This window comes from Sceloporus occidentalis, unplaced genomic scaffold, assembly GCF_023333645.1.
Source record: "Sceloporus occidentalis isolate IW3139 unplaced genomic scaffold, rSceOcc1.0.p SCAF_3, whole genome shotgun sequence".
Classification (NCBI taxonomy): domain Eukaryota; kingdom Metazoa; phylum Chordata; class Lepidosauria; order Squamata; family Phrynosomatidae; genus Sceloporus; species Sceloporus occidentalis.
The window spans coordinates 120,930,813-121,140,637 of record NW_028316983.1 but is presented as its reverse complement, the minus strand read 5'-3'; the positions used below and the strand labels follow the sequence as shown (position 1 = coordinate 121,140,637).

At 41.5% G+C, this 209,825-nt stretch overlaps 7 protein-coding genes and 1 long non-coding RNA gene across 18 annotated transcripts; 4 read left to right on the top strand and 4 right to left on the bottom strand.

The window, feature by feature from the left end:
• Nucleotides 1-3,853: 3,853 nt before the first annotated feature.
• LOC149316667 (uncharacterized) lies at nt 3,854-11,751 on the top strand. The gene is made up of 3 exons (XR_016280710.1): nt 3,854-3,933; nt 4,241-4,372; nt 11,597-11,751. It is a non-coding gene; the product is annotated as an uncharacterized LOC149316667 (long non-coding RNA).
• Nucleotides 11,752-30,506: 18,755 nt separating this feature from the next.
• Nucleotides 30,507-39,709, bottom strand: LOC149316666 (uncharacterized). Of its 3 annotated transcripts, XM_089516003.1 has the most exons (7): nt 39,583-39,709; nt 39,289-39,458; nt 39,073-39,174; nt 37,466-37,570; nt 32,988-33,165; nt 32,521-32,715; nt 30,507-31,128 (listed from the first exon to the last, which is right to left on the bottom strand). In XM_089516003.1, exons 3-7 carry the CDS (start codon nt 39,094-39,096, stop codon nt 30,644-30,646), a joined length of 987 nt encoding a protein of 328 aa, XP_089372129.1. In that variant the 5' UTR covers nt 39,097-39,174; nt 39,289-39,458; nt 39,583-39,709; the 3' UTR covers nt 30,507-30,643. The 3 variants fall into 3 exon arrangements, with proteins under 3 accessions (XP_089372129.1, XP_089372130.1, XP_089372128.1); XM_089516004.1 differs by lacking the exon at nt 39,289-39,458; XM_089516002.1 differs by lacking the exons at nt 39,073-39,174; nt 39,289-39,458; nt 39,583-39,709 and adding an exon at nt 38,469-38,664.
• On the bottom strand, nt 39,285-43,981 carry LOC149316665 (uncharacterized). Its single transcript, XM_089518327.1, has 13 exons — nt 43,661-43,981; nt 43,485-43,555; nt 42,718-42,802; nt 42,568-42,627; nt 42,348-42,403; nt 41,993-42,044; nt 41,820-41,912; nt 40,414-40,497; nt 40,248-40,309; nt 40,049-40,124; nt 39,812-39,945; nt 39,583-39,715; nt 39,285-39,458 (listed from the first exon to the last, which is right to left on the bottom strand). The coding sequence occupies exons 1-13, from the start codon at nt 43,979-43,981 to the stop codon at nt 39,285-39,287; spliced, it is 1,401 nt and encodes a 466-aa protein (XP_089374453.1).
• A 14,432-nt stretch (nt 43,982-58,413) lies between these two features.
• LOC149316664 (peroxiredoxin-6) lies at nt 58,414-80,625 on the top strand. Of its 2 annotated transcripts, none has more exons than XM_089516000.1 (5): nt 58,414-58,666; nt 66,482-66,638; nt 74,127-74,273; nt 76,562-76,708; nt 79,827-80,625. In XM_089516000.1, the coding sequence occupies exons 1-5, from the start codon at nt 58,575-58,577 to the stop codon at nt 79,953-79,955; spliced, it is 672 nt and encodes a 223-aa protein (XP_089372126.1). In that variant the 5' UTR covers nt 58,414-58,574; the 3' UTR covers nt 79,956-80,625. The 2 variants fall into 2 exon arrangements, with proteins under 2 accessions (XP_089372126.1, XP_089372127.1); XM_089516001.1 differs by lacking the exon at nt 58,414-58,666 and adding an exon at nt 66,273-66,360.
• Nucleotides 74,270-114,293, bottom strand: ANKRD45 (ankyrin repeat domain 45). 3 transcript variants are annotated; one of them, XM_089515996.1, is made up of 7 exons: nt 114,190-114,271; nt 108,035-108,353; nt 107,561-107,728; nt 85,381-85,475; nt 81,416-81,554; nt 75,467-75,559; nt 74,270-74,565 (listed from the first exon to the last, which is right to left on the bottom strand). In XM_089515996.1, the coding sequence occupies exons 2-6, from the start codon at nt 108,336-108,338 to the stop codon at nt 75,516-75,518; spliced, it is 750 nt and encodes a 249-aa protein (XP_089372122.1). In that variant the 5' UTR covers nt 108,339-108,353; nt 114,190-114,271; the 3' UTR covers nt 74,270-74,565; nt 75,467-75,515. The 3 variants fall into 3 exon arrangements, with proteins under 3 accessions (XP_089372122.1, XP_089372125.1, XP_089372124.1); XM_089515999.1 differs by lacking the exon at nt 74,270-74,565 and having other exon boundaries at nt 75,215-75,559; nt 114,190-114,293; XM_089515998.1 differs by lacking the exons at nt 74,270-74,565; nt 114,190-114,271 and adding an exon at nt 110,442-110,531 and having other exon boundaries at nt 75,215-75,559.
• A 355-nt stretch (nt 114,294-114,648) lies between these two features.
• Nucleotides 114,649-200,593, top strand: KLHL20 (kelch like family member 20). Of its 4 annotated transcripts, none has more exons than XM_089515990.1 (13): nt 114,649-114,735; nt 166,361-166,482; nt 168,116-168,181; nt 169,040-169,613; nt 176,291-176,449; nt 178,051-178,145; nt 179,966-180,081; nt 186,264-186,447; nt 188,157-188,300; nt 189,553-189,686; nt 194,279-194,487; nt 195,239-195,345; nt 198,605-200,593. In XM_089515990.1, the coding sequence occupies exons 3-13, from the start codon at nt 168,159-168,161 to the stop codon at nt 198,687-198,689; spliced, it is 1,830 nt and encodes a 609-aa protein (XP_089372116.1). In that variant the 5' UTR covers nt 114,649-114,735; nt 166,361-166,482; nt 168,116-168,158; the 3' UTR covers nt 198,690-200,593. The 4 variants fall into 4 exon arrangements, with proteins under 4 accessions (XP_089372116.1, XP_089372118.1, XP_089372115.1 ...); XM_089515989.1 differs by lacking the exon at nt 114,649-114,735 and adding an exon at nt 164,548-164,635; XM_089515992.1 differs by lacking the exon at nt 166,361-166,482.
• On the bottom strand, nt 115,123-164,499 carry LOC149316661 (ankyrin repeat domain-containing protein 45-like). 3 transcript variants are annotated; one of them, XM_089515995.1, is made up of 6 exons: nt 164,405-164,499; nt 157,307-157,625; nt 156,833-157,000; nt 125,367-125,461; nt 121,168-121,306; nt 115,123-115,311 (listed from the first exon to the last, which is right to left on the bottom strand). In XM_089515995.1, the coding sequence occupies exons 2-6, from the start codon at nt 157,608-157,610 to the stop codon at nt 115,268-115,270; spliced, it is 750 nt and encodes a 249-aa protein (XP_089372121.1). In that variant the 5' UTR covers nt 157,611-157,625; nt 164,405-164,499; the 3' UTR covers nt 115,123-115,267. The 3 variants fall into 3 exon arrangements, with proteins under 3 accessions (XP_089372121.1, XP_089372120.1, XP_089372119.1); XM_089515994.1 differs by having other exon boundaries at nt 156,833-156,973; nt 164,405-164,486; XM_089515993.1 differs by lacking the exon at nt 164,405-164,499 and adding an exon at nt 159,714-159,803.
• TEX50 (testis expressed 50) lies at nt 129,866-131,495 on the top strand. Its single transcript, XM_089513287.1, has 2 exons — nt 129,866-130,272; nt 131,034-131,495. The coding sequence occupies exons 1-2, from the start codon at nt 129,913-129,915 to the stop codon at nt 131,319-131,321; spliced, it is 648 nt and encodes a 215-aa protein (XP_089369413.1). The 5' UTR covers nt 129,866-129,912; the 3' UTR covers nt 131,322-131,495.
• Nucleotides 200,594-209,825: the final 9,232 nt, after the last annotated feature.

The window sequence follows — 209,825 nt, the reverse complement described above, 5'->3', positions numbered from 1 at the left end:
AGTATGTTTATGTTTATTTGCAAAAGATCCGCCATATTAACATTATAGGGACTTTCCAGGGATTTAATTCCGGGTAACATTGGGGGATTCTGGGGATTTTGGTAAAACATGCTGGGAATATCTTAGAGGCTTGTTGGCAACACTGCAGAGAGGCTTTGTATGAGATGGCGCTTCTCAGACCAGAGACCCCCACCTGTTCACTTTCTGTTCCTTAGGACTGCTTCTTAAACCTTTTCTTTTGGTTTCTCGTTGCTTTGTGTCTTCAAGTTATTTCTGACTTATGGCGACCCTAAGGCAACCCCATCATGGGTTTTTCCTGGCAAGATTTGTTCAAAGATTGTTTGCTACTGCCTTCCTCCGAAGCTGAGAGAATGTGACTTGCCTGTGGTCACCCAGTGGATTTCGTGGCCCAGCAGAGAATCGAATCCTGGTCTCCAGAGTCGTAGTCCAACACTCAAACTGCTCCACCATGCCAGCTCTGAGCATTCTTTTGGATTTATGCTCAGTAACAAACATTTTAGCAATGTATTTCACGACTACAAAAACAAATGTCAAACAGTAAAATAAAAGAGGCATGTAACAGTTCATAAACAACTATGTTCCTTTTTCTGTTCCATTCTAGGATAGGATTCCTGACCAAAAGGATTTTGCATACTAGGTACGAGAAGATCTGAAATTACACAGGCCCGTTCTACACGGGCCTTTGCCACGCCCCCAGTATGTACTAGGGGTTGGCCGAGGATGCAGCGTCCAATCAGGCATCACCCCTAGTACGTACTGGGTACGTCAAAATGGCGGTGCCCTATACACATGGGCGCCACCATTTTGACGTGGCGGACGTTTGCGTCCGCACGCCGCGGTGCGGTTATGATGCCGCAAGTGCGCCACTGGCGCCTTGTGGTGTCATAACTGTGCTGCAAAAAACCCCGCTTTTTGCAGGTTCTTTTTGCTGCACCGTGGAACCACACAGTTTGTCCCTGCGGTTCCCTGGTGCAGCAAACACGGGCGCCAGCAAAGCGCCCTTTTGGGGCACTCTGTAAAGCTCCACTGTTTACATGTTGGATAAACTGAAACCAGGTTTCCCAAAGCCATTTTTGGTTATACCCCTCATTGTTGTTGCCATGTGTTTTCAAGGTAGTCCTGATTTGAAGGACTTTCGACCCAAAAGTGAACCTTTCACACTTTTCTTGGCAAGACAGGGGGAGTGTGACCCTGTTGGTGCTCTTAGACCTCTCAGCGGCCTTCGATACGATAGATCACGGCATCCTCTTGGACCGCCTGAGGGGGTTAGGTATCGGGGGCACTGCTTTGCAGTGGTTCCGATCCTTCCTCTCAGGCAGGTCTCAGAGGGTGCTGCTCGGGGACTGTAGCTCCAGTAAGAGGAGCCTCACTTGTGGGGTTCCTCAGGGGGCTATTTTGTCCCCGATGTTATTTAACATCTATATGAAGCCGCTGGGTGAGATAATACGGAGTTATGGAGCTGGGTGCTATCAGTACGCTGATGACACCCAGATCTATTTCACCGTGTCTCGTTCATCGGCCTTGAATTCCAATGGCACCTCTTCTCTCAATGAATGTCTTCAAGTGGTAATGGGCTGGATGAGGAAAAACAGATTGAAACTGAATCCAGACAAGACAGAGGTGCTCACGGTAGCGGCCACGAAACCAAGAATTGAGTTACAACCTCCAGTCCTGGACGGGGTCACACTCTCCCCCAGTGACTGTGTTCGCAGTCTGGGGGTGCTCCTTGACTCGTCGCTCCTGATGACAAATCAGGTAAATGCGACGGTCAGGAGTGCCTGTTATCAGCTTCGGCTGATACGCCAGCTGCGCACTTTTCTGGAAGTAAGGGATCTCGAAACTGTTGTGCACGCGCTGGTAACCTCACGCCTTGACTTCTGTAATGCACTCTACTTGGGGCTACCCTTATGCTTGGTTCGGAAGCATCAGCTGTTACAAAATATGGCAGCCAGGTTTGTTTCTGGTACAGCTAGGAGGGACCACATTACTCCGGTTCTGAGGTCCCTCCACTGGCTGCCTATTAGCTTCTGGGCCCAGTACAAGGTGTTGGTTATTACCTTTAAAGCCCTAAATGGCTTGGGTCCAAGCTATCTCAGGGACCGCCTCCTCTCATACAATCCTCCCCGCGCTCTCCGCTCCTCTGGGAGGAACTTACTGCAGCCTCTAAAATCTAGGCTTGCGGCGACCTCCCAGAGGGCGTTCTCTGCTTTCGCCCCCAAACTCTGGAAGGACCTGCCGGATGAGATCCGCCAGTTGACATCATTAGACAGCTTTTAAAAAGCGGTCAAGACGGATCTCTTCCGGCAGGCCTTTCCAGATTAACCATCCCGGCCTGGGCTCCCTGATCCCCTCTTTCCTCTCATGGCCCCATCTTTAGTGATGGTTGAGGATCTCCAGAGGGACACCAGAGTTTTAATTTGTTTTAATTATGTTTTATGTTTGGATATCGTGTTTTTAATCTGTCATATTTTTAATACTTTCTTAAGGAGGGGAGGGATTATAATGTTTTTAATTTTATATTTTACTCTTGTTATATTTACTGTTGTCAACCGCCTGGATTGGTTCGCCACAGGGCGGTATACAAATAATAATAATAATAATAATAATAATAATAATAATAATAATTATTATTATTATTACACGTGTGTTTATACGGAGAAGGCGAGACATGGCGTTGGTGATGGAGGAGCCGGGCCTTGAGTGGGGTAAGCGAGGGTCGAAGCCTCTGGCTCGGGAGGCAGGCAGGCAGGGAGCTCCCGGGCCTGGCTTCCCAAAGTGGCTGAGTGGAGCCAGTGTCCGGCAGGCGAAGGGAGACCTGGGAAACCCAACAGAGGAACCCTGAAGGACCAGCAGCAGACTGGGGCTTTGTAGCTGAGGCTTCGCTCTCCAAGAAAGACAAAGCGTCCTTGTAAACCCTCAAAGCTTTCCCACAGAGGCCCCAGGAAGGCTGCAGGTCCCCCTGAAGAGCCCTCCAGGCCAGGGCTGGGGCTTGTCTTACCTGACCCTGGGCTTCGTAACCAGGCCTGGAGGAGGCAGCCCCAGTGGCAGCCCAGCCTTGGCTTCCCATGAACGGCCTTATCATCAGAGGGAAGTGCTCAGGATGCAAGCGGGACATGGCACCTAGTTTATGGGGCACATATGGCCTGGGTGATAAACATATTTTGCCATCTCTTCATCTGTCCACCAGCTTTATTATTAGTAGTAGTATTATTAACCTTTATTTAGAAAGCGCTGTACATACAGTCTTTTTAACTGGACGGTTCCCTGCCCTCAGGCTTACAGTCTAAAAAGACAGGACACAAAAGGAGAAGGGGGAGGCGGAGGGGAAGGGGATGAGGGCCACCTCCGAGGCCTGGATCAGGGGAGATGGACTGGAGGGAGGGCTTGACTTCTTAATGGATGATCGTTCAGAGTCTGCATTAAAACGTGCTTAAAATGACATTGACACCAGTGGCATTAAACCATGAAGAATCAGGGAATAACCAGGCAAGAAACATCATAAAGTTATTCATGGGGAAATTCCCCAAATGAGTTACTGTTGTTTCTTGCTTGGCTGTTCATGAGGGGATGGCACTTTAATCACATTTTGTCTCAATGACGTGCGAAAACCATTTGCACAATTGCAGGTTAATCATATGTTATTCATGGGATATGGCAGGGGGTTGGACTAGATGGCCCCTGAGGTCTCTTCCAAACTCTATGAATCTATGTGTGGATAAACAACAAGATTCAAAGTATATCTCCCATTTAAATTCTGAGAAAGTAATAAATGTTGCTGTTCATCTGAAAAAAGTATGGATAGAATTATGTCTCTTATATGTGCCTATACTGTTTATCAGAAGGTGCTACTGAACATGATGTCATTGACACTGCAATTGCTTTTTGTAGAAGGATCAGTCATGATTTATCTTGGTGAGTCAGGCATGGTGGGTTTTTTTAATGGGAAATTATGTTATTAAGACTTGTGTGTTTCGCTTTCAAATAATAACAAAGAGCAAGACTATGTTATTACACATCAGCTGTGTAATAACAGTTGCTAATAAATTACAAAACACTGTATCTGACATTTCTCTTAAAATAAAATAAACTGTTAAGGCCATAAAGAATGGGTAAAAACTAAAAGGTGTTTATTCTCTCTGAGTCTCTAATGTGCTTAATACAGCAAAGAGACTTATTGTATCACCTGACGCTTATTTTGTTTTTGTTTTTTGCTTAACAGAAAGGTAAAAGGAGGAAATATTGATGTACATCCATCAGAAAAGGCACTCATTGTTCACTATGAAGTTGAAGCTACTATTCTTGGGGAGATGGGAGATCCTATGTTGGGAGAACGCAAAGAATGCCAAAAAATGTAAGCTTATGGCAGTCCAATAGTACCTTCAAAAATGTTTGGGTGACCAAATGGATCTGTGAAAGATTTTTTTTTTTTTTTGATAGCTTTATATTTTCAAACTTTATGGAGGAATGGGGTTGGGAATAACAAGAAATTTTGGATGCCTTAAATCAATTAGGATATGATTTAGCAATATTTAATGTGTTATTACACAAAGTTAAATAAATACATTGCATATCACTAAGTCCTGTACAAATATCTGAAAATGTTTTTTTTCACTGAGTGAAAAAAAATCTTAATTAGCCTACTCTTTAACTTTAGTACTCCTTGAAACCCTCAGTCTCCTTTCCAGGATTCCAGGGCCAGATGCACTACAGCCAAGGGTATTAAAACAACTGGCAGAAGTAATCTCAGAACCACTGTCAATAATATTTGAAAAGTCCTGTAGAACAGGAGAAGTCTCAGCAGACTGAAGAAGGGCAAATGTTGTCCCCATTTTTCAAAAAGGGGGGGGGGGGGAAGAGGACCTAGACAATTACTGCACAGTTAGCTTGATATCGTACCAGGAAAGATTCTAGAGCAGATCATTAAATAGATCGTCTGTAAGCACTGAGAAAGAAATGCCATAATCATAAAATGCAAATAAATTATTTACATTTTTCTGCAGGATTTGTCTCTTGGACTGTTGTAGCAACTGGCCTTTTGGGGTTAGCATGTGGGGTCAGCCAGAAGGTCTTTCTTTTCTCCTGTCTCCTGGTGAGTTTTGCAGAAAAAATTGGGGGTGCAGCTGGCACAAAGCACGGCTTATCATCCTGAAACGGATGGTCAATGTGAAAAGACTAACATGGCCTTGGAAAGGTACCTCCGATGTTATACCAACTACCTTCAGGACGACTGGTATGACTTGCTTCCACATGCTGAGGTGGCTTTTAATAGTGCCGTTCATCGCAGTACCGGACAGTCCCCTTTCCAGATTAACTATGGTTTTGAGCCTAAAACTCTTCCAGCCCTGCCTGTGGACTCCTCTGACCCTGTTTCTGTGACCCAGTGGGCTGACAAGATTAAAGGTGCTTGGCCTAAGATCACTAACGGGTTGTTCCTACTTAAGATTTGAAACGATTTAAAATACAACGTTTTTAATAAAATCAATTCAAAATAACACTGTTCTTATCCCGCTATCCGAATCGCTTTGTTCATCGTTCCCATCTGGTTGTTTAAATCGAAGTTTTTACCTGCAAGCGTTCCTACTTGGCATGAAATCGGTGTTTAAATAAAGCGATTCTTCTCCTCCATACCTTATTTGGAGCTGTCAATCAATAGTACGTCAGAATGACGTAACGTTAATCCGGAATATTTGGAAGCGATTTATCTTTTGGCATCGTTTCCATTTCATTGACAGCCAGGGAGAATCCCTTCAGAGAGCACAGAGATCAATGAAGGAGGCTTCTGGCAAAAAGCGAAGCTCTTTTTAGAGGAACTATGGGATAGGTTTTGGAGGGCAGCATCCTGTCTCCCAAGACAGCCAGGGAGAATCCCTTCAGAGAGCCCAGAGATCAATGAAGGAGGCTGCTGGAAAAGCAGGGAGGGAGCACTCTTCCCAAAGATTCTCTTTCCAGGGTTGGAGGAGAAGGCAGATTCCATTTGAGAAAGGGAGGGAGAAAGGCTCTATCCCCCCCCCCCCCCCCCATTGATCAGAGCCCTTCCCTGCCTGGGCGAGATCAGATGCCTCCTCGCAAGGAGCTTTCCCTTCCCTGTCTGGGCGAGATCAGATGCCTCTTCGCGAGGAGCCTTCCCTTCCCTGTCTGGGCGAGATCAGATGCCTCCTCGCGAGGAGCCTTCCCTTCCCTGCCTGGGCAAGATCAGATGCCTCCTCGCGAGGAGCCTTCCCTTCCCTGTCTGGGCGAGATCAGATGCCTCCTCGCGAGGAGCCTTCCCTTCCCTGTCTGGGTGAGATCAGATGCCTCCTCGCGAGGAGCCTTCCCTTCCCTGTCTGGGCGAGATCAGATGCCTCCTCGCAAGGAGCTTTCCCTTCCCTGCCTGGGCGAGATCAGTGCCCAAGCGGGCAGGGAATGCCTCTTTGAGAGGAGCCTTCCCTTCCTGCCTCTCCTCCGTTAGAAATGGGCTCTCCCCACACAAAGGGGAGGTTGCAATCCACCGGGGGAAGCCTTGTACTCCTTTGGCAGACGCAGGCGCTTGAGCAGCCGGGACTTCAGGCGCTTAAAGCGCTGAAGAGATTAAGCGCCTGTAAACCATTAAAATAAAAAATAAAAATAATCCTTATCTCTTATTGAAAGACCACAGCGGACAAATGGGTGAGGGAAGCAAAAATGGCGACAGCCACGACGGATGGGGACAGAAAGGGCAACTCCCCCAAGGACAGCCCCATCGCACTCCGCTCCTCCCATTCATCTAACGCAATTTCAAAGGCTGTCGTTCCTATTTAAATGCTCCGGTTCCTAAATCGAATCAATGGAAAAACGTAGGTCAGACCCTATTGTTTTTTTAACACGTGTTAAATGAGGAAAACTCGAATCAAAATTTTATTCCGCTCTACAATTCGATTTGTAGTGGAGACGATTGCGGGTTGCTCTAGAACCGTTCTAGGTTTAAATCGGATCCTAATAGGAACGCCACTCCTTGGATTCGATTCAGAACGCGGGGTTTCACCTAGTGAGAACAACCCCTAAGGCTCTGGAGGAGGCCAAGGGACAGTACAAAAAGTTTGCAGACAAGAAAAGGTCTGCTGGTTGGGATATTAAACCTGGGGACATGGTTTATCTGTCTACAAAAAATTTAATGACTAGACATCCGTCCAAGAAACTGGGACCTAAATTTGTTGGCCCTTTTCCTATCAAGAGGCTTGTCAATGATGTGACTGCTGAACTGTGCCTCCCCAAATCCTATAGACGTCTACACTCCGTTTTCCATTTCAGGTTGCTGAAGCCGGACCGGAGCACGGGGCAGTGGAGGAGAGCCGACTCCCCGCCACTTCCAATGATGATTGATGGACAACAGCATTTTGAAGTTTCAAAAATTTTGGACTCGAGGGTTCATAGGGGCAAGCTTCAGTACCTGATCCGTTGGAAACACTTTCCTTCGGATCATGATGAGTGGGTGTCAGTGGTACATGTAAACGCGCCTGATTTGGTGGCCCGTTTTCATTCTCTGTACCCTGACAAACCTTCTGTTTCTTCTTTGGGGTAATGCATGTCTTTTCTGTGGGGGAGGGGATTCCTTTTCTAGGGGGGCAGACTGTTAGAATCCTGTAGTATTCTACCAGATGTATTCTACTGTGGATGCTGGGGGGATGGGTTGCGCTTAGCATAGCTTGTAGAGATGGTGATATGTACTGCTAGGCTGGACCAGGTGTGAGTTATCTAGTGTCCTTGAGAGACTGGCCTGCAGAGACTTGGAATGCAGTTTCGTTTCTCAGGGGATAGGGATGGAGGATGAGAACTAGTGCTGGGAAGGAGGGGTCCTGCTACGTGGGCTTTTGCTGGGGGTGGAGTGCTTTGGCTTAGGGGGACTTATGCATTGCTTTTGCTGGGAGGGGTCAGTCTCAGCTTAGAAGCTGGGTGATGCGACATGGCTGATCTTGGAACCTTCAATAAAGTTCTGTTGTTTCAATAAACAAGCTGACTGATTGATTGTCCAGGATTCTGGTCCACACTCTGACACAGACCTTTGACATGAATGTCTGGTCATAACCAACTGCAGGAGACAGTGCTCATCTGTGTTACTAAGCTGAACAGCCAGCATTGCCTAAGGACTACTCTGGTAGTCATGTGGCCAGAATGACTGTACTGAACACTGTTAAAACTTGTGGGGAAAAATGTTAGTTTTTCTAGTGAATCATCTCTTCTCTTATGGCCAATGTACGACAGCCTCAGTTTAGACTTCAGTGCTGGCGCAGGAATCCAGATTTTAAAAAGTATGTTCTGATTTGTCCACAGCAAAAATGACTGTGAAGATTAATGAAGATAGTAGGCTAATAGTTAAAGCTGTGCAACAACTAGAGCGCCGCTGGTGGAAACATCAACGCTTATCTGACAAGATGCTCCATAAGAATATGTTAAATTCTTATGGAGCGGCAATTGATGCAGCAAAGAACTCGTTCTGTGCTGTACGGATTGCATCGGCAGAGTCACGTCCAGCAGAGTGATTCAGGTTGGTTAAAAAGCTAACTCATCTGTCTCCAACCCTGAACCCTTTAGTAGAACCAACTATAGCTTGCTGTGATGCTTTTAATGACTTCTTTGCTGATAAAATCTCTCAGATAAGGGCTGATCTTGACACCGGCATTATAACAGAATCTTTAAAAGAGATGTCCAGAGACTCCGCAAATCGAATTAAACTGGATCAGTTTGAGTTTGTAAATACCGATGATGTGGACAAGTTCCTTGGATCTGTAAGGAAGACAACGTGCCCTCTCGATCCTTGCCCATCCTGGCTGACCGCCCAGGAAGGCGATGCAATAAAAACATAGCTTCATTTGATAATAAATGCATCCTTCTGGGAGAGTACATTTCCATCTTCACTAAAACTAGCTATAGTGAAACCGTTTTTAAAGAAACCCTCCCTGGATCCCCTTTTGAGGAACAACTACAGGCCGGTCTCTTTATTACCATTCTTGGGCAAAGTGATCGAGAGGGCAGTTGCTTTGCAGCTCCATGCTGTCTTGGATGAAGCCGATTATCTAGACCCATTTCAAACTGGCTTTACAGTGGGATAGGGAGTTGAGACAGCCACAGTCGCCTTAGTCGATGATCTCCGTCTGATTATCAACGGGGTAAGTGTGATCCTGTTGGTACTCTTGGACATCTCAGCGGCCTTCGATACCATTCACATGGTATCCTTCTGGAGCACCTTAGAGAGTCGGGTATCAGAGGCACTGCGCTCCGCTCCAGTGGTTCCGTTCCTACCTCTCGGGTAGACTCCAGATGGTGAGGTTGGGGGACAGTTACTCTCACAAAAGAGAGCTGATATCTAGCGTTCCTGTCCCCTGTGCTATTTAACATTTACATGAAGCCGCTGGGAAAGATCATCCGAAGACATGGAGCACGGTGTTATCAATATGCTGATGACACTCAGATCTACCTCTACATTTCTCCGACTGGTACAGTGACTGAGGACAGCACCTCTCCTCTGGATGCTTGCCTAGGGTCAGTAATGGGCTGGATGAGGGAAAATAAACTCAAACTGAATCCAGAAGAAACAGAGGTACTTGTGATAAGTACTCCTAGTCCAGGGATGGAGATTTGCCATCCTGTCCTGAACGGGGTCACACTTCCCCTAAAGGACAATGTCTGCAGTTAGGGAGTACTCCTGGACTCATCCTTACATTAATAATAATAATATGGTTTAGTATTTAATTATCATCTCAAGTTGATGTGATGGCCAGGAGTGCTTGGTACCAGCTTTGATTGATATGCCAACTGCCTGGACAAAAAGGACCTTGAAACAGTGGTACATGCACTGGTAATCTCCCACTTAGATTTCTGTAATGCGTTCTACATAGGGCTACCTTTGTACCAAGTTCAGAAGCTTCAACTAATCCAAAATGCAGCAGCCAGATTGGTCACTGGAACTTCCAGATCAGACCATATAACACTGGTCTTAAAATCTTTACACTGGCTGCTAATTAGCTTCCGGGTGCAATACAAGTGTTGGTTATTACATTTAAAGCCCTACATGGCTTGGGCCCGAGATACTTGAGGGGACGCCTCTCCCTACGCAATCCGCCTTGCACTCTCAGAACAACTGGGAAGAACCTGCTTGACTATCCTAAAGTGAGATTAACAGCTACTTCCCAAAGAGCATATACTGCTGCTGCCCTCAAGCTATGGAACAACCTTCTGGAAAAGATCTGCCTCATATTTACCTTAGATGCCTTTAAGAAGGCATTAAAGACCGATCTCTTCCGGTGAGCCTACCACCCCAAATCTTCTATAAAGAATGGTTCACCTTCAGGTCAGAATTGCCATTTATTGATTTTACTGTTGCAGTTTTAGATATTGTACTTTAGAGATGTATTTTAAATATTGTATCATTGTATTCTTGTTGTAATCCTGCTTCGATCCATTGGGAGAGGCGGGAAATATAAATACAATTTTATTATTTATTTATTTATTTTCATTTTTTATGTAATTCTTCAATGCTTCCTTGTATTCTCAGTTACAGCGCACCCGCGCTTTCAATTGAATGGGCACACGCGCCCGTTGCACCCTGCGTGCTGCCGTGCCGCCGCGCACGAGCCCCATTGTTTCCAATGGGGCTTGAGCATAGGTGGAATTCGCCTTACGCGGAGGGATCCGCAACGGATCCCCGCATAAGGCGAGGACCCACTGTATAACGCATATTGTATAAATAGTGCAACTGATGATAAATACTAATACTAGGATATAAATTGTTAGATTTGGATGAATTCTGTAGCTTATAGCTGACTCTGAACTGTGAATCCCCAGAGTAAACAATTCCAAATAATCTCTTCTTTAGCCAGTTCCTGAATGTAAATAAATTCCAGATCCATAATGTGGCTATACTTTTATTATCTCTCTCTCTCTCTCTCTCTCTCTCTCTCTCTCACACACACACACACACACACACACACACACACCAGGACAAAAATCAGCTTTCATGATTCCCCCCCTTTTTTTGGGGGGGGGGGCAAGTCATTACAAATATTAGCAGGGCAAGAGGGAAATTACTTTATCTTAAGCTCATGCTGTCTGCATGTTGTATTAGGATGTAACAGCAAAAAAGATGCAATAGACTCTTAGACTGGGATCATCAGGTTTTAGGTTTCAGCCTGAATGATCAGTTAGTCATAAAAGGTGATTAACTGATTTTCCATTTTAAAAATACAGACATCTCCCCTCCCCTGAAAATGTAAAGCTGTCTTAAGCTCAGGCTCCTTTGTAGATAGGGAGCAGGCTAGGTCTATGTAGTGTGGATATTTTCAAGGCTGGTGATGATTTAAAACACTGAATAAGAGAAGGCCAGTCAGTAGAAGCCAAACTGGTTAAACTTATGTATTTGGTTGGTGACCATCAGAAACGATTATGCTTAAATCTTAACACTGTGTCCTTTGGGCTTATTTAATACTTTTCTTTTGGCTGGTTTAATGCTCTACAACTAATTATCACGACTTTAGTTTTTTGGCCAACATGTAGCCCTGTGTCTTACTAAATATGTAGCTTCTATATAATGTAAAAGTGAAAACTTTTGGATTATATTTTATAGCATTCGGTTGAAGAGTCTCAATGCAAACACAGATATTTCTTCCCTGGCTCAGAAGGTGGTGGAGGAATGCAAGCTTATTCACCCCTCCAAACTTGCAGAAGTGGAACAATTGCTCTATTACCTGCAGAACCGTAGAGACACTTCATCTGCAAAAGGTGGGCAAGTGATCCATTGTTTGGGCCCTTCTTATTTTCACAGAGTACTCAAAAGATGAAAACAGTTTGAAAGGCTGCCTCTGCTTTATTCAGAAAAACTATTGCAACTTCATGGGAAGATTGTGATTGATCAAACATACTGACATTGAAATACCAACATATTCTTTGTTTGATCAAACAACATAGATGATGTCTTGTTACGGAAGATTCATATCCAGATTTAGTATGTTTAGTGAACTAGAAGTGAAAGTTACTGAAGAATGTAAAAAAGGAAGATGTTACATTTGATCTACTTTACAGAGCCTATTAAACCTTATCTGTCCAGTGGTTCCTTTTTTGGCTAGAATGAAGTTCTGTGGGTTTCAAGGAGTGACTACTAGATGAGAATAGCTCATGCATGAATGGAAGTGCCTTGTGGCAGCATTTCTGTCTGTATCTTAGCCTAAGTATTCATCACAGAATCACAGAGCCGAAAGGGCCATCAAGGCCAACCCTTGCTCAGTGAAGGAACTCCGATTAGAGCATACCCAGTAGTGTCCAGTCTTTTTCTGAAGACATCCACAAATTGCCAGCAATTTGTTCCATTGCTGAACTGCTCTCCCTTGTCATACGTTTGGTTTTCTTATTATCCTTGTTGCCTTTCTGTGAACCTGCTCCAACTTGTCTATATCCTTCTTAAAATGAGGCACCCAGAACTAAATGCAGATGAGGCTGACCAGTACAGGATATAGTGATATTATTACAGTTGTCCCTCCACATTTATGCGTTAAGCATTCACGGATTTGATTATTTGCAGATTACTGTATTTGCCCCTGATGCTGGGGGGAAAAACATGTTCTCTTTAGGCATCTGAATGTCCTCCAGCATGATTCTATGGTCAGTCTCTGGTGGCCTAGAAAAGTGATCTCTCTTTATGTGTCACTAATGGACTTTACATTTTATTTAGAAAAAAAGGTGATGCTGGTCCTGCATTTTGTCAAGGTATTGTTATAGTTATTCTCAGTTAAAATGGTACGGAAGGATATCTACATAGGCAGAAGTCATTCCTCCTCCTTGTCCATACAGGTTCTAAGAGATAAAAAGTTTTAAAGTCCAGGAAATAAAATTTAAAGTCCATTAGCATCTCAAAAAGAAACCTCCTTTGAGATCCACAGATGACTTTGATCTCAAATGAGGCTTCTTTTTGTGTTACTAATGGACTTTAAATCTTATTTCCTGGACTTTATGATTCTTTGGCTGCATCTGCACTGCAGAAATAATCCAGTCTGACACCACTTTAACTGCCAGGGATCCATGCTATGGAATTCTGGGATTATGGTGGTGCAACAGTTGACTCTGCCATTGTATTTAATGGGTCTTGAGAATCCATGGATTTTACTATCCACGGGGGGTCCTGGAACCAAACCCCAGCGGATACCAAGGGTCCACTGTAAATCCACAGCATTCCCCTCTTCTACTAAACTAGTGACCTAATCAAACATGATAGAAATTTAGTTTGGCAGGACTTGTTCTTGACAACCCCATGCTGGCTTCTAGTGATCATTTCATTGTCCTCAAGATATTTGTAAAGAGATTCCTGTATAATCTATTCTAATATTTCTCCTGGTATCAAAGGACAGGCTGACTGGTCTGACTTTCCAGGGTCATAGAATCATAGAGTTGGAAGAGACCGCAAGGGCCATCCAGTCCAACCCCATTCTGCCATGCAGGAACTCCAAAACAAAGCATCCCTGACAGATGGCCATCCAGCCTCCGTTTGAAGACCTCCAAGGAGGGAGACTCCACGACACTCCGAGGAAGTGTGTTGCACTGTTGAACAGCCAAGATGGAGGCTGGCGACAAGGGAGGGGGCTATAAATAGAGTGTGGGGGTCAGAGAGGTTGGGTTTCTCAGCTGCCTCTTCCCTGCGTCATCCATGCCTCAAGATGCCAAAGCGCCCATTCAGCTGCAGTGCAGGGAGAGTCCTGTTTTCTGAGGATCGCTGTGGGATGGGTGGGAAGTCGTTGCGGAAAGGAGTTGGGAATCATAGGGCCTGTACCTCCTCATTGACAGATGACCATCCAACCTCTTTTTAAAGACCTCCAAGGAAGGAGACTCCACCACATTCTCCAAGGAAGGAGTGTGTTCCCCTGGTCCCACTGTAATACTATTACAACTACTACTACTACTACTAATTTGTTGTATATAATATGACTAGAGTGTCCATGGATTTTAGTATGGGGGGGCTGGAGCCAAACCCCAGCAAATCAAGGGCCCACTGTAGATGATGATGATGATGTTGATGATTCACTGTATATAATGGGACTTGAGCATCCATGGATTTTGGTATCCATAGGGGGTTCAAAAACAAAACCCCAGCAGATACCAAGGGCCCAATGTAGTAATAATAATAATAATAATAATAATAATAATAATTCACTGTATATGATGGGACTTTGAGCCTCTATAGATTGTGGTATCCATTGGGGGGGGGGGGGGGGTCCTAGAACCAAATCCCAGTGGATACCAAGAGCCCAGAGTAATAACAATAATAATAGTAATACTTCACTGAATTTAATGGGACTTGAGCATCAGTGGGTTTTGTTACCCATGGGGGTCCTGGAAGTAAACCCCAGCAGATACCAAGGGCCCACTGTAATAATAACTATTATTATTATTATTATTATTATTATTATTATTATTATTCACTGTATATAATGGGACTTGAGCATCCATGGATTTTGGTATCCATGGGGGGGGGGGGAGTCCTAGAAACAGCCCCCGGTGGACTCCAAGGGCCTACTGTGATGATGATGATGATATTTCATTGTATATGATGGGACTTGAGCATCCATGGATTTTGGTAAATAAATAAAGCCCTTCTTTATTGCTCATCCTCACCCTTTTTTCCTCTACAAACAAATATGTAGTGTCGAGAGTGGTGTTGTGGTTTGAATGTTGGACTAGGACTCTGGAGACCAGGGTTCGAATCCTGGCTCAGCCATGAAACCCACTGGGACACCCCCCAATGGGCATGTCACACTCTCTCAGCCTCAGGGGAAGGCAATGGCAAACCCCCTCCGAACAACTCTCGCCAAGAAAACCCCATGACAGGGTCACCATAAGTCAGAGGTTACTTATGGGCACACAGCACACACCCCAGTGTCCATTAGGTCTGGGACCCCCTTCCCTCCTTGGGCCCCTGACTTGCAGACTCATTCCCTGCCTCCTCCTTACCTTCAAAGACCACTGAGCAATAAGCTGACATCCATGTCCAGGGCCTGGACATTCTGCGCATGGAGGATGAAAATCCTCAACATTGTGGGTCCGGACCCCTTCCTCGGAGCCCAGTCTGCGCCTTGGCCTTCCTTTGGCCAGGGCTCCTCCAACAGGAGGCTCTTTGCATCTCAGGCTGGTCTCCCTTCTGCTCCAGAGCCAGCAGAGCAGGGTTTGGCAGCCTGACAGGACCACAATGACACTCCTTAAAGGGAAAACATCTCCTGGAATGGAAGAAGGGCTTCTGGAGATACAAAGAAGAGCAGGAGAAGGCTGTGTGGACATTCGGCTTCCATGGAATCATAGAACTGGAAGAGATCCCAAGGGCCAGCCAGCTCAACCCTCTTCAAAGAAGGAGACTCCAAGAGAGCATCTTCCACAGGTGAATGGCTCTTCCCATCAAGAAATGCATCCTAATGCTTGGGTTAGAATCTCTTTACCTGTACTTTGCATCCTTTGTTCCATTGTGTTTTAATCTCTGGGGCAGCAGAAAACAAGCTTACTCCATCTTCTGCCATGGCATCTTTTTCGATATTTTAAAGATGGCTATCGCATCGCCTCTCGCTCTTCTGTTCTCCATTCAAAGACATAGCCATGTCGGCCTGTAGAATCAGTACGAACAGAGAGCTTGTGTCACCTTTGAGGCTCACTAAAAGGAAGTAGTTGGCAGCATTTAGTTTTGTGAGACATTTAGCCTTCTCTGTCAGGGAGAGATCTGGTGCCACAAGAAACTGCAAATCCATTGCATTGAACCATGGCAATTAAAGTGGTATCAAGATGGATTATTTCTGCAGTGCAGATGCCTCTTTGCTGCAAAAGTCCTTTGCGTATGGATTTTCCAGACTAACATAGCTTTGTTTTTGACTTACACCTTTTAGGATTTCTTGACAGATTTTTTCCAGGGATTGTCACCATGTTATCCAATAATATCATTCTTCTGGAGGTAGTTTGGAGCAATTCCTTGGGTCTGCACTAACGCTCTTTCATATATATATATATATATATATATATATATATATATATAATATCTTCCTCCCTTTCCTTTCTTAAATTACAGTTTTGGTGCAATACAGACCAAGTCTTCCTTATCCGGAATTCCAAAATCTGAAATATTCCCAAAATTAAAATGTTTTTCGTGGCTGGCTGAGAGAGCGACACCTTTGCTTTCTGACGGATCAATGCACAGTACCATGTTTGTGTACAAGATTATTTAAAAATAGCACATAAAATGACCTGAGTGTTTTAAGATGCACGTGAAATATAAATGAATGTTGCCTTTAGATATCTCCAAGGTACCTTATTATGTATGTAAATGCAAATGAGTGTATGCTAAACTCTGAAATCCAAAATACTTCTGGATGAAACCTGCCAACGGCTGGAAAATATCTGACCTCTCGGAAGACAGGTTCCATCCAGGCCCACTTTCCAAGGAGGGTATTTTTGGTCTCCAGAGGCTGTTGCAATGGAGCCAAGCTGCAGGAAAAGAGATTTCCAAGTCAACGTTAGGAAGCACATCCCGACGCCAAGAACTGTTCGACAAAGGCATGGACTGACTGAGACCATGTTGAAGTCTCCTTCTTTGGAGGTTTTTAAACAGAGACTGTATAGTCATCTGTCAGGTTGCTATGATTGTGTCTTCATAGTAAAATGTGGGCCAGACAATACAACTGTTAAGTGGATTTGTAATTGGTTGAACGGCCAAACCCAAAGAGTGCTCAGCAATGGCTCTTCGTCTTCATCCTGGAGAAAAGTGACCAGTGGGGCTCTGTCCTGGGCCCAGTTTGCTATTCAACATCTTTACCAATGTCTTGGATGAAAGAATTGGGGCATACTTATCAAATTTGCAGATAACACCAAACTGGGAGGAATAGCTAAAACTCTAGAGGACAGGATCAAGATTCAAAATGACCTGAATAGACTAGAAAGCTGGGTCAAAGCTAACAAAATGATATTCAACAAAGAAAAATGTAAGGTACTGCATGTAGGGCAAAAAATGAAATGTGTGTGTGTGTGTGTGTGTGTGTATCTGGCTTTGCTTCATGAACGAAGATTCAGGAAGGACTTTGTACAAGCGCGTTGGTGACTAAAAAGGCCAATTCGGGATAAGCAGGTCCGGTTGCAGAAAGCACAGCCGAACGTCTCCTTGGGTGATGTTTCCAGGTTGCGGTTCTTTCTGCGTTGTCGTTTCTCTTCGAGGCTCGTTCGGCGTGAGCTTTCAAAGAAGGCTGCAGCATCATGGATAGTGCGTCTCCATGCCTCCCGATGCGAGGCCAGGGAGGACCATTGTTGGTAATCTATCTGGCCAAGCCTGAGATGTTGTTTCAGGGAGTCCTTGTATCTCTTCTTTGGGGCGCCCCTCTTCCCCGGTCAGTCTCGAGCGACCAAAGTCCTGAACCGCCTGCATGCAGGGTTGGGTCTGCGGCTTCAAGTGCATCTTTACACCTGCCGTTTCGTCCCTCACCTATCGCTACAGGGCTTTTTTGGAGATTGGATGTGTCCTTCGAGCCTGTGCAATGGATTTTTCTGGTGGAGCGCAGCATGCATAGAACTGGCCTCACCCTTTAAACCAGAGGTTCGTCTGCTGAGGCCTTGACAAGCATGGACAGTGGCAGCAAGGTCCTCGGGTCGTAGGTTTGATTAGAGTTTCCTTCTCTGAGATGGTTGACCTTGCAGGGTTAGACGAGCACCATCTGCCCGGGTTTGGGGTTAGAGTTTTCCTTCTCCTAGGATGGTTGCCATAGGCTAGAGAGCACATCCTGCCTTGTCGTGGGGGAGAGGCTTGCGTACCCTAATGAAGCTGTGAGCTATGCTGGCGGTGGTATAATAGCCACTGGCAGGGCCCCCCATGCCATATATTATATATATGGGGGACACCTGGCTTATTGAGACTTGTATGTGTGAAAGGAGCCCTAGTAGACCACAAGTTGAACATGAGTCAACAGTCCAATGCAGCAGCAAAAATGGCCAATGCCTTTCTAGGCTGCATCAACAGAAGTATAGTGTCTATCAAGGAAAGTAATAGTGCTACTCTATTCCACTCAAGCCTCTCCTGGAATAATCCTGGGCCCAGTTCTGGGCTCCACAATTCAAAAAAGATGTTGAGAAACTGGAGCCATTGTGTCCAAAGGAGGGCCACTAAAATAGTGAAGGGTCTGGAAACCATGAAGCCATGTGAGGAGAGACTTAAGGAGCTGGGGATGTTTAGCCTGGAGAAGAGAAGGTTAAGAGGTGATATAATAATAGTCCTCTTTAAGTATTTGAAGGGATGTCATATTGAGGATGGAGCAAGCTTGTTTTCTGCTGCTCCAGCGAACAGGACCCAATGAAGCAATGGATGCAAGCTACAGGAAAGGAATTCCAGCTCAACATTAGCAGGAACTTCCTGAGAGTAAGGGCTGTTCGACAGTGGAACACACTCCTTCCTTGGGGATTTTGGTGGAGTCTCCTTCCCTGGAGGCCTTTAAAAAGAGGCTGGATGATCATCTGTCAATGGGGAGGCTTTGATGGAGAGTTCCTGCATGATGGAATGGGGTCGGACTGGATCAGGGCCCTTGGGGTCTCTTCCAACTCTAGGGTTCTGTGATTCCTATGATTCTAAGGGGGAAAAGAAAGAGAAACTGGTACAAAAAGCAGCTGAGAAAGTGGGAAGTTAGAAGATTTCAAGAGAAAACACAGCAAAGCATGAACACACATTGTTACTATTTAACAGAATGGTTTATTATTATAAAATTCATTAATAACAATGGTTCAGGAATAACTGCTGTAAGAAAAGGCTAGCAGTGAGAGACAGTCCAAACATTTAATAATTACACTAATAAAAATACAATACCATACAAATGCAAAAATAACAATAACAATAAAAGTCAGAGCAATACATTAACATTTACAAATAATAATAATAACAATAGTAGAACCTTTTTGGGCTCTCTGCTTCTGCTAGCCTTGGCCTTCTGGGCTCAGCACCAGGGAACTAGTTCCTCCCATTCTCTGCAGATGGCCAGGCAAAGAAAGGAAGGAAGGAAGGAAGGAAGGAAGGAAGGAAGGGAAAGGACACTTGCCCCTGGGACTGGAGCTGCCTCCTGGGCAGAGAGGAAGATGGCAGCAGTAGAGCCATGCCAGTCTCAGGCAACAGAGGGGAAGAGTCCCATCTGCCTCTGACTCCCTTAGGACTGGATTGGGAGCCCTCTGGCTTTAAAGAAGAGGGAAGGAAGGAGGGAGGGAGGGAGGGAGGGAGGGAGGGAGGGAGGGAGGGAGGGAAAAAGAGGGAAGGAAGGAGGGAGGGAGGGAGGGTAGGAAGGAGGGAGGGAGGGAAAAAGAGGGAAGGAAGGAGGGGAAGGAATGAGGGAAAGGAGAAGAAGGGGGAAGAGAACGGGAGGGAAAGAAGGAAGGAAAAAGGGAGAGAAGGAAAGAAATAGGGAAGGAAGGAAAGAAAGAAGGAAAGGGAAGGAAGAAATGAACGAAAAAGAAAGGGGAAAGGAAAGATGGAAAGAAAGAAAAAGGAAAGGAAGGAAGGAAGAAAAAGGGGAAGGAAGGAAGGAAAGAAAAGGAAGAAGGAAGGAAGGAAGAGGAAAGGAAGGAAGGAAGTCAAGAAAAAGGGAAAATAGGAAGGAAGGATGGAAGAAAAGAAGAGAAGAAAGAAAGAAGGCAGACAGGCAAGAAAGTAAAAGGGAAGAAAGGAAGGGAAGAAGGAAGGAAGGAAGGAAGAATAAAAGAAAGGGAAGAAGGAGAGAAAGAAAAGGGGAAGGAAAGAAAAAGGAAAAAAGAAATGAAGGAAAGAAAAAAGGAAGGAAGGAAGAAGGGAAGAAAAGAAGGAGGGAAGAAATTAAGGAAAGAAAGATGGAAGGAAGGAAGGAGGGAGGAAGGAAGGAAGGAAGGAGGGAGGGAGGGATTGAAGGAAGGAAGGGGCAAATGGAAGACAAAGGGAAAAGAAGGAAAGATGTGAGATAAAGGTAGGGGTGGGAAGAGGGATAAATGAAATGAGGGACCATGGAAAGGAAGGAAGGAAAAAGGGAAGGAAGGAAAGGAAGAAATGAAGGAAAGAAAGAGGAAAGGAAGGAAGGTAGTAAAGAAGGAAGGAAGGAAAAAGGGAAGGAAGAAACAAATGACAGAAAGAGGGAATGGATGGAAGGCAGGGGAGAAGAAAAGGAAGGAAAGAAGGAAGGAAGGAAGGAAGGAAGGAAAGAAAGAAAGAAAGAAAGGAGATGGGAAGGAAAGGGATGGAAGGAAGGAAAGAAAGAATGAAAGAGTGAATGAAATAAAAAGAGGGAAGGAAGGAAGTAAGGAATGAAAGAAACAAAGAAAAGGGAAAGAAGGAATAAAATGGGAGGAAGGAACAAAGTAAGAAAGCAAAAAGGAAGGAAAGGGAAGGAAGAAATGAAGGAAAGTAAGAGGAAATGAAAGATGGAAAAAAGAAAAAGGGAAGGAAGGAAAGAAGGAAGGAAAAAGGGAAGGAAGTCAAAAAGAGAAGATAGGAAGGAAGGATGGGAGGAAAGAAGAAGGCAGGAAGAAGGAATAAAGGAACAAAGGAAAAGGGAAGGAAAGAAAAAGGGAAGGAAGGAAGGGAAAAGAAAGAAGAAATGAAGGAAAGAAAAAAGGAAGAATTAAAGGGAAGAAAAAGAGGGAAGAAATTAAAGACAGAAGGAAGGATGGATGGAAGGAAGGAGGGAGGGAAGGAGGTAGAAAAAAAGGAAGGAAGGGGGAAAGATGGTAGACAAAGTGAAAAGAAGGAAAGATGAGAGATAAAGGTAGGGGTGCAGAGGAGGGATAAATGAAAGGAGGGACCATGGAAAGGAAGGAAAGAGGGGACGAAGGAAAGAGAGAAGGAAAGAAAGAAAGAGAAGGAGGGAGGGAGGGGGGAGATGAAGGAAAGAAAGAAAGAAAGAGGGAAGGAAGGATTGGAAAAAGAAAAAAAGAAAGAGGAATGCAAGGAAGGGAGGAAGGAAAGAAAGAAGAAGAAATGAAGAAATGAGGAAGGAAGGAAGGAAGGAAGGAAGGAAGGAAGGAAGGAAGGTAAAGAATGAGAAGGGGAGGGAGGGAAGAAGGAATAAAGGAGCAAAGGAAAAGGGAAGGAAAGAAAAAGAAAGGGACGGAGGGAGGGAGGGAGGTAAGGGGGGGAAAGAGGAAGAGGAAAGAGGAGGAAGGTAATGAAGGGGAGGAAAGAGGGAAAGGAAAGAGGGAAAGGAACAGCCACGGGGAGGAAAGAGGGAGAGGAAGAAAGGGGGGAGGGGAGGGGAGAGGAGGGGAGGAAGCAGGTGCTTTGGGGAGCCCGGCCAACTGACCGGCAGTGGCAGGAAGGAGATGGTGGGCTGCTGGGAGATGTAGTCCTTCTTCCTCCCTCCCTCCCTCCCTCTGGCTTCCTTGGCAGAGCAGGGATTTGAACCCTGCCAGCACTCTAAGCACCCAGCTGGACTGTGGGAATTGAAGCCCCAGAGCTCCTTCCAGACCTGGCTTTGGGTGCTAGTGCTCACCTCTTCTTCCTCACCGGTGCAGAGCTGCGTCCCATCACTGGAACCCGGGACAGGCAGCTCAACCTGGATGGGACATTTTAACCCTGGAGGGAACTGATGGAATTGTCCCACTCCAAATCGGGAAATGTCCACACCCTACATCCGAGTGGCAGCAGTTTGGGAAGGCATGATGGCATCCTTGTTTTCCCTCAGAGGCAGCAGCAGAGAGTTAAAGGGGGTGTTCCCACTTAACTTTTAAATCGCTATATAATACACCGATTGTTTTAAATCCGATTCAAAATACCACGCTATTTACCCCGCTTTCCGAATCGGGGTATTTTTCGTTCCCATTCATCCCTATAAACCGGTTTTAATGTTGCTGATCGTCCCCATTTAAGACATAAATCGGTGTATATTGTAGGATTTAAACCGGTTTCGTGGTTGTCAATCAAATGACGTAGTAGTGACGTAGTTTTAAACCGGAGTAATATAACTCGATGTAAGTCCTACAGTCGTTCCCATTTGTCCGTCCGTTACCATTTCCCCTTCTGTTTTGCGCCTGTTTTTTGAAAGGACCAATCAGGCTGCGCTTTGGCTTTTACGTCATGCTCTTGATCCTTACAAGTCCTCCCCCTTCGCTCCGCAGTTCTCCTCCTTCATACAGCCATGGATCCTCTAGGCGAGTTTCATAATTTGTTTTCTCTGATTAGCTTGCTTATGCATAACTTGTTGGAGCAACGCGAAATAGTCATGTCTATATTTGAAAATGGTGAACATGATGCAGAAATGCTTGCACATCTTGAAGATCTTAATGGCATGCTTCGTTTCTACTCGCAAAATTCCCAATTGAGCATGCAGCTGATGTCTAGAAGGTGGTGGATTTACCCCAAATCTGATGTTCACTGGAATGTTTATGCCAGAACTGTCTGGTCTGATGAGATGTGGAAACGGACTTTCAGAATGCCTCGCGCTATTTTTAATATTCTTGTTAAGGAACTGCGTCCTCATCTTACCCGGAGAGACACAAGGCTACGTAAGGCAGTCCCTGTGGAAAAGCAAATTGCCATGGCCGTCATGTACCTGGCCCATAAAGGCTCTTATGCAACAGTTGCTACATTTTTTGGAGTGGGCAAGTCGACTGCTTACAGGGCGATAATTCAAGTCTTCCTTTGCATGGAGACGCATCTGCTCCGTAGAGCTGTCTACCTTGGAGACTACAGAAAGGTTAAGTAAAGATTTCTTTCCCCTCACCCTCAGAAATCCATAACCTTCAATTTAAATTGAAGACAGAGACAGAGAGAGAGTTACAGGGAGATTGGAAGAGAGGAGGGGGGAGGGAGCAAGAGAGGGAGGTATAGATAGATAGATAGATAGATAGATAGATAGATGGATGGATGGATGGATGGATGGATGGATGGATGGCAGGATAGATTAAAAAATATATGGGTCTAAATTTCTACAGGTACAGGTTAATTCAGTGTGAGGTATTTATGAAAGAGAGAAAGAGGAGGGATAGAAGCCATCCTTCCTGCCTCCCTAGCTTCATTGAAAGCAAAGACAATAGGAAGGAAAATTGCGCCTTCCTCACATTTTGCTTTGGAGCTTGGAATGTATCAATACATTCAACTACTTTGCAAATGTTCAACGATAACTGACTGACACAATCCTTTGTAATGTTTCATCCCTAGGTAATGGCTGGTTTTGAGCGGCTAGGATTTCCACAGGTGGTTGGGGCAATAGACGGCTGTCATATTCCTATAATTGCACCTGCTCATGAGGGCGCACAGTACATCAATCGGAAGCAAAGGCACTCCATGATTTTGCAGGCGACATGTGACCATAAAGGAATATTCCAGGATCTTTTCACCGGATTCGCTGGGTCAAACCACGACACATTTCTGCTGAAAGAATCCCCCATTTACCACGCTCTGAAGGCTGGTATCTATGTACCTGGTCGTCCGACTGTGACTATTGCTGGAAAACAAGTTGGCCCAATTCTGCTTGGAGACGGTGGTTACCCGATAAAACCTTTCTTGCTAATCCCTTTCCAGGTGGGACACAGCAAAAGGGAGGGGGTGTTCAACAGAAGGCTGTCAAAAGCACGTTGTATCGTGGAGAGGAGCTTTGGTAGATTAAAGTCAAGATTTCGAGCCCTCCAGTGCGGGCTCGATCTCTCCGTGGATAACATACCATCAGCGATTCTAGCTGGTTGCATTCTCCACAACATTATTGAAACCAATGGGGAGGTTTTAAATGGAAGGAACACTTCTCCAGAAACATTTGTTATAGACCCACGACGTTACATCAGTGATGATGATGAGAGGAAATTGGGGGAGGGAATAAGAGATGCCTTTGTGACATATTTCAATTCCTAAATTTGGTAATTTAGAAATGGCTATGAAATACTAACATGACATGGCTACAATATGCATCAAGAGAACATGTGTTCGTATACTGTATATCAATAAATCATTCCAACAAATGACAATTGCTTTTTTGTATGTTTTCATTGTTATTCAACATTTCAATACACATGCTATAGTTCCTCGGCTCTGAGCAGACACTGATGTTTTACCTTCCAATAACACTCTCAAGTGCTATGGCATTTTATGATTTTCAATTTTGAGGACCTGTTCAGCCATCTCTGTCAGGTGACACGAAAGGGTTAAAACCAGAGGACATTAGGAATGGATTATTAGAAAGGGGGGCACAGACTACGTTCAAACTTTTTTAAGGGTTAAAAGCCCCCTACCCTCACACAAACGGAGGTTCAAGCCTTTAACTTGAAGAGTTAACTTGATGAGGGGAAGCAGGGGGGGGCGGCTGCTCAAATTCCTTGCAATTGTAAAAGGCAACTCAGGTTCAGTCATGTCGCCTTTTGGGGGGGTTGTTGTCCCTCCTCCTCTGGCCTCTGGGTTGCAACCTGCATGTGGAGGGGACAGGGAAGGAATACAGTACGCCTATTACAGCGATAGAGTGAGAGAAAGGAACAGCGACCACACCTACTAAGATGCATTGAGATGCAATAATAATAACATTAACAATAACATGTATAGATATCGTGCAGCATTGTACACATTGGGACTCATTAAACAAACACTCTAGACTTCACACCTAGACTTCAATCTACATCCTAATTTGCATTGAGATGCAATAACAATAATATGTATATAGATCTTCCAGCATGCTCCCTTGGGGACACATACACTCTCTCAGCCCCAAATAAACACCAGCTGAACACATTGCCTTTGGTTTGCCATGAGTCAGAACCCACTTGCAAATAGCAATGAATGGCATCCTGGGATTTGTAGTTTTGGAATCAAAGTAGCCATCTATGCCAGCCACAAGACACTCTTGTGCAATTCTAAGATCTCCTCCTTTCATTTAATCTGTGCCACCTTCTCCCCCAGAAAAGAACCTAAGCCAGTTTTGCTTCTATGGTTGACTCCACTTTAACTTTCATTACCGCTCTGTGACATTGATTTTTGTGACTTGTATTTTGGAGGACCTGTTGAGCCACCTCTGACTGGGCCAAACTTTAAATCCCAGCATTCCACAGCATGGAACCTAGAGCAGTAGATGTTTTATCAAAATTGATTATTTTTGCAGTGCAGGTGCAGAGTCCCCTTCCTCTCAAGCAGTTCACATAAGATAAATTCAGGTAAATAAAGCAAAGTACAGCAGCTCTTGCACTAAGCTCAGAGAGACACAGCTACTGTACTAACATCTCACATTAGATATCCACTCCCTTGTGGGGCGCTTTTCCATTGTCTTCTCTTTCCATTGATAATGTGAGTTGAGCGCTTTGTCATTCCCTCTCCCCCTTAAGTCAAGGCTACTTCCATGCATTTACTTTTTGAGGCTGAGACAGAGTGAATAGGGTGTTTGTGCGCACCCCAAGGAAGCCTTTGAAAGGACCCTGGATCACTGAAAGGAACATTTGATTAAGATCACTTTATTCTGCCTAAACAGTCATTCAGCATTAGTCCTGTCCCAGGATGTAGGTGAATGTGGGGGAGGTGTATACCTTCCTTTCCTCGGTCAAAAGCAGAGTACAGACAAGCCTTCCCTTCCCCCATTTGAAATGCTGTGTAAAATCAAGCCATCTCTTTCCCCATTACAGCCAACTTTAGTTAGCATTGGTAATCTTTCCCTCTCAAGTATAGGCTGTGATACCAAAAACAATTTCTCAAGAGATGCCTCAGTGGCAGATGGCAACTTTTATTAAAGGATGGCGACCAGCATGTGGAGGGGGCAGGGAAGGAAAAAAGTACGCTAGATGCCGCGAAAGGAAGGGAACAGTGACCACACTACCATTTACTTCCTAAGATGCATTGAGATGCAATAATAATAACATTAACAATAATATGTATAGAGAGCTTGCAGCATTACACAACATCTGTACACATTGGGACGCATTAAACAAACACTCTAGACTTCACACTCTACTTCCTAAGATGCATTGAGATCCAATAATAATAATAATAGTTATAATATGTATATAGATCTTGCAGAATGCACCTTTGGGACACATTAGACAAACACTCTCTCAGACCCAAATAAACACCCCTTAATGAAATTGACTTTGTGTTGCCATGAGTCAGAACCAACTTGCAAATAGCATCAGCAATGGGATACAGGGATTTCTAGTTTTGGAAGCAAAGCATCCATATATGCCAGCCACAAGTACCTCTTGTACAATCCCCAGATCTCCTCCTCAATTCACTTAACTTGTTCCATAGCTATTATTGCTCTGTGCCATTGATTTTTGTGACTTGTACTTTGGAGGACCTGTTTAGCCACCTCTGACTGGGGCCACCACAAACTTTAAATCCCAGCATTCCACAGCATGGAAATTGATTATTTTTGCGGTGCAGGTGCAGAGTCCCCTTCCTCTTAAGCAGTTCACAACAGATGAATTCAGGTTAATAAAGCAAAGTGCAGCAGCTCTAGCAATGAGAGACACAGCTACTAACTTCTACTATGCCGTTTTTTAACATGCCATTTCTTCTGTGAATGGGGCGCTTTTCCATTGTCTTCTCTTTTCAGTGATTATGTGAGTTGAGCGCTTTTTCGTTGTATTACATTGGTGCTTCTTCCCGATATTCTATGCAATATATATACAGTGGTACCCCAGGTTACGAAATTAATTCGTTCCGCCGCCGCTTTCGTAACCCGGAAACTTTCGCTAGCCGAAAAGCCCATAGGCGCTAATAGCGAAAGCCGCGATTCCGTGTGAAATCGCGCCGAAAAGCACCAAATTTTTCTTCGTAACCCGAAATAACCTTCGTAACCCGGAACAATGTTTTTAAATGGATTTTTTTCGTAACCCGGAAATTTCGTAAGGCGGCGCATTCGTATCCCGGGGTACTGTATAGATATATATGACCGGCAATAGTGTTTTTAAAAACATCGCCTATGGATGACCTTGGTAGCAACTTTTTGTAACAATAATGTAATTAAACTTTGTAAAGAAGTACTTAAATACATATGGGTGGTTCCCATATACGGCTATTAACATCTCTATTGAAATAAACAGCAACATTGTTTACTATCTGAATTTTTAACCTTTGCAAAAGGTATAAAAAAGGAACTGCGGGTACTGTAACCTCCGTGGGTTTGAGGATGGAGCAGGTAAAGAGGCACATGTATTGGCGGACAGAGGAGGTGCAAAATATGCTGGCCATAATTTTGCGGTACAAAAAAACTGTGCCATTACTAATGCAGAGCACGCCGCGGAAAAATTGCCATATTTTCCGCCGCGTGGCTAAGGAACTGCGGGATAGTGGCTACCCCCGGTCATGGCAAATGACACGGAGGAAATTTAAATGTTTAAAAAACAAATTCTATAAATTAATAGATAGCTTTGGCCCGAATCCTCCTCAACATGAGATTGCCAGATTTACACATTTCCCTACTCTCAGGGAAATGTGGGAGATTGCGGGATCACCACACCCGGACGAACGCTTTCCAGCTGGTAAGTTTAAAGCCCCCCAAAGATACCTTTCTTGTATTGTCTAGCATTGCAATGTTGCCATGCATTTCCTGTGATAATAGTGACTAGGGTTGTTTTTAATCAATTCCCTATCCCCCTTAACCCAAGGCTCTTAAAAAACATCCCTGTGAGTTGTCTAGCAAAATAATGTTACCATGCATTTTCTTTGAATGAGGCGGAGACAGTGTGACCTGGTTGTGTGTGTGTATGAATATGAATATGCCTAGAGAGTCTGCATAGCTGTTTACAACAATAGTGCTGTCCCAGGATGTAGGTGAATGTGGGGGAGGTATATACCTTCCTTTCTTCAGCCTTCCCTTCCCCCATGTTAGCCAAATGCTGTGTAAAATCAAGCCACTTCCCCCCCTCCCAATTACTGCCCACTTTAGTTAACATTGGTAATCTTTTCCTCTCATTTAGGCTGTGCCCATGTGGCTATGGGTTTTGTGATACCAAAAACAATTTCTCAAGAGATTCCTCAGTGGCAGATGGCCCCCACTACTCAAAAAATCCAAAAATTCCCTATGGTCTATGTAGCCCAGCCATTTTGTCATACATCTCCTCTTAGGCTGAGACAGTGTGACCTGGTTGTGTGTGTGTGTGTGTGTGTGTGTGCGCACGCGTGTTTTTGGGGGTGCCGGATTAAATCAGAGGACTATTGGGGTGGATTATGAAAAGGGTGGCACAGACTACGTTCAAACTTTTTTAATGGGTAATGTGACAAGGGTTTTTTTTTTAACCAATTCCCTCTCACCCTTAACCCAAGGCTACTCTCTTAAACAACATCCCTTTGCTGTCCTTTGATATTCCATTCATTTCCTGAGCCTAATGCAGAGTACAAACAAGCCTTGCCTTCCCTTCCCCCATGAGCCAAATGCAGAGTACAGACAAGACTTCCCTTCCCCCATTTCAGCCAGATGCAGTGTAACATCCAAGCCATCCCATCCCCCATTTTGAGGCTATTTCACATTGGTAATCTTCCCCTCTTACCCAAAGGCATATGTTTTACCCATCCCCAAATCAAATTTGTAACCAAACATCCCTTCCTTGTCTTGGTGCCCATTCCCATATCCTATTCACAATTAACCCAAGGTTGCTCCCACAAACAAAATCCCAGTGTGGGGTCTAGCATATCAATTTTGTCATGCATTTCCAATGAGGCTGAGGTGTTGTGTTTTTCTTTGCTTGTGTTAGTTTTGGGGCTCAGTTCCCATTTTCCCTCCCCCTTAACCTAGGGCTGCTATCAGCTACAGCTAACAAGTAGTTTTGTACATAAGGGCTATACATGGAGCATTTAGGGGAATGTTGGGGAGGGGTGTACTAGACAGGTGAGATTACAACACCTCATTTCCTCAGTAATACCATAATAAAGATTTTCTAAAATCTCCATGAAAACGAACTTGGAAATTTCCAAGGTTATGGTTTTCAAAAACCAATTTATTCATATTAAAGTTTTATCATTCTTAAAATTACAGGAAGACAAAGTTCGCCACCAGCTCCTCCTAGATTACAAGATCCTGAAGGTGTACCATCCCCAGGTAGGAACGACCTTTCTAACACCTCAGTTGGCATATGTTTTTGAAAACAATAAAAATACTGTTATTTATTGTTAAATGTTATGTTATTAGTTATCATGATGGAATGATTGACAATTCATATCTCTTATTTCACAGTACCCCAGGATCCACAGGAAGGGACCTCACATGGCAAGTATTTCATCATTATTATTTGCAGATACTGAAGTTGAAGCCATGATAATAAAAGATAATATTCCTGCACAGTACTGACTGATGTGCTTCCTAACAAACTAACTAACTAACTAACAATCAGCTAACTAACAATCAGAAATGCACCCAAAAAATCCTTTCCTTGTCTTGGTGCCCATTCCAATATTCAATTCCCCAGCCTTAATTAGAGCTAACTAACAATCTGAAATGCACCCAAAAAATCCTTTCCTTGTCTTGGTGCCCATTCCAATATTCAATTCCCCATCAAACCAAGGCTGCTCCCACAAAGGGTCTATCCTAGCAATGTTGCCATGCATTTCTATGAAGCTGAGACTAGTTAATTTTTTTTGTTTCTTTTTTCCCATTTTCACTCCCCCTTTAATTTCCAAGGTTATCGTTTTAAAAAACCAATAACTTCATATTAAATCTTTATCATTAATTTAATTACAGGGAGACAAAACTCGCCACCACCTCCTCCTACATTCTGCTCTTTCTGCCCACCATAGTTGAGTTGTACATAAGGGCGGTATTAAAACATATACAGCACATTACTGAATGATGTGCTCCCTTACTTAGCACATCATTCAGTAATGTGCGCATCATGCAGCACATCACTGAATAATGAAATATGTATGTAATGTAATATTTATGTTCTGTCAGATGATTTCAATTCTGCATCAACCAGTTTTGTTAATTATTTTTAAAATGCTTTTTACACTTATGAACATAAGCGTTCTATTACACTTTTCAATTTCAGATAAAAGTCAAGAGGAGAGGATATGTGCCTTGGAGGCAAAAGTCCAGCTCCTAGAAAGCATTTTGATGCAGAAAAGTATGTACAATAATACATAGTTCTTTAAACATGGATAATATCCACTATAGCTCATTAATTCTTGCCTTTTCCCTTGTATTAGTGACAGACCAGAAGAATGATGAAGACCCAAAGGAACTCTGATAGCTTCCTGCTTCACAATTTTTTTTATAAAACAGCACTATTATTACATTTCAAGTCACTTTTTTGTCATGATTGCAATTTGTAATGTTATTTATTTTTCAAGTATTACTGTTTAAATAGTTCTGTTTTTGGTTATTTATGTGTATTGTAATTTAAGTTATTTATATTGTTTTCACAATTTTTTAAATTATGTTTGTAATTGTTCATAATATATGTTTCTGTAATAAATATTTTATAAAATGCTTTGAATAATTTCTGGGTATGTAGTATTGATAAGATATCTAGGTAAACTGGAAAAAATAAGTTTTCATACAGAAATGAATTGAATATTTATTTGGGAAAAAGAAATTGGTTACATATACATACCATTCCAAAATAGTAATAGTGAACTGTTTCAACAATTATTCATTATCCATATAAAAAGTAAGCAAAGTTACACGGAGTGTAATTATAAACTTTCTAAAATGTTATTACTAAACAATCCACATATTATACAGCCCTTATATGCCTAACATTATGGTGAGAAGGGGATTGGTTTGCGAATAAGTCTTTGAGACCTTACAACTTTGGTATCTTGAACCTGGATTCTACTAGTACATGGCTCATTTTCGCTTGTGCCTGTGCCCAACTCATTATTTTCAGGAGTGAGTTGCACATTTTGTGGCTGGGTTCTCAGCTTTCTCTTGACACGTCTAAAAACCCTGACATCCTTATTTTTCAACTCTGAACAAGCCTCCTTGTAGGTTGAAGAAAAATCTTCCAAAACAGAAATAAGCCTCATAAAATTAGCATTTGTTTTTTCAAAATACATATCCTTCCAATTCATCTCTTTTGATAGCCGATCATTGCTGTTTTCAATAATCATTTGTACATTCTCTTTGGAACACTGAATCAATTTTTCACACATTTGAACACAGGCCGATTTCTCGTTTCTTCTTTTAATCATCGCTAATTTCTCCTGCGGGGTTAAGCTTTGCCTTTGCCTGGCAACGTAAGTGGCTGTAACTATAGAAACACTTCAGATAGTAAATTCCTGCATGTCAACAGAATTTTAGTATGTTTAGTAAGATAATTTAAATAAATATTTAATTAAACATTAACTAAGAAAATGAAAATTATTTTGAAATATTATCATGCATCTTTTTAAGATATATGTATATATTACTTACATTCATTAAGAATACTGATAATAAATAAATTTTGTATTATATAAATATCAGGAATATAAATAAATAAAAATATAATTAAAAATATATAAATACAGTACATGTATATGTAATGTAATGTATATATTACTTACATTCATTAAGAATACTGATAATAAATAAATTTTGTATTATATAAATATCAGGAATATAAATAAATAAAAATATAATTAAAAATATATAAATACAGTACATGTATATGTAATGTAATGTATATATTACTTACATTCATTAAGAATACTGATAATAAATAAATTTTGTATTATATAAATATCAGGAATATAAATAAATAAAAATATAATTAAAAATATATAAATACAGTACATGTATATGTAATGTAATGTATATATTACTTACATTCATTAAGAATACTGATAATAAATAAATTTTGTATTATATAAATATCAGGAATATAAATAAATAAAAATATAATAAAAATATATAAATACAGTACAGTACAATAAAATAGAAGAATACATCTAGCCAAATGTATAATTTCAAAATGAGTATTTAAAGTATTAAAGTTGTACCTGAAAAAACATACCTGCTATGTTAAACGTAGGTTTTTATTTGATATATTTGATATATCCGATAAAAGTAATATTAATCTAATTTTATATATATATACACTCATATGTATATATATATATATATATATATATCAAATAAATATACATTATATGTATGAATACAATATATGTAGTATATGTATTAAATAAACATATATTTATATATGTAGATTTTATATATATATATATATACATACATACATTGATATATTATATATTATATTATGTATTTGTATTAAATAAACATATATTTATATATGTAGATATATATATATATATATATATATATATATATACACATACATACACACACACACACACACACACACACACACACATATATATATATATATATATTGAAATAAGAGAAACATCAACATCTTTGCCATTTGTTACAGAATCCTTTTTGAGGCTAAAGAACTACTAGTAAATTTGCTTCAATGTTGCTCTATGAAGTTTGTCCTCCCTCCTGTCAGAGATAGCTAGACAAGTTTTTCAAACTAACACACCCAGCCTTACAGAGCACCTCTGAACCCATGATTCATGCAATAAATGATCATCACCATGAACAGATTTAGAAAAAATAGTGAGCAGCAGAAAATAGGGATAATTCTCACCACTGGGTTTCACTGGTTGCAGATTGGGAAATTCACATTCATTATCTTCATCTTCAGGACACATATTTACATCTTGGCTATCCTTATGTTGAACATTTGCATTGCTGTTATTTTCAATATTTTCTCCAATTTGAGTTAGGTCAATGTCATCATTAACTGGTGTCAAGTTGAGCAGAATTGTCCCTGCTTGTGCTTCTGCAAGATGTGCAGCAAAAAATAATTAATATAATGATAATAATATAATAGCAACGTCTTCCTTTTAGAATTTATTTTAATCAAGTATAAGTTTTTTCCTATGCATAATAAAATAAGGACATCATTTAATATATTACTTTGAAATTACTGTGTAATGTTATGCAATAAGTAAAATATATAGAAATATATATATATGAGAAACCTATTGTTGCCTAAAATAAAGTGTGGAAAATGAATTAGGATTAACAGGAATACTAAATGATAAATCTTACCTTGTGAAAATAAATCTTCTGAACCAGCACTGGTGCTCAAATCATCACTTGACTGGGTATCAGGTGGCATTTCCATAGGTTCATCTGTGTCCTCAAGATGCCTGAACTCAAGGCGGTTCCCACCAGCAGCTCTTTTTGGCTCCACAGAGGCGTCACCAGCAAATATTTCCTCCAGTTCCTTAAAAAATGGGATATTTATGGCTCCCATACCACTTGTTCTAGATAGTTGAGCAGCTTTTTTATAAGATCTCTTTAGGCTTTTACACTTCGTCCTACATTCCTGACTACTTCTAGAAAATCCTTTTCTAGAGAGCTGAACTGCTATTTTTTCATAAACACATATGTTTCTGTGACTCTTGTTTAGTTGCATCTGTATACAGTGGTACCCCGGGTTACGAAATTAATTCGTTCCGCCGCCGCTTTCGTAACCCGGAAACTTTCGCTAGCCGAAAAGCCCATAGGCGCTAATAGCGAAAGCCGCGATTTCGTGCGAAATCGCGCTGAAAAGCACCAAAAATTTTCTTCATAACCCGGAATAACCTTCGTAACCCGGAACTATTTAATTGAATGGATTTTTTTCGTAACCCGGAAATTTCGTAAGGCGGCGCATTCGTATCCCGGGGTACCACTGTATTCTCTTCACCCCAGATAGCAATCAAAGCTCTAGTCTCATCTACTTTCCAACTACATCCTCTCCCACCAACTTTTGCTGTGTCCTCCATTTCTGTTTTGAAAATTTTAAAATTGGTTTTAAAAGTTGCCAAGGAGGAACACAAGCGGCCGACCTGCAAGCAAGCGTTGTTTTTGAAAAATGGCTCTACGGAGAAGAGAGGGATGAAAAGAGGGAGGAGTATACATAAAAGGTGAGAATTCCACACCTTTGACTCCATCCTAAAACAGGCAATGTCCTAGTTCCTGTTCTTTGTTCTTGTATGAGACAAATGGAGGTACCAAAAGATGCAAATGCTGTCCCTCCCCCCCACCAGAGGCCAAGAGGAAAAGGTGCTTGTAGGAGCGTGCGCGTGCCCGCTCGCACATCCCCCTCCCCGATCTGGAGGAGCTGAAGTGGAGCCGTGTCCTTAGCTTGTAGGCTGCTGTGCTCGTGAACAGAATAGCTCCATTCCCTGACCCTCCCTGGCAAAGCGCGACTTCCGACCCAAAACCGTGCCCTGGCACCGCCCACTTGCTCCTTGCCTCTCCTCACTCACCCGCCCTGCCAAAGCTGCCCTGCCCCGAAAACTTGCCCCTTTCCAGCATATCAATGGGAAATCATATCAATAGGAATATCAATAGATGCCACTATAATTAATTAATTAATTAATTAATTAATGCTGGTGTATTTTAGTTTGTTATGGCATCTGGCAGAGATGGCCAAAAACCTCATCAAAACAACAACTCCCAACATTCAAATCAATCTATCTATCTATCTATCTATCTATCTATCTATCTATCCATCCATCCATTTATCTATCTATATGTACACATATATATATATATCCAATATGGATAACAATAGCAATACACTAATGTGTATATATATAGTAGACTCTTATCTATCTATCTATCTATCTATCTATCTATCTATCTGTATCTCTCTCTCTATATATATATATGTGTGTGTGTGTGTGTGTGTGTGTGTATACGTAACAATAGCAATGTGTATATCTATCTATCTATCTAGATAACAATAACAGTTCCGTAATGTATTTATATACACAAATCTAACTATCTCTCTCTCTCTCTCTCTCTCTCTCTATATATATATATATATATATATACACACACACATATATAACAATACAGTAATTTGAGGTAGAAATAATTCTACAACAGAAGAATGAATTACAACACTGCTTAAGCTCTGGTTAGAGTCCATGGCATTGCAACATTGTATCGGCGGTGCAGGAGAGGGCTGTAGATCCGGCTGTGGCGGTTTGCTGGGCTGCAAAGACCAGGGCGGCTTGCTTCCACTCCGGCTCTGGATACATCTCTTAGGGCTGGCGCCGACTTGGCGGTGGGGGCTTACCTTCCCCGAGGGTGACAGACAGAGGGAGAGAGAGATGTAGGCTGGGAAGGGTAGTTTCTGATCACAGTGGAATAGGGCAAGGCATGCTGGGACCGAGAATATGTAGATGAGTAGGGGGTCACTGTGAGCTAAAAGGATAGGAGGATTGGAGAGGTCTGATGATTTTTGCTGGAGAGGCTCATCGTTTTGCTGGGGCTCCCGTTAAAGGGACGCATCCGGAGCGCTGCTTGCAGTTATCCTTGGTGGTGCTGCAAAACAGCCTGGTGGCGCTCATTTGGAGGCGCTCCCTCTGCCAGGCACCTGATGAAGCATCTCATGAGATGTTCCATTGGGTGGTCGGCAAGATTATGCCCCAGATAGGTCCGGCCAGCATCACCAAGGATGACTACCCACACACACATTACAAACAGGGGCGGGGGAACTTCCCCCGCTCCACACTTCAGTTAAAGAATAGAAAGAGTTTCTCTTTTCTTTCCCCCCCCCTCGTATCCTCTTAGTGGTTCCTTCCAGTTTGTGGAAGGGGAGGAGGGGTTGCCCATGAGAGCATGCAGGGCGGAGCTTTTTCCATGACGAAAGAAAAAAGGGGGTTGGGCCGCAGGCGGCTAGCCCAATGAGAGAGTTGCCTGCTGTTTATTATGCAAATGTCCGGTCTTTGGAGCTTTAACGCTGTTTGCAAGCCGCACAGGTGACGATGTCATGCCAATTGCACCTGAGGAAGTGGGTCAGCGTGCCAATGACGACCCTATGTCCGAAATTAGGCCAAATTATGTGTTTCATTCCTATGTTTATGCTCACCCCTACTTAAAAGGTGGTCAGGCATAGTGAGGCTCTCCGAATTTTTAGCTGTGAGATCAGCTCAGCGAGTGTCTCTGTGAAGGGACCTTGCGGGTGGGGTAGGGAGTTGTTTGGCTTGGCTGAACGGGCAAACACAATGGCTGACGACGAGCGTCAACCACCCTTCAGGACTGTTTTGCACCACTGCCAAGGATAACAACTCTCTACCTCAACAAAAGGGTGGGGGTTTTTCCCCCGCTCGATCCCTGGTGTCCAAATTAGTGCAAACGGTCGTAAGGCCTAATAGGCGGAGCGCGGGTGGTGTTTGGACGAAGGGGGTGGTAGGTCCAATTCCCTTCTGATGGCTCGGAGTTCGGCCATCTGTTTTCTCACCCAGCATATTAGGCTGGCGCTCCCGATTACTGTAATGACCTGCACGATTATTATTATTGTTAGTGGATTGGTGAACAACTTTAGGATGGCTTGCCCCGTGGCGGACCAGTCACAGTCTCCCCACCAAGACTTTTTGGTTGCTTGCTGTATATCCTGGGTGATCTTAAGGATCTGTTTGGCCCGAAGGTCTACTGTCAATTTGATGCGAGCCTCAGTCTGCTCAATTTGTTTGGCGGCCTCGCTAAGGTTAGCAAGCAGGCGCAGCCATTTGGAGATTTGTAGCTCCTCTTCAATGTGGAAGCCTCTTAACAGCTTCTTGTCTATCTGGTATACGGTCTCGCTGGTGTATTCCCTGATAAGTTCATGTAGGTAGAACTCTTGACCGTGTCCTTAGCTTGTAGGCTGCTGTGCTCGTGAACAGAATAGCTCCATTCCCTGACCCTCCCTGGCAAAGCGCGACTTCCGACCCAAAACTGTGCCCTGGCACCGCCCACTTGCTCCTTGCCTCTCCTCACTCACCCGCCCTGCCAAAGCTGCCCTGCCCCGAAAACTTGCCCCTTTCCAGCATATCAATGGGAAATCATATCAATAGGAATATCAATAGATGCCACCATAATTAATTAATTAATTAATTAATGCTGGTGTATTTTAGTTTGTTATGGCATCTGGCAGAGATGGCCAAAAACCTCATCAAAACAACAACTCCCAACATTCAAATCTATCTATCTATCTATCTATCTATCTATCTATCTATCTATCTATCTTTCTATCCATCCATCTATCTATATGTACACACATATATATATATATATCCCATATGGTTAACAATAGCAATACAGTAATGTGTATATATATAGTACACTCTATCTATCTATCTATCTATCTATCTATCTATCTATCTTTCTGTATCTCTCTCTCTCTCTCTCTCTCTATATATATATATATATATATATATATGTATGTATGTATATACGTAACAATAGCAATACAGTAATGTGTATATTTACAGGAAAATATATTAGTCTGTCTATCAAACTATCTATCTATCTATCCATCTATCTATCTATCTATCTAGATTACAATAACAGTTCCGTAATGTATTTATATACACAAATCTAACTCTCTATCTCTCTCTCTCTCCATATATATATATATATATATATATATGAATACAGTAATTTGAGGTAGAAAAAAATCCAAAACAGAAGAATGAATTACAACATGAAAAAAGATGTTATTGAAAGTAATCATAACAGGCCAACAATAGAAAAATACAAGAAATCACTTGGAAATCAGTTAGTTGTTGTTGTTGTTGTAGAATGCTGACTGGTTCCGGATATGCGGTGGATATTACAGCAATTTGAAGGGAGGGTAGTCTGGGAATTGTAGTCTGCAATATCAAAAGCACACACACACAAACACATATATGTATGTATATATATATATATATATATATATATATATACCAATGCCTTTTTTCTGCACTCTCTCTGTCTCACACACACACACACATATATATATACAAGTATGTGTATATACACATATATATATACATATATATATATACACATACACACACAGAGATATATATATACATGTATGCGCAAATACACACACATACATATACACGTAGATATGTATACACACACATATATATATAGATATACATGTATGTGTATATACACATATATATACACATATATATATTTATATATATAAAAATACACGCATATATATACATTTATATATATACAAATGCTTTTTTCTGTACTATCTCACACACACGCACACGCACACACACATACACACACACATATAAACACACACACACACAGACAAGTAAATATAGGCAAATAACCACACATATTTTCTTTGTGTGTGTTTGCATGCGCGCGTGTGGGATGCAACTTTTGGGAGAGTGCATACACACACAGACACACATGTACACACAATGCATACATTTGGTTGGGCAAAATCAATCCATAATAGTGTTACATTACAATTTAAACTAAGAAAGCAGATTAAATAAAAAATGATGATATGCATATATTCAACATGACATTTAAATACATTTCAGCTGGGGGAATGACAAATGTCTGACAGCAATGTGAAAAATTAAATAAATAATGCATAGTCAAGCAATGTAAATACATTTCACGCAGGGGGGGGTTGACACGTATGACAGATGGCGAGGCCTCCGCTATGCTATTCGGAATTGCGCTATGTGAAAAAAGCCAGAAAAAATACTGGTCTTAAAAATACTGGTCATTAAAAAATACTGATCTTACCTCCGGAGCCGCAGACAAAGGAGGACTGATGAGAAAATGGCGACTGCCACGACGGATGGGGGCAAGGCAAGGAGCCAGCCCCCCTCGCGCTTGACTCCTCCCATACAGGTAACCCGATTCACGTCCTAACGTTCCCATTTGAAATACATCGGTAACTATCCCGGATTAAAGGAAAATAGAAGGTTCGACCCTTCTATTTTTTTAAAGCGGGTTAAAGGCATTTAACGCGGTTTAAAAAAAGGACAAAAAAAGAATCGATTTCAAATGGGAACGCATGCGGGGTGATCTAGAACCGTTCTAGGTTTAAATCGGGTTCAAATGGGCACGCCTCTATCTGAATTCGATTCGTAACCCGCGTTAAACCCCAGTGGAAACACCCCCTAAGTCCTAAGGAAGGAGGGAGGTGGCCTCTCAAACCTAGGCAGGCATAGAGCTCTTGCAGGCTTGGGGATGGGGTCCTTTGGACAGGGCCACGGCGCAGGTGGAAGCAACACTCTTTCGGCCCTGCAAGGGGGGGGGGAGATGCCTTTGGTTTGTACATCTTTCCCTTTGAAGGGAAAGCCATTCATTCCCCCAGAGAGAGGCGGAGGGACCCCAAACTCACCGCGATGGAAGGCAGGGCAGTCATTTGCTGGAGAACTTGGAATTAATCTCAAACACCAAGTTTAGCCTCTCGAGCAGGATTGCCAAGATATCAATGACTTCTCTGCAGAAAACAGAGAGAGATACCAGAGAAAGATAACAGAAAAGATGGTTGGTTAAGGGTTTTGGATCCCTATAAGTAGCCCCACTGCTAACTTCTTCCCCAGGCCTGTCTTACCCTGGGACCAAGTACATTTTGAACTTGCTGAGGGTCCCCTTCTCCTTGGGCTGGAACTGACTGACCAAGGCATACGCCAGCGTAGTGAAGTGATATGGCAACCAAGCGTTCAGACGGTCAGTATCACTAAGGTGCCTCACAATAGCCTCAATCCCTCTAATCGCCTGCACCTGAGAGAAAGGAGAATCTGGCCTCAGTAGGAGGACCGCTCTCGTAAACAATCCGGAAAGAGGGAAACCCTTTGGCTTTCCTACCTTGCGGATAGGATAAGTCATGAGAGTGTTAGCCCCTTACCTTTGCCAAAAGCTGTTTCTCACTCTCCTGAGTCACCCAGCCTCCAGTCACTGTCTGCATGAAGAAAGCTAAACAGAGAGCTTTGTTGCAATGGGGTGAAGCCATGACCATATACATGAGCTCACTGCAGGCCCTAAAGAAAGGGAAGGAGAGCCAAGTGACATGCATCCCTGCTGGACTCCCAGTCCCTGGGAGGGAAAAGAGGGATTTCTGGGGGGGATCCACCTACGTTTCTGGAGATTGCAAGAAATGCTCCATCATGAGGTTTAAATGCTTCCTTGCAATTGTGTCTGCTGTGTGGCTCTTTGCGCCTAGGGAGAAACAGGGAAACCTTTTGCACAGATAGTGCAAGTCCTCATTTGTCTGGAAAGAGAGAAAAATGAGAATGGGGGGAAATGAGGTTAATGCCCTTCGCTGTATGTTATAAGCCCCCCAAAAGTGTCAGGTTGGCAGCCTCTTTCCTCACCGACAAAGAGCTAAGTTCATCCACGTCAAACACCTGATTACTGCACTCCTCATCAGAGGTCCCTTGAGGTTCGACTCTGAAATGGAGCAGGAAAGGACCATGAAACCAATGGGGCCAGGAGGACGTTACGGAAAGACAGCTTGCGGGCACATCTCCATGCATTTGGTCCCCAGCCAAGACCAATGTGAGAAGAACTTACCTGTCTGAATCAGGCCCAGCATCACCTTCAGCATCCATGGGACAGGTATTGATGTCTAACTCCTATAAGTGAAAGAGAGAACATGGGATACAAGGGGTTCTTGGGGTGGCTAAAAGCATTTCCCTAAAAAGGGAAGGGAGACCCACCAGTTTCGCCCTTTTGTTACCCCTGAATTGACTGAGCCTTTGCTATTCATCTCCTCTCCATCTTTTTCTTTCTCTGTGGCTCCTAATGGTGCTTCGTTGTAATCCTATCAAGATAAAAGAAAAATGGGTTTGGACAGTCTTCCAATGAATCATAGAGTCATAGAGTTGGAAGAGACCACGAGGGCCATCAAATCCAACCCCATTTTGCCATGCAGGAAATCACAATCAAAGCCTGCCCAACAGTATTGAAAGGAATCTTGTAGCACCCCGAGACCAACTAAAAGGAAGAGATTGGCAGCATGAACCTTCATGGCCTCGAGCCCAATTCATCATATGCAGCCAAAATTTGTTCACTTTAAGGGTTTCTTCTTTCCGGTTGAAATTATCCAGATGTTTGTGGATTTTTCAATGGCTTCCCTGTACATCCTGACCTGGTAGTGATTGGCATGGTCCAGAATTTCAGTGTTTTCAAACAGTATTTTATGCCCAGGATGTGGCATTGAAAGAAGAAACCCTTAAAGTGAACAAAATTTGGCTACCAGTCCTGAGGAATAGCAAAATGAGGACTCAGCAAATGCAATTGGGAAACCATTCAGAGTCAGGGGCTTTCCCAGCAGATCATGATTACCAATTAGCAGACAGCAATCCTCTTTTGCATTAGCCTCCCAGCCTGAGGCCTGCCATCACCAACAGAACACATGCAAATCACTCCTGAATTCCCAGGCTCACACAGTATATATATACCCAACTACTTTCCAGGCAAGCATTCTCTGAAGATACCAGTCACAGATTCTGGCAAAACGTCAGGAAGAAAGTCTTCCAGAACATGGCCACATGGCCCCCGAAAAACACACAAAAAACTTTGAAAGAGAGAACATGGGCTTTGGTCCTCTGGGAAGAATGTATTACAGCCTAAAAAATTCAAGATTATCAGCTGTGACCCAGAGGACCTATTGCACCGCTGCTCCCAGACTATGGAATGTCTTGCCGGAGGAGATCCGCCTTATTACCACCTTGATGGCCCTTAAGAAGGCCATAAAGATGGATCTCTTCTGGCAGACCTTTCCTAATTAGTCACACACACATACCCAAGCAAGTCACCCATTTGCCCTGCAAATATAGACTATCCTGCTCCACTTTGTCCTTTATTTTTCTTATTTATTGTAGGTTTTTTTAATAGTAATTTTTAATGAGGTTAGGGGGTTGGGAGAGTTTGTTTTAATGGTAACTGATATTGTATTGCATTGTATTGTATGGTTTTTAATATATTGTAACCCTCCTTGATTCCTTGAGATAATGCGGGCTATAAATAATAATAATAATAATAATAATAATAATAATAATAATAATAATTGTGGTGGCCCTGATCCTAAAAGCTTTCCCCTAAGACAGGGACCCCCACCCCCCAGTTTTGCCCTTTCATTACCCATGAACTGCCAGACCCTTCTTTATTCACTTTCTCCCCATCTTTTTCTTTCCCTGCGGCTCCTAACAGGGATTCTTTATCTTCCTTGTTGTCCTATCAAGGCGAAAAAAGAATGAGTTTGGACAGTCATCCAATGAAAAGGAAAGGGGGGGATTTTTACGTTATTAAGTTACCATCAAAGAGGGAAGACTCTCTGCTTCAAGCATCTCAGGGATGTCCTCCAAACTGAAATACAGACAGGAAAATGGTGTCGCCATCATCATCATCATCATCATCCTCATCCTCTCAGTCCCAGTAGGAAGAAAGAGGGAAGGGAGGGAGGGAGGGAGGGAGGGAGGGGAGGGGAGGGGAGGGGAGGGAAAGGAAGGGAGAAGGATGGAAGAAAAAGAGAAAGAAAGAAAGATAGATAGAAAGAAAGACAGACAAAACAAAGGAAAGAAGGAGGGAAAGAAAGAAAGTAAAAGACCATGGAAAGACTATGTCCCCCTGATTTGGTCTCCAGCCAGGACCCAGTTGAGAAGAACTTACCTGTCCGACCTGGGCCCTGGTCCGGCCTCTGCGGGACAGGCATCACTGTCTGAATCCTATAAACAGAGGGGGAGAGAAGCGAAACAGAGAACAGGGGTACAAGGGGATGGTCTTGGGGTGACCCTCCTCCTAAAAGCCTTTCCCTAAGAAAGGGGAGAAGGGAGACAACCCCCCCCCCAGTTTCACCCTTTTTGTCTCCTATGTCGAAAGGATTATTCACCTGCTCCCCGTCTTTTTCATTCCCTATGGGCCCTAAAGGAACTTGAGCTTCATTGTCATCCTATGAAGATAAAAGAAGAATGAATTTGGACAGAAATTGGGCAGAAAAGGTGGGGAAAAGGGGGGGGGGGCAATGCCTAAATTTCATTACCATTAAAGAGAGAATACTCTGGGCTGCAAGCGACTCACTGGTCTCCTCTTCAGGATAGCTTATCTTTACTTCTGGTAAACAGGAACTGGAAAAGGATGTCATCATCATCATCATCATCTTGCCAACAGAGAAACCATACTTCCCCATAGAGAATCATAGGGAGTACTTGCCCATAAAGAATCATTGGTGAACACTTGCCCATAGGGAAACCATACTTGCCACAGAGAATCATTCAGGAATATTTGCCCATTGGGAATCATTGGGGAATACCTGCCTTAAGAAACCATAGTTGCCCACTGGCAATCATTGGGAGATATTTGCCCATAGGGAAACCATACTTGCCCATAGAGAATCATTGGAGACTACTTGCTGAGGGCAGGCATGGTTTCTCTCTGGGCAAGTACAGTCATTTGTTTTAGTATGTCCTGGAAGGAAGGGAGGAAGGAATGAGAGAAGTAGCAGGAAGGAAGAGGGAAGGAAAGAAGGAGAAAAAGGGAGAGAGAGAAGGAAGGAAGGAAGGAAGGAAGGAAGGAAGGAAGGAAGGAAGGAAGGAGAGAAAGGGAGAGAAAGAAGGGAGGGAGGAAGGAAGGAGAGAAGAAGCAGGAAGGAGAGAAAGGGAGAGAGAAGGAAAGAAGGAAGGAAGGAAAAAAGCAGGAAGGAAGAGGGAAGGAGAGAAAGGGAGAGAGAGAAGGAAAGAAGGAAGGAGAGAAAGAAAGAAAGAAAAGAAAGAGGAAAGGAAACAAGGAAGGAAGGAACTGAAGCCTTACTCTGGATCCTCGTCTTCATGATTTTGGCGTTGTAAACATGGGAACATACATCGAAAAGGTTTGGCAATGGCCTGCAAGCAAATGAGAGACAATGAACGAGAGAGAGCCAGGGAAGAAGAAGGGACAACATGGCTGTCTTTGCCCCGCTTGACCTCTGCCCTTCAGCCCTCACTCACTCTGATGAAGCCCTTAAAGTAGGGTTGCCATAACCCGGCGGCCCCCGTGCCATTCACGGTTTCGGGGGGCCCCTCCCGGTCACGGTCCGGTTTAGGCCCCCACCCGTGCCTTGTTCCCGGTTTGGGGGGTCCGCTCCGGCCATTGCCGCTGCCGCTAATGCGGCTGCTGCGGCGCCGACCCTCCTCCTCCGGCTCCGCCTTCCTCCTCTTCCTCGGCGGGCCGGCGGCAGAAGCGCCGCTGCCACCGCGCCCCCACTGGGAGGGCTTGCGCGCTGCCCAGGCCTCAGTAGGGGCCAGTGGCAGCGCGCGCACCTTCCCCATTCCCTCCGCGCGCGCGCTTGCCCCGCTTCCCTTCCTCCCGCTCCAGGCATCCTAAGGAGGAGGAGGGGAGAGAGGAGGAGGAGGAGGAGGAGGAGGAAGGAGCTGGAGGAAGGGTGCCTGAAGGCCAGGGCAGAATTGGGCCACAGACGGAGGAGGAGGAAGAAGAGGAAAGCTGAGTCAGTGGCCATTAGGTCTGCCTTGGTATTTTGGGGGTTTTAAATTATTTTTTAAAATATAAAATACTTATTTTATTTAATTTTTTAAATTTTTATTATTGCTTTTTATTTTTTATTTTATTAATATTTATTATTGCTTGTTTTTATTTAATTTTATTAATTTTTATTATTGCTTGTTTTTATTTAATTTTATTAATTTTTATTATTGCTTGTTTTTATTTAATTTTATTAATTTTTATTATTGCTTGTTTTTATTTAATTTTATTAATTTTTATTATTGCTTGTTTTTATTTTATTTTATTATTTTTTATTTTTGCTTGTTTTATTTTATTTCATTAATTTTATTATTGCTTGTTTTTGTTTTATTTTATTAATTTTTATTATTGCTTGTTTTTATTTTATTTCATTAATTTTATTATTGCTTGTTTTTGTTTTATTTTATTAATTTTTATTATTGCTTGTTTTTTATTTTATTACATTAATTTTTATTATCAAATATATACACCCCTGCCTTGTTTTTTATTTATTTTTTCATTATTTTTTATTATTAAATATATGCAAGTGCATTTTTTGTGTATTTATGGTGCTTTGAATGCTAACAAGTCTGCCTTTCTTGGCCAATTATAGTGATGATGATGATGATGATGATGATGATGATGATGATGATGATGATGATATCAACAAGCCTCTGAGGCACGGCCAATGTAACTTGCTGTGATTTTTACAAACTCATGCGCCCTGAGGAAAAACCACAGTCCCTTGCCCAAGTACACACTTCTGAGATGTACAGTTGAACCCGAGGGCAAGTCCATTTCTGCCATCTGTCTAAGACTAATGCCTAAATGTCCTCCATTTTGATCATGCCTAAAAACATGCATTTATATTAACATTTTTTAAAAAAAAACTCAATTTTTTGCGCGTCCTCCATTGTTATAAAATGTGTCCTACATTTGAAAATGTTGCCCTACATTTGTCCTACATTTGTCCCGGTTTGGAGGTCCTCACTTATGGCAACCCTACCTTAAAGCTAGGCATGGTCAATGGAGGAGGCCTGAGACCTGAGTCCAGGCCAAGGAGCCTCAGAGAAAGCAGCCTCTGGCCACCAAGAGCCAACAGCCAAAGCAAGACCTTTGTTGGGTTCCAGAATGGAGTCTGGGTTCCAGAGCACAGATGGAACCTTTGTGAAGGAAAACAAGGCTAGAGGTGTGAGAATTGCGTATTCTAACCAGACCTTAACAACAACTATTGTAAAAACAAAAATTTATTGAGGAGAAAGTAGAAATACACTGGATCACGTTTTTGCTGAATCTGAAGAACTCCAAAGAGAAACTGCACTTTAAAAGCCCCAACCCCCACCTTTTTTTCCTGTTCAGCCCAAATAGTTACTCCTAATCCCCCTCCCTCACCACAGAGGAGGGAATTCTACATCAAAGCTGTCCTAGCGAAAGCCCCATTTGGTTCCTAGTCTCTTCTGTCTTGAGAGATCTATTGATACCAGAATAGAGGGTATCTGTTAACCATCACTCCGTCATAAAACTGCCTGACTCGCGTGAATTGCTTGCTGCTCTCAGCTGACAGTTCCGGATAGGTGATCATCCTGAGCATAGCCCATGGTGGCAGCAACTCCTTCCCAGAATGCCTTTCCCTGAGAGATTTAGATACAGGTGTTGTTGACCTAAGATCCATCATGTCTGTCTATCTATATGTCTATCTACCTATATAACTATATATGTGTGAGAGCTTAGCCACTGGCCTTCCCTTCTGCAACCTCCCTCGTGTCTAGAAACTATCCCTAATTATCTCACTACTTATACAATCCTCATGGCAGAATACACCCTGAATCACTGCATGAAGGTAGATTCTGACAATGGCTAGAGAAGTGGTGCGTTCTCTTTCTCCAGATGTCTTCAAAAAGAAGTTGGACACTGTTAGCATACTCAACATGCCCTGTGTTGTATATAGAGTTTCATATTTTGATATTTTTCATATCTGGAGCCAGGCATGTTTTAAAAGATCACAAGGACCTTTGCAACTCTAGGAAGGTTTTCATGAGAAAGCATGTTCACCCAAAAATAGATGCAGGATCTAGGTAATACCAAAATAAAGATTAAATGTGTTTGCTGATTACTCCAATTCCCCAGGCTTTCTGTATATCCTCTTGCACTGGAGACAAAGGTGGTTCTATTGCACTGAGTAAGACCATATCTCTTATCTTCCTCCTGCTCTATTCTCAGCCACCCTTCCTGCCCCAATCTTGGGGTTGTCCCAGATCCAATCACATTTTTGTTAACCCAGAGTTCAAATCATCTACCAAAAATTGCCCTTTTGCCAATTTTATGAGAAAGCAACCAAACTCTTTCTACTTCATGTGGGAACACCAATTAGGCCATAAATATCTACCCTAGAATCATAGAATCATAGAGTTGGAAGAGACCACAAGGGCCAACCCCCTCAATCAAAGAATCCCCAACAGGTGCCATCCAGTCTCTGTTTAAAGACCTCCAAAGAAGGAGCCTCCACCACACTCCAAGGGAGTGTGTTCCACTGTCGAACAGCCCTGACTGTCAGGAAGTTCCTCCTCATGTTGAGGTGGAATCTCTTTTCCTGTAGCTTGCATCCATTGTTCCAGTCCTGTTCTCTGGAGCAGCAGAAAACAAGCTTGCTCCTTCCTGAATATGACATCCCTTCAAATAATTAAACAGGGCTATCATATCACCTCTTAATCTACTTTTCCCCAGGCTGAACATCCCCAGCTCCCTAAGTCGTTCCTCATAGGGCGTGATTTCCAGACCCTTCACCTTTTTAGTCACCCCCCGCTTGGACGCACTCCAGTTTCTCAATGTCCTTTTTGAACTGTGGTGCCCAGAACTTTACCCCTACAAGTGCTTGCTATTTGTTTGAATTCCTGTTTGTTTATATTGTCACGTGGCTTCCGTGGGCACACTGTACAGTGTGGCCTCCGCATACGCGGACTTTTTATAAGCGGCTTTGAGCGTACGCGCTTAAGCCGCTGGGCACGCGCGGGGCAGAAGGGGCAGCGCGTCCCATTCAGTTGAATGGGTGCGTGTGCCTGTTGCGCCGCGCGCGCGCCCGTTGCACCATGCGCACCTCCACGCCGCCGTGCAAGAGCCCCATTGTTTACAATGGGGCTCGAGCATAGGCGGAAATCGCCATACGCAGCGGGATCCGGAACGGATCCCCCGCGTATGGCGAGGTTCCACTGTATTACAATATTTATCTGGGCAGGAAGAAAAGATAGAATAAAATTGAAATATTTACAAGACACCAAAGAAAGAGGAGGTCTAGCTCTACTAAATTTTAAATTATGTTACAAAGCAAACTGCCTTGTCTGGATCTGGGAATGGATGACTTTAAAAAACAAAAACTTATTGAAATTAGAAGGCTGAGATGTAAGTTATGGATGGCATGCCTATTTATTTTATAATAAAGAAAAAGTACATAGGACATTTAAAAATAATTTTCGCGGATAAAATCTCTTGGATAAGGGCTGATCTGGATAATAATAATAATAATAATAATAATAATAATAATAATAATAAAATTTTATTTATATACCGCCCTGTGGCGAACCAATCCGGGCGGTTTACAGCATTAAAATAACATACAGCATAAAAACAATTTATTTCCCTCCCCCCTTAAAAAGTTATTAAACAACATATCTAATTTAAAACAACAATAACTAGTTAAAATAACAATAAATTAAACAAAATAATACCAACCAATAAACCACTGCAACTTCAGTTCTAAAGAAAAGGGGGCTTTGGAGACATTACTGAGGAGGGGGAAATCCTAAAATCCTGAGGCCGGGATATTTCAGTCTGGGAAGGCCTGCCTGAAGAGATCCGTCTTGACAGCCTTTTTGAAGCTGTCCAAAGATGTTAATTGACGGATCTCATCCGGCAGGCCGTTCCAGAGCCTAGGGGCGACAACAGAGAAAGCCCTCCGGGAGGTCGCCGCAAACCTCGATTTTTGAGGCTGCAAGAAGTTCCTCCCAGAGGACCGGAGAGCGCGGGGAGGATTGTATGGGAAGAGGCGGTCTCTGAGATAGCTTGGACCCAAGCCATTTAGGATGCCAACATTATAGCAGAGATGGGAAGAGAGATATCCAGTGACTCTGTGGACCTTGTTAGACTGGATTATTTTGAGTTTGTAAATACTGATGAAGTGGACAAGATTCTTGGATGCGTCAGGAGGACGACGTGCCCTCTCGATCCTTGCCCATCATGGTTGACCGCCCAGGGAGGGGATGCAACAAAAACATTACTACAATCTATAATCAATGCATCCCTCAGGGAGGGAAGATTTCCATCACAATTAAAGCAAGCAGTCGTTAGACCGCTTTTGGAAAAAAAACCCTCCCTGGATTCCCTGGTGAGAAACAATTATAGACCGGTCTCTCTTTTACCATTTTTGGGCAATGTGATCAAGAGGGCAGTTGCCTTCCACCTCCAAGCTGTCTTGGATGAAGCTGATTATCTAGACCCATTTCAAACCGGTTTCAGGGTGGGATACAGAGTTGAGACCGCCATGGTTGCCTTAGTCTATGATCTCTATCTGGGCATCGACAGGGGAAGTGTGACCCAGCTGGTGCTCTTGGACATCTCAGCGGCATTCGGTACTATAGAGTCTATAGACCATGGTATCCTTCTGGAACGCCTGAGAGAGTTAGGTATTGGGGGCACTGTGCTCCAGTGGTTTCATTCCTACCTCTCAGGCAGATTCCAGATGGTGATGCTGGGGGAAAGGTGCTCTTCCAAGAGAGAGCTGACATCTGGCGTCCCTCAGGGTGCCATTCTGTCCCCCATGCTTTTCAACATTTACATGAAGCCGCTGGGAGAAATCATCCGGAGACATGGGTACGCCAATGACACCCAAATTTATTTCTCTATGTCCCTGACTATTGCAGTGACCAGGGATGGCATCTCTCCTCTGGATCGGTAATGGGCTGGATGAGGGAAAACAAACTCAGACTGAATCCAGAGAAAACGGAGGTACTTGCGATAGGTACCCCAAGTCCAGGGATGGAGTTTTGTCACCCTGTCCTGGATGGGGTCACACTTCCCCTAAAGGACAAGGTTTGCAGTTTGGGAGTACTCCTGGATCTGTCCTTACAATTGACATCCCAAATAGATGCGACGGCCAAGAGTGCTTGGTATCAGCTTCGGTTGATATGCCAACTGCGTCCCTACCTGGACCAAAAGGACCTTGAAGCGGTAGTACTTGCACTGGTAATCTCTGTTAGATTTCTGCAATGCGCTCTACTTGGGGCTACCCTTGTACCAAATTCGGAAGCTTCAATTGGTTCAAAATGCAGCAGCCAGATTGGTCGCCGCAACATTTAGGTTTGACCATATAACACCAATACTGAAATCTCTTCACTGGCTGTCAATTAGCTTCCAGGTGCAATACAAGGTGTTGGTTATTACCTTTAAAGCCCTACATGGCTCGGGCCCGAGTTACATGCGGGAGCGCTTCTCTCTACATAATCCGCCCCGCACTCTTAGAACATTTGGGAAGTTCTTACAAGAATGTTATAATACCAGGTTAATGACAACTTCACATAAGGCATTCACTGCCGCGGCCCCAAGATTATGGAATGACCTATCGGAAGAGATCCGTCTCATTACTACCTTAGAGGCCTTTAAGAAGGCACTCAAAACAGATCTCTTCTGGTGGGCTTATCCACTGAATTCCATATAAAAAGTTATAACGACTGCTCTTCCTTGACTCTGACTGTTGGCTAATGGACGAATTGTAATTTTAGAGAACTAATAGGAATTCTTGGTAAATTCAGTGTTAGTATTTTATTGTTGTATTGATTGTAAATTGTACTACTACTACTACTACTAGGATTTATTTATATACCGCCCAATCACTGGGAATCCGAGCGGTTTACAACAGAGGTGATAATAGACGGTTCCCTGCCTGCAGGCTTACAATCTAAAGACACGACACAGAAGGAGAAGGGAATGGTGAGGGGATCAGGTCCAGCACTCTTCTCTCCCTCTGAGGCCTGGACCAAGGCAGATGGACTGGAGGGAGGGCTCTTTTTCTTCCAGGCAGGCCTGTTGGAGCTAGCCTGCTCTCTCTCCCTCAAGATGGTGGATGAAGGGAGGGCTTGTCTTTTAAGGTTGTAATCCCACCCCGATCCGTGGGAGAGGTGGGAGGTATAAATTTATTATTATTATTATTATTATTATTATTATTATTATTGGGATACCTTGTTACATATCTGGAAAAAATCTGGAATATGTACTAAGATACTGTTATGGGTATCTTTGCAGGGCAATGTGATCAAGAGGGCAGTTGCCTTCCACCTCCAAGCTGTCTTGGATGAAGCTGATTATCTAGACCCATTTCAAACTGGTTTCAGGGTGGGATACAGAGTTGAGACCGCCATGGTTGCCTTAGTCTATGATCTCTGTCTGGGCATCGACAGGGGAAGTGTGACCCAGCTGGTGCTCTTGGACATCTCAGCGGCATTCGGTAGTGTTATTTAGAAGTGACACATGGCTAAATGAGAACTGGATGAGATACAAAGATTTGTTGTTTTTTGTGGATTTTTCAGGCTATGTGGCCATGTTCTTTTTTTTTTAATTTAGTATTTTTGAGATTTTACAAAACAAAACAGATTTGTCTACTTTCCATACATATATATACTTTTATATCTTACTCATTCCCCCCCCCCACAAAACCCCCTAAATATCCCCTCAGTGCACCCCACCCCCGGAGCCATTCCCGTCTTTATATGCCATCCAAAATTTTAGCTCCTCCTGTGGAGGTAATTTCCCATCTTCTTTTCTTAGTACATTTTCAATAATTTTTTCCATATTTCATCATAATCATTTCTTTTCCGTAATCCATTTTTTACTTTCAATTTGCATGTTAATTTGTCATTAATTGCTAGCTTCCAAACTTCTTTATACCAATCCTCCAATTTTACATTTATTTTTGTTTTCCAATTTCTTGCTATGATTAATCACACAGCAGTAAACAAATTTGTTACAAAGTTTTTTCTTCTTTCCATTCTACTTCATTGTATATTGATAACAATACTATATTTTGTTTTCTATCAATCTTTACATTCATAATATTTTTTATCTCTAATATTACTATTTCCCAAAAATTTTGTACATATTTACATTGCCACCACATATGTAGATATGATCCTACTTCCTGACAGCCTCTCCAACAACATTTTGAATTATCTTTGTTTATATTATGTAGTCTCACTGGTGTCAAATACCATTTCCAGATCAATTTATAATAATTTTCCTTAATTCGCACCGATAAATTTTTCAAATGTCTTTGTTCCCAAATCTTATTCCATTCATTATCACAAATTTTAGATCCTAATTCATCTTCTCATATTTCTTTTTAAATAGTTTGATTTAATTTTTCCCTTTTATTCTCCATTAATATTTTATAGATTTTGCTAGTTATACCTTTCATATTTTCATCTTCCTCCATTTCTTTTCCTTTCTGAACTATTTGTTCAAATTGTATATATTTTCCTTTCCCTATATTTTTTCTTCCAATTTTAAACCATTGTTCTATTTGCATAAAATGTAGCCAAGACGTATTTATCCCCCTAAGTTTTTCTTTTATATTTTCTTTTCCTATTTTTAATTCCATCCAATTTTCCATTTTATCTATTTTCCTTTCCTTTAATTCTTTATCTAATAAGTCTTTTAAATTTTGGGGGGAGGATTTTTCCATTATTATTGGTGTTATCATTGAGTTTTCATTCATTAATCCTTTTTTATATTTATTCCAAATTTCTAATATATTTTTCATAAATGGGTTTTCAATTTCTTTAATTTCTTTCCTACTAATTTCTTTAAAGAAAACTTTCTCTATTTTCATACCTCTCTCTTTTTTCCCTATTTCTAACCAATCCAAATCTGGTACATCCAACATACCTTCTATTACATATCTTAAGTGGTTGGCTTCATAATATCCTTTTATATTAGCGAGGCCTAACCCTCCTTTTTTCTGAGACTCGTACCAAAATTGTTTATTTAATCTACTTCTTTTTCCTCCATTACAATATACATTTAGTAACTGTTGCCATTTACTTAATTCTACCTCTGATATTTTTAGTGGTATCATTCTGAATAAAAATTTTAGTTTTGGTAAAATTTTCATTTTGACTAACGCTATTCTTCCAAGCCATGATAATTGAATTTTCTTATATTCTACTAATTTGTTTAACTTCTTTCCGTAATACTAAAAATTTTTCCCCTTCCATTTCTTTTAAGTCTTTTGTTATATTAATTCCTAAATATTTTATATTACTTCTTATTCTTATCCCTAACTCTTTTTGTTTCATAAACTCCAATTCTTCTTTTTTTGTATAATTAAATAACATCATTTCTGATTTATTCCAATTAATTTGAAGTCCTGTTATCTCTCCAAATAGATTTAAATGTTCCTTAATTTTTCCTATTTTATCCTTTAAGTCTTTAATAGTTAATAAAGTGTCATTGGCAAATAAACTGATTTTATGTTTTCCTCCCAGTCCTATTCCTTCCAAACAACTATCTTTCCTTATAACATTTGCTAACATTTCTATAACCATTGCGAATAATATTGGTGAAAGTGGGCATCCTTGTCTTGTACCTCTCGTTACTTTTATTTCCTTTGTAATTCCATCATTAACTTTTATTGAATTATTACAATTTAATTGATCTATTAATCCCCTTATTTTTTCTCCATTCCAAACTTTTTCATAATTATTTTTAATGTTGGCTTTAAAGGCTTTAAATATATCTAATGCCAAAATTCCTGCTTTTAATTCTCCCCCCCCCTTACATGTATTTTACTCAAAACTCTTCCTACTAAATTAGACATTTGTCTTCTTTTCACAAAACCACATTGATCTTTTCCTATATATTTGTACATACATTTATTCATTCTATTTGGTATTATTGCTGTTAATATCTTTGTGTCCTGATTTATTAATGATATAGGTCTATATGACCCTGAATCAGTTGGATCTTTATCTGTTTTGGGTATTAATATTACTAATGATTGATACCATGATGCAGGAATTTTCTCTCCTTGTAGTATTCCATTATATAATTCTAAGAGCTTTGGGATTAATATCGTTTCACTTTATAGTATTCAGGTCCCAAACCATCAATTCCTGGACTTTTCCCATTTTTAAACTGTCTAATTACCTCCATTAACTCTGCCTTTTCAATGGGGTTTTCCAGTAATTCTTTATCTTCCTCCTTTGTTGTTTGTCCCCAATTTTCTTGTACATAATTTTCTATTTTATCTAATGGGTTTTTTCCTGCTTGATATAAATCTTTATAAAATTCTTCAAAAATCTTTATTTTTTCTTTCATCAATCTACACATCGTCCCAGATCTATCCTTCACTATATTTATCATACTTTCCATTTTCTTTTTCTGTGTGGATATGGCCAGCATATTCGAATTTTTATTACTAGATTTGAAATATTTCCTTCTTAAATAAATCAAGTTTTCTTGTACTTCATCTATTTCTATCTTTTGCAGCTCCTGCCTTTTTGCCTTCAATTCCACATAAGTCTGCTTATTTCTGTTAACTATATATTTATTCTCTAATTGTTCTATATCTGTTTCTAATTTTTTTCTTGTCTTTTTCGAAGGTTATGTGATTTTTTAATACATATTCCTCTTGTTACTGCCTTCATCGTATCCCATAACAAACCTTTTGTCACATCTTTATTATTTCTATCCCATGTTTCTTGCCATTCCTTTCCAATTTTATCTACTATATCTTTATAATTCAATATCTTGGTGTTTAACCACCACCTCTTTATTTGTTCATTATCTTTCTTAATAATAATTTCTGCACTCACCAAAGCATGGTCACTTACTTTTATACTTGATATTTCAGTATTTCAGTATCTAAAACTTTAGTTATATTTTTTGAAACAAAAATGTAATCTATTCTAGTGAATAACATGTGTATTTCTTTTCATCCCCTTTTACTAGTCTCCAGACATCTATAAATTCCCTATTTTTTTCATTATTTTATTTAAGTTTGTTATATTTCTATGTTTATCCTTTACTGAGGGATTAGATTTGTCTTTAATCTTATCCATTTGCATGTTAAAGTCTCCTGCTATGATCACATATTGTTTTTGTATTTTTTCCACTTTCTTTAACACTCATAAAACTTTTCTTGTTTTTCATTTGGTGCATATACATTCACAAATACATAATTATCCTCACCTAGTTCTCCCTGTATTATTATATATCTTCCTTTATCATCTTTTATTACCTTATTTATTACAAAATTACATTTTTTTGCAATTATTATTGCTACCTCCTTTGATTTAGAACTTCCAAATGCTTTCTCGTAATTCTTTGCCCAGTTAAGTTTCAGTTCATTCCCCCCTCTTTCCGTTGGTGTGTTTCTTGAATAAAGATAATATCTGCCAAGTCCCTTCATAATAAAGCTTCAATCCTTCTTTGTTTAATCACTGAACCAAGACCTTTGGTGTTTAAAGTTGAAGTTTTCAGTTTATCTACCATAGTACCGTTTATTTAGTTCTCCAATGGCTCCATTTTGTGCAACCCATATCCCTTCCCTCCTCCCCTTGTTTCCCCTCCCCTCCTCCCCCATGTCCCATTTACCTCTCCACTTCTTCTTGCTAGAGCACATTGCTCTAGCCCCAGTCGCCAAAGCTACCCCTTTGGAGAGGGGTGATGAAGACACCCCAAGGCCCAAAGAAACTGCCAACCCCCTGAGTGCTCACAAAAACAATAAACTTGACTTTAGACTTGATTGCAGTAAATTCTCCTTTCCTCTATGGAAATCTGCTTCTTCCACATGCTCCCAGTAGTTCTTCTCCTCAGAGCTTTCCAACCTGAAGTACTACTGCACTTCCTTCAGATTTTTTAGACTCTCCAGTTGTTCTTTCTTCTTTATATATCCCAAGATCTTTCAACAATTGTAGTCCTTGTTCCACTGATTCAATCCTATATCTTTTCCCTGCTTTTTGAAATTTCAGAAGTATAGGATGTCCCCATGTATAATAAATTCCTGCTCTCATCAACGTAATAGTATACGGTTTCATCGATCTCCTCCACATTTTCGTTTGCAAGCAGTAGTCATTATATATTTCTACTTTGACATCCTCAAATTTTAATTTTTCTGGATTCTTCCTCATCATATTCATCAATCCTTCCTTTTTGTTATAATTTGTTACTCTTATTATTACATCTCATGGTGTTATCTTGTTTGTCACTGGTCCAATGCGGTGTATTCTTTCAAAATCTGATTCAGTCCAATTTAGAGATGGGGAGATTTTTCGTAGCCATTTCAAAATTTCTGATGTCAAATCATATTTTCTGTCTCTTTTCCCAGACTCTGGTATATTTTTGATAACAAAAACTGGTTCTTCTTTGATAATCCTGTAGGTATATGAACGTTTTGTCCATTTCAGACAACTTGACTCTGTTGGTTTCAATGTCTCTTTGGTGTCTTCCTTGTATAACTTTCCTTTCTTTATTATCTGATTTTAATGTTTGCACATCCTCTTGTATTTGTTTTATATTTCTTTGTATTTCCATACAATTTTCATCTGAATTTTTCCTTTCAAGTTGCATTTGTTATTGAAATTGCTTTGTCATAGTCTCTCTTTCATTTTGTATTGCTGTCAAAAAAACTTGCTTCTCTGCTTCTCTTGCTTGGACTATTTCATTTTTCTCTCTTTCCAGAAGATAATTCATCTCCTTGAATCTCATTTCATTTTCCTGTTTCATAATTTGTGTGAGTTTATTCATCATTTGTTCACAGTCCATCATTTCCTGCTTTTACTCCTGTTCCTGAATCTGGACCTCCTTGTTCTTTCTTCTCACCCTTTTCTTCTCCTTGCTTCACTAAGAGTGTACTTGAAGGAGGAGCCATTTTTCTAGGGGGACTTCTTAACATTTCTGTTTGTTCAGTTTGTTCTGATCTAAAGAGTCTTCCAAAAGCTCTATCTGAAGGTTTGTCTTTCTCAGTCTGTCTTGCACCTCTCTTCCAAAGTTTCTCCCTAATTTATTTCTGCAGTGTGGTTGCAGCCTAACGTTTCTGTTTAGCACAAAGCTTCCTGGACCCCCTTCATGCCAAAAGAAATATCTTAAAAGCATTAGAAGGACTGAAAGATTCTTTGGTTGGTTTTAATGGTAATTTTGAGAATTGAAATAAGTTACATTTTTTTTTATTCAAGCCTGTTTACGTTTATTTGCAAAAGATCCGCCATATTAACATTATAGGGACTTTCCAGGGATTTTGACTTAATATTCCGGGTAATATTGGGGGATTCCAGGGATTTTGGTAAAACATGCTGGGGAATATCTTAGAAGCTTGTTGGCAACACTGCTCTTAGGTCTCACTGAACTACAAAGCCCAGAATGCAACAGAAGGCAACCAGAGATACTACACTTAGGGCAAAAAACCGAAATGCATAGATATAGGATGGGGGACACCTGGCTTAAGGAGACAACATGTGAAAGGGATCTAGGAGTCCAAGTAGACCACAAGTTGAACATGAGTCAACAGTGCGATGCGGCAGCTAACAAGGCCAATGCGATTTTAGGCTGCATCAATAGAAGTATAGTGTCTAGATCAAGGGAAATAATAGTGCCATTCTATTCTGCTCTGGTCAGGCCCCACCTGGAATATTGTGTCCAGTCCTTGGTGCCACAATTCAAAAAGGACATTGAGAAACTGGAGAATGTCCAAAGGAGGGTGACTAAAATAGTGAAGGGAGCTGGGTATGTTTAGCCTGGTGAAGGTTAGGAGGTGAAATGATAGCCCTGTTTAAATACTTGAAGGGATGCCATATTGTTTTCTGCTGCTGCAGAGACTAGGACCCAGAGCAATGGATATATATACTCATTCATCCCTCTATACTTGCAGCTTAGATATTTGCTGATTTACACTGAAAGGCCTAGAGAAATACTCCACTAGGCATTGGCAGCTCCTCCAGGGCAGTGCTATGGCCAGTGTGTGGCAGATATTAACCCCGGAGGAGGACCTAGAGATTCCTCAGCTACAAACATGGTGTGTTTTTGGTATTTGTGGTTTCCCCACATTCATGGGGGTCTTGTGCCCCTGACCTATGGAGGGGCAACTGCAGTGTTGCCAATTTCAGGGGAATTTCCCGGAATCCAGGGAATTTAATTACTTTCTTTTTGGGGAGTTTGACTGAATAATAAGGATTGGGGAGTTCTGGGGATTTTGGCAAAACATTCTGGGGAATATCTTCGAGGCTGGACAAGTGTGATTGATATATATGTGAATACATGCCATATGTGCCATATATATGTGTGTGTGTGTGTGTGTACACACACACACCTGCAGAGCAGGGTGTCTCTTCAGGCTGGAAGCTGAGTGGGTGTATATAGTATGTACATATATATATACACACACACACATACATATATATATACACACACACACACACATATATATATAGGGTGCCTTTTTAGGCTGGAAGGTAAGCTGAGAGTGTGTGTTTGTGTGTCTATAGCACTCAGCTTCCCTCGCAGCCTAAAGAGGCGCTTGCAGGTGCACACTTCCTGAGTGCCTCCGAGCCATCGCTGCCTCATGGCGGTGTTCTTGACAAGCTTCTCCAGAGGGGTTTGCCATTGCCATTGCCATTGCCATGGCCATGCTCTGAGGCTGAGAGAGTGTGCCTTGTCCAAGGCCAGGGCCATGCTCCGAGGCTGAGAGAGTGTGCCTTGGCCAAGGCCATGCTCCGAGGCTGAGAGAGTGTACCTTGTCCAAGGCCAGGGCCATGCTCCGAGGCTGAGAGAGTGTGCCTTGGCCAAGGCCATGCTGAGGCTGACAGAGTGTGCCTTGGCCAAGGCCATGCTGAGGCTGAGAGAGTGTGCCTTGGCCAAGGCCATGCTCCGAGGCTGAGAGAGTGTGCCTTGGCCAAGGCCATGCTCCGAGGCTGAGAGAGTGTGCCTTGGCCAAGGCCATGCTGAGGCTGAGAGAGTGTGCCTTGGCCAAGGCCATGCTCCGAGGCTGAGAGAGTGTGCCTTGGCCAAGGCCATGCTCCGAGGCTGAGAGAGTGTGCCTTGGCCAAGGCCATGCTGAGGCCGAGAGAGTGTTCCTCCTTGGCCAAGGCCACCCAGTGGGGCTGAAATGTAACGGAATGCCCGAGCTGGCTGGGACTGGGAGAGGCCTGGCCTGCAGCAGCAGAGCGGCCCTCCCTCCTCGCTCCAGCCCCCTCAGGGCCGCCCTTTCCTTGCCCTCCGAGGGAGGGAAGGCGCCTCCGAAGCCTCGCCCCTTCTTCCTCCCCTCCCTGAGTCTGGACTCCATTCCTCCTCGGTTTGGCTTCCTCTTGGCCGCCTCTTCTTCTCCTGCGCCAGGCTCTCTCTTCGCCCTCCTCCTCCTCCTCCGCCATGCCGGGCCTTCTCTTGGGAGACGAGGCCCCCAACTTCCAGGCGGAGACTACGCAGGGACCCATCCGCTTCCATGATTTCCTGGGAGACTCGTGAGTGAGAGAGGGAGAGAGGGGCCCTCTTGGCTGCGTCCGCACTGGAGAGATAACCCGGTTTGGCACCGCTTTAAATGCATCTTGGCTGTTTGCTATGGAATTCTGGGAAGCGTAGTTCATTGTGGCACCAGAGCTCTCTTGACACAGAAGGTTCAACGCCTCACAAAAACTACAGCCCCCAGAGTTTGCTAGCATTGAGCCAGGGCAGTTAAGGTGGTCTCAAACTGGAGTGTCTCTGCAGTGTGTTTTGCACCTTAGTGAATCTCCAAAGTACTACAGTATTTCTGTACATACTGATTTTACAGACTAAAGGGCCTGAACAGACAGGCTGAAATAAAGCTGCTTTGGGTCTCTTTGGAGGCATGCTGTTTAAATGATACAGGCATCCTAAGAGCCTAGAAGCCGCGCCAAAGCCTTAGGACTGGAGCGTAACTTAGGCCTGTTACAGACTGCCAAAATAAAGCTGCTTTGGGTCTCTTTGGAGGTATGCTATTTAAATGATGCATGGGTCCTAAGAGTCCGGAGGCCGCACCAAAGCCACACTCCATTCCTAAGCACCAGAGTGCAGCTTTGGTGCAGCTTCCGGATTCTTAGGCTGCATGCATCATTTAAACAGCATACCTCCAAAGAGACCCCAAGCAGCTTTATTTTGGCCTGTCTGTTTTCAGGCCCTTAACACAGCTGTATCTTGAATCCTTACCACTTTGGAAAATATGGTTATTAGTTTTAGAGCAACCCAGCTATGCTTTGAATCTGACTTGAAGTCCCGGCTCAATTGCTGCAAGATCTGTCAAAACAGGGAAATTTACTAAGGACGGGATATTGGTGCCCCTTGGTATCTACTGGCATTTGGTTCCAGGACCCCCATAGAAAATCCATGGATGCTCTAGTCCTATTAAATATGTCAAAAGGATGTCGCTTATATAAAATGAGAAAAATCAAAGGTTTGCTGACTGGAATTTATATTTGTTTAAAAAAAATCTAACCAGGAATGATTGACTGCATGAATAAAGAATCCATGGATAGGGAGGGCTGACTGTGTAAATGGATCTCATATTGGAACAACAACAACAACAATATATTTATTTATTTCCTGCTTCTCCCTAGTCTTCCAGGCTTTGTTGTGGTTGTTTGTGTGCCTTCAAGTCATTTCCGACTTATGGCAACCGCTAGGCAACCCCATCATGGCAAGATTTATTCAGAAGGAAGTTTGCCACTGCCAACCCCTGAGGCTGAGAGAATGTGACTTGCCCAAAGTCACAAAGTGGGTTTCGTGGCTGAGCTGGGAATCAAACCCTGGTCTCCAGAGTCATAATCCAACACTCAAACCACTGCTGGATCCCTAGAAGTTTCTAATTTAAGTGAATTCATTATGTGGGGTTCTGTTGTGTTCTTTTTTGTGATTCAAAACTCTTGAGTAATTTGCAAGAGAGGTAAAAGCTGTAAGTCCACTTTTTCCATGTCAAATGATTAAATAAACATGATGCAATGGAATCTTAAAGCTCTTGTTTTATAAGCCAAGTAAGAGTCTTTAAAATACAGCTTGCCCATATTACATGAAAGAGTCGCGGCTTTTTGCAATAGTGTGGCTGATTTGAAAAGAGGTAGAAGTACAAACATTTCCTCATTTGTTGTCTGGCTTTTTCATCTAAAATTGCAGTGCTCAATGACTTAGTAAATATTTGCTCACAGTTAAGAAATGATACTACAATCACATGGTTAAGCATAAAATATATTTCTAAGGCATCTGACATCTGACTCAAGAGAGCAAAAAGCAATTGGCGTTGCTTGGCACAGTTATACTATGGCCTGTTACAGACTGCCAAAATAAAGCTGCTTCCAGTCTCTTTGGAGGTATGCTGTTTAAATGATGCATGGGTCCTAAGAGTCCGAAGGTCGCGCCAAAGCCACACTCCATTCCTAAGCACCAGAGTGCAGCTTTGGTTCAGCTTCCGGATTCTTAGGACGCATGCATCATTTAAACAGCATACCTCCAAAGAGACCCAAAGCAGCTTTATTTTGGCAGTCTGTAACAGGCTATGTTTTAGTCATCTTGATTCCTGTCCTGGAAGAAAAGTGAGATATAAATTAAATGAATAGAAATGTTTGACTTTTACAATGGGCAAGCCTAGGCCAAGACTGCAGAACAACCAGTGTTACCTGACTATGAAGTTTATCCTGTGCAGAAAGGGAATTTAAACTGGGGAAAACTTACAAAAGTGGACTGATTTTGAGACAGTGTCTGACAATAAACAGGGCAGAAAGTGGAAAAAACCTGCAAAAGCAGGTTGTTTTTCAGGCACATCAGGGTTAATGAGCATTAACACGACATTAACCTGGACAGAAAGTTGACAAAATGCACAGCTGCTTACTTTTGGAAAATCCTGAAAGTAAAAAGCGGCACATTTTGTCAACTTTCTGTCCAGGTTAATGCCACATTAATGCTCATTAACCCTGATGTGCCTGAAAAACAACCTGCTTTTGCTGGTTTTTTTCTGGATTTTAAATCCCATTTCTGCACAGGATTTGGGCACTTTGCTTCTGTGTGATAAACAATGTTGGGAAATGAAGGTTTATAAAGATTTCAAAATGTAGGCTGTTGGTTTCACTGCTGCAATTCTGAAACATCTGCAGTGTTGCAAAATGCATGTTAAGACCCACTATATTTGTTTGGGGAAGAATGCCCAGACATTTTCTAATGTAATTTGAAAGCTTTTAACAGGACCGGCTCTAGGTATTTGGCCACCCTAGGCGAGAAATATTTTGGCACCCCCTCTCACCCCTCATAATTATTTTCACCCCTTGATTTCTGCTGTTTCATTTGTTAAAGCTAAACATAACATAAAACTTAGGTTCCAATCTCTCGTCATAGTATTGAAAATTAGTCAAAAAGCCAATTAAAAACCGTACCGCGGACACAGGGGGGGCGCACATTTATGTTTTGGCCACTGTACAAAGAAACCATCATAAGGTAGCTTGCTTTTACATTGCTTTTCACCTTAATATTGTTTAATTATACACAAAAAAGCCGCCACACCCGCCCCTAAATTTTGCCATCCTAGGTGGCTGCCTAATTTGCCTATATGGATGAGCCAGCCCTGCAGCAAGAACATAATACAGTCGGCCCTTCTTACACACGGATTTTTTATACATGGATTCAAGCATACACGGTTTGAAAATGTTCAAAAAAAGTATAAATTTCAAATATCAAACCTTGATTTTCCATTTTTATAAGGGACACCATTTTGTTATGTCATTATATTTAATGGGACTTGAGCATTCACGGATTTTGTTATACATGGGGGATCTTGGAACCAACCCCCAGCGTATAACAAGGGTCCACTGTAGTCTTTTTCCAGTGCAGGAGTGTACATATACTGTCCTTTCCAAAGCATTTGTAGTGTTGTAGAAGTGCTTGGCAGATGTAGGCTGCATCCACACTGGAGCCACCACAAACTTCAATTCCCAGAATGCCATAGTATGGAGCCATGGGCAGTTAAAGTGGTGTTGAAACATATTATTTCTCCAGTGTGGATGCAAACATAATTTCCTCTATTATTATACCCTTCCCTATATCCAGGGATCAGGTCAGCCCAGTGGAAGATATAATGTAGTATAATGTATAATGTAGAAGGTATAATGTTTGCAGGTTCTTTCAACATTTTGAACAGATATCTTACTCTCTTGATAGGATTTATCGTATATTTTTTATCTGCATAAGTAGTTATGAAACACTTGGTGACTATCCAGCAAAAGGTTTTATCTTTTTTCCTGAGCACCTCCACTCTACATTTTTTCAGCATTTTTTCAGTAATTTCTTTAAACATAATTATTTCATTCTCATTTATTATAAACCTTTTCTTAAAGCGGTCTCTCAGCACTTAATCTGTGAGATCTTTATGTATGAAAGAAATTATCAGATCTCTTGGAAGTTTTTTCCCTCTGTGCACAATAAAAGTTTTAACAATGGGCTATCTTGACCAGAGTCCATAAAAATTCAAGGACTACTTTAAAACATCTTGTGAAAACCTGTTTTCCAATTTTACATGTGTCATAAACATGTCTGTCTGTCATGTTGTTTGCATCACATTGTCTGGCTCTTGGAGGAGGACCAGGTATCATACATATCAGTATCTCATTGTTCATAGATCTGCTTACTAATTTGGCAGTCCCAGGCGGTGTACAGACCGCCCCTTTGGCACTAGGCCCTTTCTCCTTTGTGTGGCTGGTGCAACCGTGTAAAGGTTACGCCAGCGACACAAACCAAGGAAGGAGCTCCGCTTCGGAGCTCCTTCCAGCGCTGCTGAAAGGGCGCCACAGGTGCCCTTCAGCAGCACAAAGACGTCACATCCGCGCCACCCCATTTGGAGGTGGCGCAGTCGTGACATTGTAATGGCGGTGCCCATCTAGAAAGGGCACTGTCATTACAACGTACTAGGGTTGCGGGGTGTCTGGAAAGGACGCCCCAAGGCAACCCTAGTATGTACACGTGCAGGCTGGCACAAAGCGCCGGTCTGTACAGCACCCCAGTTAGATTAGACCCAATGAATCAATTGCTGACTGATAAACACTCACATAAACACAATTGATTCTGTGAACCAACTCTTGTTTAGGATTTAGATTAGATTAGATTTAGGCTTTAATTTGATTTATTTTGATTTCTGCTTGTGGTGATCTAATTTGTCATGAAGTCACCTTTGACTTAGAGCAGCCCTATGGATGAGAGATCTCCATGAGCTCCAGTCATCAAAAGCCCTGCTCAGGTCTTGCTGGCTCAGGGCCATGGCTTCCATGATGGGGTCAATCCATCCATATTTAATTTTCCTTAAATTTAAAAAAACAACACAAATTGCCTTCTATTTTGCTGAGCATTGTCATCTTTTCCAGTGAGTCATGTCATCTCAAAATGTATTATTATTATGTGTCCAAGTACAATAGTCTCAGTTTAGCCCATTCATATACTGTATATTCATATTTAGACTATTTAGTCTTGTGGGGTGAGACCCCAGGCAAAAATTGCTCAAGGGGAGTGTGAGACTTGGGGGCCATGGTTTCCCCTTGTCCTCCCAATATTTTTCTGTGCTGGAGGGGAGAGGTGAGGAATGTACTTGGAGCAGCCACCTCTGCCTAAAGAGGGGGAAAGTAGGGAAGCTTGCACAATATTTGGCAGGGCCCAACCCAAGCCGCTGCCATTTCTTCCACCATGTGTCCCATTACTGCCCCAGTTCTCAGGGTGAGACGGTGTTGCATCCTTGACCAATGTGCCCACTCAGTCCAGTCCTCCTTCCAATGCATCTGAAGGACAGCCAGCAGTGGGGCCTCTTGGTTGGGGCTGCTGCTCTCACCTGGCTCTGGCTGGGCCCCTTCAGAGGCAGAAGGGAAGCACCTCTGGTGGCAAGCAAACAGTCGGACTAGCCGAGGAGGAGGAGCGGTGCAAGCACATCACTTCCTGCCAGCCCTTGGAGCAGGGTACATGCCTGGGTTTGCCACTGCTCCATGTTGCCACCACTGCCCTCCTCTTAGCCAGCCACATGGCAGGAGTGTGAAACAAAGTGGCTGCTCCTCTGGTCCAGTAAGGGGTTCAAAGAGAGGAGGAATGAACAAAGAGAGCAATTGTTGGAGGTGGTGGGGATGGTGGAAGATTTGGGGCCCCTGCAGAATCATCTTCTGTTTCTCTGGGAGGGGGCCCAATCACTCTCACATGCACACGCATTCTCTCTCACGCTCAATCACACTATTTCTCGCACTCTTTCTCTCATGCACACTCACTCTTGCAGGGGTTCATTCACACATTCTGTGACCCATTTGTTTGAATTTCTTTGAATCTCAAAAGGGGCTACAGAGGATTTCTTGATCTCTTTGTTTGTGACACACACAAGCCTCTCTCTCTCTCTCTCTCTCTCACACACACACACACACACACACACACCTTCTGAGCAAGTTATTTCTTACACTCTCTCAAGGCATGGTCTTTCACATACATTCTCAAATAATTCTCTTTCACGCATACACACTGTGACACTCTTTCACAGTCACACATGTATTTATTCTCTCACACACCTTAGGTACCTCCCTCAGTGTGACTTTCTCTCACATATTAATTCTCTGTCACACACTTGGTAACACTCTTTTTCTGATTCTCCCTCAAATATGTTCATTCACACACAGTCTCACAGGCAAATTCTGTCTCTCTCTTACACAATCACACTCATCTTTTTATTTGCATATGCACTTGTGTACACTTGACATACAAAAGAGAATGAATGTTTATGTGTGAGTGGAAAATGAGAATGAAAGAGCATGCCTCTGCCTGTGAGACCCGCCATACTGCAGAAATTGTGCAGTTTGATACCACTTCAGCTGCTATGACTCTATCCTACAGAATCCTGGGATTTGTTGTTTGGCAAGGTATTCATCCTGGTCTGTCAGAGAGTTTGGTGCCTCATCAAACTACAAATTCTAGCATCCTGTAGTATAAAGTGGTGTCTAACTGCTTTATTTCTGCAGTGTGAAGTAGTATGTATAAAATTTACACATGTTCGGTAAGGTATTGCATTTATTTAAATAAAACTATTCTAATTTGAAATGTTAAAATATAAATATGAATGAGTAAACAAAAATAATAAACAAAATATTTTTATTCCTATACAACATTGGGGGGCACAACATCTGCATGTAAGTCACAAGGATAAAGGGTTTGAGAACCACTTGTTTAGTCATTTTGGCTTCTGGTGAGAGTTCAGACTTGATTTCTTCTCGGACCTTTTTATCTGGACAGTAGCTGTAGAATTCTCCTTCAGCACATTGTAGGTGAGCTGAATTTTTTTTTTTCCTTTCAGCTTTCTTTACTGCCCAGCTTTCACATCCATACATAGAAATTATAAATAGGGTGATTCCAATTTTGGTATTTAATGATATCTTTTTACACTTAACATGTGCCTGTATTGCAAAATAAAAATAAAAATGATTAGCTCTGTTAAATGATTATGTTGGCCCTTGCCAGCATTGATGTTGGCTTCAGTATTCAATTTGGAATTAATCATTGCTGATTCATGTTCCACTGCCAAACAGAAGCTGGCATTGTGCTCAGGATTATTGGGGGAAATGTACACTGTGAAATGCTTTATTTTATATATGACCTAGAAATGCAGGGAGACCAGTTTTAAGAGGTGGAGTCAGTATTAGCAGTCAGCGAAGCAGCAATGGGAGTGGTGATCAAGAGATTAATCTATTTGGCAACCAGCTCAGAGGAGGGCAATGACAAAACCCTTTTGAACAAATCTTGTTTAGAAAACCACACAGCTGCACCAAAGCTGCACTCCAGTGCTTAGGAATGGAGTGTGGCTTTGGCGCGACCTCTGGACTCTTAGGACCCATGCATCATTTAAATAGCATACCTCCAAAGAGACCCGAAGCAGCTTTATTTTGGCAGTCTGTAACAGGCCAGTAAGTTCGATTTAGTGTCAAACCAGACTTGATTTGAAAGCAAGCAACAGTGCTTCAGAAGATATGATTGAGTGGAAATTGATGGCTCTGTTAAAAAGAAACAGAATACTAATAGGCATTTTTTTCTAATTTGGCTAATCTGTGGCCTTTGAATATTACTAACCAGTATAACTAATGGTCAGGGATCATGGGATTTCTTGTTCAAAACATTTGGAGAGCTGCGGTTTGCCTACATGTGAACTAATGTAAGAGTAAATTTTAGTTGTTTAGTCTTACAAGTTAAAACATCTTGAATAACCTGTATATTGCTGAATTTCAGTGTTACCCGCTCATCAAGACATTGCCATGTGGCTATTTTTCTTTCAGATGGGGCATCCTCTTCTCTCATCCACGAGATTTTACACCGGTGTGCACAACAGAACTTGGGCGAGCAGCAAAATTGGCACCAGAGTTTGCTAAGCGGAACATTAAAATGATTGCCCTCTCTATTGATGATGTCAAAGACCATCTCTCTTGGAGCAAGGTATTGCAGTATGAAATGGTGGCACTAGTGAACTGAAGTGGTATAGGACTTCCAAACCAAAATTGTGTATCTCTAAACCGGGTAGGCAGTTCACTCTCTTGGAAGGAGCCTTAAGGCTGTTTTTGCAGGCTTCAGTCAGTTCATACTTCCCACTTTGACTCTCTCTAGCCCTCCTTCCAAGAGAGTGAACTGAAGTATATGGAGGCTCCAAGTGTGGATATTCATCTTTTAAATAAGTTATATGGTATCCCTGTGTAATGTTTAAAACCTTGTTTTTCAAATTTGAAAATGGACTTCTGACCACTTCCAATTTTTTTTTCTTTTGGTCACATTTTTGGTAGTCCATGTAGCCCTCCAAAGTACCACAGTTGCCCACCCCAGCTCTAATCCACTCCAGCATAACAGAGATGAGCCTGAGATTTCTGTGCTTCTACTCTCATGTGACTACAAGGAGAGAGTGAAAGCTGCATGTCCCAAAACTTCTTCATTTTTTGACCCAAATGGGAATGTATTTTGTTTTGCTTGGATGGAGAAACTGAGAAGTGTGAAGCTGGATACTCTCATCTTGACTAGTTATTTTACTTTCTACTTCATACAGGCTACATCTACTTTTTTGCTTGTGGTGGATTTAATTCAATTTTTGCTTATAAATTGTTTTGAACATACTTAGTTGTTTTGGATTTTGAAGGTCATTAAGAATACAGCCAGCTCATTGTAAGTTGATTTTAATGTGAGAAATTAACTATCCTTTTTGTTAGAAGGCTGCTCCCCAATCTGTGATGGGTAAAATAATTAAATGGCACAAATACACATGGATGTAAAAGAAGTTATACTTGCCCAGCTGTTTAATATGCCCCTTTAAAGCTTTCAAGCCAATCAGTTTCTTTAAGAATACAAGGGAGGGAAGTATCTCGGCATTTGAAGAACTAGTTTAATAAAAGTACAGTTGACCCTCTGTTTTCGCTTACAGTTGTCCCTCCATATTCGCTAGGGTTAGGGGAACAAGACCCCTGTGAATATGGAAAAACTGCAAATAACAAAAACACTGTTTTTACCTGAGAGGACATCTCTCTAGGAATCTCTAGGTCCTCCAGTGCAACTCTGTGGTCAATGTCCAACATACACTGACCATAGAATGGCACTGGAGTAGCTACAAATGGTCTTTCAGTGCAACTTTTAAAGTTGACCATAGAGTTGCACTGGAGGACCTAGACAGTCCTAAAGAGAACATATTAATGAAATCTGTGAATAATCAAATCTGCAAATACCAAATTCGCAAATATGGAGGGATGACTGTATATTCAAGCCCCATTATTTCCCCCTCCGTTTGTCCCTCGTGCATAAGCAACGGATATGGTTTCCAAAACTGCAAGAACGGAGGGAGGACTGTATATGGTGGAGAAGAAAGCATGATTTGAACACAGCTTATTTATCAAGTAATTTAAAAATATGTTGAATCACTTTTCTATGCACCTGGGCCCCCAAAACAATAGTTTATGACTAGACTATCGGGTTCCACAGTTTGTTTAGCTTCTTTTATTTGCACAGGAATCAGGTGGGGAGCAATTGATTCATATTCTAAATTATTTTGCTGTACAGCTGAGCTAGTGTGTGAAGGCTGGAGAGAGGGAAACTTCTGTTAGGCAGAGATGGCCTACTTCCAAGACTCTTCTTGATTTTTTCTGAACCCTAGAACATGAACTGCATATAAAGCTAATGGAAAATAAGATGATGAAAACTGACAATATCTTTTGTTAGTGTATTGAACTACTTTAATTCTTTCTTGAAGCCTGCACAGTAGTAATTCTAATTGCATAAATAGTTCTAGCAGTTATTTTTATTGTTATTTTAAAAGCTAAAATACGGACAGGTTGCTTACCTGTAACAGTATTTCTTCGAGTGGTCATCTGCGAATACATACAAATGGGTTGTACTGCGCCTGCGCAGTACCTTCGGAAACTTCTAGAATCACTGGGCAAAGTACTCTTTGCAACATATAGAAACTTTTTGGCGGTAGCTCCGCCCATCCCTTATAAAGCCCCAGGTTTCCCGCTCTTTCCCCAGTTCCGCCATTTTTCCGCCAAGTAGGCGACAAGAGTGAGCCAATTCAGAGCAGGACACCGAGGGGAGGATGGGCGGGATTTGTATGTATTCGCAGATGACCACTCGAAGAAATACTGTTACAGGTAAGCAACCTGTCCTTCTTCTTCGTGGTCTCTGCGAATCATACAAATGGGTTGAGACTAGCAAGCTAAGGTTAACGGCGGAGGGAGTGTCCTGACACCATAATTAACCAACAATTGTTTATTTGTCACAATAAACAGAATTCAAAAACACACTGAGTCAAAGACCCGTTTGTTGTACCCTGAGTAAAATGCATAAACAAAGGGCTTCCACCCCTAAGGGGAGAAGGGTAAACCAGGTAGCTAAATATGCACAAAGGAGACCTGAATCAGTGTAATCCAGACACCAGGATAGCCCTGCCAAAGGCTGCATCCCTTTTGGCCCTGGTGTCCAACCTGTAATGCTTGATAAATGTCAGGGGCTGTGACCACACTGCAGCCTTGCAAATGTCATCTAAAGAAATCCCTGACAAGAAGGCAGAGGATGAGGCTACCGCCCTTGTGGTGTGGGAGCGAACCCTAGCCGGCAACGGCTTCCCCAAGAGTTCATATGCCAAATAGATGGTACTAGACACCCACTTGGAGAGTCTCTGAGCCGAAACCGGTAATCCCTTTTTCGGTCCCGAGTAGCACTGAAACAGTCTCTCGGACCGGCTCGAGTCTCTAGTTCTGTCCAAATAAAAAGCCAGAGCCCTTCGGACATCTAGGGTGTGGAGGGCCCTTTCCGCATCCGTAGTCGGGTTCGGGGCCAAGGTAGGAAGAACAATGTCCTGACACATGTGGAACAATGACACAACCTTGGGCAGGAACGTAATGTCCGTCCTAAGGACTACTTTATCTAAATGAAACTTGAGGAAAGGCTGGTCCCTTCTCAGTGCACAAAGTTCTCCAGCCCGACGAGCGGAGGTAATTGCCACTAAAAAAACAGTCTTCCAGGTCAGGAGCCTAATGTCTGTTGTGGCCATGGGCTCAAAAGGCCTGGACTGCAAGGCTCTCAACACCCCCTCTAGACTCCAAGCAGGGGGAGGTAAGGACACTTGAGGGTTTAAATTATTATAACCCTTGAGAAAACCCTTAATCAGAGGATCTTTGAAAAACGAAGGCTTACCCCGAAATTGGAAGAAGGAACAAATGGCCGACAGGTAGCACTTGATTGAAGTGAGGCAGAGGCCTGCGTCGACCAGGGACATCAAAAAGTCCAACACCACTGGCGTGGAGACCTGGGCAGGGGAAAGATGCCTGTCCGCCAGAAACTTAAGAAATTTGGTCCACTTTTGGGAATAAGATTTACGGGTGGCCGGCTTCTGGGCAGCTAGGATGACTCTGCGCACCGGGTCTGGTAAGCGTGCTAGGGACGGATCCTCCATGCTACCAGGGGAAGGGTGTCGATGTCGGGATGGTGGACGCGACCCCCTTGAACTGTGAGGAGATCCGGCCTGCGTTCGAGCCGGAGAAAGGTGTCTCGGGAGAGGTGAAGCAGGCTCGGGAACCAGGGTTGTCCTGGCCACCATGGAGTGATTAGAATGGCGTTGGCAGCCTCCAATGTCATCTTGGATACTGTCCTGGTGATCAAAGGGAACGGGGGGAAGGCGTACAACAGCATCCCCGACCACTCGAATCCGAACGCATCTCCGAGGGAGTTCTCGTCTCGCGTCCGGGAGCAGAACTGGGGACAATGTGTGTTGTGGACAGTCGCGAACAGATCTATCTGAGGGGTTCCCCATCGACGGAAGAGGTCGTTCACCGTGTCTGGGTGGAGCCTCCACTCGTGGCACGACGATGGGGATCTGCTGAGAAGGTCCGCAAGGTCGTTTTGAGCCCCTGGCAAGTGAACCGCTTGAAGGAGGATATCCCGGTCGATGCACCAGTCCCACACCCGGAGCGTGATGTCGAGGAGGGTGCGCGACCTGGTGCCTCCCTGCTTGTTCAGGTAGAACATCACTGTGGTGTTGTCCGTCCGGAGCTGCACAACCTTGTGGGAGAGGGAGGATTCGAACGCCCTTAAGGCCTTTTCTACGGCTATCAGTTCCAGGGCATTGATGTGGAGGTCCCTCTCGTCGGGCGACCAACGGCCCTTCGCCCAGAGACCTAGCGCGTGGGCTCCCCATCCTTCGTCTGACGCGTCTGTGGTTAGTGTTATCTCCGGCTGGGGCTGGGAGAACGGCATGCCTGCGCAAGCGTTCCGGGAGTCGAGCCACCAATGGAGAGAACGGACAACCGGCCTCGGAATGGAGAGAAAACGGGATGGCAGGTCGGTCTCTGGATTGAAAACTGACAGGAACCAAAACTGAAGGATTCGGGATCAAAGCCTTGCCCATGGTGTAACGAAGGTTGTGGACGCCATGTGTCCGAGGGCCACCTGGACGTCTCTGGCGATGACTCGTCTCCGGCCCATGCACCTTCGGACAGCCACGCGGAGCGCGGCAAACCGGTCGAGGGGAAGGAAGGCCATGCAACTGTCGGAGTCTAGGATGGATCCGATGAATCTTATCTGCTTGGTGGGGAGCAGCTGCGACTTGTCGGGATTGACCACCAGTCCCAAGTCCTCTAAGAGACTATGGGACTCTTCGAGGATGGGGCCTTCGGGCCCGAGGATCTCGAGGCAGACCCCTTCTGGGCGCTCGAGTCCTTGTTGGAAGCACGGTCCTCCTTAGAGCTCTTTGGGCGCTTAGGTTTCTTGGATGGCCGGGAAACGTCCGCCAAAGGGGCGTCGGTGTCCGGACCCTCGTGGGGAGCCATCTCGACTGGATTTGGAGGATCGGCCATGAGTTGGGTCGGGGCCTCTGGAAGAGGAGGCAAGGGCGCCGACCCAGTGGAGGAGGGGGGCCCCTGAGAAGACATGGCACCCGCGGCGAAGACCCTAGAATAAATGGCCGCCTTCAGCCTTGTCTCACGATTTTTTCTCGCTTGGGGAGTGAGAGATTTACACAAGGCGCAGGATGATGGGATGTGCGCCTCTCCCAAGCAAAGCAGACAAGCCGAGTGAGGGTCCTGGCCGGGGATCTTTCCTCCGCAAACGGTGCACTTTTTGAAAGGCACCGAGGGCATGATCTGCTTACGGTTCGAAGGTCGACAAGCCGAGGTCAATAACGAGGGTCAGTCCGAGAAGAAACAGTCAAGGGTCAAGCAAAGAGTGGTCAAAAAACGGTCCGTGGTCAGTTACCAGTGATTGCAATAATAATCAGAAGAGCGAAGTTCCCAAAGGCAGCAAACGCGGCGGAAAAAAGGAACTGGGGAAAGAGCGGGAAACCTGGGGCTTTATAAGGGATGGGCGGAGCTACCGCCAAAAAGTTTCTATATGTTGCAAAGAGTACTTTGCCCAGTGATTCTAGAAGTTTCCGAAGGTACTGCGCAGGCGCAGTACAACCCATTTGTATGATTCGCAGAGACCACGAAGAAGAAGTAGATATTTTGTCCAAGTCGAAAACTGACTTTAAAAGAAAACAGATATCAGGCATTTGCGTCATGCCATTTTTGGGGAAAAAATCCAATACCCTCATTAAGCTTGTAGTCAGCAAATCTGAACTTGAAAACTTACTAACTTGTGTCTTTAATTGGACTTGGTATAGTTGTGCTGCTGCAGCTCTTCACAAATTTAAAAACTGTAATTCTAAAAGCAATAGATTCTATCAATACATATAAAGTCATGTTTGATATCCGAAAAAAGAAATGAATCCCAGCTATTTTCAGAACAGACATGGGAATTTGATACATGGTAACAATCCTTCAAACTAAAATATTAAGACACCATCTATGGTTAATGAAATAATTTTAGTATTCTCATACCCACTGCTCCAACTGTCTCTCTCTTCTTTGTTTTGCTACTGCCTTTTCTATTAATTTCTGCTCTTAATGCATAAAATACTTTATGGATTTAGTGTAGTTACATTCAGTAGGTAGCTACACTCAGTTTTCAGATGCAACTTGTGTGCAGGTCCAGCTCTACAGGAGATGAAATTATATAATATTTACTTGGTTACAATCTGAAAATAATTCTTTTCAAAGCTCCTAAAATGGTAATACTATTAAAAACGCTTTCTGAAATACTTTCTACAATCACTCCTTTGGCAATTTTTGTTTGAAATATGTCTGTTTTGCTGTTTGGGCTGAACGAGACTATTAGTCCTATCTTTCCTCAGCATATCACTGGAAGTTTAATCTACCAGAAGGTATTCCATTTTGTTGTTGTTTTTGTTGTTGTTGACAATGGAGTGTTGTACATCTATATTGACCATGAAGTATTTTAGTATTCTGGGTAAGAAGCTAGTCTGTCTTACAATATTAGCATAGAGTCATAGAATAATAGAGTTGGAAGAGACCAAAAGGGCCATCCAGTCCAACCCCCTGCCATGCAGGAAATCCAAATCAAAGCATCCCCGACAGATGGCCATCCAGCCTCTATTTAAAGACCTCCAAGGAGGGAGATTCCACTACATTCTGATTCAATAGTGAATCATGCATTCTTCCTAAAGAAGCAATTACAAGGACTTGATCTGCCTAGTCCAAATTGGACAATCTAGCTGCCTGCTCCTTTTCAGATAAGGTGAATAGCATTTAATGTCTATAAAGATAATAGTTAAAGTTGAGTTAGCATACACCATAGAGATCTTCATTACAGAACTTGTAATAAAACTGACAAAAACAGTTGACCCTCCACATTTGTAACCTTGACCTTTGTGGATTTGATTAATATGTCCTCTCTAGAAATCTCTAGTTTCTCCTGTGTGACTCTCCAGCAAACTTTCATCAGAGGTTGTACTTGAGTACCTAGAGATTCCTAGAGAGAACACTTTTCCAGGCATTTGTAGGTCCTATAGCACAATTCTATGGTCAACGTCTGGTGGATGTTGACCATAGAGTTGCTCTGGAGGATCCAGAGATTCCTAGAGAGGTGTTCTCTCAGATTAAAAAATAGGATTTTTCAATTTTTCCACTCGCATGGGGGTCCTGTGGCACTAGCACCAGTGAATATGGACGGTCCACTGTAATGGAGGGGGAATTTTTCAGACAAAGCAAATCTTGATCTATTTTACGTATTAATTGAGGACATTATATTTATAAGGGCCATTGGTTCACAAGGTTAATAAAATTACGTTAAGTTAGTAAGCCTTTCTTTTAAGATAGGTTGCAGAGGGCATTTTTCAGAAAAAGCAAATCTTGGTCTTTCTCAGAGTGATCTCTTAAACCAAGTCAGATTAGATGTATTCAGTCATTGCTTGATTTAATTTATTATGTTTTGGTTTATTTAATTTACTCTGGCTTGAAATATCTGTTAATAATATTGACACTTTATTGTTGAAAAGAAACATGGGAGTGTGCAGTTAGTGTGTTGGTACTAAAACTCTAATTATTTCCCATTCTGCAGGATATCAATGCCTACAATGGTGATGAGGCCACAGAGAACCTTCCTTTTCCAATAATTGCTGATTCAAAGCGAGAGCTTGCAGTCCAGCTAGGTATGCTGGACCCAAACGAAAGAGACAAAGATGGTATACCTTTGACTGCTCGTGTTGTAAGTACTCTAACATTATATTCCAGCAGGTCCCAGCCTTCTTAGAATCTCTTCTTCCAACTGTTTCACAGAGTTCATTACCAATCATTTCAAGTGTACAGAGCCTCCTACCTCTGGGACAGATGTGCCCTGACAGGCTTCCCAAATCCTCCCCCTGTCAGTCTGTTTCTTCCAGTTCTCTGTTGTTTCACACAGATCAGTCTGGCAGTGGGGTGGGAGAGCACGAGAAGAGCAGGTTTCAGCCTTCTTCCCCAGTACTCATCTTTACTGCTCAGATGATTTTCAGAAACAACTGAGAAGAAGAAATGGGGAAGGGAGATTGAGTTGATCTGACAGTAGAAGAGATATTTCTTCCCGGTTTGCCAACTTCCTGCATTTCCTTGTGTGCTGCAAGTATGTCGCAAGCAGGTATTGCAGGATGGAGTGGTCTATTATTCCAGTTGCTGAGTCGGCCTCATCATCCCCAAATCCTCCCTTTCCCATTGTTGTCCCCGCAATGGGTGACAACCATTGTGGGGGGGGGGGAGACTTCCGGTGGGGTTTCCCGAAGTCCGAAGACAGAAGGACATCTGCGAGGGCCAAGAGAGACAGCCTAGCGAGAGCCCACCCAGACCCAGCAAGAACCAGCGTGGCCCAGGGAGAGCCCACCCAAGCCAAGGGAAAAGTCGGAGCAAGCCCTAGCAGCTCCTGCGTGGGGTGGTGGAGCCCCCATGTGGGCCAAAACAATGCCTGCGGGGGGGGGGCAGGGAGATGACCAGGTGTCACCCCCTATCCTGCGTTGTCACCTGGTACTGTCTGCACTCCCAGTGATGCTGCTGCCTTTCCCACTTTCTGTTGTTTCTTGCCAGTCATCCTGGTGGTAATGGAAATGGGCAGAGAGAAAAATGGAGGGAAGACAATGAGGCATATGGTAATGAGAGGTGAAGGTGGAGCAGGGAGGATGAAAATAGCTTGGTTTTGTATTTGGTCTCCAGAAGACAACTATGCAAGAACAAACTGCTGTAACAGAAAAACATTTCCACCCTCTATTTATACTATGTTGACAGTTGATCCTTTTTTACCAGTTATATATGGAGCAGCATCAGAAACAACTTGCTTGATATTCCCCACAGAAGTAGCCTAAGTAATCAATCCATAGGCTGACAGTCCATAGTATGTGTCTCTGCTAACTGATCAGCTGGCTTCAGACTTACTCTCTTATGGGAAGTTGGTCTGCTTTTGGACAATGCTTTATCTCTCTTCTCATTCTCTGTTTGTGGAAATACGTGACTTGCTTTGTGGGTTTGCTGCAAGGAAAGAAGAAAACACTGCAACTTTTCTAGACTTTTACAGATGTAATAGACTGTAAATCTAAAGATAAACTGCAGTATCTTTACCTGTAATCCAAAAACAATAGGGCAGATTATACTATAAGGGAGGTGGAGGGGGGGATCCTGAGATCTATTTCTAGTAGTGATTGGATTGTGTGGCATAGTGGTTTGAGTGTTGGTTCCCTCTCAGCCATGAAACCCACTGGGTGACCTTGGGCAAGTCACATGCTCAGAAGAAGGCAATGGCACACCACCTCTGAACAAATTTTGCCAAGAAAATTCCAAGACCTCCATAAATTCCAAGTCTCCATAAATCAGAAGTTACTTAAAGGCACACAACAACAACAATAACACAACTGGATTCCATTTAGCTTACAAGGCAAACTGGACCCTATATCACTATATATAGTGATAATACTATATATACACACATTTCTTGTTTGTGTGTGTAAAGCAAAAAAAGTTTGTACACTAACAGTAATAGTTTGGAGGCCAGCGTCACAGAATCAGTTCTCATTTGATCATTATTTGTATCATGAGTACCCCATACAAGAAGCATAATCTGACACAGCATCTGCACAGGCCCCACTTAAATCAATGAGTGTGTGCAAAAAACATTTCATAATAACTGTAGATGAGTTTCCTTTGAGGTAAACAGCTGTCATTTGCACAGATATTTAAAATCTGTTTGAATAACTAATTAAGCCAGAAAAAAACCACCACTCCCAGTTTAGGAATACAAGTATACATGTATGGCAAAGGTGTATGGTCTGAAAGCTGTGATCCAGAGGCTACTTGGAGTCATTTCTGCAAAATTTTCCTTTCTATTGAAAGCAGTGCCCTGAATGCATTTTGAGAAAGCACCATACTATATCAATGGAAAGAATGTTAGGAAAAAATAAATACGATAGACTGGTGTTAAAGAATAGTCCATGTGTCACAATGTTTGGATTCTTATTTTGTCACTTTGTTTTATAGGTATTTGTTTTTGGCCCAGACAAGAAACTCAAACTCTCTATCCTGTATCCAGCAACAACTGGTAGAAACTTTGATGAGATTCTAAGAGTAGTTGACTCTCTTCAGCTAACAGCTACTAAGAAGGTTGCTACCCCTGTTGATTGGAAGGTAGTTCTCTATAATTAAGCTTACTTAATTTTGTAACTTGCTCATGCACATAAGTGGAAGCTCTCATAGAGTAATGCCTTCCTAAATATTGTGGGAGTTTGTAAATGCAGCTTCTGGCTGCAGGAAAAAGAAGGGATTCAATTCATGTAGGCTAGATAAATTACAGTACTCAAAAGACAACAAAGTAAGTCAAAACTTCTGTGACTTTTATGGACTTAGCCTAACCAACTTCTCCTGAAGTTTGTATAGAATCATAGAGTTGGAAGAAAACACAAGGACCATTTAGTCCCATTTCTCTGCCATGCAGAAACACACAGTGAAAGCTTTCCCAAGACATGGGCATTCAACCTGTTTAAATACCGCCAAAGGAGAGCTCATCACCCTCTGGGACAGTCTGTTTCATTGGTGAGCAGTTCTTAGCATCAGGAAGTTCTTTATGGTATTTAGACAGAATCTTTTTCTTTTAATTTAAATCCAGTGGTTTGTATTCTAGTGTCTGAAGGAGCAGAAAACAAGCTTGCTGCATCTTCTATATGATATCCCTCCAGATATTTAAAAATAGCTATCATAACACCTCTCATTGTTCTCATCTACAAGCTAAACATATCCATTTCCCTGATCCATTGCTCATAGTATTTGGATCCCAAACCATTTAACATCTCAGGAACCCTCCATTGGATGTGTTCTAGCTTGTCTATGTCTTTCTTAAGTTGTGCCAGAACTGGACACAGCATTCCAACTGAACTCTGACTAAAGCTGAAAGAAAGGCACTATTACTTTCCTTGATCTGGATACTATACTCCTGTTGATACTACCTAGAATTGTGTTGGTATTTTTAGCCACCACCTAAAACTGTTGTCTCATATTTAGCCTGTGGTGTTCTAAGTTCCCTAAATCATTTCTACGCATATTGCTATCAAGGAAGGTGCCATTCATCCAATTTTTGTGTTTCTCATTCTTCCTGCCTAAACCATATCTTTATCTCCGTTTGAATTTATTTTAGTAGCTTTGGCTATCTGTTATGATCTGTATGATTTCTGATCTTTTCATCTGGAGTATTAGCTACCCATTGTTACTGAGTGCCATCTGCAAATTTGAGGAGCATGCCTTTTATTTCATAATCCAAATAATTTATAAGGATATTGAACAAAGCCAGGCCCAGAACCCTATGGCATCCCACTAGTTACTCCTCTCCAGGATAAACAGAACAATAGACAGCCATTCTTTGGATTCATTTTGTCAGCCAGTTACAAATCCAACAATAGTATCATTGTCTGCAAGAATATCATGGGGGGCCTTGTCAGAAACCCTATTAAAATCAAAATTCCTTTACTACTTTACCTATTCAGGTCTATAATCTCCTTACTGCATCAATCATGGATCACCTTTCATCTTGTTTATTTCTCATCTTCTGTGCATCAGCGTAGAGACAAATAAGATCATTCTCTCCAGCTGCTTATTGTTGGTGGTTTCTTGTACTATTGCCCCACTTTACTCTGTGTCATTGAGCTGTTGTCCCCATTGCTTGGTATTGCCCTGCCATCTGGCATATTGTCTTCCTCCCCTGCATTGCTTTGTTAAGCAATATCCTCCTGATCTGGTTTGCAAGATTGGTTACCAGTAGCTATGAGTGCAACCCATCTCTTGCCAGAAGTCCTTTTTAATAAAAAATAAAAATTTAAAAATCACAGACTATGGTGCAAAAAAGCAAAGCTTTCCTAATGGATGCAAGCTACAGGAAAAGAGATTCCACCTCAACATTCCTGACAGTAAGAGCTGTTCGACAGTGGAACACACTCCCTTGGAGTGTGGTGGAGTCTCCTTCTTTGGAGGTCTTTAAACAGAGGCTGGATGGCCATCTGTTGGGGGTGTTTTGATTTTGTATTCCTGCATGGCCCTTGTGGTCCCTTCCAGCTCTATGATTCTAATGGCATCATCATGTGGAATCACTAGTTCACTTCTAGTATTCTCTCTGTCCCAGAGACATGCCCTTCAACTGGAAGAAGTGATGAACAACCATCTGTGTCACAAGGTCCTTTAGTTTCCTACCCATAGCCTCTGATTTAATATTGATCATTGCCCCGGAGAGACAGCTCACCTCTTGAGACAAATAACTCGGATCTAGCCACAGTGGTACATAATTGGTTACAGTCAGCCCTCCATAGCCACAGATTCTTTATCCATGGATTCAAGCATCCATGGCTTGAAAATATTCAAAAAAATATGTAAAGAATTTTATATAAGGGACACCATTTTACTATCCATTCTATTTAATGGCACTTGAACATCCATGGATTTTGGTAATCACAGGGATCCTGGAACCAAACCCCAGAGGATACCAAGAGGATACCCGTTTGGGTTACTGTAATGTGCTTTACGTGAAGCTGACTTTGAAAAGCACTCAGAAACTTTAGTTAGCCCAAAGAAGTGCAGCCAGGTTGTTAACTGGAGCTACAGGAAGCACACAACTCCCTTGTTGCAACAGCTCCACTGACTGCCAGCCCATTTCCTGGCACAATTCTAAGTGCTGGTTTTGACTTATAAAGGCCTATATGGCTTGGCTCCAAGTTATTTGAAGGACTGTATCAAAATCTGGGAGCAGCTACCAAGAAAGCCCTCTCTCCTGTTCCTACCAAAGAAGCCTAAGACAGAGAGAAGGACCTCTCCAGATAGTCTTATAGCTCTAATGAGCTGATAGTCTCATAGCTCTTCATAGAATCATATGATTCTGTCAGCTCATTAGAGCTATAAGACTATCTGGAGAGACCCTTCTCTCTGTCTCACCACCCCCTCAGGCTTGTTTGGTAGGAACAGGAGAGAGGACCTTCTTAGCAGCTGCTCCCAGATTTTGGAACTCATTTCCTAGAGAGACCATGATGGGCCCATTCCTGTTCTTCTTTCTGTGGCAGGTAAAATCATCAGGCTTTTTCAAACTGATTGTCCTAAGGACCACATGTAGCCTATGAGTTGTACTCTGCCCATCCCTGATTTATATTATGCATTTATAAACTGAAGTTTCTAGTCTGCACAGATAGATGAGAACTGGAAGTTCATCGTGCCTGTAGCTATCTTAGTAACGTACTTCCTAACTTTTATTCCCTGCCTTTTTTCTTTTAAGCCTGGGAATGAGGTCATGGTAATTCCATCTCTATCAGATGAAGAAGCCAAAAAGATGTTTCCGGGAGTTTGCACCAAAAAACTTCCATCAGGGAAGAATTACCTTCGTTATACTCCTCAACCTCAATAATAACTATGAAGAGAGAGCAAGCAAGTCAGAAAGCTGATCACAAGGACAGGCTCCTTTAACTGTCTTGGGTGGAGCTGTGGAGTAACTATTGCTATGAACAGACTAGTTCGTTTTCTTTAGATTTTCTTTTCTGTATAATGTCTTTGTTCTGGTTCATAGTCTCGGCTAATGTAGACTTATTCTGTTCAAATGTGTAATCTTGAATATTTTCTTGGAGCTGAGTCTACAGCACTGCACTAATACAAAATTATTGATTTATTTTAAATTAATGAAGTTTCTATTCAGCGACATGGGTAAACACTTTGAATAAATGACTGGAATTTTTTTAATAAGAGGTAAGAAAGGGTAAACCATTTTTACGTTGCATGTGTAAAATCTCACACCTTTGGTCAGGTTCCTGCATTATGTTGTAATAGCTGTAATGTTCACATGAGCCAGGTTTTGTTCATCTAGTTCACATGAAATAAATATGAATAAGTTGTTTCCACAGCTGAAGCTTGTTCCAGAGGTCATGTGCCTTTATTTCAAATCCATCTACTGTACCAACCAAATATTTGTGTTGACTTCCTTTATGTTGTATTAGGGAAATTGGACAGAAAGCATTAACAAACATTTGCAGCTTTCTGTTTAGTTCCTTATTCAGAAAAATAAAACTATTTACTAAAATATGTACTGTTGTCTGCTGTTTATTTGTTTTTGAGTATGCACAACCATGCATTTTAAAATGTAGTTGTGTACAAGACCTCTCTCAAAAGTAGCTACATCAGCTTAAAATAACACAGATAACCTTAGCTCACAATGGTAACAATCTGATTGTTGATGTTTACATAGATTATGGGGGTAAATGAGTAAAAATGCATCTCTTCACGTTGAACTACAAAACTACACTATCCAAGTCTTGTTTCTAATAGCAACCTATGTAAATCGGACATGAACCTTTAATTCTCCAGATTTGATGAACTACCACTCTCATACTTCAACATTGGTTAAACTGGATATGGTAGATAGGCACTGAAATGCTTGATTTCAGTTTAGGGCCAAAACAGATGCGGTGGTGGATCCATTACCAGATCTCTTGACATAAGAAATTTAAAGCAGGTGCAGGGGCTTCTGTTTTGATCATGGCAGTAACATTGGAAGAGGCATGCTTGAACCTACTCTTCAATACTCATAGAATCGTAGAGTTGGAAGAGACCACAAGGGCCATCCAGTCCAACCCCCTGCCATGCAGGAACTCTCAATCAAAGCATACCTGTCAGATGGCCATCCAGCCTCTGTTTACAGACTTCCAAGGAGGGAGATTCCACCACTCTCCAAGGGAGTGTGTTCCAGGGTCGAACAGCCCTTACTGTCAGGAAGTTCCTCCTCATTTCGAGGTGAAAACTTTTCCTTTAAACTCAAATAATTGAAAAACATTTAAATCAGTGGTTTCTACCCATCCAGAAACATCTGGTACTTACGGGGTGTCGCCAATTTTGTGAAGATAGGAAGCATTATGTCCTCTAGTTGCTGCTTCTGATCCAAGAAATCTTGAATGGTAGGTTCCTTAGCATTTTCAAGCCAATCAGACTTGGCCTGGCAGGCCTTGAGAGATGTATTCTATGTAAAGAATAAGAAAAGGAATGCATCAGAAAAAGCAAGGTATTTGTTCATTCACTAAATATAATCCAATGCTTATTACACCAAAATGTAGGGAAAGAAAGCTATACTAACTTCTGTGTAACCTGACAACAGAAACAATCTACACATTCCAGATTTTTATTACTACTATGTTTATTATTATTATTTGTAGTCTCCCTTTATGAGCACTGGAATTCTCAGATGAGCTCAAAACATAAAAGCATATAAGCCAGTGATGGCGAACCTATGGCACACGTGCCAGAGGTGGCACCCAGAGCCCTCTCTGTGGGCACACATGCTGTCACCCTAGCACAGACTTTGCCGGAGTTTCTTACTAGAAAGCCAGAGGGACGTGGCACTTTACAATAAATAAGTGGGGTCTGGGTTGCAGTTTGGGCACTCACTCTGTAAAAGGTTCATCATCACTGATCTAAGCAATCAACAATAATACTATAAGAATTCTCAAAGTGAGTTTCAGCTGGGTTTGGCCAGATTCTAACACACACATGCTGATCTTGAGAAGACGCTACTGCCCTATTCAGAGGAAAAGACAGAAATGCAGGCTTTCTTCTCATATCAGCAATGTAGTTAACTGATGCTGGACCTATCCACCCATGAAATGTATATTGAAAATGAGATTTTCGTTTTTACCAGGAATGGGTTTGCAAAGGAACATTCCCCAGTGTATTGAGTTATATCATCACATCCCAGCTTCCAAGACAAGAGTCGAATGTTTTCGGCCATTGATTCCTCCCCTGTAAGTTTCATTTCATAACATTTCCTCAAGAAAAAAATAAGATCAGATAGTGAAAACAAAGTCCTGAAAAGAACATGAAGAATGTCCTTTTCCCAGCCTAGTTGCAGCCACATTTTGGATGGGTGTGGATGACCAAGAATAAATATTCACAATGCATACGAACACCTAATCCTCTGGAGTTTGCAGAGGAGCTGCCCGGTCCTCTCTCTCTCTCTCTTGAAGGGATGTCATATTGAGGATAGAGCAAGCTTGATTTCTGCTGCTCCAGAGAACAGGACTTGGAACAATGGATTCAGATTACAAAAAAAGAAATTCCACCTCAACATTAGGAGGACCTTCCTGACAGCAGTAAGAGCTGTTCAACAGTGGAACACACTCCCTGAGACAGTGGTGGAGTCTCCTCCTTTGGAAGTCTTTAAACAAAGGCTGGATGGCCATTTGTCGGGGTTGCTTTGACTTTGTATTCCTGCATGGCAGGGGGTTGGACTAGATGGCCATTGTGGTCTCTTCCAACTCTATGATTCTATATAAGGAGATCCTGGAAGCTCAGTATGGGGGAGCTCAAGAGCATGTAGCCAGGATAGATTGATCACAATCAGAATTTGCATAATCAGTGCACAGATAGGAGTGATAGTGGGCGATAGATCTTGTGTTTTCAAGTGAACAGAAATTAAAGTACACTTCCCTCTGGGAGCAATACTCCTTTCTCCGAAGGACAACTGCATGGAAGGCCAAGGCATTCTCAGCTTCCTTGCTCATTCTTCCCTCCTGGAAATTCATTCACATCCCAAAATGTGCCCTAGCATATGTTTTGCTCTATAAATATGCTTGCTCAGCCACCCACAATTTGGTCTTGTTAGAGGTCAGAAAGGCAATCTGTCCATAACTTACCTGGCTCCCCAACATAAGCTGGCCACCAAATTATCCCAAGGCTGCCGCTGAGACATTCTCTACTCTACCTCACAGTGTCTCCGGAAAGGAGCAACTAATCTGGAATCAATCCAGTATTGCCCTCTGCTATCGATTGCTAGTTCCTTCCCCAAACAAGTCTCTGACTCACTTGCTCTGAGCAAAAGCTCCCCACTTAGCCCCTTAAGGAAAAACAGTTAAAAAGTAATGGACAACCCTCAAACACAGCTCGCCTTCTGCTCTGTGCTCTAGTCTTCCCTGACTGTGAAAATCCGTGCACCATAAGGCACGTGCCTCTGAAAGCAATTACAAACAGCTAGGCTGCTAGCTCCACCCCAATGACTCCCAAAAGCCCCGCCATTCAGGAACAAAAACATTCCAAGTTTGGGGAAAAAACTCACCTAATCAAAATGGCTTCTCAGCCACAGCGCTCTCTCTCCTCCTGTGCAGGAACTGGGCTCTAAAGCCTCAGTGAACTTTTGTGTTCATCCTAATTGTACAATGCTATCTGGATAACTACCTTAATGGAATTGTCTGTTAAGTGTCCCTTATATGTGTTTTCCTGTTAACTCATACTTTAAGCCTGTTTAAACATTTTGCTGTTACTGTTGATTTAATATTCTTTGTGTAATTGAAATAAATAAAAGAAAAAGAAACAATGGAAACTGTCAGAAAAAAGAATGATCAGACAAACATCCAGCCTTTTAAAATTCCCCTATTAGAATGAGTAATATCAGTTACAGCCTATAGACCAGTTAGCTTTCAATATGATAAAAGACTTATTTCAATCCTACTCTGTTTTAATAATTTTATTGCTGAATATATACATCCAGACCAAAAAGGATTTATTCCTAAGAGAAATATTGCACATGCAATACACAGAACTCTTAACATTATCAAATATGAGGGGGGGGGGGGGGAGACAGATACTGCTACAATGTTCCTTTCATTAAATGCTTTTCAAGCCTTCGACATGGTCGAATGGCCGTACTTTTCACACTGCTTAAAAGGCAAAAGTTTAAAAACAAATTCATTTCATGAATTGATTGCCTCTTTTCTCAGTCCCAAGCTTAAGCTTATACAAATAACTTAGATTCAGAATTAAGTATACTGAAAAGTGGAACTAAACAAGGCTATCCATTATCCCTCATACAATTTTCAATAGCTATTGGCACATTTGATTAGGTCCAGTAAATTAATTAAAGGACTCACTGTTCAGAAAATTATGCATGTTATTAATTTATTTGCAGATGATATCCTTTTATTTTTGAAAATTCTATCCCTAAACTGCAATCAATTTTAGTTCAGTTCCAGAGGTATGCAGGCTTTCTGTAAAATTCAAAAATGTTATTTTGTGTAAATATGTCTAAATCAGAACAAAGACTGATTCAACAGCAAACTAGAATAGAAATTTGTTGCTCTGATTTTTAAAGATATGGGGATTTTCTTGACTAAAGATAGTCAATAATAGTTTATTAGAATCAATTACTTACCCATTTTCTGGCAACCAAAGTAAAAACTATGAAAATAATCAACTCAAAAGCTATAATGACTAGGAGGAATTGCAGCAATGAACATGTAAGTGCTCCCAAAGTTACTATTTTGATTCCAAAACATTCCTATACCTTTAAACCCTGGCAGATTCTCAGAATTACAGAAGTTGATTGTTACACTATAAGTGGGGAAAAGAGCCATTTCTCTAAAGAAGTTCAATATAACACAGGGACCCTTGGAGTATAGGCAATAATCCACATTAGGATATATCACAATGCATCCCAATTGTGTCAGTTAGTTCATATTATTAGATGTGATTTGTTAATTCAACAGGTGAAACTACAAGTGAAGAGGAAAATGGGAAGAAGAATATGAGAAGTGTCAGGCAGAGATAGCCTTTCTTCCTTCTCACATAATTCTTCCCAACTTAACTCCTAGCTGGGGGGGAAAAACTGGTTAAATATTTGAAACAGGGCCTGTTACTGGAAACAGAAGCTTCTAATGACCTAGAGAAAAATTCTTTGGCATAATACATCACTTTTCTATTTTCATGCCAAGCATACAACTGAATATCAGGTTTTTTTACATGATACTACCCAAAAATACATCAACACTGAGAAGATATATAAGAATTTTGTACTATACCTTATCTTCTTTATTAAGTCTTCCCTGAACTTTCTCAGGATCTGTGACTGTTGCTTGGATTTGGGAGATCAAGTTCCGTAAATTCTGTTTGGCTTCTAAAAAAGAAAAAATTTGAAAGAGCAAGGCAAATTCAAAACATCTTTATATGTCAAGACAACTAGATTCAAAATTGAATTGGCTACCCTTTATTCCTCACTTGTGTATTGTACAGGTTTCTCATCCGTTTCATTTTGTTCTTTGGCGAAAACCCATCTAAATATGCCTTGACATGGGAACTTTTTAAAATAAGAGAAATTGCTGTATTGGGAGCAGGAGGTCATAGGGACTGTAGGTGAGGATTAGAACATGTGAAAGAAACATCCCTTCCCTGTATATTGTAGTTTTGATTAAAATGAAGGGCTTCAGTGTATATGAATTACAAAAACAAACACATCCATACTTTCAAAACTATATGCTGGTGCATCTTTAGTGTTAACATGCAGCATTTGCCATTCTTTCCCCATCATGTTTAATTGCCTCTTACTATTTTGGTTAATTTTGAATAACCGAATCCCTTCTGTAATTACTAAACCAGGAGATATTAAACAGAGGTCCATGGACCCTACTGGATCTAAGGATGTGGTTCAGGGTGTCCATGATCCAGGAATAAATAAAATATTTCTTTCTGACTACTTTGTTTGTTCGGGGTTGTGTATGTGTGTGTATTTTAACATAAAATTGTCAAGAGACTGGAAAATTCATCTACCAAGAAGGCCCTGTCCAGTTCCCACTGGCTGTAAAAGCAAGGATGCTGGGACAGAGAGAAGGTCCTCCACAAAGGAGCATGAAAGCTTTCAGGCTCAGGGATGAATCCAGGAATATCCCAAACTACAAACTTGTGTCTTCAAGGGCAGTGTAACTCCATCCAACACAAGCTGTATTCGTATCCCCTGATCTGCCTTCTGACTTACCAGGAGCACCTCCCTGATCTAATAAATAATAAATAAATTTTTTATTTCTTTCCCGCTTTCTGCCAGGCAATCAAAGCAGCGTACAACAGGTTAAAATACATCCATATATACATAATGCCCCCATAAAACAAGATTAAACAATGTAAGATTAAAAACTACATATTAAAACCGACTAAGCTAAATAAAAATCATAATGGGCAGAGTTCACTGGATGGGAAGTCTTATTTGTGGCCGAGCATTTTATTCCGGGAAGGCTTGCCAGAAGAGATCTGTCTTAATGGCTTTTTTAAAGCTCTCTAGATTGGTAATTTGACGGATCTCGTCCAGCAGGCCATTCCATAAGTTCAGAGCGACTGCAGAGAATGTCCTCTGGGAGGTCGCCGTCAGCCTGGTCTTTAAGGTCTGTAATAAATTCCTCCCTGAGGACCTGAGTGTATGAGGCAGATTATATGGAAGCAAGAGATCCCTTAGATAGGTTGGGTCCGAGCCATGTAGGGCTTTAAAGGTGATAACCAACACCTTGTACTGTGCCCGGAAACTAATAGGTAGCCAGTGGAGTGACTTTAATATTGGTGTTATATGGTCACTCCTTGCTGTTCCTGTGACCAACCTGGCTGCCATATTCTGTACCAACTGGTGTTTCCAGACTAGGCACAAGGGTAGCCCCATGTAGAGCGCATTGCAAAAATCAAGTCTTGAGGTTACCAGCGCATGTACTACAGTTTCAAGGTCACCCTGTTCCAGGAAAGGGCGCAGCTGGCGTATCAGCTGGAGCTGATAACAGGCACTCTTGACCGTTGCATTCATCTGATTCCTCATATGATTCCTCATCTTGACGGGTCAAGAAGCACCCCCAGACTGTGAACACAGTCCTTCGAGGAGAGTGTGAGCCCCTCTAGGACTGGAGGTTGCAGCCCAGTACCTGGTTTGGGGGCCCCTACTTTTCACTAGGAATCCGGACGGGTTACAACAGTAAAAATGCATTACAATAAAATACTAAATGATCCCCTCCCAACCCCCTCCCCAATATTAAAACTAGAATTAAACAATCAGAGTTTAAAAACAATAAAATGCAATACAGCATTAAGTTAAAATTAAAAACAATTAAAAACAATTTGGTGGGCAGAGCGACATACATCAGAACGTTGAGATCATATTCGTAAATATACGCAAAGGGAGGAAGCTATAATTTGTTAGCTAAATTGGGAAGGCCTTAGAATTGTAGAGTTGTAAGAGACCACAAGGGCCATCCAGTCCAACCCCATTCTGCCATGCAGGAACTCTCAATCAAAGCATCTCTGACAGATGACCATCCAGCCTCTGTTTAAAGACTTCTAAGGAAGGAGACTCCACTAAACTCCGAGGGAGTGTGTTCCACTGTCGATCAGCCCTTACTGTCAGGAAGTTCTTCCTAATGTTGAGGTGGAATCTCTTTTCCTGCAGCTTGCATCCATTGTTCTGGGTCCTGTTCTCTGGAGCAGCAGAAAACAAGCTTGCTCCCTCCTCAATATGACATCCCTTCAAATATTTAAACAGGGCTATCATATCACCTCTTAACATTCTCTTCTCCAGGCTAAACATCCCCAGCTCCCTAAAACGTTCCTCATAGGGCATGGTTTCTAGACCCTTTACCATTTTAGTTGCCTTCCTTTCGACATGCTCCAGTTTCTCAACATCCTTTTTGAATTGTGGGGCCTAGAACTGGACACAGTATTCCAGGTGGGGCCTGACCAAAGCAGAAGAGAGTGGCACTATTACTTCCTTTGATCTAGACACTATACTTCTATTGATGCAGCCCAAAATTGCATTGGCCTTTTTAGCTGCCTTATCGTACTGTTGACTCATGTTCAATCTGCGGTCTACTTGGACTCCTAGATCCTTTTCACATGTAGTCTCCTTAAGCCAGGTGTCCTCCATCCTATATCTATGCATTTCATTTTTCTGCCCTAAGTGCAGTACCTTACATTTTTCTGTGTTGAATATCATTTTGTTAGCTTTGGCCCAGCTTTCCAGTTTATTCAGGTCATTTTGAATTTTGATCCTGTCCTCTGGGGTATTAGCTATTCCTCCTAATTTGGTGTCATCTGCAAATTTGATAAGTTTGCCCCTAATTTTGTCATCCAAGTCACTGATAAAGATGTTGAATAGCACTGGGCTCAGGACAGAGCCCTGTGGGACCCCACTGGTCACTTCTCTCCAAGATGAAATGGAACCATTGTTGAGCACCCTTTGGGTTCGGCCGATCAACCAATTACAAATTCATGTAACAGTTGTCTTGTCTGGCCCACATTTTACAAGCTTGTTTCCAAGAATGTCATGGGGAACCTTGTCAAAGGCCTTACTGATATCAAGATATGCTATATCCACAGCATTCTCTTCATCTACCAAGCTGGTAATTTTATCCAAAAAAAAGAGATAAGATTTGTCTGGCATGACTTGTTTCTTTGAAACCTGTATTGACTTTTTGTTAATCCATCTCATCCAGAAAGCCCTGGAGTTGTGAGACTAGTACCTTGCCCCAAAATATAATGTTGGAAACTGGCCAGTAATTATTCAACATCATGGGATCCAGGTAGGGCTTTTTCAACAATGGTTTTATAACTGCCTCCATTGGGCATACTGCAATTTTGCCTTCTTTTAGTGAGGCGTTAATCATTCCCTCTACCTACTTAACCAGCTCCCCTCCCCTTAATTCCCCTCCCCTTAATTCATGCAACCAACTACATTCCCCCTACAATTGGATTCATCTACCAACACTTACAAGTAAATGTAATAACAGTAATAAAGAATTATTTTTATATAATGCCACCTATTTATGAACTGCTTTACAGATGACACAAGGCTCTAATCCGGGGTGTTTGTAATCTAAAGCAAACACAAGGAAACAGCAGAGGGAGGTACAGAATTTGGTAAATTACTTTTTTTGGGGGGACAACAAATCCCAGAATCTCCCAATTAGCATGATTAATTTAAAAAGTAACATTTTGAAGCTATGGAATGGGGGAAATGGAAGCATGGATAAACTGAGGAGGAATATGTGGTTACTTTAATTACATATAATTTTGCTTAGTACAATATGGAATGGGGACTAAAGAAAATAAAAGTTGTCCCCCATCTCATTTGATAAGCATAAAATGTGTTTTTAAAATAAGTTAGGTATTCCTAGTTTCAGATATTTTCCATATTTTGTGTTTGATGTGTGCCTTCAAGTCATTTCAGACTTATGGTGACCTGGGTTTTCTTGGTAAATTTCTTCATAGTTTTTGCCTTTGCCATTGCCATCCTCCGAGGCTGAGAGAGTGAGACTTGCCCAATGTTACCCAGTGGATTTTTTTGACTGAGGGCGATTCAAACCTTGGTCTCCTAAGTTCAAGACCAATGTTCAAATCACTACACCACACTTACCCTGAGGCTACTCCCTTGACAGATGAATGACATCACAGAATCTGTCTTATAAAGATCTGGAGCCTCTTTATGACCTCATAGAATTTCTCTATACCTGATGGGCTGGTGATCTTGCTTATATGAAAGATCCTCCAGCACTTAATGTAGACGTTTGGTCATGATGGAAATAATTTGGTGTCATCTGTATATTGTGTGACAATATGGAACTCAAAGGTCATGTGCTGCAATTCCTGCACAAGGGAATCAACTAATGGAAATTATTTCTGGCAGAACACTCAACAGAATGGTACTTCAGTGCCCTACCCTCATTCTTTTCTTGGGGACTGTCTTGTTGTTAGAAAATGCATTTTGTTACTGTGAAGGACCATCCTGGGCAAATACTGCTTGGGATACTACACAGGATGCTACACAGGATCTGGAGCAAATGTCGACTGAACAGCAACCTTACTGTCTTCATAACTCAATGTGTCCTATATGTCACTATACTGTTGGCATGAGATTATCCAAAGAGGCCCTGGAAATGTTGTACACTAGTTGTAAAGTGGTACTCTTTATAGCTGTTGGTTTGTCTCTCCATTACATTTCACTCAAAGTGATAAGAAACATTAAGGTAAGAGTATGAATTATTTAATGAAGATAATGGTTTGCCCACTCCAGATTAGATTGTCTTGAAAATGTATATTTTTGCCTTGGATCAGAGTCCTATAAATTAGGGAAAAGTGAAAAACAATACCATGCCTTTGTTTGTTGTGTCAGAAGTACTTTCTAAGCAGCACATAATAACTATAATGATGTTGTAATATTTACAACTATAAAGTTACTGATTTTGTTCCACTAGACTTGCTACAGGATCTTGGGAACTGCAGATTGGTGTGGTGCTAAGGATTTCTTAATCAGTGTGGGGTTAAAGATCCTTAATCAGAATTCACAAAGATACAATTTTCTTGGTCCTGGGAGAGGACAAAACCTGGTGCAGAAAGTAAAACCTGAATTAGCCAGTGAAATTATCACTCATGAGAATGTGAAGTTTCATGTATATTTTAGTGCAACAATGTAATAAAATAAATAAAATAATTCACACAAAATACACACAGTGTATTTCTAGTGAACACATATTTATGTTGTTCCCCAAGGCTGCAATAAGAACTTTACAAAACAGATGGCCACACTTTTTACTGGACTTATCCCTTATCCCTGTATTTTATTAGCATACTGACACTAAGAAACTGTTACTTTGATCTGTGCATCCTCAGCTTAATATTTACATAGCAAGCACCTGTTAATAGACCCAGGAGAGGGTCAGTAAAACAAAAAGGACTTGTGTTTTTCTTATTCTTGATGCAAAGTGATTTTGTTTTGTCATTTCTCTCAGCCCAGTCAGGCAATGACCGAGAGACGCGCCTCCGTTTCAATTACTAGAGAAGCAAGCAAGGAACACACCCAGAACATGGAAAAAATGATTACCAAGTTGGTGTCCAATACCTCCAAGATGATGAAGTACATGAAGCATGTAGCTCATAGGCACAGGAAAGAAGTTAAATACTATAAAGCAAGCAAAAGAAGAAGAGGCAAAAATGAAATTGATGAAGACGAACAGCTGTTCCGAGTTTGTCCCAACACCCATAGTTCCTGTTGTGAAACCTCAATGTATGAATCTTAGAAAAAAAGCTTCCACCCTCTCATTTTCCACTCCTCTTTTCATGTTATTTGCAGTTCTGCTTCTAAGACAACAGGGAGCAACGTAGACAACAAAAGCCTCTATTTGAGCATTCATCATGTTTGGGGTGAATTCTGTGAAGAATCATATGGATGACTGAGCTGAAATAGGCATAAAAGAGGCTATTAAACGATTTTTAAAAGCCTAGACAACGTGATTGACATTACATTGTTTGGTAGACAATGCTGTGATTTTTCCATATGATCCTGATATCTTAGGCCGGTTGCATGAAAGTATGGTTAATATAAATCCATATGTAACAAAATGAATTTTTAGCAGCTGTACATTAGTCCTTCTGACTAGATTCCAGATCCAGACTGACAGCTAATACAACACTTCTATGGCAGCAGAAGATATAATGAACCCTTTTTGGTGCTGTTCTTATGTATTGTCTGCTCAGGGATAAAGGCTACTAGGAAGCTTAACAGAGAGAAATCAAAGATTTATAATATTAAAATGTTACATTTTCAATTTATATATACATTTAAAACTTATTTTAAAAGATTAAAAAATGGCACAAGACTATGCACATTTTACATATTTGGCTATTATTTTATTCCATTATTCCATTTTCAATCTAGCCATCTGATTTGTATTATGTGAGTCTAACTTCTTTTCTTTTTGAAAAAAATATTTTTATTCACACATAGCAATTTTTTAAATGTAAAGCATGTAAGGATAACATACAATTCTAACTATCAACTAATTACCCCCAATTCAACTACAAACTATCTAAAAACACACACACACACACACAAACATAGAGTAGGAAAACAAGAGGCTTCCAACTTGACAGCTCACAGTTATAATTTATACGCTTACTCCCTCTATTTTATTATAAAAAAAACTTAACATAATTATACTGATTACTATTTTAGATTACTCCTACTTTATACAAACTATCATATTTCAAACCATAAATCTAAAATTTCAAAAAGTTGTAATTATTTTCTAAATCCACGTGAAGTCCCTTTAATTGGGTTAGTCCATTTGTCCATCCAAGAAGGTCATAGAATTTTACTAGCCCATCTTCCTTTGTTGGGAACATAATTTCTTTCCGTCTCTGTGCTTAGTAGACTAGTCTTGCTGCTGTTACCATAAAACAAATAAGCAAAAGTTCTGGTTTCATTTAAATTTTTAATTTTAGAATGTCTTCCATATAACATGTATCTAAATCCAGGATGATGATGATGATGATGATCATCATCATCATCATATCGTCATTATTATCATTATTATTGCCATATCACATGTCTACTATATATGATAGAAAGACTCTTCTTTATTTTAATATTTCTAACAAATATTAGAAGAGCTAAATACCAGTGGCATTGATACATCATCTCAGAAAAACATTCTTTAAGATCATAATTTGAAGTGAATCTTCTGGAACTAGCACAGATCCCTAAGATAAAAGTTGTATTGCTGTAACATTTTAGATGTTTTATTTACTGTGTGTCTTTCAATAAAATCTTGGGGGGGGGGGTAGGAATCTTAAATCAGGATCAGAGGCTTTTGTGAAAAGTTAGATAGGTGTCTATAACTTTTGACTTGTGATACTCCACTTAATGGAATGCCCTCTCCAAGGAGGGTTGCTTGGCTTTTAACATCTAGCAGTTTAGCTTTGCCTAGTGTATTGGAATGTTGTTTTTTATTGTCACTTCTTTGCACACTGCTTATTAAAATTATTTTTAATCTATGTTTTAGCCATCTTTAAGGGTAGAATCCTATTGTGACTGTGTTATGTACTTTCATTTTTTATTTAAATCATGTAAGGTACCAAGGCCAGTTTTTGCAATTTTGTGAACTAACACTGTAATAGATAAAAACGCTATTCTGATCTTTATAACTACTGACTGTACCCTTTAGGCTGCAATGGTATACTCACCTAGCATTCATTCTTCAGCTGCTTTTTTAAAATATAAAATGATGTTATGAACTTTAACGCTTTCCCCATATATCCTCCCCCTGATTAATCAATATGTTATGACCTTGGTTTTGTGCATATTTAACCATACAATCTTTCACTTGTTCATTCTCTATTTCCATTTCCAGAAATAACTTATGTAGAAGTTTTAACATCAGAGTTAAGTTGTCCCGATTCATAAAGCATAAGTTGTCCCGATTCACAGGCAAGCTTATTCAGAAGCTCATAAAGTTGATGGTAAAAATTAAGTATTTAAATCGCTTGTTGGTGACTGTGACACAGTGGTAAGCAATTGTTTCCCAGTCTCCTCTGCTTCACTCGCAGCAGCACAAAAACAATGAGTGTTGCTTTGATCGCTAAAAACAAGATCTAGACTCAGGGGGGTACTCCTCTGAGCTTCTCATACCCAAGAAGCAATTTGTGCCAGTTTAAAATGTCCCAAACTGGCAGCACCATGTCTAGTGTCAATTTCCTTAGTGGAACCACGTAACACCATTTCAACCCAGAAACCTCATGAGTCTACCTTCTTTTTTGAGCACCCCCCATGAAACTAAGAAGCCTAGATTCAGCCAAAAAAATTTTGAGGCTTCCAAAGACTCTGATGCTGACAGACTTACCTTGCCATATAGAAGGTGGAAGAACAGGCAGCTTCCCGTTGATGAAGTGAACACCTTAAGGCCAAGAGAAACTAGGCTCCTCAGGAGAAGGAAACTTGAAGATGTGACTTTTTGAAACTATAGATATTATCACAAGGAGAATAAGGACAGGAGTGAAGAGGAATTCTCCCATCCTTATGCTGTCCTTATTGTGCGATTGAGGGAAAGATTATCACAACGTTGTGCTTATCTCATCATTATCCTGTCAATTAAGTAAAATTGTCCTAACAGTTTTCTATTACCAGAAACTTCCATTATTGAAAAATGACAGGTCACTTCCAATTCATTGACAGGATAATGATGGGATAAGTGCAACATCATCTGATAATCTTTTTGCAATTCCGTGATAAGGATGGCATAAGGATTGGATAATGACAGAATAATTGTGACATCGTTTGATAATCTTCATACGATAAGGATAGGAACAATCCACTTCGCTCCCATCCTTTTTTCCCCATGTGATAATATCCTATGTCCAAGTGGATCTCTGGAAAATCAGGCTACATATGCTTTCAATTTCTAAACTGTGTATAATGCAGTTGACTGCTGAACTACTACCCTGTTGCTGACATCTAAGCTACCAAATTCATCTGCATCCTTAGACTATACCTGCTCCTTGATTATTTCCACATTGGCTTTGGCTTTAACCTTTCTATGTAAGGCTTCTCTGATCCCTAGTAGTGATGTGAGGTGACAATATTCTCAAGAGAATATTCTCCAGTAATGAGAATAGTATCAGCGTATTCTTCAAAAGATTGTCTATGGAATTTTTAGAATGTTATAATTTTCCATTACAGGTCTAAATAATTCAGCATATTCAACTTTTACAGTAGACCATTCTTCAGCATTAGAGTTTTCTTCATCATTCTAGATGTTTTGAGAACTTTATAGTACATTCCAGAATGTTATGGAACTTTCACTGCCACCCTAAAATTCATCCTTACTCTCCATTCTTAATCCCCCTCCCTGCCACAAGTATTTCCCCCCATCTTCTCCTGTGTTCCATCGTCACCACTAAAACACTCTTCCCTTCTTGCCACCTTTGCTTCTGCAATTTCCCTCCTACCAACACTCCTTCTCTCCCTCCCTTCTTCCTCTAAAGACAAAGGCAGGGAGAAGGAAATGGGAAATCGCTTTGTTAAAACCAGAGGCAGCTCTCTACTTCCTGCTTTGGAGTCTTCCTTGAGCCTGGACAGAGTTGACTTAGGAAATCTGCTGTTCTGTTCAGTTAAAGAAACTTAAACAAGCACTCTTTGTATCCCCCTCATCTTTCCCTCATTTTTATTTTAACTGGAGTTTTAAAGAATTTTTAATGTTGTATTGAAACAGCAGAAATCTTTAAAATATATTTTACAAGTATTAAAGAAGAAAATCTCAAAAAAGAATATTTTTCAAACAAGAATTTTACAACACTAATTCTAGGACCTGACAAACCTGAAGCAGGACAAGTTATTTGGCTCTCATAAAACAGTAAGCATTTACAGATCACTCTTAATCTGAAGATGAAGCAGCTGTTGATGATGTTTGAGATGAAGCTGACATTAACAGGGGGGGGCAGTTAAAGACCCTTCATAATCTCTCTTAAATGTTATAGCTGTAATTTCCACTAGTGCTTTGTTTCTAATGACCTCTGCTGATCAAGGTACATACAAAATGTATTACTTATTACAATTAACTGCACTCCACCTTTCAGGATACAGTTCCTTCTAAGGCAGTTTACAAATTACCTATGAGAATGGTATAGAAAATTAAAGGAAAATGTTAATTGAACCACAACTGAGAATTTCAAAGTTGGATTCTTCCCATAAAACAGCTGACCCTGTGAGTAACAGGACAATCTGTCTTCACCTGCCTCCCTGCCATAAAATGCTGTTGGGGTGGGTAGAGCTGAGAAATAAAATGCACAATCCATTCTTTCCTTCTCAATTTTAACAAATTTCAAAGTACTATCACATGAACTGAACGATCTTCAGAAACTCTCCTTGAAAGAGGTCTTACAAGCTTTGTTCTAACTAAAGACCAGCCTGTTCTAACTAAAGACCAGGCTGAATGAAACTACGTGTGAAAGGGATCTAGGAGTCCAAGTAGACCACAAGTTGAACATGAGTCAACAGTGTGGAGCGGCAGCTAAAAAGGCCAATGCTATTTTAGGCTGCATCAATAGAAGTATAGTGTCTAGATCAAGAGAAGTAATAGTGCCACTGTATTCTGCTCTTGTCAGGCCCCACCTAGAATATTGTGTCCAGTTCTGGGCACCACAATTCAGAAAGGACATTGAGAAACTGGAGCGTGTCCAAAGGAGGGCGACAAAAATGGTGAAGGGTCTGGAAACCATGCCCTATGAGGAACGACTTAGGGAGCTGGGGATGTTTAGCCTGGAGAAAAGAAGGTTAAGAGGTGATATGATAGCCCTGTTTAAATATTTGAAAGGATGTCATATTGAAGAGGGAGCAAGCTTGTTTTCTGCTGCTCCAGAGAACAGGACCCGGAACAATGGATGCAAGCTACAGGAAAGGAGATTCCACCTGAACATTAGGAGGAACTTCCTGACAGTAAGGGCTGTTCGACAGTGGAATGCACTCCCTCGGAGGGTGATAGAGTCTCCTTCCTTGGAGGTCTTTAAACAGAGGCTGGATGGCCATCTGTCAGGGATGCTTTGAATTGGATTTCCTGCATGGCAGGGGGTTGGACTGGATGGCCCTAGTGGTCTCTTCCAACTCTACGATTCTATGATTCTATGATTCTATGATTCTATGAGTTAATCCTGTCAGAGGTCTCTGATGGAGATGAGATGAGATCTAACAATAAAGGAGGAAAGGAGGTAATGTTATGGTATAATAATATGAAAGTGAGAGCAATGCCTAACCAACACAATTAATTAACAAAGGAGTTTTTAACACAAATGAGAATTGACTTTTAAAATGATGTTACAGAGGTAATTCAGCTTTTTGCTCAAACTTTACAGGAACCAGACTGGAGAGTCTAACTGTGGACAGTTTGAAAAAATGTTTAAAACAAGAGTACATTAAACAAATACAAGCAACAACTGCATCATTACAAGATAAAATTGAATATTTTGAAAATCAAAGTTATTGGTCCAATATCCACTTTTGTGGGATTCTGGAGTTAGCAGAGAATAAGAATATAGAATACAATAATAGAGTTGGAACAGACCACAAGGGCCATCCAGGCCAATCCCCTGCCATGCAGAAACTCAGAATCAAAGCATCTCTGACAGATGGCCTCTGTTTAAAGACCGCTCCATACAAGGAGACTCTACCACTCCCTGAAGGAGTGTGTTCCACTGTCAAACAGCTCTTACTGTCAGGAAGTTCCTCCTAAAGTTGAGGTGGAATCTCAACATTGTAATATAACAGAATTTATTTTCAACCGGTTTTCATCAGTGGCTTCAAGGCTTTAATTGCTCAGAATCAGATACTGAATGGCCAAATAGATTGCAAGGACCACAATTTTGTGAATCCATGTCAAGCAAATGTTGTGTGGCTTCTAGAATCAGCTGACGTTTTCACTTTTTCCTGGACCTTTAAGAAGTAATGAAAAAATTGTGATGATGCTATATAAAGTCTATTAAATAACCTTCCTTTAACATGCTGAAAACCCACTGATCTGTTGTGATCTCTTCCCAAATGTGGGTGAAAGACAGTAGTTTTCCTCCCACCATTAGGCCCATATAACCAGGACTGGGGTTATTTTCTTCCCTACTTTCCAGGAGATGTGTTGATTGTGTTGTTGTTATACTGGACCTGACAAAGCCTTGAGCCTGGACTGTTGCCGGGGTTGGTATCTATGCTCAGACCACTGTCTAATGTATCTACTGTCTCTGTCAAGAAAGGTACGGTAGCTTGGATGAATTTGCAGCCATGAAAGGAAGACTGCCCTTGGCAATAACGTCTCCTGTTATTTCTTTTTGTTTGAAGAAGGCAATGCCTTCTGCTTGTATTTGGTCTCTACTAATCCTGGGTCTAGTGACTCTCCAAAAAGCTTGCTTCCAGTGAATGGAACAGAAGTTAAATTTTGTTTAGAGTACATATCAACATGTGCCTTCTAACTGGGACAGATCTGTACCCTAGCACTGAACTGTACAACATTTAGGCAGGCATCTGCTGAGAAGGCAATTATTTTAAGCAGTTTATTGATAGTTTTTTGTGGGTTTTTCGGGCTATGTGGCCATGTTCTAGAAGAGTTTCTTCCTGACGTTTCGCCAGCATCTGTGGCTGTGCATCCTGACATGGTAGCCCTGGCAGAGAAGCCATTGAAATCCACAAACATCTGGATAATTCATTTTTCTGCCCTAAGTGCAGTACCTTACATTTTTCTGTGTTGAATATCATTTTGTTAGCTTTGGCCCAGCTTTCCAGTTTATTCAGGTCATTTTGAATTTTGATCCTGTCCTCTGGGGTATTAGCTATTCCTCCTAATTTGGTGTCATCTGCAAATTTGATAAGTTTCCCCCTAATTTTGTCATCCAAGTCACTGATAAAGATGTTGAATAGCACTGGGCTCAGGACAGAGCCCTGTGGGACCCCACTGGTCACTTCTCTCCAAGATGAAATGGAACCATTGTTGAGCACCCTTTGGGTTCGGCAGGACAACCAATTACAAATTCATGTAACAGTTGTCTTGTCTGGCCCACATTTTACAAGCTTGTTTCCAAGAATGTCATGGGGAACCTTGTCAAAGGCCTTACTGAAATCAAGATATGCTATATCCACAGCATTCTCTTCATCTACCAAGCTGGTAATTTTATCCAAAAAAAAGAGATAAGATTTGTCTGGCATGACTTGTTTCTTTGAAACCCGTATTGACTTTTTGTTAATCCATCTCATCCAGAAAGCCCTGGAGTTGTGAGACTAGTACCTTGCCCCAAAATATAATGTTGGAAACTGGCCAGTAATTATTCAACATCATGGGATCCAGGTAGGGCTTTTTCAACAATGGTTTTATAACTGCCTCCATTGGGCATACTGCAATTTTGCCTTCTTTTAGTGAGGCGTTAATCATTCCCTCTACCTACTTAACCAGCTCCCCTCCCCTTAATTCCCCTCCCCTTAATTCATGCAACCAACTACATTCCCCCTACAATTGGATTCATCTACCAACACTTACAAGTAAATGTAATAACAGTAATAAAGAATTATTTTTATATAATGCCACCTATTTATGAACTGCTTTACAGATGACACAAGGCTCTAATCCGGGGTGTTTGTAATCTAAAGCAGACACAAGGAAACAGCAGAGGGAGGTACAGAATTTGGTAAATTACTTTTTTTGGGGGGACAACAAATCCCAGAATCTCCCAATTAGCATGATTAATTTAAAAAGTAACATTTTGAAGCTATGGAATGGGGGAAATGGAAGCATGGATAAACTGAGGAGGAATATGTGGTTACTTTAATTACATATAATTTTGCTTAGTACAATATGGAATGGGGACTAAAGAAAATAAAAGTTGTCCCCCATCTCATTTGATAAGCATAAAATGTGTTTTTAAAATAAGTTAGGTATTCCTAGTTTCAGATATTTTCCATATTTTGTGTTTGATGTGTGCCTTCAAGTCATTTCAGACTTATGGTGACCTGGGTTTTCTTGGTAAATTTCTTCAGAGTTTTTGCCTTTGCCATTGCCATCCTCCGAGGCTGAGAGAGTGAGACTTGCCCAATGTTACCCAGTGGATTTTTTTGACTGAGGGCGATTCAAACCTTGGTCTCCTAAGTTCAAGACCAATGTTCAAATCACTACACCACACTTACCCTGAGGCTACTCCCTTGACAGATGAATGACATCACAGAATCTGTCTTATAAAGATCTGGAGCCTCTTTATGACCTCATAGAATTTCTCTATACCTGATGGGCTGGTGATCTTGCTTATATGAAAGATCCTCCAGCACTTAATGTAGAAGTTTGGTCATGATGGAAATAATTTGGTGTCATCTGTATATTGTGTGACAATATGGAACTCAAAGGTCATGTGCTGCAATTCCTGCACAAGGGAATCAACTAATGGAAATTATTTCTGGCAGAACACTCAACAGAATGATACTTCAGTGCCCTACCCTCATTCTTCTCTTGGGGACTGTCTTGTTGTTAGAAAATGCATTTTGTTACTGTGAAGGACCATCCTGGGCAAATACTGCTTGCGATACTACACAGGATGCTACACAGGATCTGGAGCAAATGTCGACTAAACAGCAACCTTACTGTCTTCATAACTCAATGTGGCATATAATTGACTGTATTGTTGGCATGAGATTATCCAAAGAGGCCCTGGAAATGGTGTACACTAGTTGTAAAGTGGTACTCTTTATAGCTGTTGGTTTGTCTCTACATTACATTTCACTCAAAGTGATAAGAAGCATTAAGGTAAGAGTATGAATTATTTAATGAAGATAATGGTTTGCCCACTCCAGATTAGATTGTCTTGAAAATATATATTTTTGCCTTGGATCAGAGTCCTATAAATTAGGGAAAAGTGAAAAACAATACCATGCCTTTGTTTGTTGTGTCAGAAGTACTTTCTAAGCAGCACATAATAACTATAATGATGTTGTAATATTTACAACTATAAAGTTACTGATTTTGTTCCACTAGACTTGCTACAGGATCTTGGGAACTGCAGATTGGTGTGGTGCTAAGGATTTCTTAATCAGTGTGGGGTTAAAGATCCTTAATCAGAATTCACAAAGATACAATTTTCTTGGTCCTGGGAGAGGACAAAACCTGGTGCAGAAAGTAAAACCTGAATTAGCCAGTGAAATTATCACTCATGAGAATGTGAAGTTTCATGTATATTTTAGTGCAACAATGTAATAAAATAAATAAAATAATTCACACAAAATACACACAGTGTATTTCTAGTGAACACATATTTATGTTGTTCCCCAAGGCTGCAATAAGAACTTTACAAAACAGATGGCCACACTTTTTACTGGACTTATCTCTTATCCCTGTATTTTATTAGCATACTGACACTAAGAAACTGTTACTTTGATCTGTGCATCCTCAGCTTAATATTTACATAGCAAGCACCTGTTAATAGACCCAGGAGAGGGTCAGTAAAACAAAAAGGACTTGTGTTTTTCTTATTCTTGATGCAAAGTGATTTTGTTTTGTCATTTCTCTCAGGCAATGATCGAGAGACGCGCCTCCGTTTCAATTACTAGAGAAGCAAGCATGGAACACATCCAGAACATGGAAAAAATGATTACCAAGTTGGTGTCCAATACCTCCAAGATGATGAAGTACATGAAGCATGTAGCTCATAGGTACAGGAAAGAAGTTAAATACTATAAAGCAAGCAAAAGAAGAAGAGGCAAAAATGAAATTGATGAAGACGAACAGCTGTTCCGAGTTTGTCCCAACACCCATAGTTCCTGTTGTGAAACCTCAATGTATGAATCTTAGAAAAAAAGCTTCCACCCTCTCATTTTCCACTCCTCTTTTCATGTTATTTGCAGTTCTGCTTCTAAGACAACAGGGAGCAACGTAGACAACAAAAGCCTCTATTTGAGCATTCATCATGTTTGGGGTGAATTCTGTGAAGAATCATATGGATGACTGAGCTGAAATAGGCATAAAAGAGGCTATTAAACGATTTTTAAAAGCCTAGACAACGTGATTGACATTACATTGTTTGGTAGACAATGCTGTGATTTTTCCATATGATCCTGATATCTTAGGCCGGTTGCATGAAAGTATGGTTAATATAAATCCATATGTAACAAAATGAATTTTTAGCAGCTGTACATTAGTCCTTCTGACTAGATTCCAGATCCAGACTGACAGCTAATACAACACTTCTATGGCAGCAGAAGATATAATGAACCCTTTTTGGTGCTGTTCTTATGTATTGTCTGCTCAGGGATAAAGGCTACTAGGAAGCTTAACAGAGAGAAATCAAAGATTTATAATATTAAAATGTTACATTTTCAATTTATATATATATTTAAAACTTATTTTAAAAGATTAAAAAATGGCACAAGACTATGCACATTTTACATATTTGGCTATTATTTTATTCCATTATTCCATTTTCAATCTAGCCATCTGATTTGTATTATGTGAGTCTAACTTCTTTTCTTTTTGAAAAAAATATTTTTATTCACACATAGCAATTTTTTAAATGTAAAGCATGTAAGGATAACATACAATTCTAACTATCAACTAATTACCCCCAATTCAACTACAAACTATCTAAAAACACACACACACACACACAAACATAGAGTAGGAAAACAAGAGGCTTCCAACTTGACAGCTCACAGTTATAATTTATACGCTTACTCCCTCTATTTTATTATAAAAAAACTTAACATAATTATACTGATTACTATTTTAGATTACTCCTACTTTATACAAACTATCATAAATCTAAAATTTCAAAAAGTTGTAATTATTTTCTAAATCCACGTGAAGTCCCTTTAATTGGGTTAGTCCATTTGTCCATCCAAGAAGGTCATAGAATTTTACTAGCCCATCTTCCTTTGTTGGGAACATAATTTCTTTCCGTCTCTGTGCTTAGTAGACTAGTCTTGCTGCTGTTACCATAAAACAAATAAGCAAAAGTTCTGGTTTCATTTAAATTTTTAATTTTAGAATGTCTTCCATATAACATGTATCTCAATCCAGGATGATGATGATGATGATGATGATGATCATCATCATCATCATCATCGTCATTATTATCATTATTATTGCCATATCACATGTCTACTATATATGATAGAAAGACTCTTCTTTATTTTAATATTTCTAACAAATATTAGAAGAGCTAAATACCAGTGGCATTGATACATCATCTCAGAAAAACATTCTTTAAGATCATAATTTGAAGTGAATCTTCTGGAACTAGCACAGATCCCTAAGATAAAAGTTGTATTGCTGTAACATTTTAGATGTTTTATTTACTGTGTGTCTTTCAATAAAATCCTGGGAGGGGGGGGGGTAGGAATCTTAAATCAGGATCAGAGGCTTTTGTGAAAAGTTAGATAGGTGTCTATAACTTTTGACTTGTGATACTCCACTTAATGGAATGCCCTCTCCAAGGAGGGTTGCTTGGCTTTTAACATCTAGCAGTTTAGCTTTGCCTAGTGTATTGGAATGTTGTTTTTTATTGTCACTTCTTTGCACACTGCTTATTAAAATTATTTTTAATCTATGTTTTAGCCATCTTTAAGGGTAGAATCCTATTGTGACTGTGTTATGTACTTTCATTTTTTATTTAAATCATGTAAGGTACCAAGGCCAGTTTTTGCAATTTTGTGAACTAACACTGTAATAGATAAAAACTCTATTCTGATCTTTATAACTACTGACTGTACCCTTTAGGCTGCAATGGTATACTCACCTAGCATTCATTCTTCTGCTGCTTTTTTAAAATATAAAATAATGTTATGAACTTTAACGCTTTCCCCATATATCCTCCCCCTGATTAATCAATATGTTATGACCTTGGTTTTGTGCATATTTAACCATACAATCTTTCACTTGTTCATTCTCTATTTCCATTTCCAGAAATAACTTATGTAGAAGTTTTAACATCAGAGTTAAGTTGTCCCGATTCATAAAGCATAAGTTGTCCCGATTCACAGGCAAGCTTATTCAGAAGCTCATAAAGTTGATGGTAAAAATTAAGTATTTAAATCGCTTGTTGGTGACTGTGACACAGTGGTAAGCAATTGTTTCCCAGTCTCCTCTGCTTCACTCGCAGCAGCACAAAAACAATGAGTGTTGCTTTGATCGCTAAAAACAAGATCTAGACTCAGGTGGGTACTCCTCTGAGCTTCTCATACCCAAGAAGCAATTTGTGCCAGTTTAAAATGTCCCAAACTGGCAGCACCATGTCTAGTGTCAATTTCCTTAGTGGAACCACATAACACCATTTCAACCCAGAAACCTCATGAGTCTACCTTCTTTTTTGAGCACCCCCCATGAAACTAAGAAGCCTAGATTCAGCCAAAAAAATTTGAGGCTTCCAAAGACTCTGATGCTGACAGACTTACCTTGCCATATAGAAGGTGGAAGAACAGGTTGGTATCTATGCTCAGACCACTGTCTAATGTATCTACTGTCTCTGTCAAGAAAGGTACGGTAGCTTGGATGAATTTGCAGCCATGAAAGGAAGACTGCCCTTGGCAATAACGTCTCCTGTTATTTCTTTTTGTTTGAAGAAGGCAATGCCTTCTGCTTGTATTTGGTCTCTACTAATCCTGGGTCTAGTGACTCTCCAAAAAGCTTGCTTCCAGTGAATGGAACAGAAGTTAAATTTTGTTTAGAGTACATATCAACATGTGCCTTCTAACTGGGACAGATCTGTACCCTAGCACTGAACTGTACAACATTTAGGCAGGCATCTGCTGAGAAGGCAATTATTTTAAGCAGTTTATTGATAGTTTTTTGTGGGTTTTTCGGGCTATGTGGCCATGTTCTAGAAGAGTTTCTTCCTGACGTTTCGCCAGCATCTGTGGCTGTGCATCCTGACATGGTAGCCCTGGCAGAGAAGCCATTGAAATCCACAAACATCTGGATAATTTCAACCGGAAAGAAGAAACCCTTAAAGTGAACAAAATTTGGCTACCAGTCCTGAAGAATAACAAAATGAGGACTCAGCAAATGCAAATGGGAAACCACTCAGGGTCAGGGGCTTTCCCAGCAGATAATGATCCCCAAATAGCAGACACTAATCCTCTTTTGCATTAGCCTCCCAGCCTGAGGCCTGCCATCAGCACAGAACAATACACATGCAAATCACTCCTGCATTCCCAGGCTCACACAGTATATATATACCCACTTTTTCCAGGCAAGCATTCTCTGAAGATGCCAGCCACAGATGCTGGTGAAAGGTCAGGAAGAAACTCTTCTAGAACATGGCCACATAGCCCGAAAATCCCACAAAAACTATGGATGCCAGCCATGAAAGCCTTCAACTTTATTGGTACCCTGTCTCAATTTAGTGTTCTCACTATAAACCTCATCAATTAGCTCCTTCATCCAGACAAAAGTAGCTTTGGAAAAGAGCAATACTAATTATGCAGCCCTGATAGCCAGGGAAGACACTTCATAAGCTCTCTTAAAAAGAACCATCTGCCCCTTTTTCCTCTGGAATTTTTAAGGTGTCTTCTCTATTTTTTGCATACGCAGAAGATGATGCTAGAGCTGAAACAGAGGCGCCCATGAGTGGGATTTGTAGGTTTGACATACCTTGTTATGTATCATATATTCTTGAAGTCAAGAAATTTATGCCCCAAAAATGGACTACAAAATCATGGGTTGACTTATATACGGGATAATAAGTTAAAACTGCTTATAAAGTTTCTAAAAGAGGTGCCCACCATTCCTTCATAACCAGGGATCTTTAAACAGCTCCCTATTTGAGTCCTCACACGCTCCCCCCCCCCCCCCGGTCATCCCTCAGCCTTCCTTTATAGGCAGAAATAACAAACAGCTGCTGAGACAAGGGAGAAAGAGAGAGAGAGAGTTTGCCTCCCTGTTTGAGTCCCCGTATGGTCTCTCTTCTCTGCTTGTGTGCCTTATCCCTCAGCCTTCCTTCGTAGCCAGAGCAAATAAACAGCTGGTGAGGCAAGGGAAGAGAGAGATTATGCTGAGGCTTGTACCTCATTTTGAAAGTCATGAGCCTTAGAAGTCCTGGTGGTGAACGGAAGAGAGAGAGAAAGGTTTGTACCCTGTTTAGCAAGCCATGAGCCTTGGAAATCCTAAGGGGAGAGGGAGAGAGAGAGGGAGAGAGAGAGAGAGGGAGAGTTTGTATGCCGAAGTTTGTTTCCCCATATTCCATGCCAAGACTGTGACCCTTGACAGAGGACCAGAGAGGGAGAAGTAGGGAGAGAAGTGGTGCTTTGTTTCCCCCTTTAGATCTTTTGTAACATGCCCCAGTGTTTGACCTTCAACTTATCCACAGGTCATATCAAAATCCATGATTTTGCCCCCCCCCCCAAAACTGCCCTCAACCTCTACATGAGGTATAGTGAATTGCTTTCTCCCTTCCTAACAAGGTACAGTGTGCTCGCGTTACACGTGGACGCACTATACGCGGCTTTCAGCATACGCTGAAACCTGAGAGGGAGCCGTGCGGGAGCACGCAGGATGCAAGGGGCAGCATGTCCCATTAAATGAATGGAGCGTGCACCCGAGGCACGCGCATGCCGCTGTGCCGTTGCGCCACCGCCACATGCACGAGCTCCATTACTTTCAATGGGGCTCGAGCATATGCGTTTTTTTTCGAAGGGGGATCCGGAAAATCTAATTGCTGAACTCTGACCTCACCACAGTCTATTGTATTGTTTTTAAGTATGCTTTATGTTTTAATTCTACATTGTTTAATTATATTTTAATGGGGGAGGGATTGAGGGATTGGTCTGTATATTTTTAATCTTTGTAAGCCACCTTAATTGCATTTTGTAGAGAGGCGGGATATAAATAAATTTTATTATTATTATTAAAATCTAGTCCCTCAGGGGAAAAAAAGACAGAATATAAGATATGTAAGGAACAACTTTTATTTAATAGTATGGTAGTGGCCAGAGCCAGCATAGTGTACTGGTTTGAGCATTGGACTATGACTCTGGAGACATTTCAAACCCAGCTCAGCCATGTAAGCCCACTGCGTGTCCTTGGGCAAGTCAAACTCTCTCAGCCATAGAAGATGGCAATGGAAAACTTTTTAAAACTTTAGTTTGTAAAATTCAATAACATTTTTAAAAAAATAAAAAATACTGTTCAGGCCATGAGTAGGATATATGTGAAACTGACACTATAGATTAAATTACAACAGTCTTAATATTATTCAGTAAAAGTTTATAATGGGACTTCAGTGACAGGCAGCATAATCTTCTGTCAGTAAAAGACCTTGCTGTGGATTTTTATTTCGAGAGCTGCACTGGCTAGACCTCTGAGGAGTTCCCTAAGTAGCAGCTACACCCAAGCCCCAGCCTAGTGTTCAGTTTGCAAGTAGATGTCAAGCCAAAACAATTACCAGTAAGTAGAGAGCTTTCAGGAGCAATATATGAGAGAGGTAATTACTGATGTAGTTCAAAGGAGTTATGCTTATGATCCACTTAATGTTTGTGACTGAGATGGGAGAAACCCAATTTTCCTTGGATCAGGTTAAAACAATTGATTCACTTGATCACTATCTTCATGAGTTAATCTTGTACTTATTTCCACTTGCTCAGGATTTAAATTCCTTAAGAAGCAGAGCCCTTCCTCCAGTCCATCCGCCTTGGTTCAGGCTTCTGAGGGAGAGAAGAATTGCTGGACCTGATTCCCTTCCCCACCACCATTCTGTTCTCCTTTTGTGTCATATCTTTTTAGATTGTAAGCCTGAGGGCAGGGAACCGTCTTATTAAAAATAATAATTGTAAGCCGCTCTGATAGCCTTAAGGGCTGAAGGGCGGGGTATAAATACCATAATAAATAAATAAATAAATAAATATTAAAAAAAATATCAGAGCCACATCTCAAAAAAGCTTAGGACAGGAGTTACTTATCTTACCTGCCCAGTCCAAGAATTCAACACACTCTTTCTTCTCATAGCGGCAGGCAATATCTCTGGCCTTCTCACCACGGAAAGTAGTTGCATAAATATCTGCTTCCAGTTCTATCAGAGTTTTCAAAGTCTCAAGTTGACCCCAGGCTGCAGAACAGTGGAGAAGTGTATAACCTGAGAAAGTGAACCAAATTACATATATAATTGTGAACATAATACTTATGTATACCATTCTGTTTTTCCATAATGTATAACTTCAAACAAAAATATCATGCTTTTTCATGCATTAACAATGCCTGGTCAGTCAGAATCCAGAAAGTCATTCTGTTTTAAGGGATCCTCAGTCAAAGAACTGACATATAAACCTTATTAAGCTACTGATCCTTTTGTTAAGAATTCTTTTAACAGCTACGTTTTGAGAACCAAACATTTAATCATTTTTTTAAAAAAATAATTGAATGGTGTTCATCAGCTAGATACCTCTGGCTGTCGTTTCTTTCAGATTAACCCCATATCTTGCCAGTGTCCGGATAACATCCTTCTGTCCAGCCATGCAAGTTGCAAACAATAGGCCTCTCCCTACAATATCCCTTTCCATTATCAACTCGGTAGCTTTTTCATGATCAGGATCTTCTGGGTCCTCAAAAATCTGTTGTACTTCCTCTGTGTCACCATTTAAGGCAGCTCTCAGGAGAGGATTGACGTATGCTGTTTCTTCTTGAGATTCTAAATCCTTGTCTTCACTTTGCTTTGTTGAGTCTATTGTCTCTTCTGCCAATTCCATTTCATCGAGATAAGACTGAGAAAAGAAAAGAAAATGAAACCCCTTCAAGCAGATGTAAAGAACTGTACATATTTTAGTCTATGACGATTTCATACAAAATGCAGGGTATAGCATGTACAATTGCACATGTAAGAGACATCATATTTTGGGTCTAGAGGGTCTAGCTATGATCATACCTAATCTAAAACCTTTTTGGGCTACTGTAATGTACTCTCCGTTGGCAACCTTTGAGAAATGTTTGGAGACTTCAGCCAGTCCAGAATGCTGAGACAACAGACTTCAGCATTTGCAGAAAGGAAAATGATCATATATACCTGACTATAAGTTAAAAAAAAAAGTATGCCCAAAAATTGACCCTAAAATCCTTGGATGACTTATACATGGGTCAGTACAGTAATACTACTTAGAAAGGTCCTGAAAGAAGTACCACCCTGATGCCCCACTCACCCTACCTATGCAGTGATTTCTGAAAGAGAAGTGTGTGTGCGTGTGTGAAAGAAGTGATTCCCTTCCCAATCTGATGTTAAAACTTTCTCTCCCCACTAAACAAATACCCCATTTCCTTCCAGTTCCTTCCCTTTTCAAAATCTTCTCCTCCTTTACCAGGCAAGTGGTGTTAAGTGGTCGGGAGACATCCGGAGAAGGAGAAGGAGGGAGGGGAGTGGTGCTTCCCCCTTTACATCTCCTTGTTACAGCCCCCTAAGTTTTACCCTCAACTTATCCACGGATCTTATCAAAATACATGATTTTGGCCCTAAAACATTCCCTCGACTTGTACAAGAGTATATACGGTACATTACTAACAATTAATTACTGAATTTGGGGCTATTACCTGTTTTTAACAATGCATTGAGTCATTTTCTCATAAACAACTGATTGTATGTTTATGTTTTGCAGCACAATTAAACTGTGTATAATTGGAAAGGCTTAAGCACCTTAAAACTTTCTTGATGGACAGACAAAGGCCTGAAACACACAGATCAAATAAGGGGGCTTCTGGTTGATTTGAGGGCATAGCATTCAAATGACACATGCCCCCAAAGCAACCGGAAGCCACTGCAGTGTTGCGATCTGATCCTTTGGAGTGGATCGAAAAGGTTTGGGATTGTGGCGGCAGCCCACTTCAGGAGCAGGCCATGTGGTCACCACAGTCCCAGCCTGATTGCAGCAGGAGTGGCCTCTGGCTGCTCTTTACCTGCCATGTACTTTGGCCCAACTTTTAGAACATCACACTGACAGAAATTTGAGTGAAAGAGTTATAGTGATAATTAACTTTTACACAACATGGTACAAATGTATTTTGTTTTGAATCTTTTATCTCTCTTCACATGTTGATTTTTAGAAAGATATTCTATCATAGTTGTTGACACTGTATTCACTAGAGAATTTTACTTGGACAGTTCTGGATCATAAATCCTGCACGCCTTATTACACTAGATGCATTGCTTGCTGGTTATCTTTCGGCCTAAACAGATGGGCAGGATACCACAGGCCAACCCCATGGTATCCCACCTGCGGTTTCCACTTGGGTCAATCCTGGGTCAGCATGGCAACAGGTGGGTGTTTACATGCATGCAGGCCACAACACCGTGGATCCGCTGCCACCATGCACGGTTTACCTGCCGCTGGTGCTGCAAGCACTCTGAAGGCCCCCGACGTGGCATGTAAGGGTGGAAACGGGGCACCTGGTTATACCTTTGTGACCTGGTGCCCCCTTCCAATGTCATAAACTGCAGCAGGGGCCTTCAGAGCAGATGTGACAGCAGTGACAGGTAAGGGGTGCACAGGGCTGTGCAGTCTACCAGCTGTCACCATGGAATGTCTAGAAAACTCTGCAGCTAACAGCCAGTCTTTTTAGACTGGATTTGGGCCGGGATTAGTCTGGGACCGCCAGACTGGCATCTGGAGTGGCCAATCCTGGCCTAGGGCTGTCCCAACAGTACAACACCAGCCCAGGAGGAGCACAGGCCTTTTGGCCCACGCATACAACCCCCCCAGTCCCTGTAAAATCTTTTAAATATTAATATAAAAAAATAATAATGCTACGGCAAGATTATTGACCAGAGCAATTATAGTGGGCATGCCATACTTTTGTTACAGTACCTTGGTCTGTTTGTGGGCTGATTATAATCTGCAAATTCCTATATGACTTGACTGAATGACTGCATTCTTCCATATAATGAGAACTCAAGTCTTGCTTCCTAAGAACACATTCCTCTTGTTGCAGGAAACACAAGTCTTATTTGTTAATTTAATTTAGTTCAGCACCTATAATCCTGGCAGTTGGCTGGAAGTCTAGGCTAGATCCATCTCTATCCTTACTTTGGCAGAATAATACACTTTCCTTAGCTGGGCATTTGGTTTTTAAGTAGTCCTTTTTGCTGAAATAGACTTAAACCTGGCAAGTACTGCTTATTTCATATCAATGTATTTTTAATATTTACTCTGAATTTTTTTTAAGTATTTCTAACTGATGTGTTTCAACTCTTAACTTGTATTCCAATATAACTTTCCAAATGTATCAGTAAAATTTTACCTAGCAACACCATCACAAGATGCAATTGAAGTGGTTAAAAAAAAGAATGTAAGGATTTTATGTTACATCTGTGAAAAGTCAAAATCAGCTCTATTGTCAAAATACAATTAGGTGAATTTTTTTAAAAAGTAGAACTTCAACAATTCTAGGGATTGAGAGAATACAGGGGATTATTAAGTCCTATAGGAATCAGTTACAGCGGGGTTTGGTTCCAGGATCCCATATGGATAACAAAATCCATGGGTGCTCAAGTCCCATTGGCATACTAAAATGGTGCCCCTTATATAAAATGGCAACATTAAAGATTGCTATTTGGAATATATATATTTTTGGAGGGATATTTTCAAGCCATGGATAAAAAGTCCACGAATAATGAGGGCTGCCTGTATTTAGTGCAACATCAAGATATTTAAAAAGTAGAACTCCTAGGATTATAGGGATGAAAAGAATACAAGGAATTAGCTAGCAGAAGGCAGGTGGGTGGGAGGGAGGGGAAAGGGGCAGTAAGGGGGTGGAAAGAGGGGAAGGGAAGAAAGTTAGGGGCAGTGACGTAGCAGTGCCTGGCTGTGAAGAGATGTGCTTCTCTTCCCCTTGACACACAACCCATTGGCTCTAGAAGCAGTGAGGTTTTCAAGACACTGGCTTCAGAAAGAAAGCCTCTCCCTGCCTGCTACCAATGGAGAATCCGGGTGAGGTTGACAAGCTGGACTTGGTGCTGCTGCCATACACATGTGAGAAAGCAAAGGGACTGACAACAGTTGATCATGGGGCAGGAGGAGAGTAGGATGAAGTGCACATATGTGAGGAAGCAACGGTCAGCACTGCCTCAACGCAGTGCCATCAGTTGGACACCCACCTTCTCTGAGCCAACCTTCCAGGTCCCTCCACCACTCTTAATAATAATAATAATAATAATAATTTGTTTTATTTATATACCGCTATTCCAAAGATCATAGCGGTGAACAGCAAGTAAGCTAATTAGCAAGTAAGCTAATTTGCCCCCAACAGTCTGGGTACTCATTTTAGCTCCCTCCTCGGAAGGATGCAAGCCTGAGTCGAGCTTGGGCCCTTTTCTAGATATTGGCATGAGGAAACAGGAATGGTGGAAGATGAACTGATTTCACTCCAAGATAACAAAATGAAGAGCCCTCCCTCCTTGCCAATGGTCATCTTCTGGCCTGGAGGGAGCGAAAGGACAGGCTCAACGCCTTCTTCTTAGTGCAGGGGTAGGCAACCCTTTTGAGCCGGGGGCCGGGTAGCTGTCCCTCAGACAACTGGGGGGGGGCGAAGCCAAAAAATAAACAATTAAATAATTTTTAAAAAATTAAATAAATAAATAAACCGGGACAAATGTAGGACAAAATTTTCAAATGGAGGGCGCTTTTTAAATAAAAAATGGAGGACACATGAAAAAAATTTGCTGATTTTTTAAAAAATGTTAATATAAATGCATGTTTCTGAGGCTTCTATAGACAATTGCCCCCCAAAGACCCCGGCGGCAATCGGAGGCAGGACTGGGCTGGGGCCGGTCCCAAGGCCTCGCTGGGCCGCATCTGGCCCATGGGCCGCAGGTTGCCTACCCTTGTCTTAGTGCCTTCAACTCTGATGCTGAAAAAGTACTATGCCTGCACCAAGCACATCCATCCCATTAAAACCATGAAATCTATGCTTTACGGATGAGATGTAATTCTTTTCAACTTGATAAAAATATTACGTTGCTTTTAAAAGGCCACAAACAGATGGCGGAAAAAGGCTGCCCGCCAGGCCAATATAGAGCCAGGGCATGCGCATGATGCGCACCCCCAGATCCCGCTGGAGTACCCAACGCCAGGCCAATATAGAGCCAGGGCATACGCATGATGCGCACCCCCAGATCCCGCTGGAGTACCCAACGCCAGGCCAATATAGAGCCAAGGCATACGCATGATGCGCACCCCCAGATCCCGCTGGAGTACCCAACGCCAGGCCAATATAGAGCCAGGGCATGCGCATGATGCGCACCCCCAGATACCGCTGGAGTACCCAACGCCAGGCCAATATAGAGCCAGGGCATGCGCATGATGCGCACCCCCAGATACCGCTGGAGTACCCAACGCCAGGCCAATATAGAGCCAAGGCATACGCATGATGCGCACCCCCAGATCCCGCTGGAGTACCCAACGCCAGGCCAATATAGAGCCAAGGCATACGCATGATGCGCACCCCCAGATCCCGCTGGAGTACCCAACGCCAGGCCAATATAGAGCCAGGGCATACGCATGATGCGCACCCCCAGATCCCGCTGGAGTACCCAACGCCAGGCCAATATAGAGCCAGGGCATGCGCATGATGCGCACCCCCAGATCCCGCTGGAGTACCCAACGCCAGGCCAATATAGAGCCAGGGCATGCGCATGATGCGCACCCCCAGATCCCGCTGGAGTACCCAACGCCAGGCCAATATAGAGCCAGGGCATACGCATGATGCGCACCCCCAGATCCCGCTGGAGTACCCAACGCCAGGCCAATATAGAGCCAAGGCATACGCATGATGCGCACCCCCAGATCCCGCTGGAGTACCCAACGCCAGGCCAATATAGAGCCAAGGCATACGCATGATGCGCACCCCCAGATCCCGCTGGAGTACCCAACGCCAGGCCAATATAGAGCCAGGGCATACGCATGATGCGCACCCCCAGATCCCGCTGGAGTACCCAACGCCAGGCCAATATAGAGCCAGGGCATACGCATGATGCGCACCCCCAGATCCCGCTGGAGTACCCAACGCCAGGCCAATATAGAGCCAGGGCATGCGCATGATGCGCACCCCCAGATCCCGCTGGAGTACCCAACGCGCCTCAAACCCTTTTAAGGCTTTTAAGGTGCTATCAGAACTCTATTCAGGAGCCAGATAATAATAATAATAATAAGAGGATTTTATTTAATGGGGTTTATAATGGACATTTCCAGGACAAATAGGTTTTCCTGCTGCTGCTGCTGGAGTGGGAAGGAGTCATGGCTTCCCAAAGAAGGCGAAGGAGGGACTATAGACAGAGCAGCACTAGCATAGTAGGCCTTCCTGCGCTCTCACGTTGCTTGCTCCCAAACACACGGCAGAAACAACCCGGTTTGAGCCCGCTTTAACTGCCATGGCTGAGTGCTAGGGGATTGTGGGAAGTGTAGTTTCTTGTGGCTCCTCTCTGGCAGAGGAGGCGAAAGGCTTGACAAGCACTACAGCTCCCGCATCCAGACAGGGCAGAGCGGGGCCTGCTCCATCCGACGCAACCTGAGGGGGAAAACCAAGCACCGCGTCACCAAAAGCCAGGCCTTGAAGTACCTTCCTGCATCGGCCGGGGCCTACGCCGTCGCCATAGCAACGCCGGCCCTTGTGAAGGGCGGAACCCTCGACGCTGGGTTTGCGTTTCCGGTCGGGAAGGCTCACTGAGGGGCCACTTCCGGTGAATGAACGCGGGGAGGGGAGGGGGAGGGGCCAGTTTCCGGAAGCCGTCGGAGCTTCCTCTCTCTCTCTGCGGTGCGAGAAGGCGAGGAGGACGGAGGGCAGGTGAGAGAGGAGGCATATCAAGGTTCGAGGCCGCTTCAACGGTCCTGGCTGCGGGCGATGGGATGCTGGGAACTGTAGTTTGTTGTGGGGCCCAGAGCGGAGCGGAGCCAGGACAACAAACTACAGTTCCCAGCATCCCATCGCCCGCAGCCAGGACAGTCGATGGCAGCTTTGTCTTTTGGCCATTTGATTATTGACGGCTTTGATTAATATGTTCTCTCTAGGAATCTGTAAGTCCTCCAGGGCAACTCTATGGTCAATGTCTGGCAGATATTGAGCAGAGTTGCAGTGGAGACTCCTCGAGAGGGGTCCTCCTCTCAGGTAAAAGCATGGCGTTCTTTGCCATGTCCCAAGTCCAAAACACATCCATCTTGAGGCCGTCATAAACGCCCTGGCTCGGTGCTAGGGAATGCTGGGAATTGTAGTTGGTTGCGACACCAGAGCTCACTTGATTAAGAAGGCTAAGTGTCCCGCAGAACTACAATTCCCAGCATTCCCTAGCACTGAGCCAGGGCAGTTAAAGCGCTCTCAAGCTTGATTATTTCTGCAGGGCTTATTGGACCTAATCCCCATTAACCAGAATCCACTTGCTAATTCCAAGTCAAATGCACCCAGTGAATGAGTGGGATTTAAAATGGGTTGCCATAATTGTCCACTATTACCAGGGACAAAATGTAGGACAAATTCGAGCATCAGAAACAACTTGCTTGATATTCGCCACAGAAGTAGCCTAAGTAATCAATCCATAGGCTGACAGTCCATAGTATGTGTCTCTGCTAACTGATCAGCTGGCTTCAGACTTACTCTCTTATGGGAAGTTGGTCTGCTTTTGGACAATGCTTGATCTCTCTTCTCATTCTCTGTTTGTGGAAATACGTGACTTGCTTTGTGGGTTTGCTGCAAGGAAAGAAGAAAACACTGCAACTTTTCTAGACTTTTACAGATGTAATAGACTGTAAATCTAAAGATAAACTGCAGTATCTTTACCTGTAATCCAAAAACAATAGGGCAGATTATACTATAAGGGAGGTGGAGGGGGGGATCCTGAGATCTATTTCTAGTAGTGATTGGATTGTGTGGCATAGTGGTTTGAGTGTTGGTTCCCTCTCAGCCATGAAACCCACTGGGTGACCTTGGGCAAGTCACATGCTCAGAAGAAGGCAATGGCACACCACCTCTGAACAAATTTTGCCAAGAAAATTCCAAGACCTCCATAAATTCCAAGTCTCCATAAATCAGAAGTTACTTAAAGGCACACAACAACAACAATAACACAACTGGATTCCATTTAGCTTACAAGGCAAACTGGACCCTATATCACTATATATAGTGATAATACTATATATACACACATTTCTTGTTTGTGTGTGTAAAGCAAAAAAAGTTTGTACACTAACAGTAATAGTTTGGAGGCCAGCGTCACAGAATCAGTTCTCATTTGATCATTATTTGTATCATGAGTACCCCATACAAGAAGCATAATCTGACACAGCATCTGCACAGGCCCCACTTAAATCAATGAGTGTGTGCAAAAAACATTTCATAATAACTGTAGATGAGTTTCCTTTGAGGTAAACAGCTGTCATTTGCACAGATATTTAAAATCTGTTTGAATAACTAATTAAGCCAGAAAAAAACCACCACTCCCAGTTTAGGAATACAAGTATACATGTATGGCAAAGGTGTATGGTCTGAAAGCTGTGATCCAGAGGCTACTTGGAGTCATTTCTGCAAAATTTTCCTTTCTATTGAAAGCAGTGCCCTGAATGCATTTTGAGAAAGCACCATACTATATCAATGGAAAGAATGTTAGGAAAAAATAAATATGATAGACTGGTGTTAAAGAATAGTCCATGTGTCACAATGTTTGGATTCTTATTTTGTCACTTTGTTTTATAGGTATTTATTTTTGGCCCAGACAAGAAACTCAAACTCTCTATCCTGTATCCAGCAACAACTGGTAGAAACTTTGATGAGATTCTAAGAGTAGTTGACTCTCTTCAGCTAACAGCTACTAAGAAGGTTGCTACCCCTGTTGATTGGAAGGTAGTTCTCTATAATTAAGCTTACTTAATTTTGTAACTTGCTCATGCACATAAGTGGAAGCTCTCATAGAGTAATGCCTTCCTAAATATTGTGGGAGTTTGTAAATGCAGCTTCTGGCTGCTGGAAAAAGAAGGGATTCAATTCATGTAGGCTAGATAAATTACAGTACTCAAAAGACAACAAAGTAAGTCAAAACTTCTGTGACTTTTATGGACTTAGCCTAACCAACTTCTCCTGAAGTTTGTATAGAATCATAGAGTTGGAAGAAAACACAAGGACCATTTACTCCCATTTCTCTGCCATGCAGAAACACACAGTGAAAGCTTTCCCAAGACATGGGCATTCAACCTGTTTAAATACCGCCAAAGGAGAGCCCACCACCCTCTGGGACAGTCTGTTTCATTGGTGAGCAGTTCTTAGCATCAGGAAGTTCTTTATGGTATTTAGACAGAATATTTTTCTTTTAATTTAAATCCAGTGGTTTGTATTCTAGTGTCTGAAGGAGCTGAAAACAAGCTTGCTGCATCTTCTATATGATATCCCTCCAGATATTTAAAAATAGCTATCATAACACCTCTCATTGTTCTCATCTACAAGCTAAACATATCCATTTCCCTGATCCATTGCTCATAGTATTTGGATCCCAAACCATTTAACATCTCAGGAACCCTCCATTGGATGTGTTCTAGCTTGTCTATGTCTTTCTTGAGTTGTGCCAGAACTGGACACAGCATTCCAACTGAACTCTGACTAAAGCTGAAAGAAAGGCACTATTACTTTCCTTGATCTGGATACTATACTCCTGTTGATACTACCTAGAATTGTGTTGGTATTTTTAGCCACCACCTAAAACTGTTGTCTCATATTTAGCCTGTGGTGTTCTAAGTTCCCTAAATCATTTCTACACATATTGCTATCAAGGAAGGTGCCATTCATCCAATTTTTGTGTTTCTCATTCTTCCTGCCTAAACCATATCTTTATCTCCGTTTGAATTTATTTTAGTAGCTTTGGCTATCTGTTATGATCTGTATGATTTCTGATCTTTTCATCTGGAGTATTAGCTACCCATTGTTACTGAGTGCCATCTGCCAATTTGATGAGCATGCCTTTTATTTCATAATCCAAATAATTTATAAGGATATTGAACAAAGCCAGGCCCAGAACCCTATGGCATCCCACTAGTCACTCCTCTCCAGGATAAACAGAACAATAGACGGCCATTCTTTGGATTCATTTTGTCAGCCAGTTACAAATCCACCAATAGTATCATTGTCTGCAAGAATATCATGGGGGGCCTTGTCAGAAACCCTATTAAAATCAAAATTCCTTTACTACTTTACCTATTCAGATCTATAATCTCCTTACTGCATCAATCATGGATCACCTTTCATCTTGTTTATTTCTCATCTTCTGTGCATCAGCGTAGAGACAAATAAGATCATTCTATCCAGCTGCTTATTGTTGGTGGTTTCTTGTACTATTGCCCCACTTTACTCTGTGCCATTGAGCTGTTGTCCCCATTGCTTGGTATTGCCCTACCATCTGGCATATTGTCTTCCTCCCCTGCATTGCTTTGTTAAGCAATATCCTCCTGATCTGGTTTGCAAGATTGGTTACCAGTAGCTATGAGTGCAACCCATCTCTTGCCAGAAGTCCTTTTTAATAAAAAATAAAAATTTAAAAATCACAGACTATGGTGCAAAAAAGCAAAGCTTTCCTAATGGATGCAAGCTACAGGAAAAGAGATTCCACCTCAACATTCCTGACAGTAAGAGCTGTTCGACAGTGGAACACACTCCCTTGGAGTGTGGTGGAGTCTCCTTCTTTGGAGGTATTTAAACAGAGGCTGGATGGCCATCTGTTGGGGGTGTTTTGATTTTGTATTCCTGCATGGCCCTTGTGGTCCCTTCCAGCTCTATGATTCTAATGACATCATCATGTGGAATCACTAGTTCACTTCTAGTATTCTCTCTGTCCCTGAGACATGTCCTTCAACTGGAAGAAGTGATGAACAACCATCTGTGTCACAAGGTCCTTTAGTTTCCTACCCACAGCCTCTGATTTATTATTGATCATTGCACCGGAGAGACAGCTCACCTCTTGAGACAAATAACTCGGATCTAGCCACAGTGGTACATAATTGGTTACAGTCAGCCCTCCATAGCCACAGATTCTTTATCCATGGATTCAAGCATCCATGGCTTGAAAATATTCAAAAAAATATGTAAAGAATTTTATATAAGGGACACCATTTTACTATCCATTGTATTTAATGGCACTTGAACATCCATGGATTTTGGTAATCACAGGGATCCTGGAACCAAACCCCAGAGGATACCAAGAGGATACCTGTTTGGGTTACTGTAATGTGCTTTACGTGAAGCTGTCTTTGAAAAGCACTCAGAAACTTTAGTTAGCCCAAAGAAGTGCAGCCAGGTTGTTAACTGGAGCTACAGGAAGCACACAACTCCCTTGTTGCAACAGCTCCATTGACTGCCAGCCCATTTCCTGGCACAATTCTAAGTGCTAGTTTTGACTTATAAAGGCCCATATGGCTTGGCTCCAAGTTATTTGAAGGACTGTATCAAAATCTGGGAGCAGCTACCAAGAAAGCCCTCTCTCCTGTTCCTACCAAAGAAGCCTGAGACAAAGAGAAGGGTCTCTCCAGATAATCTTATAGCTCTAATGAGCTGATAGTCTTATAGCTCTTCATAGAATCATATGATTCTGTCAGCTCATTAGAGCTATAAGACTATCTGGAGAGACCCTTCTCTCTGTCTCACCACCCCCTCAGGCTTGTTTGGTAGGAACAGGAGAGAGGGCCTTCTTAGCAGCTGCTCCCAGATTTTGGAACTCATTTCCTAGAGAGACCATGATGGGCCCATTCCTGTTCTTCTTTCTGTGGCAGGTAAAATCATCAGGCTTTTTCAAACTGATTGTCCTAAGGACCACATGTAGCCTATGAGTTGTACTCTGCCCATCCCTGATTTATATTATGCATTTATAAACTGAAGTTTCTAGTCTGCACAGATAGATGAGAACTGGAAGTTCATCGTGCCTGTAGCTATCTTAGTAACGTACTTCCTAACTTTTATTCCCTGCCTTTTTTCTTTTAAGCCTGGGAATGAGGTCATGGTAATTCCATCTCTATCAGATGAAGAAGCCAAAAAGATGTTTCCGGGAGTTTGCACCAAAAAACTTCCATCAGGGAAGAATTACCTTCGTTATACTCCTCAACCTCAATAATAACTATGAAGAGAGAGCAAGCAAGTCAGAAAGCTGATCACAAGGACAGGCTCCTTTAACTGTCTTGGGTGGAGCTCTGGAGTAACTATTGCTATGAACAGACTAGTTGGTTTTCTTTAGATTTTCTTTTCTGTATAATGTCTTTGTTCTGGTTCATAGTCTCGGCTAATGTAGACTTATTCTGTTCAAATGTGTAATCTTGAATATTTTCTTGGAGCTGAGTCTACAGCACTGCACTAATACAAAATTATTGATTTATTTTAAATTAATGAAGTTTCTATTCAGCGACATGGGTAAACACTTTGAATAAATGACTGGAATTTTTTTAATAAGAGGTAAGAAAGGGTAAACCATTTTTACGTTGCATGTGTAAAATCTCACACCTTTGGTCAGGTTCCTGCATTATGTTGTAATAGCTGTAATGTTCACATGAGCCAGGTTTTGTTCATCTAGTTCACATGAAATAAATATGAATAAGTTGTTTCCACAGCTGAAGCTTGTTCCAGAGGTCATGTGCCTTTATTTCAAATCCATCTACTGTACCAACCAAATATTTGTGTTGACTTCCTTTATGTTGTATTAGGGAAATTGGACAGAAAGCATTAACAAACATTTGCAGCTTTCTGTTTAGTTCCTTATTCAGAAAAATAAAACTATTTACTAAAATATGTACTGTTGTCTGCTGTTTATTTGTTTTTGAGTATGCACAACCATGCATTTTAAAATGTAGTTGTGTACAAGACCTCTCTCAAAAGTAGCTACATCAGCTTAAGATAACACAGATAACCTTAGCTCACAATGGTAACAATCTGATTGTTGATGTTTACATAGATTATGGGGGTAAATGAGTAAAAATGCATCTCTTCACGTTGAACTACAAAACTACACTATCCAAGTCTTGTTTCTAATAGCAACCTATGTAAATCGGACATGAACCTTTAATTCTCCAGATTTGATGAACTACCACTCTCATACTTCAACATTGGTTAAACTGGATATGGTAGATAGGCACTGAAATGCTTGATTTCAGTTTAGGGCCAAAACAGATGCGGTGGTGGATCCATTACCAGATCTCCTGACATAAGAAATTTAAAGCAGGTGCAGGGGCTTCTGTTTTGATCATGGCAGTAACATTGGAAGAGGCATGCTTGAACCTACTCTTCAATACTCATAGAATCGTAGAGTTGGAAGAGACCACAAGGGCCATCCAGTCCAACCCCCTGCCATGCAGGAACTCTCAATCAAAGCATACCCGTCAGATGGCCATCCAGCCTCTGTTTACAGACTTCCAAGGAGGGAGATTCCACCACTCTCCAAGGGAGTGTGTTCCAGGGTCGAACAGCCCTTACTGTCAGGAAGTTCCTCCTCATTTCGAGGTGAAAACTTTTCCTTTAAACTCAAATAATTGAAAAACATTTAAATCAGTGGTTTCTACCCATCCAGAAACATCTGGTACTTACGGGGTGTCGCCAATTTTGTGAAGATAGGAAGCATTATGTCCTCTAGTTGCTGCTTCTGATCCAAGAAATCTTGAATGGTAGGTTCCTTAGCATTTTCAAGCCAATCAGACTTGGCCTGGCAGGCCTTGAGAGATGTATTCTATGTAAAGAATAAGAAAAGGAATGCATCAGAAAAAGCAAGGTATTTGTTCATTCACTAAATATAATCCAATGCTTATTACACCAAAATGTAGGGAAAGAAAGCTATACTAACTTCTGTGTAACCTGACAACAGAAACAATCTACACATTCCAGATTTTTATTACTACTATGTTTATTATTATTATTTGTAGTCTCCCTTTATGAGCACTGGAATTCTCAGATGAGCTCAAAACATAAAAGCATATAAGCCAGTGATGGCGAACCTATGGCACACGTGCCAGAGGTGGCACCCAGAGCCCTCTCTGTGGGCACACATGCTGTCACCCTAGCACAGACTTTGCCGGAGTTTCTTACTAGAAAGCCAGAGGGACGTGGCACTTTACAATAAATAAGTGGGGTCTGGGTTGCAGTTTGGGCACTCACTCTGTAAAAGGTTCATCATCACTGATCTAAGCAATCAACAATAATACTATAAGAATTCTCAAAGTGAGTTTCAGCTGGGTTTGGCCAGATTCTAACACACACATGCTGATCTTGAGAAGACGCTACTGCCCTATTCAGAGGAAAAGACAGAAATGCAGGCTTTCTTCTCATATCAGCAATGTAGTTAACTGATGCTGGACCTATCCACCCATGAAATGTATATTGAAAATGAGATTTTCGTTTTTACCAGGAATGGGTTTGCAAAGGAACATTCCCCAGTGTATTGAGTTATATCATCACATCCCAGCTTCCAAGACAAGAGTCGAATGTTTTCGGCCATTGATTCCTCCCCTGTAAGTTTCATTTCATAACATTTCCTCAAGAAAAAAATAAGATCAGATAGTGAAAACAAAGTCCTGAAAAGAACATGAAGAATGTCCTTTTCCCAGCCTAGTTGCAGCCACATTTTGGATGGGTGTGGATGACCAAGAATAAATATTCACAATGCATACGAACACCTAATCCTCTGGAGTTTGCAGAGGAGCTGCCCGGTCCTCTCTCTCTCTCTCTTGAAGGGATGTCATATTGAGGATAGAGCAAGCTTGATTTCTGCTGCTCCAGAGAACAGGACTTGGAACAATGGATTCAGATTACAAAAAAAGAAATTCCACCTCAACATTAGGAGGACCTTCCTGACAGCAGTAAGAGCTGTTCAACAGTGGAACACACTCCCTGAGACAGTGGTGGAGTCTCCTCCTTTGGAAGTCTTTAAACAAAGGCTGGATGGCCATTTGTCGGGGTTGCTTTGACTTTGTATTCCTGCATGGCAGGGGGTTGGACTAGATGGCCATTGTGGTCTCTTCCAACTCTATGATTCTATATAAGGAGATCCTGGAAGCTCAGTATGGGGGAGCTCAAGAGCATGTAGCCAGGATAGATTGATCACAATCAGAATTTGCATAATCAGTGCACAGATAGGAGTGATAGTGGGCGATAGATCTTGTGTTTTCAAGTGAACAGAAATTAAAGTACACTTCCCTCTGGGAGCAATACTCCTTTCTCCGAAGGACAACTGCATGGAAGGCCAAGGCATTCTCAGCTTCCTTGCTCATTCTTCCCTCCTGGAAATTCATTCACATCCCAAAATGTGCCCTAGCATATGTTTTGCTCTATAAATATGCTTGCTCAGCCACCCACAATTTGGTCTTGTTAGAGGTCAGAAAGGCAATCTGTCCATAACTTACCTGGCTCCCCAACATAAGCTGGCCACCAAATTATCCCAAGGCTGCCGCTGAGACATTCTCTACTCTACCTCACAGTGTCTCCTGAAAGGAGCAACTAATCTGATAACAATCCAGTATTGCCCTCTGCTATCGATTGCTAGTTCCTTCCCCAAACAAGTCTCTGACTCACTTGCTCTGAGCAAAAGCTCCCCACTTAGCCCCTTAAGGAAAAACAGTTAAAAAGTAATGGACAACCCTCAAACACAGCTCGCCTTCTGCTCTGTGCTCTAGTCTTCCCTGACTGTGAAAATTCGTGCACCATAAGGCACGTGCCTCTGAAAGCAATTACAAACAGCTAGGCTGCTAGCTCCACCCCAATGACTCCCAAAAGCCCCGCCATTCAGGAACAAAAACATTCCAAGTTTGGGAAAAAAACTCACCTAATCAAAATGGCTTCTCAGCCACAGCGCTCTCTCTCTCTCCTCCTGTGCAGGAACTGGGCTCTAAAGCCTCAGTGAACTTTTGTGTTCATCCTAACTGTACAATGCCATCTGGATAACTACCTTAATGGAATTGTCTGTTAAGGGTCCCTTATATGTGTTTTCCTGTTATATCTTAAGCCTGTTTAAACATTTTGCTGTTATTGTTGATTTAATATTCTTTGTGTAATTGAAATAAATAAAAGAAAAAGAAACAATGGAAACTGTCAGAAAAAAGAATGATCAGACAAACATCCAGCCTTTTAAAATTCCCCTATTAGAATGAGTAATATCAGTTACAGCCTATAGACCAGTTAGCTTTTAATATGATAAAATACTTATTTCAATCCTACTCTGTTTTAATAATTTTATTGCTGAATATATACATCCAGACCAAAAAGGATTTATTCCTAAAAGAAATATTGCACATGCAATACACAGAACTCTTAACATTATCAAATATATGGGGGGGGGGAGAGATACTGTTACAATGTTCCTTTCATTAAATGCTTTTCAAGCCTTCGACATGGTCGAATGGCCGTACTTTTCACACTGCTTAAAAGGCAAAAGTTTAAAAACAAATTCATTTCATGAATTGATTGTTTCTTTTCTCAGTCCCAAGCTTAAGCTTATACAAATAACTTAGATTCAGAATTAAGTATACTGAAAAGAGGAACTAAACAAGGCTATCCATTATCCCTCATACAATTTTCAATAGCTATTGGCACATTTGATTAGGTCCAGTAAATTAATTAAAGGACTCACTGTTCAGAAAATTATGCATGTTATTAATTTATTTGCAGAAGATATCCTTTTATTTTTGAAGATTTCATCCCTAAACTGCAATCAATTTTAGTTCAATTCCAGAGGTATGCAGGCTTTCTGTAAACTTCAAAAATGATATTTTGTGTAAATATGTCTAAATCAGAACAAAGACTGATTCAACAGCAAACTAGAATAGAAATTTGTTGCTCTGGTTTTAAAGATATGGGGATTTTCTTGACTAAAGATAGTCAATAATAGTTTATTAGAATCAATTACTTACCCATTTTCTGGCAACCAAAGTAAAAACTATGAAAATAGTCAACTCAAAAGCTATAATGACTAGGAGGAATTGCAGCAATGAACATGTGAGTGCTCCCAAAGTTACTATTTTGATTTCAAAACATTCCTATACCTTTAAACCCTGGCAGATTCTCAGAATTACAGAAGTTGATTGTTACACTATAAGTGGGGAAAAGAGCCATTTCTCTAAAGAAGTTCAATATAACACAGGGACCCTTGGAGTATAGGCAATAATCCACATTAGGATATATGGTGGCGCAGTGGTTAAATGCCTGTACTGCAGCCATTCACTCAAAACCACAAGGTTGCGAGTTCAAGACCAGCAAAAGGGCCCAAGCTCGACTCAGGCTTGCATCCTTCCGAGGTCGCTAAAATGAGTACCCAGACTGTTGGGGGCAAATTAGCTTATTTGTTAATTAGCTTACTTGCTGTTCACCGCTATGATCTTTGGAATAGCGGTATATAAATAAAACATATTATTATTATTATTATTATATCACAATGCATCCCAATTGTGTCAATTAGTTCATATTATTAGATGTGATTTGTTAATTCAACAGGTGAAACTACAAGTGAAGAGGAAAATGGGAAGAAGAATATGAGAAGTGTCAGGCAGAGATAGCCTTTCTTCCTTCTCACATAATTCTTCCCAACTTAACTCCTAGCTGGGGGGTGGAAACTGGTTAAATATTTGAAACAGGGCCTGTTACTGGAAACAGAAGCTTCTAATGACCTAGAGAAAAATTCTTTGGCATAATACATCACTTTTCTATTTCCATGCCAAGCATACAACTGAATATCAGTTTTTTACATGATACTACCCAAATATACATCAACACTGAGAAGATATAAGAATTTTGTACTATACCTTATCTTCTTTATTAAGTCTTCCCTGAACTTTCTCAGGATCTGTGACTGTTGCTTGGATTTGGGAGATCAAGTTCCGTAAATTCTGTTTGGCTTCTAAAAAAGAAAAAATTTGAAAGAGCAAGGCAAATTCAAAACATCTTTATATGTCAAGACAACTAGATTCAAAATTGAATTGGCTACCCTTTATTCCTCACTTGTGTATTGTACAGGTTTCTCATCCGTTTCATTTTGTTCTTTGGCGAAAACCCATCTAAATATGCCTTGACATGGGAACTTTTTAAAATAAGAGAAATTGCTGTATTGGGAGCAGGAGGTCATAGGGACTGTAGGTGAGGATTAGGATATGTGAAAGAAACATCCCTTCCCTGTATATTGTAGTTTTGATTAAAATGAAGGGCTTCAGTGTATATGAATTACAAAAACAAACACATCCATACTTTCAAAACTATATGCTGGTGCATCTTTAGTGTTAACATGCAGCATTTGCCATTCTTTCCCCATCATGTTTAATTGCCTCTTACTATTTTGGTTAATTTTGAATAACCGAATCCCTTCTGTAATTACTAAACCAGGAGATATTAAACAGAGGTCCATGGACCCTACTGGATCTAAGGATGTGGTTCAGGGTGTCCATGATCCAGGAATAAATAAAATATTTCTTTCTGACTACTTTGTTTGTTCGGGGTTGTGTATGTGTGTGTATTTTAACATAAAATTGTCAAGAGACTGGAAAATTCATCTACCAAGAAGGCCCTGTCCAGTTCCCACTGGATGTAAAAGCAAGGATGCTGGGACAGAGAGAAGGTCCTCCACAAAGGAGCATGAAAGCTTTCAGGCTCAGGGATGAATCCAGGAATATCCCAAACTACAAACTTGTGTCTTCAAGGGCAGTGTAACTCCATCCAACACAAGCTGTATTCGTATCCCCTGATCTGCCTTCTGACTTACCAGGAGCACCTCCCTGATCTAATAAATAATAAATAATTTTTTTATTTCTATCCCGCTTTCTGCCAGGCAATCAAAGCAGCGTACAACAGGTTAAAATACATCCATATATACATAATGCCCCCATAAAACAAGATTAAACAATGTAAGATTAAAAACTATATATTAAAACCGACTAAGCTAAATAAAAATCATCATGGGCAGAGTTCACTGGATGGGAAGTCTTATTTGTGGCCGAGCATTTTATTCCGGGAAGGCTTGCCAGAAGAGATCTGTCTTAATGGCTTTTTTAAAGCTCACTAGATTGGTAATTTGACGGATCTCATCCAGCAGGCCATTCCATAAGTTCAGAGCGACTGCAGAGAATGTCCTCTGGGAGGTCGCCGTCAGCCTGTTATTTAAGGTCTGTAATAAATTCCTCCCTGAGGACCTGAGTGTATGAGGCAGATTATATGGAAGCAAGAGATCCCTTAGATAGGTTGGGTCCGAGCCATGTAGGGCTTTAAAGGTGATAACCAACACCTTGTACTGTGCCCGGAAACTAATAGGTAGCCAGTGGAGTGACTTTAATATTGGTGTTATATGGTCACTCCTTGCTGTTCCTGTGACCAACCTGGCTGCCATATTCTGTACCAACTGGTGTTTCCAGACTAGGCACAAGGGTAGCCCCATGTAGAGCGCATTGCAAAAATCAAGTCTTGAGGTTACCAGCGCATGTACTACAGTTTCAAGGTCACCCTGTTCCAGGAAAGGGCGCAGCTGGCGTATCAGCTGGAGCTGATAACAGGCACTCTTGACCGTTGCATTCATCTGATTCCTCATATGATTCCTCATCTTGACGGGTCAAGAAGCACCCCCAGACTGCGAACACAGTCCTTCGAGGAGAGTGTGAGCCCCTCTAGGACTGGAGGTTGCAGCCCAGTACCTGGTTTGGGGCCCCCTACTTTTCACTAGGAATCCGGACGGGTTACAACAGTAAAAATGCATTACAATAAAATACTAAATGATCCCCTCCCAACCCCCTCCCCAATATTAAAACTAGAATTAAACAATCAGAGTTTAAAAACAATAAAATGCAATACAGCATTAAGTTAAAATTAAAAACAATTAAAAACAATTTGGTGAGCAGAGCGACATACATCAGAACGTTGAGATCATATTCGTAAATATACGCAAAGGGAGGAAGCTATAATTTGTTAGCTAAATTGGGAAGGCCTTAGAATTGTAGAGTTGTAAGAGACCACAAGGGCCAGCCAGTCCAACCCCATTCTGCCATGCAGGAACTCTCAATCAAAGCATCTCTGACAGATGACCATCCAGCCTCTGTTTAAAGACTTCTAAGGAAGGAGACTCCACTAAACTCCGAGGGAGTGTGTTCCACTGTCGATCAGCCCTTACTGTCAGGAAGTTCTTCCTAATGTTGAGGTGGAATCTCTTTTCCTGCAGCTTGCATCCATTGTTCTGGGTCCTGTTCTCTGGAGCAGCAGAAAACAAGCTTGCTCCCTCCTCAATATGACATCCCTTCAAATATTTAAACAGGGCTATCATATCACCTCTTAACATTCTCTTCTCCAGGCTAAACATCCCCAGCTCCCTAAAACGTTCCTCATAGGGCATGGTTTCTAGACCCTTTACCATTTTAGTTGCCTTCCTTTCGACATGCTCCAGTTTCTCAACATCCTTTTTGAATTGTGGGGCCTAGAACTGGACACAGTATTCCAGGTGGGGCCTGACCAAAGCAGAAGAGAGTGGCACTATTACTTCCCTTGATCTAGACACTATACTTCTATTGATGCAGCCCAAAATTGCATTGGCCTTCTTAGCTGCCTTTTATCGCCAGGTGTCCTCCATCCTATATCTATGCATTTCATTTTTCTGCCCTAAGTGCAGTACCTTACATTTTTCTGTGTTGAATATCATTTTGTTAGCTTTGGCCCAGCTTTCCAGTTTATTCAGGTCATTTTGAATTTTGATCCTGTCCTCTGGGGTATTAGCTATTCCTCCTAATTTGGTGTCATCTGCAAATTTGATAAGTTTGCCCCTAATTTTGTCATCCAAGTCACTGATAAAGATGTTGAATAGCACTGGGCTCAGGACAGAGCCCTGTGGGACCCCACTGGTCACTTCTCTCCAAGATGAAATGGAACCATTGTTGAGCACCCTTTGGGTTCGGCAGGACAACCAATTACAAATTCATGTAACAGTTGTCTTGTCTGGCCCACATTTTACAAGCTTGTTTCCAAGAATGTCATGGGGAACCTTGTCAAAGGCCTTACTGAAATCAAGATATGCTATATCCACAGCATTCTCTTCATCTACCAAGCTGGTAATTTTATCCAAAAAAAAGAGATAAGATTTGTCTGGCATGACTTGTTTCTTTGAAACCTGTATTGACTTTTTGTTAATCCATCTCATCCAGAAAGCCCTGGAGTTGTGAGACTAGTACCTTGCCCCAAAATATAATGTTGGAAACTGGCCAGTAATTATTCAACATCATGGGATCCAGGTAGGGCTTTTTCAACAATGGTTTTATAACTGCCTCCATTGGGCATACTGCAATTTTGCCTTCTTTTAGTGAGGCGTTAATCATTCCCTCTACCTACTTAACCAGCTCCCCTCCCCTTAATTCTTGCTTAATTCTTACTTCGGGATTCATGCAACCAACTACATTCCCCCTACAATTGGATTCATCTACCAACACTTACAAGTAAATGTAATAACAGTAATAAAGAATTATTTTTATATAATGCCGCCTATTTATGAACTGCTTTACAGATGACACAAGGCTCTAATCCGGGGTGTTTGTAATCTAAAGCAGACACAAGGAAACAGCAGAGGGAGGTACAGAATTTGGTAAATTACTTTTTTTGGGGGGACAACAAATCCCAGAATCTCCCAATTAGCATGATTAATTTAAAAAGTAACATTTTGAAGCTATGGAATGGGGGAAATGGAAGCATGGATAAACTGAGGAGGAATATGTGGTTACTTTAATTACATATAATTTTGCTTAGTACAATATGGAATGGGGACTAAAGAAAATAAAAGTTGTCCCGCATCTCATTTGATAAGCATAAAATGTGTTTTTAAAATAAGTTAGGTATTCCTAGTTTCAGATATTTTCCATATTTTGTGTTTGATGTGTGCCTTCAAGTCATTTCAGATTTATGGTGACCTGGGTTTTCTTGGTAAATTTCTTCATAGTTTTTGCCTTTGCCATTGCCATCCTCCGAGGCTGAGAGAGTGAGACTTGCCCAATGTTACCCAGTGGATTTTTTTGACTGAGGGCGATTCAAACCTTGGTCTCCTAAGTTCAAGACCAATGTTCAAATCACTACACCACACTTACCCTGAGGCTACTCCCTTGACAGATGAATGACATCACAGAATCTGTCTTATAAAGATCTGGAGCCTCTTTATGACCTCATAGAATTTCTCTATACCTGATGGGCTGGTGATCTTGCTTATATGAAAGATCCTCCAGCACTTAATGTAGAAGTTTGGTCATGATGGAAATAATTTGGTGTCATCTGTATATTGTGTGACAATATGGAACTCAAAGGTCATGTGCTGCAATTCCTGCACAAGGGAATCAACTAATGGAAATTATTTCTGGCAGAACACTCAACAGAATGGTACTTCAGTGCCCTACCCTCATTCTTCTCTTGGGGACTGTCTTGTTGTTAGAAAATGCATTTTGTTACTGTGAAGGACCATCCTGGGCAAATACTGCTTGGGATACTACACAGGATGCTACACAGGATCTGGAGCAAATGTCGACTAAACAGCAACCTTACTGTCTTCATAACTCAATGTGTCATATATGTCACTATATTGTTGGCATGAGATTATCCAAAGAGGGCCTGGAAATGTTGTACACTAGTTGTAAAGTGGTACTCTTTATAGCTGTTGGTTTGTCTCTACATTACATTTCACTCAAAGTGATAAGAAGCATTAAGGTAAGAGTATGAATTATTTAATGAAGATAATTGTTTGCCCACTCCAGATTAGATTGTCTTGAAAATATATATTTTTGCCTTGGATCAGAGTCCTATAAATTAGGGAAAAGTGAAAAACAATACCATGCCTTTGTTTGTTGTGTCAGAAGTACTTTCTAAGCAGCACATAATAACTATAATGATGTTGTAATATTTACAACTATAAAGTTACTGATTTTGTTCCACTAGACTTGCTACAGGATCTTGGGAACTGCAGATTGGTGTGGTGCTAAGGATTTCTTAATCAGTGTGGGGTTAAAGATCCTTAATCAGAATTCACAAAGATACAATTTTCTTGGTCCTGGGAGAGGACAAAACCTGGTGCAGAAAGTAAAACCTGAATTAGCCAGTGAAATTATCACTCATGAGAATGTGAAGTTTCATGTATATTTTAGTGCACCAATGTAATAAAATAATTAAATAATTCACACAAAATACACACAGTGTATTTCTAGTGAACACATATTTATGTTGTTCCCCAAGGCTGCAATAAGAACTTTACAAAACAGATGGCCACACTTTTTACTGGACTTATCCCTTATCCCTGTATTTTATTAGCATACTGACACTAAGAAACTGTTACTTTGATCTGTGCATCCTCAGCTTAATATTTACATAGCAAGCACCTGTTAATAGACCCAGGAGAGGGTCAGTAAAACAAAAAGGACTTGTGTTTTTCTTATTCTTGATGCAAAGTGATTTTGTTTTGTCATTTCTCTCAGCCCAGTCAGGCAATGACCGAGAGACGCGCCTCCGTTTCAATTACTAGAGAAGCAAGCAAGGAACACACCCAGAACATGGACAAAATGATTACCAAGTTGGTGTCCAATACCTCCAAGATGATGAAGTACATGAAGCATGTAGCTCATAGGCACAGGAAAGAAGTTAAATACTATAAAGCAAGCAAAAGAAGAAGAGGCAAAAATGAAATTGATGAAGACGAACAGCTGTTCCGAGTTTGTCCCAACACCCATAGTTCCTGTTGTGAAACCTCAATGTATGAATCTTAGAAAAAAAGCTTCCACCCTCTCATTTTCCACTCCTCTTTTCATGTTATTTGCAGTTCTGCTTCTAAGACAACAGGGAGCAACGTAGACAACAAAAGCCTCTATTTGAGCATTCATCATGTTTGGGGTGAATTCTGTGAAGAATCATATGGATGACTGAGCTGAAATAGGCATAAAAGAGGCTATTAAACGATTTTTAAAAGCCTAGACAACGTGTTTGGTAGACAATGCTGTGATTTTTCCATATGATCCTGATATCTTAGGCCGGTTGCATGAAAGTATGGTTAATATAAATCCATATGTAACAAAATGAATTTTTAGCAGCTGTACATTAGTCCTTCTGACTAGATTCCAGATCCAGACTGACAGCTAATACAACACTTCTATGGCAGCAGAAGATATAATGAACCCTTTTTGGTGCTGTTCTTATGTATTGTCTGCTCAGGGATAAAGGCTACTAGGAAGCTTAACAGAGAGAAATCAAAGATTTATAATATTAAAATGTTACATTTTCAATTTATATATATTTAAAACTTATTTTAAAAGATTAAAAAATGGCACAAGACTATGCACATTTTACATATTTGGCTATTATTTTATTCCATTATTCCATTTTCAATCTAGCCATCTGATGTGTATTATGTGAGTCTAACTTCTTTTCTTTTTGAAAAAAATATTTTTATTCACACATAGCAATTTTTTAAATGTAAAGCATGTAAGGATAACATACAATTCTAACTATCAACTAATTACCCCCAATTCAACTACAAACTATCTAAAAACACACACACACACAAACATAGAGTAGGAAAACAAGAGGCTTCCAACTTGACAGCTCACAGTTATAATTTATACGCTTACTCCCTCTATTTTATTATAAAAAAAAACTTAACATAATTATACTGATTACTATTTTAGATTACTCCTACTTTATACAAACTATCATATTTCAAACCATAAATCTAAAATTTCAAAAAGTTGTAATTATTTTCTAAATCCACGTGAAGTCCCTTTAATTGGGTTAGTCCATTTGTCCATCCAAGAAGGTCATAGAATTTTACTAGCCCATCTTCCTTTGTTGGGAACATAATTTCTTTCCGTCTCTGTGCTTAGTAGACTAGTCTTGCTGCTGTTACCATAAAACAAATAAGCAAAAGTTCTGGTTTCATTTAAATTTTTAATTTTAGAATGTCTTCCATATAACATGTATCTAAATCCAGGATGATGATGATGATGATCATCATCATCATCATCGTCATTATTATCATTATTATTGCCATATCACATGTCTACTATATATGATAGAAAGACTCTTCTTTATTTTAATATTTCTAACAAATATTAGAAGAGCTAAATACCAGTGGCATTGATACATCATCTCAGAAAAACATTCTTTAAGATCATAATTTGAAGTGAATCTTCTGGAACTAGCACAGATCCCTAAGATAAAAGTTGTATTGCTGTAACATTTTAGATGTTTTATTTACTGTGTGTTTTTCAATAAAATCTTGGGGGGGGGGGTAGGAATCTTAAATCAGGATCAGAGGCTTTTGTGAAAAGTTAGATAGGTGTCTATAACTTTTGACTTGTGATACTCCACTTAATGGAATGCCCTCTCCAAGGAGGGTTGCTTGGCTTTTAACATCTAGCAGTTTAGCTTTGCCTAGTGTATTGGAATGTTGTTTTTTATTGTCACTTCTTTGCACACTGCTTATTAAAATTATTTTTAATCTATGTTTTAGCCATCTTTAAGGGTAGAATCCTATTGTGACTGTGTTATGTACTTTCATTTTTTATTTAAATCATGTAAGGTACCAAGGCCAGTTTTTGCAATTTTGTGAACTAACACTGTAATAGATAAAAACGCTATTCTGATCTTTATAACTACTGACTGTACCCTTTAGGCTGCAATGGTATACTCACCTAGCATTCATTCTTCTGCTGCTTTTTTAAAATATAAAATCATGTTATGAACTTTAACGCTTTCCCCATATATCCTCCCCCTGATTAATCAATATGTTATGACCTTGGTTTTGTGCATATTTAACCATACAATCTTTCACTTGTTCATTCTCTATTTCCATTTCCAGAAATAACTTATGTAGAAGTTTTAACAGTTAAGTTAAAGAAGTTAAGTTGTCCCGATTCATAAAGCATAAGTTGTCCCGATTCACAGGCAAGCTTATTCAGAAGCTCATAAAGTTGATGGTAAAAATTAAGTATTTAAATCGCTTGTTGGTGACTGTGACACAGTGGTAAGCAATTGTTTCCCAGTCTCCTCTGCTTCACTCGCAGCAGCACAAAAACAATGAGTGTTGCTTTGATCGCTAAAAACAAGATCTAGACTCAGGTGGGTACTCCTCTGAGCTTCTCATACCCAAGAAGCAATTTGTGCCAGTTTAAAATGTCCCAAACTGGCAGCACCATGTCTAGTGTCAATTTCCTTAGTGGAACCACATAACACCATTTCAACCCAGAAACCTCATGAGTCTACCTTCTTTTTTGAGCACCCCCCATGAAACTAAGAAGCCTAGATTCAGCCAAAAAAAATTTGAGGCTTCCAAAGACTCTGATGCTGACAGATTTACCTTGCCATATAGAAGGTGGAAGAACAGGCAGCTTCCCGTTGATGAAGTGAACACCTTAAGGCCAAGAGAAACTAGGCTCCTCAGGAGAAGGAAACTTGAAGATGTGACTTTTTGAAACTATAGATATTATCACAAGGAGAATAAGGACAGGAGTGAAGAGGAATTCTCCCATCCTTATGCTGTCCTTATTGTGCGATTGAGGGAAAGATTATCACAACGTTGTGCTTATCTCATCATTATCCTGTCAATTAAGTAGAATTGTCCTATCAGTTTTCTATTACCAGAAACTTCCATTATTGAAAAATGACAGGTCACTTCCAATTCATTGACAGGATAATGATGGGATAAGTGCAACATCATCTGATAATCTTTTGGCAATTCCGTGATAAGGATGGCATAAGGATTGGATAATGACAGAATAATTGTGACATCGTTTGATAATCTTCATACGATAAGGATAGGAACAATCCACTTCGCTCCCATCCTTTTTTCCCCATGTGATAATATCCTATGTCCAAGTGGATCTCTGGAAAATCAGGCTACATATGCTTTCAATTTCTAAACTGTGTATAATGCAGTTGACTGCTGAACTACTACCCTGTTGCTGACATCTAAGCTACCAAATTCATCTGCATCCTTAGACTATACCTGCTCCTTGATTATTTCCACATTTGGCTTTGGCTTTAACCTTTCTATGTAAGGCTTCTCTGATCCCTAGTAGTGATGTGAGGTGACAATATTCTCAAGAGAATATTCTCCAGTAATGAGAATAGTATCAGCGTATTCTTCAAAAGATTGTCTATGGAATTTTTAGAATGTTATAATTTTCCATTACAGGTCTAAATAATTCAGCATATTCCACTTTTACAGTAGACCATTCTTCAGCATTAGAGTTTTCTTCATCATTCTAGATGTTTTGAGAACTTTATAGTACATTCCAGAATGTTATGGAACTTTCACTGCCACCCTAAAATTCATCCTTACTCTCCATTCTTAATCCCCCTCCCTGCCACAAGTATTTCCCCCCATCTTCTCCTGTGTTCCATCGTCACCACTAAAACACTCTTCCCTTCTTGCCACCTTTGCTTCTGCAATTTCCCTCCGACCAACACTCCTTCTCTCCCTCCCTTCTTCCTCTAAAGACAAAGGCAGGGAGAAGGAAATGGGAAATCCCTTTGTTAAAACCAGAGGCAGCTCTCTACTTCCTGCTTTGGAGTCTTCCTTGAGCCTGGACAGAGTTGACTTAGGAAATCTGCTGTTCTGTTCAGTTAAAGAAACTTAAACAAGCACTCTTTGTATCCCCCTCATCTTTCCCTCATTTTTATTTTAACTGGAGTTTTAAAGAATTTTTAATGTTGTATTGAAACAGCAGAAATCTTTAAAATATATTTTACAAGTATTAAAGAAGAAAGTCTCAAAAAAGAATATTTTTCAAACAAGAATTTTACAACACTAATTCTAGGACCTGACAAACCTGAAGCAGGACAAGTTATTTGGCTCTCATAAAACAGTAAGCATTTACAGATCACTCTTAATCTGAAGATGAAGCAGCTGTTGATGATGTTTGAGATGAAGCTGACATTAACAGGGGGAGGCAGTTAAAGACCCTTCATAATCTCTCTTAAATGTTATAGCTGTAATTTCCACTAGTGCTTTGTTTCTAATGACCTCTGCTGATCAAGGTACATACAAAATGTATTACTTATTACAATTAACTGCACTCCACCTTTCAGGATACAGTTCCTTCTAAGGCAGTTTACAAATTACCTATGAGAATGGTATAGAAAATTAAAGGAAAATGTTAATTGAACCACAACTGAGAATTTCAAAGTTGGATTCTTCCCATAAAACAGCTGACCCTGTGAGTAACAGGACAATCTGTCTTCACCTGCCTCCCTGCCATAAAATGCTGTTGGGGTGGGTAGAGCTGAGAAATAAAATGCACAATCCATTCTTTCCTTCTCAATTTTAACAAATTTCAAAGTACTATCACATGAACTGAACGATCTTCAGAAACTCTCCTTGAAAGAGGTCTTACAAGCTTTGTTCTAACTAAAGACCAGCCTGAGTTAATCCTGTCAGAGGTCTCTGATGGAGTTGAGATGAGATCTAACAATAAAGGAGGAAAGGAGGTAATGTTATGGTATAATAATATGAAAGTGAGAGCAATGCCTAACCAACACAATTAATTAACAAAGGAGTTTTTAACACAAATGAGAATTGACTTTTAAAATTATGTTACAGAGGTAATTCAGCCTTTAGCTCAAACTTTACAAGAACCAAACTGGAGAGTCTAACTGTGGACAGTTTGAAAAAATGTTTAAAACAAGAGTACATTAAACAAATACAAGCAACAACTGCATCATTACAAGATAAAATTGAATATTTTGAAAATCAAAGGTATTGGTCCAATATCCACTTTTGTGGGATTCTGGAGTTAGCAGAGAATAAGAATATAGAATACAATAATAGAGTTGGAACAGACCACAAGGGCCATCCAGGCCAATCCCCTGCCATGCAGAAACTCAGAATCAAAGCATCCCTGACAGATGGCCTCTGTTTAAAGACCGCTCCATACAAGGAGACTCTACCACTCCCTGAAGGAGTGTGTTCCACTGTCAAACAGCTCTTACTGTCAGGAAGTTCCTCCTAAAGTTGAGGTGGAATCTCAACATTGTAATATGACAGAATTTATTTTCAACCGGTTTTCATCAGTGGCTTCAAGGCTTTAATTGCTCAGAATCAGATACTGAATGGCCAAATAGATTGCAAGGACCACAATTTTGTGAATCCATGTCAAGCAAATGTTGTGTGGCTTCTAGAATCAGCTGACGTTTTCACTTTTTCCTGGACCTTTAAGAAGTAATGAAAAAATTGTGATGATGCTATATAAAGTCTATTAAATAACCTTCCTTTAACATGCTGAAAACCCACTGATCTGTTGTGATCTCTTCCCAAATGTGGGTGAAAGACAGTAGTTTTCCTCCCACCATTAGGCCCATATAACCAGGACTGGGGTTATTTTCTTCCCTACTTTCCAGGAGATGTGTTGATTGTGTTGTTGTTATACTGGACCTGACAAAGCCTTGAGCCTGGACTGTTGCCGGGGTTGGTATCTATGCTCAGACCACTGTCTAATGTATCTACTGTCTCTGTCAAGAAAGGTACGGTAGCTTGGATGAATTTGCAGCCATGAAAGGAAGACTGCCCTTGGCAATAACGTCTCCTGTTATTTCTTTTTGTTTGAAGAAGGCAATGCCTTCTGCTTGTATTTGGTCTCTACTAATCCTGGGTCTAGTGACTCTCCAAAAAGCTTGCTTCCAGTGAATGGAACAGAAGTTAAATTTTGTTTAGAGTACATATCAACATGTGCCTTCTAACTGGGACAGATCTGTACCCTAGCACTGAACTGTACAACATTTAGGCAGGCATCTGCTGAGAAGGCAATTATTTTAAGCAGTTTATTGATAGTTTTTTGTGGGTTTTTCGGGCTATGTGGCCATGTTCTAGAAGAGTTTCTTCCTGACGTTTCGCCAGCATCTGTGGCTGTGCATCCTGACATGGTAGCCCTGGCAGAGAAGCCATTGAAATCCACAAACATCTGGATAATTCATTTTTCTGCCCTAAGTGCAGTACCTTACATTTTTCTGTGTTGAATATCATTTTGTTAGCTTTGGCCCAGCTTTCCAGTTTATTCAGGTCATTTTGAATTTTGATCCTGTCCTCTGGGGTATTAGCTATTCCTCCTAATTTGGTGTCATCTGCAAATTTGATAAGTTTGCCCCTAATTTTGTCATCCAAGTCACTGATAAAGATGTTGAATAGCACTGGGCTCAGGACAGAGCCCTGTGGGACCCCACTGGTCACTTCTCTCCAAGATGAAATGGAACCATTGTTGAGCACCCTTTGGGTTCGGCCGATCAACCAATTACAAATTCATGTAACAGTTGTCTTGTCTGGCCCACATTTTACAAGCTTGTTTCCAAGAAAGTCATGGGGAACCTTGTCAAAGGCCTTACTGATATCAAGATATGCTATATCCACAGCATTCTCTTCATCTACCAAGCTGGTAATTTTATCCAAAAAAAAGAGATAAGATTTGTCTGGCATGACTTGTTTCTTTGAAACCTGTATTGACTTTTTGTTAATCCATCTCATCCAGAAAGCCCTGGAGTTGTGAGACTAGTACCTTGCCCCAAAATATAATGTTGGAAACCGGCCAGTAATTATTCAACATCATGGGATCCAGGTAGGGCTTTTTCAACAATGGTTTTATAACTGCCTCCATTGGGCATACTGCAATTTTGCCTTCTTTTAGTGAGGCGTTAATCATTCCCTCTACCTACTTAACCAGCTCCCCTCCCCTTAATTCTTGCTTAATTCTTACTTCAGGATTCATGCAACCAACTACATTCCCCCTACAATTGGATTCATCTACCAACACTTACAAGTAAATGTAATAACAGTAATAAAGAATTATTTTTATATAATGCCACCTATTTATGAACTGCTTTACAGATGACACAAGGCTCTAATCCGGGGTGTTTGTAATCTAAAGCAAACACAAGGAAACAGCAGAGGGAGGTACAGAATTTGGTAAATTACTTTTTTTGGGGGGACAACAAATCCCAGAATCTCCCAATTAGCATGATTAATTTAAAAAGTAACATTTTGAAGCTATGGAATGGGGGAAATGGAAGCATGGATAAACTGAGGAGGAATATGTGGTTACTTTAATTACATATAATTTTGCTTAGTACAATATGGAATGGGGACTAAAGGAAATAAAAGTTGTCCCCCATCTCATTTGATAAGCATAAAATGTGTTTTTAAAATAAGTTAGGTATTCCTAGTTTCAGATATTTTCCATATTTTGTGTTTGATGTGTGCCTTCAAGTCATTTCAGACTTATGGTGACCTGGGTTTTCTTGGTAAATTTCTTCAGAGTTTTTGCCTTTGCCATTGCCATCCTCCGAGGCTGAGAGAGTGAGACTTGCCCAATGTTACCCAGTGGATTTTTTTGACTGAGGGCGATTCAAACCTTGGTCTCCTAAGTTCAAGACCAATGTTCAAATCACTACACCACACTTACCCTGAGGCTACTCCCTTGACAGATGAATGACATCACAGAATCTGTCTTATAAAGATCTGGAGCCTCTTTATGACCTCATAGAATTTCTCTATACCTGATGGGCTGGTGATCTTGCTTATATGAAAGATCCTCCAGCACTCAATGTAGAAGTTTGGTCATGATGGAAATAATTTGGTGTCATCTGTATATTGTGTGACAATATGGAACTCAAAGGTCATGTGCTGCAATTCCTGCACAAGGGAATCAACTAATGGAAATTATTTCTGGCAGAACACTCAACAGAATGGTACTTCAGTGCCCTACCCTCATTCTTTTCTTGGGGACTGTCTTGTTGTTAGAAAATGCATTTTGTTACTGTGAAGGACCATCCTGGGCAAATACAGCTTGGGATACTACACAGGATGCTACACAGGATCTGGAGCAAATGTCGACTGAACAGCAACCTTACTGTCTTCATAACTCAATGTGTCATATATGTCACTATATTGTTGGCATGAGATTATCCAAAGAGGCCCTGGAAATGTTGTACACTAGTTGTAAAGTGGTACTCTTTATAGCTGTTGGTTTGTCTCTACATTACATTTCACTCAAAGTGATAAGAAGCATTAAGGTAAGAGTATGAATTATTTAATGAAGATAATGGTTTGCCCACTCCAGATTAGATTGTCTTGAAAATATATATTTTTGCCTTGGATCAGAGTCCTTCCTATAAATTAGGGAAAAGTGAAAAACAATACCATGCCTTTGTTTGTTGTGTCAGAAGTACTTTCTAAGCAGCACATAATAACTATAATGATGTTGTAATATTTACAACTATAAAGTTACTGATTTTGTTCCACTAGACTTGCTACAGGATCTTGGGAACTGCAGATTGGTGTGGTGCTAAGGATTTCTTAATCAGTGTGGGGTTAAAGATCCTTAATCAGAATTCACAAAGATACAATTTTCTTGGTCCTGGGAGAGGACAAAACCTGGTGCAGAAAGTAAAACCTGAATTAGCCAGTGAAATTATCACTCATGAGAATGTGAAGTTTCATGTATATTTTAGTGCAACAATGTAATAAAATAAATAAAATAATTCACACAAAATACACACAGTGTATTTCTAGTGAACACATATTTATGTTGTTCCCCAAGGCTGCAATAAGAACTTTACAAAACAGATGGCCACACTTTTTACTGGACTTATCCCTTATCCCTGTATTTTATTGGCATACTGACACTAAGAAACTGTTACTTTGATCTGTGCATCCTCAGCTTAATATTTACATAGCAAGCACCTGTTAATAGACCCAGGAGAGGGTCAGTAAAACAAAACGGACTTGTGTTTTTCTTATTCTTGATGCAAAGTGATTTTGTTTTGTCATTTCTCTCAGCCCAGTCAGGCAATGACCGAGAGACGCGCCTCCGTTTCAATTACTAGAGAAGCAAGCAAGGAACACACCCAGAACATGGACAAAATGATTACCAAGTTGGTGTCCAATACCTCCAAGATGATGAAGTACATGAAGCATGTAGCTCATAGGCACAGGAAAGAAGTTAAATACTATAAAGCAAGCAAAAGAAGAAGAGGCAAAAATGAAATTGATGAAGACGAACAGCTGTTCCGAGTTTGTCCCAACACCCATAGTTCCTGTTGTGAAACCTCAATGTATGAATCTTAGAAAAAAAGCTTCCACCCTCTCATTTTCCACTCCTCTTTTCATGTTATTTGCAGTTCTGCTTCTAAGACAACAGGGAGCAACGTAGACAACAAAAGCCTCTATTTGAGCATTCATCATGTTTGGGGTGAATTCTGTGAAGAATCATATGGATGACTGAGCTGAAATAGGCATAAAAGAGGCTATTAAACGATTTTTAAAAGCCTAGACAACGTGTTTGGTAGACAATGCTGTGATTTTTCCATATGATCCTGATATCTTAGGCCGGTTGCATGAAAGTATGGTTAATATAAATCCATATGTAACAAAATGAATTTTTAGCAGCTGTACATTAGTCCTTCTGACTAGATTCCAGATCCAGACTGACAGCTAATACAACACTTCTATGGCAGCAGAAGATATAATGAACCCTTTTTGGTGCTGTTCTTATGTATTGTCTGCTCAGGGATAAAGGCTACTAGGAAGCTTAACAGAGAGAAATCAAAGATTTATAATATTAAAATGTTACATTTTCAATTTATATATATTTAAAACTTATTTTAAAAGATTAAAAAATGGCACAAGACTATGCACATTTTACATATTTGGCTATTATTTTATTCCATTATTCCATTTTCAATCTAGCCATCTGATTTGTATTATGTGAGTCTAACTTCTTTTCTTTTTGAAAAAAATATTTTTATTCACACATAGCAATTTTTTAAATGTAAAGCATGTAAGGATAACATACAATTCTAACTATCAACTAATTACCCCCAATTCAACTACAAACTATCTAAAAACACACACACACACAAACATAGAGTAGGAAAACAAGAGGCTTCCAACTTGACAGCTCACAGTTATAATTTATACGCTTACTCCCTCTATTTTATTATAAAAAAAAACTTAACATAATTATACTGATTACTATTTTAGATTACTCCTACTTTATACAAACTATCATATTTCAAACCATAAATCTAAAATTTCAAAAAGTTGTAATTATTTTCTAAATCCACGTGAAGTCCCTTTAATTGGGTTAGTCCATTTGTCCATCCAAGAAGGTCATAGAATTTTACTAGCCCATCTTCCTTTGTTGGGAACATAATTTCTTTCCGTCTCTGTGCTTAGTAGACTAGTCTTGCTGCTGTTACCATAAAACAAATAAGCAAAAGTTCTGGTTTCATTTAAATTTTTAATTTTAGAATGTCTTCCATATAACATGTATCTAAATCCAGGATGATGATGATGATGATGATGATGATCATCATCATCATCATCATCATCATCATCGTCATTATTATCATTATTATTGCCATATCACATGTCTACTATATACGATAGAAAGACTCTTCTTTATTTTAATATTTCTAACAAATATTAGAAGAGCTAAATACCAGTGGCATTGATACATCATCTCAGAAAAACATTCTTTAAGATCATAATTTGAAGTGAATCTTCTGGAACTAGCACAGATCCCTAAGATAAAAGTTGTATTGCTGTAACATTTTAGATGTTTTATTTACTGTGTGTCTTTCAATAAAATCTTGGGGGTGGGGGGTAGGAATCTTAAATCAGGATCAGAGGCTTTTGTGAAAAGTTAGATAGGTGTCTATAACTTTTGACTTGTGATACTCCACTTAATGGAATGCCCTCTCCAAGGAGGGTTGCTTGGCTTTTAACATCTAGCAGTTTAGCTTTGCCTAGTGTATTGGAATGTTGTTTTTTATTGTCACTTCTTTGCACACTGCTTATTAAAATTATTTTTAATCTATGTTTTAGCCATCTTTAAGGGTAGAATCCTATTGTGACTGTGTTATGTACTTTCATTTTTTATTTAAATCATGTAAGGTACCAAGGCCAGTTTTTGCAATTTTGTGAACTAACACTGTAATAGATAAAAACGCTATTCTGATCTTTATAACTACTGACTGTACCCTTTAGGCTGCAATGGTATACTCACCTAGCATTCATTCTACTGCTGCTTTTTTAAAATATAAAATCATGTTATGAACTTTAACGCTTTCCCCATATATCCTCCCCCTGATTAATCAATATGTTATGACCTTGGTTTTGTGCATATTTAACCATACAATCTTTCACTTGTTCATTCTCTATTTCCATTTCCAGAAATAACTTATGTAGAAGTTTTAACAGTTAAGTTAAAGAAGTTAAGTTGTCCCGATTCATAAAGCATAAGTTGTCCCGATTCACAGGCAAGCTTATTCAGAAGCTCATAAAGTTGATGGTAAAAATTAAGTATTTAAATCGCTTGTTGGTGACTGTGACACAGTGGTAAGCAATTGTTTCCCAGTCTCCTCTGCTTCACTCGCAGCAGCACAAAAACAATGAGTGTTGCTTTGATCGCTAAAAACAAGATCTAGACTCAGGTGGGTACTCCTCTGAGCTTCTCATACCCAAGAAGCAATTTGTGCTAGTTTAAAATGTCCCAAACTGGCAGCACCATGTCTAGTGTCAATTTCCTTAGTGGAACCACATAACACCATTTCAACCCAGAAACCTCATGAGTCTACCTTCTTTTTTGAGCACCCCCCATGAAACTAAGAAGCCTAGATTCAGCCAAAAAAAATTTGAGGCTTCCAAAGACTCTGATGCTGACAGATTTACCTTGCCATATAGAAGGTGGAAGAACAGGCAGCTTCCCGTTGATGAAGTGAACACCTTAAGGCCAAGAGAAACTAGGCTCCTCAGGAGAAGGAAACTTGAAGATGTGACTTTTTGAAACTATAGATATTATCACAAGGAGAATAAGGACAGGAGTGAAGAGGAATTCTCCCATCCTTATGCTGTCCTTATTGTGCGATTGAGGGAAAGATTATCACAACGTTGTGCTTATCTCATCATTATCCTGTCAATTAAGTAAAATTGTCCTAACAGTTTTCTATTACCAGAAACTTCCATTATTGAAAAATGACAGGTCACTTCCAATTCATTGACAGGATAATGATGGGATAAGTGCAACATCATCTGATAATCTTTTTGCAATTCCGTGATAAGGATGGCATAAGGATTGGATAATGACAGAATAATTGTGACATTGTTTGATAATCTTCATACGATAAGGATAGGAACAATCCACTTCGCTCCCATCCTTTTTTCCCCATGTGATAATATCCTATGTCCAAGTGGATCTCTGGAAAATCAGGCTACATATGCTTTCAATTTCTAAACTGTGTATAATGCAGTTGACTGCTGAACTACTACCCTGTTGCTGACATCTAAGCTACCAAATTCATCTGCATCCTTAGACTATACCTGCTCCTTGATTATTTCCACATTGGCTTTGGCTTTAACCTTTCTATGTAAGGCTTCTCTGATCCCTAGTAGTGATGTGAGGTGACAATATTCTCAAGAGAATATTCTCCAGTAATGAGAATAGTATCAGCGTATTCTTCAAAAGATTGTCTATGGAATTTTTAGAATGTTATAATTTTCCATTACAGGTCTAAATAATTCAGCATATTCAACTTTTACAGTAGACCATTCTTCAGCATTAGAGTTTTCTTCATCATTCTAGATGTTTTGAGAACTTTATAGTACATTCCAGAATGTTATGGAACTTTCACTGCCACCCTAAAATTCATCCTTACTCTCCATTCTTAATCCCCCTCCCTGCCACAAGTATTTCCCCCCATCTTCTCCTGTGTTCCATCGTCACCACTAAAACACTCTTCCCTTCTTGCCACCTTTGCTTCTGCAATTTCCCTCCTACCAACACTCCTTCTCTCCCTCCCTTCTTCCTCTAAAGACAAAGGCAGGGAGAAGGAAATGGGAAATCGCTTTGTTAAAACCAGAGGCAGCTCTCTACTTCCTGCTTTGGAGTCTTCCTTGAGCCTGGACAGAGTTGACTTAGGAAATCTGCTGTTCTGTTCAGTTAAAGAAACTTAAACAAGCACTCTTTGTATCCCCCTCATCTTTCCCTCATTTTTATTTTAACTGGAGTTTTAAAGAATTTTTAATGTTGTATTGAAACAGCAGAAATCTTTAAAATATATTTTACAAGTATTAAAGAAGAAAATCTCAAAAAAGAATATTTTTCAAACAAGAATTTTACAACACTAATTCTAGGACCTGACAAACCTGAAGCAGGACAAGTTATTTGGCTCTCATAAAACAGTAAGCATTTACAGATCACTCTTAATCTGAAGATGAAGCAGCTGTTGATGATGTTTGAGATGAAGCTGACATTAACAGGGGGGGGCAGTTAAAGACCCTTCATAATCTCTCTTAAATGTTATAGCTGTAATTTCCACTAGTGCTTTGTTTCTAATGACCTCTGCTGATCAAGGTACATACAAAATGTATTACTTATTACAATTAACTGCACTCCACCTTTCAGGATACAGTTCCTTCTAAGGCAGTTTACAAATTACCTATGAGAATGGTATAGAAAATTAAAGGAAAATGTTAATTGAACCACAACTGAGAATTTCAAAGTTGGATTCTTCCCATAAAACAGCTGACCCTGTGAGTAACAGGACAATCTGTCTTCACCTGCCTCCCTGCCATAAAATGCTGTTGGGGTGGGTAGAGCTGAGAAATAAAATGCACAATCCATTCTTTCCTTCTCAATTTTAACAAATTTCAAAGTACTATCACATGAACTGAACGATCTTCAGAAACTCTCCTTGAAAGAGGTCTTACAAGCTTTGTTCTAACTAAAGACCAGCCTGTTCTAACTAAAGACCAGGCTGAATGAAACTACGTGTGAAAGGGATCTAGGAGTCCAAGTAGACCACAAGTTGAACATGAGTCAACAGTGTGGAGCGGCAGCTAAAAAGGCCAATGCTATTTTAGGCTGCATCAATAGAAGTATAGTGTCTAGATCAAGAGAAGTAATAGTGCCACTGTATTCTGCTCTTGTCAGGCCCCACCTAGAATATTGTGTCCAGTTCTGGGCACCACAATTCAGAAAGGACATTGAGAAACTGGAGCGTGTCCAAAGGAGGGCGACAAAAATGGTGAAGGGTCTGGAAACCATGCCCTATGAGGAACGACTTAGGGAGCTGGGGATGTTTAGCCTGGAGAAAAGAAGGTTAAGAGGTGATATGATAGCCCTGTTTAAATATTTGAAAGGATGTCATATTGAAGAGGGAGCAAGCTTGTTTTCTGCTGCTCCAGAGAACAGGACCCGGAACAATGGATGCAAGCTACAGGAAAGGAGATTCCACCTGAACATTAGGAGGAACTTCCTGACAGTAAGGGCTGTTCGACAGTGGAATGCACTCCCTCGGAGGGTGATAGAGTCTCCTTCCTTGGAGGTCTTTAAACAGAGGCTGGATGGCCATCTGTCAGGGATGCTTTGAATTGGATTTCCTGCATGGCAGGGGGTTGGACTGGATGGCCCTAGTGGTCTCTTCCAACTCTACGATTCTATGATTCTATGATTCTATGATTCTATGAGTTAATCCTGTCAGAGGTCTCTGATGGAGTTGAGATGAGATCTAACAATAAAGGAGGAAAGGAGGTAATGTTATGGTATAATAATATGAAAGTGAGAGCAATGCCTAACCAACACAATTAATTAACAAAGGAGTTTTTAACACAAATGAGAATTGACTTTTAAAATGATGTTACAGAGGTAATTCAGCTTTTTGCTCAAACTTTACAGGAACCAGACTGGAGAGTCTAACTGTGGACAGTTTGAAAAAATGTTTAAAACAAGAGTACATTAAACAAATACAAGCAACAACTGCATCATTACAAGATAAAATTGAATATTTTGAAAATCAAAGTTATTGGTCCAATATCCACTTTTGTGGGATTCTGGAGTTAGCAGAGAATAAGAATATAGAATACAATAATAGAGTTGGAACAGACCACAAGGGCCATCCAGGCCAATCCCCTGCCATGCAGAAACTCAGAATCAAAGCATCTCTGACAGATGGCCTCTGTTTAAAGACCGCTCCATACAAGGAGACTCTACCACTCCCTGAAGGAGTGTGTTCCACTGTCAAACAGCTCTTACTGTCAGGAAGTTCCTCCTAAAGTTGAGGTGGAATCTCAACATTGTAATATAACAGAATTTATTTTCAACCGGTTTTCATCAGTGGCTTCAAGGCTTTAATTGCTCAGAATCAGATACTGAATGGCCAAATAGATTGCAAGGACCACAATTTTGTGAATCCATGTCAAGCAAATGTTGTGTGGCTTCTAGAATCAGCTGACGTTTTCACTTTTTCCTGGACCTTTAAGAAGTAATGAAAAAATTGTGATGATGCTATATAAAGTCTATTAAATAACCTTCCTTTAACATGCTGAAAACCCACTGATCTGTTGTGATCTCTTCCCAAATGTGGGTGAAAGACAGTAGTTTTCCTCCCACCATTAGGCCCATATAACCAGGACTGGGGTTATTTTCTTCCCTACTTTCCAGGAGATGTGTTGATTGTGTTGTTGTTATACTGGACCTGACAAAGCCTTGAGCCTGGACTGTTGCCGGGGTTGGTATCTATGCTCAGACCACTGTCTAATGTATCTACTGTCTCTGTCAAGAAAGGTACGGTAGCTTGGATGAATTTGCAGCCATGAAAGGAAGACTGCCCTTGGCAATAACGTCTCCTGTTATTTCTTTTTGTTTGAAGAAGGCAATGCCTTCTGCTTGTATTTGGTCTCTACTAATCCTGGGTCTAGTGACTCTCCAAAAAGCTTGCTTCCAGTGAATGGAACAGAAGTTAAATTTTGTTTAGAGTACATATCAACATGTGCCTTCTAACTGGGACAGATCTGTACCCTAGCACTGAACTGTACAACATTTAGGCAGGCATCTGCTGAGAAGGCAATTATTTTAAGCAGTTTATTGATAGTTTTTTGTGGGTTTTTCGGGCTATGTGGCCATGTTCTAGAAGAGTTTCTTCCTGACGTTTCGCCAGCATCTGTGGCTGTGCATCCTGACATGGTAGCCCTGGCAGAGAAGCCATTGAAATCCACAAACATCTGGATAATTCATTTTTCTGCCCTAAGTGCAGTACCTTACATTTTTCTGTGTTGAATATCATTTTGTTAGCTTTGGCCCAGCTTTCCAGTTTATTCAGGTCATTTTGAATTTTGATCCTGTCCTCTGGGGTATTAGCTATTCCTCCTAATTTGGTGTCATCTGCAAATTTGATAAGTTTCCCCCTAATTTTGTCATCCAAGTCACTGATAAAGATGTTGAATAGCACTGGGCTCAGGACAGAGCCCTGTGGGACCCCACTGGTCACTTCTCTCCAAGATGAAATGGAACCATTGTTGAGCACCCTTTGGGTTCGGCAGGACAACCAATTACAAATTCATGTAACAGTTGTCTTGTCTGGCCCACATTTTACAAGCTTGTTTCCAAGAATGTCATGGGGAACCTTGTCAAAGGCCTTACTGAAATCAAGATATGCTATATCCACAGCATTCTCTTCATCTACCAAGCTGGTAATTTTATCCAAAAAAAAGAGATAAGATTTGTCTGGCATGACTTGTTTCTTTGAAACCCGTATTGACTTTTTGTTAATCCATCTCATCCAGAAAGCCCTGGAGTTGTGAGACTAGTACCTTGCCCCAAAATATAATGTTGGAAACTGGCCAGTAATTATTCAACATCATGGGATCCAGGTAGGGCTTTTTCAACAATGGTTTTATAACTGCCTCCATTGGGCATACTGCAATTTTGCCTTCTTTTAGTGAGGCGTTAATCATTCCCTCTACCTACTTAACCAGCTCCCCTCCCCTTAATTCCCCTCCCCTTAATTCATGCAACCAACTACATTCCCCCTACAATTGGATTCATCTACCAACACTTACAAGTAAATGTAATAACAGTAATAAAGAATTATTTTTATATAATGCCACCTATTTATGAACTGCTTTACAGATGACACAAGGCTCTAATCCGGGGTGTTTGTAATCTAAAGCAGACACAAGGAAACAGCAGAGGGAGGTACAGAATTTGGTAAATTACTTTTTTTGGGGGGACAACAAATCCCAGAATCTCCCAATTAGCATGATTAATTTAAAAAGTAACATTTTGAAGCTATGGAATGGGGGAAATGGAAGCATGGATAAACTGAGGAGGAATATGTGGTTACTTTAATTACATATAATTTTGCTTAGTACAATATGGAATGGGGACTAAAGAAAATAAAAGTTGTCCCCCATCTCATTTGATAAGCATAAAATGTGTTTTTAAAATAAGTTAGGTATTCCTAGTTTCAGATATTTTCCATATTTTGTGTTTGATGTGTGCCTTCAAGTCATTTCAGACTTATGGTGACCTGGGTTTTCTTGGTAAATTTCTTCAGAGTTTTTGCCTTTGCCATTGCCATCCTCCGAGGCTGAGAGAGTGAGACTTGCCCAATGTTACCCAGTGGATTTTTTTGACTGAGGGCGATTCAAACCTTGGTCTCCTAAGTTCAAGACCAATGTTCAAATCACTACACCACACTTACCCTGAGGCTACTCCCTTGACAGATGAATGACATCACAGAATCTGTCTTATAAAGATCTGGAGCCTCTTTATGACCTCATAGAATTTCTCTATACCTGATGGGCTGGTGATCTTGCTTATATGAAAGATCCTCCAGCACTTAATGTAGAAGTTTGGTCATGATGGAAATAATTTGGTGTCATCTGTATATTGTGTGACAATATGGAACTCAAAGGTCATGTGCTGCAATTCCTGCACAAGGGAATCAACTAATGGAAATTATTTCTGGCAGAACACTCAACAGAATGATACTTCAGTGCCCTACCCTCATTCTTCTCTTGGGGACTGTCTTGTTGTTAGAAAATGCATTTTGTTACTGTGAAGGACCATCCTGGGCAAATACTGCTTGCGATACTACACAGGATGCTACACAGGATCTGGAGCAAATGTCGACTAAACAGCAACCTTACTGTCTTCATAACTCAATGTGGCATATAATTGACTGTATTGTTGGCATGAGATTATCCAAAGAGGCCCTGGAAATGGTGTACACTAGTTGTAAAGTGGTACTCTTTATAGCTGTTGGTTTGTCTCTACATTACATTTCACTCAAAGTGATAAGAAGCATTAAGGTAAGAGTATGAATTATTTAATGAAGATAATGGTTTGCCCACTCCAGATTAGATTGTCTTGAAAATATATATTTTTGCCTTGGATCAGAGTCCTATAAATTAGGGAAAAGTGAAAAACAATACCATGCCTTTGTTTGTTGTGTCAGAAGTACTTTCTAAGCAGCACATAATAACTATAATGATGTTGTAATATTTACAACTATAAAGTTACTGATTTTGTTCCACTAGACTTGCTACAGGATCTTGGGAACTGCAGATTGGTGTGGTGCTAAGGATTTCTTAATCAGTGTGGGGTTAAAGATCCTTAATCAGAATTCACAAAGATACAATTTTCTTGGTCCTGGGAGAGGACAAAACCTGGTGCAGAAAGTAAAACCTGAATTAGCCAGTGAAATTATCACTCATGAGAATGTGAAGTTTCATGTATATTTTAGTGCAACAATGTAATAAAATAAATAAAATAATTCACACAAAATACACACAGTGTATTTCTAGTGAACACATATTTATGTTGTTCCCCAAGGCTGCAATAAGAACTTTACAAAACAGATGGCCACACTTTTTACTGGACTTATCTCTTATCCCTGTATTTTATTAGCATACTGACACTAAGAAACTGTTACTTTGATCTGTGCATCCTCAGCTTAATATTTACATAGCAAGCACCTGTTAATAGACCCAGGAGAGGGTCAGTAAAACAAAAAGGACTTGTGTTTTTCTTATTCTTGATGCAAAGTGATTTTGTTTTGTCATTTCTCTCAGGCAATGATCGAGAGACGCGCCTCCGTTTCAATTACTAGAGAAGCAAGCATGGAACACATCCAGAACATGGAAAAAATGATTACCAAGTTGGTGTCCAATACCTCCAAGATGATGAAGTACATGAAGCATGTAGCTCATAGGTACAGGAAAGAAGTTAAATACTATAAAGCAAGCAAAAGAAGAAGAGGCAAAAATGAAATTGATGAAGACGAACAGCTGTTCCGAGTTTGTCCCAACACCCATAGTTCCTGTTGTGAAACCTCAATGTATGAATCTTAGAAAAAAAGCTTCCACCCTCTCATTTTCCACTCCTCTTTTCATGTTATTTGCAGTTCTGCTTCTAAGACAACAGGGAGCAACGTAGACAACAAAAGCCTCTATTTGAGCATTCATCATGTTTGGGGTGAATTCTGTGAAGAATCATATGGATGACTGAGCTGAAATAGGCATAAAAGAGGCTATTAAACGATTTTTAAAAGCCTAGACAACGTGATTGACATTACATTGTTTGGTAGACAATGCTGTGATTTTTCCATATGATCCTGATATCTTAGGCCGGTTGCATGAAAGTATGGTTAATATAAATCCATATGTAACAAAATGAATTTTTAGCAGCTGTACATTAGTCCTTCTGACTAGATTCCAGATCCAGACTGACAGCTAATACAACACTTCTATGGCAGCAGAAGATATAATGAACCCTTTTTGGTGCTGTTCTTATGTATTGTCTGCTCAGGGATAAAGGCTACTAGGAAGCTTAACAGAGAGAAATCAAAGATTTATAATATTAAAATGTTACATTTTCAATTTATATATATATTTAAAACTTATTTTAAAAGATTAAAAAATGGCACAAGACTATGCACATTTTACATATTTGGCTATTATTTTATTCCATTATTCCATTTTCAATCTAGCCATCTGATTTGTATTATGTGAGTCTAACTTCTTTTCTTTTTGAAAAAAATATTTTTATTCACACATAGCAATTTTTTAAATGTAAAGCATGTAAGGATAACATACAATTCTAACTATCAACTAATTACCCCCAATTCAACTACAAACTATCTAAAAACACACACACACACACACAAACATAGAGTAGGAAAACAAGAGGCTTCCAACTTGACAGCTCACAGTTATAATTTATACGCTTACTCCCTCTATTTTATTATAAAAAAACTTAACATAATTATACTGATTACTATTTTAGATTACTCCTACTTTATACAAACTATCATAAATCTAAAATTTCAAAAAGTTGTAATTATTTTCTAAATCCACGTGAAGTCCCTTTAATTGGGTTAGTCCATTTGTCCATCCAAGAAGGTCATAGAATTTTACTAGCCCATCTTCCTTTGTTGGGAACATAATTTCTTTCCGTCTCTGTGCTTAGTAGACTAGTCTTGCTGCTGTTACCATAAAACAAATAAGCAAAAGTTCTGGTTTCATTTAAATTTTTAATTTTAGAATGTCTTCCATATAACATGTATCTCAATCCAGGATGATGATGATGATGATGATGATGATCATCATCATCATCATCATCGTCATTATTATCATTATTATTGCCATATCACATGTCTACTATATATGATAGAAAGACTCTTCTTTATTTTAATATTTCTAACAAATATTAGAAGAGCTAAATACCAGTGGCATTGATACATCATCTCAGAAAAACATTCTTTAAGATCATAATTTGAAGTGAATCTTCTGGAACTAGCACAGATCCCTAAGATAAAAGTTGTATTGCTGTAACATTTTAGATGTTTTATTTACTGTGTGTCTTTCAATAAAATCCTGGGAGGGGGGGGGGTAGGAATCTTAAATCAGGATCAGAGGCTTTTGTGAAAAGTTAGATAGGTGTCTATAACTTTTGACTTGTGATACTCCACTTAATGGAATGCCCTCTCCAAGGAGGGTTGCTTGGCTTTTAACATCTAGCAGTTTAGCTTTGCCTAGTGTATTGGAATGTTGTTTTTTATTGTCACTTCTTTGCACACTGCTTATTAAAATTATTTTTAATCTATGTTTTAGCCATCTTTAAGGGTAGAATCCTATTGTGACTGTGTTATGTACTTTCATTTTTTATTTAAATCATGTAAGGTACCAAGGCCAGTTTTTGCAATTTTGTGAACTAACACTGTAATAGATAAAAACTCTATTCTGATCTTTATAACTACTGACTGTACCCTTTAGGCTGCAATGGTATACTCACCTAGCATTCATTCTTCTGCTGCTTTTTTAAAATATAAAATAATGTTATGAACTTTAACGCTTTCCCCATATATCCTCCCCCTGATTAATCAATATGTTATGACCTTGGTTTTGTGCATATTTAACCATACAATCTTTCACTTGTTCATTCTCTATTTCCATTTCCAGAAATAACTTATGTAGAAGTTTTAACATCAGAGTTAAGTTGTCCCGATTCATAAAGCATAAGTTGTCCCGATTCACAGGCAAGCTTATTCAGAAGCTCATAAAGTTGATGGTAAAAATTAAGTATTTAAATCGCTTGTTGGTGACTGTGACACAGTGGTAAGCAATTGTTTCCCAGTCTCCTCTGCTTCACTCGCAGCAGCACAAAAACAATGAGTGTTGCTTTGATCGCTAAAAACAAGATCTAGACTCAGGTGGGTACTCCTCTGAGCTTCTCATACCCAAGAAGCAATTTGTGCCAGTTTAAAATGTCCCAAACTGGCAGCACCATGTCTAGTGTCAATTTCCTTAGTGGAACCACATAACACCATTTCAACCCAGAAACCTCATGAGTCTACCTTCTTTTTTGAGCACCCCCCATGAAACTAAGAAGCCTAGATTCAGCCAAAAAAATTTGAGGCTTCCAAAGACTCTGATGCTGACAGACTTACCTTGCCATATAGAAGGTGGAAGAACAGGTTGGTATCTATGCTCAGACCACTGTCTAATGTATCTACTGTCTCTGTCAAGAAAGGTACGGTAGCTTGGATGAATTTGCAGCCATGAAAGGAAGACTGCCCTTGGCAATAACGTCTCCTGTTATTTCTTTTTGTTTGAAGAAGGCAATGCCTTCTGCTTGTATTTGGTCTCTACTAATCCTGGGTCTAGTGACTCTCCAAAAAGCTTGCTTCCAGTGAATGGAACAGAAGTTAAATTTTGTTTAGAGTACATATCAACATGTGCCTTCTAACTGGGACAGATCTGTACCCTAGCACTGAACTGTACAACATTTAGGCAGGCATCTGCTGAGAAGGCAATTATTTTAAGCAGTTTATTGATAGTTTTTTGTGGGTTTTTCGGGCTATGTGGCCATGTTCTAGAAGAGTTTCTTCCTGACGTTTCGCCAGCATCTGTGGCTGTGCATCCTGACATGGTAGCCCTGGCAGAGAAGCCATTGAAATCCACAAACATCTGGATAATTTCAACCGGAAAGAAGAAACCCTTAAAGTGAACAAAATTTGGCTACCAGTCCTGAAGAATAACAAAATGAGGACTCAGCAAATGCAAATGGGAAACCACTCAGGGTCAGGGGCTTTCCCAGCAGATAATGATCCCCAAATAGCAGACACTAATCCTCTTTTGCATTAGCCTCCCAGCCTGAGGCCTGCCATCAGCACAGAACAATACACATGCAAATCACTCCTGCATTCCCAGGCTCACACAGTATATATATACCCACTTTTTCCAGGCAAGCATTCTCTGAAGATGCCAGCCACAGATGCTGGTGAAAGGTCAGGAAGAAACTCTTCTAGAACATGGCCACATAGCCCGAAAATCCCACAAAAACTATGGATGCCAGCCATGAAAGCCTTCAACTTTATTGGTACCCTGTCTCAATTTAGTGTTCTCACTATAAACCTCATCAATTAGCTCCTTCATCCAGACAAAAGTAGCTTTGGAAAAGAGCAATACTAATTATGCAGCCCTGATAGCCAGGGAAGACACTTCATAAGCTCTCTTAAAAAGAACCATCTGCCCCTTTTTCCTCTGGAATTTTTAAGGTGTCTTCTCTATTTTTTGCATACGCAGAAGATGATGCTAGAGCTGAAACAGAGGCGCCCATGAGTGGGATTTGTAGGTTTGACATACCTTGTTATGTATCATATATTCTTGAAGTCAAGAAATTTATGCCCCAAAAATGGACTACAAAATCATGGGTTGACTTATATACGGGATAATAAGTTAAAACTGCTTATAAAGTTTCTAAAAGAGGTGCCCACCATTCCTTCATAACCAGGGATCTTTAAACAGCTCCCTATTTGAGTCCTCACACGCTCCCCCCCCCCCCCGGTCATCCCTCAGCCTTCCTTTATAGGCAGAAATAACAAACAGCTGCTGAGACAAGGGAGAAAGAGAGAGAGAGAGTTTGCCTCCCTGTTTGAGTCCCCGTATGGTCTCTCTTCTCTGCTTGTGTGCCTTATCCCTCAGCCTTCCTTCGTAGCCAGAGCAAATAAACAGCTGGTGAGGCAAGGGAAGAGAGAGATTATGCTGAGGCTTGTACCTCATTTTGAAAGTCATGAGCCTTAGAAGTCCTGGTGGTGAACGGAAGAGAGAGAGAAAGGTTTGTACCCTGTTTAGCAAGCCATGAGCCTTGGAAATCCTAAGGGGAGAGGGAGAGAGAGAGGGAGAGAGAGAGAGAGGGAGAGTTTGTATGCCGAAGTTTGTTTCCCCATATTCCATGCCAAGACTGTGACCCTTGACAGAGGACCAGAGAGGGAGAAGTAGGGAGAGAAGTGGTGCTTTGTTTCCCCCTTTAGATCTTTTGTAACATGCCCCAGTGTTTGACCTTCAACTTATCCACAGGTCATATCAAAATCCATGATTTTGCCCCCCCCCCCAAAACTGCCCTCAACCTCTACATGAGGTATAGTGAATTGCTTTCTCCCTTCCTAACAAGGTACAGTGTGCTCGCGTTACACGTGGACGCACTATACGCGGCTTTCAGCATACGCTGAAACCTGAGAGGGAGCCGTGCGGGAGCACGCAGGATGCAAGGGGCAGCATGTCCCATTAAATGAATGGAGCGTGCACCCGAGGCACGCGCATGCCGCTGTGCCGTTGCGCCACCGCCACATGCACGAGCTCCATTACTTTCAATGGGGCTCGAGCATATGCGTTTTTTTTCGAAGGGGGATCCGGAAAATCTAATTGCTGAACTCTGACCTCACCACAGTCTATTGTATTGTTTTTAAGTATGCTTTATGTTTTAATTCTACATTGTTTAATTATATTTTAATGGGGGAGGGATTGAGGGATTGGTCTGTATATTTTTAATCTTTGTAAGCCACCTTAATTGCATTTTGTAGAGAGGCGGGATATAAATAAATTTTATTATTATTATTAAAATCTAGTCCCTCAGGGGAAAAAAAGACAGAATATAAGATATGTAAGGAACAACTTTTATTTAATAGTATGGTAGTGGCCAGAGCCAGCATAGTGTACTGGTTTGAGCATTGGACTATGACTCTGGAGACATTTCAAACCCAGCTCAGCCATGTAAGCCCACTGCGTGTCCTTGGGCAAGTCAAACTCTCTCAGCCATAGAAGATGGCAATGGAAAACTTTTTAAAACTTTAGTTTGTAAAATTCAATAACATTTTTAAAAAAATAAAAAATACTGTTCAGGCCATGAGTAGGATATATGTGAAACTGACACTATAGATTAAATTACAACAGTCTTAATATTATTCAGTAAAAGTTTATAATGGGACTTCAGTGACAGGCAGCATAATCTTCTGTCAGTAAAAGACCTTGCTGTGGATTTTTATTTCGAGAGCTGCACTGGCTAGACCTCTGAGGAGTTCCCTAAGTAGCAGCTACACCCAAGCCCCAGCCTAGTGTTCAGTTTGCAAGTAGATGTCAAGCCAAAACAATTACCAGTAAGTAGAGAGCTTTCAGGAGCAATATATGAGAGAGGTAATTACTGATGTAGTTCAAAGGAGTTATGCTTATGATCCACTTAATGTTTGTGACTGAGATGGGAGAAACCCAATTTTCCTTGGATCAGGTTAAAACAATTGATTCACTTGATCACTATCTTCATGAGTTAATCTTGTACTTATTTCCACTTGCTCAGGATTTAAATTCCTTAAGAAGCAGAGCCCTTCCTCCAGTCCATCCGCCTTGGTTCAGGCTTCTGAGGGAGAGAAGAATTGCTGGACCTGATTCCCTTCCCCACCACCATTCTGTTCTCCTTTTGTGTCATATCTTTTTAGATTGTAAGCCTGAGGGCAGGGAACCGTCTTATTAAAAATAATAATTGTAAGCCGCTCTGATAGCCTTAAGGGCTGAAGGGCGGGGTATAAATACCATAATAAATAAATAAATAAATAAATATTAAAAAAAATATCAGAGCCACATCTCAAAAAAGCTTAGGACAGGAGTTACTTATCTTACCTGCCCAGTCCAAGAATTCAACACACTCTTTCTTCTCATAGCGGCAGGCAATATCTCTGGCCTTCTCACCACGGAAAGTAGTTGCATAAATATCTGCTTCCAGTTCTATCAGAGTTTTCAAAGTCTCAAGTTGACCCCAGGCTGCAGAACAGTGGAGAAGTGTATAACCTGAGAAAGTGAACCAAATTACATATATAATTGTGAACATAATACTTATGTATACCATTCTGTTTTTCCATAATGTATAACTTCAAACAAAAATATCATGCTTTTTCATGCATTAACAATGCCTGGTCAGTCAGAATCCAGAAAGTCATTCTGTTTTAAGGGATCCTCAGTCAAAGAACTGACATATAAACCTTATTAAGCTACTGATCCTTTTGTTAAGAATTCTTTTAACAGCTACGTTTTGAGAACCAAACATTTAATCATTTTTTTAAAAAAATAATTGAATGGTGTTCATCAGCTAGATACCTCTGGCTGTCGTTTCTTTCAGATTAACCCCATATCTTGCCAGTGTCCGGATAACATCCTTCTGTCCAGCCATGCAAGTTGCAAACAATAGGCCTCTCCCTACAATATCCCTTTCCATTATCAACTCGGTAGCTTTTTCATGATCAGGATCTTCTGGGTCCTCAAAAATCTGTTGTACTTCCTCTGTGTCACCATTTAAGGCAGCTCTCAGGAGAGGATTGACGTATGCTGTTTCTTCTTGAGATTCTAAATCCTTGTCTTCACTTTGCTTTGTTGAGTCTATTGTCTCTTCTGCCAATTCCATTTCATCGAGATAAGACTGAGAAAAGAAAAGAAAATGAAACCCCTTCAAGCAGATGTAAAGAACTGTACATATTTTAGTCTATGACGATTTCATACAAAATGCAGGGTATAGCATGTACAATTGCACATGTAAGAGACATCATATTTTGGGTCTAGAGGGTCTAGCTATGATCATACCTAATCTAAAACCTTTTTGGGCTACTGTAATGTACTCTCCGTTGGCAACCTTTGAGAAATGTTTGGAGACTTCAGCCAGTCCAGAATGCTGAGACAACAGACTTCAGCATTTGCAGAAAGGAAAATGATCATATATACCTGACTATAAGTTAAAAAAAAAAGTATGCCCAAAAATTGACCCTAAAATCCTTGGATGACTTATACATGGGTCAGTACAGTAATACTACTTAGAAAGGTCCTGAAAGAAGTACCACCCTGATGCCCCACTCACCCTACCTATGCAGTGATTTCTGAAAGAGAAGTGTGTGTGCGTGTGTGAAAGAAGTGATTCCCTTCCCAATCTGATGTTAAAACTTTCTCTCCCCACTAAACAAATACCCCATTTCCTTCCAGTTCCTTCCCTTTTCAAAATCTTCTCCTCCTTTACCAGGCAAGTGGTGTTAAGTGGTCGGGAGACATCCGGAGAAGGAGAAGGAGGGAGGGGAGTGGTGCTTCCCCCTTTACATCTCCTTGTTACAGCCCCCTAAGTTTTACCCTCAACTTATCCACGGATCTTATCAAAATACATGATTTTGGCCCTAAAACATTCCCTCGACTTGTACAAGAGTATATACGGTACATTACTAACAATTAATTACTGAATTTGGGGCTATTACCTGTTTTTAACAATGCATTGAGTCATTTTCTCATAAACAACTGATTGTATGTTTATGTTTTGCAGCACAATTAAACTGTGTATAATTGGAAAGGCTTAAGCACCTTAAAACTTTCTTGATGGACAGACAAAGGCCTGAAACACACAGATCAAATAAGGGGGCTTCTGGTTGATTTGAGGGCATAGCATTCAAATGACACATGCCCCCAAAGCAACCGGAAGCCACTGCAGTGTTGCGATCTGATCCTTTGGAGTGGATCGAAAAGGTTTGGGATTGTGGCGGCAGCCCACTTCAGGAGCAGGCCATGTGGTCACCACAGTCCCAGCCTGATTGCAGCAGGAGTGGCCTCTGGCTGCTCTTTACCTGCCATGTACTTTGGCCCAACTTTTAGAACATCACACTGACAGAAATTTGAGTGAAAGAGTTATAGTGATAATTAACTTTTACACAACATGGTACAAATGTATTTTGTTTTGAATCTTTTATCTCTCTTCACATGTTGATTTTTAGAAAGATATTCTATCATAGTTGTTGACACTGTATTCACTAGAGAATTTTACTTGGACAGTTCTGGATCATAAATCCTGCACGCCTTATTACACTAGATGCATTGCTTGCTGGTTATCTTTCGGCCTAAACAGATGGGCAGGATACCACAGGCCAACCCCATGGTATCCCACCTGCGGTTTCCACTTGGGTCAATCCTGGGTCAGCATGGCAACAGGTGGGTGTTTACATGCATGCAGGCCACAACACCGTGGATCCGCTGCCACCATGCACGGTTTACCTGCCGCTGGTGCTGCAAGCACTCTGAAGGCCCCCGACGTGGCATGTAAGGGTGGAAACGGGGCACCTGGTTATACCTTTGTGACCTGGTGCCCCCTTCCAATGTCATAAACTGCAGCAGGGGCCTTCAGAGCAGATGTGACAGCAGTGACAGGTAAGGGGTGCACAGGGCTGTGCAGTCTACCAGCTGTCACCATGGAATGTCTAGAAAACTCTGCAGCTAACAGCCAGTCTTTTTAGACTGGATTTGGGCCGGGATTAGTCTGGGACCGCCAGACTGGCATCTGGAGTGGCCAATCCTGGCCTAGGGCTGTCCCAACAGTACAACACCAGCCCAGGAGGAGCACAGGCCTTTTGGCCCACGCATACAACCCCCCCAGTCCCTGTAAAATCTTTTAAATATTAATATAAAAAAATAATAATGCTACGGCAAGATTATTGACCAGAGCAATTATAGTGGGCATGCCATACTTTTGTTACAGTACCTTGGTCTGTTTGTGGGCTGATTATAATCTGCAAATTCCTATATGACTTGACTGAATGACTGCATTCTTCCATATAATGAGAACTCAAGTCTTGCTTCCTAAGAACACATTCCTCTTGTTGCAGGAAACACAAGTCTTATTTGTTAATTTAATTTAGTTCAGCACCTATAATCCTGGCAGTTGGCTGGAAGTCTAGGCTAGATCCATCTCTATCCTTACTTTGGCAGAATAATACACTTTCCTTAGCTGGGCATTTGGTTTTTAAGTAGTCCTTTTTGCTGAAATAGACTTAAACCTGGCAAGTACTGCTTATTTCATATCAATGTATTTTTAATATTTACTCTGAATTTTTTTTAAGTATTTCTAACTGATGTGTTTCAACTCTTAACTTGTATTCCAATATAACTTTCCAAATGTATCAGTAAAATTTTACCTAGCAACACCATCACAAGATGCAATTGAAGTGGTTAAAAAAAAGAATGTAAGGATTTTATGTTACATCTGTGAAAAGTCAAAATCAGCTCTATTGTCAAAATACAATTAGGTGAATTTTTTTAAAAAGTAGAACTTCAACAATTCTAGGGATTGAGAGAATACAGGGGATTATTAAGTCCTATAGGAATCAGTTACAGCGGGGTTTGGTTCCAGGATCCCATATGGATAACAAAATCCATGGGTGCTCAAGTCCCATTGGCATACTAAAATGGTGCCCCTTATATAAAATGGCAACATTAAAGATTGCTATTTGGAATATATATATTTTTGGAGGGATATTTTCAAGCCATGGATAAAAAGTCCACGAATAATGAGGGCTGCCTGTATTTAGTGCAACATCAAGATATTTAAAAAGTAGAACTCCTAGGATTATAGGGATGAAAAGAATACAAGGAATTAGCTAGCAGAAGGCAGGTGGGTGGGAGGGAGGGGAAAGGGGCAGTAAGGGGGTGGAAAGAGGGGAAGGGAAGAAAGTTAGGGGCAGTGACGTAGCAGTGCCTGGCTGTGAAGAGATGTGCTTCTCTTCCCCTTGACACACAACCCATTGGCTCTAGAAGCAGTGAGGTTTTCAAGACACTGGCTTCAGAAAGAAAGCCTCTCCCTGCCTGCTACCAATGGAGAATCCGGGTGAGGTTGACAAGCTGGACTTGGTGCTGCTGCCATACACATGTGAGAAAGCAAAGGGACTGACAACAGTTGATCATGGGGCAGGAGGAGAGTAGGATGAAGTGCACATATGTGAGGAAGCAACGGTCAGCACTGCCTCAACGCAGTGCCATCAGTTGGACACCCACCTTCTCTGAGCCAACCTTCCAGGTCCCTCCACCACTCTTAATAATAATAATAATAATAATAATAATTTGTTTTATTTGTATACCGCTATTCCAAAGATCATAGCGGTGAACAGCAAGTAAGCTAATTAGCAAGTAAGCTAATTTGCCCCCAACAGTCTGGGTACTCGTTTTAGCTCCCTCCTCGGAAGGATGCAAGCCTGAGCCGAGCTTGGGCCCTTTTCTAGATATTGGCATGAGGAAACAGGAATGGTGGAAGATGAACTGATTTCACTCCAAGATAACAAAATGAAGAGCCCTCCCTCCTTGCCAATGGTCATCTTCTGGCCTGGAGGGAGCGAAAGGACAGGCTCAACGCCTTCTTCTTAGAGCAGGGGTAGGCAACCCTTTTGAGCCGGGGGCCGGGTAGCTGTCCCTCAGACAACTGGGGGGGGGGGCGAAGCCAAAAAATAAATAATTAAATAATTTTTTATATATAAACCGGGACAAATGTAGGACAAAATTTTCAAATGGAGGGCGCTTTTTAAATAAAAAATGGAGGACACATGAAAAAATTTGCTGATTTTTTAAAAAATGTTAATATAAATGCATGTTTCTGAGGCTTCTATAGACAATTGCCCCCCAAAGACCCCGGCGGCAATCGGAGGCAGGACAGGGCTGGGGCCGGCCCCAAGGCCTCGCCGGGCCGCATCTGGCCCATGGGCCGCAGGTTGCCTACCCTTGTCTTAGTGCCTTCAAGTCTGATGCTGAAAAAGTACTATGCCTGCACCAAGCACATCCATCCCATTAAAACCATGAAATCTATGCTTTACGGATGAGATGTAATTTTTTTCAACTTGATAAAAATATTACATTGCTTTTAAAAGGCCACAAACAGATGGCGGAAAAAGGCTGCCCGCCAGGCCAATATAGAGCCAGGGCATACGCATGATGCGCACCCCCAGATCCCGCTGGAGTACCCAACGCCAGGCCAATATAGAGCCAGGGAATGCGCATGATGCGCACCCCCAGATCCCGCCGGAGTACCCAACGCCAGGCCAATATAGAGCCAGGGCATACGCATGATGCGCACCCCCAGATCCCGCTGGAGTACCCAACGCCAGGCCAATATAGAGCCAGGGCATACGCATGATGCGCACCCCCAGATCCCGCTGGAGTACCCAACGCCAGGCCAATATAGAGCCAGGGCATACGCATGATGCGCACCCCCAGATCCCGCTGGAGTACCCAACGCCAGGCCAATATAGAGCCAGGGCATACGCATGATGCGCACCCCCAGATCCCGCTGGAGTACCCAACGCCAGGCCAATATAGAGCCAGGGCATGCGCATGATGCGCACCCCCAGATTCCGCTGGAGTACCCAACGCCAGGCCAATATAGAGCCAGGGCATACGCATGATGCGCACCCCCAGATCCCGCTGGAGTACCCAACGCCAGGCCAATATAGAGCCAGGGCATGCGCATGATGCGCACCCCCAGATCCCGCTGGAGTACCCAACGCCAGGCCAATATAGAGCCAGGGCATGCGCATGATGCGCACCCCCAGATTCCGCTGGAGTACCCAACGCCAGGCCAATATAGAGCCAGGGCATACGCATGATGCGCACCCCCAGATCCCGCTGGAGTACCCAACGCCAGGCCAATATAGAGCCAAGGCATACGCATGATGCGCACCCCCAGATCCCGCTGGAGTACCCAACGCCAGGCCAATATAGAGCCAGGGCATACGCATGATGCGCACCCCCAGATCCCGCTGGAGTACCCAACGCCAGGCCAATAGAGAGCCAAGGCATACGCATGATGCGCACCCCCAGATCCCGCTGGAGTACCCAATGCCAGGCCAATATAGAGCCAGGGCATGCGCATGATGCGCACCCCCAGATCCCGCTGGAGTACCCAACGCCAGGCCAATATAGAGCCAGGGCATGCGCATGATGCGCACCCCCAGATCCCGCTGGAGTACCCAACGCCAGGCCAATATAGAGCCAGGGCATGCGCATGATGCGCACCCCCAGATCCCGCTGGAGTACCCAACGCCAGGCCAATATAGAGCCAAGGCATACGCATGATGCGCACCCCCAGATCCCGCTGGAGTACCCAACGCCAGGCCAATATAGAGCCAAGGCATACGCATGATGCGCACCCCCAGATCCCGCTGGAGTACCCAACGCCAGGCCAATATAGAGCCAGGGCATACGCATGATGCGCACCCCCAGATCCCGCTGGAGTACCCAACGCCAGGCCAATATAGAGCCAGGGCATGCGCATGATGCGCACCCCCAGATCCCGCTGGAGTACCCAACGCCAGGCCAATATAGAGCCAAGGCATGCGCATGATGCGCACCCCCAGATCCCGCTGGAGTACCCAACGCCAGGCCAATATAGAGCCAGGGCATGCGCATGATGTGCACCCCCAGATCCCGCTGGAGTACCCAACGCCAGGCCAATATAGAGCCAGGGCATACGCATGATGCGCACCCCCAGATCCCGCTGGAGTACCGAACGCCAGGCCAATATAGAGCCAGGGCATGCGCATGATGCGCACCCCCAGATCCCGCTGGAGTACCCAATGCCAGGCCAATATAGAGCCAAGGCATACGCATGATGCGCACCCGCAGATCCCGCTGGAGTACCCAACGCCAGGCCAATATAGAGCCAGGGCATGCGCATGATGCGCACCCCCAGATCCCACTGGAGTACCCAACGCCAGGCCAATATAGAGCCAGGGCATACGCATGATGCGCACCCGCAGATCCCGCTGGAGTACCCAACGCCAGGCCAATATAGAGCCAGGGCATACGCATGATGCGCACCCCCAGATCCCGCTGGAGTACCCAACGCCAGGCCAATATAGAGCCAGGGCATGCGCATGATGCGCACCCCCAGATCCCGCTGGAGTACCCAACGCGTCTCAAACCCTTTGAAGGCTTTTAAGGTGCTATCAGCCTGGAGTTATTTTCAGAACTCTATTCAGGAGCCAGATAATAATAATAATAAGAGGGTTTTATTTAATGGGGTTTATAATGGACATTTCCAGGACAAATAGGTTTTCCTGCTGCTGCTGCTGGAGTGGGAAGGAGTCATGGCTTCCCAAAGAAGGCGAAGGAGGGACTATAGACAGAGTAGCACTAGCATAGTAGGCCTTCCTGCGCTCTCACGTTGCTTGCTCCCAAACACACGGCAGAAACAACCCGGTTTGAGCCCGCTTTAACTGCCATGGCTGAGTGCTAGGGGATTGTGGGAAGTGTAGTTTCTTGTGGCTCCTCTCTGGCAGAGGAGGCGAAAGGCTTGACAAGCACTACAGCTCCCGCATCCAGACAGGGCAGAGCGGGGCCTGGTCCATCCGACGCAACCTGAGGGGGAAAACCAAGCACCGCGTCACCAAAAGCCAGGCCTTGAAGTACCTTCCTGCATCGGCCGGGGCCTACGCCGTCGCCATAGCAACGCCGGCCCTTGTGAAGGGCGGAACCCTCGACGCTGGGTTTGCGTTTCCGGTCGGGAAGGCTCACTGAGGGGTCACTTCCGGTGAATGAACGCGGGGAGGGGAGGGGGAGGGGCCAGTTTCCGGAAGCCGTCGGAGCCTCCTCTCTCTCTCTCTCTCTGCGGTGCGAGAAGGCGAGGAGGACGGAGGGCAGGTGAGAGAGGAGGCATATCAAGGTTCGAGGCCGCTTCAACGGTCCTGGCTGCGGGCGATGGGATGCTGGGAACTGTAGTTTGTCTCCGCTCTGGGCCCCACAACAAACTACAGTTCCCAGCATCCCATCGCCCGCAGCCAGGACAGTCGATGGCAGCTTTGTCTTTTGGCCATTTGATTATTGACGGCTTTGATTAATATGTTCTCTCTAGGAATCTGTAAGTCCTCCAGGGCAACTCTATGGTCAATGTCTGGCAGATATTGAGCACAGTTGCAGTGGAGACTCCTCGAGAGGGGTCCTCCTCTCAGATAAAAAAGCATGGCGTTCTTTGCCATTTGTGGTTTCTCCATGTCCCAAGTCCAAAACACATCCATCTTGAGGCCGTCATAAACGCCCTGGCTCGGTGCTAGGGAATGCTGGGAATTGTAGTTGGTTGCAACACCAGAGCTCACTTGATTAAGAAGGCTAAGTGTCCCGCAGAACTACAGTTCCCAGCATTCCCTAGCACTGAGCCAGGGCAGTTAAAGCGCTCTCAAGCTTGATTATTTCTGCAGGGCTTATTGGACCTAATTCCCATTAACCAGAATCCACTTGCTAATTCCAAGTCAAATGCACCCAGTGAATGAGTGGGATTTAAAATGGGTTGCCATAATTGTCCACTATTACCAGGGACAAAATGTAGGACGAATTCGAGACCAAAGTGTAGGACAACTGCAGGACAAAACTCAGCCCAAAATGTAGGACATTTGACATCCTCCATTTTTCTTAAATCTACTTTTTGGGCTGAGTTTTGTCCTGCATTTGTCCTACAGTTTGGTCTAGAATTTGTCCTACATTTTGTCCCTGGTAATAGTGGACAATTATGGCAACCCTACGTTTGGATCTGCTTTGATTGGGACTGGCAGTTGGACTTTGACCATTGAGTCCTGTGGGACTTACTCCCAGGAAACTGCGCATAGGAGAATAGCTTTGAATGGCTTCTGCAGCTGGAAAATGGAAATGTACACTCTGCCCTCCAGATGTGGTTGGACTGCAGTTCCCATGATCCTTTGCCATTGGCTATGCTGCTAGGGCTGATGAGAGTTACACATGTGTCACGCCTCCGCTTTATATGTTTGACATCGCCGCTCCTTATATTTTATGTGATACATTTGAAAAGCCCGATTCACTTGAATAAAAATATATTTCACTGTTGAAATAGCACAATTATCTTAGGCCCAAGACGCACTGCAGAAATAATCCAGTTTGAGACTGCTTTTATTGCCTTGGCTCAGTCCTAAGGAATCCTGGGAAGTGTGGTTTATTGTGGCACCAGAGCTCTCTGACAGAGAAGAAGACTAAGGCCTGTTACAGACTGCCAAAATAAAGCTGCTTTGGGTCTCTTTGGAGGTATGCTATTTAAATGATGCATGGGTCCTAAGAGTCCGGAGGTCGTGCCAAAGCCACACTCCATTCCTAAGCACTGAAGTGCAGCTTTGGTACAGCTTCCGGATTCTTAGGATGCATGCATCATTTAAACAGCATACCTCCAAAGAGACCCAAAGCAGCTTTATTTTGGCAGTCTGTAACAGGCCTAAATGTCTCACAATGCTACAGTTCCCAGACTTCCCTAGCATTGAGCCAGGGCAGTAAAAGCTTTTTGGACCTTGTTTTCTGGGTACTATTTTTAAAGATAGAAATGGGGAGGAAATTTCACTTGATTGTGGTTTTGGATGTACTTTTTAGGCATCTGGATGGTCAGTCGTCAGGATTTTTGCCAGACCTGCTATACTAAATGGGTAAAATGAGTTGAAGGAATCGATTCATGGTGGTTCAAGTCTTGTGACTTACCTCAGTTTCATTCCACAGTGAGTGACTAAATATGTTTTCTTTTTAAATGCATGTATTATTTTTTAAAAAATAGTCTCCATAGTAGGGTAGCATATTTACCATGTCAAAACCATGGGATGTGTTGAGTAAGTTTACAGTTGTATTTTAGCGGCTAGACAGTTGCAGGGTTTTAATTTCTTACAATTTTCTTTATGTATTTGTATTTTATAGCAAATATGTATTACAAACAGAAGCAAAATAATGTAAATTTCTCTGGGAAGTGGGTTTTAACAGAGGGGTGGCAACATAGGTAATCTCTTGTTTGTAGACACTTGTAGGAACATGGATTAACTTAAAGTGACAGGGAAATTAACTGCCTTGCCTGTTATGAACTGGATGCTCTGTTTTCTGGGTTCAAACGATTGGGTTTTCATTGTTTTGTGGGTTACAACCCTCCCCTGTTTTGCATACATTAATTTAAATTTGACTTATATACTTTTCAGTGTAAGCAGGAGTGCCTCTGCCTCTGCCTGTTGTGACCCTCTGGCTTTGCCTTCTTTTAGTTGCCCTGCACTTCACCCCACAATACCTAATTGGCACAGCTGCCACTTTTAAAAACCTTTTTAAATGGTGTGAAGAGTGTGTCCTAAGCACTAGTGCAGCCCAATCTAAAGATGTGTTTGCTCAGAAATATATTACACTTCAGTGGGACTTGCTACCTGGTAAGCAGCTTATAATACAGTCGGCCCTTCTGATACACGGATTTTTTATACATGGATTCAAGCATACACGGTTTGAAAATGTCCTAAAAAAGTATACATTTACCTTGATTTTCCATTTTTTATATGGGACACCATTTTGCTATGTCATTATATGTAATGGGACCTGAACATACACGGATTTTGTTATACACAGGGGATCTTGGAACCAAACCCCAGCGTTTAACAAGGGTCCACTGTAGCAGATTTTGGTGTGGAAAAACCTTATTGATGGCAAAAGTAGAACTATATACTGTATGTGGAATATTTTGTTTTGCATAATACCAACACAAATTAGAATTAAATATATCCCATTGTATCCAGTGAACTTACTTCCTGGTATGTGTATGGTTAGAATTGCAGCTTTATTCTTAATTAAAAATGTTCACAGTACCGAAATATTTATTTATTTATTTGCCTGTATTGATTTTTTAAATTTTTATTAATTCAACTTATTAAACATAAAACATAACACAATACCTGTGTTGCCATATTTCCATTATGATACATTTTACATAAAAGCAGATACCTATATAATTGTTGTTTTGTTTGACAGAGAAGTTCCCAATTTCCTTATTTATCCCTTTTTCATCCTCTTCCATCTTCTTACCTTTCCTCATTCCTTATCTCTCTCTCTCTCATCACTCTGTCTACCTTCCTTCCTCCTTTCCACTCTCCATCCTCTCACTCTCCTTTCCCTTTCTGTCTCCCTCACTCACCTTCCACCCTACCCTCAGACATTTCAGTGTCTGAATAAAATTAAGGGGCAAGCCATTTGGAACCAGAAATCAGTATTTGAGAAATTAATGTTAATTCCATAATCATGTAAACATCTTTAGATCTGACCATTATCTCAACATTTAAGTGTACAGATCAGCAGAATAGATTGTTACACATTTCTTCATTTCCTTAGGAAAAGCACAGAAGCTTAGACTGAAGTCTTCTCTTAGTGGTGCATGGACGGAAAGCCAATGCGCAGGTAAGTTAGAGAATGAGAAATTATTTGTTTAGAGACTGGTTCAGATATTACACCAAACCATAGTTTCTACTTTATTATTATCATTGTGTAGAACCCAAACCACTGCTGAATTTCTAGACAATCTTAGTTTAAAGCTGCCTGTTTCACTGGTGCGCGCTCCAGTTTTGAAAGTGCAGCTGCCTCTTGAGTGGAGTGAAACGTTTAACTATGGTTCACTAGTTCAGACATCACACCATATGACCTCAAGCTGGGTCACCGATCCATTGACCAAAGTAGCATGCTGCTTCCTGTCACAGTTGGGACAGTGTGCAAAGCAGGAGCAACTTGGCCTGAATTTACAGGACCAGTGTTTGTTTGTATGGAGGAAGCTAAGATCATCATTGGGAACACCTTGATGATGCAGCAGTTGAACTACTTAAAAGTGTAGCATAACAGAATTGTGCTATGCCATGCTCTTAGTCTCTGGTTTTTTCATTTGAAGAAAGGCATATTTCTAAAGGGAATTTTTGCTGATCCATTCTTGAGTTAATCTGACCAAAAGCCTTGGGACTTCTGTGTGGAAGATTTGTTTTAAAATTTAATTTATCACATTTATATACTGTTCAATTTATAAGAAATATCTGAATTGTGTATACAGGTTGAATATAATACAGTAAATTAGATAAGACCATTAATAGCCCATATTTAGAGCAACAGTAAAAATACATGTCTGAGTCACAGATCAGACAATGTCTGTCAGAAAACAAATGTTTTGAGCAAGACTTACTCTTTCCAGTTTTACATAGGCTTGTCTGAGCTTATACTTTTTGGTGTCCTTGTTGTCTGACCATTGGTGTCGCTTATATATTCTTTTCCCAGGTGTACCAGTAATCGAGCAGGTGAAACCGGTATGGATGTAACAAGTCGTTGCACTCTTGGAGATCCCAACAAACTGCCTGAAGGAGTGCCACAGCCTGCCCGCATGCCTTACATCTCAGATAAGCACCCTCGGCAGACGCTAGAAGTCATCAACCTATTGCGGAAGCACCGTGAGCTGTGTGATGTAGTGCTGGTTGTGGGGGCCAAGAAGATCTATGCCCACCGGGTGATCCTATCAGCTTGCAGCCCCTATTTCCGAGCAATGTTCACAGGGGAGCTGGCAGAGAGCCGACAGACTGAAGTGGTGATAAGAGACATTGATGAAAGGGCCATGGAGTTGCTAATTGACTTTGCATACACTTCACAAATTACAGTAGAAGAGGGCAATGTTCAGACTCTACTGCCAGCTGCCTGCCTCCTCCAGCTAGCTGAAATCCAGGAGGCCTGCTGTGAGTTTCTAAAAAGGCAATTGGATCCTTCCAATTGTCTTGGCATTCGAGCATTTGCTGATACACACTCTTGCCGGGAACTTCTGAGAATTGCTGACAAGTTTACCCAACATAACTTTCAAGAGGTAGGTGGCCTTCTGCCTGATCTAAATCTGTAGTAGAATGAAGCGCTAATATGAACTGTATCAGTGCAAGTGGAGGATCACATTTTAGGATACTCCTGTACAGTAAAAACAAAAAAGCAGTACAGGAAGAGATTTGGGCTGGAACATTTTCCCCTGCTGGATTAATTTAAAACTTAAAGGAGATATTTGTCACATAGCAAAGCATTCAGAAATAGCATGCACTTACATCTGCAGGGAGAGGACAGTCAAATTCAAACTTCCTGTAGATAACAAGAGCTCTCGTGTCACAGTGGTGATGCCTGTACTGCAGCCACTCACAAACCGCAATGTTGTGAGTTTAGTACCAGCCAGCTAGGGGCTCTGGGTTGACGCAGCCTGGCATCCTTCCATAGGTCGCTAAAATAACTACCCAGCTTGTTGAGGGCTATTAGTTTACATTTTGTAAACCACTTAGTACATTGGTAAGCTGTATAGAAATGTATTTGCTATTGCTACAACACCCACCTGAGCTGCACTATGATGGTCTCTAACTTCATTTTTGAGTAAAAATGTGAATTTCTGTTTCACTGTCTTCCAACATATAATCTCAGTTCTCATACATCTGTAGACCATGTCTGAAAAATCTGTACACCCTTCATGTAATGGTAAATCCTTTATTTCCTTCTGACCAGTGTTGATTGTAAGTTGGTAAACAAGAATATGTTTGGAGCAGCATAAATGCATTTTAGCTTAGGACAATTATTACTTTTATTTTGATATTCTTGATTTTGATTATCTGAGAGTTCAGTCTTAGAATTACATTTACTATGAATCTAAATGTAAACTACAGTCACCTCTTAGTATCCATTCTGGACACCCCTACTCCAACCCCTATGGATACAAAAAAACTCAGGACCGCAAGTCCCTGTAGTTATTTTGCCGCAGTAACATGGATGACCATTAAGAATAATGGGTCTTGTTGGATAATGGATAATGTTGATTTAACAAGAAACTGACATAAAACTGACCAAAAAGGTCAATAGTATGTAATTGCTCTGACTTTGATGAGTAACAATATATGTTGTTTTTATAGTGTTTGTCTGAAATGTATGTTTGTCATTGTTTACTTGTTTATTTGTTTAATAATGATAATAATAATAATAAAAGAATAATGGGCCTTGCCATCTGCAGATGCTTAAATCTGTGGATGGCAAGCCCAGGGTTGGGGCAGGTGGGCAGTAAATAATATTTGATAAAATACAATATACTGATTGAATGCTAACTGTTAAAAGTAAGCTCACATTAGAAAATCTTAACAGTTCTCCAGTAAATGTGTTTTATTCTGTGGACGTAATTCTGAAAATATGGAGCAATGATGAAGAATGCCCCTCTGTGCCCCTCTTTGTCTTGTGGCTTCCTATGGTATTTGGCCGTGATGGCGAACCTGTGGCATGCATACCAGCGATGGCACATGAAGCCATTTCCCCCAGCGCGGGGGGCAGGGAGGAGGAGGAGGAAGAGGCACACGCCTGTTCCTCCTTATTCCTGTTCGTCCCACGCCTTCAACTGCCTCTCCGCAAACAACTGAAAGCCAGGGACAGCACGGGAGGAGGAAGATGAAAAGGTGCGCACCTGTTCCTCCTCCTTTCCAACCCTCTTCTGCCTCAAGCTGTCTTTCCAGAGGCAACTGAAGTCCGTGGACTGCATGAGGGGAGGAGGAGGAAGAGGTGCATGCTGCTTCCTCCTCCTTCCTGACCCTCCTCAGCCTCAAGCTGCCTCTCTGGAGGCAGTTGAAGGATGAGGATGGTGCAGGGGTAGGAGGAGGAAGAGGCGCATGCCTGTTCCTCCCCCTTCCCATCCCTCCCTGGCCTCAAGCTGCTTTTCTGGAGGCAGCTGAAGTCCAGGGACTTCACAGGGGGAGGAAGAGGAGGAACAGACGCATGATGCTTCCTCCATCTTCCTGACCCTTCCCAGCCTCAAGCTGCTTCTCTGGAGGCATCTGAACACTGTGGACAGCGTGAAGGGAGAAGGAGGAAGAACAGGCGTGTGGCGCTTCCTCTTCTTCCTCCCTCTCCCTCCAGGCCTTCAGATGTCTCTGGAGAGGGAGCTGAAGGCCTGGGAGGGCAGGGGGAAGAGGTTCCACCCGGAAGTCTCACTCCTGGAGGATGGAGGTCCCGCCCCCCCGACAGAGGTAACAACTGGTGCCAGAAGACATTTTAGTTTGGGCACTAAGCCCCTAAAATATTCACCATCACTTGTATACGTATTATACATGGCAGTTTGATGTGTAATTTTCTGTTACATAAACAATGCAAAACATTCAAAGTTCAACACAAAGTAACAACTACAGACCCTAATCCCATCTCACCTGCTTTCTTTAGCTCAGTGGTGGCCACTTACCTATATATATAACTTAGACCTGAACAACTGTGATGCTTCAAGCTTCATTCAGTTCATCATAGTTCTGTTAAGACAAAGGGTGGCTTATGGGCAAACTGAACTTCACCGTGCCCCTCATCTCCACTTTCTGGTTTTGCAAAACTGCTTTCTGGTTTTACAAAAAAGGTCTCCATGACCTTAACCTTCCCCTCACCCTAATAATATGGTATAGTGGCCAATCAATGTCATGTTGCCAAGCTGCCCAGAGGGCGGCGCAAACGGGCTATTTGTTTCAGCCCTTAGTTAAGCAACTAGGGCATTCAGGAATAACTGCTTCCCTTTGAAGTGGACTGTATGTACTTAGCACTGTTTGGCACAGGTTTGGCAAAGAAGAGATGACAGTGAAATGTCAACGAAGATCTGAACTGGATGAGATTTTGAATACTCATTTGTTCATAGGAGATTAGCACCAAAATTTGTTGTAGGGAGAGAGTGGCTCAATTTCCCAGATGTTAACTCATTCCATGACTATGAAGGATTGATCAGGCAATTCTGATCCTAGCAAGACTTTTTCTTTACCAAAGGAATCAGTCAATAGCCCCATAACAAGATAATTCCTCTCTAAATCAGTATTTATATGATCTGAAGAGAAACCAGAGTATATTAAATCAGTATTGACAAAACCTTAGATCCCTTAAGATGGACAGGTAAACACCCAATGGCCACAGTTCCTACTAGAAGAGGGTTTGTTGTATTGAACAGTCATCTAGGTTCCCTATTTGGGGGGCATCTGGCTGCAGGTAATGCCATAAACCTCAAGGAAATATTCTGCTTTTTCATCATTTGGGAGGGAAGCCATGGATCTAGTATGCCTATTGAAGAAATCAGCCAGAGGAGACATCCATATTCTGGTACTAGTAGATGCTATCTTGTGGAAAGCTCTAGTCCATGAACTACTAGAAATCTTTGCAAGGTAGGTTTTTTTCAAAAGAGATACTTTGGCAGGATACAGACCGCCCAAAAAGGGCGGTCTGCCACTGCCTCCATTTTCGCCGGCGGGAAGCCTCAGCTGCCAAACGGCGAGGCTTCCCGGCGGCTGAAAAAGAACCCGCAAAATGCGGATTCTTTTTGCAATGCACTTGCAATGCCCGAGTGCACAAATGGCACACTCGTGACGTCACCAGTGCAATGGGACATGCGGATGCTATGTGTCCATCGTGTCAAAATGGCAGCGCCTGTGTGTACAGGGGACCGCCATTTTAACGCCCCCGACACGTGCTAGGGATGAGGCCGGTATGGACGCTGCGTCCTCGGCCAACCCTTAGCACGTGACGGGGGCGCCGTATCTGCCAGTCTGTACAGCGCCTAACAGACCAAGGCAGCTGCTTCATGAGTCAAATTCTAAGCCAAATATGGGAGACCCATAAAGTCCATCCTCTTAAAACCATGGTCTATATCTGTAGACCTGGGCCAAGATCCTACTGGATGCTGGGGTTTTTGTTGGAACTCCATAAGTGTATGTACACTGTGGGTTGAGGAAGCTAAAGGGTTCTCCTTTTTCTCTGGCTGTGCAACAGTAGTTGAATGGTGTCTTGCTGCAGATGTTAGTGGTCATTTCATTTGCAGGGGTGGAATGCACATGGGCACTGGTTGGTTACCATTGCATAGCCTAAAACTGGAATTGTGCAAGGAGATACCGGATGCCTGTTTGCTCTGTCCAAAAACAACGCATACTCTGCCATAACTGGGGATTTCAGTGTTCACAAAATTAGGATACCACAGTGTAAGTCACGAAATTAGGATTCCTGTGTAATGGATTAGTAAAATAAGAAATAGAAGGATATGTTTTAAATGTTTGTAAAAATTCAGCATCGGCAGTGGCACAAATTGATAGCCCATTTTCTATTTTTGTTTGTGAGATCCCCAGAAATTCCTATTTTAGCATTTGTTTGGATGTCATCTAGGGGCAGGGGGTTAGACTTAGTTAATGAAGTTGCGAAGAAGAGCCCCTTTCCATTTTTTCTGTGCTTCTGTATGTGCAGTTGGCCCTCTGTTTTCGTGGTGGATCTGTTCCACACCGCCCCCCATGCAAACGAAGGCTCACCCATATTCAAGCCTCATAGGCTTGAATGGGGCATGGGCCAGGCATGTGCACCATTGAAGACAGCAGAGGTTGCCCCTCCGTGGGTAATTGAGGGCGCGGATCCCAGATCCGTGAGTTAGGAGGAGCAACTGTATTTGAGATATAATAACATTCGTGCTAAATTGACCAGTTTAGGACAGCAGAAGGGGAACCTAGTTACCATAAGAGGATAAGCACGGGCACCCAGAGTATGATCTGCAGGGAAGGGTCTGAAAAAAGTTGTTTACATCAGGCCAATGTGTATCCTCTTGCTCCCTTTCTTAGGGGCTCACCTGTTTGCATGCTGGGTGTCTGTATATGTGATTTGGTGGGTTGAACCTATTAATTAGAGTAAAATTGGCAGAAAACTCAAAAGAGAGTCCAGTTGAACACAGGCAGAAGTCTGTCTGATGACATATTCCATGACAGTGCAGGCAAAACAACCCTGTTTTTTCTCTGCCATTATTGCATCTACAAAGAGGTAGCCAGCAGAGCTGTTTTGAGTGATCACAGATCACATAAAATTTACTGTGAACAACTTGCCTGGCATATTTCAGATGAAATCATGAAGATCAGCTGTGAGTTGGATGCTATAATTAATACAGATCCAGTGAACATAACACCTTGACTGCTGTTTATCCAATGATAATGGATACTTTTCAGTTTGTTTAGCTTAACAATGTGGACAGGATTGTTGGAGAGGTGAGAACCACCACATGTATGTCAGTCTTGCCAGAAACCCCCTTCTGCTTTATTGAGCAAGGAACTGTCTAATTCAGAAAATACATGCATGAAGCTATCATATCTGGGAATGTCTATCAAATAGTAATGGCTGTCTATGGCTGTCTATTAACATAACATTTCATAAGATCCATGGCTGTTATCTCTGGTTCTATAGTCAATCTTAACTGTTTGAGTTACACTATGCATAACTACACACAGAGAGTACTTCAGCTGAAAAAAGAAAAAAAGGAATAGCTGTTATCTTGGTATGTTTTATAGCTAATTGAGCCCTGCACACACAGTGTAATCTTTCTCACATCTTTTTCCACTCTCTTCTTGAAAACATCATCTGAAATGAGCTTACATATGTCTTTTCGATCCATAATTCTCTCACTTTGTTCTAGTGATTTGGATTGAGTTGAGACCTGCATGGTTTATGATCAAGCTGAATGCAGCGCACAAGTCACATATCAAAATATGTGCTGTCCTAGGCAGACAGCAAAACAAATCTGCTTTTCAAACCCCAGGTATTAGTAGATTGGAAATTCTGTGGGCCTAGTATAGAGTATATTGTGCACTCCCTATGACTGCTATGACTATGTTGCTATTGAAAGTTCTCACAACTTGCCAGACAAGAGAGGAGAAATACAGTTAACTATACTATCTCTTGTTCCACATGTGAAAAGGGGAGAGATCACTTTGGATTTTTTCTTGTCTTCTGAGTAACTTATTTCTTACCCGAGCTTAAAAGAAATGTATTAACATGTTTGCAGCTTGTCAGGGGCTTGTCTTTCACTACCAGCTTAGTCTGGAGTCTCTTATTCCCTCTGAAGTGCATTTGCACTCATGGCCTCTGTGTGTATATTTAGAGAATGCAAATGAAAGGGGGGGTGGGATCAAATGAGTCCATCTCCTAGTTCTGAGACACTCTGTCTTCTGCTACAGGAAAACCAAGGACAGGAAAACTTTTCAAATTTATCTACAATGCTCTAGGTAATATTTTCCAGACATTTTGTTTTCTGACTTTTGATCTTACTATAAGTACAGTTCTGTTACTAGTTGGGGTTGCTCTCTACTCACTCTCACCCACCACTGAATATTCTTTCAGTTAATTTGAAAGATTGATAAAGAATAAAATCACTTTTTGCTTCAGGTCCTTCATTTTCACCAGTGTCCCAGAACTCCTTATTATTGCTCCTGAATTAATTTGGACAACTGAGGCTCCAGTAATGATCTGCCCAAAAACCACCCTGAAATTTATACCTCCCAAAGATCTGAAATGAAGCCTTCCAGAGCCAGAGCAAATTGTTCCATTTCATGTCCCAAGGTCACTTTGGTCTTCATCATTATTTAATATTCCCCATTTTGTGTCAGAATGTTCTTTTTTTTAACAGTATGTCACTTTCCCAGTTCTAAATGTTAATGGTTGCTTTAAAAGGGTTCCATAACACTGTATTTTTGTATCTCCATGCAGGTGATGGAGAGTGAAGAATTCATGCTGCTTCCAGCCAATCAGCTCATTGACATAATATCCAGTGATGAACTGAATGTCCGGAGTGAAGAGCAGGTGTTCAATGCTGTGATGGCTTGGGTTAAATACAGCATACAAGAGAGACGACCTCAGCTCCCCCAGGTAACCACCAGATATTTTTCTTACATTATTTACATATGTTTTTTACAAAATTATATAGGCAAATTTGATTTTACCAAGATATGCGTTCCATTACTTCCAGTCTTAAATGGCTATGATGAATGTGGACAAGAGAATGGGATCTACATGCAGGGCTTTAGCTGAAAAGAGAGCTGGCCTTTACCCTGAAATTTTATCTTTAGCCTTTCTAGTTAACAGTTATAAGGAAAGCATGGGGCAACATCAGTGCAAATGCTTTGGAATGTGATTAACATTAAATACGCTCATCCCTCCAGATTTGCAGGAGATATGTTCTGGGGTCCCTCACGTATACCAAATTTCGCAAATAGTCACGTCCCATTTCCCCCAATGGTGGCCATTGGGGACAATGGGACTTGACTATTGGCAAAATTCCCTCCCTCCTTCCCTCCCTCCCTCCCTCCCTTACCAGCATCTTCCTTCCCAGTGCTGGGGCCTGTAATTGGCACCAGCTGCCATTGGAACTCACTTTCCCAGTGCCACTTGGGGCCCAGTGTGTGCACGCCCTGTCCCCTCTGCCATAGCCAATGGGTGCACGATACATCAATTGGCTGCGGCAGAAGGGGCGGGGTGTGTGTATGCTGGGTCCCGAGCCCCTGTGGGAAAGTGAGTCCTGATGGCGGCTGGGGCTGATTATAGGCCCTGGCGCCAGGGGGAAGATGCTGGTAAGGGAGGGAGGAAGGGAGCCACGGCCTTGGCCTCACGAATGATTGAAACCACCAGTGTCAAGGCCACGAATGGGGAGGGACGAGTGTACATATTTTAGTACTACTGTTTAGTAAAATAGTTTATTCCTTGCTTGAAGAAATGACAGCTAAAACACCGAGAAAGTTGTTCCTCTTCTGAGAACCAAAGAAGGAGAGAAGATGATTTCGAGTTTTTATCACAGGGCTCTGCACTTTCAAGCCAGTTACAACTATACACACCATGAATGAAGGAGTTTTATTCAAGCACGTCCATGTATTCCAGCATTCTTTTTCCTAAAGCAGCCAACCAAATGCATATACAGAATGCAGAATTAGGATGTGAATGCAAGAGCTTCCTCTACTCAATGATTCACAAACTTTGGTCTTCCAGATGTATTTCACTTCTCTTCCCCAAATTCCTGACTGTTGGCCAAGCTGCCTGGGGCTTCCGGGAATTGAAGTCCAAAACAAGTACAGGATAAAAATATGCCAACCACTGCCTAGCTCATGTTCCCCAGCAACTAGCATTCAGAGGCATATGGTTTGTGATATTCAGAGGCATATAGCCTGAGTTATTGGAGGTAATCAGTAGCCTTATCATCTTTGAATTTGCTCAGTCTCCTGATAAAGCTGTTCAAGGTGGTAATGAATTCCATAATTTAACTATGCACTGTGCATTTGCATAGTCTTTCAAAAGTCTAAGTAAACAGTATCTACAGCCTTGGTATGTCTCAGTTGAGCATTTGCCCCCCTGCCATTTAATAAGCTGATCTACGACTGAATTATAGCATCACTGAAAACTCGCTGAACTGCTGATATATGGGAAGCTTCTTCTGGGGTGTTGTACTTCATTTCTGTTACACTGTTCTTGTCTCACAGGTGCTGCAACATGTCCGCTTGCCACTGCTCAGTCCAAAGTTCCTGGTAGGCACAGTTGGTTCTGATCCACTCATTAAAAGTGATGAAGAATGTCGGTAAGTCATAACTGATAGTACGAAATGACGTGTTTGGAAATTGAAAAGTCTTTGTGTGTAAAATTTTCTATTAGAAGTTTGGAAGCTTGACTAGTTTTGTGTGTTATTTTGCCATATTCCAGAAAAGCCGAAGTGATTTTTTTCACTCTTCTGGAATGGATGTATTTTAATCCCCCTTTTTCTGTTAGAAGTTATTATGGAATATATGGTGGTAAGAGGATTAAAATGAACTGAGGTATGTCTTCTTTTTGCAAAAGGGGATGTCCATCATACATGGTCTCTATTCACAACAAAAATAGCTTTGATTAGACTGTTACAAGGGGGCAGATGCTACTGCTGTTCTGTTATCTTGCATTCCTGGCAGGATCATCTTATTTCAAATTTTGGATTATCCCTATCCTTCTCTTTCCATTTATCCTGGCATGAAACTGATAGTAGTTTTGTTAACAATATTTAATGTCAACTTTCTGAAAAGTGTATTTATTACACAGATATCACATGCTGTTACAAGGATAAGTGATTTTTAGGAACGTATGCTTCTATAGCACAATATATATTACACTTATAGCATAATTTGTGTCATCATTATTTTCATCATTACATTACTGAAGTCTCACTGACTTCAGTGGAATAATCTTGTTACTGAGGGGAGAAACAGACCTCCCCAATGGGGCGGCTTCAAGCCGCCCCTGAGAAAGTTAGATTGGGGCTGCAGCAACTCATGCCGTGGCCCCAATCTGCCCTTTTGCCTGCCCAAAAAGAAGCAACAAATAGCCACTGCATATTGCAGCAGCAAAAAGCTGGCTTTTCAGCCCCACCGTGGACGGAAGTCGGCTTTCAGATGCTCCAGCAGTGTACAGTATCCAAACACTGCACCGCGAGAGCACCCAGAAGCCAGGCCATGTGTTGGCAACCAGGCGCCGTGAAAGTGGCTTCCCAGAGTCTTTGGGGGGGTGTTGTCTGTATGCCATGCCCTCAAGCCAGCTGGAAGCCAGCTTTTTATAGCGGTCTGTTTCACCCCTAAATTTTTCCAAGGATTATATTTTAATCTTCCTATCCATATAGCCAGATATCAACCTGACCTTTCAAAAATTCATGGGTTTTAACAAGCTGACTAAACAAATAATTTTAGCCTGATCCTTTAAATTAAAATTGATATGATTGTGATATTTCTTTTTTTAAGAAAACTAAACTCGGAGAATATAATTCTCAAATTGATTCAGAGGAGCAATTCACTCCAACACTAAACTTACCTTCCTATCCAAAACCTTTTCGGCAACCGCTCCCAGATTATGGAATGGCCTGCCGGACGAGATCTGTCACATTACCACTTTTAAAAAGCTGTTAAGACAGATCTTTTCCGGCAGGCCTTTCCTGAATAGACAACCAGCCACCAAAAATCTGAACCTCCCTGATTCCCACCACAACCACCACTTTGATCTATTTGTTAATTTTGTTGGTCATTTTAAGATATATTTTAAATTACAAAATGTTTAATTGTAGTGGGGGGGGGGAATTTGGGATACAGGTCTGTATTGTTTTAATGTGTAAGCCACCCCGGTTGTGTTGCACAGAGAGGTGGGATATAAATAAATCTTCTTCTTCTTCTTCTTCTTCTTCTTCTTCTTGTTACTAGTATTAAGGTTGCAACTTTTAATCTGAGATAGCTAGTTAAAATGTAATTGTTAAGTGTGCTCAGTCTTCTTAGTGTTTTAACTGACAAATTCTGAAATGGCTGTCTGGTTTTGGAGCAACGGCATCTTGTGATTTGCTAAATGGCTTCATGAAAATAAAAAAAATCTGTGACCTTTCTTGGGCAGGGACTTAGTGGATGAAGCTAAAAATTATCTGCTATTGCCACAAGAGCGACCATTGATGCAGGGGCCAAGAACTCGGCCACGCAAACCCATTCGCTGTGGAGAAGTACTCTTTGCAGGTATGCACATGTATTGCTGCAGCAAAATATATGCTGCTGCACTGTTGTGGTGAATGAGGCAAGAAACTTAGGTAACAATACTCTTCTTGTCAGTAGTATTAATTTTGCTCTAAACCACGGGATATCTATCCTGATCATTAACTATAAAAAAAGAACTCTTAAATGTAGAAACTAGTATGCAGTATAAACCTCAATATAACAACCTACCTCTAAATGTGTAGGGCCTTAATACTCTAAAGATACCAGATCCTGTCTGATCTTTGAAACAAAGCAGGGTCAGCACTAGTTAGTACTTAGATGGGAGATAATCAAAGAATATCAGGTACTGTAAAGTATGGCTGCATCCACACTGCATAAATAATCTGGTTTGCCGCCACTTTGTCATGGATTAGTATTGTGAGACATGTATCCTTCTCTATCATAGAGCTCTGGTGCACAACAAACTACAGTTCCCAGAATTCCATAGCATTGAACCATGGCAATTAATGGTGTCAAACTGAATTATTCTGTAGTTTAGCTGTGGCCTAGATTTCAGAGGAACTGGAAAAACCTCCTCTAAGTACTCCTAGTCTGAGATACCTCAATGAAATTGATGGGATCATCATAAATTGACAGGCAATTTGAAGACGCCTATAAATGTAAATAATAAAATGCTTCTGTTACAAATATGAAAGTATGAAGAGGAAGGGAGGGAGCATGATTATGTGCCTATCTGGTGTGATGTAAGACGCACAAGTAATGGTTTCACATCTGTATATTTTATGTTATATTTTATATTTTTATATTATAACATTATCTGTTTTTAAAATTTTACATTTTTAACTTGTTATATTAATTCTGTTTTTAATTCTGTTTTTAGAATTGTACTGTTTATTGCGTATCTTTTGTGAGCTCCCTTGAGTCTAATTTAGGAGAAAGACAGCATATAAAATAAAACAAAAGAATCATTAAAAATTGGCAGATGGTTGGTAGTCAGTGAAACAAGTGGAGAATTATTATATCCACATTGTTGTTTCCCATGACATACCATATATACTCATGTATAAGTCAAGAAATTTTAGTCAAAAAACTTACACTAAAAACCTGGGTCAACTTATCCATAGCAAACTGGATTTTAAACCCCTGTCTTTTTATGCTTCCCACACCCAAAAGGCTTATCATGCGTCTCAGTTCAATCCATCTCTCCCTGTGCTGCATGCTCTTTTCTTCTGCTGTCCCAGTGTAGCTCTGCATTGCCTATGACAGAGACAGCTCTGATTCCCTCTTCAGAAAGAACACAGTGGTGACCAGGGTGTGTGTGTATCTTTTCCCTCAACCCAGCTCACAGTCTGCAAGTTTTCTATTTATATTGTTGAGCAACTGGATTTTAAGCCCCCTCCCTTTTACCTTCTTTTTACCCTGTTACATGCCACTAAGATTTACCTTCTACTTATCCACTGGTCATATCAAAATCCATAATTTTGGCTCCAAACCCTAACCTTGATTTAAACATGAAATCAACTTATACGTGAGCATATACAGGAAGTACAGTGGAACCTCGCCATACGCGGGGATCCGTTCCGGATCCCGCCGCGTATGGCGATTTCCGCCTATGCTTGAGCCCCATTGTAAACAATGGGGCTCGTGCACGGCGGCGAGGAGGTGCGCGGGGCGCAACGGGCGCGCGCGCGGCGCAACAGGCGCGTGCACCCATTCAGCTGAATGGGACGCGCCGCCCCTTCCACCCCGCGCGCGCCCCGCGGCTTAAGCGTGTATACTCAAGGCCACGTATGGCGCGCCCGCCTATGGCGAGGTTCCACTGTATATGTGTTGCATAACCTGTTTATATTACTGTGTCTCTATATTAAGCACAGTACAAGTGTACCTATAGCCTATGATTATGCAACACATAGCATATTATGCAGGATAGAAGCATGATGCCATATCTATCAGCACAGTCATGGCAGCATGTCAGTCAGGACAAAATCATGGCAGGATTAATCCAATCCTGACATGCCATTTCCATCCTGAAAGCCCATGCTATGGCCTGTGATGTCAGAAGCCAGCGCCTAGCCACATGGGCATAGCCGAGTACTCCACATGGGGGCCTTCAGGATGGACACAATGATGGTGACCAGTTATAGGGTGCATGGCAGCAGCGGGTTCATTGCATGGCACCCAGTGTGTGTGTGAACACCTGCTTTTCATCCTGCTTGGCTCAGGGATTGACCGAGGTGGGACCCAATCAGTATAAGATTGTAATAGTGAATGACATATCTTTAATGACTGGCATGCAAAATTCAGTGCAGTGGATAGATTGTTCAGCTCTTATTAGGACCAGGATTCAAGTCTCTGCCCAGCCATGAAATTTTCTGAATGTTTTTGAGCCTGAGATGGAATTTCAGTCTAAGCTATCTCACAGAAGGGCTGAATTTGAAAGAATGACTGACCTTGCCTACAGCCTTGAAATCTTTGAAGACAGAAAAATAAATTTTAAAAAAAAAGTCTCACAGTAATTTATTTTAGGGCACTGATCTAACCTCATGGCTAAGTCAGAGTTTGAATCTGGGATCATAACATAGAAGTTAAATTTCTACAACGGTTTGAACTGCATGATATTAATAGAATTTTCCACCACAGTACAATAGTCTCCAAAGTATGATAGCTTTACGTTAGTCATTTTGGCTTCTAGTGAAAGATGACGCTTGGTTTTCTCTTTGGCCCATTCACTTGTCTTTTTAGCAGTCTGTGGTATCCATAGAACTGTCTTCTTAGATTGTATTTCAGATGAGTTGATTCTTGTCCTATCAACTTTCTTCACTGCCTAGTTTTCATAATCGTATTTACAAATTGGAAGTATGAAGACATTAATTTTTCTGAATTTGAAATTTAATTGTATTTTTACACTTGAGGACCTTATATAGCTCCTCTATCATTGACCTTCCAAATCTTAGTTATCTTCTAATTTCTTGAAAATTATGTCCATTTTAATTAATGACTGAACCAAGGTAGGCAAAATCTTGAATTTTGTCTTTACTCACTTTAAATTTGTGTGAATGATCTGTGGTCATTATTTATGTTTGCTTTATCTTCAGTAGAAACTCTCCATTTTCACTTTCTCCTTTGATTTTCATCAGTAGTGATTACAAATCTTTGCTATTTTCTGCTAGTACTGTGGTGTCATCTCCATATCTTAAATTGTTGTTACTCCTTCCCCTGATTTTCACACTTATTTCCTCTAAGTGTAATCCCATTTTCTGCATAATATGTTCTGCATATAAATTAGACAGAGAAGGTGATAAAATGCATCATTCCCTGACCCCTTCCCATCCTGTCAACCATATTCTCCATATTATGTCCTGACAGTGACAGTCTATGGTATCAGTTACGCATCAGGACAATCAAATGACATATCCATTTGTTAAGCACAATTCATAGTTTTGCATGATCTAGACAATCAAAGGTTTTGTTAATTCTCTTCTGTAATTCTTTGATGCATTCTGTTAGCCAATGTTTGTTTGCAACATGATCTCCAGTACCTCTTCCTTTTCTGAACCCAGCTTGCATGTCTGACATTTCTGGCTCCATGACATTATAAAAATCCTATATTGTAAAATATTATCCCTTTTCCTTACATAGGGGATTGAATCATAGAGTTGGAAGAGACCACAAGGGCCATCCAGTCCAACCCCCTGCCATGCAGGAAATCTCAGTCAAAGCATCCCTGACAGATGGCCATCCAGCCTCTGTTTAAAGACCTCTAAGAAAGGAGACTCCACTACACTCCAAGGGAGTTTGTTCCACTGTCAATCAGCCCTTACTGCCAGGAAGTTCCTCCTAATGTTGAGGTGGAATCTCTTTTCCTGCAGCTTGCATCCATTGTTCCTGGTCCTGTTCTCTGGAGCAGCAGAAAACAAGCTAGCTCCCTCCTCAATGTGACTGACATCCCTTCAAATACTTAAACAGGGCTATCATATCACCTCTTAACCTTCTCTTCTCCAGGCTAAACTGCCCCAGCTCCCAGTGACCCGGCGATTACCGCAGTCCCTTTATTGGGGATTGAAATGTATACTGCATGTTTCCAGGTCTATGCCCCATTGTTTTGTTTTCCCCATTTCTTTGCAGAATTTTATTAGAATTGGGATTCATACTATCTCTATAGCTTGAAATGGTCTTCTGGTATGCCATTTGTTCCTGATTATTTATTTATTGCTAAGGGGCTAAACAGACAGGTCAAAAGGGCTGGCATCGGGGTGGAGTGGGGGCGTGGCAGCTGTACGATGCACACCCTGACTCCACCCACAAGCCGCCATGGTGCTGCCTGACCAACTACATGGTGGTCAGTGTTACAGTGCTCCTTTGGTGTGGTGTTCAGATGAGACACACAAAATGAGTGCTGGAAAGTGCTGCTGCAGCAGCAAAGGCACCCTTTTTTCAGCTCCAAAAGGAGCGGCATTTTGCCACTTCTTTTGGGGCTGCAAAAAACTGATCCGGTGCACAAAGAGATGGCATAATGCCGCCTCTTTAGGCCCTAAGTGCATATTCTACTTCACATTCTAAAATTGAGAGGCATCATCCAGGGTAGTTTCATAAACGAATCTATCCTATTTTAAAGTCTTCTACATAATTCTTCAGTGCATCGTTTCTATTGTCTCTATTTTGTCATGATCATATAATATTCTTGACCATATAGCATCCCTACTCTTGGTTTAAATTTCACTTTGATATCTGTGAACTTGTAGAAGAGATTATTATTATTTATTATTAACTTTTATTTATAAAGCGCTGTAAATTTACACAGCACTGTACATACAATATTTTAGTCAGATGGTTCCCTGCCCTCAGGCTTACAATCTAAAAAGATCTCTTGTTCTGCATTTTTATTGTCTTCCATTTCTTTGTACTGATTATTATTATAATCCCTATGATGATGATTCCTGTGTACAACTCATTAAACAGTTGTGTTCAGTATTCTGATTCTTGTTTCTTTCAGCATTTGCTTCTTGTCCATCCTTAACTGCTCAAAGGGTCAGTCATCCAATGAACCTTTCCCTTTCTTTCTTTCTTTCTTTCTTTCTTCTGTCGTTTTGTATTTTTCCCTGATAATGTGCCTGGTTTTCATCCACATTTGTTAAGTTCCTGGTCAGTTAGGCTTAATAATAAACTGTTCTTTACATGATCTTTTAAGTTCTTTGGAGATATTCTTTTAAATTGAATTTTGGCAATTTGGCCATGTTACCTGACAATATCTGATTCTCTTCTGTTTCCTACATATGCATTCCAATAGCCTATTTATTAACACGCCCTATTTTGTTGTGTAATTTTTATGTCTTGCATACTCTTTACCTTAGTCACTTTCTCCCCAAATTAAACAGATTTATGTCCATTCTGCGCAAGTCAAATAAATCTGACTGCCCAATTCATTGTTGTTCAAACTTCCCTAATTATTTTGTATATTCAGGAAACTTGATCACCTCCCTACTTATCCCTAATTCCAGAACTTTACAAAAAAGTTAAAAAGCATTGGCCCTAGTACAGCTGCTTGAGAGATGCCACTGTTTACATTCCATGACTGCTAAGTTTGTTATGTAATCATTTATGAGAGACTTTATCAAGGGGCTTTTAGAAGTCTTAAGTAAGTAGTGTTTCCAAAATCATCCTTGTATACAAGTTTATTGATACCGTAAAGAATTGTAAAACGTGAAGAAGATAGGATGTTTGGAGAAATTCTATTCCTTCCAAGAGTTTACCTATCTGTAGACTTGATTGTTTTATCTTTAAGATCACTTTCCACCAGTTTACCTTGAATATTATACTAACCAGCCTGCAGTTTCCTTGAAACCCTCCAAATTTTGCTTTTATAGATAGACAGATAGATAGATAGATAGATAGATAGATAGATAGATAGATAGTTTTGGTATACAGGATAATTGTGATGTATTGAAATTCCATCACACATTTCAGCTTACATATAAATTAAATATCATAGCACTGTTGGCAATCTTTCTGATTTGTTTAGTGGTTCCATCTTATGTCCTGGATAACACTGTTTGGAATGTGAATCCAGGTTCCCTCCCCTTTGAGCAAAGTTGTTTCAGGGGATCTAAATGTGATGTTTCCGAGCTTCTGATGCCCTCTTCCTCATATATATGTATATTTAATTATACCTTGCAATTCATTTGCCACACATCTGATTTCCACAGTGGGTGGTTGGTGCAGTGGGGATGCCATTTCCAGTGTTGAGCGTTATGACCCTCAAACAAATGAGTGGCGGATGGTGGCTTCCATGAGCAAAAGGCGGTGTGGTGTTGGAGTCAGTGTATTGGATGACCTTCTTTATGCAGTGGGAGGACATGATGGCTCTTCTTATCTTAACAGTGTAGAAAGGTAAGTAAAATAAAATCAGGCTGTTAAGTGTTTGCACTTGCAAGATAGCAACAGCTATATAATAGCTTCATTGTTTAAGTATGCATTTATTATAAAGAAAGATCTTTTAAAGTTCTCCAGACAGCTTACACTTCATAAACCACACCAGGAGCTACTGTAAACAATGTGTTCTGTTCCAGCAGCAATGTAAAAACCATAAGGTATAATGGTTATGACTAAAACTACTTATTATAACCCTTCTACAACACTAAAAAGTTAAATTAATATCCAAGGTTTTCTGAAACAAATCCGTTTCAAAGTTAAAATGTATAGCTGGCCTATTTGATGACTACCATTTTCAGTGTTTCCCATTCTGAATAGACCTATTAATTCACTGGGAACTTGATAAATCAACACTAAAGTAAATGCCATTGAATCATTGGGTCTACTTTAGTTGGGACTAACAGTTGGATTTAGGCTGATGTGGAAAAATAGCAGAAACTATGTGTGCAGAGTCCATCCGCTGGTCTGCATCTACCCACAAGCTCATTTCCAAACCTTGAATTCCTTGCAGTAGGGATTGCAGGTCTTGCAGGAATACAAAGGGAGGAAAGATGTTGCATTCAGCTTTACTTCTTCTTTCCTCCAAGCTCATCTCCCCTCTTCTTTGCTATCTGAAGCTTCCCATAACTGACAGTTTGAGGCCCTCATCTTCTGGTGGCTTCCTGTTTTGGATAAGAAACATTTAAAAAAAAAACCTGCCAGGTCTAATATGAGTCTAAATGCCCTGAATGTGCCACCAAATTGCCAGTCATGGCTCCTGGAGGCTTCGGGGGAGATGATTGTCCATTTTAGGTGTTATTTTTTTTTTTTTATACAATAAACTTTCATTTAATCAAGTGACTTCTTTTAGAACTGGCATTCTAACAACAAGCATACTGAGTTTCTGTACTATACTCTGGTTTCTCTTCAGATCGTATAAATCTTTCGCCTTTTAGGTGTTATTTTTTTCAAGGTGGAGAGCTCTGGGATCTGCAAAATCAGTGCTTTGCTCATCCCAGTTTAAAGGATGTCATATTTGATGGTGTTGAAAGCCACTAGGAGGAAGGTCTGCCACAACAAATTATGAAATTTTGTAAATTTTATTTTTATGTGTGCTCTATCAGTGAAATGATAGCTCTGATTGGTCATCATTGTATGATATCCAGTCTCAATATAATTCCTTTCGTAACCATTTTATTCATGTAACCTACCTGTTTAGATGTTTACATTTTATTGATTATTTTGGTTCTATGTTTTTTCTTACATCTTTTATAACTTAAAATTGCAGTAAAAACATTTTTAAGCAGAGGCCAAACGTACCATCAAGATGGCACTACCCTACCGCATCCCGTCTTAGTCCCTGGTATAAACCATCTACCATGTAAAACTGTAGCAGGTGCCCAAAACCAGACCATAAACTAGATTGGAATCATTCTCTCCCCTCCTTCTACTCCAGTCCTGACCATCTGTGTTTTAAAACCTGGAGACAGAGGGTCTGCTTTTAAAAATAGAGTTGCTTCCTGGTGGAATGTTTTACTCTCTATCCTCAATTTTAAGCTCTTAATGGCATAATTGAGATAGAGAGGCTTTGACAGTGTGTAACAAGAAAATGAAGAAAAACTTGTGAACAAAGTTTTGAGAACCTTAGGGGAGCTGTCATGAAGATCTAATGTGTTTGCTCTTTCTAGATATGACCCAAAGACCAACCAGTGGAGCAGTGACGTGGCACCCACCAGCACCTGCAGGACCAGTGTTGGAGTGGCAGTCCTTGGGGGCTACCTGTATGCAGTGGGTGGCCAGGATGGTGTCTCCTGTCTCAATATTGTTGAAAGGTATTTTTTTTAAATGAGGAGAAAAAAGAGTACCATATATATTCCACTATAAGTCGAGAAATTTATGCCCTATAATGGACTCCAAAATCATGGGTAGACTTATATACGGGACAATAATTTAATGCTGCTTATAAAATTCTTAAAAGACGTGCCCACCTTCCTCTGTAGCCAGGGATCTTTAGCTTCCGTTTTGAGTCTCCGCGCTGTCTCCTCTCTCCATCTCAGTGTGTGTTTGTTTGTGTGTGTGTGATATCCCTCAGCCTTCCCTTGCAGTCAGAGCTAACAAACAGCTGCACAAGCAAGGGACAGAAAGAGAGAGTATGCCCAGCCTTGGACCCCCTTTTGCAAGCCATGAGGCTTGGAAGTCCTGGGGATAAAGGGCAGAGAGAGAAAGAAGTCTGCCCCCCCTTGCAAGCCATGAGCCATGGGAGTCCTGGGGATGAAGGGCAGAGAGAGAGAGAGGTTTCTACCCCCCTTTGCAAGCCATGAGCCTTGGGAATCCTGGAGGTAAAGGGGGGAGAGAAAGAAGTCTGCCCCCCTTTTGCAAGCCATGAGCATTGGGAGTCCTGAGGATGAAGGGCAGAGAGAGAGAGAGGTTTCTACCCCCTTTTGCAAGCTTGGAGATGCTTTTGGTAAAGGAGAGAGAGAGAGAGAGAATGTATGTATGTATGTATGTATGTATGTATGTGGGTGGGTGGGTGGGTGAGTGAGTGAGTGAGTGAGTGTGCGCGCTGAGATTTGTTTCCCCATTTTCCATGCCAATACGGTGACTCTTGGGAGAGGTCCAGAGAGAGAGAGAAATGTAGAATCATAGAGTTGGAAGAGACCACAAGGGCCATCCAGTCCAACCCCATTCTGCCATGCAGGAACTCTCAAACAATGCATCCCCGACAGGTGGCCATCCAGCCTCTCCAGGGAAGGAGTCTCCACCACTCTCCGAGGGAGTGTGTTCCATTGTCGAACAGCCCTTACTGTCAGGAAGTTCCTCCTAATGTTGAGGTGGAATCTCTTTTCTTGTAGCTTGCATCCATGTAGGGAGAAGAATGGTGCTTTGTTTCCTCCTTTAGATTTTTTGAAACATGCCCCAGTGTTTGACCCAACGGGTCATATCAATATCAATTATTTTGGCCCCCAAAACTACCCTCGGCTTATACACGAGGTCGACTTATACACAAGTATATATCGTAATATGAAACTTGGAATGAAGTGCAGGTGGTCATACTTAAAATGGGATGCTCCTTTTTTCTCCCAGGTATGATCCAAAAGAGAACAAATGGACTCGAGTGGCTTCCATGAGTACCAGGCGTCTTGGAGTGGCAGTGGCTGTGTTGGGAGGCTTCCTTTATGCTGTGGGAGGTTCGGATGGGACATCACCTCTGAACACAGGTGTTTCTCACAGCAAAACTGTTAACATGAGTGTGTGGGTTGCTACAGGTTTTTCCATTAGGTGCTGCTGAACTTGGATGGGCCTCATTTGAAATTGTTGTTAAGGGAGAAAATGAGAGGTTTTTAATTACAGTGAGTCATTATTCTAGGAAAGCTGAAGTGGTGGGTACAACAATTCATACAACAACAATGATGGAGGGAAACACGATTTCTCTCTGTGTCCTGTTATTCTTTACTGAATCACTAGCCATCATTATCATTGTATGGATAGCTTACTAGTTGTGGATTGTGCCTGCAGGCATCCTGAGAATATTCCTGGTAGATATAGTAAAGACTAACTCCCATTTTTTCCATATTGTACTTTGGTAATTCTGTATTAAATATGCATCTAGACACCTCTCTCCGATAGGCTGTTGCTCAAGATAAATCACTTTAGAAGATGGAATTGAAAACAGTATGGAAAACCTCTAGTTTTCAGCACTTTTAGTCCTGCAATATTGTTTCCTTGTAGCGTATGCCTGTCAGTGGCTCTTAACTCCATTACCGCCTCTTCACCATTGGCTCTCCATTAACAGCAGTGGCGCAGAAGCGGCCAGGCCTGGGCGAGGCTCTTTTCCGCTCCCCCTTCACTTGCCTAGTCTCAAGACCATTGAACTCTGTCCCCAGTTTTTGTCATTACTTAAGGAGTCACGATAGATCGACTCTAGTCTATTTAGAGGACTAAGAGACGTTGGTTAGATGGCGGGTCTTGAGATCAACCAAGATATATATCCATCAATGTACGTTTCAGGGGAGGGGTTAGATGTCTTCAACGGAGCAGCAATTCAAGTTGTGCGGGGCAATGGAAGATATGGCGTTAGCAGGGCGAAAGATTGTTACAAAAGAAGACGTGATAGATGTCTGATATCTATTCCGCCTTCCATTTGCCCTGCTACTCCAAAAGATCTGAAGAGCATGCCTAACCATCCACCAAACCTTTCTCTGCTGTTATGTAATGCCACATCAGTGAAGAATAAGTCCCGTATCATATATGACTTCCTGATAGACCACAACGCTGACCTGGCATGTATTACAGAGACCTGGCTAGGAGCAGATAGCTCTGTAACTTGGGCTCAGGCCCTTCCAGCCGGGTACTCCATCAATGAGCAGATAAGGGGAAGTGGGCAGGGGGGAGGCGTAGCCATAATCCATAAAAACAATCTCACTTTAACCAGGATACCTATCCTTGCATTAAACCACATCGAATACATTTACCTTCTCTTGAAGACCAGGGAGAGTTTGGGGATTCTGTTGGTCTACCATCCACCCCTTAACTTAACTGACTCCCTTGCCGTACTGACACAACTAGTCTCAGAGCTGGTGTTGGAATCGCCTAGGCTGTTAGTCTTGGGTGACCTCAACATCCCCCTCAAGGCTGATTTCCCTAATGTTACTGGTGCGACTTAGGAGTTCATGGGTTTCATGACAAACATGGGCCTCTCCCAGATAGTCTCTGAGCCCATGCATTGCGCAGGTCATGCTCTTGATGTGGTCTTCTGCATGGAACAGGCATATCCGTGGGCAGATATAACTAGTATCTCCACATTATCATGGACGGATCATTTCCTGGTTAAGGTTGGACTGAAGACTACTATTCCTCCCTCTGGGGGTGGAGGACCAATTAGAATGGTCCGCCCTCAAAGGCTGATGGAACCCATTAGGTTCCAAGAAGCCCTAGGGGGTTCTATGGTTGGCAGTGCCGGTGACTCTGTCGAAGTTCTGGTTAATTTGTGGAATAACAACATCACCAGAGCTATAGACATGATCACTCCCAAGCGTCCTTTCCAACCCGTTAAAAACCGTAACTCTTGGTACACTGAAGAGCTTAAACAAATGAAACGGGTTGGACAACGACTAGAGAAGCGTTGGCTGAAATCTCAAATCATATCTGATAAGACACTTCATTGGACTTTTCTTAGGTCCTATCAAGTGGCGATAGATGCAGCCAAGAAATCTTTCTACTCTGCATCTATTGCGTCTGTGAAATCTCATCCAGCTGAGCTGTTCAGGGTGGTAAGGAGTTTAACACAACTGCCTCCCACCCAGAGCCTTCTATTAGATTCAACCACAACTTGCTGTGATGCTTTTAATGACTATTTCACAGATAAAATCTCTCGGATAAGAGCTGATTTGGATGCTAACTTTAAGTCAGAAGCAATGAGAGAGGCATCCAACGCCTCTGCCATTACTGTTAGATTGGATCAATTTGAGTCGGTAAGTACTGAGGACGTGGACAAGCTCCTTAGTAGTCTGGAAAAAAACACGACTTGCCCTCTCGACCCTTGCCCATCCTGACTGGCTGTCCAGGGGGGTGATACAGTCAAGCTGATGCTGAAAAATATAATCAATGCATCCTTCAGGGAGGGTACCCTGCTTTCTTGTCTTAAGGAAGCAGTGGTCAGACCACTCTTAAAAAAGCCCTCCCTGGACCCCCTGGATAGAAATAACTATAGGCCAGTCTTGTTGTTGCCATTCTTGAGCAAAGTGATCGAGAGGGCAGTCACCAATCAACTACAGGCAGTCTTGGATGAAGCCGATTATCTGGATCCATTTCAAACCAAATTCAGGACGGGATACGGAATTGAGACAGCCATGGTCGCCTTAGTCAATGATCTCCGTCTGGGCATCGACAGCGGAAGTGTGACCCTGCTGGTGCTCTTAGACCTCTCAGCGGCCTTCGATACCATCGACCATGGTATCCTTCTGGAATGCCTGAGAGAGTTAGGTATCAGAAGCACTGTTCTACAATAGTTCCGGTCCTACCTCTCAGGCAGATTCCAGATGGTGGCACTGGGAGACAGTTGCTGTTCTAAAAGAGCTAAAATTTGGCATCCCCCAGGGCGCCATATTGTATCCCGTGCTGTTTAACATTTACATGAAGCCGCTGGGAGAAATCATCCGAAGACATGGGGCAGGGTGTTATCAGTATGCTGATGACACCCAAATATATTTCTCTATGTCTCAGACTGATGCAGTGACTAAGGATGGTGTCTCTTTTCTGAATGCCTGTCTTGGGGTGGTAATGGACTGGATGAGGGAAAACCGACTCAAGCTGAATCCAGGTAAGACGGAGGTACTCGTTATAGGAAACCCAAGCCCAGGTATGGAATTTTGTCAGCCAGTTCTGGATGGGGTCACACTTCCCCTGGAAGACACTGTCCGCAGCTTGGGGGTGCTCCTTGACTCGTCGCTTCACCTGGGTGCGACAGTCAGGAGCACTTGTTATCAGCTTCAGCTGATATGTCAGCTGCGCCCCTTCCTGGAGCAGGGAGACCTTGAAACAGTAGTACATGTGCTGGTCACTTCTCGATTGGACTTCTGTAATGCGCTCTACATGGGGCTACCCTCGTGCCAAGTTCAGAAACTTCAACTTGTACAAAATATGGCAGCCAGGTTAATTACAGGTTCTCATCGTAACGATCACATAACACTGGTTTTGAAATCCCTTCATTGGCTGCCAATTAGTTTCTGTGCAAGGTACAAGGTGTTTGTGATTACCTTTAAAGCCCTACATGGCTTGGGTCCAGAATACTTAAGGGAACGCCTTTTTCCGTACTGTCCGTCCTGCACTCGGGGAAGAATCTACTTCAGCCAATAAAATCTAGGCTAACTTCAGTCACCCAGAGGGCCTTTTCCATCGCAGCTCCGAAGCTATGGAATGACCTGCCAGAAGAGCTCCGAGACATTTCTTCTCTTACAGCATTTAAGAAGGCTCTTAAGACGGATCTCTTCTGGCAGGCCTTCCCTACCTAGTTCCTCTCCCCGTTTACTGTGACTTGCATCATTCTGTCCACCAAGTCATCTCTTAAATTAATGAGAAGAATTAAAATAAAATTATTAAAAATTATATTCTTGCCTCAAGAAGAAGAGCCCTCCCTCCGTCCCAACTGTCATCATCAGACCTGGGAGGGAATGAAAAAGACAGGCCCATTTTCCATCAGGCCTAACTGAATTACTGTAACTAATGTCGCTCTCTTTTATTTTATTGTATTTTATTTATTTTTTGTATTTTAATAATAATAATAATAATAATTTTATTTTTACCCCGCCTTTCCATAGAGATGATCAAGGCGGCTTACAAAGGATTAAAACATTACAAGATAAAAACTTGTAAAAAATTTTTAAAAATTATTTTATTGTATTCTCTATATTTTTATTGTTGTAACCCGCCTGGATTCCTTGTGATTGGGTGGGCTATAAATAACAACAACAACAACAACAACAATAATAATATCATCAAAGCTAGCTTAATGGAACTTGTGAAACTATACCTCCAGTTTTCTAATTCTAGGTGAAAAAAGTTGACAGCTGCTGATTTTATGGTTTTAAATGTTTCTTGGAAGGATCTGGATGGTTACATCTGGACACAAAATACAGAAGTAAATTGACTCACTCTTTTCTGGCATGATGCTTCTTGTATTCTTACGGTGGGAGATAAGAAATTCTTGCTTTACCCATTGATGTTTGGGGGTGGAAAATTGGTTCTTGTTTTGTTCCTTTGCACTTGGTAGACTTTTCTACTGCTTGACCACTGTCATAACAATCCTCCACAGTGGAACGTTACAATCCTCAGGAGAACCGTTGGCATACAATTGCACCCATGGGCACCCGACGTAAGCATTTAGGTTGTGCAGTATATCAAGACATGATCTATGCAGTAGGAGGACGGGATGATACTACTGAACTTAGCAGTGCCGAACGATACAACCCCAGAACCAACCAGTGGTCTCCTGTCGTAGCCATGACTTCACGCCGTAGTGGGGTATGTTTTGTATCATTTTGCTGCTGTTCCTGTTCAATATTAGGCTGTTATACATCTGAAAGGCCTTTCACAGTTAAGACTTACAGGGAACACATAAACTGACTTTTAAATTTGGAGAGGAAGAAACACTAGATCTTGTTAGCATGAGGAATTTTATACTGAAAACTATGTACAGTATCATTATGTAAATAAGAACAGAATACATTCAGTGTTACTTCAGTATGTATTAGTAATTGATGTAATAGTGGGTGTAAAGTCAGAATACTGTATTTTAAAATCAGTTTTGAAACAGATTTTGAAAGGAATGATGTCTGCTTTTTTGGATGGTGTTAAAATGAGGTCTGTACGTTAAGGCTATTTTATGAATCCTTATTGTCCAAAGTGGGTCTTTACATAGTTTGCACACTAAGCTTACATATGGTGGACACAACTTAAATAGGCACTGTTTAGATGTTTAGATACTATGTAAGAAATTTGCTCAGATGAGACTGAGACAGAATATTCTTGTGAACTCTAGGGTATTTGTATATGTACTGAGGAATCAACAAATTTACAGATTAACCATACTATTCAATCTTTTCCACATAAGCACTTAGTAGACACATCCTCCAATAAGAAAAAAGTGTGCATGGCATACTTGACACACTTACTGAAAAATCTTTTACTGAAACTCTTGGCTTTAGAAAACACTTCAGAAATCTGTACTGCAATATCCCAATTTATGCAAATAATATAATTAATTATCATCTAGGTTGGCCTTGCAGTTGTGAATGGACAGCTAATGGCTGTGGGAGGTTTTGATGGCACAACTTATTTGAAGACCATTGAAGTGTTTGATCCGGATGCCAATACATGGAGGTAAACAACTTAAATGACCATGAGGGTGAATTGCAGGTCTTGGGTACGATATTTAGCAGTATATAAACAAATGTTGCCTTACACAATATACTCCCACTTTCCCTGGTCCATCATGGTTCCCTTCCAGTTCTGCAGCAAACTATAGATTTGAATTGGACTTATGGTAAAACTGTAGTCAGCTTAAAGGCCTAAATATCCTGAAGGCACTGGATCTTATCTGAACTTGGAAACTAAGCACGGTCAGGGTGGTTAGTTGTTGGATAGGTGACTACCAAGGAAAACCAGGTGCTGTAGAACAGTGATTCCCAAATTGGGAATCACACCCTCTAGGGGGTGTGTGGAAAGATTCAGGGATCGGTGAGGGAAATGGAGGCAGCAGGGGTGCCTTCAGTCAAAGTATTGGCATGCAAGAAAGACAAGGTGAACTAGTGTCCTTTAAGACCATAGTGGGAATGAGAGGTTAGAGCACATGGTGCCAGGGCAGAAGTGGTGGCAAAAAGTAGTTTTCACTTTAAGCTTTCTGAGCTTTGCCGGGACTTAGCTGGCAGGCTGGAGCTGTCATGCTGATCCTTTTTTTGCCAGACAGTCTGAAAGAAGAGGTAGCAGAAGAAACAATCTTTGGGAGAGGAACAACTTGAAATTTTGTGGGGAAGGTATGTCTCTAGGAAGGAAGAAAAGTGGGAAAAATCTCTCCATCCTGGCAAAGAAGGATTTGAAGTCCTTCCTCTCCATGGAGAAGCTTCTCCCTTTGCATCCAGTCACCTTGGGAGCAGCAACCGAACAGCCAATCAAACAACAATTGAGAAGCCTCTTTCCCATGCCAGCCTTCACCACAAGGCTGGCATGGGCAAGAGCCTTCTCAGTCATTTCTTGATCGGCTACTCAGTCACTGCTTCCTTTGCACCCAGTCATTCTGGGCAGCAGGCCTTCCTTTTGACATAAGGCCAGCGTGGGTGAGAGGGAGGATCAGGCCTGGGCCACTGCTGGTGTATTTGCCCAGAAGGCTGAGGAGGAGGTGGTGGCGAGCTAGGCATGTCTACAAGCAGTAGACATAATATCAAGATTAGGCATGAGGGAGGTGCTGTTGTTGTCGCTTAAGAGGAAAGGGAGAAATAAGTCAGGTTTACAAACCCCTGCTGTAGCTTCTCCATACATTTCATCCTGAATAGCAGTGGGCCCAGGACAGAACCCTGTAGCACCCTGCTAGTCACTTCTCTCCAGGATGAAGAGGAGCCATCGATAAACACCCTTTTGGTTCAGTTGGTTAGGATCAGATCTAAAATAGCTGAACCTTTTGTTGCCTCTTTCACCTTCTGGTCAATGAAGTATATGCAAGGCAAGTGAGGAATTGGTTGGACCTTAAATTTTTAGCAGACTTTAACTTCCAGAAAATATCAGGATAGTTGCATAATAGAATCATATAGTTGGAAGAGACCACAAGGGCCACGCAGTCCAACCCCCTGCCATGCAGGAAGTCACAATCAAAGCATCCCTGACAGATGGCCATCCGGCCTCTGTTTAAAGACCTCTAAGGAAGGAGTCTCCACTACACTCCGAGGGAGTGTGTCCACCGTCGAATAGCCCTTATTATCAGGAAGTTCCTCCTAATGTTGAGGTGGAATCTCTTTTCCATTGTTCCGGGTCCTGTTCTCTGGAGCAGCAGAAAACAAGCTCGCTTCCTCCTCAATATGACATCCCTTCAAATCCCCCATTACCAGTATATTTTCCTTAAAGAATGTGTGATCATCTTTTCTAGGAAACCCACATCCTTAGTTTCCCTGGGTAGTTTATTTTACAGTCTTAAAATGGGGTTAGCAACAATTAGGATTACAATGCCACATTGGCTTCCCCCAGGAGACCATGGAGGACTACACCTCTTGCTGTACTACTGCACAAAAAATTGTTTTGTTTGCAATGCCCCCCTAAGACACCCTCTAGTGGTTGTGGGGGACAATTGTCCATGTATTGGGGGGCCCACTGAGCTAATTTAGGCCTAGAAAATACCTTTTAGAACAGTAAGAAAAAAGGCCTCCCCTGGGCCTTAAATGGATCTGTGGAGGGCAGAAGCAGGGAGAACTTGCCACCACGACCCCTGTGGAGCATTTGAGAACATAACAAATATTTTCAATTTTTGCAATTAATTTAAGCTTGCCTTGTAGCCCAGTTACAGGCATGTTTCTTCTAGTAAGCAGGTGTAGGGCTGTAACATATTTTTGAAATGAAAGCTGAGATGTTAAAGACATTAAATTCTGTACCAATATGCACAGTAGTACTGGCCCTGTATAGCTGGAGAACTAATTTCAAATCATTCTTAAGTTTTTCACCTGCAAATACTCTAGTAAGGACCTTGCATTTACAAAAATGAAAATGCAAGTTGAGATATTCTGGATATGTTGTAACAGAAGCTGCTCTTTGATCTTTTTTGGGTGGGCGGGGAGTGAAGTCAAAGGCTTTCACGACTGCTGTCCATAGTTTTCTGTGGGTTTTCTGGGCTATGTGGCCATATTCTGGAAGAATTTATTCCTGATGTTTCGCCTATATCTGTAGTTGACATCTTCAGAGGGGATTCTTTGACCCCCCTAGACTCTTTGTTGGCCACACTAGGCCGAAAACCTTTTTTAAGATGGAAAAAAGTCCCAAAGCTTCCAAACCATTTTGGGGTTTTTTAAATTATTTTTTTAAAGCCACTCCCAAGCTCACTAAATGAAACACTGTTGCTCCGGGAAGTATTGGGGGGGAGGGACTCTGGAGGGAACTGTGGGTTGAAAAAATGTCTGTGGGGGCTACCTGTGAGTATTTTGTATAGTTTGGCTTGTCTCCAGAGATTGTTAAACTCACTGCCAAAACTGAAATACAAGGCACGCTTTACGTGGCTTTCAGCATATGCTGAAAGTCGTGTGGGGAAGAAAGGGCGGCATGTCCCATAGGGACTAATTTAAATGGGGCTCCAGCATACGCGTAATTTGCTTTACGTGGGGGAGTCCAGAACGGATCCCCCGCGTAAAGCAAGGGCGCACTGTAGAAGTTAGTTTTCTTTGCTGCAAGACTTGGAATAAACATGTATTATTTTCAAAAGAGAAAACAAGTGTGTCCAACTATTTGCACTGAAGGATTGTTGTCATATGAGATCTTCCTTCCATTTAGCCACATATTATAATGCATTCGTGTGGAGACCGCCAAATGGGGAGGCTTTGATTCTTGCATTTTCTGTTCTATAATAATAGTGGTTAAAATAATAGAGCATGTCTTTTCTTTGCAGGTTGTATGGAGGCATGAACTATCGTCGACTTGGAGGTGGTGTGGGAGTTATCAAAATGACACATTGCGAATCCCATATATGGTAAAAGCCAATGGGAAGCATCCACCATTCATTAAAATTGGTCAGCTTGGTGACTTCTGAGCTCTTATGGACTCTAGTAACATGAGATCACACTACATTCTTTGCTGGTGCCTCTTCCTCTGGGACTATAATGGAAATTGCAAGCATATTTCTCCTCTCTACTATTGTTACACAAGCGCACACTAACTCCAGGTAACAACCTGGAACTGTTTCCTTTGCCTTTCTCTCTCCTCATCCCAATTTTACTATCTTTCTGAAGAAGCTAGAATTTAATGTTACATTAAGCAGTGACATAAGACCTCGAAGTCTATGTGCATTCTGTCAAAGAGAAGTCTGCTGAGAGGTGTAACAAGACATCTACCCTGGTGAAAGAAGATTTCTCTCTGAAACATGATTTGGTCTTGATACAAAATGGTAGTCAAGCACGATTGCCTTCTGTACTTGCTCAGTTGAAATGAATGGAAGTTGTATAAAGCCCATTCATTTCATTAGAGCTTGCATAGAGGTACTGTTGGTGAATTTTGCTTCACATCAGTTATCTACAGTGACTGTATTAGACAGGAACTTTTCTGTATGCTGAGACTTGTTTCATTTAATTTTTATGATATATTTTTGATACTGTTATAAAAAAATGATTTTTTCAGGTACATTTGGTTTGTGTATTCATACATGTGACTTGCTAGATGAGGCTGTCTAAACTCTGCACTATAGCTAAGATCTTTGAACAATCACAGAGCTATCCCATACAGTCCTCAGTGTCACTGGAAAAACCACAATAAGAACAAAAGATGAAAAATGCATGGTCTTACTGGAATAAGGAAAAGAAATAAGAAGCTGGTCATCTTTCAGGAAGTTTTCCTGAATAATCCTGGCAGAACTGATTGAGAACAATGCTAGAACACAGAGTATCTATGCTGCATCTATTCATGTGAGTGGAGTTTTTACTAGAGAGTGTCTCAATGGATTATGCTCTCTATAGTTTTCAGGTTATAAATTACACAGCCTTTCTCTTACGAGAATATTGGGAGCAAGAACTAGTGTGATTCTAGAACATGGGTGGTGATTCTGCAGTCCTCCAAATGTTGGACTGTAACTCCTAGCCAGCATAACCAGTGCTAAGAGTTGTAGCGTAATACCTTTATCCCTGTTCTGATACATATATATGTACATGCATAGTACATACATTTGAATGATAATCTTGCTGTTGTGTTTGAACAAGGAAAAAAACTACCCAACGCGGTTAATCTTTCAACTCCTCTTAAGAGCTTCTATTTAGGACCCTTGCCTTAGGTGGTGTATTAAAGCCACATGAAGTGGTGTCTAAATTTCTGGATTCAAACGCAAAATAAAGCAGAAAAAGGTTGTTGGGATTACAATGTGAACATAGTGACTGTATACTTCGATTGCCATTTTTATCCTTAAAATGGAATTCAGTTCCCTTGCAGTGGTAACTAAATCAGGTGCTATTGCAGCCTTAAAACCTCTATGGTTGATAAAAGTCTCCAAACCATTTTCAGTGTAACTATGCCATTGTTGTTGAATTTGTGGGTTTAGGAGGAAAGGAGCAACTTTATAACTAACATCCAAACCAGGTGAATGCAGCTCATCACTTGTGGATTGTAACTTGGCATGGTCCTGAACAGTGTCCTGTTTGTGTAGTCTCAGGCAGGCAACAGCTGATACACTGCTTTAAGCTTGAGTTTCAGCAAGGGAGGGAAATTGTGACCCTCCAGATGTTTTGGTTTGGACCACAGCTCCAACAATCACTTCCCCTCTGGCTTTGCTGGCTAGATAGAAGTTGCATTCCAGCATTGCTTACGTGTGAGGGTCATGTGCTCCCCAATATCTTACAGGCTTTGGAAAGGAATGCAAGTGATACTAAACTGGGCTGCCAGTAGGATTTTTTTTTTTAATTAACGTATCTTCAGTGTCTTTGGATAGATTGGGGGGGACACAAGTGAATATTTGAGAAAGATTTCACAGATTATATGCCCTTCCTTTTGCCCTCAAAATTGGCATTCTTGTGTTTACATTTTGAATATTTGCACCTTTACAAAGAAAAAGTATTCTGTAAACAGTTGTTTACATATCATTTATGCTTTTTCTAGCATGGGTTAACCTGTATAGTGTTACCTTAATAAAAGCTCAGTGTGTGCGTTCTGTTTTTGCGTCAGTTGCTAGAATTGTTGTCATCTATAACATTGATACTCAAAGTGGTGGGTCTTGGCTCTGTGCTAGTCTTTGAGCCATTGGCTGCTGGTCCCTGGAATGTTTCCAAGAAAGAATTGTAACCCAATGGCAAAAATTTAGCGTTGTTCCCCAGCACAGTGGGAAAAAATAATTGCCTGACCTTGACATCGGATAGCCTGAGAAGCATTACATTTCTGAAATAATCATCTTTGGGTAGCATCTAAGACTAGAATGTTCTGGCTGGTTATTCCAGATCAACATACACAACAATATGTATCTCTCCTCTTGCACTTCATCTTTCCTTTTCCTTTTGTACATGAAGGCACCTTTCTTCAGGCATTACTTGAGTTACAGAAACAGCCTAAGTCATATTCACCCTAGGTTAGAATAAACATACGCCCTAATATGACTAGCTGAACATTCTCGTTCTACTCACAAGACAGAGGGTGTTTTGGGTCTTGGGAGGCTGGAGGTCTGGACTCATTTGCCCAGCCTATGACCAAGCTTCCCTAGGGAAGGTGAGGTGAGCAGCAGCAGCCCCCTCCATCTCTCCATTAGTTGCAAAATCTGTTTCTTTGTCTCTTTTTGTGCTGATTTTTATCAACTTTCACATGGAAGCATCTCAAAGCTTCTACACTTCTCCTCAAACTGGTCCTCCTCATTGGTCAGTTGTCTCTCATGATCTCTGTTTTTCTTCTGTGATGCTGAACCCCCCCCCCCCCCAATAAATGTAACTTAAAACCATCACATTATTAACCCTTTGTTCCCTGGAGGAGAGACTACACCTCTCTACTAAGATAATGGAAGAGCGAGAGGTCCTTGTGGAGACTAGGGATAAAAAGAAGTCTCTGCTTTTGGGCACAAAGGACAAGAAACCTGTGGAGATGTAGATGCAACTTTTAAAAACCCATTTAGGCCTGTTACAGACTGCCAAAATAAAGCTGCTTGGGGTCTCTTTGGAGGTATGCTATTTAAATGATGCATGCAGCCTAAGAATCCGGAAGCTGTACCAAAGCTGCACTCCAGTGCTTAGGAATGGAGTGTGGCTTTGGCACGACCTCCAGACTCTTAGGACCCATGCATCATTTAAATAGCATACCTCCAAAGAGACCCAAAGCAGCTTTATTTTGGCAGTCTGTAACAGGCCTCAGAGTCACTTTTTGCTCATTATTATTATTATTATTATTAAGCTTTATTTATATAGCGCTGTAAATTTACGCAGCACTGTACATAAAATCTTTTAATTAGACGGTTCCCTGCCTTCAGGCTTACAATCTAAGAAGACACGACACAAAAGGAGAAGGGAATGGTTGTGGGGAAGGGGATCAGGTCCAGCATTCTTCTCTCCCTCTGAGGCCTGGACCAAGGCAGATGGACAGATGGAGGGCTCTTGTTTCTTAAGGACAGGTCCAATGGCATTGGCCTACCTTCTGTTCCCCTCAGAGGCCAGGATGGAGTTGGATGCCTTCTGGGAAGGGCTCAGTTCCTTTAGGGAGGCCTGATGGCATTGGCCCACCCTCTCATTGCAGCAGAGACCTCTTAAAAATGCCCTGGAATGCTCCGAAGAAGTAGCGCAGACAGCAGTAGCAGTCATCGTTTAGCAAAAGACCCTCTGGAAATCAAAAGCAGGATGTCTGAGTAGCCAAGCATTCAAATGTGCGTCTCCAAAGTCAGGCATGAAATTCAAGCCAGATTGGATCTGGATGACAGTGTGGTGAAGTCTCCTTCCTTGAAGATCGTTAAACAGAGGCTGGATGGCCATCTGTTGGGGATGCTTTGATTGAGAGTTCCTGCATGGCAGGGGCTTGGACTGGATGGCCCTTGCGGTCTCTTCCAACTCTATGATTCTATGATTCTATGACAGTCTTAGAATAAACACTGACCTACCTTCGTGATATGTTTTTAGTGATGGAGACGGAGACATCCTTAATGCTGGGTTTGACTTCCATGATTTGCTCCGAGGCAGGAAACAGAAACACTTGCTGAGCTGCCACCAGGGGGAGCAAACCCCACAGCAACTCCAGTCATTGTTACAGCTAGCTAAGAATAGTAACTTGGTAAATTTAGAACATTAAACAACTATAACATAAAGAAGAAAAAAACAGAATATACAGCCATGTGAAGTGGAACACTCAGTTCAGGGTGGGGAGGATGTCTCCGTCTCCATCGCTGAAAACAAACATATCACGAAGGTAGGTCAATATTTATTTTTCCAGAGATGGAGTGGAGACATCCTTAATGCTGGGACATACCAAAGCTTATGGAGTAGGGAGAGTGAAGTGAAGTAATTAAATTTGATTTTTGTGGATAGATTGAAGCACACGTCTACTGAAGGAAGCTGCAGAAGACTGAAAGGCATCCAAACGATAGTGGCACACAAAGGTAGAAGGGAAAGACCATGTAGCTGCCCTACATATATCGGCAAGAGGAGCATTGGTAGAGAGGGCAGCATAGGTAGAAGCACTGGGAGTGGAGTGAGCGAAAATAGTGCCTGGAAGAGGATCACCGGAGCACTCACTGGAGATTCAGGTCCTAATCCATCTTGACAAGAGTCCTGGAGGAGACCTTTTTTCCCTTGGATCTTTCATGAAAGGGCACAAAGAGACTGTCGCTGCGCTGGAATTGACTGGTGCGATCTATATAGATTCACAGGGCCCTTTTAACATCTAAAGTATGCCAGAGCCTTTCGAGGTCTTTTTTGGGATTAGGGCAGAAAGAGGGAAGGATAATTTCTTGGGCCGTGTGGAAGGCCAAATTGACTTTTGGAATGAATGATGGATCTAGTCGAAGGATGACAGAATCTTGTCTGAAAATACATAGTTCATCTCGCACTGAGAGGGCTCCCAATTCTGAAATTCTTTTGGCTGAGGTGATGGCTGTCAAGAACAATGTTTTTAAGGTTAGGAACTTAAGATCTGTCTTCGTAAGAGGTTCAAAGGGGGCTCTAGTGAGGGCAGAAAGAACCTTGTGAAGATCCCAGTTGGGAAATCTGTGAACCGTAGGAGGTTTAATCAGAGAAGCCGCTCTCAAAAATCGCCTGATGTAGGGATGAGAAGATATGCCGGCTGCCTTTTTGGGAGGAAGACCTGAAGCTATGGCAAAGACCTGCCTTTTGGGAGTGTTTGGTCAGAGGCCTTTGTCTAGTCCATCTTGAAGGAAGAGGAGAAGAGTGGAAACAGTGATGGACCAATGATTGATCTTTTTTAGTTTAGACCACCTGAGAAAAGTGCGGTAGGTAGGTTAATAAATTCTTGTAGTAGACTGACATCTAGACCTGAGAAGGGTGTCTATGACCTTGGGATGAGTGCCATCCTTCAATAGGAAGCTGCGTTCTGCTTCCAGGCATGGAGGTTTAGCCAGTCGGGGTCTGGGTGGTGGAACTGACCCTGGAGTAGCAGGTGTGGCCATGTTGGAAGTTTGAAGTGGTTGTGAGATGATGTCAGGAGATCAGAGAACCATGATCTTCTTGGCCAGTAGGGTGCTACCAGAATTACATGAGATTTTTCTCTTTTTTGCTTTTTTAGACACTGAGATATCATGGGCGTGGGAGGTAAGGCATATAGGAGACCTCTGGGCCAGGAAGACTGGAGGGCATCAATCTGTTCTGCCCCCTGGGACAAGAGCCGTGAGAAGAACCTGAGAACTTGATGGTTTGTCGGAGAGGCAAACAGATCCACCTGGAGAAGACTGAATCTTGTTATTATGATTTGGAAGGCCAGAGGATGTAGTTGCCACTTTGCTTGATCCAGATTCTGACAGCTGAGCCAGTCAGCTAGGGTGTTTAGTTTTCCTCTTATGTGTTCTGCTTGAAGGTGGATTAGATGTTTTTCTGACCATTGTAGGAGCAGCCTAGCTTCGTTCAACAGGGACCTCGATCTGGTGCCTCCTTGTTTGTTGACATGGGCTTTGGCTGTAATGTTGTCGGTCCTGATGAGAACTGATTTGTTTGTTATATGTTGTTGGAAGATGCATAGTGCTAGGTGGATGGGCCTCAATTCCAGCCAGTTGATGGTTTGAATAGACTTTTGGGAACTCCATTTTCCTTGAGCATAGAGGTGACCCAGGGTGGCTCTCAAGCTGGCATCTGTCGTCAACTGGATTTGAGGAGGAGTCCAAATGAGTCGGCCTTAGTGAAGAACCTGTGATGTCCACCACTTCCAAGACTTTTTTACGGCTTGTGGAATTGGGATCTTGAGATGTTGAGAGAGAACGATCTGTTTTTGGTATGGTAGGAGAAGCCACTGAAGTTGTCCTGAATGAAACCGGGCCCAAGGAACACAGGTCATGGACACAATCATTAGGCCCTGGAGTCTGGCAAGCAGCAGAAGATCTGCTGAGTGGGTGTGCCGAAGTCGGAAAATGAGTTATTGAATGGTGTAGATCCGGTCTCTGGGTAAAAAGGTCTTGCCCCGGACCTTATCTATTATGGCTCCCAGATGTTGGATCCGTTGAGAGGAAACCAGGTGGCTCGTCCCATGATTGACCAGAAAACCATGGGCTTTCTGGGAGGAGAGGATGAAGTCTACATCGTGGGAGCACTGAGTTCGAGATCCCGCCTTCATGAGGAGATCGTCCAAATAAGGATGGACGTGGATCCGTTGTAGTCTCCAGTGAGCCACCAGGGCCACCATGGTTTTGGTGAAGACCCTGGGGGCTGACAAAAGGCCAAAGGGCAGGGCCCGATATTGGAAGTGTCGAAGTGTGAATTGAACAAAGATAGCCTGGTTTTAGGTTAAAGATTCTGTGGTTAGAGTAAGCTATTCTGTCACCAAGCACGAATGCCTTTATTATGCAATTTCTAACTGTTTGAGAATGTTTCTGTCAGAATGAATGGGGTAGATAACCCACTGCAGGACATCTTCTGCACACATCCACACCTGTTGGATGACAAAGAATCACAAGTGCCAGTAATTCTGTTTTTATTTTCTGAAGAATCGTTAAAATTTAACTCTTTGTTGATGGCAGTAAACCAGTCAGAGACTTGGATGTGTATCTTTCAATATTCTTGAGCAAAAACAAGTGGGGGTGCCACAGAATATATGGATCACTGAGCAGAGGAACTATAATTTTGATGTAATGCGAGTAAAGTATTGATCCTGTTTCTTACTCACTAAAACCCTACGGCCTGAAAAGAGACAGGGAGCAGACTTTAGCCCAGTAATAGTAAAAGAACATAAGAGCCTTGCTGTATTATACCAAATGTCTTTCTACTCTAGCACTCAGCTGCCTAAAGTAGCCTGGCAGTTACTTATGAAAAACTCAGAGAGCAACTCACATTTATGGATATATTGCTTCTGAACATGGAAGCTGATAGAGCCATTTATAGATCTAAAAGCCATCTACTTAAGCCTGCAATCTTAAGCATTGCTTTGCAGAATAAGACCTGTTGAACATGCACAGTGTCAGAGTTTTAGGGATCTGTGCCTCCAGGCTTCCTGTGTGTTAGACGCTGTAAAAATTTGTCACTGAAGTAATATTGGGGGAATATCCTATAAGTACATCTTCCTCGTTTTCCCAACAGAGAAAGGCACAACATCTGGTTTTTGGTTTTTCCTCCCACTTGCTTCTGTTAGGCATGAAGAAGAAAAAACACCTTCCAGTTCCCATCCTGCAAGGCTCGCCCGACATCCCTGGGCGGACATCAGGAGACAAACCCTGACTCACCCACAACCAAGGAAGGAGGGGAGAGTAGAAGGAAAGTTTTTTGGGGGGGATGAGGAGGGGTCTGGAGGACGGGAGAATAAGGAAAAAATGAGAAAAGGGCAAGAAATTTAGAAGCGACAGTCCCCAGAGCTATAGACAAGTCAAAGCATCCCTGCCCTCTCTCCTATACTGTGATAAAAATCTGCTCACCTTGCATTTTCGTGGGGGAATGCGTCTCTGACAGTCTGAACTGGCTCACTAGGTGAAGACTCTATTCTGCCGGGTCTATCTCTGTCCTGGAGGTGTTCTGCTGTTATGGTTAGAAGGTGAGATTCTGCCCAAGTCAAGAGAGTCTAGGCTTCCATCAGTAAGCATTCTTACTGAAGAACGACTTAAGGTGTTGGGGATGTTTAGTCTGGAGAAGAGAAGGTTAAAAGGTGATATATTTCTGTTCCAATATTTGAAGGGATGTCATATTGAGGAGGGAGCAAACTTGTTTTCTGCTGCCCAGAACAATGGATGCAAGTTACAGGATAAGAAATTCCACCTCAACATTAGGAGGAACTTCCTGACAGTAAAGGCTGTTTAACAGTGGAACACACTCCCTCAGAATGGTGGAGTCTCTCTCCTTGGGGGGGTCTTTAAACAGAGGCTGGATGGCCATCTGTCAGGTATGCTTTGATTGAGAGTTCCTGCATGGCCCTTGTGGCCTCTTCCAACTCTACGATTTTATGATTTTTCCTCCTTCATGATTGACGTGGGCTTTGGCTTGGGTTTCCCTTCTCCCCCCACAGGTCTGTGATTAGCAAAGCCACCTGAGCAAAGTTTGGGATAATTCACAGAATCATAGAGTTGGAAGAGACCATAAGGGCCAAACAGTCCAACCCCCTGCCATGCAGGAAATCACAATCAAAGCATCCCCAACAAATGGCCATCCAGCCTCTGCTTAAAGACCTCCAAGGAAGGAGACTCCACTACACTCCGAGGAAGTTTGTTCCACTGTCGACCAGCCCTTACTGTCAGGAAGTTGCTCCTAATGTTGAGGTGGAATCTCTTTTCCTGTAGCTTGCATCCATTGTTCCGGGTCCCGTTCTCTGGAGCAGCAGGAAACAAGCTTGCTCCCTCCTCAATATGACATTCCCTCAAATATTTAAACAGGGCTATCATATCACCCCTTAACCTTCTCTTCAGGCTAAACATCCCCAGCTCCCTGAGTCGTTCCTCATAGGACATGGTTTCCAGACCCTTCACCATTTTAGTCGCCCTCCTTTGGACATGCTCCAGTTTCTCAACATCCTTTTTGAATTGTGGTGCCCAGAACTGGACACAATATTGGTCTGTGACAGTTGGCAAAGCCAAAGAAACTGCACTTGTCTTTGTGTCCTGGGTGGTTCCTAGTTCTACATCACTTGCCATTTATCCGGATACATTTCTATCCCTTGGGTTGAATTGCAATATCCCAAAGAACCCCAGGCTATCTTTGTTCAATTCACACTTTGACAATTTTGCATATAACTGGTTGGTCATCAGGCGCACCACCACCTCCCACACCAATTTGATGCATGATCCAAGGTCTTGGAGTATATTAGCACATCATCCAGGTACACTAGGACCCCATCAAACAACAGGTCATGCAGTTCATTAAATGCATAAAACCTCCAAATGGTATGACCAAATATTTAAAACTCCCCAGGGGGCAGTTAAAAAGCTGTTTTGTGTTTATCCTCCTCCTTTACTTGTTCTTGAAAACAGGCATCCGTTAAATCCAGTTTGGTGAACACTTTGCCAGTAGTTTAACATGTCCTTCATGAAGGGGACGGGAGTATTTATTTGTGACACAAATAGCATTCACGTTGCAGTACTCTGGTTCAAAGCCCACTGCAGGAATAATCCAGTTTGAGACTATTTTAACTGCCCTGGCCTGGCCCAATACTAGGTAATTCCAGGAACTAGTTTTGTGAGACATTTAGCCACCTTCTCTGACAGAGCTCTGGGGCCACAATAAACTACAATTCCCAGGATTCCTTAGCACTGAGCCAGGGCAGTTAAAGCTACCTCAAACTGGATTATTTCTGCAGTGTGTTTTGGACCTCTGTCACCAGTCTCAAAGTCCCAGAAAAACACAGGATAGGCAAAGGAGTTGGTAGAGGAGCACATGAACCTGCTAGCCAGTAAACTTTCGAAAAGATTGCAGTTTCATTGAAGTCATGGATTTAGCATACAGCTCTAGTTCGATGGTAGTGTGTCTCTCAGTGGGCAGGTAGCTGATTCCTTTCCTTTTCAACAAAAACCTCACCAAGGTTTGCATAGACAGCTGGGAAGTTTCCAATCTCCCCTTCCACTGTCCCCTCCACTGTTTCTGTTTGATTATGTTCAAGCCATGGATGATTGAATCTGTGAATATCAAATTTGTGTATACAGAGGGCCAAGTGCATACGCTATAAAATCATAAAAAATGTACAAAAGTTAAAATAAAGCACACACCCATAAAAAGTTATGCATTAAAAACCTGCTTCAACAAAAAGGCCTTTGCCTGTAGGCATAAAGAGCAGGGAGGAGGCTGTGAGACTAAGACGGCAGATACATGTCATTTGCTCCGTCCTTTTGTAATCTAGCACGGCAAGAGTAATGTTATGAGTGTGGGAAAAGTGAAGGGGAAAGACTGCCTACCTAATACTGTCCTGCTTCACACACACCCCACACACCATGCAATGCTGGTTGCTGTTGAATTGGCCACACTGGTAGGAGCTGCACTGGCGATACAGAAGATGCAACAGGAGAGGCTAAGGCAGTAGTTTCTTAAGACACTCATAGTCTCCCGATTCAGCTCATTTGCCTCCAGCCCTGGCTCAATTTGGTCTGGGTGCTGGCATTAAGTCTGGACCATGGAGTGGACACTTTCTCTCACCCACAAGCTCTTGTATCTTCTCTGAGCCTTACTTGGCCTCTACCCAGATTTAGTGCCCTAGCAAGGTGGAACAGACATGCTCTGGGCCAGTTTCCCAGCACTCTTAGAGCTAGAAAGGGAAGAAGGGTTGAATTAAAGCAGGTTTGAAGGGGATATAAACAGAGGCAGAGAGGAGAGAAGCAGAGAACTCAAAAGCAGATAGGAGAAGAGGAAAATGGAGAGAAGCTGGGTGCATTCTATTGAAGCAGCAAACATGAATGAGACATGCCTTACCAAGAGTAGCTCCTCTTAGTCGGCACTCTTAAAAATGTGTGAGTGTGAAGAGCAACCCACACAAGGATGTTTCTCCCTTCACTGCTGGAAGAGTTGTAGGTTTCTTTGATTTAACGTCTACGTTAG

Coding starts and splice junctions, on each gene's coding strand:
- KLHL20 (XM_089515992.1), top strand. CDS start 168,159: ATGGACGGAAAGCCAATGCGCAG. Junction 168,182..169,039: donor GACGGAAAGCCAATGCGCAG/GTAAGTTAGAGA, acceptor TTCTTTTCCCAG/GTGTACCAGTAATCGAGCAG. Junction 169,614..176,290: donor CCCAACATAACTTTCAAGAG/GTAGGTGGCCTT, acceptor ATCTCCATGCAG/GTGATGGAGAGTGAAGAATT.
- ANKRD45 (XM_089515999.1), bottom strand. CDS start 108,338: ATGGAATTGGCAGAAGAGACAATAGACTCAACAAAGCAAAGTGAAGAC. Junction 85,476..107,560: donor TGAATTCTTGGACTGGGCAG/GTAAGATAAGTA, acceptor TTTCTTTTTTAG/AAGCCAAACAGAATTTACGG. Junction 75,560..81,415: donor CACAAAATTGGCGACACCCC/GTAAGTACCAGA, acceptor CTTTCCTTGCAG/CAAACCCACAAAGCAAGTCA.
- TEX50 (XM_089513287.1), top strand. CDS start 129,913: ATGGAAATTATTTCTGGCAGAACACTCAACAGAATGGTACTTCAGTGC. Junction 130,273..131,033: donor AAGTGATAAGAAGCATTAAG/GTAAGAGTATGA, acceptor CATTTCTCTCAG/CCCAGTCAGGCAATGACCGA.
- LOC149316665 (XM_089518327.1), bottom strand. CDS start 43,981: ATGGGGAAGGTGCGCGCGCTGCCACTGGCCCCTACTGAGGCCTGGGCA. Junction 40,310..40,413: donor AAGGCTCAGTCAATTCAGGG/GTAACAAAAGGG, acceptor TTTCACTTATAG/GAGTTAGACATCAATACCTG. Junction 39,716..39,811: donor TTCTTGCAATCTCCAGAAAC/GTAGGTGGATCC, acceptor CCCTTTCTTTAG/GGCCTGCAGTGAGCTCATGT.
- LOC149316661 (XM_089515995.1), bottom strand. CDS start 157,610: ATGGAATTGGCAGAAGAGACAATAGACTCAACAAAGCAAAGTGAAGAC. Junction 125,462..156,832: donor TGAATTCTTGGACTGGGCAG/GTAAGATAAGTA, acceptor TTTCTTTTTTAG/AAGCCAAACAGAATTTACGG. Junction 115,312..121,167: donor CACAAAATTGGCGACACCCC/GTAAGTACCAGA, acceptor CTTTCCTTGCAG/CAAACCCACAAAGCAAGTCA.
- LOC149316666 (XM_089516002.1), bottom strand. CDS start 38,606: ATGGGAACGTTAGGACGTGAATCGGGTTACCTGTATGGGAGGAGTCAA. Junction 33,166..37,465: donor AACAACTAACTGATTTCCAA/GTGATTTCTTGT, acceptor CCATTTTTTAAG/GAACTGGAGGAAATATTTGC. Junction 32,716..32,987: donor AGAAGATTTATTTTCACAAG/GTAAGATTTATC, acceptor CACATCTTGCAG/AAGCACAAGCAGGGACAATT.
- LOC149316664 (XM_089516000.1), top strand. CDS start 58,575: ATGCCGGGCCTTCTCTTGGGAGACGAGGCCCCCAACTTCCAGGCGGAG. Junction 58,667..66,481: donor CATGATTTCCTGGGAGACTC/GTGAGTGAGAGA, acceptor TTTTTCTTTCAG/ATGGGGCATCCTCTTCTCTC. Junction 66,639..74,126: donor ACCATCTCTCTTGGAGCAAG/GTATTGCAGTAT, acceptor CCCATTCTGCAG/GATATCAATGCCTACAATGG.